We start from the raw sequence: 282,933 nt of genomic DNA on the forward strand, positions 1-282,933 counted from the left end.
TCATATCTGCTACTCTTTGTTGATTTTTTTCTTCAAGGCGTATCTCAACCTCAGCTACTTTGTTGTTTCTTTACACTTGCTCACCTCCCTCATCACAAGATAAGGTCCATGACCACAGGAATCTTCTCAGTCTTGTTTATCACTGGATGGCAGGGCTTACAACACTGCATAGCATATTGTGGATGCTCTAAGGAAGGAAGGAAGGATGGGTGGATGGATATGAATGAGTGATGGGTGAGTGAACGGACTAGTGGATGGATGGGTGGATGAACCCGGATGGGTGGTGGAGGGATAGATGGACACATGGATAGATAGATGCATAGACATGGACAAATGATGATTTCGTGGTAGGTGGATAGATGGATCAACATTTCCTATGGCAAATTTTTCATCTCAGGGTAAGGAGTGAGAAAGACACAGTTAATAGCAATAGGGAAGAAATTCCAAGCAGAATTAGAAGGGCAGTCTGAGGATGTACTTTAAAGACATGAACTAAAATGTTCGATGATGTGTACTGTGACTATTTTTAGTTGAAGTTGAAGCTAATTGGAGAAGATGCCTGCTAAGAGAACAGACTGCAATAAAGCAGGACAGTGTTGGAGTGGGCTGGGTGCTCTATTAATGTTTTCTTGCTATAGGCAGGGCCCAGAGTCTTCACCTGAAAGGAAAAGTAGGAAGCCATAGGGATTCACCACATCTGGGACTGAAAGGAATCCTTGACTTGGAGGAGGAAAGAAGGGCCAGGGATCCAAGCCAGAAGTCTTCCTCTTTCCTTGACCCAAGGTGTGAGGCAGTGGAACCCCGAGGCCCACGCCTCTCCCCTCAACAAAACAGTGTACAGAGGGAAGTAAACTTAGAAACAGAGTCCTTGAGACCCCAGTAATGGCAAGATGAGGGCCCACCACAAGAGGCACTTTTCCTGTCTTCATTAATCCCTCTGTGGGCAAAATGGATTGTCAGAAGCTTAAGGGGAAATACTAGTTCTAGAAACCTTTCCCTATCCCAAGGAAAGTTCTCCATTTGTCTGGCAAGGATAGGTGGGAGGACGAGAGCTCAAAGACCTTGAAAGAGATTACATCATTTTAAGAACACAGAGAGAAAGAAAGAAAAGAAATGTGAACTTTTCCCCCTCTTTGAGGAAAAAAAAAAGCATATATGACTCCTACAAATTTTTGTTAGGTTGTGTCATAAATCAAAACTATCTCCACAGGAGGTTACCTAGCACTCTGCCGTCTCCCCAAAGAAATGCTCGGTAAAAGTGTATTTATTCATTAATCCTTTGTTGCATTGGCTTTGCTTTGGGAGAAGTAAAAAAACAAAGTTGCCAGGCTCAAGGTGGGCGTAGGGTCAAGAACAGAGATTACTCATGGTGCACACACAGCTGAATTACAAGAATAGCCTATTATATTCTGCAGCCTGAAGTTCTTATCTCTATCTAAACGAAATGCAGAAAAAATGTGCAACCTTGAAATACAGAGGCTCATTCACTTTTGTAGGTGAAACCAAAAGGAGAGAGAGAAAAGGGAAAAAAAATCAAGCCTTGGACTATTCTAGAAAGAAATTAACTCCCCTGTTGGTTCACAGATACTAAAAGAAGATGGCAACTCATTCAGAGGTAAATTAATCCTTTGGACAAATAACTAAATTTGAAATGCCAAAACTAGCAAGCTCACACACCCATTTGAAATTTCTCCACACAATGTACCCTACCCTCTCAGTGGAATAATGTAATTGTCTAAAACTACCTGTAGCTATAATCCTAGAATTCTTCATTCACCCCTTTCCTACAGATTCTTCTTCAGGCTAATATATTGCATTACTGATAATATACATGCTTAATTTTTATCTTAGATGAGAAAGTAGAAATGTTAGGAACCCAACTCTACAGTGCATAATGTTTTTTTGTGGGGTTTTTTTTGCATTTTTTATTGTTATTAGTAAAAGGGTTACATGATATTTGCCAGATAGAAGGTGCATTAATTCACGTACATTGATACCCTTTCACATGTCTTGGTACCCATTTCCCTCCCCCCCCACACCCCCCACCCGTCTTGGTTTTCCCCCCTTCCCTATCAAATTTCAAATAACCAAATACAAATAAATTCAATATATCAGATAACAAAGCGAGATACTATAACAATATGAGATAACCAAGGGATGCATAATTTTTTTTAAAAAAAGAATCCAATTAATAGATTCATACTTTTAACCTCAATAGCTCTGCTTTTTCCTGGAGCCTCAACACTTCTCATCTGTAGCTTTCTCTCTCAGACTAGTAAGGTGTTTCCGCTATCTCAATTACTGATTTGAACCTCCAGGAAAAATCAAATCTACAGTTGGACTTTTCTCTCTTGACACCTGCCATCGATAAATATAGAGATTGATCTTTCCTTGAGAACCTGCATTCCCTAATTTTTGCTTCTATTCAGGTTCAGCAGCTTCCGTGTTAGGGGTTTGGCAGGATGCAGATGAGCTTTTACCAGAATTTCCCTCAACTTCTCCAAAATTCTCAGTAGTTACCTGGGTCTCCCTCCTAAGAGCCAGCTGGAGGAGGTGATCCTTATCTAAGAAAACAAAGAGAATAGGAAAATGATGGGTTCAGTATTGGTATGTAAGATCTGGAAAGTTCTGCCTGACAAGCTGCGAGATGAGCAGAAAACTTTGCACAGGAAGCTGGAGTAGCTGCAGAAGATGGGAAAAGGAAGGTACAGGAAACTCTTTGAAAGGTGCACCTAATTTTTTGATATGTGAAAGCTAGACCTAAATGATAAACATAGGTAACATATCCAGGACCACACGCATAGATAAATACAAACAAGATGACTATAAAGTATGGTACCTACAGGGAGGATTGCAAATGAGGTACTTCCTCCCAGTAACACACGTACAATTTAACAAAATGAATCCCGAGGAGCTGCAACTTGTGTTGTCATGGGTGGGTGAGGTCAAGGTGGGGGCAGACGACTGGAGAGAGGAAGAGTGGGCTAATACAGTTATGGTATTCCATGAAGGCATGTGTAAATGGAGCCAGGTAACTCGAGGACATGGGTGGGAAGCAATGGAGGAGAATGAAGGAAAGAGTGACATTGATCAAGATGTATTGTGGTCATGGAAGTTGACAGACTGGGTCTGACCAGAACCATCTTGGCGTGGACAGGGAATTGGGTTTAACTGCTGCCATCATCTTGTCTTCATGGTAGAAGAAGGTGAAGTCCCACCTCACAAGTGAGGGGTGTGCCTGAATTCTGAGCGGTGGGGGGGGGGAACTTGGACGATAGGTTATTGGGCCTGTCAGTCCTGTGCTTTGAACTCCAGAGACACTCGAGTTTCCTATGACCCTGACCCCTGACCCTGATTCTATTTAGGCCTGGGCTAGCTCAGGTGTGAGTATGCCTGTCTCTGTGTTCATGTCTCCATGTCTCCTAACCTCTTAAGAGGTTAACGTGGAGACCCACCTCAGCTCTCTGCTGGAGTTGATCTGGTTTGTTGGTACTGTTTTTCTGCTCTTTCTTTCCTCTCCGACTCTCATGGCTCCCAACAATGTGTTCACTGTATTCCTAGGCTGCGGATCTCTGAAACAAGAGTCCATCCGCAGACCACCGGCACTCCAATAAAGACTCCCAATTCAACCTCTCCAACTGTGGCGTCTCTGTGTTCTCACCATACAACATCATAAACTGACGTGTTAAATGGCCACTCCTTTGTACACCTAAAGATATTTTTTTAATTTACAGAGGAAACTCACAGATGTTCTGTAATAGAACTCTCCATAGAGGGCACTGGTCCTAGAGCCAGGAGTCTAATGGTGGTATTTATTTTCTTCATGTAAGTCACCACCTCACAACTCTATGCCTTGTATCATAGAAGACTAAAGGATCTCTAACTGCATAAGACAGATTCTCACCTCTCACACCTTTATCCTGGAGTAGTTTCATCACTGTCCTCGGTTTTGTGGGCTCTTCTCATCCTTATCACTTGCCCTAGAGAGCCCAAATGAGAGACAGAATCAGGACTCTCAGATTCAGATCAGAGACTGTGAAAAGAAGCAGACATCCTGCTCACTGGACTTCGACATAGATGCAAAAATTAAAATAGAATCCAGACAGAAAGCCACAGAAAAGCACCTGGACAACCACAACAGAACAATCAGACAAAAAATCTCCCTGCAGAGACCAGGACTCAATTATGACCTCTCTCTCACCTCCCAGCTGTTTTCACCCTTAGCTGCCTCATTCCTGCCCCCACCTAAAACCACAGTCAGAACAGAACCTGACACTACTGGCCAGTCCAAGCCGAAAGAGTGGATTTTGCCAGGTGAGAAATTACCTTGCTGCAACATTAAGCTCCTAGCACACCATCTGGGAGGTTATTGAACAGAAAGGTTTGTGGGTCAAATTCAAATGCCCAAATCAGTGGATTATTCAATCAGTAACTCCAAGAAAAGCAAAAGGCAAGGGGATTGGGGAAAGGGGGAGAGATACAGCTTTAGGAAATAGTACAAACAGAGTAGAAGTGGCATATCTCAGTCCTGTGAAACAATATTTGTGTGTGTCTCTCCCTCTCTGTGCCCTTCTTCTCCCCACCTTCTTTCTCCTCTTCCATCTCTATCTTTCTTTCTGTGCCACATCAGCTTTCCTACTCACTCAGAACATTGAGCAGGAGTTCACAAAAAGTGTCAACAGAAGGTGCCTGGAGCCAACAGAGGTTCCATCAAAGACACACAGAAGCAGATAGGTCTGGCCAGTAGCTTTTGCCCAGCAGAAACTTGCTGAGCAATCTTGTCTTTTTATCTGCACATCTTCGGCAAAAGACAAATGGAACTGAGAATGGACATCATCCGAGAGTGTTCATATACGATTTCACGACTACTGAGTGCCTCTTGAAGGTACTGCTTTCCACGTCTCATAAAAAAGTGATGCTTCTTGGGTCTCTTCATGTCTCCCCATAAATATTCATCACACACATCTTCTCGACTGCCTTTATCAAGCTCCTTCGCTCTATACTTAGCTTCTCTTGTTTTCTATAAAGATTTTGAATAATGTAAGCAGCCATTCAGCCATTACAGGTCCTCCATCAGAAGGATCTTTTTTTCAACCTGAGTTTCAAGACAGAGAAAACAAAGACCCATCACATCTCAGGATAACTCAGGCATTACTCAGATGCCTGTGATCAAATAGAAAGAGACGGAATGAAGCCACAGCGGTTCACAGGGAGAAGGAGAGGGGACACCTTGATGACAGGAGATAGATTTAGGAGGGGCAGCTGCAAGAAGGCAGGGAGGGTGGGGATGGGGTGAGAGGCCAGCTGCACCAAAAAGCATCTAAAGCCTGTGGTGATATATCTTGATTAAGACAAGCAGTCATTTCCCTTGGCAAGTTCCAAGAGGTGTCTGCAATGCATGCTTGCTTGACTGAGGTGCTCTAAAGCTATGATGGGCACAGGGCTGGAGGAGGATAGGGAGGAAAGAGAGTGAAAGCGGAGAGCACATGGTAAAGAAAAGTGGTGTCTGAGACCCAGGCTGGACCATCTGGGATTCAGAGGACTCGAGTCTTGAGAGAGAATACTTTGTTGGGACTCTGAGTAAAAATTGCTGCTAAAGAACAGGGCAGAAATCTCATCAGGTTGGTGATGCTGTGGCACAGAGTATAACAAAGAATTTTCTTATCCCTCACCTAAAACTCGTCTTGCCTTACCATTTTGTCTACATGAGACCAGCGACAGCAAATTACTCTAAGATGATTGAACCCAAGCAATCCCAAAGATAGAAGCTATTATTCTCACTTTGCAGAAAAACTAGTAAAAGTTGATTTTTTTCTGGGTCATAAAACTAGAAAGATCTGGTCCTGGGATTTAAATCCAGATTGGGGAGATAAATGCTTTTTTCTTTTGGCCAGCTCTGGGGCTTGAGCTCAGGGCCTGAGCACTGTCCTTGGGTTTCCTCGAGGCTAGAGCTCTACCACTTGAGCCACAGCATCACTTCTGGCTTTTTCTATGTATGTGGTACTGAGGAATTGAATCTGGATCTTTGTCCATGCTAGGCAAGCACTCCACCACTAGGCCAAACTCTCGGCTTTTAACTCCTAGGCAATAGTAACCTCAAGAAAACAAGTGGTGGAACAAGAACAATATGTCAGTTGGATTGAAACTCCTTTGTACAACTACTTACAGACAACAGAAAATAATAATAATAAAAGCAAGGCATATTTTGTTCTCTACATTTGTATACTGATATTTTAGTGGTTTTTTCCTTCCTTTCTTCCTTTCTTTAGCATCAGTTCTGGAGCTTGAACTTTGGGGCTGAACAATTTCTTTGAGCTTTTTTACACAAAGCTACCACTCTGCTACCTGAGCCATAGCTCCACTTCCAGATTTGGGTTAGTTAACTGGAGATAAGCGTTTCCTACCTTGGCTAGGTTCGAACCATAGTCCTTAGATCTCAGCCTCCTGAATAGCTACGATTATAGATGTGAACCACTTGCATCTGGCTAGAGTCCTTTTAAAAAGCGGCCCTACCTACGTGGACACATATAGTTTATATAATAGCAATGACTAACCGTAGTGCACCAAAAAAAACCAGATACCTTGTAAGTAAGAAAGCTGAGCACCTGAGAAATCAAAAAGGGGAAGAAAGGAGAAGGAATTATTCTCACTCTAATCTCATGTGAATTTTAGGCCAAAGAAATATAGTTCACACTCAAAGAGACAAAAACTAAAATTGAAAGGTAAATTCCCCTATGCTCCTTTCTGTGATTGCAGCCACCCCAAAATTCAATGAAATCGATTCACTCAACAAACACTGTCTCAAGCACTGTGGTGAGTCTCCAGCAGAATTAATTACCGCAACTGAGACAGGAGTAGGACTGCCCTGAATGGTTGCTGGAGAAGTCCCAAAGAGTGCGTGCTCTGAATGTGGAGGTTTTCTGGGGGCATGATGCCCCAGGAGACATCTCAGATCTGTCACTGGCAGATGAAACTGCCAGCCTGCTTTCCTGCACCTCAAAGAGACTCTACACAACCGGGTCAGAGGTGGCCTTGGGTAGGATCAAAACTGGCTAGAAAGCTTTGGCCCAAACAACTGAAAACGTGGAGCTGTCACACCCTGAGTGAGGTTGACGCCCCTTCTAGTGGATAATTCCTTAAAGGCTAATGAAACCTAGCAATGTGATATAACTGCAGGATACAACAAAGCAACTCCCCTTCTACTTGGAATGAAAAAGTCTGGTAGGAAAGATGGATGCGCTTGAGGGAAGGGGGCCCTCTCCCTGAGCTTCTTTTGCTCAAGGTTGCTACTCTACCCAAGAAGATATAAAATATGAAACAGCATAGACCATGGTATATTTTTAGAAAAAAGTTGTACAGATTTGCTAGAGGGTGAGCTAAGAGCAAGGTACAATGGAGATGGGTCACAGTGGATATCTGATATACTAAAGAATTTAGATGTTTTTTTGTTGGTCCTGGGCTTGAGCTCAGGGCTTGGGCACTGTCCTTGGGCTTTCTCAAGGCTAGAGCTCTACCACTTGAGCCACACACCATTTCTGGCTTTTTTCTATGTATGTGGTACTGAGAAACTGAATCTGGGTCTTCATGCATGCTAGGCAAGTACTCTACCACTAGGCCAAGAATTTTGATATTTATGGTGGTTAAAACTGAAAATAGCTAAGTGTCCATTTGTGGATAAAAGAAAAGGAAAAGCTAGAGAGAGAAGATTAGACAGATAGTCAGATAGATATATGGGGGGGATATTATTCAGTCTTCAAACATAAAAATTCTCACATATGATACAACATTGATAAATCTTGAGGACATTATACTAAGGGAAGTAAATGAGCCACAAAATGACAAATAGTATGGTTCTGTTTACAAGCAGTCTCTAAAGTAGTCAGGATCATAGAGACAGAAAGCAGACTAGTTTCCAGAACTTAGGAGGAGAAAAGGGGAACAGAGAGTTAATGTCTCCTAGGCACAAAGTTCGAGTGTGACAAGACAAAAAATATTCTTGAGAAGGGCCCTGGAGGTGTTGGCACATGAAGAATATACTTAATGCTGCAGAGCTATGCATTTAAAATAGTTATGGGGGTCAGGCACTGTAATCCTAGCTATTCATGGGGCTGAGATCCAAGGATCAAGGTTCAAAGCCAGTTCAGGCAAGAAAGTTCATGAGACTCATATCTCCAATTAACAACCAAAAATCCAGAAGTTGGCCTGTGGTTCAAGTGGTCAAGAGCAAACCCTGAGCAAAAACACTCAAGGACAGCTCCAAGGCCCTGAGTTCAAGCCCCAATGCTGACACTGAAAAAAATAATAAATTAAATTAAATTAATCAAAATGTATTGTACTCATAGCCTGACATGGAATTAAAATCTCTTTGTAAAATTACATTATAATGTTCATCATCATCATCATCATCATATGCTTAGTAAATTCCTTTGGATCCTTGGACCCAAAACTCATTAAACTAACCCTAAAAGTCTTTGGGAGAAAGGTCATTTTTAAAATAAAAAAATATCCAGCCCTAACACTGAGATCCTTGAAAACATTATCTCTCTAGTGATTGATAACTACCACTCATTGTATTTGTGCACATTGTATTACAATAATAAAATATCTGAGTCTAGGTAAAGAAAAGATATTTTTATATAACTGACCATCCACAGATGTCTGGGGCTTGCACCCGCCTTCTTCTTGAAAGAGTCCCAGGCACATACCAAAAAACAGGAAGCGTGCATGGGTATCTGTTCTTTATAAACCCTTATCCCCTCTGGCTCTCTCTTTCCTCTCTCTCTCTCCTCTCCCCCACTCTATTTTTGTTTGTTTTTGTCAGGGTTTTTTAAATATGCTTGGAATTGAACCCAGAACCTCACACATAATGTTCCATACATGCCGTACTGATGAGATGGGGAAAGAAACTATTCATACACACATGCTTGAACTCTGACTGGAGTCTAGAAACTGTCATATCTGGGAATTCCTCCCACAGGCATGTGAAACCCCAAACAACAGGAGAAGAATGAGTGCTCAAGGTTTCTCCCTGCAGTCTGGTCCAGCCTGGTCTGGAGAGTCCGGTCCTCTGACAAGGATCTAGTTAAGTAAATTGTGTTTTGTCTGTTCAGCAGTATGAAGAAGGAGGTCTGATACTAATGGAAGGAGGAAGGTGTGTCTGCCCATGCTGATCCATAGAAGAACAAGCAGATCAATAGGACCTCGTCAGAATTTAAAATGTCTGCTCTGAAAACAAAAATCTGTCGAAGAAGATATGTCACGTTCTGTGAGAGAGTATTTTAAAGATCCCAGCAAAGGACTTGTTTGAATCTAGGGTAATATGGGAATACTCTAAACTCAATAGTAAGAAACAAGTAGTCTAATAAGAGATTGCTCAAGAGATTTGAACAGATACTTCACTAAAGAGGAAATATAGATGCCAAATAAGCATAGAAAAAGATGTCTAACATTATTGGCAACCAGGGAAATCTGCATGATAGCTAAGCCCTGTGAGATAGCACATGCCTGAGGCAGGAGAATCAGAAATTGAGACCAATCAGGCTGCATGGTAATACTCTGCTTCTAAAAGGTAAAAATAGAAAAGAAAAAATTTTGAAGACTATAATGCCTCCTCAAGCCTACTAAAATAGTCAATATAAAGTCATTAGTAAAAGAGCACACCAGTGGAGGAAGGGAGGATGAGCAAATGCAGTCATTATATTCAATGTACTTTATATTAAAATGTGAATTTTGTAACTTGAGAGTAGGGATGGAAGGGAGAAAGATAGAGAACAATGGAAATAAATGGTAATATTGATCAACATATATCATACTCATAAACTGACTATGGAATTGAAACTTCTTTGTACAGAAAATTTTTTTTAAAAAATGTGTAAAGGGGGCCGGGAGTTTGGCCTAGTGGTAGAGTGCTTGCCTAACATGCACAAAGACCCGGGTTCGATTCCTTGGTACCACATACATAGGAGGCTCAAGTGGTAGAGCTCTAGCCTTGAGAAAGTCCAAGGACAGTGCTCAGGCCCTGAGCTCAAGCCCAGGACTGGCAAAAAAAAAAAAAAAAAATGAAGGTTAGGTCAGGGACCAGTGGTTTAGGCCTATAATGCTAGCTACTCAGGAGGCTAAGATCTGGGAATCACAGTTCAAAACTCAATTGAGCAAGAAAACCCATACGATTCTTATTTCTAATTAACCAGCAAAAAGCCAGAAGTAGAGCTATGGCTCGAATGATAGCATGAAAACCTAGAGCAAAAAAGCTCAAGGACAGTGCCCAGGCCCTGTATTAAAGCTCTAAGACTGGCAGTACATACATACATTTGTTACTCCTGGTATGGTCTGAGATCTTGAATGTAGCCTCAAAAGACTCCAACTAAAGCTGATAAACAAACTGTCTAGTTTTAAATCAACACACAAAAGTCAGTGGTTTTGTGCATACAGCAATGAGGAAAGAGAAAGAAATTCGAAGTCTGAAAAATAATAAAATATTTAAGAGTAAACCTGCCAAGCACTGGTAGCTAATACCTGTACTCCTTCCTATTCATGATGCTGAGATTAGGGTCACAGTTCAAAACCAGCCTAAGCAAGAAAACTCATGAGACTCTTATCTCCAACGAACCATCAAAAAGCCAGACGTGGAGCTTTAGTTCAAGTGGTAGAATTCAAGCCCCTGTACTGGCACAAAATAAAATAACATGAGAGAGTTTCTTTGTAGTAAGTGAAACATTCCATATCCCAGACCACAAAAATCTGTCCACCTAAGGAACTTTTCTAAAATTATATGCAGCAGAAAACAAAACCAACCAAATGAAGCATTGCATATAAAAACTAATAGACTCCAAAGGAGATGTGACTAAAGCTAGGAAAATGGTGCCACAATTATGTAAGACAGTGCCATTGGGGAGGTTAGAGGGGCCAGGGAAAGTTACGCTGTATTCGGTGCCGTTTTGCATCTTCTTGTGGATCTTAAACTATCTGAAAAGGCAAAAGTGGGAAATATTGTGCTTCCAGGCTAGCCTTGGCCAAAGATGCCCTCCACATTTCAGCAGAAAAGGCTAGGTGTGATGGCATGCTCCTACCATACCAGCCATGCACTCAACCCCAGCCCAGAGAGAGAGGGAGGGGGGGGGGAGAGAGAGCTTATCTCAAAAAGCCAAAAGCTGAAGCCATGGCTCAAGTGGTGGAGCACTTACCCAATAAGCATGGGGCCCTGAATTTTAACCTAAATACCTCCCACTACCCCCAAAAAAGCGATTCACATTACAGATGAAGAGCCAACAATTCTCAGGAAACTCCTGGCCCCCAGTAAAGAGCAATCATCCTGCCTGTGCCACAACTCAGATCACTCACTGATCCCTCTCTAGAAAGGATCACAGGTCCAGTTTTATCTCGATTTTCTCAAGGATCTCAGGGGAACCAGTCACCAGCTAAGTTCAAAGGGAAAGCAGCTCATGAGCGCTGTGTAGATAAACTCTAACGATGGATGTATTCCATCCAGAAGTGACCAGTCACTCTCTACCCCCCATCCCCACATCCCTGTATTCTAAGATGCTTATAAAATATGGCATTTCACCAAAGAAAGATAGTCCAAGGAGAGGAATGCAAAGGCACAATGCCTATGCACATCTGAGCATATAAAGTCATATTCATCAAAATGAACTCCAGGGGTTTTTGCTTTCTTTTTCTTTTTGTTGTGTTTGTTCCTTTATCTTTGGGAGGGTAGTACAGAAATTGAGACGTGAAGGGTGAATAAATGCAGCAGTGGTACTCACTAGACATTATTTGGGAAATGAACTCTACAACTTGTGGGTAGGGATGGGAGGGAAAAACTGAGCCAGAGTGAGGGAAGACATGACATTGTGCAAACTCTCAATTTACCTGACAGATGTAACTGTACTTCCCTGTATATCATCTTTCTAATAACAATAAAAATTATTATAGAAATGATACGATGCTTTCCCCTAGTGTAAGAGGCCAGGGTCTCAAGGCCAGTCATTTTCACTAAGCAAGGTCCCTGCCTGACAGAGTGTAACATGCTGCCAGATGCAGGATTTCCCCGAAATATGACCTCAGGGTGACTTCTCTCCAGTGTTATTTTTGCATCCAAAAGCATTAGTGTGCTGTTTTGCTTGCCTGTGCTTTTAAACTCAAAACTACAATTCTTTATTTAAAAAAAAAAAAAGACTCAAATCTCTGTGCATGTGCACACATGCACGCACGCACGCGCGCGCGTGCGCACACACACACACACACACACACACACACACACACAAAGTGCCAGCAACACCTCCCCCCCCAAAAAAAAAACCAAAAACAAACTATGAGCAGGGCCAGAGAGTCTTGACTTGTGCCCTTGGAAGAGAAAAACAGGAAGGAAAAGTCCGAGAATGATTGGAATGTAGAGGCAGACTGAGAATCTTTTCTTTCTTTTGTTTTTCAGAAGCATTTTTCCAGAAGTCACGAAGCATCTTGGTCTCATGACTCTCATTCTGCCGGCTGCTCCAGCCACTAGAAGTGCTCCAGCATTCATTCCAGTGTGGGGCCTTGCCCTGACAGCCATCCCATCCAAGTCTCTACTGCAGAGCTCCTCCAAGAAGCCCTCGTCCACCCTCTAGAATCTCTTTCAATCAACCAGAGATTTTCATTCAGGGTGACTGCCATAGTTCATGGTTAAATTCGGTCCACATGCTATACAAGGATTTCAGTGTATCAGGAATCCATGTTTCCCTCTCTCTCTCTCTCTCTCTCTCTCTCTCTCTCTCTCTCTCTCTCTCTCTCTCTCTCTCTCTCTCACACACACACACACACACACACACACACACACACACACACACACCTAGACTAACCACATTTCAACCACAAAGCTGCTTGCAATTGGAGAAATAGACAAAATAATCCATTTCAGGAGTGAAGTGAATCTGTCTTCTCATTCCCTCTCTAAAGCAAGAAACCATGATGTTTTCATGCTTGAAAACTTATGAGGCTAAGGCAGGAGGACTGACAGTTTGAAGCCAGCCTAAGCTATACAGTTCCAAGACAGCCTAGGCCATCCCTTTCCAAAGAGAAAAAAAAAGTTATTTCCATATTTCAAGGAATCTGAAGATATTTCCTTTTATAATAAGTACAGCCAGACACTGGTGTCTCCGTTGGCTGAGATCTGAGGATCATGGTTCAAAGCCAGTCAAAGGCAGGAAAATCCAAGACTCTTATCTCCATTACTCAGAAACAGCCACAAGTGGCACTGTTGCTCAAATGGTAGAGCACTAGTCTTAAGCAAAAGAAGCTCAGGGACAGAGCCCATGCCCTGAGTTTAAGCCTCAGGACTGGAGGGAAAAAGAACAAGAGAGAGGGAGAGAGAGAGAGAGAGAGAGAGAGAGAGAGAGAGAGAGAGAGAGAGAGAGAGAGAGAGAGAGAGAGAGAGAGAGAGAGAGAGAGAGAGAGAGAGGGAGGGAGGGAGGGAGGGAGGGAGGGAGGGAGGGAGGGAGGAAGGGAGGAAGGAAGGAAGGAAGGAAGGAAAGAAAGAAAGAAAGAAGCTGGGTCACAAAAGGGCAAAACTTGGGGAGAAAGCTGCCTGAGATCACATAATGAACAGGTAAAATAACGAAGATTAAAACTCAGATTCTGGAGTCTCCAGGCTTAACCACATAGGCTCTGAAGGAATCATCTCCAAAGGTGGCCACCACTACTTCCTTCTCTTGAATGCACACGCAGCTCGCAGCTCCCTTCCCCTAGAGTCTGGACTGGTCTCACGACTAGTGTTAATAGATTCAACAAATGAATTTATACACTGCTTTTCTGGCCAAGATAATAAACATCAACTTCTATGCTTGATCTAGTCTCAAACCACGAGCCTCTAGTTTCTAGTTCCCATATAGCTAGGATTACAGGCCTGAGCCATTAGGCCCCAAAATGAGACTATTTCAAGCTGGCTTAGAACTCACAATATAACCCAGGTTGGTCTCAAACTTACAATCCTTCTGCTTCAGCCTCCCTTGTTGATTTTTTTAAAGCACAAAATGGATCAGGATTGGGCAAATTTGTGACAGGATGTTTTAGCAATGGTAGATAAGAGGATTGAAGGGCCTGGAAGCAAATCTCTTGTTTGTTGGGAAAAATTGCTTGTCCAGATGAGTCATCTATTTTTCTGATAGGAGAGCTGATAGAGTGCCTTACCTGATCCCCTGAAGTGAACAGTGAAGTTATTTATTGGTTTATGGCCATCTCTCCCTTGGCCTAAATTTCCTGGAACAAATTAGTTAAGCCAGGTAAGTCTAAGTACTTAGTTCACATAGTTAAACCCTGTGGATATAAATGGCCTCAATTCTCACATTCAACTTATTATTTTGAAAATTTACTGTAAGACTCTATCCTGTTCCCATGGAAACCGAACTTCACTTCATTCCACCCATGACCCATTGCCTGGGCTATAAAGTTGCAGAGTTCTTCCACGAACACTCTATAGAGGCAGTTAAAAGGGATTCATTTCAGCCAGAAAAGAGTCATTGCCATATTCAGAGAGTCCGTCTGTGCCCTGATGGCTAATGAATCATCAGCATTCCCCCAATAAGATCCACAGCAAGCAACAGCACAAGACTATAGCAACACCTGGTAAGTTGAAATAAGTTGAGAAGAACCAGACACCAGCCCTACATTTCTCTGCCACATACAAATGTTTGAAATCACTTTCCTCTCCTAGCACGTCTTCATTTACTCTCAAACATCCTAAGGACAATATTCCCCAAGAATTCATTTGACTCAAGTATTCTTGGATTTGTTGACTTGACTCCACTTAATTAGTCTTTATCAAAAAAAGAGGGAAGAAAGTAATTTAAAAAGGGCAGACACATGTATCTATCACCCTAACTACTCAAGAGGCTAGGATGTGAGAATCATGGCTCTAAAGCCAGCCTGGCTAGGAAAGGCTATAAAACTCTTATCTCTTAACTAATCACAAAAAAAGAAAGAAAGGAAGAAAGAAAGGAAGAAAGAACGAAAGAAAGAAAGAAAGAAAGAAAGAAAGAAAGAAAGAAAGAAAGAAAGGGGGAGAGAGAGAGAGAGAGAGAGAGAGAGAGAGAGAGAGAGAGAGAGAGAGAGAGAGAGAGAGAGAGAGAGAAAGAATGAGGGCTGGGAGTTTGGCCTACTGGTTAAAGTGCTTGCCTACCATGCATGAAGACCCAGGTTCAATTCCTCGGTACCACATTACATAGAAAAGAAAAAAAAAGCCGGAAGTGGTGCTGAGGCTCAAGTGGTAAAGCTCTAGACTTGAGAAAGTCCAAGGACAGTGCTCAGGCCCTGAGCTCAAGCCCAGGACTGGCAAAAAAAAAAGAAAAAAGAAAAAGAAAGAAAGCAAAAAGGCAGAGGTAGAGCTCTAGCTCAAGTGGTAGAGTACCAGCCTTGAGCCAAAACAAAAAAGGTCAAGAAACAGCGTGAGACCCTGAGTTTAAATCACCCCACCCCCAAAACAATTTTAAACAAAAGTAAAAGTGAGATGTAAAGATCATCAAAGAAATCCACGTGGCTACTCTTTTTCCTCACGTGGGCTTTCCTTCCGAAGCAGAGCATTGAAGATAATGGAAACACCACTGCGATGGAGCTCACCACAGAAAGAAGCAAGCACTCACGCACAGCACATGGCAAATTCCTGTTACTGCCTTCCCCTTCTGCCAGCAGGCAATAAGAATGCATAGCCCTTTGTTTCTGAATCTCTTTCTGGGAGTGTCCTGCCAGCTTCTCTAGGAAGCAGTTTACGACAGAACATAAACATATCACTTCTAAGCAAGCCTTCCATGAGTGATTTGCAGATCTGTGGCTGAGAAGTAGACTCCTTCCAGTTACTGCTTGCACTCATCTGCTTGCAAATGAAGTCATTTGGTAGATTTTTGGAAGGTGGGAAGATACAGGAATTTTGTTTTCATTGTGAAACATGTAATGTTATTAAAAAGATTTACATGGAAGGGATCATCCAGCCCTTGCCACTAATGACTGGAAACATCCTGTATTCACATATTGGTGTGCTTTTAGGACAAAACACGAGGAACCTCTGCATGTTGAAAGGCAGAACGTTGGCAGTGAGAGGACACAGTATTGCACTCCAATTGTAGTGTAATTCGGCAGGCTCCTCTCTTCCACCTGCAGGAAAACCCCTGGACAGGCCAGTCCCTCTCCTGGTGAGATTCCTATCCATATCAGCAGACTGAAATCCCTTTACATAAACAAGTCCTTTGTCTAACAAGGCCCTTTGATTTACATGGTGATTTCCATGGGGGTATGAAAACCCAAAGTGCCAAGCCTCCAGAGAGAGGGCAATCTCTTCTCCAGTGCGATCTCCCTGGAAAAGTGGTCTCTCTGTACCATAGCCTCATCTCAAGAGGTATCTGTGAGTTATTTATATCAGCAAAAAGGTAGAAATAATGGGGCACCTGGGGGGCTGAGATCTGAAGAGCATGGTTCAAAGCCAGCCTGGGCAGGAAGAGCCATGAAATTATTATCTCTAATTAACCACCCAAGTGCCAGACAGTGAGCTGTGGCTCAAGTGGTAGATCACTAGCTTTGCCTCCAAGAGCACAGAAACAGTGCCCAGGCCTGAGTTCAAGCTCCGGGAGCAGCACACACACACACACACACACACACACACACACACACACAGATAGAAATACCTTATTGCCAATCAACAGGCATGAGTTAAGTAAATGCATGTGTGCACACACACACACACAGCAAAAGAATGTGAGTGTTAAACATGACAGACTATTATTCTGGCAATGGGAGTATTCAGTGGCATCTTCCTAAGCTAAGTGGAAAGGTAAATGACAGAATACTTTATACATTATGATTCTACCTATAGAAAATCCTAGTCATGAGAATATCGACAAATTTATGTAAAGAAGAACCCTCCCATTTTCTGTAGTGGTGGGATTTTACATGACATTTTAATTTCCTTGTAATCCAGTGTTGCTTTAAGTTTTTAACAACTAGCATGAGTTGTCCTTATAAACACAGTAAAGCTGTTTGGGGAACTGGAGAGATAATGTTTGTTTGAAAGGGAAAGATGTTGGAAGTAGTGCTGTGTCTCAAGTGGCAGAATGCCAGTCTTGAACACAAAAAAGGCTCAGGGATGGCACCCAGAGCCTGAGTTCAAGCCTAGGACTGGGTGGGGGGGAGCAGAGAGAGAAAGGAAAAAAATGTTTTGACCCTATGTATCTGTGGTCTCCCTATTTATGAATTCAATCAACCAAGACTGAAAATTATTTCTTAAAAAAAAAAGGGGGGGCGGGAGTTTGGCCTAGTGGTTAAAGTGCTTGCCTAGCATGCATGAAGACCCGGGTTCGATTCCTCGGTACCACATATGTAGCAAAAAGCCAGAAGTGGTGCTGTGGCTCAAGTGGTAGAGTCCTAGCCTTGAGAAAAAATCCAGGGACAGCGCTCAGGCCCTGAGCCCAAGCCCAGGGCTGGCAAAAAAAAAAAAAAAAAAAAAAAAAAAACAGCCATGTTTTCAGGCTGGGAGCATGGCTTAGTGGTAGAATGCTCACCTAGCATGAATGAAGAAGCCCTGGGTTCAATTCCTTGGTACCACACACACAGAAAAAAAAACAAACATGGTGCTGTGGCTCAAGTGGCAGGGCACTAGCCTTGAGCAAAAAGTGCCCTAAGACAGTGCCCAGACCCTGAGTTCAACCCCAGGACTGGAGAAAAAAAAGTTTTCCATAAACATCTGCAGATTTTTTTTTCTTGCCATCATTCCCTGAGGAATACAGTGTATCCACTGTGCTATAATGAACGCACTATTGCAGATATTTAAGTAATCTAGATCCCATAAAGTATACTGGAGTACATTGGGTATCTGTGACTCTTATCTGTAGTCTAGCTAGCACATAAAGTTGAGACTTAAAATATTGAAGCTCAAAATTTGAAGCCAGCCAAATCAGAAAAGTCTATGAGACTCCATCTCCAAGAAACCAGCAAAATGCTGATCTGGAGACATGGCTTGTACACCACCAGACATGAGGAAGAAAACCCAGCAAAAGCCCAAGGCTGAGTTTAAGTCTACCTGTTGACACACAATCACACACACAAACAAATGAGAATGTATATTGGAGCATTATCATAGATCATTTGAAATATATATATAATTTTATATAAGAAACTTGAACATCTGTGAATTTAAAGATCTACTAAAGGCCCTGGAAAACAGACCATAAGGGATATAGAGGAATAACTATGATGTACATGCACATACACATACATACACATACATGTGTGTGAGTGTGTGTATACTGAAAGAATCAGCAAACATCTTTTCAAAGACTAGTCTGAGGATCAAAGGAATAACTTGAGAAAGATACCTTCAAACAGCATACAAGTGTGGATTATTAAAATGATTGGTGCTTTCTGTCACTTCTAGTGAGACAGAAGACTATGTTGATATGTGTCCAAGTTAACCTCTTGGCCTTTTGAGCTCATGAAACGGACAATGGAAGCCTACAGGGAATAGACAAATGTCAGTCTCCAAGATTCTCAAAGGCACCCAGCTAATGATCACCCAAATTTGGCATTCCTTAGAGCTTTGTGTTTTTGCCCCCTAGAGAGGTCATCACAAACTCCTCTTACACATATCCCACCTCTAAAGAGCAGGATGTCAGATGCAGCTTATGATAGATGTTTTTTCCAGGCACAAGAACTCTCCAGTCTCTGTTACAATTGACTAAGCTGTGTTCTTGGGAATGCTGGTCACAGGCAAACAATGAGAGAGGAAGAGAACCACCCTTCAAGTGATCGCCAACAATGAAGTTCAGATGTGGATGATCTAGTCAGCCACAGGTAAGAGGGCAGGTGGGTGTCTCCACCAATCGAGACCAACTCACATGTACTCCCTTATTTCCTTTTTTTATAAGTCACACTCAAAGTTGATTGCCACCATCCTAATCATGATGGGAGTGCATCTTAACCTCTCTCATCTTCAACTGGCCTGTTCTGTCTTGACACTGGAGGCATCAGAGTCCATCCTGATACCATTCTCCCCATTTACCTCCTCCATCCTCCCCACCCCAGCTTAAGTGAAGAATCCCCCCTAAATGACTTCACTGTCCTTCTGACCAATCTCCCCATCAATTAACTCCTCCTACCCAACTGCATTTAGAATGATCTTATCAAAAAAAAATCATACCATCTTTAATAGTATCTCATGGTTTTTTTAAACATGTTCCTGGGGACTGATAAATCCTAACTCTGCCACTTACTAGTGTTATTTTTTCTAAGTCCCTTGTCTTCTTTTATCCCCTCCTTTCCTCACTTTGTGGAGAGATCAGTAATACCACCTATAAGATTAGCAAGAGCACTCCATAAAATCAAAGATATTTAACAGGAACTGACATGCAACAAGCACTCAATCTATTTACAAAACACTAGGCTCAACTTATATCCTGGTCTGTCTCTCTCATTTACAAAACATAGCCTGCCTGCTAGGTTCAATCTCTCTCCCTCCCTCCCTCCCTCTCTCTCTCTCTCTCTCTCTCTCTCTCTCTCTCTCTCTCTCTCTCTCTCTCTCTCTCTCTCTCTCTCTCTCTCTCTCTCTCTCTTTCTCCATACTGGCCTTTACTGAGTTCTTCTTCCGCTCCAGCATCTTCAGATCTCAGGGCCTTTGTATGTGTTGTTCCCATTCCACCATCCTGTGGAAATATCTTCCTAGAGAAACACTCCCCCACCCCAACCTCTCTGAGTCAAACCCTCTACTCCTCAGTTTTTGTTGCAGTTGCAGTTTTACCATAATTTGTGAATTATCTCATGAAAATTTACCTCTTCCTCTAAACTCTAACATCCAAAGAAGTGAGCACCATCTCTGTTCATTTTCTTTCCTTATTGTATCCTCACATCTTTGACAGGGTCTGGGACATGCTATATTCATAGTAGACATTTTGAGTGACTCATTTGCAAGCCAACAATCCTCAGAGTCCCATCTCCTGTAGAAAACTTCCTCCTAAGCTTCAAAAAAAAAGGTCTACCCACCAGTCTTCTAGATTTTAGATGTATTTGACTGTGCTAAATTCATCCAATTGAAAATGAGATTCCACAATTTCCCTCCAACCTGGTACACATTCAAGTGAATGGCACCACTACTAGCCTACTAACCACATCAGGAACATGGAAATCACCCCAATCTTCCTTTCCCCACAGACAAATCCATCTCCTACATATAGCTCCACCTCCTTATCTTCTCACTGTTCCACTCTCTAAGATATCGGGCACTTTAATCATCATTATGTTTTCAGGACAAAAAAATAAAGTCTATAAGTAAATAAATCAAAGCACTTACCCCAGCTACAGCCACCCTCCGCTTCCTCTCTGATTTCCTTCAGGAGCCTTTTTTTTTTTTTTTGAATTTGTATTACTAGGTATTCATTTTACAAGGGGGATTTCATTGTGATGTTTCCGTGCACACATACAACATGCCATGATCAAAGTTCAACCAGTGGCATTCTCCCTCACTCCCTACTCTTAAAACAGCTTTACTGCTCTCACTGTATTTTCACTGCTTCACCTGGTCATGTCACAATCCTGCTTCAAACCCTATCAAGGGCTGTGGACATGGCTCAGGTAGAAAGAGCATTCACCGAGCAAGCATGAAGCCCTGGGTTCAAACCCCAATACTACTAATAATAATACTACTAATAATCCTAACAAGCATAATATATGCTTCAGCATTCCACAACAGTAACTACAGAACCTAGACAATATTTCCTCTTGATTTTCATGGTTCTCATAACCAGGACTGGTTAATAAATATGTGTAGGGATGTATATATGGATGTACATAAGTATGTATTTTACTTCATCTAAAGAAGAAATAGTACCTAGGGTTCCCTAATGGTCTGAGAACTCCAGTGTCTTGTTCCCAGTCACTGATGTTCTTTCTGCCATGAGGAAAGTTATTTATGGATGTCACTGAGATGATATGCTATGATCACTGTGTCAAATACATATATAGAGAGAATATAAGCTATTGCTCACAGCGGTGAGTTCCTTAAAGAAACAACGCAGCTGCCAGCAAGATCTAGGAGACATTCATAGCTCTGTAATTACATCCATGGGAATAGGGAGGGTATCTTCAGGAACGGTCAGGACCTCTTCCATCTTGAGAAAGCCTCTGCTTTCAGACATACCCCTCCCTTTGCCTTGTTAGACCTTTATTTCTGTGTATCAAGACACTTCAACCTTCTGCCCAAATACCTTCTCGTTGCCAAAGACTCCGCTGCAAAGCCAGGAGAAGCTATTCTGTTCTTTCAACAACGCATTACTACTCCTGATCTCCAGAGAGTCCTCCCAGACTCTACCATATCCTGGTGTGGCCCCCTCCTCATCCCTTCGCACAGCCATATCAGTTTGCTAGAGAGCTGCAAGCCCAGTTCTTAGGGTAACTGAAGATAAGACAAGCAAACTACTTTGTCTGTTTCCTTCTTGTTTTCTCTCTGCTGAAGCTACTAAGGATCACAATAAATAGCATCCTTCCTTCCTGTGTGAATTCTGAACCAATTAGAAGAGAAGATGTAGCTGGGCAGGGTGGCTCACACCTGTAATCCTAGCTACTCAGGAGGTTGAGATCTGAGGATCAAGGTTCAAAGCCAGCCCGGGCACTAAAGAATGTGAGACTCCAATTAATCTCTAGAAAACTGAAAGTGGAGCTGTGGCTCCAGGGGTAGGGCAGTAGCCTTAAGCTGAAGAGCTCAGGGACAGCACCCAGGCCTAGAGTTCAAGCCCCATGACCCACAAAAAAAAAATCCCTCACTGTGGAAGCCTTGGGCATTCCTTGGTTTATGACAACCAATCAATCAAGTATGACCTCATCCTCAGTTGACCACCATCATCCAAGACCCCATTTCCAATACAATTACATTCATAAGTAGTTAGAGACTACAGAAATCTTATTTTTCCATGTATTTTATTGTAATTGATAGAAGGGTTACATTATATTCACCAGATAGAAGGTGCATTACTTCACAAACATTGATACCCTTTCTCTTGTCTTGGTCCCCATTTCCTTCCCCCCACTCCCTACAGAAACCTTTTTTGGTAGGTGCAATTTGACCCCCAACACTGGGAGAAATGATTGAGTCTTAGGAAGTATCTGATTTTCCCTGTCCCTAGCCTCCTGAAGAATTAGGAACTGTTGAATCCCTTGCTCCCAAATAGATCCATTCACTCATTCCCTCCCACACCCATTACAGATAACAAGTCCTCCACAAACAAGAAAGTTGAAGAGAAGACACTACTCGAGCCACATAGCACATAGGAATCACAGACTGAGTTCTAATCTCATTTTCCTTATACACTAACTCTCTGACCTTGGGGCAGTTTGATAATCTCACTAAAAGTAAATGGACAAAACATTTACACCAGAAAGAATGACCTGTAAGTAGCTGTGGGAACTCATAGATGTGTGACTTACAGTAAGCATTCAATTCATGCTAGCTGCCCCTCCCCAGGTCCCCTGATAGCATTCACTCCGGGGGCATTGACGAGGCTTGGGCACTGGCTCTGGATCTGATTCTACAGTACCAGCATGTCTGTCTGGTCTCTCTACAGTGCTCACCATGCTGCAGAACTGCACCCAAGTCACTGAGTTCCTCCTGCTGGGGCTCACAGACCAGGAAAGGCTGAAGGGCATCCTCTTTGGGCTCTTCCTGCTCATCTACTCAGCTACCCTCACAGGCAACCTGGGTATGATCACTCTGATCCAGAGTAGCCCACAGCTCCACACACCCATGTACTTCTTCCTCGGCGTCCTTTCCTTCATAGACTCTTCTTTCTCTACAGTGAATACTCCCCGGCTACTGGATAGCTTCCTCCACTCGGGCCAGTCCATCTCGTTTGCCGGCTGTATGGTCCAGATGGCCCTCATGACTCTCCATGGAACTGCCGAGTGTCTTCTCCTAGCCATCATGGCCTATGACCGATTTGTCGCCATCTGCCACCCTCTCCTCTACCACGGCATTATGTCCCAGCGTGTGTGTGTGCTCCTGGTGGTGGCTACTTACGCTACTTCTGTCGCTAATTCTGCTTTGCTGACTGGCTGTATCTTCAAGCTGCCCTACTGTTGTCCCAATGTGATCAATCACTATTTCTGTGATATCCCCCCCGTGCTCCATCTTGCCTGTGCAGACACCACTGAGGTGGAAACCATTCTCTTCTCTTCCTCTGCTCTGTTGATCTTCTTCACCATCTCCATCATACTGGTCTCCTACATCTACATCTTGGTGACCATCTGCAGAATGCGTTCCCCGGAGGCCCAGGGCAAGGCATTCTCCACCTGTGTCTCCCACCTCACCATCATCTGCCTCTACTATGCGACTGTCACCTTCATGTACGCGCAGCCCAGTTCTCAGAATTCCATAGAACAAAACAAGCTCGTGTCAGTGGTCTACACTGTGCTCATTCCCATGTTGAATCCTCTGATTTACAGCCTGCGGAATAGAGACGTGAAAGCTGCTGTAAAGAGGAGATGCTTTGGCAAGCTGCCTGGCCCATGCCATGTCATCACAGGAGAGCCATGACCTAAAGCACGGTCACTAATACTTAGATGGAAGAAAATATGTGACAGAACTATTTAAAATGCATCACTGTTCTTAACTCGTTCAGTCTTCATCCATTTGAAATGGGTAGCATTATTATCTCCTAGGAATTCAAGGCACAAAATCTTGACAAAGGTCACCCAAAGGATCAGACGTAGAGCCAGAATTTGAATCTAGGAGATCTTGTTTCAGATACTATGTTTCTAACCAGTGCCCCTTAGTGTCTCTTCATTGTGACTTTACCACACCAATGGACAATCAATCATAGTTTGTTCGTCTTACGTTCCAGATAAGTCATAAGACTGGATCATGGCATGGTAACATGATGGGGAAGGAACTCTAGAGTTTGAAGCTGCAATATCTAAGTTGATGATGTCTTTTGAGTGACTTCTGTTCTTGATGTCTGTGTGATGCTGAGTCAGTTGCTTAGCCTCTGACCTTCCTTCTTTGAAATAGAAATGAGGCAATAGTTCTTTATCAGTAGTTAAGTTTTCCACAGAGAGTAAAACTGAGTGACTCATCTGGACTCTATCCACAAGACAAGATCTCTTGTCTTTCCTGGGAGAACCACTCCATACGATCAAAGATTCTTATATTTCAATTTTATATAATGGTGGGACATCTATAGCTATGATGTGAAATATGTTTCATTTAACCATAAGAAAGTTCTTCCATTTCTAGTTTTCCTTGTGTAACTCTTCTGATGACTTTCAAGTCAGTTAGGGCTGTCCTTAGAACTAATTTGACTTTAAATTTTCCTGATTCCATCTCCCTTTTTTGAACAGCACAGAGCAAATCTTATCACTGAATGGTATTTACTAGCATTTAACAATGTTATGTTCTTTTTCCTTTCATTTGTTTTAATATTTATTTTAACTTATGATGCTAATTTAAACGTTGCTTTAAACAAATATTTCAATGGCCCAATTTTTAGAAAAAAAAAATCACAATGTAGGTAATAGCCAGGGGGAAAACATCACAAAGGAGGTAAACAAACATCTTTGGAAACACTAATTCTACTGAATTAGTACCTGTACCTAGGACCCAACACTTAGCAGGCTAAGGGGAAAAGATCATGAGTGCCTGGTTAGCCTTGAACAGGCAAGTTTGAAGCTGGCCTGAATTACCTGTCTCAAAAAGGAAAAGAAAAAAGGAAGGAAGGGAGGAAAAGAAAATACAATGGAAAAACATACTGATGTCAGTAATTCATGTTTTCCAAAACATATCCAGAAAACCTCCTATACCTCTTAGGAATTGCTTTCTGCTAATTCCTACCAACAGAAACCTGATGAGAACAACTTAAACATCATTTAGGTTTACAAGGATACATGCTGCCTGGACCAATAAAAGAAGTATCCTACCTGGGGTTACATTTAAAATATGAATTCAATGACCGCTAAGAGATTTTTCAGGCTAGTAAAGGGACTGGGGAGAAGTCTTCCTCCAGAATCCTGAATTATGATGGAATCATTTTTTTTTTTTGCAAGTCCTGGGCTTAAGCTCAGGGCCTGAGGACTGCCCCTGGATTTTTCTCAAGGCTAGAACTCTACCACTTGAGCCTCAGCACCACTTCTGGCTTTTTCTAAGTATGTGGTACCAAGGAATTGAACCCGGGTCTTCGTGCATGCTAGGCAAGCACTGTACCACTAGGCCAAACTCCCGGCCCCTGGAATCATTTTTCTAAAGTGAAAGTCCAGAAACAGTTTCAGACCAGTATGCAGATTTCAATGAAGGTAACAGAGATCCAGATGCCTCTGTCTGTCCTGGCACCTTGTTTCATATGAGCTGAATTGTGAGGCCCCTCCCCCACCTTGTGCCTGAATTCATATTTTGAAATTCCAATACCTCAATGTGACGGTATGTGGAGAAAGGATCTTTAAGGAGGAGATGAAGTCAAAACAAAGCCATCAGGGTGAGCCCTAAGCCAACCTGAGTGGTGTCCTTCCAAGAACAGAAAGTTTGGGAATGGAAAGATGTTAGGAATTCACACTCAAAAGAAGGACCATGTGGGCCAGGGGCATGACCTAGTGGTAGTGTGATCACCTAGCATGCACGAAGCCCTGGGTTCAACTCCCCAGAACCACATTCACAGAAAAAGCAGGAAGTGGCATTGTGGCTCAAGTGGCAGAGTGCTAGCCCTGAGCAAAAAGAGTCCAAAGACAGTGCTCAGACACTGAATTCAAGCCCCCTACTGGGAAGAAGAAGAGGAAGAGGAAGAAGGAGGAGGAGGAAAAGGAGGAGGAGGAGGAGGAGGAGGAGGAGGAGGAGGAGGAGGAGTCATCCAGGTGAGTTCCCAAGACTTGGACTCCAACACCTAGAACTGTGACAAAAATCCCTGTGCTTTAAACAATCTAATCTGTGGCTTTTTGTCATGGCAGTCTTAGCAAATGAATGAATGAACCTCCCTTGCTTACTCCAGGCTGGTGAGAGGAGATGTATCATCAATTCAGTGTTTAAAAAAAGAAAGTTGGTAAAAGAAATGCAAATCAAAACAACTCTAAGATTCCACCTCACTCCAGTTAGAATGGCCAGGATCAAGAAAACTAATAACAACAGATGCTGGAGGGGATGTGGCCAGGAGGGATCACTACTACACTGTTGGTGGGAGTGCAAACTCATTCAACCACTATGGAAAGCAATATGGCAGTTCCTCAAAAGACTAAACATAGAGCTTCCCTATGACCCAGCAATTCCACTACTTGGCATTTACCCAACCACCCAGAAACAAAGACATACTAAATCCACCAGCAAAAATGTTCATTGCAGCACTATTTACCATAGCAAAGATATGGAACCAACCTAGATGTCCCTCAGTTGATGAGTGGATCAACAAGATGTGGTATTTGTACACAATGGAATTCTATGCGGCTGTCAGAAAGAATGACATTGCCCCATTTGTTAGGAAATGGAAAGACTTAGAAAAGATCATATTAAGTGAAGTAAGCCAGATTCAAAGGAACTTAGGCTCAATGGTTTCCCTCGTTTGTCATAATCAGTAGAAACCTTGGGCTCTTCTAGCAGAGATTTGCAATAGAGCAAAACCTTGATACAAAAGGCCATATAGTATGAGGCTAAATGAAAGGACCTCTAGGATATAGAAACATAAGCCATATAATGATTGATTGTTCTTCTTAAGGTACTATGTTATCTCTCATCTCTTTTGCTGGCCCTTGGTTATCTCATATTGTTACAGTATCTTACTTTGTTACCTGATATATCGGATATATTTGTATTTGGTTATTTGAAATTGGATAGGGAAGAGGGGAAAACAAGGTGAAGGGTGGGGGTGGGGGGAGGGAAATGGGGACCAAGACATGTGAAAGAGTATCAATGTATGGGAATTAATGCACCATCTATCTGGCAAATATCATGTAACCCTTCTATTAATTACAATAAAGAATATATGAAAAAAAAAGAAGAAAGTTGGCATTACACTCCAGGGTACAAGGACACTTGTGCACTCCTGTTCATTCATTGTTCCACTAGGTACAATAGCCAAGTTTTGGAAACAGCTCAGATGTCCTCCAACAGATGAGTGGACCCCACAAAATGTACCTATACACCATGGAATTTTACACCACTATTAGAATGAATAGTATTATGTCCTTTGCAGGGAAATGGATGGGACTGTGTTTTTAAGAAAGAAGAAAAGACAGATTCTGAATAAGCATCTGGATGCCTTGGCCACATCTCCTTGACTGCCATTGCCGAGAGCAGAGAGTGGCAGAGAGATGGTGGCTTTGTTATGACACTCCATATAGGCCGCTGATAGGTGTGGGAGGGCAGCCTATTAAACCGAAACTCCTTGGCCAACATAACATTTCCATGAGCTCATGTCTGAGTCATTCAAGCAAGATATCACAAAATACCATAAATGGGGTGACTGAGAGACAATGGGAAATTATTTCTCACCATTTCTGAGCCTGATGAGCCCATCATCAGTTTGGAAGCAGATTCAATGTCTGGTGAGAACCCAGTTTTCCAGTTCTTAGATTGAAAGGTGATAGGGAGAAATGAGTTCTCTGAGGTCTCTCTTATAAAGGGGTACAGTTATATAAGTCAGATCACATTTTAAAGCTCCATGTTCCTTTGGCTTGGCACTGGTAGGCTCAGATCTCTAATCCTAGCTACTCAGAAGACTGAGATCTGAGATCAGTTCAAATCAATCCTGGAAGATAAATCCAAGAATTCTTATCTCCAATTAACCAGAAAAAAATCCACAAGTAGAGCTATGGCTCAGCCGGTAGCCAGCCTTGAGTGAAAAAGCTAGTAAGAGCTCAAGTCACTGAGTTCTAGTACTAGCATGCACACACACACACACACACACACACACACACACACACACACACACAAATTAAGATGGGAAACCAAAGATTAAGTGCTAGAGAGAAGGCATTCACTTCCAAGCAAGAGGGTCTTATCCAAAAGAGAGTCTAGGGCTCTGCACTGCTGGCTCACATCTATAATCCTAGCTACTCTGAGGGCTGAGATCTCAAGATTATAGTTCAATGCCAGCCCACCAAGGAAGTCCTTGAGACTCTTATCTCCAATTAAAACAAGAACAAAACCCCAAAACAGTCTAAGAATGCTTCAGATCCAAGGATTCAGGAGGAGAGATGAAAGCCAGGAGACCACAACTTGTCTCTTTCCCCTGTGAGGAAAGCAACATCTCTGATGTTACAGGCTGCCCACACTTGGGTTTAATTAGACAAGATTTGACTGACATGGTTCATTGTGGCTTTCCATAGAAGCATGCACTGCCCAGTTAGGGTGGCAGCCTGTATCTGAATGGAGTCACTTCACTGGCAAGGGATCATGTATGTTGAACAAGCAGGCTGGGAGGCCATGCAGGCTGATTTCTCACCACACAATACCAGTGTCAGTGCTGGATTTTTCTACTCTAAGCTCTATGAATCACAAGTGGCTGTTTACTTACGTGTTCATTAGCTTTGTTCTCTGTCATGTAGGCCCTGGTCCAGTGTGGAAAACAGAGTGCTTCCTTAATGCTTGGCATTGGATTTAAGTGGGATGATGTAACTAAGTGCCTCCAGGAATATTTGGCATAAAATAGAATCTCCTCAAATGTGTAAGTCTTGCCACTGGGAAGCAAAGAGTGGTGGTAGAACATTCGCCTAGCGGGTACAAGACTCTAGGTTCAATACACACATGCACACACACACACACACACACACATATGTTAGGGGCCAATCAAGAGCAGGGAGATGCCTCTAAATAAAGCCCAGTACAACTGCTACACAGTTATGGGCCCACATCTTTCTTATAAGGAATGGAATCTCAGCACCTATGCAGTAAACTGCCCTCATAAGCCTTTTCACACAGAACCAGCAATCTGGAAACATCCACCCTTTACACACAGAACCCTTCCTTGGGCAGGCTCTATGCAATTGTGTATGGACAGTGTCAGTGGGCAACAGTTCATTTGGGGAAGGGGGGGTCTCATTTAATTCTAGGTTTTTACTATCAACACCATTTAACAGAGGCGGTCGTGTGTTTAAGAAATTGTAGCATCAGGCTGTCAGAAAGAATGACATCGCCCCATTTGTAAGGAAATGGAAAGACTTAGAAAAAAATCATATTAAGTGAAGTAAGCCAAACTCAAAGGAACTTAGGCTCAATGGTTTCCCTCATTTGTCATAATCAGTAGAAACCTTGGGCTCTCCTAGCAGAGATTTACAATAGAGCAAAGCCTTGATACATAAGGCCATATAGGATGACGCTAAATGAAAGGACCTCCAGGATATAGAAACAAAAGCCATATAATGAGTGATTGTTGTCCTTAGTGTACTATGTTATCTCTCATCTCTTTTGCTGTCCCTTGCTTATCTCATATTGTTATAGTATTTCACCTTGTTATCTGATATACTGTATATATGCTTATTTGGTTATTTGAAATAGGATAGGGAAGGGGGGAAAACAAGATGAGGAGCGGGGGTGAGAGGAGGGAAATGGGGACCAAGACATGAGGAAGGGGATCTATGTTTGTGAAGTAATGCACCTTCTATCTGATGAATATAATGTAACCTATTAATTACAATAAAAATATATGAAAAAAAGAAATTGTAGCATCAGGACAAAATCTGATTGGAGCATTGGAAAAAGGTCTTTGAGGCCCAAAGCACAGGCTCTTCCTACAGCTCTGGCTAATACTGATCATCCTCAAAGAGTTATCTGCTCTTCTTTTTCTTTTCATTTTTTTTCTTTTTGCCAATCCTGGGGCTTGAACTCAGGGCCTGGGGACATTGTCCTTTGGCTAGATTAGCACTCTATCACTTGAGCCACAGCACCACTTCTGGCTTTTTCAATGTATGTGATACCAAGGAATCGAACTCATGGCTTCACGCATGCTAGACAAGCACTCTACCACTAGGCTACACTCCCAGATCTCATAATTGTTTTAAGTGAACAAGATAGGAGAAATTTTGTTACCCAGCTATTCTCTTTGATAGTAAGAAGTGTGTTTTAAAGGGCTGAAACTTGGAGCTGTGCACTACTAGTTACTCAGGAAATTGAGATCTAAGGAGCACGATTTGAAGCCAAGCTGGTCAGGAAAGTCTGTGAGACTATTCTCTCCAATAAACCACCAAAAAGCTAAGAGTAGAGATGTGGCTCAATGGTAAAGTAGACAGCACCCAGGCCCTGAGTTTAAGCCCCAAGACTAGCACAGAAAGGAAAAAGGAAGGAAGGAAGGAAGGAAGAAAGGGAGGAAGGGAGGGAGGGAGGGAGGGAGGAAGGAAGGAAGGAAGGAAGGAAGGAAGGAAGGAAGGAAGGAAGGAAGGAAGGAAGGGAGGAAGGAAGGGAGGAAGGAAGGAGGCTTGAGTTCAGAATGTAGTTCAGTAGTATATGAAATCTAGCTGACAGTGGATCTGGCCAGAAACCAACAATGCTACTACTTCCCAGAGACCTGAATTTCTACCCCAGTGTGGTCAGTTTTTATTCCCTCTGTGAAAGCTCTTATCAACTTCCATTGGCTTCAGGGACTCATATCTAAGCTCCTGGCAAACACAGACCACCTGCAAAGGGAGGGAGAAACATAAAGAATAGATCCTCATGGTGCAAATGGGAAAAGAACCACTGCTTCCTGAGCCAGTCCCCTGTCTCTGGTTAGAGAGCCTCTCTTACCAGCAGGGAGAGGCCTCTAACAGAGGAAAGACACTACCTGACTCACACTCAGGAAGGAGTGCTTCTTTTCTCTCCATCAGGATGAGTTCCAGCAAGCTCTGAGTATGGGGGAAGGGCCATGAGTCACTGACTAAGAACCTGGAATGGGGCTGGGAATGGGGCTTAGTGGTGCTTGCCTAGCATGAGGCCTTGGGTACCATATAAACAGCAAAAGCTGGAAGTAGCACTGTGGCTCAAGTGGTAGAGTGCTCCTTTGAGCAAAAGAAGCTCAGAGACAGTGCCCAGGCCCTGAGTTCAAGCCCCAAGACTGTCAAAAAGAAAAAGAAGAAGAAGAATCAGGAATGAGCCAGGTCTTAGTGGCTCACGGCTGTAATCCTAGCTACTCAGGAAGCTGAGATCTGAGAATCATGGTTCAAAACCAACCTAGGCATGGAAAGTCCGTGAGACTCTTACCCACAGTGAACTTCCAGTTCAGAAGTATAGCTGTAGCTCAAGAGCTAGAGTGCTAGCTTTGAGCAAAAATTAAAAATGGCTCAGGGATAGTGGCCAAATCCTGACTTCAAGCTTCTGGACCCACCTGCAAGGGCACATGCCCACGCGCACACAAACACACACACACACACACACACACACACACACAGGGCATGATATCGGTGTATAATCCACACACATGTTTCTATACACTTAAAGTAATCTCTAGAATACTTACAAGACCTAAAACAGTACAATGCCAAGCATCAATATGTCATGTAGCTTAGGCAATAATAACAAGGCAAAAAGTCTGTATATGATCAAGACCTGTTATTTTTCATCAGTATTTGGGTCGACTCTTCAGTTGTAGAATCCACAGACAGGGAAGACCAACCATATTCATAATTGAGAGAACAAGATCCCATTTCCAGTAGGCCCTGACCCATGAGCCACTCTCTACAGGCAAAGCAGCCTGCAGGTGGCATCTCTAGGCCTTTCCAGAGGCCTGCCTGGCAAATATTCCACTACGTGACCTTTGTCAGCAAGAAAAGTTGCAGTGCCCAGATTGTAACCCAGCCTGACTCCACCCTGTACAGACTGTCTGTCAGAACTCAAATGCCTCCACCCAGTAGCACACAACTCACTCATTCCACCAAAGCTGAGTCGCCTTGTGTCTTTCCTCATGTACGACTGTCATTGCTCCAGGCCCGGTGGATTATTCCACAACCTTTCACCCATCTCTACTTCCCGGTAGACAGATAAAAAGGCTCCATAGAGCTGTGTGACTTGGGTGTAGGCCCTTGATGGAGTCTTGTGGCCACTGTCCTTCCCAAGAATTACTTCTCTTCCTGTCACTTTCTCCCACCATTGTTCTGCTAACACATCCTGAAATCAGCTCATCCTGGCTGATGAAAAGGCCTTGCCAGGGCCTGGATGGTGGGGCGGGGGGGGGGGGGGGGCGCAGAGGGGAAGGCAAAGGAGAAGAAATTCCTAAACTTTCCAGTTTTTTTTTCTTTCCAGATAATTATTCTGAAGCTTTAAACACCCGTTCCTGCTGCCCAAAAGAAAAAAAATAAAAAAAAAAAGTCTATGCTGCTGTCAGAAAGAACAACATCGCCCCATTTGTAAGGAAATGGAAAGACTTAGAAAAAAATCATATTAAGTGAAGTAAGCCAGACTCAAAAGAACATAGGCTCAATGGTTTCCCTCATTTGTCATAATCAGTAGAAACCTTGGACTCTCCTAGCACAGATTTACAATAGAACAAAATCTAGATACATAAGGCCATATAGTATGACGCTAAATGTAAGGACCTCCAGGATATAGAAACAAAAGCCATATAATGAATGATTGTTGTCCTTAATGTACTATGTTATCTCTCTCATCTCTTTTTTTTCCATATATTTTTATTGTAATTAATAGAAGGATTACATGATATTTGCCAGACAGATGGTGCATTAATTCCCATACATTGATACCCTTTCACATGTCTTGGTCCCCATTTCCCTCCCCCCACCCCCACCCTTCACCTTGTTTTCCCCCCTTCCCTATCCAATTTCAAATAACCAAATACAAATATATCCGCTATATCAGGTAACAAAGTGAGATACTGTAACAATATGAGATAACCAAGGGACAGCAAAAGAGATGAGAGATAACATAGCACATTAAGAATAACAATCATTCATTGTATGGCTTATATTTCTATATCCTAGAGGTCCTTTCATTAAGCATCATGCCGTATGGTCTTTTGTATCAAGGTTTTGCTCTATTGCAAATCTCTGCTAGAAGAGCCCAAGGTTTCTACTGATTATGACAAATGAGGGAAACCATTGAGCCTAAGTTCCTTTGAGTCTGGCTTACTTCACTTAATATGATCTTTTCTAAGTCTTTCCATTTCCTAACAAATGGGGCAATGTCATTCTTTCTGACGGCAGCATAGAATTCCATTGTGTACAAATACCACATCTTGTTGATCCACTCATCAACTGAGAGACATAGGTTGGTTCCATATCTTTGCTATGGTAAATAGTGCTGCAATGAACATTGTTGTGCTGGTGGATTTAGTATGTCCTTGTTTCTGGATGACTGGGTAAATGCCAAGTAGTGGAATTGCTGGGTCATAGGGGAGCTCTATGTTTAGTCTTTTGAGGAACTGCCATACTGCTTTCCATAGTGGTTGAATGAGTTTGCACTCCCACCAACAGTGTAGTAGTGATCCCTCCTGGTCACATGCCCTCCAGCATCTGTTGTTATTAGTTTTCTTGATCCTGGCCATTCTAACTGGAGTGTCTCTCATCTCTTTTGCTGGCCCTTGGTTATCTCATATTGTTATAATATTTCACCTTGTTATCTGATATATTTTATATATGTTTAATTGGTTATTTGAAATTGGATAGGGAAGGGGGGAATCAAGATGAGCAGGGGTGGGGGAGGGAAATGGGGACCATGTCATGAGAAAGGGTATCAATGTTTGTGAAGTAATGCATCTTCTATCAGGTGAATATAATGTAACCCTTCTATTAATTACAATAAAAAAAATATATGAAGAACATTCCTGCTGTTCCTAGTATAGTACAATAGGATCTCAGTGAATTTGTTAGTGGTAGGAACCTGTACTTGGGATGGAGAGAGGTCCCTAGGATATCGTTGCATTTAAATCTCAGGAAGGAATTAATCCATATCTACCCATTGTGTAATGCCCTAACCCTGTGTCTACAGAGGCATGACAGCCATATTAACGACTCTAGAATCAGCTCAACTGCTGCCTTCACTGAGCTTGCAGTCCAGGCTCCGGCCCTGGTATTAAATACCCACTCGAAACTGTAGAGACACAAATTGAGTCTGTCTTTGAGGAGCCTCTTTAGTTAGTTCCAAGTCTTATGATTTCCGTTCCTTACTTGTGTGTTAAATCAAAGCTTTCATGTGATCTGTTAGCATTCTTTTTCTGTGTCTGAGATAGAAAGGAGTTCTTTGCTATTTTTCTCAATGCAAAAATTTAGTGTTCTCTTCTATTTTTATATGTTCAAATTTTTGAGGGTTTTTTTAATTGTTTTTATAAAGGTGATGTAGTTACAGGAACACTGGTCAGGGAACCAGTACATTTGTTTTGAGACAAGGTCCTCCCTTCCCTTGCTCTCTCCCAGATTCCCCCCTCCCCCAGCCCCCCCCCCCCCGCCCATCCCACACACACAAGTTGTTTGATTTATTTTCAATACAGTGTCTAGAGAGTGCCTTGGCTGCATTATTCACACTTTGTCCCTCCATTTCTGTGTCCCCTGCCTTTACCCTCCCAAAGACAGATAAGCAAACAAAGAAGACAAAAAGAAAACAAAAACAGTGACAAAGAAAAAAAACCTCTTGTTTCCATTTTCTGGAGTTCATTTCAATAACTATTATTTTATGGGATCAGCGGCACATAGGCATTGTGCTTTTGTGTTCCTCTCCCAAGAATATCTCCTTTGATCTCACTGTATGTGAATGCCTAGAACCTGTATAATTTATCATGTCCTCGTGAATTTTAGATCTAGCTTCCAGCAAGAAGTTCTTATTTCTGCTAAGTCTCCCATACTGACTAGATGATGTACTTGAATGGAAATCTTCTTACTATCTAAATACCTTGCTCTTTGCTAGGCCTATTGGTATATATCTGCTGTCCTATCCCTTCCTTGGTGAGGCAGGAGGCTCACAAAAGCCCAGAAGTTTGAGACCAGCCTAAGTAAGATTATAAGATCTTCATTTCAAAAATAAATAAATTATGAGGAAAGGGGATGCAGAAGGGAAATGGGGACAAAAACATGAGAAGGGGTAGCAATGATTGTTAAGTAATATACCTTCTATCTGGCAAATATAATGTAACCCTTCTTTTCATTACAATTAATTAATTAATTAATTAGCCTGTCATGGTGGCTTTTGCCTGTAATCCTAGCTACTCAGGAGTCTGAGATCCGAGGATCAAGGTTCAAAGCCAGCCCAGGCACAAAAGGACCTGAGACTCTTATCTCCAATTAACCACTAGAAAATGGGAAGTGGGGCGTGGCTCAAGGGTAGGGCAGTAGCCTTGAGCTGTAGAGCTCAGGGACAGAGCCAAGGCCCAGAGTCCAAGCCCCAGGACCCACTAAATAAATAAATAAACAAACAAACAAAATAAATAAATTAGCTGAGCACCATTGGCTCACATTTATAATTCTAGCTACTAAAGAGACTAAGATAAAAGGTTCATGTCCATTGCCAAGCCAGGTTTAAAAAAAAATCTTTTAAGACTTCATCCCCAAAATCACTAGCAAAACCCAAGTTAGAGGCAGGGCTTTCATGGTAGAACACCAGCTATGACCAAGCCAGCCCAGTGAGAATACAAAGAGCTGAAGACAAGCCCTAATACCACCATAATAAATAAACAAATAAGCAAGCAAGCAAGTGGGGCATACCTAATCACAGCTACATGGGAAGCTAAAACTGAGGAGGATCAATGTTTGAGGCAAGACTTGAGATTATTTATTATTAGTTATTATTATGTAGATGGCTTGTTGTCAACCAATAGCTGGTGGCACACACCTAAATACCAAATTATGGTACAAGTGTGTACCAAGGCTGCACGGTGACCCTAGACCACAGGTGACCATGTTGGCTCCTGCCCGTCATCCTAACTACTCGGGAGGACAGAATTGTTCAAATTCACCAGGGGCAGAAAAGTCCTTGAGATTCCTATCTCCAAATAACCAGAAAAATAAAAAGCTCAAAATAGAGGCATGGCTCAGCTGGTAGAGAGCCAGCTGTGGCAGAAGAAATTACAGGACCCTGAGTTCATTCCCCCAATACAGGCAAATAAATAAATAACAAGTGAAAAAAAGAGAGTGGCTGAAAATACATGGCCCAGTGGAAAAGCATTTGCCTGACAAATCTTAATTTCAAGCCTCAGGGGCAGAAGGAGAAGGAGAAAAAGGAGAAAGACGAGAGAGAGGAAGAGGAAGAGAAAGAGGAAGAAGAAGAAGAAGAAGAAGAAGAAGAAGAAGAAGAAGAAGAAGAAGAAGAAGAAGAAGAAGAAGAAGAGGAGGAGGAGGAGAAGGAAGAGGAGGAGGAGGAGGAGGAGGAGGAGGAGGAGGAGGAGGAGGAAGAAGAAGAAGAAGAAGAAGAAGAAGAAGAAGAAGAAGAAGAAGAAGAAGAAGAAGAGGAGGAGGAGGAGGAGGAGGAGGAGGAGGAGAAGCAGGAGGAGGAGGAGAAGCAGAAGCAGAAGCAGAAGCAGAAGCAGAAGCAGAAGCAGAAGCAGAAGCAGAAGAAGAAGAAGAAGAAGAAGAAGAAGAAGAAGAAGAAGAAGAAGAAGACACCCTTTGTCCTGTGTGCCATATTGTACTGCCCAAGTTGGAGTGAAAAATAATGTTCAAGTGCTTTTCCCTGTCTGCATCCCCCATGTTCCTGCCCAATCAGAGTCTTCCTGGTTTCTCTCTTTTCCAGGTGTGGGAAGGCACATGGAGACCAGGATCCCCTGCCCTGAGGAGTGACTTTTATCAGGAAGCATATGGTCAGAGAAACACAGTTGTCTGAAGTTTAATTTTAACATCCTGTAAATACTTTTTTTTCCTTTCATGCTGCATAGGATCTAGGCCAAAGACTGTGGGTGAAGAGAGAGAGAAAGAACTGGGAAAACTAAAAATGACAATGAGAGAAGCAATGGTACATGCTCACTTGAAAAATAACTTGAGAAGACATTGCTGGGTTTTGGTGTGGGAGTATGCAAACGATATGTAAATGGATGCCCATGCCTACTTAAATTATTACAGTCATTTGATTTCAAATAATTGGGTGCATGTCATTGGAAATACTTTCCTGGAGTCTACCGTGAGAAATAATGAGCTGCTAATCTCACAGTCCCTGTCTGTCTGATTATGGGTGAAACATTTTCCCATTCTGACCCTTTGGATTTCTTTTTATGTGTAGAGCTATATATCATCTTTAAGGTTATTTTCCAGTTTTTAAATTGATTCTTGTTACAAGGAATAGGGGTTTCCTTTGCCTTTAGTATTTCTAAGAAACTAATCTCAGAATTGGTACACTCTTTGAAAGTCTGGGTCATAGTGAAGCTATTAAATAAAGACCAAGAAAGAAGAGGAAGGAGGAGAGGGAAAGAAAAAAGAGAGGGAGAGAGAGAGTCGAAAGATGTTATGCCATGGGACTGGGATGGGAGTTTGGCCTAGTGGTAGAGTGCTTGCCTAGCATGCACGAAGACCTGGGTTCAATTCCTCAGTACCACATACATAGAAAAAAGCCGGAAGTGGTGCTGAGGCTCAAGTGGTAGAGCTCTAGCCTTGAGAAAGTCCAAAAACAGTGCTCAGGCCCTGAGCTCAAGCCCAGGACTGGCAACAAAAAAAAAAAAAAAAAAAAAAAAAAAAAAAAAAAAAAAGATGTTGTGCCAGGCAGTGATGGCTCCCTTCTGTAATCCTACTACTTGGGAGCCCTAGATCTGAGGATCACAGTCCCAAGCCAGCCCAGGCAGGAAAGTACCTGAGACTCTTATCTCCAATAAACCACCAAAAACCAAATGGTGACACTGTGCCTCAAGCTAGCTTTGAGCAAAAGAAGCTCAGGAACACCACTCAGGCTCTGAGTTCAAGCACCAGGATTGACATCAAAAGAAAAAAGAATCAGAAGTTGTTTTAACAACAACAATGAGATTATCCAGCCAAGCACCCGTGGCTCAGCTCTGTAAGCCAGCTCCTCAGGAGGCTGAGATCTGAGGATTACAGTCTGAAACCAGTAGTGCAGAAAAGTCTGTAAAACTCTAATCTCCAATTTACTATCCGCCCCCCCACCAGAATTCCAAAATGGAGCTGTGGCTCAAGTGGAAGCACTCCAAACTTGAACAAAAAAGCTAAGCAAGCGTATAGGGCCCTGAGATCAAACCCCAGTATCAGCACACACAGAAAGAAGGAAAAAAAGAAAGGAAAGAAAGGAAGGAAGGAAGGAAGGAAGGAAGGAAGGAAGGAAGGAAGGAAGGAAGGAAGGAAAGAAAGAAAGAAAGAAAGAAAGAAAGAAAGAGAGAGAGAAAGAAAGAGAGAAAGGGAGAGGAAGGGAAAGGAAGGAAGGAAAGGAGGAAGAAAGGAAGGAAGGAAGGAAGGAAGGAAGGAAGGAAGGAAGGAAGGAAGGAAGGAAGGAAGGAGAAAAAAATGAAAAAGTAAGAGAGAGAAGAAAATACAGCTATCCCTGGCAGAAGGCTATAAGAAACTCTCCACAATGTTCTACAGTGCACAGAGATATGGCACTGAAGCTCCCCTGTGTCTCCTCAGCAAGGACATCTAATGGTGCTATGAAGTTCTCAATTCTTTTCCAGTTATTCCAGATAGAAAATTCCACACAACTCATTTTTCCCTAGAACAAGCAGATTTTCTGGGACTAGAGCTGTCCACACAGAGGTTTTTGCCATCTACTGAGAATGCAGAGAGAGGGGAAACACACCCTCACCAATGCCTTTACAGTGACCTCCGACCCTCACCAATGCCTTTACAGTGACCTCCGACCCCACCTTCATCCCTGTGCGTGAAATGCATCCATGCAGATTTCATCGAACTAGATTGACTTGAATCCCTTGAAACTCGTTTTAAGCCTTTCACCCTTCAGCCTGATTGTATGAATCCTCCTTCACATTTCCTGTACAGCTCCTGTGTTTGATCATCCCTCCCATCTCCAACCCCATCATCCTTCCATGACTAATCTGGGGGGGGGGGCGGGGAGAAGGGGGGAAGGGAATGGTTCTCAGATTCTTTGGTCCTGGGCCCTTCCTGAGACAGTATGAGTTAATTTTAAATTCACTTTTTGATTCATTTTCCCGAGTCATTTCCTTCTCTTATTCAAAGAATAAATACACGTTTGGGCACCACTGCAGGTGTGTTGTGTGTTGGACTATTTGGAATACAGAACTTTGGCTTCTCCTTCCAAGATGGCTGCAATCTAGCTGGAGAGATAAATCTACCATTTGCTTAGTAATTTTCAAAATGAATTTATAATCAAGCTCTAAGTGGCATATCCAATGAGCAAAGGCTGTAGGATTTCAACTAGGGCCATCTGGAGGAGGGCAAGTATAAATTAACCATTTAAATATGAGAGAGAAGCTGGGTTCTGGTGGCTCATGGCTATTAGCCTAGTGAAATAAGAGGCTGAGATCTGAGGATCATGATTAGAAGCCAGCACAGGCAGACAAACCCAGGAGATTCTTATGTCCAATTGATCAGCAAAAGGCTAAATGAGGAGGTGTATGTAGCTCAAGTGGGGGGAAAAAAAAGCCAAGTGAGAGTGTAAAGGCCTGAGTTCAAGACCCAGTATAGGCTTGGGAAGAAAGAAGAGATTCAGCCTCATGCGCTTATGGAACAGTAAGAATGCAGGAATTAAAGCAAGGCCTTACAGCCTGGGCTCTGAAAGGACAGAGCACAGGGACAAGCAATCCATGCTGAGAACCACTGAGATTAAGGCCAGAGGATCTGGAACACAGTGAGAGGCAACGAGAACCATGCTCCTGAAAGCTATCATCCACAGTATCTTCCATCTCAGTTGCCATGATCCAACCACATTCGCATTGGGGTCTATTTATGACCGAAGGAGACGATGCTGTGAAGTCATCAGCTACTTCCCACACTCCACATCATCCTGACGATGAGGCATCAGCTGGCAGAAGTGAGCGTCATTCCCATAAAGGTCAACCATCAGCCAGCTGGAAGAGAAGGTGGAGTAGGAAGTGGAGACTTGAGTGAGAAAGGTAGGAGTGGGTGGGAAGTTGGGGTGACTATGAAAAGGGTGGAGAAGAAATGGAATGCCTAAAATACGCAGATACAATTATTTGCAGCTTGCTGGGTGGGGGGGAAATACTGCACCATTTCAGCACCGTTGGTGACTGGACAGCACTCCCTTCACCCCCCCCCCCCGCCCCGCCCCACCCCTCGCCCTGCACCTTCCCCCCCACAGGCCTGGCTTCCACTCTGGACCCTCTGGATCTGTATGGGATTACAAGAAGAGGCTTGTGATTGGCCATTCCACAATCTTTTACCAATCTCCAGCAGCACTCGGATGGATTACTGGTGCCTCATGGAGTTGCTTGCATTTACCAGCTCATGGAAAAAAAAAATCTATTATCAATATTGCCAAAAGCTAAAGAGAGTGACACTTTGGTAAAGGAACACAGACTAACTAAACATTGTGATGTTACTCTTAGACAAAATAAAATAAAAACTTGGTGTAGCCAGGTGCTGGTGGCTCACACCTGTAAATTGTAGCTACTGAGGGAGGCTAAGATGAGACGATTGTGGTTCAAAGCCAGCCTGAGCAGGAAAGTTTGTGAGACTCTCATCTCCAATGACCCACCAGAGCTAGTTTTGTGCACAAATGCTCAGGGACAGTGCTGTGGCCCTGAGTTCAAGGCCTACTCCTGACTATAAAAATGAGAACAACTTGATGTAACAATTCTGATTTTTCACAATTACTCAAAGCCCAAATGGTAGTTCTTATTTTTCCAAATGGTAGTTCTTGATTTATAAAAATTGAAATTGAATTACATTAGTAAGTGCATTTTGGGGTTTGGCCACAGTGTTTCAACAGACGGCATTAGTGAAATAGAGTAATATTTTGTGGTGAGACAGGAGAACCAGGGAACAGTAACAGTTTTGTTATGTGTTGTGTGCCAGTATTAGGGCCTAGGTACTGTTATGTACCTTTTTTGGCCAAAGCTAATATTCTACCACTTGAGCCACAATTCATTGCTGGCTTTTTTCTGGTTAATTAGAGATAAAAGTCTCACAGACTTCCTGCCTGAGCTGGCTGTGAACCATGATCTTCATTTCCGCCTCCTTTAGTAGCTGAGATTTACAGGCTGGAGCCATTAATGCTCAGCTCCTTTTATTTGTTAAGATCATGTTTTGTGTTGTGCTTTGCACTAGCCAAGAAATTTTCTGAATGTAAAAAACAGACAAAAAACAGAAAACTGCCAGGCAACTGTTCACGCCTATAATCCTAGCTACTCAGGAAGCTGAGATCTGAAGCTCTCGGTCTGAAGCCAGCCTGGGTAGGAAAGTCCATAAGACTTATCAACAAATAATATCACACACACATACACTCATGGTATTAAATAAAGAGGAGGCCTATAGAAAAGAAGACTCAGAGATACTAAGCACATGAGCTTTCACAGAACCTGGATCTGGAAGCGAGGATAGAGGCTTCCTGTCTGATTGGAGATGACTTGCCTCTCATGTCTTCTTATCCCTCTATGGCCTTTCTGTGTCCTTAGCCTAGCTATGACTTTGGCTCCCTGACTATTCATCTGACACATAGCTTGGGTTGCTACGATGCCAAACTCCCAGCCTAATTCAAAGTCAAGCACCAAACTTCCTACTAAATAAAGAACTATCCTGACAGTTTAAGACACTTGCCTTCCATTTTCTATTCCTTATAGTTGGACAAGTGTAATATACTCATCTCATTAAAAAAAAGTTCCACTTAATTCAGCAGGTTTAGATGACAGTCTTCTGTCCTCTCCTCCTCCCACTTTGCCCTAAATTTATCATCCTGTCACTTCTAACTCTCTCTTCTATGTCTACTCTTTTAGAAGTAGTAGTCCTTTTTGTCTTCTGTTTGGCATAGTGTGGATCCATACAAAGGTATCAGTTTTGATCATTTCTATTTCAAAACAGAACTGGATGTGGTGGCACATGCTTATAATCCCAGCATTTGGGAAGAATTCGAGGCCAGGGCTACATAACAAGGTCCAGTCTAGGAGAGAGAAAGACAGAGAGACATGCAGATAGACAGAGAAAGAAATGACAAATATACCCATTCTCTACGAACACTACCTCATCTGACTCTGTGACTAAGCTTTGAGTATTCATTTATCCCCATTTTGTAAAAAGGGAACATTCAGACTAGTTGAGCTGACTGAAGTCGTTCAGTTTATAAAACAGAGGAAGCCCGAATGTCTCACCCTGTTTAATCACAAAAGCCATTTCCTTTCCCCTTCGCCCAGCACCACTGCTCTCATGCCCATGCATCCTGGTGCCTTTGGGCTTTGCCATTGGACAATCAAAACAGTGCACACATGTGCCCCATTTCTGTGGGCATCTGTGTCCTTCACAGTTGGATTATCACCATCCAGAGGGAGGCAGGCAGGACACAGGCCTGGCAAACCCAGCCTTGTCTCAGAAACCTACAATGCTGTCAGCTTTGGTATCAGATTTTTTTCCCCTCTGATCATGTTTTCTTCAAGCTAACACCAAGATAACTGGAAATTCCTATCATCCCGGGGATGATAGAGTAGGAAAAAAGGAAAGCAACTCAAGAAATGACAAAACATTCTTCTTATTCTTCTTCTTCCTATGTAGAGAGAGAAAAGTTTGCCTCATAATGACACCATCAGATGCTGAATTTAAGAAGCAACACAGTGCAAAAGAAGAAGAGAAAACAGGCACAGATATGAGTGCCTGCTGCCTTTACAGCAAGCCCGAAGTCCTCTCTCTCTGTCTCTGTCTCTGTCTATCTCTGTGACTCTCTATCTCTGTCTGACTCTATCTCTCTGTCTCTCTGTCTCTCTCTGTCTCTCTCTCTCTCTCTCTCTCTCCCTCTCTCTCTCTCTCTCTCTCTCTCTCTCTCTCTCTCTCTCTCTCTCTCTCTCTCTCTCTCTCTCTCTCTCTCTCTTCCTCTCTCTTGGGTTGAATTTAGGGCCTCAGGGCTGTCCCTGAACTCTTCCACCAAGGCTAGTACTCTACCACTTTAAGCCACAGCACACCTCCAGTTTTCTGGTGGCTGATTGGAGATAAGAGTCTCATGGACTTTCCTGCTGGGGCTGGCTTTGAATAGTGATCCTCAGATCCTAAGATCTCAGATTCGGAGTAGCTAGGATTACAGGCACAAGCCACTGGCACCAGGCCAGATGCCTTTGCCACCCGCCCCCCCCCCCAGAATATGATCTTTTTTAATGTCAACACCCCAGGTATGCTGGCCCTCAAAGTATATTCTTGGTCTCCCCCCACCCCCACACACCCCCCCACACACACAATGCAGCTCCACTCCAGTCTCTACTGTACTGCTACCTCAGCTGAGAGCCTCTGGGCCCCATGCTTTGTAAATCCTCCTGTGCTCTGACAACCCATGATTCCTAGAATCACAGCCATTCTCCACCCAGCAGCCTCGGCGGAGCCCAGCATGGCACAGAGTCAGGAGAGCTGCATCAGCTGACACATGGGAAGAAGCAGTTGTCTCCCCACTGGAGAGGAAGATGGGGAGGGGGAAAAATACAACCGGGAGCTGATCAGCCAGTGCCTTCACTCCTGGCAACAAATCCCTTGGCTCTTCTTTACGCCCATTGGCATTTCTTATGCTTAGAACTTAGCCTAGTTTCTGAAAACACTATTTTGTTTAATTACCAATATAAGCAAACTCTTTATGCCATTAACAAGGCCCTGGTGCCTCCACAGATGACTGACTCCCCAGAGGCCCACACCTTGGAGAGTCCACTCCCAGAACCCCTATCTAAGGGTGTCCCTGGCTCTCCAAACTTCTGGGACACAGACTTTGACAACACTGATGAAAGGTCATGATCAGGAGGGAGCTAGCCCTCACCCCTTCCCCGAATCCACTCTCAGCTCCTCACTAGTCCCTGAATTCCATGTCCCCAATGTATTTGGTCCATTATCAGAATCCGTGTCAGGCCCTCAGTGTCAACCAGGAAAGGTTGCTTGAGTCAGCTGGTTGAATAACTGGATAAACTGTTCCCATAGTTCCTATAAGATGGCTCTTCTTCATCAACTGGAGACCCCAGGAAAGAGGACTGGGTGGGGGGGGGGGGGGGAGAGACATGCACCTGTGCCTGCAGAGCCTTCTTGATTGGCAAAGATAGACACACAGGTTCTGGATCCAAGGGTTCTTAATACACTTCTGCCTCAAATCTACAGGGACAAGCTCTTCTTCCCTGAGGCCTGACCCTTCCAGTACCTCAGGAAGAGATGGGGGAGGGGTATTTCAACAACCTTCCCAGAGTTCTAAGTCTTCGGGGATCAAGAGTGGAGCTGGCACTATTATAAGTCCTATGCAGGACCACAGTGAGCCCATAGCTTCAGTCCTGAGTGTCGCCACAGGCGGCTTGAGCCATGTGTCTCATCATCAGGTATGAATGTGTGGTCAACCCAGAAACAACTCCAGGGAGGAGCACCTGAGAGACACAGGCTGGAGTGAAAGCCAGGCCCACAATCACTCCATGTGGCTGGGCTGAGCAGGATCTGAGTCCCGCTGGAGATGTAGGTCTGGGAAGTGCCATCTGCTAAGGTTGGTATTGCATTTATTGGAAATTCAGAGCTCTGCCACAGCTGATTTCAGAAAGCTGAGATGGATTGCTCTTTCTTCCTGCCCTCTCCTAAAATCCACATCCAGTCAGTCTTTGAGCATTTCCTGAGACCCCCATGACATCTGCAAGAGTGTAAGTAAGTGATTTCTCCAGCCCTCCATTCACTATGTGTTCATTGTTGAACTTGCAAAGAAAGTTCATGAGTGCCAGGTATATGGAGATTCAGGATATCAAATACCTATACTTTGTAACTACAAGCTTTTTATTAGTACATTAAAAAGCAGACTTTCAGATTTCACACGTACACACACACACACACACACACACACACAAACTAAGCCTTAGAGAGGTTGAGTAACCCTACCAAGTTTCCTGTCTTTCCAATGTACTTTTATGTTTTGTACAAACCATTGTACTTCCCCACCCTCACTTCACTAGCCTTTCCTCATTCTTCGAGGTTCAGCTCCAACCCCACCACCAACACCACCACCACCTCCTGGTCAGAAACCTTCCAGCTCACAGGCACACAGCACCCCTCAGTCAATGGGTACTTATTATAGAGGAAGCACCAACCCACTCCACTCTGGTTTCCATGGAAGCAAGGATATCTCTCAACAAGATGTTTAAGACACGAAAGGCCTACAGCTATGTCTTATGCTATTTTGGACAGTAGTTGTTTTGCTCCCTTGAACCATTTAATTTGTTTAAATACTTTTTGATACAACTGCAATTGTATTCTTTTGACTCATACTTGTTGCTCAAATGCTTATTGTTTGCTTGTTACAAAACTTAGAGCAGTCTCTGCCTTAAGAAGTTAAATTGGGAGAACGAACCAAAACAACCCAGTGGGAGTGGGGGTGAGGGTAAAGGATTTAGAATCATGATGAAAGTACACTTATGTATGCCTGCATGCATTAAAAATTGGACTGCAGATGACAATTGCACATAAAGCAAGAATTTGGTTAAGTAAGGGAAATTTGAATGGCAAGGTTGAGGGGTGAGTTAACAAATGTGGAGGAAACCTGGATGTATTCTGAGGCTGAGAGCCTCAGAGAATAGCGGTAAGGCTGTTCATCCAGGACAACACAACTGAGGATTAGCCACAGGTACCTCTGGAAGAACCAACTAACCAGGGCTGGGAATGTGGTTCAGTGGTAGAGTGCTTGCCTAGCATACATGAAGCCCTGGGTTCGATTCCTCAATACCACATACATAGAAAAAGTCAGAAGTGGCAGTGTGGCTCAAGTGGGGGGTTGCTAGCCTTGAGCAAAAGAAGTGCAGGGACAGTGCCCTGGCACTGAGTTCATGCTCCATGACTAGCAAAAAATAAAAATAAAAAAGAATCAAATAACCACTAGGATCCAGGATGGGAGCATTGGAGGATTAGGACTGAGCTTAATCCTGGGTCTCAGGAAGACAAAGAGAATGAGGACTGAGAAGAAGAAAAACAGGACACAACCCTTCATCTTCTGGAGCATTCCTAGGATTCAGGAGTTCAGCTTGAAAAATATACTGCATATGATTTAATATTAAACAATAAGATCAAAACAATAATAATCATTGTAGATCAGAGATGCAAGGATTTTGCATTGATACAGAACTAAAGCTCAAAAAAAAAGACAGAAAAGGAAAAAAAAAGAGTCAATGGAAATGAGATCCAGGATACTGGAGAGGAGAAATGGAAGTTCTAGGCAGAACTTTGCTACATTTCCTAGTATGATTTTCCTTTGTATATTTCCCCAAAATATGAGCATGTGATTCTATTCAACCACACTACTAGGGCTGTGGCTTTGAAGGTCATGTATCTTGACCTTTATAATAGATAGTTGGCTCATGAGGACACAGAGACAATTCTCCTTCAGTCCCCAAATCACAAGCCCAGCTCTGAGAGGAAGGAGAGGCAATGAAGGCAGAGAGAAGGTCCTAGAAGTTCCAGGAACTCAGGAAGCCTGCTCTGAGGAGCACCTCGGCTAAGGCCACTGTGTTTCCAAAATGTCTTGAAAACGTTGCATCCCTTTCTGATCTTCCCCTCACAATTACCTTCTTCCTCATCTGAAAGAAATACATGCTTCAGCAGGACACTGATGGTTCATGCTTATCATCCTAGCTACTCAGGAGACTGAAATCTGAGGATCGTGGTTCAAAGCCTGTCTGTGTGGGTAAGCCTGTGGGACTCTAATTGATCATGGGAGAAACAAAAGGCAGAAGTGGCATTATGTCTCAAGTGGTACAGGGCTAGCCTTAAGCAAAAAGGAGTTTGGGGACAGTACCCAAGCCCAGAATAAAGCCCCAGGACTGACAAAAAAAAAGACATACTTTTTACCCATTCTGAACCTTTCTAGAAGATATCTCATCAGCAAAGCACACAAAGACAAAACTTGTTTTTGAATCATTCCCAAATTAATGGTCTCCTAGGTGGTACATTCATTAAGAATAGGATTTCCATGATAGAGAGGAGTGGTGTTTAAACATGGATGTTTTGTAAAAATGAATATAGATGAATCTTTTGTTGTTGTTGTTGTTGGTTGTGGGACTTGAACTCTGGGCCTGGGCAATGTCCCTGAGCTATTCAGCTCAAGGCTACCACCCTACTCCTTGAACCAAAGCCTCACTTCCAGTTTTCTGGTAGTTAACTGGAGATAAGAGTCTCATGGACTTTAGTGTCCAGGCTGGCTTTGAACTGCAATCCTAAGATCTCAGCCTCCTGAGTAGCTAGGATTACAGGTGTGAGCCACCATGCCTGGCTGAATGAATCTTTAAATACAATGGAATAATATAATATAGATAAACCTTTAAAATGTTTAGGTAGATTAAAGAACCCAGCCACAAAAGACCATATTTTATATGAATCTATTTATATGAAATTTCCAAGGTAGGCAAGTCTATAGAAATAGAAAATAAGCCAGTGGTAGACAGAAGCTGGACAATGGAGAAAATGGGTGTCACTACTAATAGATGTGGGGTTTTCTTACGGGGATGTTGAAAATGTTCTGCAATGAGTTCATAAGGATGACCATATGACCTTATGAATGTTCCACACCTTAATTCTATACCTTAAGATGATGGTGTTTATGGTCTTTGAATTGTCCTTTAATTTCTAAAGGAAAAGAAAAACACAGAATGAAATATCACTTTAATAGAGGTTAAAAAAAATATTGTTTAGATAGAGCCACGAGAGAATGTCTCACATTTAATGGTCAGTTTCTGTGACCCAGACATTTAGATGTTTTATATCTGGTTTTTTTTTTCCCATTTAGACAACACAGCAACCACGAGAAAGAAGTAGGCATATCTTTTTCATTTCACAGATAAAGAGATAAGGCTCACAGAAACAGCTTAACCAAAGATACAGAGCTAGTTAACGCCCCAGTCACAATTACGACTCAGGCTACTTGCCCTCACAGGTTATGTGCTTTTTACTGTTATATGATGCTTCCATGCTTCTTGTGAAAGGACTACTGAGTAATATACCTTTGTTGTACCTTGCAAAACAGTGGGACAGAATCAGTGATTAGTTTCATAATGTCTTTTATTGCTTTTGTAAACATTATGTACAGAGGGGTGACAGTTACATAAATCAGGTAGCAAGCATGGTTCTTTCTTTTTAGATTCAGAGTACTTTTTCTTTCTTTACTTTTTTGTGTGTGCCCATATTGGGGCTTGATCTCAAGGCTTGGTCCCTGTCCTTGAACTTCTTTTGCTCAACATTAGCACTCTCCACTTGAGCCACAACTCTGCTTCCAGCTTTTTCTGAGTAGTTTATTGAAGATAAGCATCTCACGGATTTGATTGCCCAGGCTGGCTTCAAACCATGATCCTCAGATCTCAGCCACCTGACTAGCTAGGATTACAGGAGTGAGCCACCAGTGCTTGGCTAAGAGTACATTTCTCTGTGGACAGTATGACCCCTTCCCTGGCTCTCTCTACCTAAAGATTGTTAACTATCCCCTCTTGCAGATGATCTCTGGAGTAGCCCTCACCAGTGGCAACTACACCCCAGTCACCAGGTTCATCTTGCTGGGATTCTCCAGTTACCCAGACCTGCAGGTCCTTCTGTTTGGAGGCTTTCTGGTCATCTATGCGGTGACAGTGGTGGGCAGCCTGGGAATGATGGCTCTCATCCTCACTGACTCACATCTCCATAGCCCCATGTACTTCTTTCTCAGCGTCCTCTCGTTTCTTGATATCTGCTACTCTTCTGTGGTCACACCCAAGCTGTTGGTCAACTTTCTGGTTTCTGACAAGTCCATCTCTTTCAAGGGCTGTGTGGTCCAGCTGACGTTCTTCGTGGTGCACGTGACAGCCGAGAGCTTCCTGCTGGCCTCCATGGCATATGATCGCTTCATGGCCATCTGCCGGCCCCACCACTATGGTGCTGTGATGACCAAGAAGACTTGTCTCCAGCTGGTGGCAGTTGCATACGCATTCGGTGGAGCCAACGCTGTGATTCAGACTGGGAATGTCTTTGCCCTGCCCTTCTGTGGGCCCAATCAGGTAACACACTACTTCTGTGACATCCCACCCCTTCTCCACCTGGCTTGTGCCAACACAGACACAGCAGAAGAAATCCTCTATATCTTCTCTGCCCTGGTTACCCTTCTGCCTGCTGCAGTCATCCTCACCTCCTATAGCTTGGTCCTGGCAGCCATTGGGAGAAAGAGCTCAGCTGCTGGGCGGGAAAAAGCCCTCTCCACGTGTGCATCCCACTTCCTAGCCATTGCTATTTTCTATGGCACAGTGGTTTTCACCTATGTTCAACCCCACGGGTCCACGAAGGATACCAGCAGCCAAATAGTATCAGTCTTCTACACCATAATAATTCCAATGCTCAACTCCTTCATCTATAGCCTTCGCAACAAAGAGGTAAAGGATGCCCTGAAGAGGAAACTCCACCTCTACAGCTTTCCATGTCAAGTCCTGCAAGGTTGTTCCTTGGAATCCAGCAATCATTGCCTCTAACCAATCGCACAGCAAAATCAACCTCACCAAGGGCAACTCTGTGTTGGAAAGAGATGAAAGAAGTAAGGGGAGGATGGCAGATATTATATCTTGTTCAGAGCATTCCAGTTTAGAAAGCATTTTGGTCTTTATTATACTGAGTATTTGCCGCTGTACTGGGAACAGTCAGGGTTGCACTGATGCATTTGACAGACTGAGGATGCATAACTGAGAAAAGACAGGCGAATTCTCTAAATGCCTTTGGAGACCGTGTATCCAGCAGCAGAGAGTCTACACCAAAACCAGGGATATTTTCCTTACACTACAAGCTAAGTGAAACCTTTATTGCTATCTCATTCCCAACTGCTGAGACTGGTTGAATGAAGTAGGAGTGGGCAAAGCGGCTCCATCCATCCTCTCTTCCTGTTCCAAACATAAAGACAGCTAAGAGGAGGATAGTCTTCATCTTACTGCAACTGGGTTTTGTTGAGTTGACATTAAAATCTCAGGGTCAGGAGAAACCTTCCCTCATACATCTGTTTTCTAGCAGAAAGTATGTGAATGTCTCATAATTCTCAAGGGCGTAGGAGTGGTGGGGGACTACATGAGTGGGTGTGATATTGGACAGTGCAGCATTATGTAAGATACTGTGCTTTGGGAAGTGAGTCAAAACCTATATATGCGTGTGTGTGTGTGTGTGTGTGTGTGTGTGTGTGTGTACATATATATATATATGGGTTGAGTATCTTTAAATATATATGTTTATGAATCACAGAAATGCAGAAGCTCAACTTGAAGAGTTAATGGGAAGATTAAACACAAGATTGAAAAATTCTTTTAACATAAGGCAAACTCTGAACTGAGGTACTGCTGCTTAAGATATTTTATTTTGTTTTGTTACCATCACCAATCCTTTTACTGAGAAAATTCTAGAGAAACTCTCACTAAAAAAAAAAAAACAGGTGTGTCACAATTTCATGTACAAAAAAGAAAAATGATATTATAAATTCAAGTGATTTATCCCTTATATAGATGATAAGGCAATCATTTAAAAGTAGGTATAAGAAGACTATGCAATACTCTGCATGCCTCATGCCTTTAATCCTATCTACCCAGGACACTAAACCTGGAGATTGTAGTCTGAAGCCAGCCTAGACAGAGAAGTCTACAAGGCTTCATCTTTAAAACAATCAGCAAAAGGCTAGGCTGGCATCATGGTTCAAGTGATAGAAAACCTGCCAAGCAAAAAAAAAAAAAAAAAAAAACAAGGCACTAAGTTCAAACCCTAATATCACAAAAAATAAATAAATAAACAAAAAGATTAGGAAAGAACATAGGAAACAGCTGGCCAGAACATAGAGTACAACTGCAACAATATAACTTAAAAAGAAGAAAACCACAGAGCTGTAAAAAAAAATACATTGAGAAAATATTTTTTTTGTTTTCTCAATACTTTTCTAGGCTAAGGATGTAGCTTAGTGGTACACCACTTACTTAGCATGAGCAAGGCTCTTGGTTTGACCCCTAGCACTATAATATAAATAAATAAAGTTCCAAAACTTTCCAATGAGCTTGTTTAATTTTGATGCTTTATCCTTTAAAAAAAATCTTTTTTAACCCCTCAAAAAACTGAGCATAAAAAAATTCTCATTTGGGGGCAGGGAGTTTGGTCTAGTGGTAGAGTGCTTGTCTAACATGAACTAAGACCCAGGTTCGATTCCTCGGCACCATATATACATAGAAAAAAAAGCCAGAAATGGTGCTGTGGCTCAAGTGGTAGAGCGGTAGCCTTGAGAAAGCCCAAAGACAGTGCTAAGACCCTGAGTTCAAGGCCCAGGACTGGCAAAAAAATTTTTAAAAAATTCTCATTTGTCTTTTCATTTAGTAAATATTTACTGAATTCCTCCTGGGCTCTACATTTCTTTTATACATAAAACTCCATTGTTAATATATGCCTGTAATGGAATCAGAAATAAGACATTATAGTAAAGAGCTTTCATAAAAACTAATCTAAGTCATCCATCTGAAGAAATATTTATGTGGCCATGAGATGCACGACAGTAGGGTAGGTCCTATATAAATTAATTTAGAACATGGATTACACAGATGTTAACAAATAAGCCCTAAAATGTCAGTAAGTTTCAGCCACAAACATTTTCATAGATGGTCATTTCAGACACATTAAGGAAACGGTCCATGGAAATTCTCGTCCATCCAATGACCTGGTCTCTGAGGTCGTGTGGAGGGGGGGGTGTCTTGAACTTAGCCTGGGTGCTGTCCCTGAGCTCTTCAGCTCAAGGTTACTGCCCTACCCTTGAGCCAAGCCCCACTTCCCATTTTCTAGAGGTTAATTGGAGATAAGAGTCTCAGGTCCTTTTGTGCCTGGGCTGGCTTTGAATCTTGATCCTCAGATCTCAGGCTACTGAGTAGCTAGGATTACAGGTATGAGCCACCATGCCCAGCTCTGAGGCCCTTTTATCTTGCAATTCCTACTCGGCCTACACCCTCCAAGATCTTAATGGCTGAGGACATTGAGATCATTTTTGAGAACCCAGTATGAGTGTGACTCATGTCATTTCCTGAACTCAGTCATACCACTTCAACACTAAAGTAAAGGAATAGAATGGCTGGGTCATAGGGGAACTCTAGGTTCAGTCTCTTGAGGAACCTCCATACTGCTTTCCAGAGTGGTTGAACAAATTTACATTCCCACCAACTGTGTAGTAGGCTGGGCACTGGTGGCTCATGCCTGTGATCCTAGCTACTCAGGAGGTTAAGATCTGAGGATCATGGTTCAAAGCCAGCCCAGGCAGGGAAGTTCATAAGATACTTATCTCCAATTAATCACAGAAAATGCTGGCAGTAGAGCTGTGGTAGAACACTAGCCTTGAGCTAACAAAACTCAGGGACCATGCCCAGGCCCTAAATTCAAACCCTAGGACTGTCAAAAACAAATAAACCAGTGTAGTGGCAGTCCCTTTTTTGTCCACATCCCTACCAGCATCCATTATCAAAGAAGATACTCTTAGGAGAAGATCACAAAGGCTCAGTAGCTATGTGCATATGATCATATACAATGGTATTTATTGAAATGAACTCTAAGAGGGGCCAGGAGTTTGGCCTAGTGGTAGAGTGCTTGACTAACATGCACGAAAACCGAGGTTTAATTCCTCAATACCACATACATAGAAAAGCCAGAAGTGGTGCTGTGGCAGAGAGTTAGCCTTGAGGAAAAAGCCCAAGGGCAATGCTCAGGCCCTGAGTCAAGCCCCAGGACTGGCAAGAAAAAAAGAAAGAAAGAAAGAGGCGGGGGGAGATTTTCTGGGGTTTTTTTTCTTTCCTCCTTTGTCACTGTTTTTGTTTCCTGTACCGTTTGTCTCATATGTAAGTTTATCTGTCTTGGGGAGGGTCCAGGGTGCCACAGAAAGATTGGAACAAAGGATAAACAAATACAGCAGTGATACCAGGCACTATGTTGAAATGAACTATTCAACTAGGGGTGTGCGGAGGTGTTGGGAGGGAAATACTGGGGAAAAACAAGGAAAGGGTAGACACTGTGAAAATGAAATGTACTCATCTGACTTATGTAACATAAGCCCTCTGTACATCACCTTTACAATAACAATAAATTTTTAAAAAATAAAAGGAGACTCAGAAATAGAGTTGTCTGTTGCCCAGAGATAGGAAAAGAAATAAAGTCTAATAAACAAATAGCTTTATTTCAATGGCAGACTGTAAAGGGTAGTAAAATACAAATGGAATAAATAAAAAAAATTAAGCTCTAGTTAATTTGCTTTTCTATGTAATCTAAGTGGATTGTTTCCCTTTAATAGAAATTTCAAAATACTCCTTGTCTGGCTAAATTATCTCTAAATATCTTTTGAGTTACACACTGAAGTTCTACTACAAACAGTAAAACTGAGAATGATTCAAACATTTGGCTGAAGGTAAAGGTCATAGTTACCTTGAATTCTAAAATTAAACAATACGTGACATACTTGTATTTACTAAGATTGATTTTATCTAAATTTAAGCCATACAATGAATCACTCCAGAAGAGATACACAAACAAGGAAATAAGAAACTACAAAATAAATAAATAGATAAAGGTATTTTGGAAATGTGAAAGTCAGATAAGACTATAAAAGCTATGTGTTTATGGTTCTACTCTGTTTGCATTCTACATTTACTAATACTTCAGTTATCTGATTTTTCCTGAGTTAGTAGTTGTAAGCCATATCTTGGGATTTTCATTGTCATATTTTAATTATCAAGGAAATGTTCGTGTGTTTATTAGCAAATAAAAAATGTGTTAGCAAATAAATTCTGTAAGTCTGTATTACCCATAAGAAATCTGTATGAATTAAGAACTCAATGAGGCTAAGTTTCAGTGATTCACAGCTGGAATCCTAGCTACTCTGGAAGCTAAGATACAAGCATCACAGTTGCAGGTCAGCCAGGGCAGGAAAGTATATGAGACTCATCTCCAATTAACCATCAAAAAGCCAGAAGTAGTGCTGTGACTCAAATGACAGAGCACCAGCCTAGAATAAAATAGCTAAGGAACAGTGCCCAGACCCTGGGTTCAAGTTCCAATATCAGTGCAAAACAAGGAGAAGAAGAAATCTTGAACAGAAGAAGCAAGAACTCCTATAGTATTCATTCATACTTCATTTGTATAAAGTTGTAAACTAGAGGGCCAGGAGTTTGGCCTAGTGGTAGAGTGCTTGCCTAGCATGCACAAAGACCCAGGTTTGATTCCTTGATACCACATACATAGTGGTAGAGCTCTAGCCTTGAGAAGGTCCAAGGACAAGTGCTCAGGCCCTTAGCTCAAGCCCAGGACTGGCAAAAATAAAAAAAATAAAAAGTTGTAAACTAGGGAGCTTCTAGTTTACTGGATTTGTGGAGGTCCCTGAAGGGTGACACATCCAAAGACAGCATGGAAAATGTACCCCTTCCCACCTGTCTTGTCCTTCAAATCTCTTGCCCTGTATCTTTTGTATTGCACTTCTGGCCTAATTGAATGAATTTCACATCTATCTAAAACTTACATCCATCTCACCTTTGCCTACATTTCCTAGTCTCATCTGGCACTCCAACCTCTTCACTCTGCACGTCCAATTTAGGTTTGAAAATTTTTTTTTCTTATGGGCAGTAAGGAAGTTTGAACTCAGGACCACATGCTTGGCTAGGCAGGTGCTCTACCACTTGAGCCACACCTCTAGGCCCCCCACCATTTTTTGCTTTAGTTATTTTTCTAATAGGCCCTTGAATTGCTAGGATCCTTCTACCTCTGCTTCCCACACAGCTGGAATTATAAGCATGTACCACCATGCACAGTTTTGCAAATGAGAAATTTCCTTAAAGTAAAACAAAATAATGATGTGGAGAAACCAACAATAGAACTATTTAAAATAAAGCAAGGGTTGACTGCTTGAGATAAGGATAAAACAGAGTGACACCCAAGAGGCAATTTAGATACAAGGTTCAGCATAGCTGAGAGAACCACCAGAATTTCAGCCACCTCGGTGCTTCTTAGGAAGGCAGAATCTCATCAGGACTAAGATGTGTTGCTCTGCACCCAGAACTAGAGAGGCTGAAGCATAAGGACAGTGAGTTCCAGGTCAGTCTGAGTTACAAGAAAGATCCTATTATATGGATATATATCATCTTAGTTTTATAAGTTCATAGTATATATATGAAGTATAGATTATATTCGCATTATATATATATGAAGTGCAGATTATATACAGGCTGGTCCTCAAATGTATTGAATCAGAATCCACAACATCTTAACACAATCCCCAGGTGTTTCATAACCATATTAAAAATAATGGTTAAGTTCTACTTGTAAAGTAGATGGCATATATATGAATGTTAATTTGGGCCATATTCTGTAAACAATATAGGTTTCATATATTTCTGCATGAATAACATACTTGACAATTTAGTATCAGAATCCAGCGCTATTCCACTTGGCACAAGGAAGTGAGTGATCCGATCCCAGTGAACTGATTCAAATCTCATGGTCATGCTGAAACTGGATGGACCAAAGGCCATGATTAATTCAGATAAACAGAACTTAAAAGACTTGATCATTTTTATACAGATATTCTGAGAGGGGGTGTGACATTCTGAATAGCAACTGTTCCCATCTACATGATCCCTGTCTTTAAGAATACATCGTGTTTTCTTAGAAAAGGTTTTGGAAAATGGAACACATGCCTGAGATTTGAAAATTCCACTTAGATGTTTTATTTTGTGGCATAAAAAGGGGGAAAGAGCCAGGCTTCAGTGGCTCATGCCTGTAATTCTAGCTACTCAGGAGGCTGAGATCTGACAACTAAGGTTAGAAACCAGCACAGACAGGAAAATCCATGAAACGCTTATCTCCAATAAGCTGCTAAAAAGACTGAAAGTAGAGCTGTGGATCAAGTGGTAACTGTTCTACCCTTGAGCAAAGGAAGCTTAGGGACAGGGCCCAGATCAAGCCCCAGGACCAGCACACACACACACACACACACACACACACACACAATTATGGTATGAGGATATATACACACACATTATTTCAAACATGTAAAGGGTAAATTTAATCTTTAAAAGTTATACACTCTATACAGGAATATTTAAACTACTTTAAAAAACAGCTTATAAAAAAAAGAAAAAATCATATTAAGTGAAGTAAGCCAGACTCAAAGGAACTTAGGCTCAATGGTTTCCCTCATTTGTCATAATCACTAGAAACCTTGGGCTCTCCTAGCAGAGATTTGCAATAGAGCAAAACCTAGATACATAAGGCCATATAGTATGACGCTAATTGAAAGGACCTCTAGGACAGAGAAACAAAAGCCATATAATGAATGATTGCTGTCCTTAATGTACTCTGTTATCTCTCATCTCTTTTGCTGTCCCTTGGTTATCTCATACTGTTACAGTATCTCACTTTGTTACCTGATATATTGGATATATTTATATTTGGTTATTTGAAATTGAATAGGGAAGAAGGGAAAACAAGATGAGGGGGGATAAGGGGGAGGGAAATGGGGACCAAGACATGTGAAAGGGTATCAATGTATGTGAATTAATGCACCTTCTATCTGGCAAATATCATGTAACCCTTCTATTAATTACAATAAAAATATATGAAAAAAACAGCTTATACTGTGACAATCAAACCTAATTTTCTAGTACATCTCAAAATCTTCTTCATCCAGTTTACCTGAAATTTTTGTTAGAGAAAGCATTCATTGTACATCAGATAAAACGATCTCCTAGCAACCCACGGCAAAGGATAGACTGGTGATTGTGTTAAGGTGGGATACTGATCACTTTCTCCTTTGATTTAAAGAGTCTGTCACAAGCTAAGCCATTGTCCATAATTTATAAACTGTAAATTCCCTCTGTCCAACAGTCAGCTGATGCCAATGCTTAGCCCATTTCAAATAAATGTTCATCTAAAAGGACCATCCTATACAAGCAGTATAACTTCAAGTTGACTTTCTGAGCTCTTCATTGGTCAGATAAGGAGCTCTGACAATTCAGGACAACTCAGTCAATTCAACGTCACCTCACACCCAACACACATCTTTTTCTTTTTCTTGGAGACTGTGGAGTTCTAAGGAATAAGGATGGGACAAACAGGATTCCCTCCTGGGCACCAGTCAAGATCTTTCTACACTGGCTCCTATTGGTTTGGGTTTGTTGAGGTTTGTTTGTTTTTTTTAAGCAGTATTTCTTTTGTGTTTTCTTTTCTTGGTACTGGGGATTGAACCTAGGATGTTGTACATACTAGCAAGTGCTTTGCCACTAAGCTACATCTCAGACCAACTGACATCTATCAGAATATCTTTATTATTCCCATTTGGTCTCCAACTGCTAGGACTTGAGTAGCAGAGTTATAACTCCACATCCCAAAACAAAGCCTTTCTAGGTTCTTATCAAGTCCTTCTTTCCTCACACACAATATGAGAGGCTTTTCATCCTCTCTCTCTGCTGCCCTAGTTCTGGAGGTAGATTATTTCAACCTTTCTCTACCTGGCCCTATCACACAGCCCTTCTCTCCCCATCACCTTCCAAGGGTCTTTAGATGCAAAGATCATGTCTCCTTCTTTGCCTTACATGCCTACAAAATCTTGATTAAGATGTCTGAAGAAAGGAAAGCACTCAAGAACTGGCTCTGACTGGACCATCTACTTATATGCTTGTTGTGGTCAAGGCATAACTTTATGCTCTGAGCTATTGATGGTTCTAGCTTTTGAAGTTCAAAAGCTTTTTAATCACAAAGGTTTTATCTCTACCTTAAGTTTCCAAAACATATTTTAGAGGCCAGGGATTGATTTTGTTTTTGTATCTGTACTATGTTACAACAATCCTACCTCAGGATGCCAAAAGGTCATATTTAAATAAGTAAAAAAAAAATTGTCAGGCCAAAAAAGAAAAAATGAGTATACCAAAAGAATACTTGACTGTACATAAAGATCTACCCATCTGTTCCATGTACCTTACATTTTAGCCAGAAACTTTGGCAGTATATTTATAACATTTTGTACATGTGCTTTAAGTTTTCTTGTTTTCCTTTATAATTGAAGACAGTTGTTGGACTTACTTAAATTTTTTAAAAGGATCAGATTTACTGTTTTTGGCTTAGAAAATGATATCTCTTGTGTCTCTCAATTGTAAAATCATTAGCATCAGCACTTATTTTTTCATTTCTACTCACTTTTAAAAATAAGGGCAAATATGCAGTAAAATGTCAAGTAATTGCAAAAACATGGCCATATTTAGAAGGCAACATAGCCAAAACTGAAACTATTGGCTGGCAGACAGCAGTACCATAAGGTAACTTGATATAGCTATTTGTCTACTAAAATAGGAAAGTCAAAATTTAGTATAGAAAGCAAGTTTAGAGCTGCTGCTATATAACAACTGAAAATTATGTAAAAATTAAAGGTGACTTACATTCCACTCATTTTGGGTTGCCTTCTCCTTCCTTTTCCATTATAAGAATTTTGTGTGCAGAATTTTTTAGATGCAGTTCAAAACCTATGCAACCCCATTATTTTTAGAACTGTTGCAATCATCAACACAATCAATTTTAGGCCATTTTTATCATCTTTTTAAAGAACTCCTATCTTGCTGGGATCCAGTGGCTCACACCTATAACCCTCAATGAGGTTGATACTATGTATCTAGAGTCTTTAAAATATTCAGAACTTTTTAATGCAGCAATTGGGGTGTGTGTGTGTGTGTGTGTGTGTGTGTGTGTGTGTGTGTGTGTGTGTGTGCTCTGTGTTGGTCCTGGGGCTTGAAAAAGACCTTGTGCTCTTTTCCTTAGCTATTCTGCTCAAGGCTGACGCTCTACCTTTTGAGGCACAGCTCCACTTCCAGTTTTTAGCTGGTTAATTGGAAGTAAGAGTATTACAGACCTTTATGCCAAGCTTGGCTTGGACTCAGTATCCTCAGATCCTAACCCCACGCAGCTGGAATTAGAAGTATAAGCTACCAATGTGGGAATCCATAAGCCTTCTTCTAAAGAAATAATCCAGAAAACACATATTTAGGCAGAAATGTGTTCATTACAGCATGTTTACAATAGTATACATAGGTAGAATACTTAAGTATCCAACAATGGAGCAGAGTGAACTATATAACAGTATACTCATGTAGTCATGAAAAATATATGGTTTTTATAGAATCAATTTGGAAATGTTATCAAACAATGTTAGACCCCTCAAAAAAGTAGGCAACTAAAAAAAAAGTAGGCAGCTGCATTGTACATATTATATAAGCTTTCTTAGGTTATTTTTACTTTAAAAATAGAAAAAAAAAACTATATAAAAAGCATGCCAAAATGTTAAGAGATGTTGTCTCTGGGTGGCACAAAAGATTATATTATATTGACTCATTCTTTGCTTTATAAAAGATCTTCTGTTATTTTCTAAATCATTGTCAATTGCATTTACAAATTTTTTGTCGCCAGAAAAAAAAAAAGACAAGAGGAAGACGCAAGAGGAACTGACCGTCTTTGCTGATACTTAGCTAGGATATAAGCCTACCTCTTCAAAGCCTCGTACTATGTCCCTCTCACCTCACTGACTAGGCCTCTACAACTGGACCAGTGGCCATCCAAAACTGATGATTAGACAAGTGTGCAGAAGCAGAAGATATCTGAAACCAAACACAGTGGTACATACCTGCAATCCCAGATGTTGGGAGGATGAGGCAGGAGAATCATGAGTTCAAGGCCAACCTGGGTAACACAGCAAACACCTTTCTCAAAATCAAACAAACAACAACAAAAGCAAAGCAAAACAAAAAGCAGCCATCTTGCTCAGATGATGGCTGGCTTACAATCCAGGTAAGAGAATCATGACTACGGAAAGAGTTAAGAGGCTGGACACCACGTGGCACATACTTGTAATCCTAGCTAGTCAAGAAGCTGTGATCTTAGGAGTAAGATTGGAAGCCAGCCTAGACAGGAAAGCTCATGATAGCCCGCTCTCTAGCCATCAAAAAGCCAGAAATGGGCATGTCTCAAATAGTCGAATACCAACCTTAAGCAAAAAAACTAAGGGACAGTACCCAAGTCCTGAGTTCATGCTCTAGTACCAACACACACACACACACACACACACACACACACACACACACACACACACACATAAAACAAAGAGTTGGTGAAAAATAGGTAGATGGAAGAAGTGGAGTATGGAGCACAACTTAGCTCTTACTCTCTGAATTTATAACTATGCCTGAAATGAAAGAAGCCTAGACCAACTGTCAGACCATAGGGTTTCTCCAAGCAGGGGCTTCACATTTCAGCCCTAGAGGAAAGTGGTTTTTCTCTTTGAATCATGTCCAGGATTGCAGAACTTGAAATCCTATAGCCAGAAGTTTATAGCTAGGAATGAAGATGAGATAAAGTATAAGACAAGAGGGGCTTTTAGAGGAAACATTTCTCAAACTTTAGCCTACTGAAAATTGACGGGGGAAAATGATCCAATTGCTGAGTCTACTACCAGAAATCCTGCTCTCACAGATCTGGAGAAGCTATATTTTTATCTAGCAATACTCCATGGCTAGCTCTTCCTGGTCTTTGAAAGATCTAGAAAGTCAAGTTGTAAGCAGATGATGTGTGTGTATTCTAGAGAAGAATTTTTCCAGAGTCTCCAAGGCAAATGAGTTCACACTCACACACACACCAAATAGACTACATTCATTTTTTTTTTTTTTTGCCAGTCCTGGGGCTCAAACTCAAGGCTTGGGATATCCTTGGACACTTCTTGCTCAAGACTAGCACTCAGTCACTTGAGCCACATCACTTCCAGCTTTTTCTGTGTATATGGTACCGAGGAATCAAATCCAGGGCTTTGTGCATGCTAGCCAAGCACTCTACCACTAGGCCACACTCCCAGCCCCACTACAATGAAGTTTGTTTTTTTTTTCTTGTTGGTCATGGGACTTGAACTCTGGGCCTGGGTGCTGTCTCTGAGTTCTTCAGCTCAAGGCCACCACCCTACCCCTGGAGCCACAACACCACTTCCGGTTTTCTAGTAGAAAAGGAAAAGTAGAATCAGAGTTGAACTGCCAAAAGCTCAGTCAGATATTTACCAGGCCCAGACAAAAGAGCTTGGGCCTGACCACTCAAACTACACAGAAGACAAGAATCAGGTTAAAGCCAGGTCCCTTCCTAGGAATCTCATCAGAAAGCAATTCATTTTTAAGTAAGACTCAAAGCCGGCCAGGAGTTTGGCCTAGTGGTAGAGTGCTTGCCTAGCATGCACGAAGATCCGGGTTCGATTCCTCAGTACCACATACATAGAAAAAAAGCCGGAAGTGGTGCTGAGGCTCAAGTGGTAGAGCTCTAGCCTTGAGAAAGTCTAAGGGCAGTGCTCACGCCTGAGCTCAAGCCCAGGACTGGCAAAAAAAAAAAAACAAAAAGACTCAAAGCCAATTACACCCCTTCCTGCATTACACCCCTGTCCTGCGTCTGTGCTCATTTACAGAATGCCAGGGAGGTGAGGACTATGGAATGCAAGCAAGGCAACTTTTCTGGCCAAGGACACAAGGCCAGAGGAAGTTTATTTTCGGCTCTGTGGAGGTGAATGGAAGTGAGAGTGATGATAGACTGAACCATAGGGAGGAATGGGTGGAACTACCTCAGTCAACTTCTACCCACAGAATCACAGGCCCTGGACCCAGGTTCCTGAAGGGAGAAAGTCTCCTGTGGAAATGGGTTATACAGTTTCCATGGCAGCTGCAAAGAAAAAAGAAGTGGTCCAGAAACAGGAAGACAAGTGTAAGTAAAAATATGCCATCGAGGCCAGGAGTTTGGCCAAGTGGTAGAGTGCTTGCCTAGCATGTACAACACTCTGGGTTCAAATCCTTGGTACTGTATACACTGAAAAAAGCCAGAAGTGGTGCTGTGGCTCAAGTGGAAAGCCCAAGGACAGTGCTCAGGCCCTGAGTTCAGGCTCCAGGACTGATAAAAAAAAAATCCATGAACTTATAGTGTCAAACAGAATCGTGAAAAACAGCAGGTAGAACCACACAACAGAATGGAGAGAGGTCCATGATATATTTCATGGGAACCAATTGCAGAACAATACAGTACAGATAAAATCACTGCAGTAGCAATAAGCCTATGATCAAACTAAGGGACTACTTAGGAGGAAAAGCTGGGCACCAGTGATTCGTAAACCTAGCTATTCAGGAGGCTGAGATCTGAAGATTTGGGTTCTAAACAAGCCCAGGCAGAAAAGTCTCCAGAAATTCTTATCTCTAGTTAACCACTCAAAAAAATAACAACAAAGCAAAAGCAGAAGTGGGGCTATGGCTCAATTGATAGAGCACTAGGCTTGAGCACAGAGAGGCTCAGGAACAGAACCCAGGCCCCACAACCACCCAAAAAAGAAAAGAAAAAATAAACAGGAAAGAAGAGGAAGAAAAAGAAAAAGAAAATCTGTGTTGTATATACATATAGAGAAAGATATCTGAAAAGATAAGTGAGGAATGAATAATAGTTACCCCTGGGGAGTGATATTTTTTTAAGAAGGAACTTTAATCTTAAATACATTATATTAAATTTTCCATTTTTTGAGAGGGGCTTATGATTCAAACAGTGTGTAGCAGACCTGTGATGCAGATTGATTCAAAGGCCTTGTGCAGCTAACACACTCTATCTTTGAGCTTCAACAGCCAGATTTTACGATAATCCAAGCAGAACATAGTGACTCATGCCTGTAATCCTAGCTACTCAGGAGACTGAGATCTGAGGACCGTGGTTCAAAGCCAGCCCCTGCACTAAAGAATGTGAGATTCTTATCTCCAATTAACCACCAGAAAACCAGAAGTAGCACTGTGGCTCAAGGGGTAGGGTAGTAGTCTTGAGCTGAAGAGCTCAGGGACAACGCCCAGGCCCAGAGTTCAAGTCCCACAATTGACAAAAAAAAAAAAAAAAGATAATCCACGTATGAAGTAGGGTTGGGATGTGAATTTCCTGGTGGTGAGACTCTTACGTGGTAACAGCCTCTGCCAGCAGAGGGCACCCACACATCTATTATCTCTTCTATCACAGGTGCTCACTGTACTGCCATTTGCAAAGCTACACCAAAAGCAGGTGCGGTTCTTACATGGTAATGGAATGCCATTCAGTAAGGGCAAATTTCCAGCCTGCCTGGGTCCCACCTGGCCCCTGCTTATGTTGCAAGAAGGAATCAGAGTAAGCCTGAATTGGTGTTGCAATAGGTAGGTTGGAGTCGGGTTGAGTGAGGAACCAGCTAAAGGGGATGTGGGTTCCCAGCCCTGCCTGCCCGTCTTTCAGGACCAGTCTTCAGAGAGCTGAGAATCTCGGCCAGATCTGTCAAGGGTTTCTTCCTTCTATCAGCCACAGAGTGGAATATAGTCCTGACTATGTTGCTCATCTCTCTTAGAGGATATAATTCTGAAGAGAGACCTAAAACTAGAGATTCTGTGATTTTGTTATACGTTTACAGATGGTATACCTAGAGTGGCAACAACTAGAGACACAGGAGAAGAGAGGGAGAGTGAGAGTGATCATGGAATAAATCAGAGAAGTAGGGAGAAAAGAAATGTGACAGGCACAGCCTGATAAGGGCTGAGCTAGTGTTCATTTTTGCCCTACTGATACAATGGTTCTTCCTTCAGGATAATGTACACTAGCTTTACAGCAGAGGGAAAGAGGGAAATGAAAGATTAAATGCTAGACCACAGACCAAGATCCACAAGATGTTTTGTGTTGTTCCAAGATTGCAAGGACAGGATCCAGTGGCTCACATCTATGATCCTAGTACTCAAGAGGCTGAGGCAGAGGATCCCAGTTCAAAACCATTCCAGGGCACTAAAGACCAGGAGACTCTTATCTCCAATTGACCAGCAAAATATCCAGAAGTGGAGCAGTGGCTCATGTGAGCATAGCACTAGCCTTGAGTAAGAAAGCCAAAGGACAGTACTTAGGCCTGTGTTCAAGTCCCAGTGCCAAAACCAAATATATAACTCCCCCTCTCTCTCTCCATATAACATTTAACATATCCAAAGATGAAATGTACCAAAGCCATCCTCAATAGATTTTACTGCTGGTTGTATCTTTCTATACAAAGACTTCTAAAATTAAATAAATTAAAAGTATTCTAGATCGGCACCGGGAGTTTGGCCTAGTGGTAGAGTGCTTGCCTTGCATGCACGAAGACCTAGGTTCAATTCCTCGGTACCACATACATAGAAAAAAGCTGGAAGTGGTACTGAGGCTCAAGTGGTAGAGCTCTAGCCTTGAGAAAGTCCAAGGACAGTGCTCAGGCCCTGAGCTGAAGCCCAGGACCGGCAAATAATAAATAAATAATAAATTTAAAAAAAAAAAAAAGTATTCTAGATCACAGGCAGAGAGTATCCTAACTTTACAAGCTCTGCTTTCTTTTCTCAAATAGGTGTAGGTGCTCTCCACCCACTAGCACTCCATGGCCAGCCCACATACTCCCAAAATTTAAAGGTTGGCCACCAGATCTAGACCTAAAATCCAGGCCTCTCTCTCAATCCAGCTACTCATGACAAACTTCACTTCAGTGTCTCAGTCACCTCAACTCTTTGCTTTTAAACAGACATACCTAAAGGATCCTTTACTCTTCACCCTTTCTTAGCTACATTTCCAGCCAAACACTGGGTGATCATTCTGAATTCATCCTCAATGTTCATCTTGTAATCTGCCAGCTCCACCTTTAAAACATCTGAAGCAGTCTTGACTAGCGGTTTAAGACAAAGGCGTTCAAATCAAATGAACAAAGTCTGATTAATGCCTGACTTTTGCCTCTCACTTTAGGTATAAACTAAGACATGTTAGGAAATGACCTGAAGTTTAATTTCTTTATCTGCATGATGAGATAATCGACAAGTTATCAAGCAAAGCCTTTAAGTACAAAGCCAGAATATATTTGGTATTATGTATGCCCATGCCATTCCCTTCCACACTGACTGATATGAGGATTATATATATATATATGTCAATACTGTTACTTAGAAAAGTATCTTGCAAAACAGTAAGCACTAAACATTAGCTGTTGCTGTTGCTACTGTTATCATAGGCCTGAAAGTGATCAACTTTTCTCTACAGTGATCTAAAAGTCTAAGCCACCTTAAATCTTGCCCCAAATCTTACCTCTTCCTTAACCGCTTTCCCTACATAATAATAATCTCTGAATATTGTCCTTGGGGCAAAGTAATTAACCACAAGTCACTAGAGGACAAGGGTCCATGGTCACTATAATCTCCATTACCAGTGCAAGGCTAGAATGTAGCAAAGTACTTTAAATTCATGTAGCTTTTTTGTTTGTTCTTTCCTTTAACTGGATCTCTTCATATCTCCCATGGACTGCATAAAGATCACTGCTTATCTCCTAAGCGTTCAGACATTAAGAAAAACCTTGGTATTTTATGGGGAAGTCTTTTCAGCCTATATGTTATCACAAGCTCTATAGGACTTAAAGATGCTTTCAAACCCGGGCACCACACAAAGTGATATCTAAACCCTCACTTTAATTCCTGCAAGGACCATTTGTAAAGTGCCTAGAACATGGCCTAGACCAAACTGATGTGAGAACCCATCAAATAGCTAGTGTCTTTCCCTAATCTAGAGAGTTGAATACATATACTACTTGCTTATTTTGGATTCCCCTTGAAAATATCTGTGAAGTAGCTGGACGTAACAAGTAAGCAGGGTAAATCATAACAAAACCTAAAACATTCATTATGGACATACATATGTAGAAGTACCTGGCCATAAGCCCCCAAATACAATTGCATTTGCTGTTCCAAGTGAAATTACATTCAAAGTCGTATTTGCTCTTCATTCTGTATAGGTATTAGTAACTAAAAGGTAATAAAAGCTTAGAAAATCTGCTGATGGTTACACAGCTAAGTGATGGACTAAAATCCTGAACTCAAGCAGACTGGTTCCAAAACCTGACTTTGTGCTGAGTAGTTTTATATACACGGTCATTTCAAAAGTCTGTGAGCTCAATCTCAGAGACAGTCACTTCAGTGAAAATGGCTTTAAAGCAACGGGGATTTAAATAAGACATTTGATTGCACATTTTGATGCCACATAAAATCTCTGCCTCACAGAGATTTTATCACAAAGGAAAGAAATGTCTATGACAAAGCTATCCTGTGATATATTATCAACAGTCCAAAATTTCAGCAAATGTCCTTGACGTGCTTTTTGTAGCCCAGAAAATGAGATGAGCTTGAACAAGTCAACGTTCCCCCTTGACCTCTCCCACACTGTAGGCACCAGATATACTACCACAAAAGACCATCTCCATAATGGCAAAGCTCAGCCCTACTTTGTTTGGATCAAGCCTTATTAGAATATGGGACACTACTCAGACAAATAAGACTTTTGACTCAAAAATGTATTGTGAGATGAGGCAAGATAGTTACTCTGTTATATTTGCCTGTCTCTAAACCAAGCTGACCAACTCAGAGTAGCCAACACTATAGGTTTAAATTAACTGGCATTATGGAAATTGTCTTTGATCTATCCCTTTGTCTGCATCCTTACTCCACTCTCTGATCTTTTGTGCACACATCTATTTCACATGCCAAATGCTCATGCAAGCACTGGGATACAGACAAAACCAGGTGTTTATCCAATAGCTCTGGCCATGTACCAAGCACTTAGCTTGTTGTATCAGAAGGCAGCACCAGTTCAACTCCTCCCACACTCCTGCCTTCTTCCCTCTCTACTTGTTCCATGCACTGTGACTCTTTCAGCGGTTTATTCTAGCTAGTATGTACATGCTCACCAGTCTTTTCTGTACAGTATTATTACTTTCCTCTCAAACACAAGGACCTGGCTGGACATCGTGGCTCATTCCTGTAATCCTAGCTACTCAGGAGACTGAGATCTGAGGATCAAGGTTCAAAGCCAGCCTGGGCACAAAAGGACCTAAGACTCTTATCTCCAGTTAACCTCTAGAAAATGGGAAGTGGGACTTGGCTCAAGGGTAGGTGGTAGTCTTGAGCTGAAGAGCTCAGTGACAGCACCTAGGCCAAGTTCAAGCCCCTTAACCCCTCCCCCCCAAATATATATATGGACCTGAAATTTTCAATGCTCTCATCACCCTTTCAACCTAGATGGCATCGTTGCCAGCATTCTGTACTTCCCTCATACAGACTATACATTGCTTTGATGGTTAAGGTTTTTACTCACACACACACACACACACACACACACACACACATCATATATTTGGGGGGGGTTGCCAGTCCTGGGGCTTGAACTCAGGGCTTGGGCACTGTCCTTGAACATTATTGCTCAAGGCTAGTGCTCTGCCACTTGAGCCATAGCCACTTCTGGCTTTTTCTGCGTATGTGGTACCAAGGAATCGAACCCAGGACTTCGTACATGCTAAGCGAGTACTCTACCACTATGCTCCCAGCCCAAGGTTTGCTTTTATCAGCATCTCAGCATCTATATTTTTGTCCAGTGTTTTTTGTTTTTTGGTTTTTTTTGTCATGGGGCTTGAACTCTGGACCTACGCATTGTCCCTGAGGTCTTCAGCTCAAGGCTACCACACTACCCCTTGAGCCACAGCACCACTTCTAGTTCTCTATTGGTCAATTGGAGACAAGTCTCCTGGACTTTAGTGCCCTGCCTGGCTTTGAACTGTGATCCTCAGATCTCAGCCTCCTGAGTAGCTAGGATTACAGGCATGAGCCAGCTGCACCCAGCATAGTGTCTTTTTATCTGACTTTCCATCTGAGATGAGTTTCCTCCCATCTCAAAGACATTCTTTTCTGCTGGAAATTCTGCTCCTATCTGAAAATGGCATTAGCCCTTGGCCTATTGTTGGGGTTTTTTATTATTATTATTACTTATGCTACTCCTCAGGCTTGAACTCAGAGCCTGGGTGTTGTTCTGCTAGACTTGATCAAGGTTAACTTCCAACCATGTGAACCACAGTTCTACTTTCTGCAATTTTGGTAGTTAAGTCTCTCATACTTTTTTGCTCATGCCAGCTTGGAACTACAGTCCTCAGATCTCAGCCTCCTACCAGCTCAGATTACAAGCATGAACTACCAGTGTGTGGTTTAGGTTTTTCTTTTTGGTTTTGTTGGGTGTGGGAGCAGGTTAAGACAAGCTGGTGATGAATTTGTAATCCTCCTGCCCCAGTCTCAAACTAGAATTACAGAACAGTATTGTAACCAATTTGTTAGTCCTTTCTTAATAGGCGGTGTGCTTAGCTGCAAGCTTCTTTAGTAAAGGCACTTTTTCTTAACATGATGGAATCTCTAGCTCCCTAAAATGGTTTTCTGCATTTTACCTTGATACTGCTACATGAGTTGCTGTGTGTGTGTGTAGTTACAGGGTTTGAACTCCAGTTCTTGCGCTTGCTGGACAGGTTCTTTAATCACTGAGTCATATCTCAGCCCATGAATTGTAACTTTTTCACTTAAGTCTGATGCTCTACCATTTCAGCCACACCTTCACTTTTGGCTTTTTGCTTGTTAGTAGGAGTAGAGTCTGACTTTTCTGATAGGCTGGTTTGAACTTTCCTCTTTAGACTAAACCTCCTAAGTCGCTAGGATTATAGAAATGTGCCACCAGCACCCATCTTGCTTTAATTCATTAATAATGCCAGTGTTCTAATCATACTTTCAACTTACATAACTTCATCCAGTTTCTGTATGTCTCCCATACAAATTACACATTGCTTTAAGGGCTGTCTTTATTGACATTATTTAATATCTTTGTTCAGTGTGCCTAAACAGTTCCTACTTTGTTAATCTGTAATAAGGCTAACAGCTTCAAGATTTGAAGATCAGCAATATGTCCATTTGTTCCCATTTTTACACATGCTGCCATATTTGTGTTAATATTTTTTTAAACAAGGCAGCTCAGTTGCCTTGAAAGTAGACCTGTTTTAAAGCTTTCAAACTACATTAGCATCTAGAAATTTCTAGAGGTGTGACTTGAGTACCACTTAAAGTCCCCACTACAGGGTTTTGGTTTTGGTTTTGTAGGTTGTGAGACTTGAACTCTGGGCCTGAACATTGTCCTTGAGCTCTTCATCAGCTCAAGGCTACTACCCTACCCCAGGCGCCACAGCACCACTTTCTTTTCTGGTGGTTAATTGGAGGTAAGAATCTCATGGACTTCAGTGCCCAGGCTGGCTTTGAACCTTGATCCTCAGATCTCAGCTTCCTGAGTAGGTAGGATGACAGGCGTGAGCCACTGTGCCTGGCTCCCACTGGAGGTTTTTGAACTACACAGGTAACCTAAATTTAGACTGAGAATTCATCTTTTTCCTCCAACTAGTATCAAGACTGAGAAAAATAAGTCTCTGTCATCCCTTTCTATGAAATAGTTCACATCTACTCATCTTTACACTGAGGGTAAAAAACTTCATGTGAGAACCTGCTAGAATTGTAATCTCCATTTCATATGGTGCTGTGTCTGCTAAGTTGGGCAACTTGGGTGAGGAAAAAGAGTTGCTTAATCAGATACTTTTTGAGATTCCAATTTGGGCTTCATTTTGAACAGTAGGTTGCTTACTTTTCTGCCTCCTCAGCAATGTTTAAGAACTTCTTTAAAATTCTGTTTTACTTGAGTAGCAGAAACAAGAAAATTATAATTGCTGAGTATTAGATGTTTGTTCACCTAAGAAATCTATCCTCCTCCTCCTCCTGCTCCTCCTGAGTCTCACTGTCTTTAGTGGTGGGGCTGGCTTTGAATCACTACCCTCAAATCTCAAGCCTCCCAAGTAGCTAGGATTATAGGCGTGAGCCACTGTGCTTGGCTAAGGACATTTCTAGGAAGGAAGGAAGGAAGGAAGGAAGGAAGGAAGGAAGGAAGGAAGGAAGGAAGGAAGGAAGGATTGCTGTTGGAAGCTAACCTAGGTAGGAAAGTCTGTAACACTCTTATCTCCAATTAACCATCACCAAAAAACTATTAAGTAGAGCTGTGGTTCAAAGTGGTAGTGCACTAGCCTTTAGCGGAAAAAGCTCAGAAATAGTGCCCAGGCCCTGAGTTCAAGTCCCATGACAGACCCACCCCCCCAAAAAAAGTCTTTTGAGGTATAAAAATTACTTATTTTTATTTAGTGACTATACTGTTCAATTTTAACAATATTTGTTTCTGCCAAGATAAATAATTCAATTATATATCTTTTTAAAAATTTTAAGTATTTTTTAGCCAGATACTGATGGCTGAGATTGTTGGTATCAAGATTCTAGACCAGCCTAGGAAGAAAAATTTACAAGGACCTTTCTCACTGAAAAGTTGGACTTTGGTGGGGACTACCTGGTATTTCAGCTATACCTCCAGGAAGTCTACATCACACACACATACACACACACACAAGTCTCTGAGTAGCAAAACTCTAGCCCAAGAATTATAAGCCAAAAATAAGGCAGGAGGTGTGGCTCAACAATTAGAACACTTGCCAAGTGCTGGTGACTCATGTCTATAATCCTAGCTACTCGAGAGTCTGTGATCTGAGCATGATGGTTCAAACCCAGCTTGGGCAGGAAAGTCTGTAAGATTCTTCTCCCCAATTCATCCGAGAAAAAGCTGGAAGTGGCACTAAGGCTCAAGTGGTAGAGCACTAGCCTTGAGCAAAAAGAGTCCTGGGATAGCACGAAGACTCAGAATTCAAGCCCCAGTAGCAGCAAAACAAAAAACAATAACAAAAAGAAAAAAAATACTCAAAGCAAAGGGGATCCGAGTTTAAGCCCTGAGTCAAAAAACAAAACAAGGGGCCGGGAGTTTGGCCTAGTGGTAAGAGTACTTACCTAGCATGCACGAAGACCCGGGTTCGATTCCTGGGTACCACATACATAGAAAGAAGTCAGAAGTGCTGCTGTGGCTCAAGTGTTAGAACTCTACCGTTGAGAAAGTCCAAAGACAGTGCTCAGGCCCTGAGTTCAAGCCAGGACTGGCAAAAAAAAAAAAAAAAAAAAGCAAGTACTTTTGGGTGGGTCATAGAGCTTGAACTCAGCCTAGGAGCTGTCCCTGAGCTCTTCCTCTCCAGGCCACCACCCTACCCCTGGGCCTGGGCACTGTCCCAGAGCTTTTCAGCTCAAGGCTACCCTTGAGCCAAGACCCACTTCCCATTTTTCTAGGGGTTAACTGGAGATAAGAGTCTCAGGTCCTTTTGTGCCTGGGCTGGCTTTGAACCTTGATCCTTAGATCTCAGCCTCCTGAGTAGCTAGGATTACAGGCGTGAGCCATGGCACCCAGCAAACACAAGTACTTTTATATAGTTGGGGTGTAGTTCAGTGGTTCAGTGCCTCTTCAGTGTGGTGAAATACTGGGTTTTTATCACTAGCCCCCCCCCCAAAAAAGTGCTTCCTTTTCGTTGTTGTTTTAGGGTATTGGGATTTGAAGTCAGAGCCTTACACTTGCTACGCAGGTGTTCTGCTAATTGCACCACACACACACACCCCAAAAAAAGGTTTTGCTGGTGTTGGAGCTTGAACTCAGCACCTTGTCTATTAACTTCTGTGCCTAAGGCTAGTATTCTAACACTTGAGCCATAGCTCCACTTCTGTTTTTTTATTTTTTTTTTTTTGTGTAGTTTATTGGAGACAAGAGTCTCACGGGATTTTCCTGCCCATGTTTGCTTCAATCCATTATCTCAGATCTCAATCTCCTGAGCAGCCAGGATTACAGGAGTGAGCCACTGGTACCCAATGTAAAAAGTTATTTTTATAAATATATTTATCCACTATCCTGTTTGCTCCTGCTGAAAGGGATTATCTAATTCAGGACATGACCAAAAAATAACAGCCTAAAGTAGTTCCAAATACTCACACAACATTCTTCATGCCCCTGACTCTGACAAAAATGAGTTGTGAAATAAATCAAGACAAGCCTTAAAGAAGATTAAAATGAGGACAAAAAGCAAATAAGAAATAATTAGAACATGACAGACAATCCATATTTCTTTTCCTTACAGAAAAGTACATACAACATTTAGATTATCTGTCCTCTAGCACTAAAGATCAAGGTAGAAATATATCCCTTCGTGCCTTAAAAAAGTAGAAAAGCCCATCTTTTTCAATAAGGAAGCAAGAGATGAATGAACCACACATGAAATATAGCATGTTCATTCAGTGATGAAAAACATGGGAATGTGGGTTAGTGGTACACTGCTTGCCTAGCATGCATGAAGCCCTGCATTTGTTTCCTCAGTACTACATAAACAGAAAAGGCTGAAAGTGGCACTGCAGTTCAAAGTGCTAGAGCGCTAGCCTTGAGCAAAGAGAGGCTCAGGGGCAATGCTTAGGCCCTGAGTTCAAGCCCCAGGACTAGAAGAAAAAATAAAAAAATAAAAAAACCTAGTCATATGCTTACAAAAATGCTTTAAAAGGACTGGGAACGTGGCTTCCTGGTAGAGTTATTTGCCCAGTATGCATGAAGTCCTGGGTTCAATTCCTCAGTACCACATAAACAGAAAAGGCCGGAAGTGGAGCTGTGACTCATGTGGTAGAGTGCCAGCCTTAAGCAAAAGAGGCTCGGAGTCAGTGCCCAGACCTGTAGTTCAAGCTCCAAAACTGGCCAAAAATAAATAAATAAATAAAATTTAAAAAACCCAAAACTTTATAGCACCTAAAATTCCAGCAACAAAGATTAAAAAGAAAAACAAGAAGCTCTTGACTATACATTCAGTCATCAATTGCTGACACTACTCACTACATCCTGTCTAAAGGGTGAAAAACATAGAGTAAGGTCATAACGATGTAAACAGAACACGGCGATTATTATAACCATGTTCTACCTACCTCTCTCTCCAGCTCTCTCTCCATCCATGTCTGCCACTAAATTCTTGAATATGGGGGATTAATGCTTTAGGGAACACAATTTGATGGCAGGCAAGTCAAGAGATCTAAGTTTTATGGGGAAAAAATGTTTGTTCCTAGTAATTTCTTAGTTTTGGGCTTTCTGAGGTACAACCTCTCTGTGGAGCAATCTGTTTTCCAGACCTATCCTATATGGCTTTAGACAATGAGGCCATTTGCTTCACAGTTCAAGTAATAAATCAATTCCTCCAGGAGCTTCTGCTCTGATCAGCATCATAGTCACTCTCCTCTCCGTGGCTGGAGTACTATCTACATGGGTTGTAGGATAATTTTTTCCTACCCAAATGCCACATACCAGCCTCTCAAAATGCTATGCAAGCAGTTCCTTTAAAATAACATCGGCTTCTTTGTGAGTTCCCTCTCCAAGTTATTATCATCCATTATCTCCAACTACTATGAAACTAGTATTGCTGCTGAGCTGGAACTAGTCACTCTGGATCCCAGCATAAGCAACTGTCCACATGTAACATTTCAAATCCCAGTCCCACCTATTCAATCAATTTCCAAAATGAAACAAGGGGCAAAGGCCTCAAAGGAGCCAGGTGGCTGGTGGCTCACACCTGTAATCTTAGCTACTCAGGAGGCTGAGATGTGATGCTGCTGTTTAGGCAGGAAAGTCTGAGTTTCTTCTTTCCAGTTAACCACTAAAACAGAAAGTGGATGTGTGGCTCAAGTGATATAACACCAGTGTTGAGCAAAAGAGCTAAGCGACACTGCCCTGAGTTTCAGTGCCAGAACTGGCACACACAAAAAAAGTAAATAAATAAATGAAAATAAAGGATATTCAAGTATGTGGGCACGTCTTAACAAAATTCAAAGGATTTCCGATGTTTGGCGTGAATAATTATGACCAGAAGTATTAAAAGAATTGCTTGCAAAGAAATGGAGGGACAAGGGTGAACAAATACAGCCATGGTCCTCACTAGACACTAGGCTGAAAATGATCTATACAACTTGTGGGTGGAAACAGGAGGGAAACACTGGGAGAGAGCAAGGGAAGGAGTGATATTGTCCAAAAAGAAATGTATTCATTATCTGACTTATATAATTGTAATCCTTCTGTATATCACCTTTATAGTAACAATAAAAAAAATTTTAAGAAATTGCTTATGTCAAGAAACTTGATGTAAGGTTTTTATGGATCATTCCGTTTAACATCTCACTTTAGATTAGGATACACCCATATTTCCCCCCTTTTAAAGATAATTTTGCTACATTGCCTAGGGCAGCCTCAAATTTATGATCGGTCCTTTTGCCTCACCTCTCAGGCATTAGAATTACAGACTTAAACCAAACCCTTAGCTTGACCTATGATGCCAGCTACTCAGGAGGCTGAAACAGAAAAAAAAAGTCACAGATCTTAGCTACATGGCAATGCCATCTATGAGAAAGGTCTCATCTGTTTCATTCTTTAACCTTAATTTAACCTCGACACCAATGCTTAGTGTATTTCTCAAGTGAGATAAAACAAATGCAACAATCCAGAAAAAAAAAAAAGAAGAGTAACATTTGTAAACTAGCTCCATGCTAGTGCACAATAAGGAATGTACTGGAAACAAAATACCGTCAGTACCCAGGTTTTTCTACATGGATAAATGCCATCCCTGAACAACAAACTCTAATGGCTTTTTGACTTCATCCTTATACGACGGAATTTATCAGACACAGCTGTGCCTTACACTGGCACAGCTATATAGCTGAGCTTGCCTGGTCTCCACAGTCCCATAAAATTTTCAAACCCAAGTTCTGGTTCAACAAAATGAGACAGGGCCATCCGGAGCAGCTGTATGATTTTAATCTAAAGATTTGAGGATACAGAAAGCATTTCACACAAAACTTTTGAGGTTTTTAAATTCTATGACAGGACATAAGGGCCCCAGAAAAATAAGTCTTTTCTCATAAAACTTAAATTCTTGGCATCTGAAGTAAAGACAATCCCTGGTAATCTAACAAGTATTTATTAGTCCCTCCCCAACACAATTTAGTTAGCTGACCTGTCAAATAAATAGCCTAATCTACAACATATAGCCTGAGAAGCAACAGTATGGCCCACTGATTAATACATACATACTTACGCCTCTTAATTCTACATTTTCTTTTTGAATGATGACTAGAGTTGCTAGAGCTTATCTTCTACTAACTGTGATGTTCAAGGGGGCCGTGAATTAACAGTAGAGGGTATTGTTGATGTCAGTTTTACCAAATGATGCACAAGGGTCCCAGTGAAGGAAGCCATTCATTGTTTACACTTTAGTTTCCTATCTCTAAGTTAGCAATAAGCTCCCCATATGGAATTTTTAAGACTCTGCAGTGGGGGGGAAAAAACTGTTTCACATACAATTAAAAAGAATGCTGCTTGATAAGAGCTGGGACTGAGCTCAAAATAAATCCATCCCGGTAAATCCTCCTTCTGGATGCTCTGGACAGAAAAAGAACATGGACTGATATATAAGGAAATAACCAAGATGAAAAGGAGGGAAGAAATACAGCTTGAAGTGAAGAAATGACACAGACCTCCCACATACACACTTTAAAAACTTTATTTATATAAAAAACTCATTTGTTTTTAAAAGCATTAACAAGAGAGAAAGAAAAAGAGGAGAGGGTACAGAGCAGAAGACATGCCCCTTAGTAGTGTTCGGTGGGGAGGTGGGATTTTTGGTTCTCTGGAATTGAAAGTTTAGTGTTTATATAAATGGACGAGAAAAAAAAAAAGTGTAAGGTCCCCCAAAGCCATGGCTATTCTATTACCCACACCCCACCGAGAAAAAAGAGCACCAGGAAGAGCAGAGGAGGACAAGAGAAGCCAAGAGTGGAGCCAGGTGTGAATGGGGCGAGTGGCCCTGTGCAGTATGCTCTGAGGGTCCAAGAGCAAAGGGCTCCTTCTGGCCAGAAAAGGCAGATGAAGTGGAAAGAAATGGGGGGATGGGCAAAATAAGAAGGTCAATGCGTGAGGAAGGGGGTGGTGGGTTGTGCACTTTTCTCTTACCCCATAGCCTCAATATATTAAGGGAAGGGGAAGAGAGGGATAAAGAATTCCAGTTGAATTTTTGAATAGCGCTTTTAGAATAAGAAAAACAGAAGGCAAATAAGGAAAAGGTTCAAAAAGAAAAAAATTAAAAATCAACCCACATAGCAGCTGATTTCCTCTAGCCCAATCTAAACACTAACGTGAGAGCGAGCATGCTGGGGAGAGGGAAAAATTGGGGAGACCCTATCTTCCCTAAAACTTCTTCAGAGATGATGGCAATTCTTAGTAACTAAGGAGTAAAAATTGTATACTCGCTCCTGTGGACAAATTCCCCTTTGAGATTCATCAGGGTGAGATTTATACAAAACCCCAATCATGTACTCTTGAGCAAAAGTTTGGTGTGGCTGAAATAAAAGGCTACGGCAATCTGAAATAGGGAATCTGAGGCTCCCTAGGTCACCTCTCCTTTTTGCTATCAAGGGCCAACAGTGGATAAGAAAGCAACAAAATATAACTCGCAAAATCATGAGAAATGAGACTGCAGAGGTAAAGAAAGGCACATGGAAGGGAAGGAGGAGACACACCCCAGGCCAAAGGCACAAAGAAGAGGCAAAGCCAGGGGCAATCCCCACCTGATATGGGTAAAGGGGACAGGAGTTATGTACATCAAGTCCTATAGTTGGCCAAACAATCCAGGAAAAGAGGCAAGGGAGGATGGGCCTATAGGGCAGGAAAGGGAGAGGCGGGACAGGGGGGAAGCCAACTTTGAAGCTTCCTGACAGTTTCAGACTAACCACTTCATGTACATTCCTTCTAGCTCCTCTTAGAGGTTCCTCTTCTTCCCCAAAAGACATCTTTCTGCTCCTCTCAACCATAAAGTCTTCCTTGATGTTATATATAGTCTCTTGCACATGGCCAGGCCAAGTTAGCAAACTTAGCACTGGGTGGGAGAAGAGGGTTGACAGCCTTGGTAAAAGACAATGGAAGCAGCTCAGGGTTGGCCTGAGGCTCTCAGAAGAGAGGGAGTCTGTAGATCCTTGATGTCGCCAGCCTCAGAGAGGAGGAATAGAGAGTTCTTATGTTCTCAATCTCAGTTCTAGGAGATCTTCACTTACTCGAGGGCCCTCGCCAGGTGGAATGTGCCAGCCTTCTTTGCTTCAAAAATAGACACTGGAGTAAGGAAAGAATGTATACTTCCCCATCCTCCAAAAGAAAAATAAAAAGTCCCTTCCTCACCAGAAAAAAAAAATAATCTTAAGAATCATCAGTTTATCAGATTGCTGGACATTGCATATCGAGTATGTCACTTCCAATTCTTCCCGCGGCTTCCAGTGAAGATTTGCACTCTCTCCCTTTTGCCACGCAAGACCACAAGTTCCAGGGAGAGCTGACAAAAAGAGCTAATCTGCAGCAGTTTCTCAAGATTTGCAAATAACTGAGTCAGGTTTCTTGGGAGAAATTGGAGGGGTTGCAGGGTGGGGCAGGGGACAGGATAATGAAACTTCAATGAAAGAAGTTGGGAACTTATGGAATGAAGGCAGCCACTTTGGGCTAACAAGGGCAGGAGGCAGCCTGGCAGTTGGCACAATAGTCCAGCGAAGAAGGGGGAGAAAAATCATCAGTCCATTTCACCACCAAAAAAATAAAAGTACATATATTATAAGCCCAAACGGAGCAGAGAAAATGGTTCTAAATCTTCTGCTGTAGGAAGGGGGGAAAAAAAGAAACAAAAGAAGAGATGTTATTAAGGTTGGGTAGAAGACGACCTGAACAAAGTCAGACGAGCAAATCTGGGCAGACGAAAGCACCGCATGATGGAGAATCAGATCACCAGCTGCATATCCCAGCCTTGCAAGAGGTAATCATCACAGAAGCAGAACACCCCGGCCCCGCACGGCTGAGACTGGTGTCTCTGGCCTGATCGATCAGTGTGATTGGCAAACTGCTGGTATATAGGAGCTTCCTTCCTCAAGGACCATTTTGGGAGTGGTTGGAGGACATACCATGGAGGGGTAAGACACTTGGTCCCCCTCATCATCCAAAACCAACTCTTCCTCCAGAGATTCCTGCCCCTCGTCCAGCTGTGAACACATGCCATTTGTTAGTATGAGAGCAGTGATAAGCACCTCATAGGTGTGTGCCAGACCTAGGGAAAATCTCTAAATTTGCAAATTCAAACAAACATGATGACATTAAAAGAAAGGTTGAACCATTCATAAATAGGCAGGGAGAGGGTAACATATGATAGATTAGTTTGGTGTTAGTTCTATTAGTAGCACCTCCTTCCCTACAACTCCATCAGTGTAGAATGACCCAAGAAACCCAAGATGCGGGGGAGGGAGATGAGGAACTTTTTTCTGGAAAACCCCTACCAGAAAAAGATGCTATCTTTCTCTTTGCACCTTTTCTTTCCTTTTTCTAGTTCACAAATCACACACAGGATTGAAAACAGAACCAGCTTTAGATACACAAGAGTATATAAAGAGGACTTACCATCAAGGGTGGTCCCTTCAATGGCTCCATGTCACCCAGATCCCCAGATCGATCCAGTGTTCTGTTGTGGTCCCCTCTTTCATTCAGTGTGGAATAGTTGTTATCTAGTTTAAAATAAAATTAAGAAGTGAATGGAAACTTTACATTCTCATCTAATGTACACTATATATCAAGCAGATACATGTGAAAGAGGCATCTCTGTTGGAAATTCAACTATTAAAGTCATTTGGCCCATGACTTAAAAGAAACTTGAAGCCAGGCCCAATGACTCACACCTGTAATCCTAGTTACTCAGGAGGCTGAAATCAGAGAATCAAGGTTCAAAGCCAGCCCTGGCACCAAAGACCATGAGACTCTTATCTCCAATTAACCTCTCGAAAATGGGAAATGGCGCTGTGGCTCAAGGGGTAAGATGGTAGCCTTGAGCTGAAGAGCTCAGGGACAGCTCCCACGCCCAGAGTTCAAGCCTCATGACCCACAAAAAAAAAAAAAAAAAAAAAAAAAAACGAATATAATGAGGACAATTTTATATAAGACCCAGTACTGGGGCATGCATTAGGCTCTAAATTCAATCTCTGTCATTGCAGAAACAAAACAAAACAGCCAGCTATGACAAATGGTAATGAGGGTAAACTGAAGAGATGGGTCTTTAAAGGGTATTGAAATTAAGAGGAGCTGGAGGTGTGGCCCAGTTGGTAGAGCACTAGCCACTGAACAAAAGCATCAGTTAATGAGTCCAAGTCTCAGTCTCAGAGGGGAAAAAAAAAAATTAAGAGGAGAGAGTCACAGATGCTGCAATAGGAGGGCCTAACAAAGGAAAACAGTCACTTCAGTAAAACCTTTGGAGACTAAGAGAATTTAGAAAAGCACACAAGAAGGGCATTGCAATAGGAGAAAAATTGTTTTTAAACACAGAAGGAAAAGATGGAACGTAACTGTAAACCCTCTGGACATCACCCCTACAATAAAATTAAAAAAAAAAAAAAAAAGATGGAACAGCAAGTGGACAGCTAGTCTGGAAGAATGCATGGGGAAAGGCAAAGAGGGAGACTGGTAAAGAAAATAATGGACAAACAATACATATAAGCTATAATGATGAGGTAAGCATAAGATTTCTCAAAATGTCCACTCTAGAACTTGAGCCACAGCATCATTTCTGGCTTTTTCTGTTTATATAGTACTGAAGAATCAAACCCAGGGCTTCATACATGCTACACAAGCATTCTACCACTAAGCCACATCACCAACCTCCCTGGGAATCTAATTGTTTTATTTCCAATTAACCACCAGAAAACAGGAAGTGGCACTGTGGCTCAAAGTGGTAGAGAGCTAGCTTTAAGCAAAAGAGCTTAGGGACAGTGCCCAGGCCCTGAGTTCAAACCTCATTTAAAAAAAAAAGAAAAAGAAAAAGTCAGGTGCTGGTGGCTCACACCTGTAATCCTAGCTATTCAGGAAGCTAAAATTTGAGGATGGAAGTTCAAAGCCAGCCCAGGCACAAAAGTCCAAAACAATTCTTTTTTTTGGGGGGTCATGGGGTTCTGAACTCAGTCTGGGCACTGCCCCTAAGCTCTTCAGCTCCAGGATACACCCTACCCCTGGGCCTGGGTGTTGTCCCTGAGCCAAGCCCCACTTCCCATTTTCTAAAGGTTAATTGGAGATAAAGAGTCTCAGGTCCTTTTGTGCCAGGGCTGGCTTTGAACCTTGATCCTCAGATCTGAGCCTCCTGAGTAGCTGGGATTACAAACATGAGCCACCTAGCTTGGCCCAAGAGATTTTTATCTCCAAATAACCTCCTGAAAACCAAGTGGTGTGGCACTGTGGCTTGAGGAGTAGGGTAGAAACCTTGAGCTGAAAAGCTCAGGGATAGTGCCCAGGCCCACAACCAACAAAAAAAAAAAGAAAGAAACCACTAAAGTGATGATCAACTCTATACATCCCAATGCAATAGTATTACATACTATTAGGCAAGAATTAATCACCTACCTAATAATTTTGTGTTTGATCCCATATTGCTCATTTGAATTTCTTCCCGGTCAGGTTTCTTATCTATATGAAATTAGAAAGTTACCTGAGTTAAAAACTAGATTTTCAGAATGTAAACACATCATATATAATTGATCTCTGGTCTGTAGTCCTTCCTGTCCTTCACTGAAATTTTTGGTTAGCACTCAGTAAATGCTAACCACTAATCACAAGTCTATAAGTTGTAACAAGCACTCAAAGGACTTAGAGAGATCCCGTTCCTACAGACTCTATTTGAGAAATAACCTCCTCAGTCCCTCTCCCCAGAATAAAAAGGAAGGATGGGAAGAAAGGTGTTCCTGTTGAGTTCCATACCTGGTTTTTGGTTCCGGTCAATGAGAGGGAGAGTACTATCGTCATATGAATGACTGCTCTGGCTTCTAGAAGCATTATTTAGATTCACCTAGAGCAAACACAAAATGTAATGTCATAGAATAATAAATGTGAGATGCACCTATGGATTTTTAAATCCCTTCTCCGATATGGCCTATTTCCCCCCAACTCTACACCTCAAGCATGCGTTTCCTCCCTCAGCCTATTTGCAGAGGAACATCTCCTAGCTCCTGCAATCCCTCATTCATATCTCACTCCCTAATAGGTTTAAGCATCTAAGTTCCTATTAACAATGACAACTCTTAAGAAAAGGAAACCTACTGGCTTGAATACATAGCCTACATAATGAAACAATAAGCTTCTATTTGTATTCCTGAATCCAAACACTTATGCTGTATTGGAAGGAAAGACAGACAAAGGTAAACTCCCTGAAAGTATCAGAATAGATTTGAGACAGTCCTAAGAATCACCATTCAGGATCAAGAAGATGTGGTACTTATACACAATGGAATTCTATGCTGCCATCAGAAACAATGATATCACTCCATTCACAAGGAAATGGAAGGACTTGGGAAAAAAATCATATTAAGTGAAGTAAGCCAGACCCAAAGGAACAGAGGCTCAATGCTTTTTCTCATTTATAATAATTAGTACACGTCTAGGACTTTCCTAACAAAAAATTACAATAGCTCAAAAACTATATACGGAAGGTCATATAGGATGGAGGCTAAATGAGACAATCTCTATGATATGAAAACAAGAGCTTTATCTTTGTGATTGCTGTTCTTAATGTACTATGCTATTTCTTTTCTCTTTTTTATCCCCTTACGGTTAATCTCATGTGGTTTCTGTATCTGACTTTGCTACCTGGTATATTTATTTGAAATAGGGAAGGGAAGGGGGAAAACAAGCTGATTGGGAGGGGGTAGAGGGAGGAAAACAGGGACAAAAACATGAGAAGGGGTATCAATGTGTGAGAAGTAATGCATCCACTCCCTGACAAATATAACTATAACCCCTCTATAAATTACCCCAATAAAATAAAAAAATTGATTAATTATGACCTGGAAGACTACAGCTATTTCAGTAGCAGTAATTCCTCACTAATTGAAAGACTTGGGTCAAAAGCAGATTTATCGGGATGGTGAAATAGGAGAAACCAAATACAGAAGTGTTAACTACAGTCCAAGTGGGGGGAAAAAGTCTGGCTTTCAGAATTATACCTGAAAATCTGATTTCTTCCATCCTTCTTTTTCCAGTGGCTTCCGTAGTTCCTTATACCCCCAGATTGTCTGTAATACAAGGGCTGCTGCTCGAACCTCTTTTTCTGAGCGATTCCTTTAAAAGAAAAGTAACATCACATGACACTTGGATAGACGAGCAAGACTAGAGCTAAACACCTGTACCCTCTAACAACATACTAATTAATATAAGTACCAAAGGGGATAAAATCATTATTTTACTCAATCTTTTAATCTTGTTTGAAGAATCTACCATCGGTTTATACATCAGTATTAAGACAGAAAATAGAGGAGCAATAACTTCATACTTCACAGGCAATGAGAAATAAAGTAAGGGGAAATACTCCCAGGAGCCAGAAAAGCAAAGTATCTTAAACCTAGTAGCCCTTGTATCATAGTCAAATTCTACCAGCTGTGAATTTTGTAGACTCACCCTGACTTGTTGATCAACACCAGCTTCTCAATACCCTGCGTCTCTCGAAGCTTTTTGGCAGCCTCCAAGTTCTCAGCAATAACTTCATTGATGGTATTCAAAATAGAGACCACAGTGTCCTCAGAGAAATTCCAGGAGGAGTTCTGCTGCCCTCCTGGCAGATTCTTTACCAAGTTAGGAATGGCATGCTTACCTATAGTAGTACAATAGAGGGATGCATGCAGGGAGGAAAGGTAGAGTCAGGTCATGACATGAAACATACTGATCAAATAAAGTGTACACACTGTCCATATGAATCAACTTCATTATGCTATAGGATTATCATATCCAAGGACAAGAAACAGACATGCAGTATTGTCTAGTGTTTCATTTCTCCCCGCTTCTTGAATCACATTCACAATGTGAACACTGAACACATCAAATATGCTACCCAGTCCTCTCCAATACTCTAACTATTCAATACTGCAGAAATTCAAAAGAGTAGTCATTATAATCGTAAAAAATTAACAAATTTGGGCCAGAAGTTTGGCCTACTGGTAAAGTGCTTGCCTAGCATGCACAAAGGCCCAGGTTCGATTCTTTGGTACCACATAGATAGAAAAAAATCCAGAAGTGGGGTGCTGTGGCTCAAGTGGTAGAGCACTAGCCTTGAGAAAGCCCAAGGACAGTGTGCTCAGGCCCTGAGCTCAGGCCCAGGACTAGCAAAAAAAAACCAAAAAACAAAAAAGCAAAAAAAAAAAAAAAAAAAAAAAACGCTAGGCATCGGAGGCTCATGCCTATAATCCTAGCTACTCAGGAACTGAGATCTGAGGATCGTGGTTCAAAGCCAGCCTGACACAAAAAGTCCATGAGACTTTTATCTCCAATTAACCAGTCAGAAAACTGGCTCCAGAAAACTGGCTCAGGTGGTAGCACTAGCCTTAAGCTGAAGAGATCAGGAACAGTGTTCAGGCCCAGAGTTCAAATCCTATAGCCGGCCAAAAAAGAAAATATCAACAAATTGGAAGCCGGGTGCCAGTGGCTCACACCTGCCATCCTAGGTACTTAGGAGAGATTTCAGCAGGCTGAAATCTGAGGATTACAGTTCAAAGCCAGCTAAGGCACAAAAAAGGTCTATGAAACTTTTTTCTTTTTTTTGCTAGTCCTGGGGCTTGAACTCAGGACCTAGGTACTGTTCTTCAACACTTTTTGCTTTAAGACCAGCACTCTGCCACTTGAGCCATAGCACCATTTCTGGCTTTTTCAGTGTATGTGGTACAGAGGAATTGGTACCACATGCTAAATGAATATTCTACCACTAGGCTATGCTCCTGGTCCAAGACATCTCCAATTAACCATGAGAAAACCAGAAGTGTCACTGTGGCTCAAGAGGTAGAGAGGGCTAGCCTTGAGCTGAAGAGCTCAGGGACAGAGCCCAGGCCCAGAGTTCAAGTCCCACTACTGACAAAAAAAAAAAAATTAACAAATTGGGCTCTGCCACTAACCAGCTATATTAACTCTGGGCAAATCACTTTTGGGACCCTCAGTTTTCTTATCATATTAGGAGGAAAAAAATGGACCTTGGTAAGATGGTGAAAAGAGAAAGACACTGAGAACAATAATAGTGACTAGTAACAGTATAGGTGCTTAATAAGGAAGTCTTTTTCTTTGTTTCTTTGTTTTTAAAGAGCCATTAAATGATAGACTCTCAACAACGGGCAGCCATATTAACTGCAGCCCCAGCCTTCCCTTCTGTGACTTTAGTAAATAAACTGCTAAGAGGCACCTGCTGGATCACACACAATGCTAGACACTCCTGGCATTCAGCTCCTTACCAATTAACTCTTTGTTGCGAGCATCCACAGCCAGATTCCTCAGTGCCCCAGATGCAGCTTTCACTACTCGCTCATGTTCATTGGTCAGGAGGTCAGCTATGGCAGAGAGAGCCTTCTCTTGACGCAGAGCAGAGCGGATGTATCGACCATACTAAGTAACACAGGGAAGTGGCAGAACAGATTACAGATGGCAGCAAATTAAGTGATCTAAATTGTTCCACCTGCAAATCCATTTTCTCTAACAAATACTCACTGTCCAGCGCCCAGCACACAAATTCTGGATGGCTCCAGCAGAAGCTTCAAGGATGGCAGGAGTCTTGCTCTCCTTAAGGAGTGAGATGTATATCCGAACCACCTCTGGCTGAAATAAAAGCTCATAGCCTGTATGAGAAAGAGCCCGGAGGGAAGAAGACGACAATCACTATCTACAAACCAGGCTTTGGCTGCTTAGAGTTGAGCTTTTATCACTATGGGTAAAGGGACTTATGCTCCTAAAAACAAACTCAGGGTCTGATTCTTACTCATTCATTCCTTTGTTCATTTTTTGGTACTGGGTATAAGCTAGAGATTCAAATGCAAGTTTACTAGCCAAGCAACTGTACCATTTAAGCTATACTCCAATCTGCTATGTTTTTTTTAGATCAAGACACCTCACATGTTTGTCCAGACTGGCCTCACCTCAGACCACGATTCTCTTCTTTCTCTGCCTCCAAGTTTCTGCAATTACAGGAGCATGCTACCACACACCTTGTTGGTTTTGATTGCTAACAGAAAGGTAATGTACATGGAGATGACAGAATCATAAGCACAACTTGGCGTTTTGTTTTGGGGGGATTTTTGTTTTGCCAGTCCTGGAACTTGAACTCAGGGGCCTGGGTACTGTCCCTAAACTTCTTTTGCTCAAGGCTAGCGCTCTACCACTCTTCCACAGCACCGCCTCTGCCCCAGCATACATACCTTGTGTTTTTTTGTTTGTTATTATTAGTTGTGGGATGTGAACTCTGGACCTAGGCACTGTCCCTGAGCTCTTCAGCTCAAGGCTAGCATCCTACCATTTGAGCCACAGTGTCCCCTCAGGTTTTCTGGTGGTTAACTGGAGATAAGAGTCTCATGGACTTTAGTGCCTAGGCTGGCTTTGAACCGTGATTCTCAGATCTCAGCCTCCTGAGTAGCTAGGATTAGGGGCGTGAGCCACCAGCACCTGGCTCACACCTTGTTTTTTAAGACAGGGACTCACTAACTTTCTTGCCTTCATAAGAATTAGTCCATGATAGGGATAAAAGTGTTACTTTAGAGTGGTCAAATGTTTGCCTTGAAAGTATAAGGTTTTGAGTTCATACCCCAGTACCAGTGTGTATGTTGGGGGGGAGGGAACCAAAAATAAGTAGACTACAGTAAAAGCTGATTAAAGAGAACATAAATCAGCTAGCTCATCACATTCAGCTCATCTCTCTCCTTCTTCATCCTTTCCCCCCACAGTTTACATTGGCCATGAGCACTCAAGGTTCATTTAGCTCATTGAATGCACTCAGGGTACAGTGCTTGCCGAGCATACACAAAGCCCTGTGTTTGATTCCTTGGTACCACATACATGCTGTAGCTCAAGTGATAGAGTGCTAGTAGCTTTGAGCAAAAAGTGTCCAAGGACAGTGCCCAAGTCCTGAGTTCAAGCCCCATGACTGGTAGAAAAAAAAAAATTCCTCATCTCAAATAAGTTACTTATAATTTAACTCAATTATTCTCCCTATTGTTGCTATTACAAAATAAAAGAGATCATCCTAGGTATAATAATATTTACATGTATTACATCCAAGGACAACTATGAGCTTCATACCAAAACAGTAATTCCAAAGATCCAAACCATAACTGAAATTTCATTTAATACTAAGGTTCATGTCCTCAAAAGTCCAGTGACAACCTAGGCTATGTTTCCTGCTCTAAACTACCATCCGGACCTTTATCTATCCTCAAGTAACCTGAAACACTGCCTAAACAAGCAGTCCTTTGGAAGTCACTGGTAAAAAAAAAAATTACAAAATTTCCCAATACTTTCACCTGTCACTTTCACTGTACCTGTCACTTTCACTGTAAGTTAAAAGAAAAAAAACAACAGTAAACATATTGTACAAAGTCAGTTGCTACCATACCCAGATACCATATCTGTGGGGGCCAGGAGTTTGGCATAGTGGTAGAGTGCTTGCCTAGCATGCACAAAGACCAGGTTCAATTCCTCAGTACCACATACATAGAAAAATCCGGTAGTGGTGCTGTGACTCAAGTGGTAGAGCTCTAGCCTTGAGGAAAACCCAAGGAGAGTGCTCAGACCCTGAGGTTAAGCCCCCAGACTGGCAAAAAAAAAAAAAGGGGGAGGGGGTTGGTAACAATGTCCAAGAAGTAATGTACTCCCTACCTTACAAATGTAACTGTAACCCCTCTATGCATCACCCTGATAATAAAATTTAAAATTAAAATAATATTAATTATAAATAAAAAGTTAAAAACAAAAACCCTACCACGAGCAGGACTAGTTCTTTTCGGGAAGTCCACTGTATCATTGGTTGGATCCTCCGTAGGCTTCTTCCCTGTAGAGATGGGGAGGGTAAGGAAAGGCAGGGAGAAGAGGCATACAAACAATTTAAGAAAGAACATTCCACATTTTTTTTAATTCTTCAGTTGGGATCTTTGAATCAAAGGTGTGTCAAAAGAAGAGGAGTCCTCCCACACTCATCCTAGCAGAGGGCTATGCAGAAACAAAGGACAGAAAACAAGCTGCAGACAAGCACAACAAGGGTGACCAGTCTTGGTAGCCACTCAACTGAGTTCTGATAACACACACTGCTGCTCAGAAATAGCATGCCATTAGCCAGGAGCGCAAAAAAAAAATTGGGGGTGGGGGGTTGGGCCTCAACTGAATTTTCCTATGTGCATTCACAGAGAAGGGTTAAGCAAGGAAATACTAGGGAAGCTAAAACCAAAACATGCAAATTAGAAGACCGGTGCCTTAAGAGATTCCACTCACCTCTGGAGAACCACTCATCTTCCAGCGCATCACCAAGGAAAGCAGAGGAGATAAATGAAGGAAGAGAAAAGCGGGAAAAAGATGTCAACAGGATCACGGACAAGTAAGCAGGAAAGCACAGAAACGAAATGTGAAAACCGAGGAAACACAAAGGAGGAATGGAGAAGGCCCCAGATTAGTTGACTTGATTTTAACAGTCACTGATACTGATCCTCTACTACCACCAGTACCACCACCAACACCTCTGCCACCACCACCACCATCTTGACTGAAACAAAGGAAACAGCAGCAGAACAAAAGACAGTCTTGAGCAGGCAAAAATCCCATACTATGTGCAAGTTTCCTAAAACTAAGTTTCTTCCTTCCCTGTCCCATTAAAGAGCATGGAGTGAGGCACCAAGACTTACCTTTACCCTTCTTGGCCCCAAAGCAACTGGCAGCATGTGGCCCGGTATTGTTCGCAACATTGGGAGGGGCTTCTTGGTAACGTTCTGCCTGTGGGATCTCCCGGTGAACTTGATAGGATAAGTTCCGAAGGAGGCAAACACAGTTCTCCACAAGCTTAGGGACACACACACATAAAGGATGAATGAGAAGAGATGCCTATGATTTGTATGTGGGGGTAGGAGGACACGGGGCTTGAACTCAAGGACTGAGTGCTGACCCTCTACTAACTCAAGCAATCTACCATGATTTGAGCCTTCCAACCTTTTGGTAGTTAATTGGAGAGGAGTCTCACAGATTTTCCTGCCTGGGCTGGTTTTTAAACCATAATCCTCAGATCTCAGCCTCCTGAGTAGCTTAGAATTACAGGTGTGCGCCACTGAAGTCTAACTGCCTGTGGTGAATTCTTAACAAGTATCCATTTCTGTGAATCAGAGACTAAAATAATCAACTCTCAAAAGCACAGTCCAATCCATTATCTTGCCAGATGTCTCTTTAGTGTCCCAGGCTTCTATAAATCTTGTATCTTCAGGTTAACAGATAAGCTAATTGTGTATTTAAATCCTTTTGCCACTATTCAACGTGTGACCCCAAACTTAGGTCACAGTTTTTCCTACTTAGAAAAACAACCTTGGAAGACTGTATAAGGACCTTTAATATATACATATATAAAAGGAATTCTGGAAAAAATTATTTTTCTTCTACATTGAATGTTCCCTTTATGGAAAAAGGGCTGGAGAAACTGTTTTACATAATTTATGGCCTGAGTTGACATGTCTGCACTACAGGTACCTTGGATATACAGTGAATGAATTCACTAAGTAACCTACCTTGCTGTCTGAATCCTTCTGCCCAATTTCAGCCTGCACAATGAAAATGAGGGCATCGACTAAACCATCACATTCCCGGAGTTTCCTTCGAGCTTCACTCCTCTCTGAGCTTACATTCCTGAGGGGAAACCAAGAGGTGCTTAAGATGACTGAATACCAGAAAAGCTCTCTTCAGTAACTTTCAACATCCACAAGCCTCAATACCTTTTGTATACACTATAATGAGTCCCTATTACTACAAGCAAGGAATTACAGTGGAGAGAAAGTTGACTGATAATAGTCTGTCTTCTGAACTTGTATAACCCCTTAGAATGGTTTAGCGTATCAACCCAGGTTAATAATGTACATCAAGGCAAGGATGTAACTCAGTGGAAAAGCATTTGCCAAGCACATATAATGCCCTGAGTTTTACATTCAAACAGAAGAAGGAGGAGGAAGAGAAGGAGGAAGAGGAAGAGGAAGAGGAGGAGGAGGAGGAGGAGGAGGAGGAAGAGGAGGAAGAGGAGGAAGAGGAGGAAGAGGAGGAAGAGGAAGAAGAAGAAGAAGAAGAAGAAGAAGGAGGAGGAGGAGGAGGAGGAGGAGGAGGAGGAGGAGGAGGAGGAGGAGGAGGAGGAGGAGAAGGAGAAGAAAGCAAGGTGGGGAGAGGTGTTTATTTGTGTATGTACTGGTACTGGAGCTTGAACTCAGGGCCTGGGCACTTATTGTCCCTTAGTTTTTCACTCAAGACTGGCACACTATCACTGGAGGCATAGCTCCACTTCTGGTTTTTTGGTAGCTAATTGGAGATACCAGTCTCATGTGCTTTGTCTCCCTGGACTCGCTTCAAACCATGATCCTCACATCTCAGCCTCCTGAGTAACTAGGATTACATCTCAGCCACAGGCACCTCATTTAACTTTCTTTTAAAATAAAATTCTATCAGCCCTCAATGCATCAAGCTTTATCTTTACAAAGCCCCTTCATTTACCTAAGGCAGCCAGCTGTGTTAGTGAGCACAGATTCCCACTCAATATGTCGTGGCTTACAATCTTCATTAGGCTCCCTTTCCCAGCCAGAATGTGGAATGATCACTTCATCAGTCAGGGCATGCAGTGCATGGTCCACAATCTCCATTTTGATTGAGTCATGGGATGAGAGATTCCACAGGGTTCCTGGCAGAGACAATTAATCAGCTAGCTCTCCAGCACCCAAGACAGTGTGTCTTAAGAATGTCCAAGACAATATCCTACTCCATCATTTCTCAGTCTTCCCCAGGGACTAAACACCACGTAATTTTATATGAGCTTTGTTTATGACCCATGGTAAAAAAAAAATATATTTTATGTTATAGCTCAGTAAGATAAACCTTCATAAAAACAATACTTATTACAGCAATGCTCACTGACCCATCTATACCATCTTAGTACTATGGTCACTCTGGGCCACATAATGCTTTGGTACAGAGAACTGTCCTGTCCATTGCTGGACATTTACCAGTATCCCTGGAATTTGTTCACTGGATATCAACAGAACTCTCTTCTCCCAACCCAAGTTTTGATAAGTTAAGAAGCAGTGGTCTATTACTATATCTCTTTCCATATCTTGGAATGGAGACTGTGACCTATAGAACTGTGTTCAACTCATCCTAGAGAATCACAATCTGGAAAGCTATCATTGTAAATAAAGCAAGGACTACAAATTCAAATGTCTAGATGGGGCAGGCAGTTGAGATGGGACAGGCAGACCCTTAAAAGAATCACAAGATTGTAAGTACTGGCAGCTTCCCTGTTGGGAAAACAACTTCCTTTATTTATGACTGTAGTTAGTGGAAATAACAGAACGCATTGAAGATGACTACAATCTGGGGAATACAGGTCTGGCCTCCAAATCAAGAGAATAACAAACCATCTTTACCAGCTTTTCCACATGTTAAGGGAAGTCAAATAATCTAAAATTTTAAGTGATTAATATTTTCTCAATTTTAAACATTAGCAACCAACACTTTAAAATTTCAAAAGCATTGTACTGTGAAAACAAACCTGTGAACTGGCTTCAACCCACAGGCCATCAGTTAAAACCTATAAGTAAAAGTTAAAATCAGGAAACCCCTAGGGCTTCCAAGCTTCTCAGGGGGATAGATAACAGGGAGTCTCATGCAGCAACTGACTGTGGCCCAGAACTCACCAGTAATGACTTCCGTAAGGTCCATATCACGGGCCTTTCTAAGCAGTCGCACAAGGGCGGGAACGCCGTCACAGTTTTTTATAGCAATCTTGTTATCTTGGTCCCGTCCAAAAGAGATGTTCTTGAGAGCTCCGCAGGCTCCGAGGTGCACTTCCTTTTTGGGGTGGTCTAACAGCCCCACCAGGACGGGGATCCCCTTGAGCTTCCGCACATCAGTCTTCACCTTGTCGTTACGATAGCATAAGTGCTGCAGGTAGGCAGCTGCGTTGGACTTGACAGTATCCAGGCGGAAGCCTAGCATGGCGATTACCTCTGGTAGCTCAGGCTGTCTCCAGTTGGCAGGGGGAGGCCCTCCCTTGCGCAGGCTATCTAGGCTCGCTAAACTTCCCCGTTCGTGTTGGGCCAGAGGGGCCCAATAGTACTGGTCCGATGGTACCTCTTCACCAATCATGTCTTCATAGCTCCTGAAAAGTTTTGGAAGAACCAAGAACCAAACAGTTAAATTAAATCTAGCTTCTTGGATCCTCTCATTTATTCTTTCTCTTCTCAGCTCTACTACATGGATCCTATCTCTCTTCTGAGTGCATAGTAAGTATACCGGTCAATTTTAATCATTTTGAAGGCAATTGCAATCTATTAAATTTGCTGGCTCACAAGTAACAGGCACACAGAGAAATTAATCCCAAAGAATGAACCAAATTCTGATTCATTGGCCCTTATTTTAATGACACTTGACTGCTATTAACTTCTCTAGACAGAGAGTAAAACAAACCCTCAGACAGCAGAGCTTAACCAAGGCAACTGACTCAGTGTCCCAGAAGTCAGCAAACAAAGCCTGGGAACAGTTCTTATAAGCCCTGAGCTCAACAGGAAATGAGGCACTTACACACGGGAAACAGCTGGTGGAATAAGAAAGACCCTTGAACATATTTCTTCTTCGTTTCTCCTTACCCTATTTTGGAATTACAAGAAGAGGAACTGAGTAGGGTGTGGTGGTACATGACTATAATCCCACCCCTGAAAGGCTAAAACATAACTATCTAGGTGACAGCGGGCCTCAGCTATATAGCCCTGTCTCAAAAAGCAAAATAAAACAACAAAAAGGAAAACATTCCCTATCTCTCTCTAGTGGTACTGGGGTTGGAATTCAGGGTTTCACGCTTGTACCCTGGAGAGCCACCCGCCCCCCTCTCCTCCAGCCCTTCCTTGTTTTATATTTATTTTTCAGGGAGGGCCCTTGAATTTTTGCTCAGAGCTGACTCTTCCTGCCTATAACCTTCTTCACAGCTAGAATTGTAGACATGCACAGCTATGCCTAGCTTATTGGCTGAGATGCAGTTCTGCCTGGTTTGGTCCAAACTCAGAAGACATGTTTGAGAATGAGTTCCAAAATTACATTTTGAGTGCCTAGCCACTAGGAACAAAGATAAAGCAATTGAAAGTCAAAGAAAGATTTTTTTTTTCTTTTAACTTTTTCCAGTACTACCAACAACCACTAGAGGGGGAGTCTGTGTTATTTATTCATAACCACCAGGAAGGAAGCAACCCATTATCTGTGAGCTCATCTCACCCTCTGCTCTATTGTGTGGAACTCTCCAAATAAGACCATTGTTTGTTCCATGAAACCCCTCCCACTGTCACTAAAATTTTAAGGTGAACCTGAGCAGAAAACCTGCCTCACAGGGAGCAATGTAGACCACTCAATAGGTATTCAGTGGAACAAACCATTTAGTTGAAATCAAAAACCCACTATAGAACAAAATGAACAGGTTATACAGCCAAACATTTAGGGAGCAAGATGATTATTTTACTAGGGGAAGGTGATAGGACGTGATAAAAAAGTACTCAAAGGATATGCTCCAAAATGTTGACAGTGGTTCTTTAGGGGCAGTGCCCTTTACTAACTGCTTTGAGGTATGTTGTATTGAGCACACTCTGCCTTTTTTTGTTACTCTGAGATAAGCAATTATGTCTCACAACTGATTCCTTGCTACTTGGAGGCTGAGATAGAGGATCACAATTCAAGCCAGCCCAGGCAGGAAAGTCTGTGAGATTTACCTGTGGCTCAAAGAGGTAGAGCACTTGCCTTGAGTTGAAGCCCCACAACCCCCCCCCCAAAAAAAAAAAAGATAAGCAATTACAAAAATTAATTACCATAACTGGATTTCAGCCACTCTAGGAAATCTATCTTGTATTTCCTTCTCTTACAGGTAGAAGATCAAAGTCTTTCTTTGATTTGCTTGAGGCTATACAGCTAGTACAGAACACAGCCAGAACTCAGGTTTCTGAGTTCAGTGCTTTTGTCTAAACTACTGCTTCACTGTTAAAAGTTTGACCTTGTATTAGTCTCCTAGCCTGGAACAGGAAGTAGCAAATGTTCTTGCTAGTTGAGCAGGTTTCCAAGTCCAGTGCCACCCTGGAACAAACCCAAGTACCAGGCCCCAAACTCTCACTAAGTCAACTGAGACAGTGACAGCAGAGAATGGCCTGGCCATACACACCCACTGAGTTCAGTAACTCTTAACTAATGAGGAAGTCACAATAGGCAGACTTGCATAAGAGTGAGCCATCCATCCAGAGCAAGGCTTCAAAGATAGCTGTTATCTGCCACTGCTACAGGCTGGCCCTCCAGGAATAAAAGGTGAGTCACCTGGGAGCTGGATTAGCTCACACAGACATCTGACTCAGGCTGAGGCAACAGGGCCCCTACCCCAGCCCCAGTTCAGTTCACTATTAGCCAATACTATGTAATTCATAAAGGTCATAACCTCACACAGAAATTCAAGGTATCTCCACCATCAAGACAACCATAAATATCCTTATTTCTTATTAGCTCACTTTGCCAGCAAAACACCGACTCTGACTTGTTTTAAAGCAAAGTTTGTAGCCACGGCCCAACCTGCTCAAGGCAACCAAGAAAAACACTATTAGTTTTTAAGTTTCAACCACTAAGTCTAGCTACTCAGAAGGCTGAGATCTGAGGATCAAAATTTGAAGCCAGCCAGGGCAAGAAAGCCCAAGACACTAGTATCTCCAATTAACCACTAAAAATCCAGAAGTGGAACTGTAGGCTCAAGTAGGAGAGCTAGCAAAAAAAAAAAAAGAAAAGAAAAACTCAGGAACAGTTTCCAGGACCACCCCTCCCCCCACACATACACACTTCATTTTTACATCATCAAAGAATCCCCTGGGAAGAGTAAAGTCAGAGTAGGCAGACCTTTGGGAGTCTTGCTAATGTATGTATACCCTTTAAGGAATCACCCTCATTTCTTCATAAGCAAATGTAAGATACAAAAAATTATCAGAGCTTTGTGAGAGTAAGGGTATTTTTGTTGCTTTACTATTCAGAGATCTAAGACCATGACAAAAATGGTTCTTAAATATTCCCTAAACAGGGGCTGGGAGTGTGGCCTAGTGGTAGGTAGCATGCTTGCCTAGCAAGCACAAAGCCCTGGGTTCGATTTCCTGGAACCACAAACACAGAAAAAGCTGCAAGTGGCGCTACGGCTCAAGTGGCAGAGTGCTAGCCTTGAGCAAAAAGTGTCCAAGAACAGTGCTCAAGCCCTGAGTTCAAGCCCCAGGACTGACCAAAAAAAAAATTCTCTAAATTATCCTTTCTGGCTCTGAAAGTCTAATATCAACACTGTTCCTACAACAAATCTGAAGCTTTCTTTTTTTTTTTTGGCCAGGACTAAAGCTTGAACTCAGGGCCTGAACACTGTCCTTGGGCTTTCTCAAGGCTTGAGCTCTACCACTTGAGCTATAGCACCATTTCCAGCTTTTTCTATGTATGTGGTACCAAGGAGTTGAACCTGGGTCTTCGTGCCTGCTAGACAAGCACTCTACCACTAGGCCAAACTCCTGGCCCCAAGCTAAAAACTTTCCCAGCAACAAGTGAGTAAATATTCAGAGATACCAAGTGGCTCCATATGAAACTCCTTTTACAGCTTCTACTCCCCATCGGAGGCCACATCCTAGCCAGAGACCAAGAAACCATGGCACACAAGCAAAGTTCATTCTTTAGGACACAGACCAATAACCATCACAAGTCACTTTCTACAGTTGATATATCACTTCCATAATCTTTTTAAAAGACAATTTAGCAAGTCAGAAAAGGGAAAAGCATAGGTTCTGTAAAAAATGAAATGGAAAACAGTGATCCTGAGATCTTAAAGAGAAAGAAAAGCTACTCTTTTTTCCTGTCTAATAAAGGACCTATCCTTCCCCTACTCTTGCCTACCTGAGGCGTCGACGAGGGTCGGAGGGTGTCCCGGTCCGACGGGCAGTGCCATAATCAGACATCATGCCATAATCCAGGTCATCATAGGCCATGCTACGCTGGTCATCCTCTAGCCCGTAAGGCTCTGGATGAAACCGATGCAGATCCACGCTGCTCCCACCTACCCGAACCTGGGGCTGGGGCCCATAGACATCCTGCCTACTGGGGGCCCGGTAGCCCTCCATGCTGGGCCTATACCGCTCTTCAATGCGCGTCACCCTGGACAGACTGCCATAGTTGTCATTGCCACCTGGATAACCATCTTCGTAGTGGCGGCTATATCCATCAGGAGGGTAGTGGAAGTTCCTAGGGAGGGTAGCAGTGCCTGCCTGCCCCACATAGGGGCCAGGACCCCCGTTGCCATTCTTGCGGAAGTCACGACCCAAAGTCTGGATGTAGTTGTTAGACACAGCTGAGGGGTCCATCGGCAACCCATCAGGTCCCATAGGGACTGGCTGGACTGTCCGAGTTGTCACAGTCTTCACTACTTTCTTGACCTTTATTTAAGAATGAGAAAAAGAAAACAAGACCACACTGAGAAAAGATACTCTCGCTCTGCTGCTTTACCTAGAAATAGATCCTTTTCTTCTTCTCTCATCAACCTTTCTTTCCTATCCTTTAGGAGACATTAGACATTAGCAGGGAAACTGCCCTAGCAGTAACTGTACCTCTAAAGGAATTGCTCCACAGCTAAACATACCCACTCTCTTCCTCATTCCATTGCATTTTCCTGAATCTTTTATCTCCTCGGTTTGGCCAGAGATGTCGGCAGTAGTATAGATCAGTCACCCTTCACCCATCTAACTGTTTAACCTCTCCCTTCTCAGAGACACCACAGGAAGGCCTCCAGTTACTGCGAAACCTCATGAAGTCTCAGCTTACTGTGGTCTCTGTGCGACGAGTGGTTCCATCATCTGAGGTCTCCACAGAGACAACAGACATGGCTCCCTCAGGGTCTTCCTCCGTGTAGGTCTCCACAATCTGCCCTGGCTCCTGCATTCTGGGAATGGTGCTATACAAAAGGTGACTGTGATCCTGTGAGAGAAACAAGAATGTGTCAATAATCCATCCTAAGAAGAAGCACAAGTGCCACTGGAGAGAGCAACTCTTCATGCATCTCCTACTAGTCTCAGGTTGTTCAAGCTATTTTGAACTTGTGTAGTAGAAATTTCCCAGTTTTAGTCACAAACATACAATGACAGAGATAGCACATTTAACTTTCCAGTTCTGGTCAGCTGAAGGTGGGTGTGGTGGCTCATGCCTGTAATCCTAGCTATTCAGGAAGCTGAGATCTGAGGATCCCAGTTCAAAGCCAGCCCAGGTACTAAAGTCCATGAGACTCTTATCTCCAATTAACCACCAGGAAACTGGAAGTGGTGCTGTGGCTCAAAGAGTAGGGCAGTAGCCTTGAGCTGAAGAGCTCAGGGACAGTGCCCAGCCCCAGAGTTCAAACCCCACAACTGTCCCCTCCCCCCAAAAAAGGCAACAAAGCAAGTATAAGGGTCTGAGCTCAAACCCCAAAGACAGTGGGGAAAAACAAGGACAAGGAGCATACCTATAAAGATATTTTAAGGTAAACCATAAAGTCCCCAAAATAGCTATTTTCTGACTGGTTATATGTTATCTTACAGATAATGCTCAGCCAGATTTTGGGGCAGTTTCCTCCAAGTAGTAACATGTCCCCTTCTCCCCAAAAAGTATGAGTATCAGAGGAAAGACATAAAAGGCAATGATAAAAACCAATGGTCATTAAATTTTATTTTAATACAAAAGATATATATGCCAATTCTAGCACCTATAATCCCAGCTACTCCAGAGGCTGAGATCTGAAAACTTCTAGTTGGAAGAGACTGTATCTACAATTAAACTGTTAAAAAAAAAGAGCGGTATAGTTCAAGGGGTAGAGCACCAACCCAGAACAAACAAAAAAATAAAAGTTGAGTGACAGGGGCCGGGAGTTTGGCCTAGTGGTAGAGTGCTGGCCTAGCATTCACGAAGACCGGGGTTCGATTCCTCGGTACCACATATATAGAAAAAAGCCAGAAATGGTGCTGAGGCTCAAGTGGTAGGGCTCTAGCCTTGAGAAAGTCCAAGAACAGTGCTCAGGCCCTGAGCTCAAGCCCAGGATTGCAAAAAAAAAAAAAAAAAAAAAAAAAAAAAAAAAAAAAAGTTGAGTGACAGCAGAAGGCCCTGAGTTCAACAAACCTGAATACATGAGTACATGTGCATATGCATACCACACACACACGCTCCAAGAGTATTATCTTTCTGCTTTTCTAAATAATGGGTGTTTACAATGCACCAGGCACTTTATAAAACACAAATATGTCTAAAGGCTGTGGGAAAGTAAAAGGATACGAATGAGGAAACCCAGGCCTTGATCCAAAAGAATTACCTGGGGTCCGTTGAGTTTCAAATCTGAAAATTTCTGTCTCTCAAGGTCAGCATCGCCCACAAACCGGCCGTTCTGAAACACAGTCCATAAGAAGACAATTCATTTTGTGGCTTTCCTCTGCTCTATCAAACATAAATGCCTTTTTTTCCAAATGGGATATCATGGCCTGAAGCCTTAGTGTCAATGCTTATAAAAGAACTATATTGCCCCTAGTCTTAGCACTTCGCTCAACTTTAAAATCAAGCCTGGGATTCTATGATGCTGAGTGTCTGGGACATAAGAACCTAAGATTCATGAACACAGATTTTTCTTGGTTTAGTAGTTTTATTTAAGGATATATGCCTGATGTTGAACTGTGCCTGGCATATAACAGGCATTCAAATTTTACTTTCTGAATAAATAGCAGAGACTCAGCTAAGTTCCTTTTGGGAAAGCCCTAACAAATAAGAAAAGCTGGAAAGACTAAGTTGGGGAAAGGAGAGTATCCAAAAATCTTTACTGTTCCATGAATCTTGATGCTCTGCTACCACTGGGCACCCGTTCCAAGCAGTTTTGTTGTTGTTTTGTTTTTTTTTAAATCCAAAGAGAAAAGTCTTAATCCCAAGTATGAAGAAAATACCACAATTCCTCTCAAAGAAAGTCTCAACATCTTTATCATCAAATTCAAAACACAGAACACATTCCAAAATATCATTCTTAGGATCTTCTGTCTTAAGCAGCAGGAATTAACCTAGTGATATCATACTATATGAAAGTAAGTTCTCTGTTCCTTTCTGAAAAAGAATGCAATGGGATCCAACCACCCTATCCAGCTCCCCTTTACATACAGAGTAAATGCTAGAAGGACAGGAAGTTAAACATTAGTTTCAGGAAAAAGGAAGGGTGTGATTTCATAAGTTTAAAATAAAGAAACAGAGACAGAAATCAATAACTAAATCCTGGAATTCCCCACTATCTCTATCTCATCCCTAATCCTCTACTCTAGTTCCTATATAACATCATAAAAAGAGCTTTGCATGGTGGTACATGCCTATAATGCCAGAACTTGAGAGAGGCTCAAAGCAAGAGGATCACGAGCTCCAGATCAGTCTGGACTACAGATTGAGACTCACTCAATTAACTAATTAGTTAATTTGTAGGAGTAATGCAAAAGCACAGCCTCTTTCAAATTCCTGATTATCCCAGTTGGAATTCTGTCTTCTCCATCAACTGCAAAGCTTCTCATTATAAGGGATCATCTCTATCTTAAAATGTAAATAGGCAACCCAGCATGGTTCAAAATGCCTGTAATCCCAGCACACAGAAGGCAGAGGCAGGAAAATGGAACATTTCAAAGCCAACCTAAAATACACATTAACACCATGCCTCAAAAAAATATATATAAATAAGTTTAGGAACGGTCTGTGAGTAAAACATAGTGACAGAACACTTACCTAAAATGCATAGGCCCTATGTCTCATTTCCAACTTTTTTTTTAATTAAATAGATGGGCTGGGAATGTGGCTTAGTGGTAGAATGCTTGCCTAGAGTGAATGAAGCCCTGAGATCAATTCCTCAGTACCACATAAACCGAAAAAGCCAGAAATGGTGCTGTAGATCAAGGAATAGAGCACTAGCCTTGAGCAAAAGGAGCTCGAGGACGGAACCCAGGCCCTGAGTTCAAGCCACAGGACTGGCAAAAAAAAGGGGGGGGATGAGGGCAAGGAGTAGAATTAAATAGAAAGTCAGATGCCAGTGGCTTATGCCTATAATCTAGCTACTCAAAAGGCTAAGATCTGAAGATTATCATAGTTCAAAGACAGCCTGGGCAGGAAAACCATGTTAACTACCGGGGGAAAAAAAAAAGCCACAAGTGAAGCCTTCAGGGAAAAAAAAACACACACACAAAGACAACACCCACTCCTTGAATTCAAGCCTCAGGATTGGCACAAGAAAAAAAACAGAGATAGAGCTGGAATCTAGGTCTAAAACATGAAATGCTCCAAGTTCAAATCTCCCCAGAAAAAAAATATATTAATTAAATTATTAAGTAATTAAGTAATCAAGAAAAAGGACTGTCAAGTTAGAGGCATTTTCCTGGTTCCCATTCAGAAAGATCTCCTAAAATGCAGCATATCAAGCAATGCCTAACACTCATGCACATGCACATACACATATAATACACACACGCACTGATTTCTTAGAACACACTCATATTACATCACAGCAGTCAGACTCAATAAACCATAGGAAACAGCAGATAACTTCTAACACCAACACTCCCAAATCACCTCTCAGAGTGAGCCAAACCAGAGACCACTGGCTCCTGTGGTTATTTGGGTTAAATAGCAGCATAATGCACCCTCTCCAATTCTAACCAACAGAGTACCAATGACCCCTCCCTCTAAGACAAGACTTATGCAGCCAACGAAAAGAGCACACAAGGACAATAAGAAACAGGAATACACAATTCATGGCCACTGTAATGCCTTCTGGGAACAGACTGTTCCCTGAGGGAGAATGAACCAGAGCTAGGAACACAAAATCTCCAACTTCCCCAACCACTAAGTAGACATTTACAAAGAAAAAAAATTTTTTTTCAGAAAAAAAACAAGTAACTAGAGTATAAGTTCCAAAGTACACTATCCACCATTACTAGAACTGCATCCCACCCCAGAAAGCCCACTCTGGCCGAACAGGAAGTCACGCCTCTCAAGTCTACCCAACTCAGCACAGCGGCGATATTGATCCTTAATGGTTGCATCAGTATGCCATCATCCCTACCATCGCCGAGAACAGAGACGCTTCCCAAGGATCAGAGCCTCTCTGTGGCCATGCCAAAGTCCTACCTGCAGGTCTGATGGAGAGAGGGGTTACCTGATGCCGGCGGGTGAGGGTGCCGTTGGCCATGAGTGGATTGGCATCTTGTGGTGAGACCCGGACGCGTTCCAGTTGCGCCGAGACGTGGCGCCGTTCTTCCTCCAGCGCCCGGGTCAGCTTCTCAAACTGGGCCTCTTGTTCCTTCACAGAGGCCAAGATGCTGGCGGTCGACTCCACCTCTGAGTCGTCCATGAAGGTAAGGGGCAGAGCCGCCGCAGGGCAGGGTAAAAAGGAAGGTGGATCACAGAGGGAGGAAGAAGGAGGGAGAAGGTCCCCCTCACTTCACACTATCGGGAGGGTGAGAGAGGGGAGAGAAAAGATCACAGGTCAGAGAAGACAGATGAATTATTAATCCCAGAGCCAAAGACGCCCTCTTGTGGTTTTACTGCAGTGCAGAAAGCAAGCCACCACCAAGCTGGGAGCCCACCACCAGTGTCTGCTCAGGCCAGGATTTCCTCTGCCCACCACCCTCTTCACCTCACCACATGGAAAGGTACAACTCCATCCACGTCCCTACACTGCTGCTAGGACAGGGACCATGTGACTAAGGGCTGTAGTCATGATGTGAGATTAAAATTAGTTTCTCTTTTCCGGGAAAATTTTGCTGGCACCCATTTATTCCAAGTTGTAACTTCATGGCACACTGGCTCTCCTGCCAGAGACAAGCCACTTTGAGAAATAATGGGGCAATATGGGTTGTTCTTGACCTCTCCCCAAATCTCAACATTGAAACTGCTGCAGAAGTGGCAAAACGTACTAAATTCATAGACTAAACTAAAACACCAATTGGGAAATGGAAATGGTAAAATAATAATACTCCACCACCAAAGGTAGAAGATAAAATTAGACTTCCATGTTTAATACATAAAGAGGGGTCCTTCAGCCTTGTAAAATATATTACAATACAAAGGGCAAAATGCATGTCTTAATTGAGACAAGACAGTGACATAATCACAAAACCTTCTACGTATAAAAAGTACTATTTCCAGAGACCTTTAGCTGTTGGAAAATGGGAACTGGGCTCAAGCTTGAAGACTGGAAAGTAGTTCAGTTCCCAACGTGTATACATCAGTGGCTGGAACTTCCTATGTCTCTATAATCCTGCAGAAAGCTCTGAATAAACTCCTTCTTTTAAATGTTCCAACTCAAAGTATCCATGTATCTAAACAGTTTATAGTGCTGTAAGACACAATAAAATGCTATTTAGGCAGAAACAAAGAGCTCCTCCAGTCCTTACATAAACAGCCCATGGGTAATAAATAAATAGGCCCCCTTAGACTTTGTTTGGGGACTTTCTCTTTTATAAGCTATAGGAAACTTCATGATCAGTTCAAAATATTTTCAGTCCCAAGGCAAGCTAGGAAATAAATCTACCCTACTCCCCACCCTTTTCTTCATCTCTGAGGAAAAAGGCACTTCCGTTTCTTTTTATTCTTAATAAACATATTTCCATACACACCTGTTAAAAGAAGGGTCGTAACTGATTGATTTAACACAGAGACCAGCCCAGTCTAGATTCAAAAAAATCATGGAAGAAGCATCCCAGCCACCACAGCAAGGAGGAAGCAGGAAGGAGAGAGCTGTAGAAATATTTGAAGAGAAAATGGGAATGAGAGGAAAATAAAATACACAATGCACAAACACAAAGGAGCATGGGGAAGTATTAGGAATGAGAAGTAGTAATCTAAAATATGACTTGGAATTGTTTAATGTGACAAATGCTCTTTAAACTTCACTGTGGCCAGCTGCCAGTGGCTCACACCTATAATCCTAGCTACTCAGGAGGATGAGACCTAAGGATAGCGTTCAAAGCCAGCCCAGGTATGAAAATCTCTGAGTCGCTTATCTCCAATTAACAACCAGAAGTGGTCCAGTGTCTCAAAGTGGTAGTGCTCTTGAGCTGAAGAGATCAGGGACAGAGCCAAGCCCAAGTTCAAGCACCATGACCAACCAAAACAAAACACAAAAAACAAAAATAAAAAAACTTCATTGTAGAAAAGCTTGAGAGCATATATATAGATATACATAAAATTTATTTATTCTTGTTAGTACTGAGGCTTGAACTCAGAAACCTTGAGCTCTTGCTTGGCTTTTTCTGGTTCATGGCTAAGATACTACCACCAGTCCAGCTTTTGGCTTATTTATTAGAGAAGAAGTCTCAAAAAGCCTGGGCTTGTTTTGAATCTTGCTGTTCCAGGACTGAGCCTTCTTAGAAGCTGGGATTGCAGGCATGGGCCACGGGTACCAGGCTTGGGTTAGTTTTAATAAAAACCTGGTTCTATTATTGTGCCTGAGTTTCTCTACTTGTAATGGATTAGAATATGTATACAAACCCTAAATATCTCCCATTTCTAGCAACCAAATTAGAAAGGAAAAAAAAAATGCTGTCAGAATGCCCTTCCCCCTTCTTCTACCCTTAAGGCAGAAACCTCAAAACCCAGTCCCTGCATGCCCACAAAGACATTGAGAAACCGGTGCAATAATCCTGGTGGGGAAGACATGTGAGGACTAGCCTAGGCTGAGCCTTTTGCTTAAGTTCTCTTTCCCACGCTCCCCAGAGCCCCACCAAGCACAAAAGCTTGGGCCTCTTTGCCTTGGCATGTACGCAGCATTTAGCAAGCAAGAGTATCCAGAGGTACCCAATAAACTCCTGAACTGATGTGGTCCCTAAATCTAATGCTACTGACACACACACACACACACACACACACACACACACACACACACACACACACTAACCAGCTCTAGGCTCCCACAATTGCTATCAATTCCTATTCCAATAGGTTGCACAAAAATCTTTCTTTTGTCAGTATCCATAGTCTTTCAAAAAAAAAAAAATGTTCCCTTAGCTGGGCGGCTCATACCTGTAATCCTAGTTACTTAGGAGGCTGAGATCTAAGGATCATGAAAGATCAAGGGCAAGAAATATCCTGAGACTCCAATCTCCAATTAACTACCAAGAGTCACAAGTAGTAGAGTGCTAGCCTTGAGAAAACAAACATATTTATATCATGAAGTTCAAACCCCAGGATACCAGTGCTCCCTTTTCATCTCATTCCTTTACTTTATAGTTAATTATACATAGGTCTTATCCACTCTGTAAAATGACCTTCTATGCCAACAGGACCCAAATTAAGAGATTCTTCTAGTTACTGAGTTAGAAAAGGGCCTGCACTAGTTACCACTCTGGCAGCTTCTACCCTATAATCTTCTCTGCTAACAAAAGCCCCAACTACTAGCACTGCTCTACTACCTACCAAGGAGCACACAAAAACACTCTCCGCTATAGAAATTGTCACCCTGCTACACAAATCTACTTTTTGCCACCACAACTTTAATTCAACAACAAGGATTAAGAAGAAAGGTTTTTCAAGAAAAGTATGTAAGAGTTTCTACATGAGAAAGCAGTACTTCCCCTTCTTCTGGGTTGTACTGCTGACCACAAGGTTGTAATTTGGAGAAGACAGCACAGTTGAGGTCAGATTCCTAAGTCTAAACATTTGCAGAGATTTTTTTTTTTCTGCCTGATAGAGAAGAAACCAGAGTTCTGGGACTGGTCCCAGTCCTGGCTCCTGCCATCGTCTCACCCTGCGACAACAAATCATACCAGTTCAATCTAACTCAGAATTGCTGTTAGGATAGTGAGATAATGTACATTATACAATTGTGAGGTATTAAGTTGTTTCAAGAGTTACTTTCAATCTTCCAATTACATTACTTCATGGTAATGTCTCAGAACCAAACTATTTTGCGAGGCAGTAGATTAAATTAACTGGATCAAGAACCTAACTGGGTTCTAAAGAGTAGATGAGCTGGTTTTCCTACTCCAGCTCTGTTTACTAAGAGGTTCCACTAGTGTTCCACCTAGGTTCCACCTTTAGTCCCCAGCGTTTCTGGAACAGAAGTTGCTACTCTAATGCCCGAAAGTCATCCCAGCCATTACAAATCAATTATACTCAGTTCTTGTGTCTCTCTCTATAAGGGATATTACTAGTTTATTACCAAGGAAAGGAGGAACATGGGGTGAAAATGCTTTATATTAGCCAGGTAACCCTTAAAACCATAATTAAGTACTATTTTGCAAAAGGGAAAATAGGTTCAGGTGATAAAAATTAATCAAGATCCCACAGTTCACAGCAAATTTAGAATTTAAGCTCAGTTCTATGCATACCATTCCAAAGGTGACATTCTTTTTCTAACCTATGTTGTGCAAATAAGGTCAAGAACTTTTTTTTTCCTAACCATCATTGGAGAGGAGGAAAAGGTTTCCATTTTTCTTTAAACCAAAGAATTACTCATGTCTACATATGTATAAATGAAGGAGAACAAAAAAATGAGAGGAAAAAAAGTATGAGTGGGAGAAGAGAATGAAGCTATCAGACAATGTACAGTAGACAGCCTCATAACTCAAGAGACCTGATGAAGTTTCTTCTCCACACTATACACATCATAAAAAGATTATACTACAGACCAGAGTCTGCAAGCCATTAACTGACTTTGGCAGATAGTCAGGAAAATCTTATAAGTCTGATCCAACACCTTTCAGGTTTGCCATTTCATGTTTCCAAATAAATTATCCTTTCTTTCCCTAAAAAAAAAAAGATCAGGAATTCCTGACATGAGAAGGGGGACACAGCAAGTGAACCTTGTTATTTCTGTTCCTTAGAATAGCTAGTTTTATACTTAATAGGCTACAGGGCCTATATTACTAAGTCTCTACCCTCACCAGAAATTCCTTCATTCAAGCAACTGACAGCAATAAAAAATTATTCTCACTGGGCACCAGAGGCTCACACCTGTAACCCTAGTTACTCAGGAGGCTAAGATCTGAGTATCATGGTTTGAACCCAGGAAAAGTCCATGAGTTTTTTGGTTTTTGTTTTTTGGTTGTGGAACGTTAACTCCAGGCCTAGGCATTGTCCCTGAGCTCTTCATCTCAAGGCTACCTCCCTACTCCTTGAGCCACAGTGCCACTTCCTGTTTTCTGATGGTTAATTGGAGGTAAGAGTCTCACTGACTTCAGTGCCTGGACTGGCTCTGAACCGCATGATCCTCTCAGCCTCCTGAGGAGCTAGGATTGCAGGCATAAGCCACCGCGCCCAGATTTTTGTTTCATTTGTAAGTATGTGGGGCTTGAATTCTGGGCCTGGGCACTGTCCCTGAGTCTTTAGCTCAAGGCTAGCACTCTGCCACTTGAGGCACAGTGCTACTTCCTGTGTTCTACTGATTAATTGGAGATGTGTCTCCTGGACTTTCCTGCCTCAGCTATGAGGCATGATAGTCAGATCTCAGCCCTTCTAAGTAGCTAGGATTATAGTCATGAGCCACCAGTACCAGGTTCAATGAAATTTTTTATCTCCCATTGACCACCACCAAAAAAAAGCTGGAAGTGGAACTGTAGCTCAAGTGGTAGAGCACTAGCCTTGAACCAAAGCTCAGAGACAATACCCAGTCTCCAGGTTCAATTCCCAGGACCTATACATACACATACAGACAGACAGACAGACAGACAGACAGACAGACAGACAGACACACACACACACACATTCCCTCTTTCCCCCACCCTCTCAAAATTCTAAACCGAAATCAAATGCCCAGAAGATCCAAATGATTAGATGCTAACCAAATAGCAGGACACTTAAACCAGCTACCACAACAGAGTCCCTGGGATGGTCTGATCCACTGTCAACTACATACGTGCAGTCTGGAATTATGGTTCTTAGAGGTTAGGGGCCAGACACCAGTGTCTCACGCCTGTATTCCTAGCTACTCAGGAGGCTGAGATCTGAACATCATGATTCAAAGTCAGCCTAGGTAGAAAAGTCTTCAATATTCTTATGTCCAATTAACTAGCAAAAATAAAAAGCTAGACTAGAGGCACAAGTGGTAGAACACAAGCCATGAGAGAGTGGGAAAAGTGGAGTGAAAGCTTGAGACCCTGAGTTCATGTGAGAGATAGAGTAAGACAAGCTGGGCACTGGTGGCTCCAGCCTGTAATCCTAGCTACTCAAGAGGCTGAGATCTGATGATTGTGGTTCAAAGCCAGCCCTCTGTATCTCAATTAATCACCAGAAATCGGGGAGTGGGGCCGTGGCTCAAAGCACTAGAGTGCTAGCCGTGTGCAAAATTGTTCATGGATAACACCCAGGCCCTGAGTTCAAGCCCCAAGATCACCCCCCACCCAAAAAAAAGAAAGAAAGAAAATACAGGTTTTCAAATTTGGCTGAATTTAAATCCTAAATTTAATGAATATCTGACATTCTACAAGGTACCACATAATCAGGCTGAGGACACAAGTCCATAATGGGAACCCGATTTCATCCCCAGCACTACTAAAATCTATCTAAACCTCAGCCTTATTTTTTTAAAATGGAGACAAGAAAATATGTAAGGTAGTTTATAAAGATTAGACAATTCATATACAGTGGTTAAGAAAATGTCTTGATGAGCAGAAAGCTACTGATAATGTCACTGTAGTAGTAATTACTACTTATGAGCACGGGGACTGTTGGTTTTATGTTGCTTGTAGGACTTGGGATAAACCACATACCTGCCCTTTCCCATGTTCCCCTTAGTCTACAGAAATTCTTCAACTCTCTTAATGAGAAAAACAAAAATTGAAACTCCAAACTAAGAGTCAAAAGACCAGGAGTCCAAGCACTGGTTCTGCCAAAAAGGAGTAGGCCTGGAGAAAAAAAATCTAATTCAATTTGTTTCTTTTCAGGATTTAGTTTTAATGTATCCCCTATGTTCATTCAGTTCAGGAAAGCAGATGCAAAGCTAAGATCAGAATTAGGCAAGAGCGGCAGGGGACAGGATTTGTCTTTGTGTTCTTGGGAAAGAAATTTCATCTTCTGCAGTCAGATTCAGATATGACTGTCTTACTTTGTTCCTACTGATGCATTATGAAACCAAAATCAATGTCACAAATGTTCTCCTAAAAGCAATAAGAAGGAAACTCCACTTCCATGTCTTCCAGGGATATAAAAGAGCTTTTTTTTTAAATACACGGAACAGCTTACTGAAGACCACCAGTCAATAAAATATAATACATGTATCACATCAGGACTATATATGTCATAAGTCAAAAAGGATTTGCCCCAAAATTCAAAGTTAATTATTCTGGTTCAGTACAAGGACACATATAGAAAATTGCCTGTAATCATAGCTAGTCAGGAGGCTGAAGATGGCAGTTCAAAGACAGACGGGGCAGGAAGGTCCATGAGGTTCTTATCTCCAATTAACCACCAGAAAACAGGAAGTGGCGCTGTGGCTCAAAGTGGTAGAGTGCTTAGCCTTGAGCTGAAGAGCCCAGGGACAGTGCCCAGGCCCAGAGTTTAAGACCATGACCATAAAAAAAAAAAAAAGAGGAGGAAGAGGAAAGGAAAGAAGGAAAATAGCCATTTTGTTTCTAAATCAAAAGAATAATTTTATCAACCGTTTTTCTAAGGCTTCTTATCAGAAAGAGTGCCAGTACCAAGTCCAAAGTCTCTCATGTCCCCTCCCCACCCTTTTATTTGATGTGCCACATTCTAAAGCTCTGTCAGAACAAACTTAGCTCTCACTTCACCAAGAAGGCTCATTTCTAGGCTTACTCCAAGTTCCAGAAGCGGACCTTCACTAAGATTTAAAGGCAGAGCAGGAGGATCAAGGTTCAAGGCTGTAAGAACTCCACCTGAAAAACAAACTGGAGCCAGTGCCAGGCAGCGGTGGCTTACACCCTTAATCCTAGATCTCAGGAGGCTGAAATCTGAGGATCATCATTTGGACACAATCCAAATAATCACCAGAAAACAGAAAGTGGTGCTGTGGTTTAAGTGGTAGAGTGCTAGTCTTGAACAGAGCTCTGCGCCCAGGCCCAGAGTTCAAGCCCTATGACCGACAAAACATACACACAAAACCTGACTATAGTAGTGCTTACTGGTAATCACAGCTACTTGGATCAAGGCCAAGGTAGGAGGATCTCAAGACTGGCACCCAGCAATTAGTGGCCTAGAGAGCCTATCTGAAAATCTAAACAGCAAAAGGATTGAGGGTGCGGATCAATTGGTAGAGTACTTGCCTAGGAAGCAAGAGGCCCTGAATTCAATTCCCAGAACCTCAATAAAAGATGTAAAGAAGGCAGACAGTGGTAATGTGTCTGTAGTGGGATCTACTCAGGAGGTTGAAACAGGATTGTCACTTGAACCAGTTTTGAGCCAGCCTGGGCAAAACTGCGGTGGGGAGAGGGGAGGGATAAAAACAAGGATCTAAAGCTCTGCTTAGTTCACAATCTCACAGCAACTGAGTACCAGTTAGTCACAAAACCTAGATTGTGGAAATGGCCCTGTCTTAGCAGTTTCTGTGCTTCCCTACAGTATGCTTTGTACTAGACTCAACTTCTCTATTGAAAGCACTCAAAAGACTGACCAAAGCTGTCTGGCTTTAACAAGGAAGAACTGGTTCTCACTGTATTCCTCATCAATCTCTCTGATGCATTAAAGGCAAATTACCTGCCTCTTGGGAAACAGTGATGGATTCTATCTGATTGGAGTATCAGAGAAAAGAAGAAATTTGAAGCAAACATTCAAAAAAGATTATTTAAGTACCCCCTTGTTAAGCTGGGGGGATGGGGGTGGAGGGCGAAGTCATTGTTAAGAGGCAGGGCACAAGTTGGCACATGTCTGTGAGCCTCCTTGGGAGGTTACGGAGGATTGCTTGAGCCCAGCAATTCAAGGCCAGGCTGGACAACACAGCAGATCCTGTCCCTTCTTATAAAAAAATAAAGGTGAGGTAGGGGCTTGGAATGTAGCTTGGTTGACAGGAGACTGGGCCAGTAAGCAGGAGGTCCTCAGTTCTATCCCAGGTGTTAGGAAAATGGAGAACAAAGCAGATTCCCATCACCCAGCACTTCAACAACAAAATTTGCTGAGCATAGTGGTTCATACCTATAATCTCAGTACACAGGAAGCTGAGGCAGTAAGAACATTTGACATCCAGGGGTTTGAGACCAGTCAAGGCAATACAAAGACATCATCTCAAAAAAAAAAAAAACAAAAACTAAATCACCCTGCCATCCTGGCCTACTCAGTACAGTAACCATATAAAAGATCTTTGTTTCGACTCTCCTTTTCCTAGCTAACCAAACTACAACATACTAAAATGGCTAAAGCGGGGCTGGCTTTGAAGCAAAGCAAGGGTGTGGCACTCAGCTAGTGAGGGGGCCAGGATTCAAAGGGTATGGAAAGAAAAACCTGCTTCTTTGTAGAGCTGCAAAACACACACACACACACACACACACACACACACACACACACACACACACACACACACACACAACTGGTCTAACAAGTCCTTGATCTCTTAGGCCATGCCACTTCCTTCTCCTCCCCCATATTACCCACAAGCCTCCCAAGGCCCTCCACTGGGACAGATAACACTGAATTTTCTCTCAATCCTGAAAGACACTAAGACACAGTTACTTACCTGGACTGGATCACTGGGCAACCATGCCCAAGGTGCCTCACCCAGCCTTATAAGGAGAAAGCAGGACTTTGGGGAGAGGCAGATAAGGAAATAAAGATAAGAGGGAGGGGCCAAAAAAGGGAGGTGTCAGACTAGAGGAAAGGGAGAGGCCAAATGCCCTTCCCCTTCTAGCCAAGGGAAGGAGGGAAAAGAGGGAGGGAGGGAGCACGTATGGTTTAACTCTCCTTACGGTAGGGTAGGGAGAAAAAGATATCCATAAGAATAGTAAGCTAAACCTTAAGTTTTAGTAAAGGCCATCCAACTGTTTGAACTTCTCATCAAACTCATAACTTTCTACCTATGCTTTGCCCCCATCCCTTTATCCATCATTTGAAGATAATCTGAAAAAATTAAGAGCATATAATTGAGCCACATTAACAAAGTCCTAAAAGGAGCATCTCCTCTATCAGTTTGGAGTTCATTTCCTTTAAGAAGGAAAGTGGGCCAGGCACCAGTGGCTCACACCTGAGATCTTAGCTACTTAGGAGTCTGAGGTCTGTGTCTGGGCAGTTCAAAGCCAGCCCAGGCACAAAAGTCCCTGAGACTCTTATCTCCAGTTAACCACCAGAAAACTGGAAGTGGAATTGTAGCTAAAAGTGGTAAAAAGCTAGCCTTGAGCTGAAGAGCTTAAGGACAGTGCCCAGGCCCAGAGTAAAAGCCCCAAGCCTGACTTTAAAAAAAAATTTTTTTTTAATACACACTCATTATCAGGAAGAAATGTTTCCATAATCCTCTCAGGTAATGGCAGTCCACTTGTGTGTATGTCTGTGCATTGAAGTAAGGCCTAGTGCTGTCCCAGCGTTTTTTTTTTTGGCTCAAGGTTAGCACTCTACACATGAGCCACAGCTCTACTTGTGGCTTTTTGGTAGTTTATTGAACTTAAAGAGTCTCGGGTACTTTTCTGCCTAGTCTGGCTTCAAACAAAAGATTCTCAGAAATCAGCCTCAGCCTCCTGAGTAGGATTGCAGGCATTAGCTACCAGTGTCAGGACCTTTTTTTTTTTTTTTTAAGAATAAATCTGGGGCAAGGAGTTTGGCCTAGTGGTAGAGTGCTTGCCTAGCATGCATAAAGACCCAGGTTCCATTCCTCAGTACCACATACACAGAAAAGGCTGGACATGGTGCTGTGGCTCGAGTGATAGAGCTCTAGTCTTGAGAAAGCCCAAGCATGGAATTCTCAGGCCCTGAGTTCAAGCCCCAGGACTGGCAAAAAAAAAAAAAAAAAATCACAAATCATTTCTACTGTTTCCGTTTCTTCTTGACACATTAGAAGGAATGTGGTCTGTATGAAGTGAGGAAGAGGTCAGGTCTGGCCAGTGCCATCCTGGCCAAATGATTGAGGTAGGGTCTAGCATCTTGTCTTCGTGATCAGGCAAGGTAAATATTTTACTGCTCTTATTGTGAGTCAAGTCATTTTAAGTTTAATAGAGAAGTTAAAGAAAATAAGGGTTTGTGTCTTCCTTCCATCCTTCCCTCTTTCTCTTTTATGCAGGACATGATGGCACAAGCCTTGTAATAACAACATTTGCAAAGTTAAAGCTGGAGGATCCCAAGTTTGAGACTAGCCTAAGCTACATAATGAGCTCCTGTTTAATTTAAAAAAAAAAAAAAAAAAAAAAAGCCTGTGAATGGGGACATCCTTGAGAGATGATTGAGTAGAACCACTAGATCTAGGTCTCCTACCCTCACTTTGAAAAGCAAAATCTGGAAAGAACAGCTTGCTTGCAATTCTTGCACCTTCTAATTTAGTCCCTTTGGATAAAGAACAAGTGCTTAGAAGGAAAGATACTAAGACCAACAACAACAACAAAAAGATACTTTGTACCAGGGGCCGGCAGTTTGGCCTAGTGGTTAAAGTGCTTGCCTAGCATGCACAAAGACCTGGGTTCAATTCCTCGGTACCACCTACATACAAAAAAAAAGCCAGAAGAGGTGCTGAGGCTCAAGTGGTAGAGCTCTAGCCTTGAGAAAGTCCAAGGACAGTGCTTAGGTCCTGAGCTCAAGCCCAGGACTGGCAAAAAAAAAAAAGATACTTTGTACTAGTCATCTGCCTTTGAACTGATGGCAAGCTGATTCTAGAAATCTGGCAACAATGCCACATCCTCTGATCTCCCTCATCCCAAGGAAAAGAAAATCTAATCACAAATTTTCCCACTCTCATTTTTAATGGTCTACCTCACTAAGCCAAAACTAAAGATCAGAGTTGGGGTGGGAAAGAGAAGGAACTAGAAGCCGGGAAGATTGTGCTAGCCAGCATTAGAACAGAGCGAAGGGATTGTTCTGGCGGTATGCTAGCAATCTGCCTCTAGGGCAGCTGTCCTCCAGGGCAATCAAAGGCTGGTTTGTGTGAGTGTGCTCCTGGGCTAGCCAGTTTGGCAAAAAATTAAGGACTCAGCCACCCAATCTACAAAGTGAGAAAAGATGCCTGTTTTACAGCTGGAATAGAGGGCAGGGAAAACATAAAACAAAGAAGAAAAGAAGGCAGGAGAAAGAGAACAAAGGGGGACAGGTGCTATCTCAGCCTATACTTTAAGGAGGAGAAAAAAAATCCCATGAAATTACCAATCACTCCACAACAGAGAATTGACAGTAACTCTCAATGCTGAATATCAGAGAACTCAGTCAGTTTCTCTGACCTGAATCCTATTGACTGCCAAGTAGAAGGATACAATCTAAATCAGTGGGGTCCTATCAATCAGTACCTGTTATTTTTTTTTTTCTGTTCCTTTTAGGCTCAAAAACGTAACAGCAATTCTTGTGCATTACATGAAAATTACGTAACATTTATCTTTGTCTACAATTCCCTTAATGAAACCCTAGACATCCATAAATGATAACAGTGCATAGAAAAATCTGTAAACTCCCCAATGATAAGAGATCAAGGCCATTTATATAACTCAAGTGCTAAAATGTAAAAGGCCATGGTCAGAACTCGCACCCTCTAATCCCTCAGAGTAGCTAGATGCTTGGAGACCCATTAGACACACAAAGACTGCTCTCTTCTCAGTGGTGCTCCGTGGCAGGGCTGCTCTTCAGGGACAAAGAGATTTCACAGGAGAACCACAAAGACATCGCCCCTTTCCCGTTCCCCCACTCCCAGCTTTCTCACTTCCTGTCACAGTAGCACCAGACCACAGTCTCCCAGAAACAAACAAATACAAAGTACTGGATTCTGGGCTGCAGGCCAACTGCATTCCAGGGCATCCTGTCTACCAATCACCAACCAGAGCTCCCACTTTACCCAGCTCAGTTCCTTATCATGTTCAGGGAAAACAACCCTCCTCCCAGCCCCAAGCCAACACTACACAGGACAAAGCTCAGGCCTTAAGAATCCACAGACACTGTGTGTACAGGCCTAAGAGTGGAACGGGTGAGGGATTTTTAAGATTCCAACTTGACAAGGTTTCTTCACTTTGGAGACTGTGCACTGGAGATCTTAGAGCTAGTGTGGCTGTTCTGTGCAGGGCAACTACATCCCCAAGAAAACTTCATTGTGGCAATCTGATAAACAACCTGGATCCAGTCAATGGAATATTCCTACCAGGAGAGCTACCCCACAGTTTCAAACTCCCCCTCCCCATGCAAGCAAAGAGTTGATTTCTAAAACAGGCCCCACCCAGAACAAACAAAGGCAGCAAACTCCACCCAACAGAGGCAGTTTAACAAGTGCTGGGGGCAAAGTTCCCTACTTCCCTAGAGAACAGGAGGGAGGAGGGCCACTAGGAACTTCACTGTAAGTCTCAGCAGCTTAAGAGGTCAGGATAGTGACCTCAGTTTTCCCTGCTGGGTTGTAGATTTGTAGCCTAGTTTTTTTTGTTGTTGTTGTTTTGGGGAGGAAGACAGAGAACCCTCTTCTAATTAGAATCCTTAACTGACTCCAAGAATGAACTAAATAATATTATCTTGCACAGCTCACTGGAAGTTAAGCCCTAAGTCCCAAAAGCAAAGATACAGATGGAAGTCAAGTCCTAAGAACCAGAGAGCTTCAAAAGTCTGACTTTACCCTTTACCACAACAGTCTCTCAATTCCCTGTGCCTAAAGACCAATGTTCTCCAACCAGAGAAATTCCAGGCAATGATGCCATCTTTCTTCATCTTTTCTTTTTAACATGTCATACTGTGCACTGAATCTACAGCCTCCATTTTGCTAGGCAGACACTACTATTAGAGCCACATCCCAGCCCTTCTCCCTTCTTTCCTTAGTCTTCACCTCTCCCCACTTGGTAGACCTATTGGAAGCTAAAACCTGGGCTAAGTCCTGATCTATGCAGTACATGCAAAAGAAACTCAGTCTAAATAGCACAACTCAGAAGGATTTAGTTTTTGCCTAGAACTGGTACAACCAGGTAGAGAGATAGAGCAAGACTATACACAACAGTCAGCTATTCTAGGGAAGGATAGAAAACAAGACAAAAAAATACAACTAAAACCTAGCAACATTATGCTTTAGAAGAGAACTCAACAGCTAGGGGCTAGCCACTGCAAATTCCATCACTAAATCACAAAAAAGAAAGTTTATGACCTCTTCCCTAGCACCAAATGCAACTAACTCCCTTTTTCCCCTAAGAAGCTTGAAAATTTAGTTACAAATGTTAGTATTCTTATTCAGTGCTCCCTAAGTCAAGACCAAAATAAATTAGTCAATTAAGTACCACAGAGTGAAACAGGGATGCAGAAACAGATTAAGGGGGACAGAGAGTGTGTGTAAGAGAGGGTGAGACTGACTGGAATACAGAGTAAACTTGGGGAGATGTAACAATGAAAACGCCCCCTCAGCATAATGAATATATGCTAAGAAAACATTTTGAGAATTAAAATAGCAACACCTAAAAAGAAAGAATATTGATATTAAAAAAGAAAAAAGGTTGTATAAGACACTCCACAAATAGAGAACTGAACACACCCATACCAATGCTCCCTCCCAAGAAGAATGCCAGGCAGGTTCTCTGCATCACACTGAGCAGGTGAAACAGAGGGGATGCTGACTCACAAATAGTCACCCCGGTGTCTGAAGGAGCAACCCATTGTAATTCAACTTGACTTTACCAAAGGTCCTGATTCTAAATTGTATCTCTAGTTGTTCCCAGACACACATTTGGAAAACCCAACCAAAGGAATCAAAGAATGGGTAAGGTGGAAATCCCTGGAGGGCCCAAGATTTGACTGAATACTTAATGGATGAGAAGGATGAATCTGTTTTACTATCTAGCTTCCCCTGTCATGCTCCAAAGCAAGCCCAGGACTGAAAGAATTAGAGCAAGGGGAGTCAGAGAAAAGAATGTGACTGAAAAATTTAGCTACATTCCAACTAGCCAATATCCCACATAGTATTAAGAGTGCCTGAGAATCCATTCCTGCTACATGGCTGTTACTGGGAATCTGCTGCCCAGAGTTCCAGTCCCTCAGCCACCCCTCACCCCAAATACTCTGAAAAGAAGAATAATTGCGCTGGTTTGATGAAGGCAACAGCTGTTTCCACCAAGTGCCCCCCCTTTTAATCTCCCCCACCTCCTGAGACCACAGTTCAGACTCACATCAAACACTTAATACAATTGACTGGTCAGTAGGAAGGAGAAGCCTGGACTAAAATAGCAGGAAGAGTGCCAACTGGCCCCACTTGGAATGCTTTCTTGGCTCAAGTTAAAAATAAGAAACCTTTGTTACCCTCGCTCCCCTCTTGCTCAATTATTTTCTCCTTTCTACAACTCGCTCCTCTGAATCAAATGGGTTAGTTTTTCCCCCTACAACTCCTTGGATATTTTCAAATGTCGGAGAGCTTAGGGGAAGTGCATACAGAACTTAACACAAAATCATGTCTGGGAATTAAAAGACTTCCTGAATAGCATAAGCCAACTCTATTACAGGGCTGCTGTTAAAAGAAAAGAAAAGGCGAGGCAATATAGCACATACAAAAGGGTTACGCAGCCTACATAAATACTGACGCAAAGTTTCTTAAAGCACTGGTAACTAGTTAAGAGTAGTAACATAACCAGCTCCTCTCCCATCCCATATTCCAAATTGCCCAGAGTTAGTCAGTCAAGGAGGGAAGGAAGGAAGCCAACACTTCCTTTTCAGACAGGAAGTAAAGTGGCCTTTCCTGTCCAGTTTTAAACAAATTGTCCAGCTGAGTTTCAATGCTAACATCCTCTCCTGAAGTGTTCCACAATTTCAAAATGGAGGAAATGGATATGGCGCCTACAAGTTTCCCTTCCCCCAGCAGACAAGTTCTCTATACTGTGCTAAGTATTTGCATAACCTTCAAATCAGCAATGTCTATACTTTCAAACAATACCAGGTTAACACAGAGGTGAACCACTTCAAATTAACCAGGTCCTCACCATGTGTATTAACATGAACTTACTTCTCATTCTAACTACCTATTTGAGAAGCCCAATCCCAATATTCAGGCTTTTGTGGAACTCTAACCTGACTGATCAGAATGACCTGGAAAGCAATACCCTATACCTTAGTTTCTGGAAGGAGGAAATGGAGGGAGAGTGGGGACTTCATGTTTTCAAGGAGTCCTCAGAGGTGTGTGTGTGTGTGTGTGTGTGTGTGTGTGTGTGTTTTGCAGGGGGGGAGGGGAGATTCTGGCCAGGCGTGGTTCACACGCTCACACCTGTGATCCTAACAACTCAGGAGGCTAAGATCTGAGGATCTCGGTTCAAAGCCAGCCCAGGCACTGCCTCCAATTAATCACCAGAAAACTGGAAGTGGCTCTGTGGCTCAAGGGGTAGAACCGTAGCCTTGAACTGCTCAGGAACCAGAGTTCAGTCCAACGATGGACCAAAAAAAAAAAATTTTTAACTAAAAAAAATTCTATTAATGGAGGTCATCTCCCAAGGCTGATATGACCTAACAGAATGACAACTAGAAAGATATAATTCAAAGGTAGAACAGAGGTAATCAGGTCAAGCCCCAGGGTTAAAACTCCAAACAGAGTCTTTTACTGAGGGACTAGCTGAACCAGGAGGGAAAGTGAGAAGAGTGGGTGATTCAAAAGACAGATACACTGGTAATCAAATACCCTCTAACTTTCTTATACAAGGTTGACAGAGAACTCCAAGTTATACCCTCTTCACCAGCTCAACCAAAGCCCCTCCGTTTATGTATCTTTGACAATCCTTAAGGACCCAACCATACATATTTAGAAAGGGAAAAACAGGGCCTGACAGTTACTTTAACAAGGATGATCACCACCCTTGATATGCAAAACAAGTATGGGTAGAATTAGTCAGGCACTGGGAGCTCACACCTGTAAATCAATCCTAGCTGTTCAGGAGTCCTAGATCTAAAGACTGACTTCTATTTCAAAAAGGCAAAGGAGGACTTGTGTTTCAAACAATACAGCGAGCGGCCCTGAGTTCAAGCCCCAGGACTGGCACAATCAATCAATCAATGGTAACCTCTGATGAAAAAAAAAAAAATAGGAAGAAGAAAGAAAAAAAAAGACAAAGGACACAGGGAGAACGGTAGGAGAAGAGAGACATAACAGAGAGAAAAAACAAGCTAGCAGGAACTTTTGGTCAAATGAGCTAAACAAGAAACAGCACGTATATGTGGTAAGTCTAATAATATGTGATCAAAAACATCAAACCAGCAAATGTAGTCAGGGTCTTAACTGTTGCTTCTGTTCATTAAAAACTGTTCTGGAGTTTCTACAATGGAAGAAAGATGGAGGCAAGTGGCTTCAACTTAGGAAGAATTTGGCAGAAACTGCTGCTCCTCTGAAGCCTGAAGTAAGGAGATGACTTGGGTTGTACAATGCTAAACAAAGTCCTCAATGAATCCCCTCTTTTCCCTTCATACACACCAGATGGACCCCTCCAAACAGGGCTCTTACTGCTTTACCTGTAACCCTTCCTCTGCATCTCTCCTGATCTGTGGCAGCCACCAACCAGCCTTGCAGTTTCTACTCCTCCTATCTACATGGACTCCACCCTTCTCCATTTCTTTGGTCTTTCTCCCATATATAAAAATCCTCCCCTGACTACTCTTTAAAAATAATCTCTCTCCCATCTGATCCTCTACTCCCCATCCTACTTATTCTGCTTCTCAACGGGAGTATCACACCCTGGTATATTTATTACACATTTATTTGCTTAGATAGCATTTGTCTCTCACAAATGTGACGCAATTTTGGTTTGGTTTAGATAGTACTGAGGTTTGAACTCAAGGCATCCCACTACTACTGGAGCCACCCCATCAGCTGCCTCTCACAACCAGAAGGTAAGCTCTGTGAGGGCAAACATTCATTAGGTCTATTTGGTGAAATGTAGATGACAACAGACTCCATACCTTTTATGTTTCCCTAACTGGGATATTGGGTCTGTCAATCAGTGGCTCCTGCACCCTCACCTCCCCATCTGACTGACCTTCAGCCAGGAAGATACACAAGAAGGCCACTGTGCCCTGGTTTACAAAGTCAGCCATGGAGAGCAGAACAGCAGAGAAGTAACAGAACTTCCCTCATCCCAACAAAGAAGCAGGGAAGAAATCAGATTGGCACCCATTTCTCTTTTAAAATAGCCTCTATTTTAAAAGCGTATTGAATATACACCAGTTACTTTATTTCAATGAGATGTGCCTCACTGGCAGTGAGATGGGAACTGCAGATACTGTAATAAAGCTAATGAAAAGTTGACCTAGTTTCTATCACAATGTCTTCAACCACCAGAATAAATTTTAGTTTTCTTAATATATAAGATTTCTAAAACAAAAATATTTCCACTCCATATAACGAGAAATCTGCTATTTCAGTCCAATATGTAATAACATAGGATGAGCACAAGCACACACACAAACACACACACACTCACAAAACGTGTAGTTTACTCTGAGAAAAGTAAATTTCCTTTGCTTTACTGTTAATTGTACCACAATGAATATAATCAATTAGGAAATGTAGATGAGAATCTACATCTGACTATCAAAGTTACCTGAATTACTTAGATGAATCTTCCCAAATTGCAACTGTAATCCCTCATCTTCATGAAATAAACTAGAAGCAACATCCTTTCTATCAAAAGAAACTTGGGCTCACTTTGTCAGCACATATACTAAAATAGGAATGGCAGAGAAGAATGACATGGCCCTTGTGCAAGGATGACACACAAATTCAGGCAGAATTCTCTAAACAACAACAACAAAAAATCAGAAAGTTCCCCCCTATCTAGTGAATTCACCAGCAAAATGCAAGGCTGGAGGTATGGCTCAAGTATGCTGGTATGGTGCCCTTAGTGAGCAGCAAAACCAAGTGAAGGCCAGAAAGCTGGAGGCCCTGAGTTCAAGTCCCAGAACAAGCAAAGAAAAAAAAAAGTGGGAAGAGGGATGGAGTGGGTCTGACAAAGGTCCATTATATGTATGTAGGGAAATCACAATTAAAAAAAAAAAAAGAAAGAAACAAAAAAAAAAAAACACCCCTTACCAGGCACAGTGGCTCACACCTGTAATCCTAGCTACTCAAGAGGCTGAGATCTGAGGATCTCGGTTTAAACCAGCCTGAGAACTAAAGACTAGAGACTCTTATGTGCAATTAACCACTAGAAAGCGGGAAGTGGGGCTGTGACTCAAGAGTTAGATTGGTATTCTTGAGCTGAAGAGTTCAGGGACAATGCCCAGCCCTAAAAGTAGGGTGGTAGGTAGCCTTAACTGAAGAGCTCAGGACAGTGCCCAGGCCCAGAATTCAAGCCCCAAGACTGACAAAAAAAAAAAAAAAAAAAAAAAAATCATCCCTTTGGGCTGGGAACATGGCCTCGTGGTAGAGTGCTTCCCTAGCATGTATGAAACCCTGGGTTGGATTCCTTGGTACCACATACACAAAAGAGGCTGGAAGTGGCACTGGGGCTCAAATGGCAGAGTGCTGTCCTTGAGCAAAAGTATCCAAGGACAGTGCCCAGGCCTTGAGTTCAAGCTCCAGAACAGGCCAAAAGAAAACATCCCCTTGTGCCAGCGTGGTGGTTCATGCCTGTAATCCTAACTACTCAGGAGGCTGAGATCTGAGGATCAAGGTTCAAAGCCAGCCCTGGCACAAAAGGACCTGAGACTCTTATCTCCAATTAACCTCTAGAAAATGGGAAATGGGGCTTGGCTCAAGGGTAGGGAGTTAGCCTTGAGCTGAAGAGCTCAGGGACAATACCCAGGCCCAGGGTAGGGTGGTAGCCTGGAGCTGAAGAGCTCAGAGACTGTGCCCAGACTGCGTTCAAGCTCCAAGACCCACCCAAAAAAAAATCCCCTTGTAAAACTAATATACTAAAGCAACATATGAAAAAAAGGAGGGAAGGCGAGGAGAGAAGAGAGGGGGAGATGGAGGGAGGAAAGGAAGGAAGGAGGGGAAAGAGAGAGAGCGAGGGGGGGGAGGGAGGAAGAGGGATAGAAAGAGAGACAGAGAGAAAAGAAGGAAAAAAGAAAGGGAAAGGAAGAAATTCCCAGGGGCAGGGAGTTTAGCCCAGTGGTAGAGTACTTGCCTAGCATGCATGAAGACCTGGGTTCAATTCCTTGGTACCACAAACATACACACATACACAGTGCCAGAAGTGGCACTGTGGCTCAAGCATTAGAGCACTAGCCTTTAGAAAGCCCAAGGACAGTGCTCAGGCTGAGTTCAAGCCATGACTGGTGAAAGAAAGAGAAAGACAGAGGGGGGTGAGGGGGAAGGAAGAGAAAGAAAATCCCAGGCTGGAAGAAACATACACATTTCCAGGTGAGGCTGTATCTAACACATACATGGCCACAGATTGGCTTTTCCACCTAGAAAAGCAGACCCTTTTTAGAAACACACTTTTCACAGGAAGCAGTGGTGAACCCAATTTCTACATGTCTGCTTGTGAATGTTCTTAAATAAGGGCTTCAAGTAAAGAATGTTTCCTGGAGCAAAAAAAAAAAAAAAAAAGAGGCAGTTCATTGCAAGAAAAAGTATAGCAAAACCCTGCCTTGGTTCTTATGTAATTGCTTCCTGTACAAGCACTCCGAACTGAATGTTACCTTACAGACTCCTGGTTGGACAAGCAAGACTTAGAGGTAAAGAATCAGTTCAAAGTCAAGACTAAACCCAAACAAAACCTTTGTAATCCATTCTCTGCTGAAAATAAAAAATAAAAATAAAAACCTTTGGTGCTCTAGTTCTGCTTCTTGCATACAGAAAAAAAATAAGAGTAATTTTGTATTTCAGGGTGCAAAGTATCAAGTCTTTGAAGAAATTATTTTAAGGTATTTAGTATAAAGAAGTATTATAAGGCCCTATTGTTAGTCTTTTCCCCATTAACCTCATTTTATCCATTCTCAAACCACCAGTTTTGGACAACCGGATCCATACAACTCTACAATTGTCTACTATTAACAAAGCTTATTTCCCCAATTGTAAAAAACAAATAAATAAATAAAACAAAGTTAGCAGAAAGCATGATGGCATAAGCCTATAATCCAACCACTCGAGAGGCCCAGCCTAGGCTATTCGACAATCGCATCTAAAACCAAAAACCAAAAACCAAAAAACATTTGGGGCCAAGAGTTTGGTCTTATGGTAGAGTGCTTGCCTAGCATGCATAAAAACCAGGGTTTGATTCCTCAGTACCACATACATAGAAAAAGCCAGAAGTGGTGCTGTGGCTCAAGTGGTAGAGCTTTGGCCTTGAGAAAGTCCAAGGACAGTGCTCAGGCCCTGAGCTGAAGCCCAAGAACTGGCAAAAAAAAAAAAAAAAAAAAATTCATGCAGCTGGGAACTGCTAGTTCACATGCTTGTAATCCTCAGTAAACTGAGGTATGAGGATCATGGTTCACAGCCAGCCCCAGCTGGAAAAGTCTGTGAGACACCATTAATGGTCAAAAAATCAGAAGTGGAAGCCAGACACGTGGCTCATGCCTGGAATCCTAGCTAGTCAGGAGGCTGAGATCTGAGGATCTCAATTCAAAGCTGGCCTGGCCATTAAAGAACTTTGAGACTCTTATCTCCAATTAATCACTAGAAAACAGAAAGTAGGGCTGTGGCTCAAGGAGCAGGGGGTAACCTTGAGCTGAAGAGCTCAGGGACCAATACCCAGGCCAAAATGTTCAAGCCCCACAACCAATTCAAAAAAAAAAAAAAGAAAAAGAAGAAGAAGAAGAAGAAAAGAAGTGGAGCTGTGGGTTGAAAGTGGTAGAGCACTAGTCTTGAGTAAAAGAGCTCAGGGGCAACTCCCAGGCCCTGAGTTCAAGTCCCCTGAACAAACAAACAAAAACAAAAACAAAAGCAGAAAACATTTCATCCAATGAACAGCTGAAGTGTGAACTCATTAGTTCTAATAGTAAAAATCAAGGTATTACTATGAGCTGTGCATTGTTCTATGAATTTTATATAGCAAATCACTTTATTGTCATGACAATCTTAAAGGGTAGTTTAATACTGTAATCCTCACAGACAAGGAAACTAAGGCAGAATGCTTAAACAATTTGCCCTCTGAGTCACAGGGAGACATGAACCAGGATGGTTCCAGCATCAGTGCTTTTAGCTACCACACTACGCTGCCTTAGCTCGCCTATTAATGGAACACTCAGCTTCAAAACTTTCTGGCCAGCATACTGATCACAAAATATATAATAGTGACATTTGAAACAAAATATCACAATCTGTGTCTAGGAGAATGAAAGAGATACAAGAGTTACTATAAATTTGAAATAAAGATGTGTTCAACCTAGACTGAGCTGCTTGAGTATAAGTATGACCTTGTATTCACCACTTATATCATCATACAACGGGGCATGTTTTATGATAGTCATGAGCAAATCACCTATTGCTGACCAGCACATAGTACTTTAGGAAAAGTCTTTGAATCACTGTAATGCCCCCACTAAATGCCTGATTTAAATTGCCCATACCAGTCCAGCCCTAAAAATGGGTATCACATTTGTCCCTGAACTTAATAAAGGTATTTAATATTTGATAACCAACAGCATGCAACTCCAAGCAAATTAGGGAGAAAATGTACAAAAAAAATACTTTATAGCCAGGCACAGTGGCTCATGCCTGTAATCCTAGCTACTCAGGAGACTGAGATCTGAGGATTGTGGTTCAAAGCCAGCCTGGGCACTATTAAAGACTGTGGGACTCTTATCTCCAATTAATCACTAGAAAACAGGAAGTGAGGCTGTGGCTCAATCAAGGGGTAGGGCAGTAGCTTTGAGCTGAAGAGTTCAGGGATAGTGACCAGGCTGAGTTCAAGCCTGAAGACCCACACACACACACAAAAAAAAATACATTATACAATTAAATACAAAGTCACACTCCAATTGCCCTATTAGTCCTAACCAAAGCAGTTGTTCTAGCCTCCTATAATCTCCCTGCCAGGCTATGCATTGCAATACACTATTGGGAACTTTGGAGGCAGCTCCATCTTTCAGGGCAAGTAATCTCTATTTCAACTCATGTGACACTTAACCCTTTTCCCTCAGGGAAGGGAACATGAAAAAAAAATGTATTTGTAGCTATTCACATCCCAATTACCTAGAGGCTCATTCCTTCAGGCAAGTTTCCTGTTATAATTATGATTCTAAATTATTCATGAAAAATTACTTGGTTTTTAAATATATAAACATTGCAATATAGTTCATGAACAAATTCTCTTAAAGTCCCATGGCTAAAGAAAATATATATGTTACATATATACAATATCAGCGGCTAGAGATGTATTTAGTAGCAGAGTGTTTGCCTATAGTTTGCTCAAAGCTCAGAACTAGGGGACAAAAATAATCACAAACATGCTTCTAAAGTACTGGTGTCCCGAACTACCATTCCAAAAACTTCAGCTTCTTTCTTGTTTCATTCTGTATTTTAACACTGGTCCTAGAGTTTGAACTCAGGGTTTTGGCACTGTCCCTGAGTTTTGTGCTCAGGCTAGTGCTTTACCACTTGAGTCTCAGCTCCACTTCTGGTTTTTGGAGGGTTAACTAGAGATAAAGAGTATCACAGACAATCCTATCAGGGCTGGTTTGGAACATAATCCTCAGATCTCAGTCTCTTGAGTAACTAAGACTGCAGGACACCTGCAGAAGAACTATGCTTTACCTTTTTATTAGCAGGTGTAAAGACCCCTCATTCCAGGGAGGGAGTTTGGCCTAGAGGTCCAGGTTCGATTCCTCGGTACCACATATATAGAAAAAAGATGGAAGTAGTGCTGAGGCTCAAGTGATAGAGCTCTAGCCTTGAGAAAGACGAAGGACAGTGCTCAAGGCCCTGAGCTCAAGCCCAGGACTGGCCAAAAAAAAAACAAAAAAAACTCATTCCTCCTTGCTGCTGCTGCTGCTCTTTTTTGCTCTCCTTAGAAAATGGCTACACTTAAGGTTTTCAGTAAATAGCTGCCTGTTCTAAATGACCTGAGACCCCTACCTTTCATACTGTTCTTTGGAATGACTGCCCAAAAAAAGAGTAAAACTTAAAACCTTCCATTATTTTCAGAAACACTGCTTAAAAATAGGAGGTAAGAGGTGTATAAAAGACTGAAACCACAGTCTACCATAAGAGTTTCACAATTACATGGGAATGTTCTCAATTTATGTTGTTTTCCTTCCCATCTCAACTTCCTCTCAAGCTTTCCATGCAAGTCTTCACTGAATCCTATGAAGTATGTAAATTACTATCTCAGTACACAGACACTGAGACAGATACTAAAAAGATAAGACTGCACCTACACCTAAGCAGCTCATAGTCTAGAGGGAAGAGGAAAATCAGACAATTTCAATAAACACTGTTCCCACTACTCCTACAAGGTGGTGTCATTCCAAACTAAGTGGCTGAAACTTCTCTGAAGAAGAAATTCCACTCTGAGACAATTCCAGGAAGTCAAAAATTAAGAAAACAAGACTGGGGACATAACTCAGTAACACAGCACTTGCCTAGCATGCCTAAAAGACCCTGAGCTCAATCCCCAGCAATGCTAAAAGATAGCAATGGCATGTATATCATCTGTTCTAAAGATTAAAAAGCATATCCTTTTCTAACATATCCAGTTCACATGAAATCTAAAAAGAAAAAAATGAACATTTTATATATATTGTATTAACCCAACATGAAGGATGAGGAATATCTAAGTGATTATTGACCCTATCCAAGTTGAAACTCTTCTGCTTCTACCAAGGGCTCAATTTAGCTCTAGCTGTTATTCCCATCACTCTGGCAGGAGAATTATAGTTTATTAGTGTTGAAGTCCACGGACTTTGCAGTCAGTCAGATAGAGTTAATCCCGGCTTCCACCATTTATATGCATTCAGACTTCTAGCAAACCTCAGGTTTCAGAATCTCAAATTCCTTTTGTTAAAAAAAAAAATGGCCGTTGTCGGAAAGTAAGTAAACATTTTATGCAAAATGCTTAACACATAAGAAAAACAACAACCACAAGGAGGGGGAGGGTAAGAACAGGAGGACCTGGCAGTAACTAATGGGGACCATCAGGTACCCAGATAGAAAACAATAAATTACACAGAGCTAATGATTTTGTTATTCCAACTGATAGTGATCTATGTCTAATTTATTTGCATGTCTCCTATCTCATTCATCCCTAGAGAGCAACTGCTTGATAAACCTGAGATTGTATTGTAATTATGTGGCACTTTTATTATTTTTCCCCAGATCTATAGTCGGTCCCAATTTAATACTCGCTGGGAACATGCTCTAGCCCCTCTGTCAAAACTGAAATCCTAAGAAAGGTATACAACTCCAGCCAGTCAAGAGATCCCCACCTGAAACACAGACCACACTACCTTGTTCGCATAACAAAGAAACCAGTAGTACTACATAGGAGGCATGCAAAGAAAGAATCTGTTCAACTCATACTTGTCATCCTTTCTCTTCTTACCCAGAAATCAAAATCAGGAACAAAACAATATTATAAAAATAAAAGACTTACTCATCTGCACCCTTTCCTATGACCCTTGAAAGAACCAGGGGAGGTGAAGTAAGTAGAAGACATATCTTCCATCTTACCACCCCAAAGGCTCTAAACTACACACCAGTCAAAACAATGACTTGGTTCATGGAGACAGTCCTGGACTCTAGTTAATGTGGTGTTCATTATAGGTACACAAAGCCCAGATTTAAAGCTGGACCCAAATCACCATCACTCAGTCATCCAGAACCTATTTTCAAACTGCCTTTGTACTGCGCCTTCAGATTTTCTTATCCCTCCCCCTAAAGGCTGAGTAGGAAACAGACTCGAGCATCGACATGACCAAGCCTCCGAAGATCCACCAGGAACCCTCCCTAGGATGGATGCAAGGCAGAGAACGTTGGGAAGAAATTTGGAAAAAGATTAAATGAGTACTATACATACAAATTCTTTTTCTTTCTTTTCAAATGCATGTTATGAGATCCAGACACCAAAATTTTCCTGTAGTCCTCACTTAGATTATGTTCAGAGAAACAAAGTTCTATTTCCTCCAGAGCTACAACATCACAAGGATGAAATCATCCTTCGAGAAATGGTTTCACTCTAGAAAAGAGGAAGTCCAAAAAGAATAGAGGAAGGGAATATATTGAACCAGCGTTTATTAAAAAATATCTACTAGTTTAAAGCTAATGAGTAGCTTACACATCTTGTTACAATTAAAGAAGTGTCTTTCAGCTGTAATTTTCAGACTGATTCGCATATAAGAGACAGAGAGAGAGAGAGAAAGAAATACTCCAGTTTCCAGCTCCTGATGAGTTGGCTATATAATTATCTAGAAACAGTACTTCTGCAAAAATGTATCTCTAAAAACAACCACCAAGCAAATCTTAAGATTAAATACGAGATACGAAAACAGTCATAGACCTTCAGTTCTAACACAAGCTCTGATTTTGGTAAAAGAACTAAAAGAAAAAAACTCACCTCCAAAAAACAACTTTATAATTGGCTTACAATTTAAAAAAAAAAAACCACTCCCCTTTGTGCTTTCTCAAATACTGTACATTTTCAATACTGAAGTCTGTATGAAATAGTTTCTTTCAAACTTACACAGCCCACACCTACCCACCCAAAAACCATGGAACTGAAAATATTTTCAGGTGCGTGGCCATTAAATACAGAAGAAAGACAACGTGTAGTTAGAATTCCCTATCCCTTAAAGCACGTCACCCAAATGGTAACGAATTTACAGGTTGAATCTAACAATGTTCACAAATCTTGATCACCAAAGGTAGTTTCAGATGGACAATTTGAGGTCCGAAATGGTAAACACAGATCCATAAGCAGGGAGGTTAAGTCTCTGGCTAAAGGCTTCTACCCACAGCACCTGGAGAAGTAAAAGAGGGACCCACCCTAGAACTAGAACAGCAGGGTTGAAACAGATCTGGGCCGTTCAAACTCTCAGGGGGGGAGGGGGGAACAATACCACCGAAACTTTTAGCTCCCTGCAACATTCCATTTCCATAAACCCAATAATAAAAAGGAGGAAAAAAGAAATGAAAGTTTTGAACCATATGAAGAACCATCTGTGTAACGTAGCTTCAGACTCGGAAAAATTCCTTTCCCAGCCCACACGCAACATGCCAAAAACACGTAACTTTTGATTTTGGTTCTGCAAACAGAAGTAGGTTAGCTTAATCTAGAAAACATATTCAAAGAATACACAGAAATACCAATTTACACAACTCATCTTTTCCCTCGCATCTCTGCCTGTACTAGACTTAGAAGTTTGTACCTAGGTCTTGAATATTTTACTTAAAAAAAAAAAAGATACTAAAATCCCTCCCAAAGTATAGAAAGTAGAAAGAAAGAAAAATAATTTCTTAAAAGTCACCCGTCAGCATAACAGACTCGCCCCTTTTTAAATTCCCTCTAGTTACCGTCAAGACGAAAATCAACTTGGGTTTTCCTCCTTTACCCAACTGTACACAATTAAAAAAAAAAAAAGCACACACCTCAAATGTGGATTTCTAAAAAGCAGTCCTTTAAGAAAGAAACCCAAGGCTTCGCCAATGTGCTGAGAAAGACAAATCCAGCAAAGCAGTTGCTTTCCGCCACCTCTTCCTCCTTTCAGGTCCTTTCCTGCTCTTCTTTCTCTCTCTCTCTCTCGCTCTCGCTCTCGCTCTCTCTCTCTCTCTCTCTCTCTCTCTCTCTCTCTCTCTCTCTCTCTCTCTCTCTCGCTCTCTTTCTTGCTCTCTCCCTCACTTTCTCTCTCTCCCTCCCTCTCTCTCCCTCCCTCTCTCTCTCTCTCTCTCTTCCTTTTTTTTTCCTCCTCAGATCCAACACCTAAAATGGAAGTTGCACCCAGCCAAAGGCAAGGGAGCCTGGGTGGTGACAAACTGATCTGGCAGCCCTACCCCCTCTCTTTCCTAAGTGATGTCAGCTTCTGCAAGCTTCCAATAGGAGCCAGGCATAAATCAGGGAGCTGACCTCATCCAATAGGAAACTTTATTATAGGAAATTAAAAAAAAAGAGAGGAGGAGGTGGAGAGAGACAGGGGGAAGTTTTATATATTTATTTATTTATATTTAAAGCGGAGACTATTCAATCTCTGAAGAATTCCTGCTGGGATAGGGTGTGGAGGTGCAATCCCACCTAAGCCTCTACTCTCTTGGATAGGGAGATTTTACACCCTCTCCCTACCTATTCTGGTGGAGAAAGGAGCTCATTTCTTTTGCCTGCTGCTGTTTGGTTTGTTACTGTCTACACCAAAGCACTTTCCCAGAGGGAGACCAGAAAGGAAAGAACAGAGAAATCCTAGAAATAGATCTCTGGTGTGTTGATTGGATGGTAGGAAAAATGTAAGGGAAAGTCTCAATGTTATTGTTTTGGTTTAATTGAATTAGAGCTGATTAGAAGTAATAACTGTCCAGACTTGTTAATGATTTTTAGTGTCTATATATTTAGAACTAGAAAGAAGTAAAATGCACTGCGCTCTAGAGGAAAATCATCGTCTGCATCCAGAAATCAAAATAATGGGCATTTTTCAGGAATATGAACAATAGATTCAGAATAGATAACAGCAAAAGTTAAGTCTTACAACAACAACAAACTGATATCCTTTTGAACTTCAATCTTAAAGTTATCTGGTTCGTAATTTTTTTTTCTTTGTGCCTATCCTGGGACTTAAACTCAGGACCTGGGCAATGTTGCTGATTTATTTTTCCTTGAGGCTAGCAATGTACCACTGCCTCTCCATTTCCAGCTTTTTATAGGTTAATTGGAGAAAAAAGTCTTGTGGACTTTCCTGCCCAAGCTGATTTCAAACTGTGATCCTCAGAATCTCAGCCTCATGAATAGCTAGGATTAAAGATGTGTCACCAGTGCACACATAAATTCTTTTTCATTTGACCTAAATAAAGGATTACAGAGGTATCCTCAAGTAAAAAATATTTTTGATATGTCTTTAGACAGTTGGAAGCCATCCTTTTTCTTGCTTACTGTAAAATCTAAAACCTATCCTGGAGACTGCTGCCAGATGAATCTTCATAAGGGTTTCATAATTTAGAATAATGGTTAAGAGCATAGTTCTGCAGTCAGACTGCCTGGCTTCAAACTACTCCCCTGTAAACACACTCAACTAAAGATAGTGACCTTAGTTGAATTATGCAATACCACTAAGGCTTAGTTTTCCTAACTATATGGGGATAACAATGGATCTCTTTCCCAAGACTATTTCAGGAATTAAAACATACAAAACACACACGCAGGTACTAGAGACTGAACTCAGGACTCTTCCTCTCCTACGGCTTTTTTGCCCAAGGTTGGTGCTGTACCACCTGAGCCACAGCTACATTTGCAGCTTTTTGTTGAGTAACTGGAAATAAGAGTATTACAGACTTTCCTGCCTGGACTGGCTTCAAATCTTGAGCCTCGGAGCTCAGGCTCTGAGAATCTAGGATTACAGGTATGAACCACCAACATCCAGCTTTATATCTCATATTTACTAACTGCTGAATGAGTGGATAAAGGTTCCTTGCTTAGTGGTTATATAATGGTGGATCAGTCATTTAACATAAAAGGATTCATAACTGACATTCAAATTAGAGTTAAATAAATCACAACAGTGAGAAAGATGTCAAAATTAAAATTTATATTGTTATTTAAATTTAAACTATCTTCAAATAAAACATCACAATCATTAGTTCTCTCTCAAAGATAAACTATTTCAAATGTTAATTGAAAAATTCTAGCGTAGTGCTGAGCTGGTGGCTCCAATCTGAAAACCTATCTACTCAAGTGGAGGCAATCTGAAGGTGATAGTCTGAACCAGCCCTGGCCCCAAAGGCTGAGAGACTCTTATCTCCTACGGAGAAGCTGACCTGTGGCTCAAGGAGTGGAATGCTAGCCTTGAGCCAAAAAGCTCATAGATAGTACACAGGCCCTGAGTTCAAGCAGCAGGACCAAAGTGAATGGGGGGGGGTACACCCATATGCACACTATTTTACTTATTTTCAATATCTACTGTGAGCCAGGTTCTCTATGAAATGTCAAGGACAAGCTAAAGAAGTTCCTGTAACACTCAGAGATGAAAGAGCAGATTAGCAAGTAAGATAGTAGTTGAGACATACCTTACTAATTGAGTATATGTTTAGCATGGTCCAAGATCTGAATTTAATCTGGATTTAATACCAAAGTGTAAATAGAGAATGTCAGAAGGCACTATCAGCATTAGATTTAAAGTAGACTGATGACAATGACCTGAGGTCTATCCTAGAAAGAATGTTAGAAAAAAAAAAATCAATGGGGAGGTGACAGTTCATTTAAAATCTCAAGGTAAAAAGCAATCAACATAACAAGATATGTTACTGCTAAGCCAAAGGTATGAGGCTGAATTAAATTGAACATAGTGGAAGATATAGAAAATGAGGATGGAGGGATAAGTGGGGAGTCAGAAAATAAAGGGTTATATAGATTATAGAAAAGAGTAGAGGTTAAAGGAAAAAACACCTTTGACATGATTTAAAGCTGAAAGCTTCTGGTTTATAATAGTAATCCTAGGGGCCAGGAGTGAGGCATAGTGCTAGAGTGCTGGCCTAGCATGTACCAAGATCTGGGTTTGATTCCTCAGTACCACAAACAGAAAAAGCCAGAAGTGGTGCTGTGGCTCAAGTGGTAAATACTAGCCTTGAGAAAGCTCAAGGACAGTGCCCAAGCCCTGAGTTCAAGCCATGGACTAGCAAAAAAAAAAAAAAAAAAGCGGGGGGAGGGGAGCTGCGAATTTGGCCTAGTGGTAGACTATTTGCCTAGCATGCATAAAGACCCAGGTTCAATTCCTTGGTACCACATACATAGAAAAAACAAAAAACAAAAACAAGCCAGAAGTGGTACTGAGGATCAAGAGGTAGAGCTCTAGCCTTGAGAAAGTTCAAGGACAGTGCTCAGGCCCTGAGCTCCAGCCCAAGACTGGAAAAAAAACAAACAAACAAAAACCTGGCTATCTATACAAAGTATTTTTACTCTTTTCTACCCTCTGGTGGCTGCATGTCCAAAATTGTCTCTGTCCCTTTTTTTTTTTTTTTTTTTTTGTGCCCATCCTAGGGTTTCCATTGAAAGAAAGCCTGGCCACTATTCCTACGCTTCTTTGGCTCAAGGCTAGCATTCTACCATTTGACCATTTGAGCCACAGAGCTACTTTGAGCCTTTTCTAAGTAGTTTATTGGATATTAGAGTCTTACAGGCTTACTTGCCCGGGCTGGCTTCCAACTGCAATCCTAGGTCTCAATCTCCCGGAGTGCTATGATTATAGGTATAAGCCACTAGTGCCCAGCCAAAGTATATCATTTTTTGAAACCCTGAAGAGAATGGCCATTTGTCAGTCCCTTTCGAAATTCTACTAACACAAGTAATGGTGTTCATCAATTAAATTTAAAACAATTAAAAAGCCAGAGGCAGAGCTTTGGTTCAAGTTGTATAGCACTAGCCTTGAGCAAAAGAGCTAAGGGACAGCCCTAAGCCTTTGGTTCAAGCCCTATTATAGGCCCACGAACACACACAAAAAAAAGCCCTCTTTCCACTTTCTGAAAATTATAAAAATAATAAATCATAAAATTAATAAATAAATCATAAAAAATAGTCAAAGCTAGGCACTGGTGGCTACTGGGCTGCTAGGCTCCTAGCTAAGAGACTGAGATCTGAGGATTGAGGTTCAAAGCCAGCCTCAGATGGAAAAGTCCGTGAGACTTATCTCCAATTAACCACTAGAAAACCTGAAGTGGAATTGTGGCTCAAAGTGGTACAGTGCTAGCCTTAAACAAACAAATCAGGGACAGCACCCAGGCCCTGAGATCAAGACCCACAACTGACAATAAAATACAATAACAGGTCTTGGAGTGTAGCCTAGTGGTAGAGTGCTAGCCTAGCATGCACAAAGCCCTGGGTTCGATTCCTTGGTACCACATACTCAGAGAAAGCTGGAAGTGGACTGGGGCTCAAGTGGTAGAGTCCTAGCCTTGACCAAAAAGTGTCCATGGACAGTGCCCAGGCCCTAAATTCAAGCCTCAGGACTGGCAAAAATACATATACAATAACAATAAATCATAGGATATAACATTTATATTTCCAGGATATAATATTTACATTTTTCATACACTTACACAGAATCATCTATATTCTACAGACACAGATGCCACACACAAGTATTGTTCTGCATGTGTTTTCCATGACTGCTGACAACACTAAAATCTGTCCTCCTTCTGCTAAATTTTATGTCATTTCACAAACTGCTTCCTCTTCAAAACTCCAACTAAAAATGTCTCTCGTTGCTTGTTTCATTTCTCATCAGGTTGAGGGCATGGCTCAAGTGACAGACTGATAGACTGCCTGCCTGGCAAACACAGGAGCCTTAGTACCAGTACTACCACCATCACCATGGGGGGGGGGGGAGGGAGCCAGGCACCAATGGCTCAAGCCTGCAATCCTAGCTACCCAGGAGGCTGAGATCTGAGGATTGTGGTTCAAAGCCAGCCCAGGCATGCAAGTCCATTAGACTATTATCTCCAATTAACCACCAGAAGTCCAAGAGTGGTGCTGTTGCTCAAAGTGATAGAGCTCTAGCCTTGAGTGTAAAAGGTCAGGGACAGCACCCAGGCCCTGAGTTCAAGTCCCAAGATCCCCAAGAAAAAAAATTTGAGAAGCTTCATACTAGAAAAATATGAGATGTGGAAATGCATTCTCCACACTAGCATTTCAATCAACTATCTCAAATCCCTTTTCCCCTTCTCCATTGAGCTACATCCCCAGCATTTCAAACGCTTTGGAAAAACACATTAGATATCAATAAAGACCTATCTGAGCACACTGTATTAGTCACTCCTCTATATTTGGCCTCTTTACAGATTCCCCTCATCTTAGGCATCTTCCTTCCTACCTCAGGTTGGCTTTGCCAGGGCCTACTCCATTCACTATTTACCACTTTATCATCAATAGTTTGGAGTCAGCCATTTATTGTCTCTAGAGTCAGGGGCAGTTATCAAAGCCAGGGTCTAGGATATAAAGTTACAATGAGGTTAAAAAAGAAAAGAAAAGAAAAAAGAAGACACTGTCCCAGATATATATCATGGCATGGCAAAAACGTTCACACTTTCTGGCTAGGAACCAAGCTAAATAAACCAATCTGTTGAAGACACAGATTCATCCAGGGTGGGGTTCTTACCCTAAATCTTTGGGGGGGTGTCACTAATTCTCTGACATTGGAGTTGGAGTAGACTCAGTGAATATCTGAACGGAGAAATTAGCGTAGGACGAGGTGCTGGAGGCACAAGCCCGAGAACCTACCTTCCCTACTCAGGAGACAGATGTGAGGATCACAGCTCAAAGTGAGCCCCGTCGGCAAAGTCCAAGAGACCTTGATCTCCAATAAACCAGCAAAAAAAAAGCTGAAAGTGGAGGTGTGGCTCAAGTAGTAGAGCTCCAGCCCTGAGTGAAAAAGCTCAACATGAAGGAGAGGCCCTGTGTACAAAAGCCCCGACATCAACACCCAGAGGAAAAAAAAAATAAACTGGTAGAAGACCACACGTGTGGCTCAAGTGGCAGAGCACCCGCCTAGCAAGCGAGAACTCCTAGATTCCAGTTCCAAAAATTAACAATAAGAAGAAGAATCATCAAGAAACCGGCCCGAAGAGCTCGCTCCCGCCCACCTCCGGCCTCACCTGACCCATTCGAGGGACGCGGCGCAAGTCCAGGTATCCAGAGGCTCTTCCCGCCGTGAAGCTTAGGCCCGTCGTACCGCGGGCCCAAGGTCATTTGCAGCCTCCTCTACCGAAGCAAGAAAACGTCCCACAAGGGTCGTGGGTTCCCCACCTAGTCGAACATCTTGACCCTCTTTCCACGGCGGGCCCTTCCGCCTAGCCTCTCCCCGGCGGCGGCGGCCGCGACGACGCCACGCCGCCGTCCCTCAAGTCCCTCGAGACTTAGTCTCCCGCCCAAAGCGCTGCTCCTCCTCTGATTGGTTGTCTCGGAAGGCTTTCGGCCAATGGGGATGACGTATTCAGGAAGACGTAGACGACGAGCTCCCGGAGGAAGAAGCACGTCGGGGGCCGGCGACGCACCGCACCACCACCACTACCACCACTACCACCACCACCACCACCACCACCACCACCACCACCACCACCACCACCACGGTGCGCCAGGGTGGCGGCGCGCGCGGCCTGTGGCGTCAGCCGCGTGGACTCGGGCCCCCTCACTGCTGTCACCATCGTCCAGTGCATGTGAGTGACTTGACTGGAACCCACAAGCGGTACGAAGGGCGTCAGGGAGCCACTGCAAAGCGTGTGTGGCCCCGCAGGTGGCCCGGAGAACGACCCCTGAATTCGGGGCCTCCGGGATCCCCACGCTCCATTCCCAGAAACCTTCGCGCCGCCGCAGGTCTCTCTTCAAACGAGTTGGGCCAGGGAGAGGGGCCGGAGGGCGGGGCGGGGGGGGGGGGAGACGCGGAGCGGGGGGGGGGGGGGGGGAAGGAGGGACAGAGCCTCTGGGAGCACACAGCTTTGCAGGGCCTAAAGTGACACCCTCATTTTCCGACACCCTTCCCGTGGCTCTAGACCAAGGGAACCCCTCAGGCTCTGGTCCCTGGGATGATGGGAGGAGGAAGCAAAATGGGGCTGGATGGACAGAGATCTCAAGCAGAGAGAGAAAGCGGGGCAAGACAAGAGCAAGGGAGCAAATCCGGCTGGAAAACTATCTCAGAGCTAGGCGCTGGTAGCTCCTACCTGTAATCCTCGCCACTCAGCTGAGATCTGAGGATCACAGTTCGAAGCCAACCCGAGCAAGAAAGGCTGTGGGACTCTTTATCGCCAATTAACCACCAGAAAATCATAAGTGGCACTGTGGTTCCTAGTGGAAGACGGCTAGCGTTGAGCAAAAGAGCTCACAGACAGTGCCCAGGCTCTAAAGTCAAGCCCTACCACCACCAACAAGAACAATGACAAAAGAAAACACTGTTTTAGGTTGAATATTGGGGGCATGGTCAGACACTGGTATTTTTTAAAGCCTTCCCCAGGACCCTTGTAACATCTGCCTCTTCCACTCACATCAGAACTTAGTCTACCTAATCTTAATTTGCCATTTCCACTATTCTTCCTGTACTGATAGTTTTGCCATGAATTAATGGATCCTCAGTGCCACCTGCCAGAAAACTTCATGCCAGGAAAGGAATACAACTGTGCAGTAAGGGTGAACAGTCTGATGCAACAGAGCAAAAAATGTGGTAGGCTGGATGTCAGGATTTTCCGTTTAGGGAAAGATATAATACTTGTTCCAGCATTGCTATGATAATTAATCTAATGGACCTAAAGTCCACTCTTTCCCCTCCCCACCCCAGAGTGAACCTTGGGCCTTGGGCCTACTAGACAAACCCTCTATTACTGAGCTATATCCTCAGCACTAAAGTCCACATTGTATGTGTGCATGTGTGTGCCCCTTAGGTTTTTCCATCAAAGCTGGCAATCTACCACTTGTGCCCACAACTCCACTACTGGCTTTTAGGTAACGAATTAGAGGGTAAGAGGACTTTCCTACCTAGACTGGCTTTGAAAAGGGATCCTCAGATCTCAGCCTCTTGGGTAGCTAGGATTACAAGTGTGAACCTGTAGCGCACCCAGCAGGACAAGGAAGTTTCAGTATCCTTTTTGCTATATCACCTTTGTCCTGTCTTCTCTTTGTTGTGCACCCTCTACTGGTTAGTGTGGTAAGAGTGAGCACAGACAAAAAAAAAAAAAGTACACCATAATTCCTGGAGATAGTTTTATACAGTGTTTTATTATTAAAATGTTGAATTGAGAGTAATACCTATGGAACTGAGATTTGTTCAGGAAGCAAGTGAGTAGTACTGAAGGAATTGAGTGTCAGTGTTGATATAAATGAGCAAGACAGTAAATAATAGCTGCCATTTGGAGAATGGCAGTTACTTTGGGGCTAAGCAATTGTGTCTGCATTTACTCATTAGATTTGAAAACAGTACTATGATGTATATACTAACGTTATAGTAGTTCTTCTCATTTCATTGATGAGCTTCCACGATTTAGGTAAGCTAAGTGAGATTATACACTGAGGCTAATAAATAATAAAGCCAATGGGGCCAGGAGTTTGGCCTAGTGGTGGAGTGCTTGCCTATCATGTATATACACCCAGGTTCAATTCCTAGGTACCACATATATACCAAAAGCCAGAAGTGGTGCTGTGGCTCAAATGGTAGAGCTCTAGCCTTGAGAAAGCCCAAGGACAGTGCTCAGGCCCTGATTCAGGACAGGCAGAAAAATAAAATAAATAAATAAATAAATAATATATGGGCCGTGAGTTTGGCCTAGCATGCCTAGCATGCACAAAGGCCCAGGTTCAATTCCTCGGTACCACATACATAGAAAAAAAAAACAGAAATGATGCTGAGGCTCAAGTGGTAGAGCTCTAGCCTTGAGAAAGTCCAAAGACAGTGCTCAGGCCTTGAGTTCAAGCCCAGGACTGGCAAATAAATAAGCCAAGATTTAAATATAAGCAATCTCTGAGCTTCCACATGTAATCACTATCTCTTTTGTGGCAGTTCTGGGGCTTGAATTTAGGTCCCAGGTGTTGTCCCTGAGCCTGTTTGTGGTAGCACACAAGACTAATGCTCTACTACTTGAGCTACAGCCACAGTGCCACTTCTGGCTTTTTCTGAGTAGCTTATTGGAGATAAGTCTCATGAATTTTTCTACCTAGGCTGGCTGGCTCAGAGCCATGATCCTCAGATCTCAGCCTCCTAAGTAGCTAGGATTATAGGCATGAGCCACCAATGTCTGCCTCTCCCGCCCCCCCCCTTTTTCCTTAGGTCTCATGGGGCTTGAACTCAGGGCCTGAGCACTGTCCCTGAGCTTCTTTTGCTCAAAGCAGCACTATACCACTTGAGCCACAGCATGACCTCCAGCTTTTTCTGTTCATGTGGTACTGAAGAATTGAACCTAGAGCTTCTTGTATGTTAGGCAGGCACTCTGCCACTGAGCCACAGCCCTCCCTGAGCTCTTTTTACTCAGAACTAGTGCTCTATCATTTTGAACCATATCATTCCCAATATTCTGGTGGTTAGTTGGAGATGAGTCTTTTTTTCATATTTTTTATTGTAATTAATAGAAGGGTTACATGATATTTGCCAGAGAGAAGGTGCATTAATTCACATACATTGATACCGTTTCACATGTCTTGGTCCCCCTTTCCCTCCCCCCGATATAAGAGTCTTATAGACTGTCCTGCTCAGCCTGGTTTTGAACCATGACCCCCGATCTCAGCCTCCTGAGTCACTAGGATTATAGTTGTGAGCCACCAGAGCACAGCTGATCTTCTTTCCTTGGCACAACTTCCTCAGACTGATATTTCTCAACTCACATTATTATTTCTTACTATTACAGTTTCTCTGCTGCATCAAAGCTAGGCCACAGTACCTCATACCTATAATCCTAGCTACTCAGGAGCTGAGAGCTGAGAATCCCAGTTCAAAGCCAGCTTGGGCAGGAAAGTCCATGAGACTCTTATTGCCAGTTAGCCAACAAAAATCCAGAAGTGCTATAACCCAGCCACACCACTCCTGGGCATCTACCTAGAATAGCACAAGCCAGGATACTGTAAAGACACTTGCACATCCATGTTCATTGCTGCACTATTCACACTAGGCAAGTTATAGAAGCAGGCCAAATGCCCCACAATAGACAAATTAGGCATAACCATGCTCTAAAATGTATTGTCTCTCTCACAGGAATCTGATCCATGAAAACTTGTAAGATTTATTAGCAGAATACCAACATGTGCTCTTCTGGCAATCCCAAAATCCTGTATAGGAATTCCCGGTTCCTCCGGTTAGCATTTCTCCAGCTTCATCACCAGCAGCAGAGTGGTGTGTTTTGTGATGTCCTTCTGCAGGCAGAAGGTAAGAGAATGGTGGGGATTGAACTGAAAGCTGATCATAGAACAAGAAACAATGAGGCCAGGAGTTTGGTCTAGTGACAGAGTGCTTGCTCAGCATGCTTGAAGACCTGGGTTCAATTCCTTGGTACCACATAGAAAACCTGACGTGTAACCAGGCGCTGGTGGCTCATACCTGTAATCTTAGCTACTAAGGAGGCTGAGATCTGAGGATCACTGTTCAAAGCCAGCCCAGGCACAAAAGTCCATGAAAATCTTATCTCCAAAGAACCACCAGAACTGGAAGTGGCAGTGCTTCAAGGGGTAGGACGGTAGCCTTGAGCTGAAGAGCTCAGAAACAACACCCAGGCCCAGAGTTCAAGCCCCACTACCACCAAAAAAAAAAAAAGCTGGAAGTGATGCATTGGCTCAAGTGGTTGGGTGCTAGTCTTGAGGAAAGCCCAAGGACAGTGCTCAGGCCCTGAGTTCAAGCCCCAGAACTAGCAAAAAAAAATGAGTAAAAGTCCAAGGTGAAGGACAAAATTAGGAGATTATTACCTTTAAATACTATAAACTATTTGGTAAAGAGCTGTTTGTTTCTGGGACAGAAGTGAAATTGTTCTGGGCGCCAGTAGCTCATACCTGTTACCCCAGCTACTCAGGAGGCTGATATCTGAGGATCTGAGGATCACGGATGCCAGTCTGGGCAGAAAAGTCCTTGAGACTCTTACCTCCAGTTAAAGGCCAAACAGTAGTAGGAAGAAGCAGGGAAAGGTGTGTGTATGTGTTTTCCTAGAGAAGAGAGAAGAACATGGACAGAGATGTGAACCAGCATTGTGAAGACTTCATTTAGGCTACAACACAGTTTATATGTTTATTGACTGGAGTTGGCAGTAGAACATAGCAAGCATGTTAGGTCTGCAGTGTCATATATAGGAAATAGGTCTTGTCCTTATGACACTGGACACTACAGAATAGCTTTAAGCGGTTCAGGTTCAGATGCCCACTTTAGAAATGACATTCGGGCTGTATGAAAATTATTGGATGGTATTGATCCCAGGTAGAAAGCCATTTTGTAAACTAGGAGAAAATACAGAGAGAAAAATGTTTAAGATATTGAAGAGAATTTATAAAACTTATTTACCATGGGAGCATAGACTTCGTGGTATACTTTCTGGCTTCAAATCTTGTATCTGCTACTTACTGTGTATATGTGGGCATGTTACTTAACTCTGCCTCAGTTTACTAACTTAAAATACCATTAGCTATTTTACACAAGATTGCAGTAAAGAACAGATGAATTAATACCAGTAAAATTCTTAGAATGCCTGGTTGCACATATAAGGACTCAGGAAGAATTAGTCATTTGTAAAACTGATACTAGGCATTGGAGGTAATGGACTATCAATCAGTCTTGGGAGTATAGAATGGAATATTTTTAATCTTTTTTTAATGCTGGTACTGGGACTCAAACGTTGTGTATGTATATATATATATGTTATATATGTGTGTGTATGTGTATGTGTGTATAATTCTATATATATTAGCTTCTTTGCTCAAGGATAGTGTTCTACTGCTTGAACCACAGCCCCCCTTCTGGCTTTTTACTGGTTAATTGGAGATAAGAATGTTGGGTACTTTTCTACCTGGCCTGGCTTTAACCCTCCCTCCTGGGTAGCTAGAATTTCAGGTATGAGCCACCAGCACTAGGCATTTTATTTTATTTTATTTTATTTTTTGTGGGTCATGGGGATTGAACTCGGCATGGGCACTGTCCCTGAGCTCTTCAGCTCAAGGCTACCACCCTACCCTTGAGCCAAATCCCACTTCCCTTTTTCTAGAGATTAATTGGGGATAAGAGTCTCAGGTTCTTTTGTGCCGGGGCTGGCTTTGAACCTTGATCCTCAGATCTCAGCCTCCTGAATAACTAGGATTACAGGCATAAGTCACCATGCCAGTAGGTTTTTTTATTTTTTTAATTTTATTTGCTTTTTAATTTTTGTGCTAGTCCTGGGCTTGAACTTAGAGCTGGACACTGGCCTTGAGCTTTTGTGCTCATACTTAGCATTCTACCATGGAAGCCACAGCTCCACCTCTGGTTTTTTGATAGTTAATTGGTAGTAATTCCCAAAGCCTTTCCAGTGTGGACTGGTTCTTCATACAGCAGTCTTCAGAGCTCAGCCTCCTGAGTAGCTAGGATTATAAGTGAGAGCCCCTGGCACCTGGCTTTATTTGACATTTTGAGACCATCTCTCAAAGCTTGAACTTTTGAATCCTCCAGCCTCTACCTCCTGAGTGCTAGTATTGCCACACTCCAAGTGATGTCTATTTTCTAGGAAGGTTGTACTGGAGGGTCTTGTGGATGGTAGCACACGTGGTATCTCAGGAAAGATGTCTACGTAGAGATATGGATTTGGGATTCATCATCAGTCTTTTGGTGATTGAAACCACGAAAGGGACTATGAGTATGTAGGACATGTCTCTGAAATGAAAATTAGCTTGATGAGAGAACTGAATCCTGATTGGCCACCTTCCCTCCAGTGAGAACTGTAAGCTGCTCCTGTATATGTTTTTGATCTCTCATTGAGTCAATAAAATTTATTCAGCAAGCAGTGCAGAGTACTTAACATGCATATGTAAAAACAACTGAAGTTGTTTTAAGAAGTCATGAGGGTGAATTTGAGCGGGGTACAATGTATTTATGGAAATGTCATAATAAACCCCCTTCACACTTGTACAACTAAGATATGCTAATAAATCCTTGAAAGTCCAGACCTGGTGGCTCATCTCTGTAACCTAGCTACTCAAGAGGCTCAGATCTTAGGCTAGTGGTTCAAAACCAGCCCAGGTAGGAAAGTCCATGAGATTTATCTCCAAGTAACCACCAGAATAATAGAAGCAGAGCTGTGGCTCAAAGAGGTAGAGCTGAGCTAGGCGTGGTGGCTCACATCTGTAATCCTAGCTACTCAGGAGGCTGAGATCTGAGGATTGCAGTTCAAAGCCAGCCCCAGCACTAAAGTCAGTACTGAAGTCCTGCGACTCTTATCTCCAATTAACCACTAGAAAACTGTAAATGGCGCTGTGGCTCAAGGGGTAGAGCAGTAGGGCCAACCTTGAGCTGAAGAGCTCAGGGACAACACCCAGGCCCAGAGTTCAAGTCCCATAACCAACCAAAAAAAAAAAGTGGTAGAGCCCCAACCTTGAGTGAAAAAACCAGTGAGAGCATAAGACCCTGAATTCAAGGTTTAAACATACAAGCAAATCTTTGGGGAAAAAGAATCTTAATTTTATTTTGTGTGTCGGGGGTGGGGGTGGTGTGTGGTACTAGGGATTGAACTCAGGGCTTGGGGAAAAAGAATCTTAATCTGTGTTCGTATGTGTATGTATGTGGTGGTTCCTTAGTACCACATACATAGAAAAGCCAGAAATGGTGCTGTGGCTCAAGTTGTAGAGGACTAACTTTGAGGAAAAAGCCCAAGGACAGTGCTCAGGCCCTGAGATAAAGCCCCAGGACTGCTTGAGCAACAACTCCACTTCTGCTTTTTTTTTTTTTTTTTGTGCCAGTCCTGGGGCTTGAACTCAGGGCCTGGGCACTGTTCTTAAACACTTTTTGCTCAAGGCCAGTGCTATGCCACTTGATCACAGCACCACTTCTGGCTTTTTCTAAGTATGTGGTACTAAGGAATTGAGCCCAGGGCTTTGTGCATGCTAGGCAAACATTCTACCACTAGGCTATGCTCCCAAGCCAATCCACTTCTGCTTTTTTCTGATTAATTGGAGGTAAGAGCCATAGGAACTTTTCTGACTGAGCTGGCTTCAAACTGTGGTCCTCAGATCTCAGCCACCTGAGTAGCTAGAATATGGGAGTGAGCCTCTAGTGCCTAGCTGATAACTTGATTTTGTTTTGGCGCTTGGTTGGTGACCTTAGAGAACTCTTACCTGTTCTTTGAAAAAAGAAAACTCAGCAAATATTTCATTCTCTTTTATACCCACTATACTGTAGCAAGTACTGGAAATACTTCAGACAGACATCTTTTCCACAGAGTTTTCAGTGTAGTAGTGGAAATAGTAAGAGTTGTAATAACTAGAGGACCTCTATGTGCCCAGCAACACTTAACAAAAGCTTGCAGTGGGCTAAAGAAAGGCTTTCTGAAGGAAATGATGCTAAGCTAGATTTAGATAGTGAAAAATCAAGTTAGCAAAAATGATTGGCAGATGATCCCAGGCAGGCAAAAGGAATCATTTTCTTCTCATTAAAAGGCCCTGGTGTGGCCAGGAGTTGATCTAGTGGTAGAGTGCTTGCCTAGCATGCACGAAGACCCGGGTTCAATTCCTTGGTACCACATACATAGAAAAAAGCCAGAAGTGATGCTGAGGCTCAAGTGGTAGAGCTCTAGCCTTGAGAAAGTCCAAGGACAGTGCTCAGGCCCTGAGCTCAAGCCCAGGACTGGCTAAATAAATAAATAAAAGGCCCTGGTGTGGAGGGGCAGTTTTGTTGAGGTAGTGATGTCTATGATCATGAACACGCCAGTCTGTATAACAGCAATATGTGGGTTTCCATACAGGTGAGGCAGTACCAGCTCACTGCTGCATCCTCTCAGCCTGCAGCCCCTTCTTCACAGAACGCCTGGAGAGAGAACGGCCAGTTCAGGGCCGGAAGGTGGTGCTGGAGCTGGGGGGCTTGAAAATCAGGACACTTAGGAAGCTGGTAGACTTCCTGTATACCTCGGAGATGGAAGTATCTCGGGAAGAAGCCCAGGATGTGCTGTCTGCTGCCCGTCAGCTCAGAGTATCCGAGCTGGAAACCCTTCAGCTAGAAGGGGGAAAGTTAGTGAAGGCGCCACAGGGCCGGAGACTGAACCGAGAGTGCTTACAGCCACCAAATCCAGCACCAATCTCTGCCAGAGTGGTGGCACCCAGCCGCCGCCCTCGAACTCCATTGCCTGTTACCCAGTCTCCCTGTCCTCTTGGGACGGTGAAATTGAAGGCCCTAGGGAAGGAAGAGGGGCTCCAGGAAGAGAGCAGCCTGCCAAATGCAGAGAACTTGTCGAACACACCTATGCTCAAAAGGAAGGCCAGAGTCTGTCCTTCTCCACAAGAAAAAAGCTCTTCTCCATCAAGCCACAGCCAGGAGCCGAAGGACAAGAACGACCCTGTCCTTGGTTCTACAACACTTTCCCCACCCAGCTTATATCCCTCTGTGGACGAGCGACTGTTGCCCAGAAAGATCAGGCTAAGCCGCTCAAAGCTGTCTCCTGATGTCCCTGCATCAAAGCCTTCCAACATTTTAAGTGGACCCAGCTCAGTGCCCACAGCCCCTGGCCGGCGTCTTTGGCGGCAGAGGAGTGTAAGTAAAGAAGTGCAGGGAGAGGACAAGCAGAAACCAGGAAAAGCTAGTCCTCTGCAGAGCACCCCAAGTCCATCTGGTCTTGGGACAGGTGGGTGCAAGAAGCGGAGCCCTGAAGTCAGAGGATCCAACTCAGACCCAGCAGAGGAAGGGCAGATTGGGATTGTGAAACTCCGCAAGATTGTCAACGGGACCTGCTGGGAAGTGGTACAAGAGCCTCCCCTCAAAAACTCTCAAAATAGCCCCCAGAGTCCAGAACCCAGAGGAAACTTGGAAGAACCTCCTGGAACTCAGCCACCATCATCAGTTAATGAACAGGAAATGTTACCTGCCCGAATAGAATTGTGTCAGGACTCCCCAGAGGGGCCTGGGCTACAAGACATACTTCTTTCAGCCAGCCACTCCCCACACCACCCTGTAGTGAAGCCTGAGTTTGCATCTAGTCCAGAGCTGTTAGGGAAAGAACCTGTGCTGAATCTTGACTGCAGAGAACCCTATGCATTTGACACGACACTGCTTGGGCAACCCTGTGAAGCTGAGGAGTACCGAATCACAGGTGCTGCAGCCACCAGTGAACTGGAAGAGATCCTGGACTTCATGCTATGTGGCTCAGACATTGAGCCCCCTGGGGAGTCACTACAGAGTCCTGGGGCCGAGGGCTGCAGGACCCCCAGCTATCACCTGTCAGAAACAGGGAAGGACTGGATTGAAGGGGAAGAGTGGTGTTTGCCAGACATGGAACTCTGGCCCAGGGAGCTCACAGGATTGGAAAAGGAACCTGTTGGTGAACACAAAGAGCCAGTTGAGCCCCTTAGCCCCTTTGTCATGCCCTCTGAGGTGAGTGAAGGAGAGGTTGTTTCCGTGGGAGGCTCTTGGACTCCACACCTTGAAATTGCCAACTCCCAACCACTGGATGGTCAGGGAGATAAACTGCTCCACATTCACTCCCCTGACCCTCCACAAAGGTCTTACGGGAACCTCTCACCTCCATGCTCAAACTGGTCAGAGACTGGGCTAGACATGTCCCTAACTATGACGGAGGTGTTGTACCCTGCTCCTGAGGCAGGCAAGGAAGTATTTGGGAACTCTGAGCTGCTAGGCTCACACCTGACCAGCTCTGAAGATGAAGAGCTTGATGTGGTGGACTGGACAGCAGGGGAGAGGCCAGAGTCCATTGGTATCCCCTCTGTGTGGCCTGACCCTTCCTCAGAGTCAGAAACAGAAGTAGATATACTAACGTAGCAGCAGTGGGAGGGCAGGTTAGGGGCCCTGGGAGAGTGGAAATGTTGACCAGCAGACTTATTGGTAAAGCCAGGACACAGCTTCTCTTAGCATAGAGGTCCCCTTGGCTCTTTGTAAGTCCCCTTTTCCCCTCCACAGGCAGAAGTCAAGTAGTAATAACATAGGTAGAAAATTATGAACTTGAACTATTTCTTTGTAATCTTTCAGTTTTGACAAGCGAAACAATAAAACTGTGTGGTCCCCAATCATAGTTTGTCATAGGTATTAGCCAAGACTAATAATCTAGTCATTGCAGATTCAGGAAATACAAGAAAACCTTTCATTGGAGTTAGATTTAAAAACTTTGCGGAAGGCATAAAGCTGAACAACGAGTGAATGAGTGAGAGGGACATGGCCTCGCATGCAGCTTTTGTGGGCTTATTGAATGCCAATGTAGGAAGTGTAGCTGACAATAGAGGACAGGAAGATAATCCTTCCTTTTCTAAAAAAAAAAAAAAGTTACCATTTACTTTGTTCCCATAAGATTTTTGTGTTGTTTGTGTTGTTTTGCTTCCTGTTCTCATTGGGCTTTCTTGCTTACAGCTGGTGCTCTTCCACAGGAGACATGAGATATACTTCTAGTCTGGCTCCCCCCCCCCCCTTTCTCTCTTGGTGAATTAGGGATGGATCTCAGACTTTTCTCCCCAGGCTGACTTCAATCAGTGAGCACCTAGATGTGTTTCGAGTTTTTACAAGTATTTTGCATGCTTTATCAGAGACCCTATGAGTTTAGGTTAAATGGTGACTGCACTCTAAAAAATACAAGGAGCACCAATCCCATATGGATGGCTTCATCCATCCCTTCACGTAAAATTTAAATTCCACTCAAGATACTTTCATTTCAACTTTTATTAAACTAAATCCAAACACCTTTATACTGCCTCACCGGAGAGCTGCCTCATAACTGAACCATCATTTCTAGAGATGAAGGAACCATGATTTCAGGTACATGACTGAAGTTTGGCCATATCCCATCATAAATACTCCAACATCACCAGGGAATGAAAGCTGCAAAAAGGAGAAGGGAAGAGTTATGCTTGTTAGCACAGTGGAGTCATGTGATTCATGGCTATCACATGGGACAGTTAACACGTTGGGAATAAAAACCCGAAGTTTTCGTGTAGGTGCCAGTGAGGTAACTTGAAAGATTCTGCCAATAAAAAGGGGGAAAATCCACTAAAACTCAAATTTAAAAAGCATGTATCAAATATACTGTTTAACTCAGTAAGGGGACCAGTAATACTTATATTTCTAAGAGGTTCAAGGAATTAAAATAACCACCAGAAAATCGGAAAATGAATATTCAAACAAATTCAAGCCTGCTCCATATCCCTAGGGCCACAGATTCCAAAGCCTACGGGGTTAGGCTTAAACAGGAAAGGAAAACAACAGAAACCGAGATAGCAAAGACCGTGGCAGACAGGACCATGTGTTTTTTAAGGATCTTTTGTTAGTAAGTGGTCCCGTTTGGGTTTCTGGGGTGACTATCCCCAAAGTGAATCCCCACCGAGTCCCATTGCAAACCTCGGCAAGAGCACTTGGGTGGGTCCCAGTCTCCTTAGGAATGGCACTTCTTCAGTTCCTCCACCACCTCTTGTGGATCCGGGAATTTGAGTTTACGTGGAGGCCCCTTCTTAATCCCAGTCCAGAGCTGGGCACCTGAGGATGGACCCAACCAAGTTACTAACCACATCTCCAACACCATCCGCTAACTCCCCCCTCCCCCCTCCCCCCTCCCCTCCTCGGCCCCACTCACTGCGGCCGTCCGGGCGCTGCAGCGTCACCTCGAAGCTGCCCCTGCGGGGCTTGGCGGGGTTCACCTTCACCGGCAGCTCGGGGGCCGCCTGGCGCAGCGCCTGGCGCAGGGCCTCGGCGTTGCGCCCGTAGACTCGTCAGCTCGTGCTGGGGAAGACAAGAGGATGGAAACTGGGCCCCGAATCGCAGGGCCCGCGCCCCCCGGCCCCCCACCCCGGGCTCCCCAGGCCGCTCACCAATGTTCGATGACCACCACCGCCTCCTCCACTTCCTGCGCGCCGTTCGCCACTTTCTCTCGTTTATCCGCCGCTTCGACCTCCGTGGCCTCGGCCTTTCGCTTCCTCCCGCGAGGAGCCATGGCGCCTACGAGACGGCTTGGAGCCGAGCTGACGAGGGATCGCTGGGGAAGAGACCCGCAGTTCCCCTGGCTCCGAAGCCCCAGGCGAGGAGCTGAGCCCCAGCCGCCCGGCCGCGACCGCTTCCAGGAGCGCAAAGCTGGGCCCGGGCGCCCACGTGGGCTGAAGGCGGGACCTCCGGGCGCAACCACTCCGCCGAGCGCGGGGAGCCACGGCGGGCGGGCTCGGAGCGAACCATTCCGCTCCGCTCAAGCGGGGCGGGGTGAGGGTCGGTGTACCTCCGCCCTCTCCACCCCCCATCTCCTCCCCAGCCCTAGCAGACGCCCAGTTTTCTCCTCCCTCCGCACCTCCTTTAAGATTAAAAGGGATCATAGTGTGTGGGGGGAGGAGGGGGTTGTGGGAGAAGAAATCAAGTTAAGAGACAGGGAAACTATATTGTTTTTAGTAAAGGAAGTGGGGCCACGAGGCAACTAACAAACTAGTTTAAACTTTCTTCCATTTAAACGCTAAATTACAAGGACTAAACTCTCTAAAGGAGCAGAGTAGGTTACTGCTTCAAGAGTGGGCTCAGAGAGCTCTCCACACTTTAGACTTCTAGGTAACGCCCATCATGGCTACCCACAGCCAATGAATGCTCCAGGGTTGCCACGTCTCAAGAACACCTGTATTCCCCCACTCAGAAATAAAGGCAGCAGTTAGCATTTTGTCATTTTGAGGCTTTAACTCCAATTTCCTGCTTGGGGAGCAGCAAGTATTTCTCTGCTTCACCACAATGCATTTTGTGTCTTCATTCAGTTCTGTGTTGGAGATATCAAGAATCTGGGATCTTTACCTCTAAAAAGAAAAATGATGGGGAACTAAAGGTGGTTAGTATAGCTCCGTGGAAACACTCAAAGGGGCCAGAAGGGTATAGCTCAGAGAAACACCAGACTCAAAGACAATCCCACTTTCTTTATTTTGCAAAACTCTTCCTCTGAATCCCTTCCCAGCAGGACCCTTCATCAATACTATTGCCAAAGATGAAAACTCTGTGGTTAAAAGGTTTCTTCTTGGGATTACTGACAAATTTAGGCTTAAATATTTTTAATTACATAGACCAAGCCACAAAGGCCTAAGGAAAGCAAGGGTGCTTGAGGAAGCATTCTTAGTGTTCTGTATTCCGGCCACCTAGCATGTAGGGTTTAATCTAGCTTAAGGCTTAGCAGGTCCACTAGAAGAAACAATGAAACCACAGACTGGTGACATCTTGAGTGGTGGATAGCTTTTACACACTCACCTAATTTGGAGGCAACCCATTTCTTTCTCCACCATGAGTTCTCAAGGCCTTGGCACAGCAGGGCAGGCTTTCCGGGAGGCTCCTGAACAAGTTTCCCCATAAGCCTCTTTAAAATCAAACAGCCCCAGCCCTATTCAGGCAGAGCCAAATGAGAGAACCAAATAAAAGGCTGCGGCCTTAGGCCAAGACTTGGGGTACTACAGGAGCTCAGCCTGGACAGTATCAGGAATTGACAGGAGAGGATGCAAAGCCATTGGAGAGATCCTACTTGTCCTTCTTGCTTTCTGTGGTGGGAGTGGAGGCCACAGGCTCCTCCTCTTCAGGGACCTGGTCTCCACCCTTAGATAGCTTCTTGGCCCGATGATAGAGCTCATTCAAGCTAAATTCACGAATCACATTCTCCTATGCAAAAGAGATACACACATCAGGGTTTGGGTTGGAAGGCCTGGCCCTGAGTGTGAGAAGCAAGTACTTAGTTACAGTCTAAGAACAAGGAAGAGAATCTGCCCTAGTTGAACTTTCCTCTTCCTTTACTATCCAGGAAAGACAACTAAAATGCTAACACTTATAGCTACATGCAATTGCAAAACAAACCTGTGAGGCAGGTGTTACTGTCTCCAATTTACCAAAAGAACTTTTAGGAGTTTTAGAGACTGTCTTGTTTTTTTTTTTGTTTTCGTTTGTTTTTTAAGACGTAGGTCTCACTCTGTGGCTAAAGCTGGCCAGGAGCTATGTATTCCAGCTGTTCTTTTGTTGTTGTTGCTTGTGGAGCTTGAACTCTGAGTCTGGGCGCTGTCCCTGAGCTTTTCAGTTCAAGGATAACGCTTTACCATTTGAGCCACAGCTCCACTTCCAGTTTTTTGTTTTGCCAGTCCTGGGGCTTGAACACAGGGCCTGGGCGCTGTCCTTGGACTCTTTGTGCTCAGGCTAGTACTCTGCCACTTGATGCACAGTGCCTTTTCCAGCTTTTTCTTAGTATGTGGTACAAAGCAATCAAACCCAGGGCTTCATGCATGCTAGCCAAGCACTCTTACCACTAGGCTACGCTCCAGGCCTTCCAGGTGTTCTTGAACTGAAGATTCTCTTCCCTCGGCCTCCAGAATGCTTGGATTCAAGTGTTCCACCATACCTGGCTTAGTGATCTTTACTAATAACTGCTCCAGACTACTAAAAGGATGGCATGTAACATAAACTTCCTAAGTGAATGAATAAGTAAGGTCTAGTAATTTGTCTAGAGCCTCACAACTACTAAGCAAATTGCAGAGTTGGGAATCAAACCTTTTCCAAACCACTTCAGGATACCTCAGAAAAGGTCCAAGAGACAGCTCGTCCTTTCTTGTCAATCTGTGGCCGCCGCATTACCTCCTTGCCACCTTGGAACAGGATCAGGGTGGGGAGTTGTTTGGTGAGGGGTGATGTGCTCACCTTGTACCTACAAGGCCCAGAAAGGAATCTTAAGTACACCTGTACATATTGCTCAAAGCAAACCCCTGCTCAGACCCTTTGCCCAGCTCTTTACATACCGTGTACTAACATCAGTGTAGCGCCCAACATCCACCTTCCCAAAATTTAGCCCGGTGCAATTGTACCTAAGAATAGATTAACATACTTAAGATGAGTAGAAATATAGGTATCTGGGGACAAGAGAGAAAATTATCTTTGGTTGCAAGGTATAAAACCACAGTCAAAAGTTGGGGGGAGGGAGAGGGGGAAAGCTTGGCCTAGTAGTAGAATGCTTGCCTACCATGCACAAAGACCCAGGTTCCATTTCTCAGTACCACATACATAGAAAAAAAGCTGGAAATGATGCTATGGATCAAGTGGTAGAGCTCTACCCTTGAGAAAGCCCAAGGAAAGTGCTCAGGCCCTGAGTTAAAGCCCTAGGACTGGAAAAAAAAAAAAAAAGTGAGGAGGAAGAGCATTTCAATTTCCACCATCCCTCTCCTTACTCACTTGAGGGAGAGGTCAGCATAGATGGGAGCAAATGACTGGCAATCATTAGACCAATTGGCAAAGAACTCCACAATCCAAGTGACCTTCTTGTCCCGCTCCAGTTCTTCCTGCCACACAAATGGAAGAAACAGCGGGCTGGATCACCTGGTCATCTGCAACTAGTCAGATCTTACAGTCAAATTCCTCATCCCAGCTCCCGTTCCCCTAGCTCCCACAATGAACCACCACACCTCTGCATTCCATGTGGAAGTACTATGGTTATTCCTAGTGAGCAGAGAACACCAAAATTATAAAGCAGGGACCCCAAAGGAAAGGTAGGAAGAACACTCACATCGATGGTTTTATCACTGAAGTATTTGATATACTCAGGGCCCATGTACAGAGGAGGTTTGCAGGTCATCAGAAACACTGAATACAGAAAAAAGATGTCAGAGGGAAAAGCTTATTAGGTTTTACTTAGAGAATTTACTTTTAGACTAGCTCAAGGATTTAAATGACTAAAGAATCAACACTGGCAGTAGACCACTGACAGTCCCTTCCTCTTAAAAAAAAAAAAAAAAGTACTTGAAAGGGGTAGAGTGGGGTCAACATGAGAGGGAAATGCAAACAGGGATCCAAAGAATATCCTACAAAATTAAGAAGAAGTAGAACTGTGGTATTATGCTAGCCTTGAGAAAAAAGGCTCAAGGACATTACCCAGGCCCTGAGTTCAACCCCCCAGGACTGGAGGCGGGGGGATGGGAAGGAAAAAAAACAGGTAATAATAATAATAATAATCTGCTTGGGCTGGTACAGTGGCTTAAGCCTGCAATCGTAGCTACTCAGGAGGCTGAAAAGTTCAGGGACCGCACCGAGGCCGAGTTCAAGCCTCATGACCCACCAAAAAAAAAAAAAAATCTGTTTGGAATTGGAATTTGGTCCTCCAATCAAGTCTTTTTGTCAACAGTCTATCATATATCATAAAGGCAAGTTTCCTCACCTATACAGAGTGTGATGTAAAGAAGTCCCATTCGAATATCCAGGCGGAAGAAAAGAATTGCATTTGCCACTTTACTAAACATGAAGATGTTGCCTACATGTTGCTCCACGGTGACTGAAACAGAGAGACACTGTAGGTCAGGCTGAGCTGCAGGCTCCTATAGCCCATGTCTCCCTTTTGACATGGGAGAGGACGTATGGGATAGGAGTTCAAGATCAAATTCAGCCTTGGCATACAATATAGGACTGCATTCAGCAAGATTCCCTTCTTATGACATGAGAGAAAACACTTCCAGAGGGCATTAGGTCTAACCCTGATAGACTAAGAAGCATATTAGACTTACTGGACCTTCGATTCTTCATCATCACAATGGCGCTGAGAAACATCAGGATCTCTACTTCTCTCTGGAACAGAATCAGTTAACAGGAATGCATCAAACAGAGCTGAGGGGGAAAAAAGGCAGGGTCAGGGGGTAAGTGATCCAAACGTGGAACAAGACAACAGAGATCCAAGCAAGGAATGGTGATAATAAAGAAGAGGACAGGGCTGGGAGTTTGGCCTAATGGTAGAGTGCTTGCCTAGCATGCACAAAGACCCAGGTTCAATTCCTCGGTATCACATACATAGAAAAAAAGCTGGAAGTGGTGCTGTGGCTCAAGAGGTAGAGCACTAGACTTGAGAAAAGTCCAAGTTCAAGCCCCAGGACTGGCAAAAAAAAAAAAAAAAAAAAAAAAAACAGGACCTAGAGTTGGTGAGGGTATACTGGGGAAAGCAAGGTAGGCTCTAGGCCTGTCACAGAGAGGCAAATCACTTAACCACTGAGCTCTGGTTTCTTTTCTTCTCTCTTTCTCCCTGCCTTTCTCTTTTTCTTTTCTGAGCCAGAATCACATATGTAGCCCAAGCTGGCCTCACTCCAACTCCTATCTCTGCCTCCCAAGCACTGGGGAGTGCAGGTATATACTACCACATCTAGCAGGTTTTCTTAACTAAATACTATTTCAAAGTGCTATTGCGTGTTTTTGCTCAAAGCTAGCTAGCACTTTAAAACTTCAGACAGAGCTCAAGCTTTTTGGTGACAAACTGGAGTAAGAGTCTCATGGACTTTCCTGCTGTGACTGGTCTGAACCTCGATCTTCAAGTCTCAGCCTCTTGAGTACACAGGATTATGGGCATAAGCCACCAGTGCCCAACTAGCTAAAATTACACTTGCACATAAAGATACTTTCATTTCATTTTGTTTTCCAATGCTGGGGATGGATACTAGCGACCCCTACATACTAGACACGCACTCTCCTACTGAGCTATACCCATATTCTTATATTTGGTCTTTTGAAACAGTTTCTTACCAGATACCTTAGGCTGACCTTGAAGTTGTGACCCATCTGCCTTATCTCTTGCGTGCTGGGATTACAAATGCCCCCCCCCCTCAAATTATTCACTGTAACTGAACCACAACAACATTACCATATTGTGCTATTCTGCTTCTGAAACTTTTGGAATCTCTGGAGTGGTGTATCTTTTGACTGCTACTGTAGTTTGGATCTCTGCCACTCCCCTTCCAGGGCCAACAAGGTCTATGTTGCCCAAGTGAATCTCAAACGCCAAGGTTCAAGTGATGCCACTTTATTTACATCAACCTTCTAAGTAGATGGGGGCACAGGCACACACCATGGTGCATATGATTTGAATCTTTTGGGGGGAAATTCTTTAAAATGTGCATACATCAAGGTTTTTTTGTTATTGTTGTGTTTATTTTTTCTAGTCCTGGGGCTTGAACTCAGGGACTGGACACTTTTTGCTCAAGGCTAGTGCCCTGCCACTTGGGCCATGGCACCACTTCCAGCTTTTCCTGAGTATGTGGTACGGAGGAATTGAACCCCAGGGCTTCGTAGCTGCTAGGCAAGCACTCTTATCACTAGGCTACGCTCCAGGCCCGCACATTAAGTTTTATGTGCCATTTTCCACATATGTATAAGTATCTTCCAATTAATTCCGATCGTTTTACCACTCTTTATCGTCCCCAATGCTACATACCTCGTCCTCTAATTTTCCCATTACCAAGGTTAATCAGTACACCATGAATTGCCAGGAAAACAAAAACTAGTCATTAGCTGGGCACCGTTAGCTCACACCAGTCATCCAAGGTGCTCAAGAAACTGAGATCTGAGGATGGTGGTTTGAAGCCAGGCCGGGCAGGAAAGTCTTTTTTTTTTTTTTTTTTAAATCTCCAATTAACTGGCTATAGTGAAGCTGTGGCTCAAGTGGCAGAGGGCTAGACTTGGGTGCAAATGATCAGGGCAGCACCCAGGCTCTGAGTTCAAACCCCCAGGCCCTGACACAGGTACACCTAAAAAAAAAAAAAAAAAAAACCCCAAGGTGTCTACCGAAAAGTGAGCCCCTGGAGTGTTAGGTGTCCTCCCCCAAAGCACAAACAGTCAAGGTCGTGGGCCTCTGAGCCAGGGGGCGCTCACCCAGTCAAAGTCACAGGGGTTGCCATCTTCGCGTTGGGTAGGGAGTCCGTTGCACAGCGGCGGCAGTTTCCTCACGAGCAGGAAGGCAGCAGAGAGCAGGGCGGACAGAAGACAGTAAGGGCGGGCCAGCCATCGGGAAAGCCGCGGCACGGAGTAGATCAGAGCGATGAGAGGTGCCAGAACCGCCATCTTTCAGGCCCCGGCGGCCCGGCCGCTGTCGGGCGTCTGCAGGTCTGGTTCCGCCTCCCTCACCGATGGAGGTTTCTATTGGCTCCAATCTCAGAAGCACCCGGAAGTGGATAGGATGGGCTGTTCTGGTAGGTCAAGGCTGCCCAGGAGGATTTGATAGTTTATTGGACGACCTACCTTGTCGCTTTTGCAAGTGAGTCATTCGATTGGGTTTTTCTCGGGGAAGCCAAGGTTAGCTAGCACTTCCGGAACGTTCTCACCGAGCGACGGAAATAGGGGAGGTGGAGCCTAAGATACCCAATCCCAGGAGGCCCTTAAAGGAAGTGGGCGGTACCTGGGGAGAGGACTGTCCAATAAAAATCACTAACGCCAGACACCGAGACCGAGTCAGGGCCGAGGGGACGATGGAGAATTTCACGGCACTGTTCGGAGCTCAAGCCGACCCTCCACCGCCCCCCACTGCACTAGGCTTCGGACCAGGGAAGCCTCCACCCCCACCTCCTCCTCCTCCGGGCGGAGGTCCCGGGACCGCCCCACCCCCAGCCGCGACTACGGCCCCTCCGGGAGCAGATAAATCTGCGGCTGGTTGTGGCCCCTTCTACCTCATGAGGGAACTGCCAGGTGAGTACTAGGCCTGGCCGAAGCCAGCCAATGGAATTAGAGCTGTCAGGTGGTGGGCGTGGCTATCAGCCTACCGCTGGAGGTGGAAGGGAACCTAGGCAACAAGTTCAAATTCGGAAGGTCGCGATTAAGGGATAATTTACAACTCATGGGACTGATGGGGGTGGTGAGCCACCCCCTGATGGTCTTTCACTAAATCCGGACTGGGTCACTAACTTTTGTTATTTTGTGACTACCTAAACATTGGAGGATTGAGCTTGGAACTTGAGAGGCTAGTTTTGGGTGTGTGTGTGTGTGTGTGTGTGTGTTCGTTCAAATCTTCCACACATTTGTTTGGGACAAATCGTCTACCTTACCAAAGACTCAGCCATTCTTCTCTCCAAAGAAGGAATTACAATCGAACCAACTTCTTTCAAACAGTTATGTAGGAGGAGGAGGCATGGTGGCTTCTGTCAAACTGCCTTGGTGTGCCTGAGTCTTTGGATGCAATTAACCAGCACCATAAGCAGTTTTGTTGTTGTTTAGCACTATATAACCCAAATATTGTTAAGTGTGACAAGACTGATAAGATGCTGATCTTTTGAAGTTTTCTTGTCAGCATTAGAAAACAAATAATTGAACGTGCAAGATAAAATAGTTCGAGAATGGTCATAGAACTCTCTCTCAATAGATAAACACCTGTAATCCTAGCTACTCAAGAGGCTGAGATCTGAGGATGGAGTTTCAAAGCCAGCTGGGGCATGAAAAGTCCAAGGAACTCTTACCTCCAATTAATCACCAGAAAACCGGAAGTGGAGCTGTGGCTCAAGTGGAAGAGTGTGTTACCTTTGAGCTGAAGAGCTCAGGGACATTGCCCTCGCCCAGAGTTCAAGCCCCACATCCGGAAAAAAAAAAAAGCATAAACTAATACTGGATAGATAGTTCTACATGAAGAAAAGAGATCAAAAGTCCTGTTGAGGCAAAAAGGTTGTGATATCTGAGATACAGAAAACCTGTTAGATCCCAGTGAAGAGTGTTGGGAGATAAAGTATACAGAAAAGAGAGGGTTTTGTTTTTGGTTTTTTTGCTAGTCCTGGGGCTTGAGCTCAGGGCCTGTGCGCTCTCCTTGGGCTTTCTCAAGGCTAGAGCTCTACCACTTGAGCCACAGCACCACTTCTGGCTTTTTATTTGCATGTGGTACTAAGGAATCACACCTGGGTCTTTGTGCATGCTAGGCAAGCACTCTACCACTAGACCAAACTCCCAGCCCCAGCAGAGGTCTTTATAAAGCATTTAAAATCCTAATTCCTATAATCTTAACAACTCATGAGATTGAGATCTGAGAATCTTCATTCAAAGCTAGCATGAACAGGGAAGTCCATGAGACTCTTTATCTTCAATCAATCACCAAAAACCCAGAAATGGAACTGTATCTCTAGGAGTAGAGTGCTAACCTTTACCACAAAAGCTCAGGGACAGTGCTGAGTTCAAGTCCCAGGGCAAGCACACACACACACACACACAAAATCCAAAGAGAAGCCATTTTAACACAGGCTATTTAACATAAGCCATTTTAACAATCATTAATTTTAAATTACTTAAGCAGTCATGGAAAGAATGAAAGGTGAATCAATGCAAAGTTACTATTCAGTCATCCAGGAAGGAACTGGTTGTTTTAACTGGGTCTCAGCAGTGGAGAAAAGATGCAGGGTACTTATCACAGGAAGATCTGACAGGAATGAAGAACTAAAAATAGAAATGAAGAAGAGGGAGGAATTGAGAATGCTATGTAAGATTTCAGCAGGAGTAATTTTGGGGATGGAAGTCTAGAGAACACTAGGAAGATGAAGAATTAAGTTCTTGTTTTAGACCTAGGTATCTAAGATACTTTTTCATCCATTCCAAGCTTTACTGCCACATCATGGCTTGAAAGAAATAACTATTAGAAAAGTACTTTGAGGGCTGGGAGCTTGGCCTCGTTATAGAGTGCTTGCCTAGCATGCATAAAGACCCGGGTTTGTTTCCTTGGTACCACATACATAGAAAGTCTGAAGTGGTGCTGTGGCTCAAGTGGTAGAACTCTAGCCTTGAGAAAGTCCAAGTACAGTGCTCAGGCCCTGAGTTCAAGCCCAGGACTGGCAAAAAAAAAAAAAAAAAAAAACCACCAAAAACAAAAAAAGAGTTTGCAACACACTGAGATGTAATAGTCCCTGGGCGTTGGTGGCTCATGCCTGCAATCCTGGTTACTAGACTGAGATCTGAAGGTTGCCAGCCCAAGGCAGAAAAGTCTGTGAGATTCTTATCTCCAGTTAATCATCCCAAAAGGAGGAAGTGGAGTTGTCATTCAAGTGGGAGAGTGCCAGCCTTGAGCAGAAAAAGCTAAGGGATAGTACCCAGGGCTTGAGTTCAAGCCCCAGTTCTGGCACCAAGAAAACCAAAGAGAAAAGGAACACTGTCTTCTGATATAGAATTACTTTCTGTACTTTATAGGTGGAGAGAAAAAAAAAACAAACACCCAAGTATAAAGACAGAGGCTGATTTTTTTTTAAATTGGTGATTGGCATCCACTAATAATTTCTTTACCTTTATTTTCCCTTACCTATTCTGATTCTTCCTATTGATTCATTTCAGTTGACAAATACATCTTTACCAAGCAAATGCTGGGGAGTGAGAAAAGTGATGAGAAGGGCGAGAGATTCATGAACCTGGTCGTTTTATTTTATTGTCAGTTGTGGGGCTTGATCTCAGCCTAGGCACTATCCCAGAGCTCTTCAGCTCAAGGCTAGTACTCTGCCACTTTGAGCCTCAGTGTCACTTCTGGCTTTTCTAGTGGTTAATTGGAGATGAGTCTCATGAACTTTCGTGTGCCTGGGCTGGCTTTGAACAATCCTCAGATCTCCGCCTCCTAAGTAGCTAGGATTACATGCATGAGCCACCAGCGCCAATCCTGGTCTAGTTTTAATTTTTATTTTCGCCAGTCCTGGGGCTTAAACTCAGGGCCTGAACACTGTCCTTGGGCTTTCTCAAGGCTAGTGCTCAGCACTAAGAGCACAGCACCACTTTGAGCTTTTTTTCTATGTACGTGGTACCAAGGAATCAAACCTGGGTAATCAGGCATGCTAGGCAAGCACTCTACCACTAGACCAAACTCCCAGCCCCTGGTTTTTAATTTTTAAGAAGCTTGTTTTAAATAAGGAGGCACAAATGTGACTTAACAATCATGATTTTATTTCCTGGATTTTCTTTTCTTTTCTTTTTTTTTTTTGGCAGTCCTAAGGCATGAACTCAGGTTCTGAGCACTGTCCTTGGGCTTTTTTCTGAAGGTTAGAGCTGTACCATTTGAATCACAGCACCACTTCCGGTTTTATCTTGTGTATGTGGTAACAAGGAATTGAACCTGGATCTTCATGCATGCTAGGAAAGTACTCTACCACTAGGCCAAACTCCTGGTCTTTCCTGTTTTTTTTTTTTTGTTTGGTGATGTTCCTGGGGCTTGAGCTGAGGACACTGCTCTGAGCTTTTGTGCTCAAGACCAGCCCTCTGCCACTTGAGACACAGCTCTATTTCCTGCCTTTTTTTGTGATTTATTGGAGATGAGTCTCATGGACTTTCCTGCCTGGGCTGTTTGAACCTTGATCCTCAAATCTCAACCTCCTGAATAGGATTATGGGAGTAAGGCATTTCTTTCTAGCCTTTTTTCCTTTCTTTCTATACTTTTTTTTTCCCTAATGATGCTGGGTGTTAACATGCACCTTGCACATGCTAAGCAAGCACTGTATCATGGAGCTACATATGTCCTAAGACCTGTTGAGATTTTTGAGTTGAGGAATATGGCTTTCTAATTAGTTCTGAAACTGGGTGCCAGTGGCTCAATCCTGTAATCCTACTTACTCAGGAGGCTAAGTTCTGAGGATTGAGGTTCAAAGCTTGGCGGGACAATCTGTGAGACCCTTAATCTCCAGTTAACCACCAAAAAGCCAGAAGTAAAGTTGTTGTGCAAATGATAAATGTTAGCCTTGAGTGCAGAGACCTAAGCAAGAACCCAAGGCCCTAAGTTCAAGCATCAGTAGCAACACACACACACACACACACACACACACAAAAAAAAAAGAACTACACATAGAAGAAAAGTACTTGGTAATAAATATTTGAGTTATGTGTGCACCACATTGTCACTAGCAATACATGAATGAACAGGACATTGGCTGTGTAGTCCAGGGACTTAGAGTTCAGAACTTTGTTTTTTCACAAGTGAATGATTATCAACAAGCCACTTTTGTTATTTGTACCTTGTGTACCCATGATTGATGAAGTTGTAGTGTGTGTGTGTGCCAGTCCTGGGGACTGAACTTGGTGACTGAGCACTGTCCTTGAGCTTTCTCAAGGCTAGTGCTCTACCACTTGAGCCACAGCACTGCTTCCGGCTTTTCTATGTATGTGGTACCAAGGATGGAACCTTGGTCTTCACGCATGCGAAGGCAAGTACTCTACCACCTGGCCAAACTCCCGATCCTAGATTAGGTATTTTTTACCTCTGCTTGTTAGTGCTTTACCTAGTAAGTTTATATATGCTATTAAAGTAAGTCAGCTATGCTATATTTATGCCATAATGACTTAGTGTGTCTCTTTAGTTTGTTTTGTTCATACTAATACTAGGGCTTGAATAGTGCCAGATCCATATCCTGATCTTTTTTGCTCAACGATGGCTTTGTACAACTTGAGCCACACCTCCACTTCCAGCTGTTTCAATAGTTAATTGGAGATGTCTCATAGGCTTTCCTTCCAACCATGATCCTTAAACCTCAGCTCTGAGTAGCTAGCTACTCAGATGGGGGTCTCACTTGCTTTTGGTATGGGCAAGCTGTAAACCCAGATCCTCCCTGTCGCTGCACTGGCTACCTCTCCAACCCAGGGCTTCAGGTGTGAGTCACCACACCCGTATGAGTCATGTAGGCTCTCAGTAAGCTTGATTTCAAAGAACTGCAGATTGCAAGTTTCCAAATTTCAGGTTTTCATATTAGGGTATATTCACCTGCATTGATTTTTGCTCAGTTTCTTATTATACAATTAAAATTTTATAATGTTTGCAATTCCCTATTTAGGTTAAAATATAGTCCTTCACTGTCCCTTTAGATCAATGACAAAAAAAAAAAAAAAAAAAAAAGCTTCTTTGGGTACTGACGTTTTTCTTTTTTAATTCTTTGTGTTCTCTAGGTAGCACAGAATTGACAGGCAGTACCAACCTGATCACACACTACAAACTGGAACATGACTATAATAAGTTCTGTGGAAAGAAGGTGAAGGAGAAGCTAAGTAACTTTCTGCCTGACCTGCCAGGGATGATTGATCTGCCTGGTTCCCATGATAACAGCAGCCTCCGCTCTCTTATTGAGAAGCCTCCTATTCTTAGTGGTTCTTTCAATCCCATCACAGGGACCATGCTGTCTGGCTTCCGCCTCCACACTGGCCCGGTGAGTCCCCTATTGGGAAGCAAGGCAGCAAATCGGGAGGCCTAAAAGGCACGCAGGTGGCTTTCTGTCCCCAAGTCTATTCCTATGTAGGTTTCTGCATAGCATCTCCAAGTGATTAGACTTACCTAGACTTTCCTTTGGTTCCTTTAGCTGCCAGAACAGTGTCGTCTGATGCACATTCAGCCTCCCAAGAAAAATAAGCATAAGCACAAACAGAGCCGCACCCAGGATCCCGTCCCCCCAGGTAAGAAGCAGTTCTGTTCATAGCAAGAATACTATGCTTGGTATTTCAGTTAAATGCAGCTAAGTATCTGTTAGGAACCCTGAATCCCCAAATCCTCCTGCATAAGGGATTAACATACCGGGGTCTCTCGGGCAAGTGGGGACATTAGACATCCCTGCATTTTGTTGTTGCTTTGTTGAACATTGGTACCCTTTCTATCCATCTCGGGGAAAAAGCAGAATTTTGAGTCTATAGCAGCAGAGGACTTTTGAGTTGTATAGGTGACAGGCATCCGTTTCCTACAGAAACACCATCTGACTCAGATCACAAGAAGAAGAAAAAGAAAAAAGAGGAGGATCCTGAACGGAAAAAGAAGAAGAAAGAGAAGAAAAAAAAGAAGGTAGGGTGGAAGTCAGTGAGTTTCCCTATCTTACCCTTTGCCTCACGACAGAAAACCCAGAGCAAGATGGTTTTTCTCTGGCCAAGGCTAGTGCCTAAATAACCCCTTCTTTCTCTCCTGCCAGAACCGACACAGTCCGGACCATCCAGGCATGGGCAGCTCCCAGGCCAGCAGCAGTAGCAGTCTTCGCTAACAGAACCACTGAACTTTGCCAGGACGAGTTTTCCTGCTGTACTGAACCTGCTGACAAAAGCTGTCTTCCAGGCTCTGGGACACTGCCCTGGGGACACCTAGCAGCTGAGGCCAGCTCCTGCTGTGCTTAAGGTCAAGATCAATACATACTAGAAGGCAATGGTTTCGAAAGGTTCAGCCAGTTGGCTTTCTTATGGACAATTTTTCCTCTCCCAGGAAGCTATTTCTTTCCTCCTTTGTGCTATTTCTCTTATTTCAGGACTTATTAGGGATTTGTTGAAAAAAATTTTTTTTTGTATTTATGAAACTGGCTGAAGTGTGGCTGCCTGTTAAGAGGTAAGTGCCTTTCTATGCGAGTCAGGGTTAAGACAAGGCATTGCTAAACTGATTTGGGTCTTGTCGCTACAGTATCTCATTAACAGGCAGGGAAGCAACCAAGTGAGACTGGAGACATGGTTCCAAAGTAAGGCAGAGCTTGATACTACTTTTCCAAGCAGACACATACCACACTGCCCATGTTGAGAGCCAGACTCCTGGATGGTTTCCAGGGTCCTCCTGAAGAGCTGATCTGTGAAGGCTGAACTGTGTTCTAGGTAAACTATGTGTTGAAGCAGAATAGCCAACTGAAAAAGCACCAACTTACAAGTGTTTATCAACAAGATTGGATTGAACCTCTGGCAACCAAAGATAAATGCTCTTGTCTTTGTAAAGAACATCCAACCTGCCTTATTACTTAGTTACAGACAATGAAAATATTTGAGGTTGTATTTCCAGACTCCTAACACAGCATCAAAAGCAGCAGTCTGAGGGAGAAATGAAATGTAAAATAGGTCCCTTTACTTCTTGGAGCAGGCTAAGTAGCAGAAAATACAAGCAGGGAAACATGAAGTAATGTAACCTGACTTTATACAGGACTGTTACTATCTATTGCTTTGTGCTATGGCTCTTCTCAGATACATTGGCAGGAAACCATTTGTTCAGCTCCTTTTAATCCAGGACTTCAGAGTATGAGTTTATACTTAAGCTGTATGGAATACAAAGGGTTCTGGTCAGTTTCCTGAGATGTTGTTTCTGAGGATGCATATTTAAAGTGAGGGTACAACCTTTGCTTTTGACAAATAGAAGAGTACTGCCCATATCCAGTCACTCTTGGCTGTACCCCAAAAGAGCCTTATTTTCTGGAGAAAAAAAATGAAGGAACTGAAACAAGTCAAAAGTTCTCTATGCTTTGACAGGTTTTCATGGTTACAAAACATTCAGGAATTTCTTAATTAAATTACTCGAGTTGAAATGAGAGCTGTTGTTTTTAAAGACAAGGCGGCAGCAGATGTTTATACCTTTTTTGTGTGCTGACTTCCCACAGAGATCATTCACCCTGCCCTGACAAGACAAAACAACACAAGCCAGGGAGGCTGGTCAGATCAGGATTTCTTTTTATTCCTTGTTGGTTTAAAATGGCTAATCAGAATAAAAAATAAAGGGCCTCTGTATAGAGGCTGGGGTCTTCCCTTATTTAGAGGTTAGAACCCAGGTATCCCCTCAAGCCAGCACCGTATTTTGGTGGACTGAGGGGTAACCCCCAAGGGACAATCGGAGGGGCCTAGGCTTGCCACTCCTTCTCTCTATCCCATTTTTGGCATATGATGAAAAATATTGCTTTTTTTGAATTCTTCTCTCCTGGCCTTGGATTTTAAAATCATGTTAACCATGTAAGCCACAGGAAAGCTCCGAGGGGCTCAATGAAGAAGCCCACCCTAATCTTTTCCCCCCAAGAATGGAGGATTATCCAATATTCTCAAACTAGGCCAAGCTCTCTTCCTGATCCCCACCACCACCACCTGTCACAGAGCTGCAGCCCCTTTCCAGGGGAAACTAGATGCCTATGAGCCTAGAAAACCGACCCTCCTCTCCAAGTGCTTCCATCATCTCATCAAGACCCCAGACTCACTTCTTCCCAGGTTTCTTCCTTAATCACTAGCACCAACAGGAGGTGCTAGTTTCCTTAGTTGGTTACTGGGACAAAAGAGGGAACCATGGGAAAAAAGGAAGACTTCAGTGCCTCTCCCTTATTTCCTGCTGGTCTGAGGAAAAGGAAGAGCAAAATCTCTCCTCCTTTTGTGCGTGTATGTGCATATGTGTATGTGTGTGTGCCTGTGTATATACATACATACATATATCCCTCATCTATATATCCCATCCCAAGATATATAATTTCTTTGATATTTATTATATACATACATATATATGTATATATATATGTATGTATATGTACACACACACACCTGGTAACGCAGAAGAGGAAAAAAATAGAATCCGTAACAATAATAAAAAAAATTATTTCTGGTTTAAAAATGATCTGGTTCCCTCCAGGGCGAGCAATTGCACAAATGTCCACTGAGTCTGGTCCAGGGATTAATAAGGGAAGGGAAGGTCTTAAAAGGTAATATGGGGTTACTACCCCAGTCTCAGAGCCCCAACTCTCCAACTCCCCAACCCCGTGGCATTTTATAAAGCGCTCCTCATCCTCTTGGAATCGGTGGTTTAAAAAATGTCCATGCAGGGTAGGGGAGCCCCTCGAGGGAAGGAAGGTGGCCGCCTGGGGCCCTTTGGTGTAGGTACAGAGGCATGGGGAAGGAGAGGTGCCAAAGGCTCACACAGAAATTTCATAGGTGGTTCCACCGACCCCTGACACCTTCTTCACTCCTCCCCTTGTGGGGCTACTCAGAGGTGGCTGGCCTGGGCCAGGGGAGGCTGAGCCTATACTCTTGGGCTGCCCATTGGATTTGCTGTAGGCGGTCTTGAGCTGTACTTCATCTCTGGGAAGAAAACAAGAGATAAGTGTCAGGAAAAGGGGCACAAAGCAGAGCAAAAGAATGTTTACAATCCAGTACCCAAATAGTCCCTTTTGTTTTACTGATAGGCTAGAGGTCCTATCTCCCAGTGTTATTCCCAACTACCAGTAGCTATCTCACACGTACCTTCAGACAGGTAATGCTTTAAAGGAGTTAGCATTAAGGGGAAAGTATTCATCTTCAGGTTAGCTGAGTAAAAATGCATTCCAGATACCACATGGCCCACCCCCCACAAAACACACAAGGAAAGCCCAAATACGTTTTGCCAAGTGGCATCTCAACTTGCAGTTGGCTGAGGACCAGGATGGACTCATACTTACTTGGGTGTCAGTAATGGCTGCAGGGCCACTTCCTCTGTCTCTGAGACACCAGGTGGGGCTTTTTGGCTGCTATAAGATATCGATCGGCCCAGGTATGGGGCCGTTGGGCCTGGTTCAGGGGAGCCTAATCCGCGGCTCCTTAGCCCATCCGGTTTGCCAAAACGGGGTACAGCCGGGCGTCCCAATGGAGTCTTGCCCAAGGGTGATCTCTTTGAATCATCTGAGGAGGAACTAGTACGAGGGGCATGGCCTGAGCCTGGTGTTGACTGAATGCCCGAGTCCCCCAAGGCTGGTTCTTCCTCACGGCCTGTGAGTGGGGGTGACTGACGTAGCAGCTTCTCTCGTTCCTGGAGGGAGGCCACAATGTGGCGCGACAGATTGTCATAACGGACTGGTGAGGGCTCTCGATGAGCTGGGCCGGTTGGCACCAAACGTGGGTGCCTCTCAGCTTCCCGCTGCTGGGCCAGCCGGGCTGACAGGAAAGGAGACGTGTAACCTAAAGGTGGATCTGGCTCAGGCCCTGCCTGCACTGACTCAAAATCAGGGCTGTCTGAAGGAGTGAGTAGACTGTCATAAGAGAGGCTTCCATTGCGTGTCTGGTTAGCCAGGCTTTTATAGGAGGTGGAGGTGGTGCCCTCTGAACGAATGGACTGCAACTGGCCCAGCTCAAAGCCTGTACCCTGGGCTGACTTGAGACTGGATGAGCGTGAGCCACTGGATAGTGGATCGAAGTGAAAGCTTTTGCCAAAGGTGGGTGAACGGAAGCTCTCTGGCTCCAAGCTGGGCTCCGAGCGGTAGCTGGGATGACGGCTGCTTTCTGCAATCGAGGTTGGTTCCTTCAAGCTATCCCCACGACTCAACTGAGGAAGTAAAGCATATTCTTTTTACTACAGTATTTTCAGTTTTGTTATAAAAATGAATACACAACAAAGATGGTCATTATTTCTTAGCTCTACTTGCATTCAGTGCTGGCTTTTGAGCAGCTCTCTTTGATAAAGCAGATTCTTCTTTTCTTTTTTAGTCAGTCATGGGACTTGAACTCTGTGCCTGGGCACTGTCCCTGAGCTCTTCAGCTCAAGGCTACCTCTCTACCCCTTGAGCCACAGCACCACTTCTGATTTTCTGGTGGTTAAACCATTGGAGATGAGTCTCATGGACTTCAGTGCCCGGGCTGGCTTTGAACTATAATCCTCAGATCTCAGCCTCCTAAGTAGCGGCATGAGCTACCGCACCCAGCAGGATAAAGCAGATTCTTAATGGTCCCCTTGTTACAGACCCCAAAACCCAAAGAGAATTATGACAAGCTATAATACCAACTTAGGAAGCTAAGACAAAGAGGATTTCAAATTCAAGGCCAGCTTGAGCCACATTTTTTATCTCTTAAAAAGAGAAAAAAGGGCCGGGAGTTTGGCCTAGTGGTAGAGTGCTTGCCTAGCATGCATGAAGACCCAGGTTCAATTCCTTGGTACCACATGTATAGAAAAAAGCTGGAAGTGGTGCTGAGGCTCAAGTGGTAGAGCTCTAGCCTTGAGAAAGTCCAAGGACAGTCCTCAGGCCCTGAGCTCAAGCCTAGGACTGGCCAAAAAAAAAAAAAAGGACGGGGGGGTGACTCAAGTGAGACAGTGCTAGCCATGAGCAAAAGTTGTTCAGGGGCAGTGCCCAGGACCTGAGTTCAAGCCCCAGGACTGAAAAGAAAAAAAAAATTAAACTATTAAGTAGATCTGTAAGTTGGAGTACATACTCATTTTAAGATGCAGAAAATGATGACTAGAGAGAATAAGGAACTTGAACAACCTGGTTTTAAAATCAGGTCTCCAGGGCTAATTACTGGAATTAATTCATTTTCTGATGAACACATTGTCACAGAAATTTAATTCCACTAATGTAAAGAACATGCCTTTGGTTTTCTTTCGTCATGGGGCTTGATCTCTAGGCCTGGGTACTGTCCCTGACTCTTCTGCTCAAGGCTAGCACTTTATCACTTTGAACCACAGCTCCACTTCTGGTTTTCTACTGGTTAATTGGAGATAAGAGACTCCAATTTTTTATGCCCAGGCTGGCTTTGACCATGATCCTTACATCTCAGCCTCCTGAGTAGCTAGGATTACAGGCATTAGCCACCAGAGCCCAGCTGTCCTTGGTTTTCTTATCTTCCCTTCTGCTTCTTCCTCCCTAGCTTCTTTTTCCCAAGAGTTGGCATAAGTTATAACCTACTTCTTAGAGCACACAGTACCTTGGCGCTGGAGGAATGAGGCATGGCGGCTGATGTACTGCTACTACTGTAACCTGGCCGGTATTTGTACATGGTAGGTGTGGGGGGGCTGTCCTTGCCCAAGAGGCTGCTATCTGCAGGAGGGGAAAAAGGCCCAGGGAGCACTATTTTACAAGCAAAGATAAATTGTAGCAAACATATCCAGCAGAACATGAAATCAAGACGAAAAGCTTATACCAATTCAGAACTCAGTGTGGGCAAAACACCCCAAGAAAATTATCTAGTCTAAGGTTAACCATCTAGCTATCTAAAAAATCACTTGCTGGGTATTCTTGGTCAGGCCTTGCCCATCTTCTTTTTCCATTGTAGGATCTCAAAGATCAAGAGAGAACTTACCCTCGTTAGTAGCCAGGCTGAGGTGTGTTCGAAGCCCTGTGTAACGGCTCAGGTCCGGCTTAGGAGGAGGTGGAGGTTCTGCATCTGCAGACTGGCTTTCTGTTATCTCCAGGCTTCCCTTAGACTAGAGAAATGAGAGGTAAGGGGGAAAAGCACATTTAGAAAACTGGGCAGTATGACAATTCAAATTATTTAACTGGCAAAGGAATTAAAGAATCAATCATATGTTTCCAAACAAGGCATAACAGTTATGCGGTAAGTTTCCAATAAAAGCTTACTTTCTATCACTAATTTGTTCATTACAAGCAACAACTCTGTTAAGCCATCATCTGCAGCTTTTTCAATCTGATGAAGTCAAGGAAAGTCACGTCTGTTGTCACTGAACTTAAATATAATGAAGAAAAAAAGATTTGTATTCAAGTAATTTTAATATGAAACAGGAAGTGCTCTTATAAGATGTAAAAGTAGTGCAGTAGCTCACACCTGTAATCCTAGCTACTCAGGAGGCTGAGATCCAAGGATCGAGGTTTAAAGCCAGCCCAGGCACTAAAGTCCATGAGACTCTTATCTCCAATTAACCACCAGAAAACTGGAGTGGTGCGGTGGCTCAAGGGATAGGGTGGTAGCCTTGGGTTGAAGAGCTCAGGGACAATGCCCAGGCCCACAGACAGGATAACAGCCTTGAGCTGCAGAGCTCAGGTATACTGCCCAGGCCCAGAGTTCAAGCCCCATGACAGACAAAAAAAAATTTGATGTAAATTCGTTTTCCCTTTCTTTGCATGTGTGAGATTTCTTCAAGTTACCCAATTCCCCACCTTAGTTCTCCTCAGCTCTCCCTGAATGCCATTATCCATGATCTTCACAGTTATCTGCCCATCTGACACTTCTGGTCGAAGGAAAGGAGGTCTGATTACAATTGTCTTCTCTTTCTTTGGTCTTCCCAAATACCTGGTATCAAAAATGAGAAGACTTAATGTATTTAGCTCAAATATATCTATTAGTGCTCTGCGAAGTATTTGTACAAATATAAGAAACAGTCCTGGGGTGGGGTATGGCTAGCTCAGTGATAAACAAGGCCCTAGATTTAACCTCCAGCATCAGAAGGAAGTTCTATTTGGCTAGTGAGAAAGTTAGCACTGAGCTACCTTACTTACATGAAGATCTGTAGTAAGACTAGACCTTTATACACAGGTACCCAAGGCATCCTCAAGTATATCTTATTCATCTTCAACTCTCAAAGGTTAGCCATAATATCTGAAGAGTATTGGCTGAACTCAGAGTTTACACCAAATGGTCTCTCACTGGCAACACTTACCATTCTAAGAGAAACCTCTTCCTAAATGGCAGATTTCCATTATACCAGATGGAGCCTAAAGGAGATAAAAGTGTAGCCATGTTTCAGAGGGGTAGGTAGGTGTACCTGGGAGCTGGAGAACTGCAGAGTACACGGCTCACATTGTTACAACAGCCATTGGTGAAGGGGTTCACACCTCCCCGGAATTTACCCGTAACCTAGAAGGAGGAAAAATGAAGCATCAGGCTAGGCACTGGTGGCTCACATCTGTAATACCAGCTACTCAGGTGGCTGAGATCTGAGGATCACGGTTCAAAGCCAGCTTGGATTTTTGCCTGTTGTCAATAAAGACACTGGAAGACTTTTCTACCTCAGGTGGTTTTTATTATTATTATTTTTTTTTTTTTTTTTGCCAGTCCTGGGCTTGAGCTCAGGGCTTGAGCACTGTCCTTGGACTTTCTCAAGGCTAGCACTCTTCCACTTGAGCCTCAGCACCACTTCCGGCTTTTTTCTATGTACGTGGTACCGAGGAATCGAACCTAGGTCTTCGTACATGCTAGGCAAGCACTCTACCACTAGGCCAAACTCCCAGCCCCCCAGGTGGCTTTTAACCATGATCCTCAGATCTCAGATTCCCAAGTAGGCTAGGATTTATGGATATGAGTCATCCAGTTAAGAAATTTTTGTATGTATATGCTGATACTCAGACATGAACTCAGGGTCTCAAGCTATCCCTTTCTTGCTTCATGGTTTACACTTTACCACTTGAGCCATGCCTCCAGTCCATAAGTTTTCTGAATAACAGTAAAATAATCCACAGATTTTCAAGCTCCTTAAATAAAATGGTATATAACAAATGCATAGCTCATCTATTCTAAATCAACCTAGATGACTTATGTACCTTTTCTACCTAACACAGTATGTTACATAAATGCAATGCACATATACATAGTTTTTATATACATTGTATTATTTAGGAAATAACAAGAGCAAATTAGCCCACATTTTCAGTACAGACGCAAATTTTCTGTTGGGTATTTGAAGAATTCACGAATATATGGCTGTATAAGATGAAAGAATTAAGGTTACTGTAATGGCACATTAAAAATATATATATCTTTTCATATGAGCAATACCCTAAGCTTTTCAAGGGCTGGCTTAACTTTCCCCCCCCCCTTGGCCGGGGGGGGGGGTCCATTGGGCTTGATTTTGGCCTGGCGCTGTCCCTGAGCTCTTCAGCTCAAGGCTACTGCCCTACCCTTGAGCCAAGCCCCACTTTCCAGCTCCAGCTGGCTTTGAACTTTGATCTTCAAATCTCAGCCTCCTGAGTAGCTAAGATTACAGGCATGAACCACTGTACCTGGCCAGCTCTCTTTTCTTTTCTTTCCTTGAGCCTAGGCTGGCCTCAAACTGTTTATCCTTCTGTATGCTGGAATTATAGGTATCTCCCTTCACAACTAGTTTCATCTTCATACTTGAGGACCTAGGAACATTTCAACCCCTACCACTAATCTCTGAATCATCATATAAAGTACTCATTAAGTCTCTATTTGTGGGAGCAACATGCTACACAGTAATCAGAGGGCTTGAGACATGGCCCTGCTCTTCAGGGGTCTCCTGTCACTGTTCCCCATACCTGTTCATTAGTTGTGCGTCCCCTGGCCACCAGCACCACATGAAATCCTGTGAGGCCAGCTACAGGGATGAAGAATAAGCCAGCCACACACATCACTGCCATTCTGATTCCAAACAGTCAAGGAAAACAAAGCAATGTTATCTTGCTTTTCCTAACCCCAAATGACCATACCCTTTGACTTCCCTACTACAAGACTCAAGTTTTTTCTTTCCTCCCCACCTCAATCTCATACTCCAAAAGACCCTGAAGGATACGTGACAGCCGTGCGGACCCCTGAGAGTTCCTCTATGTGGTAGAGGACATAAAGGAGGCCAAAGCCAAACACACCCATAATGTGGGCTGTCAGGGAAAGGAGGAAGAGGAAGAAATAACGGTAGTTCCGGCGACCAATACAGTTGTTCACCCAGGGGCAGTGATGATCAAATTCCTAGGGGTAAAAGAAACAGAATGAGAGACTTCTTTTTATCACAGAATTAGACCTCTTCTGTCAAGAGGAAAAATGGCAGAAATTAAGTTTTACTCTTAGTAATTAATGATCATGTTCATTTAGCTGCAAAATTAAAAACAGGTTCTAATAGGGTTTTTTGTTTGTTTTTTGCCAGTTCTGGGGCTTGATCTCAGGGATGAGCACTGTTGTTGGACTTTCTCAAGGCTAGAGCTCTATCACTTGAGCCACGGCACCACTTCTGGCTTTTTTCTATGTATGTGGTACTGAGTAATCGAACCCGGGTCTTCATGCATGCTAGGCAAGCACTCTACCACTAGGCCAAACTCCTGACCCTCTAACAGTTTTTGAAAGAAAGACTTTGTAAGACCAGAATGTAGCCAGGAATGCATAGAATAATTGCGCTTTCCCAGCAGGCTGAAAGCCCTGAGTTCGATTCCTCAATAATACATACATAGAAAAAGCCAGAAGTGGTGCTGTGGCTCAAGTGGTAGAGTGCTAGCCTTGAGAAAGCCCAAGGATAGTGTTCAGGCCCTGAGTTCAAGCCCCATGACTAACAACAAAACAACAAAAATTATCCTATGTGACCTAGAATCTCTAAAAAAGGATGACTATTGAACTATTTCTGTACAAAGTATCACACTTTTTAAGAAATGAACTTTTAGAAAGAAAACCACACAAGCAACTATTATAGCCAAGTATTAATGTGCTGAGAAAAAGGCTAAAAAGAAAACAAGGGATGCAAAAGGACAATAAGGAAAACAAAAATCAAATTTGATTTCCACAGCAACATTTTGTGAAGAGATAAACACAAAGGCAGGACCAATAATCAAAAAAATTAAGAGAAGCTAGGGACTTGCACCTGTAATCCTAGCTGTTCAGGAAGATGAGATATGAGGATCAAAATTTGAAGCCAGCCCAGACAGGAAGGTTTATGAGACTCTACCTCCAATTAACCACCAAAAAGCTGAAGGTGGAGTTGTGGCTCAAAGCCATAAGAGAATATGAAGTATTAGTCCTGAACAAAAAAGCTGAAAGCCAGGGCCCAGGCCCTGAGTCTAAGGCCAAGAACTCAATAACAACAACAACAACAACAAAAACCAACAACAACATAAAACCAGATGGAAGGCTGGAGATTCAACGCTTGTGTTAGCAAAGCTTATACCTACTTGAGATCCAAGTTTCCCTGCTGTAATTTATATAGTACTCATGCTCTGACCCACAAGAGTACTTTTTTTGCTAACACCTTTCCATTGAGCTAGACCACATGGTCTCCGCCGTTTTCCAGGGATATGTATATGTCATCTAGAGTTAAGAAGACTTGTGTGAGGTACGGGGTCTTACCTCCACACAGTTATCACAGACACTGCAGTGGGAACATCGGGGTGGCCGGTAGAAACGGCAGGTGGCACACCACTTCATGCGCACTTGGATGCCTTTAATCTCCACTGTTTTGTAAAGAGGAGCACGGAAATCATCTTCTTTGTCTTCATCCTCCTCAGCTAGAAAGAGAAAACAATTCGCTAAAAAACAACTATCTATTTAGGGGGCTGAGATCTGAGAATCATGGTTCAAAGCCAGCCCAGGCAGGAAAAATCCATGAGTTTCTAATCTCCAGTTAACCACCATTACTCAAGTCATCGACCAGGCACTGAGTTCAAGGCCTAGAAATAGAACAGAAGGAAATCCAACAACTGAAATTTTACACTCTCCTCCTCCACAAAATCCTCTGATCCAATGGCTTTCCTTACGCTCATAAGTTTATAATCTAAATCACATAAAAGGAAGTATATACACCACAGTATAACAGCTACTATCTCTGATTTGTGGAATTACAGGTAACCTTTCTATTTTTAATAGTTACTAAATAAGCACAAATATAACATTTTCTTTTTTTTTTTTTTGCCAGTCCTGGGGCTTGAATTCAGGGCCTGGCCACTGTCCTTGGACACATTTTGCTCAAGGCTAGTGCCCTGCCACTTGAGCCACAGCATCACTTCCAGCTTTTTCTGAGTATGTGGTACAGAGGAATTGAACCCAGGGCTTCATGCATGCTAGGTGAGCACTCTACCACTAGGCTACGTTCCCGGCCTCTAAAATTTCTCTTTTATCAAACTTTTAACATTAATGAAATCTGAATATTCAGGAGGCCAGGGCAGAAGGTTATAAATTCAAGACCAGCCTGGCTACACAGCAAGTTTCAAGCCTTGTACTATTTACTAAGACAATTATCTTAAAAATTGAAAATTTAAAAAAAGCCTTCTGTACCTTTTTATAACGAGCTATTTGAAAGCAACGATATTTTTCAAAAAGCCATCCCAAATGATTCTCATTGCTTTCAACATAGTAGAACACTAAATATTTGATGAATAAACATTATATCCTTCCTTGGCTTTAGGGACACAAGATTCCTTTCCTTCTCAAAAGTCACAGGGATGAATCATGCTGATGCAGACATGGGAGCACACAAACTTTGGAAAAGCCTCCTCTTACCACACTGTTATCCTAATATCACCTACTTCACTCTTTAAAAAACAAAACAAAACAGCCAGGCACCAGTGGTTCATACTTGTAATACTAGCTACTCAGGAGGATGAGATCTGAGGATCAGAGTTCAAAGCCAGCTCAGGCAGAAAAGTACAAGAGACTCTGGTTTTCAATAAACCACTCAGAAATAGGCAGAAATAGAACTGTGGCTCAAGTGGTAGAGCACTACCCTTGAGCACAAAGAGGCTCAGTGACAGAAGTTAGGCTCTGAGTTCAAGCTCTAGGACTAGTGAAAAACCACAAAACAACCAGCCATATGCCAATGGCTCATGCCTATAACCATAGCTACTAAGTAGGCTGAGATCTGAAGATCTCAGTTCAAAGCCAGCCCAAAGAGAAAAGTCCATAAGACTCTTATCTCCAATTAACCATCAAAAAAGCCAGAGGTGGAACTGTGGTAGTGATAGCTTTGAGCACAAAAGCTAAAGGGCAGGGCTGGGAATGTGGCTTAGTGGTAGAAAGCTTGCCTAGCATGCATGAAGCCGTGGGTTCAATTCCTCAGCACCACATAAACAGAAAAGGCTGGAAGTGATGCTGTGGCTCAAATGGTAGAGCTCTAGCCTTGAGCATAGAGAGGCTCAGGGCCAGAGCTCAGGCCCTGAGTTCAAGACCAAAAAAAAAAAGAGAGAAAAAATTTAAAAAATATGCTAAAGGGCAGTGCCCAGGCCTTGAGTTCAAGCCCCAGTATTGGGGGTGGGGAGGGGGAGGAGGAATAAGAAAATTAGCATCCGACTTTTAATTTACAATTTAGAAAAGTAGCACTATATTTAGACAATTACTTCCCTTTCCCATGCAATTATTAACCAGGCCAACCGCTGCATGGCTTTGGCAATCAGAAGAGAATGAAGATAATCAGGGCAGTGTGACAGCAGCCTTTTTTCACTCTGGACAGCTCACTGGACAGCTCTGTCACAATGAGCTGTCATAAATAATTATGTTCAACCTACTTCCAGAAAACCTGTAAATCTACCCTTCAGTTCAGTTCTCATCTGGTTTGTATCACTACCTCCAGCCATCCAAAAACTTTTTTTTTTGTTGGTCATGGAACTTGAACTCTGGACCTAGGTGTTGCCCCTGACCTCTTCAGCTCAAGGCTACCACCCTACCCCTTGAGCCACAGTGCCATTTCTGGTTTTCTAGTGGTTAACTGGAGATAAGAGTCTCACATTCTTTAGTGCCTGGGCTGGCTTTGAACCTTGATCCTCATAGCTTAGCCTCCTGATTAACTAGGATTACAGGTGTGGGCCACCGCACCCAGTCATCCAAAAACTTTCTATTCACAAAGAAAAATTTTTGTGAAGGAAATTCTGATTCCATGACTCTTGCAGTCAAAAGAAGTATAATCACTTTACTTGAGCATTAATTACTTAATTAAGCATATAAATTCCTTCCTGACTTGGCTTGTGCTTATGTCCTGCTTCTTTCAGTCCTACATGCATAATATCATCCAACCCCACAGTGTTCACCATTTCAAGGCAAACTTCTGCATATGCTGCTACGTTTGTAGAAAACACTTCACCCTTCCACCTCTGGTGAATGAAGTCTTGCTTTTTACCCACTCTTGCAGCATTTCCTGAATTTCCCAGGACAGACAGAACTGTACCCTATTTTCTCACAAAACCTTGTTCATGCCTTCATCTAGTTACATCACACTGTTACAACTGTCAAGCAGACTTATTTACTGGCTTACAGAGCTGGGGATCACACCCGTGACTGTGTATTCTAGGTCAGCATCCTAACACCCAACTACATCCTCAGCCGTGGGTTTACATAGCACCTTGTTATAAAGCTCAGACAAGCCTGGAACTCACAATCCTCTTAGGAGGCTCAGCCTCCCGAGGCTAAGGATTTCAGGTATGAACCACCGTACCTGGATCCCCACATTACAATGCATAAGTTTCTGCTTAGTAACTGAAAATCAAAGATTTGATCAAAAATAAACCAAATGACTGGAAGTTATGGCATACATTTCTGAAGACCTTAACCTGACTTTCATCCTCGGACTAAAAAAGTATCCAGGAATCATTCATAGGACCCTAAGAGCCAATTACGTTTGCCCAAATATTTTTTATTTTTGTGCCAGTCCTGGGCCTGAACTAAGGGCTGTTTCTGAGTTTTTTGTGCTCAAGGCTAGCACTCTACCACTTGAGTCACAGCCCCATGTCTGGTTTCTGAGGCTAACTGGGGACAAGAGCCTCATGGACTTTCCTGCTCAGACTGCCTTTGAACCATGATCCATTCCCATATCTCAGCCTCCTCAGTAGCTAGGATTACAGGTGTGAGCCCCTGGTGCCCAGGCCCAAATAATGTTTTTTTGTTTTTGTTTTTTTTTGGGGGGGGTCGTTCTTTTTTTTTAAGGTGACAAAGAACTTCTAAGAGAGTGAAGAAGGACATCTTACCTCGAGGGAAAATCCCTGGGTCCATAAAGGTGGCCATGCTGAAGTTGGCCAACACAAAGAGAAACATAATGGCATTGTAGATGGGCACTGCAGGTGACACATACAGGCTTAGTCCTGGACACCTGTGCACACAATAAAGAAAATGAGGAGCTGTCTGGAATATTCCACACATCCATTTTACTCAGAAAACTTACAGATTCAGACCCCATACATGTATACTTTTGCCATCCTAACTTATTACACCTTGATTCTTCCAAGTAGCCCAGTTTCCCACGATGTATCTGTTAGTATCTGTTCAGCATTAACCAATTACACCTGTCTCTGTTATTCAGCTTCATTCTTCTCTGATGGGTATTTCCACGTGTTGGAATGTGTCATCTCCTTACTAACCAGACATGAGAACTACAGAGGTGTAACAGACACCAGCTACACTGCCTTTTCTAGAGTAGCCCCAGGTTCTTGGATTCTAGCCATGTCCCACTGACCTGCACACTGGCCCAAAGCATGAGACACCACCTGCCTCTCTGGCTCCCCTACTCCTTCCAAGCTGGCTTCCAATCACATTCAACTGTCTGGAATTCTTCTCTGGGTTAAATATTCCTGAAATTTTTACTCAACTAGAGACTTTTCAAGATTGGAGAAAGAGGGAGACTTGGCTTACACTCAGGGCCTTGAGCACTCATTTGCCCTTCTTTGCTCAAGGCTGGCACCCTACTATTTGAGCAAAACCTGCATTTCCAGTATTTTGTTAATTAACTGGAGATAAAAGAGCTTCTCAGATTTTCCTTCCCAGGCTGCCTTTGAAGGATGATCTCTAGATATCAGCCTCTAGAGTAGTAAGCATGAGCTACCAGTACCAGCTGGGAAACTTTTTTTTTTTTCTTTTGCCAGTACTGGGCTTGAGCTCAGCGCCTGAGCACTGTCCTTGGGCTTTCTTCAAAGCTGGAATTTTACCCTGAGCCACCGCACCACTTCTGGCTTTTTCTATGTATGTGGTACCAAGAAATCGAATCTGGGTCTTCGTGCTTGTTAGGCAGGCACTCTACCACTAGGCCAAACTCCCGGGCCAGCTGGGAAACTTTTTAAAAACACAGATAAGAATAGTCAGGGACAGCTACAGCCAAGCCAGGAGACACCCGCCTGTAATCCTAGCTATTCAGGAGGTTGAGATCTGAGGATCAAGTTCAAAGCCAGCCCAGGGATTAAAGAATGTGAGACTCTCATCTCTAGTTAACCAATATAAAACCAGAAGTGGGGCTGAGGCTCAAGGGGTAAGGTGGTAGGTAGCCTTCAGCTGAAGAGCTCAGGGACAGCGCCCAGGCCCAGAGTTCAAGACCCCATGACCCACAAAAACACAAAACAAGAGCAGCAGCAGCTGAGGAGCTTGGACCTGGTGGCTCACACTTATAATCCTAGCTGCTCAGAAGGCTGAGATCTGAGAACTGCAGTTCAGCCAGCTCAGGCAGGAAAGTCTATAAGACTCTTACTTACATCAAGTAACAATCAGAAAACTGGGTGCTAACCTTGGGTGTAAATACTCAGGGACAGCACCTAGGCCCTGAGTTCAAGCCCCAGGACTAGAAAACCATAATCTTACATGTACATATCTAAAAATGGAATGAAGGAACAAGGGAGGAAGAAACAGAGTTTATCAGATCCAAGAAGCCCTAAATCTTACAAGAAAAGACTGACAGAACAGACCCACTGTTCCATAATATTCAAATCAAAAGGCACGCTTTACACATTTCCTAACTCTTCCCTCACCACTCCATCCCCTACCCCCCCAAAAAAGTACTCCTGTGCAGAATTAAGTTCAAGTTCTTTCAGGATGTGAGTTCTAATAGAAGGACTTTCATAGCACTCCCTTTTTTCTGTTAATTTCCTAGAAGTCTAAAGTTTCAGAACTTCTAATGTGAACCTTACTTTGTCAGTACTATCAACTGCCCTCTTGTATCTCAACTCAGTGAGAAATACAAGATAGTAGCTAAATACCCTAATCTGCTTTGAGGCTGAGAACTTAATCTCCAGAATCAGGACAACATCTGCCCTTGTCTTCTTTAATCTGAAGAAAGGAAAAGTTCATTAAAGAGAGGAAGAAAGGGTTAGAGGAAGAAATTAGCATGTGAGTCTAGAAAACCAATCCACAATAGTCCAGTGTTCTGCCAAGGTAGGTATTTTCCCACAAAAACAAAAAGCACAGCCCTAATAGTGATCACGGTCTGGAAGCACCGGACCCTTTAAAAAGACCCAAAGGTAAGAGACTAAACTGTCACAAAGTATATCACAAATCTTTACAACCACTCCATTCAACCATTCTTTAATTTACATAAATATTTATGTAAATATTATGTGTTTTGCTTTTTAGATAAATTTCAAACAATTCTGTTTCTCTTGTTAGGACAGTACATAATTAGAAAACAAAAGTAATAATGCTAGAGCAATATAAAACATAGACTTTCAGGCATGTCTACACTAACACCAAAGAAAGTCTCCTATGAAGCCTCCTCTTCTGTGAGTTCTTCGGTTCATAAAAGAGATTCCCCACACCTTGGAATGGTTTGGGGCAGAATACAGAGTCCCTACACAGTCCCACCCCAAAGCCTGACCTCCTAGGTTCCTTAGGAGGGAGGGAGAGAAACTGAAAACCAGTCATCCAGGTCAGAGCCCCTCCCTAGGACTAAGCTGTCGGTTCAATTTCCTCCAGGGGAAGAAGAGAAAGGGTGACTCACTTCACTCCTACAGCTCAGAAGATAATTAGAAGGGAAAAATAAAATTAAATCCTTAGAACATGAAGGTGCTCATGACTTCAATTCCTAGAACTGGCCACTGGAGCTTCTAAGCAAAATAAGCAAAGCTGACTTCTCCCTCACAAGGAATCTAAAGAACAATCGATCTTTCTGATCCCACTCATGCTTCGGTTTCACTTCTAAACAAACAACTCACCTTTTCCTGAACGATGAACTTTACCCCTGCAGCCCTCTTGATAATAACCCAAGTATAGAATACTGGAGCTACGTGTATAATACTGAAACAGAGTTCCAACACCACATGATAAAATAAAGTTGATCCCCTACCATGGTAGAATCTACAAGTGATACAAATAACATTGTGAACGGTATTTGCTCCTGGATTGAGACCCACTGCTTCTAACCTTAGTGCTCTAGCACTAAGTGCCCACCAAGGAAAGGCACGAGGGACCAGAGCTCATTCCTACTACATTTCATATTCTGCTTGCCAAGAAGAGCCTTTCCATTGCTTTGGTACTTTGCCAGATTCCTGGTGACCACCCTAAGTGGCCTGTCTGAATCTGTTGTCTTTGATGGAGGGAGATGAGGCCAGGAGTTGTTGGAGCCTGTCCTCAGCCTATAGCAGTAATCATAGAGCAGAACGGCCTAGGGAGTGGCCTTTAGCTCAGAAAGCGGACTGACTCATTGATGGGATTTCCAGGCCTAAACCATCCCAAGTAGAACAGGTTCTTCTGCCCACCTTTCAGCGCAGTTTCTAAGACCAAATCAGATTGAGAGGGTTTTCAATATCCACATTCCCAAAACCCTCTTTCCTAGCTCTCCTTAGCACTTCCTGTTACAGGTAAGTTCCTGGAAAGAAAAAGTAGTTAAGAAGCTTTGAATTTTAGTCTCTATTAGTGCTTCAGTGGATATCCTTAGGTAATCCACAGGAAACTATCAAGCTTGTCACACAGCTGTATTCTATGAATATGAAAATAAAGGACAATGTCTGAAAAGATCATAGGATTCTTTCTAAGTCAGCTGGCTTAATAATGAGCAATTAGAATTGGCGTAGTGGTAGAGTGCTGGCCTAGCATGCATGAAGACCCAGATTCAATTCCTTGGTATCACATACTTGAAAAGGCCATAAGTGGTGCTGTGGCTCAAGTGGTAGAGCTCTAGCCTTGAGAAAAGCCCAAGGATGGTGCTCAGGACATGAGTTCAAGCCCCAGGACTGGCAAAAAAAAAAAAAAAAGAGTAAGCATTTACTGGACAAAACACAAATATACATCCTACCACCATCAATTATCACTCATATATATCATCACCATCATCTATTATTACTCAGTTCCAGCATCAACCTTAATTCCACTTCCCCTATGAGGTCCCAGTGATTCAAGGACATTTAAAACAGAGGCACTAATCTCCTAAAGAATAGGTGTATACTTTCCACCCATGCCAAGTATATTGGCTGAGCAGATGACTAGTGTTTCTGGTCGATGAAACAGGCTGGAAGAATGCCCTCTTTCCTGCCCATAGGGATCTTCATCTAGGATTGCTTTCTTCAAGATGGGAACACATTTTCTCCCTCTATAAGTGGATAAATTCTCTTAAAACACTTTTTTTTTTCTATAACCTAGACTTTCTGGCAGCTGAATCCTCTATATAGGGCCTGGGCACCATGTGGGAAGGAAAGGAACAACCACTGCTTAGTTAATGCCCTAGATCACAAGGCTGCTCCCACTCAAATCAAGTGCTAACACCTCCACAGTTATGGGGGAGGGGGAGGAGAGCCACTGAGGTTGCCCAACTCTATGGGTGAAAGAATTGGAAGGGGCCAGAGGCAGAAACATAGCAAGCACGATGTACCATGGCTGCTGGTGTACTGGGAAACCCATGTGGATTTCTTTCCAGACTACTCTAGTTTTTAATCCTTAAAGGACAACGTGAACCACAGATCTTTCTCCTACTGGCTCCCTCAACTGTAGAAATAGACAAAATGACACACTGATTTCACTAACACACAGCTAGAGAAAACTAGAGAAGATCAATTTTATGATTTCAAATACGTTTGTCAGGAGCCCAAAGAAGGTCCAGGAACCGCAGGGAGGAAGGGTAAGAGGAGGCATCAAGTGAGTAGGGCTCTACAAAGCCTCATGTGAACCACAGCATTTCTCATTTTTGTCTCATACAGTTCCATATTAAGATACTATTTGCAAAAAGGATCATGCTGCTTAAATAAACTCTAGGTCAACTTCCGCATAGAAAAGAACGAAGATCCACAAAGGTTAGTACACTTTACCAAAATCAGTAACCTGAGGCCTAAAAGGATGACTATCCTTAGTGGGCATTAACCCTGCTGGTCAAAAACCATGATAGAAGACCAAGATGAATTATTTTAAATATGGAGTTTAGGACCTATCTGGGAAAGAGTGGGTTACTTTAGCAGATCCTCTCTTTCACAAACAGTGAAGAGGGAAATGATTGAGACAAGCACCACACCACTCCTGCTTAGTGTCAGTACTGGACAAATTCATTGAATGAATGGGACTAGATACAGCTCTGTGGAGAGGGTCTTAACTGCTGGATTCTCCAGGGCAGAAGAGATCACTTTCTTTGATACACAAACCCAACTGGTAATTCTTCTGCTCACTGCTTTCCTTACTTGACAAAGAAACATGGAGGGTAAATTGTTCTAATCAGTTGAAGCCTATATGCCTCCACTAATTATGTCTGCCAACTAGAAGGGACTCTTCCTCCTACTCCTACTCCTCTAGGTCCCACAGTAATTACCTGGGGTAGAGACTGATGTAAGAGCAGTTACTAGTCGCCTAGTGCAGGGAACAGGATAACAGAGTAGTTGCAGATTCAAGGCCCCACATAGGAGCAGTTCCAAGAGAGCCTCGCTTTTGCCTCTCCATTTGAAACTACCAGCTTTTTATGCTACACATGGTTGAAAAAGGTATTCTCCAAAAAACTAAACCTTTTAAAAGGTTCCTCCCCTCCATCGAGAGAAGCTGAGGGCCTCAGCCCACAATAGAAATGACAGAGAGCTATCAGAGGACTAAAAGTTAGGTGATATTCTAAGGTAAACAAGTGTTTATGCCTCCACAGAGTGAACAGATAAGGCCTTAGAGTTTCCTGTGGAAACTAATGTCAGGAGGAACTTCGGATATAAGGCTCTTCTAACTTTTAAAGATAATAATAAACAAATTCTTCCTTTTTTTCAAGGGGCTGAGAAACTATGAATAAGTGCCCTCCACTTTACTGGCACCAGAGAATGAGAAAGTAGGTTAAATAGCTTCAATGATCAGTTGAGAAAATGCCTATGTCAGACCAACTCTTTGTGGGCAAACTGGTATAACCAGCCAAGCAGTTCACTGGTTCCAGATTAACAAATTAGGAATTAGGATTCTACATGTTTTATCTCAAGAACAGTCTGAAAGAGAGAAAACACTTCCTTGAAGATCCTAGCTTCTCTAAATGCTTGACTCTCAAATTAGGTCTAAGGGTGTTAAACTGATCTAGTACAAACGACTCCTCATCCAGCACCACCACAAGTGCTACAAGGATACTAAGATATGGACTACATTCGGTAAAATTTCGAAACTGCTAACTGGCATAATGGCAAAACCAAAACAAGTTCTGAGACTAAAGATTTATCCTCTTTATAGTCAGTGTACAAAGGATAAAATACTGAACATACCAAGTTACAAAGGAGAAAAAGACCATGCAGGAAGAAAAGGTCAAGGAAGAAAACTGCGGGCCTGGAGTTTGGCCTAGTGGTAGAGTGCTTTCCTAGCATGCAGGAAGACCCAGGTTCAATTCCTTGGTACCACATACAAAGAAAAAGCTAGAAGTGGGGCTGTGGCTCAAGTGGTAGAGCACTAGCCTTGAGAAAGCCCAAAGATAGTGCTCAGGCCCTGAGACCAAGCTCTAGAACTGGTACAAAAAAAAAAAAAATCAAAAGAAAGGAAACTTCAAGGCTCTTGAGGGACCCAGGAAGGATGCTCATACTGCTTTCCTAGGAACCAAAAATCTGTGGCTTCTACAGTTCAGAAAAGGAAGATGAGAAGCAGACTGATACTCATGCATTAGGTAGTGATTCACTATTTCCTTGTTTAAAAGAAAAGATAAGACAAGACACCTGGAAGGTGGAGGCAGAAAGATCTCATATTTGTGGCAAGCAGAGGCTACAAAGTAACACTGATATCAAAACAAAAAACCAAAATAACAACAAACCTAGATAGAAATATATCTAGTTAGTATTTTGCTGACTCAGTGCAACAGTGGCCATCTACTAGAATTCCTTTTGGCAAGCTGAGATAATCATGGACACACCTCTAATTCCAGCACTCAGGAAGTTCAAGGCCATCATAGGCTGAGCTACATAGCACAGTCTTGACTTTACAAAAATAAATAAAGCCTTTTGGCATTTGAAGCTCTTCTGAGCTTAGATTTACTTCCTGTATAACTGTTCCCATCCCACAATCCCATCAATTCCTATTCCAATGAGCCCAAACTTTCTTTTCTTCCTCCTCCCAGCAAAACTCCTGTTGCTCCCAACAGTACCTTATAATTAGGTGTGTGCCTGAACCTTGTCAAGATGAACTTCCCAGAACTTACATGCTCTAGTTGTCTCAAGAGCTGTAAACAGAGTGCTAACTCAATGACACAAGGCTCAAAAGCCTGGAACAAGTTCACTTATAAAGCAGTAACAACACAGATACTTGCCAGGGGTTGATAGGTACAATACCGGGGCTGAGAGATAGGGCAAGTCATCCATCTCCTCATCTAGTAATGCTTCCTCATCTAGTCATAAACTAGATGAATGAAGTGTTAAGATTCCAGATGAGAATGATCCAAGTCCTTGGTTCTTTTTTTTTTTTTTTTTTTTTGGGGGGGGGTCGGTTGTGGGCCTTGCACTCTGGGCCTGGGCACTGTCCCTGAGCTCTTCAGCTCAAGGCTACCACCCTACCCCTTGAGCCACAACACTACTTCCTTCTGCTTTTCTGGTGGTTAAGTGGAGATAAGAGTCTTACAGACTTTAGTAATCCTCAGATCTCAGCCTCCAGAGTAGTTAGGGTTACAGGAGTGAGCCACTGCGCCAGGCTCCTAGGTTCCTGAAAGTGGGGAAATCTTCTAGACCTATAAATAGGAAAAGTACTCCAATTCCCTTTACTCATGTAAAGGGACTCTTTTAGGCCTCTCATCCTAAATAAAACTTGTTCCTTCCCATTTGCCTTCACTTCTCCAGACTTCAGTTTTAGTTGTTCAGACAAAACAATCTGAACACTAAAAGTCAAATTGGCCTCATCAGTGTGTGTGACTAGTTTATAAATCAGTACTGAAACTCTCCAGTACTATCTCAAACTTAAGGGCCAGACATCCTAGACTTGAGCCACTCCTGCATAAAAGACTGCAGTCCACTCTCTTCTCTACTCTTACTTCAACAAAGTAACATGTATAACAATGCTAAAGATAGGACAAGGTGCTGGGAGTTTGGCCTAGTGGTAGAGTGCTTGCCTAGCATGCACAAAGACCCAGGTTCAATTCCTCAGTACCACATACATAGAAAAAAGCCAGAAGTGGTGCTGAGACTCAAGTGGTAAAGCTCTAGCCTTGAGAAAACCCAAGGACAATGATCAGGCCCTGAGCTCAAGCCCAGGACTGGCAAAAAAAAAAAAAAAATTAGGACAAGCCAGACCCAGTGGCTCACACCTGTAATCCTAGCTACTCTGGAGGCTGAGATCTGAGGATGGTCATTCAAAGTCAGGGCACTAAAGACTAAAGACAGTGAGACTCTTATCTCCAATTAACCACCAGAAAACGAGAAGTAGCACTGTGGTTCAAGGGGTAGGGCAGTAGCCTTCTGCTGAAGAGCTCAGGGACAGTGCCCAGGCCCAGAGTTCAAACCCCATGACCAACAACAACAAAAAAAAGATAGGGCATTCTCACTTTTCTTACGTGTCTCTGATTTGGGGTTCACCTGTATCAGAAATCAAGTGCTGAGTCCCCCCGGCTCTGCAAATAACTAGCAAAATTCAAAAGAAAGCAGTCCTTTCCCTCCCATAGGACACTCCCCCAACACATACCACCTCCCCAAACACCACTACTGGAGAAAACTCACGTAAAGGCAAAGAAGAGTGTTGTAGCTCCCACTAAAAAGATGGCGGCTGCCGAGACTGGGACATACTTGCTGGGTTTGAATCTCTTTCCAGACTCTGAGGGCATGTTGGAGCTCTGATGGGAGATCTTCCCTGCCGCATAGCCCAGGCCCACAGAGGCAGAACAGACAAGAAAATGGGATGAGGGAAACAACAGAAAGGAAAGAAACGAGGGAAAACAGAAAACTTTAAATTATCACCCTTCCCCCTCCCAAATAAAACTGAAGGTCAGAAGATCTCAAATAAAGGAAAGCACATGGGAGGGGGAAAGGTGATTTCAAATGATGAAAAACCACCTCCCCAAAACAAAGCAGAAGGGGAGATTAAGAAACACAACTTGTACAGTTTAAGGATTGAAGACAAACAATAGGCTGAACACATGCAAATAGTTGCAGGTAGTTAACATGGACAGTCAGACAGACCAAGATACAGCTCATGGATGGAGGCAGGTATTCAAAAGGAAAGAATATCAGGGTAGGGCAGAAAACTTCAGGCAAGGACACTGCCACAAAATAAGAGCTGCACCTAAAAGAGGTGTGCCCTGTGTTTCTATTTTAATCCAAGGAGGGACCTGGAGCTCGCTCCTTCTGGCTTTGAAGAGAAGCTGTTTTTACTGCAGTCCTTGCTCCTTCTAGGCCGTCTTCTCAATGCTACCAACTCTCACACTTTATCTTCACCAGTCTTGTGTTCTGGCAACAGTAGATAATTTTATTTATTTCTCTCTTGATGGCCAAGGCTGGACAACAGCTGTTTCACGGTCCAGTTGTAATCCTTTCGTTTGAAGGAGGAGAGAAAACAGAGACAGCAAGCTTGTCTGCAATCTCTTCTTCTCAAACCCTCTAAGGGCTCCGTTCCCTACAGAGTTTATGCAAAACTAAAAGGAAAGTTAAAATCCTTGAAGCCATTTTCTTCTCAGTAAGCAAAATAAGATGCAACAGTTCCACTTGATACTTCACAAGATTACTGTGGATAAAAAAGCAAAGTTCCAATGATGTCCCTGCTTCCAGGTTAGTCAATGTCTCTGAGCTTTGTTCTTCAATCCTGGACTTCCCAGACGCAGAGTTCCACTGGACGGTGGTGCTTCACCTGGGGAAAATCAAATACCTTTATCAAATAAATTATTTCAAGGCATTTCTTAAGAAGACCACAGCTGAGATTCAATCCCACAGGTTACTCTGAAAAAAATGTCTTTTCAAAGAAAATAACTTTCCATTCTAATTACACATATGTGGAAAGAACTCTGAATATGGAGGAAAATGGATTTTAAATCCTTACCTCTACAAGTGCTGCTGAGATTGGAAGAAGGAAAATATGGCATTATCTGAAAGGTTTAGTTCTCATACAGAATCCATTTTACCTGGCACAAAAGAACAGCAACAAATGCCAAGAATATATTAAAAAAAAAAAAAAAGCACAACAGTAAATGGCAATTCTAGAGCAAGGATTCCTACTTGGACAAAGAGAGTATTTGTTGCTACATGAAAATGTAACCTCAAAACTAGGGCAGAAAATCTTATATGTGTCTCTTTTCCTTACCCTTTATTTAGCTTTAACTCTGAAGAAGCAAAAGTTAAATTTCTGGTCTTCTAAAATTACCTATTAAGGGACTTGGACAAAAAATAATCTTGTACTCAAAGATAAAATGCCCTCTGTAAGAAATAACATAGGAGTTGGTTCTTTCTTTTCTTTCCAATTCAACAGTTTTGTTTTGTTAATTTCTACAATGGCCTATTAGGAAGTAAATTGAGCCCCACCTAACACAGTATGATTAAGAGTAACAATTATTTCTGTTGACAACAGTAGTAAAATAACACTGGCACCTTGATTTTATAAGATGCTTTTCATCTGGTCATCTCAAAGCACTTTTCTCACATTATCTGGTGACAAAGTCCCTTATCCAACTAGGTAAAATTGAAGGCTGGAGACTGCCTGAGGCATTCCTCTGAATCACCAGCAGTCAGATTCACATGCCCCTTTGCTGACACAAACCCTTTTTATCTCTTTCTCATCCACCACACTACAAGTCCAATGACAGAACTTAAGAGTCTAAAAACCAACATTTTAAGCTAGAACTTGAAAACTTTGTTTTTTGTGTGTCTGGCAGTTCTGGGGCTTGAACTCAGGACCTGGGCACTGTTCCTGAACTTTTTTGCTCATAACTAGCACTGTACCACTTGAGCCACAGCTCCATTTGTTTTTTGTTTGTTTTTGAGGGGGTTGTTAATTGGAGATAAGACAATCTTGCCAAGCTGGCTTCAAACCTACATCCTCAGATCTCAGTCTCCGGAAAGCTATGCATACAGGTGTGAGACACTGGTGCCTATGAGATTCTGAAAAGTTTTATTCCCCTCAAGCAATCTAATATCAAAGGTAGATACTGATTTAAACACCAGCAGATCTAGATAGCAAGAAACAAATGTGCTCTAAAATGTATCACTTCTCTCTCACCTGTGACATGAATACAGACGCCTTCCTTCAAGATTCACCATCTCTCTTTAATAGGATTTCAGAAGGCCAAACAGCAATATTAGAATGGATTGAAGTCCCAGAGATTACAAGAAATTGTTAGCATCCTAAAAAAGACAGATCCTCTTTAGTCCCTGATTCTATGGTTATGTCTCAGTGTCTTATAAGAAATGAAGTCCAACTGTCTACATTTAAGCTTAAGTAACTTTTTACAAAGAGGAAGCCAAAGGCGGGGAGTTTGGCCTAGTGGTTAAAGTGCTTGCCTAGCATGCATGAAGACCCGAGTTCGATTCCTTGGTACCATATATAGAAAAAAGCCGGAAGTGGTGCTGAGGCTCAAGTGGTAGAGCTCTAGCCTTGAGAAAGTCCAAGGACAGTGCTCAGGCCCTGAGCTCAAGCCCAGGACTGGCAAAAAAAAAAAAAAAAAAAAAAAAAACCAAAAAAAAACAAAGAGGAAGCCAAGTCTTGGGCCACAGACATTACTATTAAATGTTTCCCTCAAACCCCCAAAGATTAAGGAAGATAGGAAATTACAATACTTAAAACAGTGTAATTCTGACAATATGAGTTTCAAGATATCACTGTGAACCATATATTATTTTAGATTATGTTCTCTATAGGAAAAAAAAAAAAAGCCACATGGGCTAATATGGCCATAGTAAGACAGTCATGGAAGGCCATACAATGTTGGAATACAATCCTTGGATAAAGGAGGAGATTCAACATCTGAGATGTTCAGAGGACAGACATTACAAGGGACAAGATAAAATCCTAACAATTTATTGAGTCTAAATGCAGACACCCTAAGTGTTACTTAGCAAAAGGATGTGCTGTAGATAAGACCAGAGGGTGAGTGTAGTTCACCGGTCACACTCTGACGGACACCTATCAGTAAAGTGTACAAGAGTGTGTATGACATACTTATTAGGCAGAGAGGAAACTACTGGATAGAAATAGAAAATACAGGATAGGTAGTTTGAAGGTTTTAATAAGGTTGTATGAGTGCTTCCTTAAAGGAGTAAATGAGCATGAGCATAACCATTCTTGTGGAAATAAACTAGTGTTAATAGTACAATACAGTAAACTGGAATGCACAGTAATAAAGGGGACATGGAATAGTTCACATGAAGCAATCACAGAAAGACCCACCTAGGAGTTCAATGTAAGTGACACTGCCACACACAGAGTTGGCAAAGTACGTGGAAATATAATTCTTATAAACATTAAGGGAGAGGTGAAAATAAGATTTGATACAGACCGGAGGGATACGGGGGATGGTGATGCAAACAGAAATTTAACCAGGACGAAACTCAAGAAGGGGAGGGGGGAAGGGGGAGGAGGTCTAGGACATGGGATATACTTAACAGACTTGATTCTACGACTGCTTCCAGTAACTTTTAAGTCACTTTCTTCCCATTTCTGTATTTTCATTGGGCCAAAGGAGATAAAACACTTTCACCTCCCTGCCATACAAAGAGAGTATTCCTATGGGTAGAATGATTGGTAGACACTACACACAAGCTCCACTTGTTTAAAGGATGGATGGATGGATGGATAGATAGATAGATAGATAGATAGATAGATAGATAGATAGATAGATAAATAGATAGATAGATAGATAGACAGATAGATAGATAGATAGATAGATAGATAGATAGATAGATAAATAGATAGATAGATAGATAGACAAACAGACAGACAGACAGACAGACATAAAAGTACTGAAATCGGGGAGCACGCAGCTTAGTGGGAGCCGGAGGAGGACGCGGGTGGAGGGGAGAGAGTGGGTAAAGAGGATGAAGTCGCCGCGGTGGTGGGGGGGGGGGGGGCGAAGGGAAAAAGCACCCCGTGTCCACCCCGGAGCCGGGGCAAAGGAGAATCCACGGATGGGGCAGAGCTGACCGGCGCCGTGCCGGAAAGGACGGAACGGACAGCGCCGGGGCCCGGCCGGACCCGGCGGGACCCGGAGAGCGGACTGCGGGGGGTCAGCTCTCGGGCCGGCCGCGGAAGGGGCGGCGGCCGGGTGCCAGGTCCCCGGCCGAGGAGCCGGTCTGGAGCCGGGCAGCCCCGTTCCGACTCCAGGCGGCCCTGGGGTCGCCGGTCTCCGCTCGTCGTCAGTTTCGGGGCCCTCGGGTCCTGCCGCCGCGGCCAGTCGGACAACCCCGGCCCGGAGAAGGGATGGGGCCTTAACCTCCTCTCCCTCCTTGGTCCCCCTTCCCTAGAGGTCACTCTCCCCTCCCACCTCAGTGGCCCAGCACTTCCGGTTCCGCAGGGGCCGGTGTCTCCGGTACTCACCCCCCCCCAGCACGGTGTCCGTCACCAGCGCCGTCGTTGTCGCCGCCGCCGCCGCTACCACCGCCGCCGCCGCCGCCGTCGCCTCCCGGCAGTGCCGTCCGGCCTCGCAGAGGCAGCGCGCGGCCCCCGCACGCTCCACGCCCGCCCCGCTCCCGCGCGCTCCCGGCCCGCCGACGCTCGTCTTCGAGCAGGCGCGCGACCGTTGCCTCAGTGCCGGGTCTCGAGCCCTTCCGGCAATCCCATTGGCTCCTTAGCTCGGGAGCGCGCGACGTCTCGAGCGGGGCACGTTCCTCTCATTCATGCGGCTTGCGCCGCCGCGCCCGCCCCCGCTCACACACCCATTCACCCACCACCCCCCACTCCCACGCCGCTCTGGGACGTGCGCGCGAACCCGAGCGACCGCGGCGACCCCGCGTTTTGATTGGCTGCGGGGAGCACAGCGCCCGCCCCTACGTACGCGGTGGAAAGTAGGGGGTGGCGCGGGGACGCGCGCGTAAGGCCTCCGGGTTCCGCTGACGACCAGGAGGAAGACTTGGCCAACTGCGCAGGGGTCGAGAGTGAGGGAACGTCCAGGCGAGACCCCTTGGTCCTATTTTCTATTCCTGCTGTATCCAAACAGAAAACAAAACCTCCGGAAAAAGATTATGCGTGTGTACTGGGCGGTATTCAACAGCAAGCAGCTGCCTTCTCGAATTTACGACATCCCCTCTGTGTGGAGTGGTACGGTCCAGACTGACTTCTGACATAACCAATCAGCGACAGGTCTCATCATCTTCCTGCTACGCCCCTTCAAGCGCTGGCCAATCGTGTGAGACTCAATTGGCTTCACTCCGCCCCCTATTTTTTTTTTCCTTTCTTCTTTTTTTTAATAGCTAAAACTTTATTAAAATAGTTTTGTTGGAGAAGTCTTCAGTCGGACAAGTTCCCTTGTCCCGACAGATTCGCTGGGTGATGGCGTAGTCTGGGGACTGTGGCTACTACATGTTTGGGGCTCCGCCCTAGCACAGCCTGTGTGTAGAACCGAGGTCCTGCCCCAGATCTGGTGAGGAAGATGAAGGGCAGAGGGTGAGGGCCCGGGGGGGCGGGGGGGGGATCGTTGTGCCCACCTCGAGGTCTCTTCGCCATCCGAGATGGGTGGCGGCCCCCGGCTCCCCACTGCGCCACCGGGAATGGACGCCCGCTTCCCTGACCTCCTCCACTGTGCAGAACACAGGCTGAGAAGCTTCACTGGAGCAGCTCCTGTCCCTGGCGAGCTGCTGGCTGGCTCCCTCCCTAGATCACAGCGATCCATGTCGTCCTAATTAGCCCATGACAGCGCTGGACCCAGCAGCGAAGCCACACGTTCTCTCCTCTTTCAGCTCCTGGTCATTTCTCATTTGAAAGCAGCCCTCTTACATAATAACTAGCTCTTTAAAAAAAAAAAAAAAAAAAAGTGGCCTGCCAGCTACTTCTGCAGCCCGAGGTCTCTCACAGATCTCAAATGTGATCCTAAACCCTGTGTTCTCAAGTTTGGTTTCAAATGTTGATGGTTTAACTAGTTCTGAGACTTTAACCAAGGGAAATGAGAAAAAAAAAAAAAATCTTCCTAAACTATGTTCTATCTGGTTCCTTCTCTCCCGCCCCCCAAAATGTTCCATATTAACAGTTCTAGTTCATTCTTGCTACCGATTTCATACACCATTGATTGCAACGTAATTTTTTCTCACTTTTTAAACTTTGAGGTCATATGAAATATAGACTTAAGGGCCGGGAGTTTGGCCTAGTGGTTAAAGTGCTTGCCTAGCATGCATGAAGACCCGGGTTCGATTCCTCGGTACCACATACATAGAAAAAAAAGCCGGAAGTGGTGCTGAGGCTCAAGTGGTAGAGCTCTAGCCTTGAGAAAGTCCAAGGACAGTGCTTAGGCCCTGAGCTCAAGCCCAGGACTGGCAAAAAAAAAAAAAAAAAAAAAAAGAAATATAGACTTAAGTAGCTAGGATATTTATTTTATAGTCTTTTCTACTTGCAAGTCCAATTCTATTTTCCTGTTGGATATTTTTCTTAAATTTTAAATTCATTTCCTCCATTCCACAAAGTAGGCATTTTTTATTAAAATATTTTTATTAACACTGATTTTTACATTGTATTTCAAATATCAAGTTTAACAAACAAGTATTCAAGAATGGAATCCCTATAGGCAATCACTGGCATACAAATTTTATTTATTTTTGTCAGTCGTGGGACTTGAACTCTGGGGCTGGGCGCTGTCCCTGAGATCTTCCCCTCAAGGCTATCACCCTACTCCTTGAACCACAGCACCACTTCACATAAATTCCACTGGCACATAAATTAAAATTAAGCTAAGTCTTTGTCATAAATCCATATCAATCTATCAATGTCTATAGAATATATCCCATCATAGACATATGTATAAAGTTCATGTCAATGACCTTGAATACCTGAGTATTGAGTCATCATTCTTGTATTGTTTGGATCTAATATTCACGTATCAAGGAGACCATGCGCCTTTTGTTCCTTTGGTCTTGGCTTACCTCACTCAACATGATCTGCTCTAGTTCCATCTACTTCCCAGCGAATGCCATTGTTTTATCTTGTCTGGTGGCTATGTAAAATTCCATTGTGTAGACATACCACATTTTTTTGTACCCATTCATCTGTAGTGGGTCTTCCAGTTTGTTTCCATCGATTGGCTATTGTGAATAGTGCAGCGATGAACATGGCTGTGCAAGTATTCTTATCATATCTTGGGTTATGATGCTCAGGGTAATTGCAAACTACCATTTTTTTTGGGGGGGGGCAGGCCTGGGGCTTGAACTCAAGGCCTGGACACTGTCCTTGGACACTTTTTTCTCAAGGCTAGCTCTCTGCCACTTGAGCCACAGCACTGCTTCTGACTTTTTGTGTGTATATGATACTGAGGAATCAAACCTAGAGCTTTCTTTGTACATGCTAGGCAAGCACTCTACCAATAGGCTACACCCCTAGTCCCAAACTAGGCATTTTTCATTAGCATACTCTAGTTGTATAAAGGGGGATGTCTTCATTGTGACATTTCCATACATGTACACATGTCCCTCTCAAATTCATCCTGTCATTTTCTATTCACCAGGGCCCCTTCCCCCGCATCAGCTTTTTTTCTTTCCTATTTATCTATTTATTCATGTATTTTTTAAGATGGTATTGAGGCTTGAGTCTTCAACTCAAAGCCTGGAACTCTCCCTCAGCTTTTCCACTGAAGGCTGGTGCTCTGTCACTTAAACCACATCTACTTCCAGCTTTTTGATGGTTAATTGGAGATAAGAGTTTCACAGACTTTTCCTGTTCCAGCTGTCTTCAAACTGCAATTCTCAGATATCAGCCTTTTGAGTAGGACTACAGGCCTGAGCCAGTGGCACCTGACTAATAAGGATAGTCTTTTGGCTGGACAGTGTTAAACAGAAAAGGCCTTCATCCAGCCAGCTACTAAACACCTTTGCGTTATTAGGAACATTAGGCAACTGGGTTGCCAGCTTCTGTTTTAGCTGAATGAGCCCTAACAGAGAGTCATTATCCAAAGTTAGTGTTTTGTTTTGTTTGCCAGTCCTGTGACTTGAACTCAGACCCTAGGCACTGTCTGAGCTTCTTTTGCTCAAGGCAAAGAAGTCACATTCCCTGTCCTAGATTCATTTTATTGTTTAGTTTTCTTAGGATCATGCAAAGTATATCCTGAAAAGGATCTATAAGTAAAACATTCAGTTTAAACTGCATGGGCTAGGAAGTTTGGCCTAGTGGTAGAGTGCTTGCCTAGCATGCATGAAACCCTGGATTCAATTCCTCAATACCACATACACAGAAAAAGCCAGAAGTGGTGCCATGGCTAAAGTGGTAGAGCTCTAGCCTTGAGGAAGGCCCAAGGACAGTGCTCAGGCCCTGAGTTCAAGCTCCAGCTCTGGCAAAAGAAAAACAAACTGCTCAGGGGTTTCAGAAAACTTCCCTAAGCAAAGCTCACTAAAAATATGCAAACCTCACTAGACTTATGTAACCTGTACCCCTTTTCTACATCACATTTATAATAAAAATGGTCTTAAAAGACTTAAGTCAGGCGCGGTGGCTCATGCCTGTAATCCTAGCTACTCAGGAGGTTGAGATCTGAGGATCAAGGTTCAAAGCCAGCCCAGGCACAAACGGATCTGAGACTCTAATCTCCAATTAACCTCTAGAAAATGGGAAATGGGACTTGGCTCAAGGGTAGAGTGGTAGCCTTGAGCTGAAGAGCTCAGGGACAGCACCCAGGCCGAGTTCAAGCCCCATCACCCACAAAATACATAAATAAATAAATAAATAAAAGACAAACTGGTGCCAGGAGTTTGGCCTAGTGGTAGAGTGCTTGCCTAGCATGCACGAAGGCCTGGGTTTGATTCCTTGGTACCTATACATAAAAAAAAGCTGAAAGTGGTACTGTGGCTCAAGTAGTAGAGCTCTAATCTAGTGGTAAAGGCTTGCCTAGCATGCACGAAGACCCGGGTTCGATTCCTTGGTACCACATACATAAAAAAAAGCCAGAAGTGGTGTTGAGGCTCAAGTGGTAGAGTGCTAGCCTTGAGAAAGTACAAGGACAGTGCTCAGGCCCTGAGTTCAAGCCCCAGGACTGGCAAAAAAAAAAAATAACAAACTGCCGACCTCACATGAAAAGGCCAGAGTAAAATGTTGACTAAAAGGATATTGAAAACTTTCTGCTAGAAATAAATTACTTTGATGTAAATATCAAGCAATACCTGATTATTTTTTTTTCCATTCTGAGGCATAAACTCAAGACCTGGGCCCTGTCCCTGAGCCTGTGCTCAAGGCTAGCAATCTACCACTTGAGCCACAATGCCACTTCCAGCTTTTTCTGTGATTAATTGGAGCTGTCTCATGGATTTTCGTTCTCAGGCTGGCTTCGAACCGCAACTCTAACTGCAATCCTCAGATTTCAGCCGCCTGAATAGCTTGAATTACAGGACTGAACCACCAGTGCACTGCTACCTAATCTTTTTCAAGTGCAATTTGTTCTTTCTCAAATCCCTTTAACTTTCATTTTCTCATGCTTACAAGGGACCAGCCACAGTCACTTTTCCCTTATCTCATCAAAGAAAAATGTGCTTTGTGGCATTTAAACCAGTGGGGGAGGGGGGCGAACTGGGCTGGGCTGGAAGTGTGGTCTAGTGGTAGAATGCTCGCCTAGCATGCACAAAGCCCTGGGTTTGATTCCTCAGTCCCAAATACAGAGAAAATGTTGAAAGTGGCGCTATGGCTCAAGTGGCAGAATTAACCTTGAGCAAAAAGTGTCCAAGGACAGTGCCTAGGCCCTGAGTGCAAACCCCAGGACTAGCAAAAAAAAAATTCTTTTTTAAAGTATAAATACTGCTTGATGCAAATGACTTACACCTGTAATCCTAACTACTCAGGAAGCTGAGATATGATTGCCAGACTCTTACTACTGTACTCAGAAAGGGCCAGAAATGACACTGTAGCTCAAGTGGCAGAGCACTAGCCTTAAACACAAAGTTCAGGGACAGTGCCCAGGCCATGAGTTCAAGGCACAAAACAAAAAGAATCAGGGCACTGGTAGCTCATGCATGCAATCCTAACTACTCAGGAGGCTGAGATTTGGACTGAGGTTTGAAGGAGAAAAATCCAAGAGACTCCATCTTGAATGATACAACAAAATGCCAGAGTAGGATTATAGCTCAAATGCTAGAGTGTGAACCAAGCAAGCCAAGCAACCTGGAAGCCTTGAGTCCAAACCTCAGCACTACCACCAAAAAAAAAGGAAATGACAATTAGTGTGTTATATATTTGTACTGGTAGGGGTCAAACCCAGGGCCTTGAGCATGCTAGCCAAAAGCATTTCACCACTGAACCACAGTACAACCTCAGCCCTTTATATTTCCTCTTCAATTTCCTTTCTTATAAGCCACCTAAAGGTTTGAGAAACACTTTGACTTAGGACCTCATTCCAATCAGAAAAACAGGAAAGATAATGCAACAGGGAGGAAACTGGATTTTGACCTCATCCCAGGATTATCCTTTTAACTCCTCTCCGTAATCCCAGCACTGCGATGATGATTTATCAACTAAAGGCAGAGGAAGAAGAAACCATCATGAAAACTCATTTGGCTCACAAGCAGAAGCTTGGTGTTCCTCCTTTAAGGATTTTTAGCAGTAAATCATAGGGTTTGTATATTATTTGGGGGGAAAAATCAAACATCTTAAAATTACACATAACGTGATATGACAACCATTTATTAAAATAGTTTTAATGTGAATATATCCACATGGTAGCCCAGAGAAAAATGGAATTCTCCAATGTTCAAAGTAACATATTAGGTGATCTAAGAAAATAAAGGAATCCAGTTTTCTGGTCAGTTGGCCTGACAGATCATCTCTCAGCCCATCTGCTCTTGATGATGGCTACATGTCCATGCCCTGGAAGACAGGGATTCCTGCTGACCCTACTTGAGATCCATGAATCGAATATCCATGATCAGGAGGAAGTTCTTTGGCAATGGACGGGGGGCTGGAGACAGGACAGTAAACACTTGATGTTCCAGATCCACGCTGGTCACCACAATGAAGCCAGCCACACTGGTCTCTGAAAGGTTCTCCTCTGTACCCTCAGCAGTGCTAACACTCAGTAGATGGTGCACCATATCTCGGCCAGGAGTGACAGGCACCAGCTTGAGCTGATTGTCTTCCTGAGACATGCCTAAAGGTAAACAGGAGTCTGGGATGGTAGGTGCCCCAACTTTGTAAATCTTCACATCTGAAAACTTGACATTAAAAGCGTGGGGGTAAAAACAGCCCCGGAATCCATAGAAATACTCGCGGATACGTTCATCTCTACATTCCCGCCTGAAGTCCTTGGAGCGCTCTACCACGCCTCCTGATTTCGGGAGCAGGACGGTGCGTACGAAGTGAGGCAAGTCCCGTTTCAGTTCATTGTATAGTCGTTCTTGATCCAGAACCACAACCACATCCACTTCAAAAGCTGAAGCTGCATGCACCAAGGCCTGGTAGCCAGAGCCTTTGACCCAGCCACAGGTATTAATGACACAGCCGCTCACAGATGCCCTTCGGTTCACCTCACACCTTTGGTTGAACACATCTGCTAGGCGTGATGTGATCTGAAAAAGAATGGAAAAGAAGGACAAAATGAAATAAAACTTTCATATAAAGGATATTAGGTATGAGAAAAATAATTTATTCAGTGTTGAGGATCTAACCCAGAGCCTCACACAGACAAACATAACCCAACCCCTAATCTTGTTTACTTTTGAGATAAGTTTCACTATATGAGCCCATGTATCTTCAAATTCTCAATGTTCTTGCCTGATCATTCCAAGTGATCCAAATGATTTTTAGTAAGTATCCTTTTGCATAGTCTTTTCTTTTTTTGGTCAGTTGTAGGGCTTGAACTCAGGGCCTGAATGCTGTCCCTGAGCCTCCAGCCTGTGCTCAAGGATAGAACTCTACCACTTTCAGCCACAGCACCACTTCTGGTTTTTGAGTAGTTAATTGGAGACAAGAGTCTCAAGGGGGCTTTTCTGCCTGGCTAGCTCTGAACCTTGATCCTCAGATCTTGGGTAGCTAGGATTAGAGGCATGAGCCACCAGCACCCAGCTAGCCTATTTGGTGTGTCTCTGCCAATCCTGGGATTTGACTGCAGGGCCTGGACCCTGTCCCTAAGCTTCTTTTTGCTCAAGGCTAGTGCTCTTCCACTTCTACCGTTTTCTTAGTTTATTGGAAATAAGTAAGTCTCGAGGACTTTTCTTCCTGGGCTGGCTTTGAACTGGCTTTCAACTTCAATCCTCAGATCTCAGAACCTCCTGAGTAGCTATGATTATAGGTATGAATGATCAGCACCAGCTGTTTTGTTTTGTTTTCAGGCATGTCTTGCTATATATAGTCCAGGCTGGCCTCCAGCTTCTGATCTTCTTATCTCAGCCTCTCTTTAGATGGGATTACAGGCACATGCCACCACAAAAAAATGATATTCTTAATGTCTGTGATTTTCACACAGTAGAGCATAATTTCTTTTTTCTTTTGGCAGATCAAGGAACTTGAACTCTGGTCCTGAGCACTGTCCCTGAGCTCTTCAGCGCAAGGCTACCGTCCTACCCCTTGAGACACATCCCTACTTCCCCTTTTCTCACAGTGATTATTTTAGTGCCCGGGCTGGCTTTGAACCTCCATCCTCAGATCTCAGCCTCCTGAGTAGCTAGGATTACAGGGGTGAGCCTCCAAGGCCCTGGATTTGGATTTAATCTTATATTGTTTCTACTTCCTGTTTTACATCATTTGTAGATATTTAATAAATTACTCAGAATAAATCCACAAAGTGGAACTCCAAACCTGTATTTGCAGTCACCATTTCTAAAATAAAGTACCAATAATACCATGCAGGTAAAAATACAAGAAGGAGAAAGAAGAAAGAAGAAGAAGAAAGAAGAAAGAAGAAAGAAGAAGAAGAAGAAGAAGAAAAGAAGCAACCCGCAAAGAAGAAAGAAGAAGAAGAAGAAAAAGAAGAAGAAGAAGAAGAATTAGAAGAAGAAGAAGAAGAAGAAGAAGAAGAAGAAGAAGAAGAAGAAGAAGAAGAAGAAGAAGAAGAAGAAAAGAAGCAACCCACTGGGTGCTGGTGGCTCACATCGGTAATTGTAGCTACTGAGGAGGCTGAGATCTGAGGACAGAGGTTCTTTTTTTTTTTTCCTGCCAGTCCTGGGCTTGAGCTCAGGGCCTGAGCACTGTCTTTGGACTTTCTCAAGGCTAGAGCTCTACCACTTGAGCCTCAGCACCACTTCCGGCTTTTTTCTATGTATGTGGTACCGAGGAATTGAACCCGGGTCTTCATGCATGCTAGGCAAGCACTTTAACCACTAGGCCAAACTCCCGGCCCAGGACAGAGGTTCTTATCTCCAATTAACCACCAAAGAAACAAAAGGGGCACTGTGGCTCAAGTGGTAGAGTGCTAGCTGAAGAGCTCAGGGGAAAGCACTTAGGCCCAGAGTTCAAGCCCCAAGACCACACACAAAGAAAGAGAGAGAGAGAGAGAGAGAGAGAGAGAGAGAGAGAGAGAGAGAGAGAGAGAGAGAGAGAGAGAGAGAGAGAGAGGAGGGAGGGAGGGAGGGAAAGAAAGAAAACAGAAAATAAGCAATGAATGCAGATGAAACATCCTATCCTGATTAGCAACCCTGCTATCCACCTTAACTCTTACCTTGTTATAAAGCTTGATATTGGTGCCGGGAGTAGTGGACCCAAAGTGATAGACCAGAGGGGCCTGGATGGAGAAACCTTCTTCAACATCTGCTGGCCGCTCGATGTAAAGGGCCCCCATGGTACCGGGGATAGACACAGAGCCCTGGCCAACGTCCAGCTCCACGTAAGTAGGGCGCCGGCCCAAACGCACGGCGTAGTTGAGCAGCAGGCGACAAACTGTGGACTTCCCCACGTCAGTAGGGCCCACCACCATCACTCGTGGGCCTCGTTCTTCTTCCTTTTCTGCCTGCCTCCGCATCTGCTCCAAGGCCGTGTGAGTGTTGAGGTAAAGCAACATAGGAGTGTCCTTAGAGACGTATGCCACCTCGGTGCGACCACTCAGTTGCAGAGAACAGCCATGCCAAGTGAAAACAGCCACCTTGGCTCCGGCATCAAACGTAAATTTCTTGTTTCGGGTCAGCTCTGTGCCAAAGATCTCCGCCATGCCAACGAGCAACTCCAACTGTACGGACTGAGATGCCTCCACCTCAAACCGAAGCTCTGTTTCCCGCTCTAGTTCGAATTTAGTCGTTGGCTTCTTATCATCATTGGCTTCTTCTCCCATCTTTCCTACGTGGCTACTGTGCCTAGAACACAAACAACAGATCGTAAAAGAGTAAAAGAACAAAAGTATCCTGGCTCAAAACGTTCCAGTGGACGTTTTCCTTTACATTTGCTCTGTATTTCTTATTAACAACTGTCTCACTACACATTGTCTCCACTAGAAAAGACTGGGCAGGGGCTGGGAGTTTGGCCTAGTAGTAGAATGCCTGCCTAGCATGCACGAAGACCCGGGTTCAATTCCTCAGTATCACATACATAGAAAAAGCCAGAAATGGTGTGGTGGCTCAGGGTAGAACACTAGCCTTGAGGAACGCCCAAGGACAGTGCTCAGGCCCTGACCTCAAGCCCAGGACTGGCCAAAAAAAAAAAAAAAAAAAAGACTGGGCAGTGGTTTTCTACTAGATCTCCATTTCCTAGAATAGCGCTTGAAAAAAACTGTAGACACTTCAATAAATACAGAGTGGATACAGAAACGCCCTAGATTAATGAAAGACTTGACTGTCACAGATTCATGCTGCTGCCTCCCCTCCTCCACGCCCCTCCCCCATTCTGTTGACATCCGCAGCATGCGCAGAGGCAACTGCTGCTGACTCTAGCTAAAAATGACATTTGCAACCCCGGGCACCAGTGGCTCTCCCCTGTCATCCTAGCTACTCGGAAGCCTGAGATCCGAGGGCGCTGTGGCTCAAGCGGTAGAGCACCAGCCTGGAGTGACAAGGCCGAGTGAGCGCATGAGGCGCTGAGTTCCAGCCCCACTACTCAGAGAAAGGCGTCTGCAGTGTGGATGCGAAGCCGAGGATACCAGGCTGGGCCTCAGGAAAAAACTGGAGATCTTAGCCAGCCACAGCTGGAGTCGAGTCTCCTCCAGGCTTTCCTCAGCTGTCAGTCCAGGGGCACTGACCCTTCCTCACTTCCAGTGCTGTTCTGAAGAACGCCGTCCACGGAGGGGCTGTGGGAGGGGGAAACAAACGCTTCACACGCGCGCGCACACACATACACATATACACACACACACACACACACACACGAAATGTGGGGAACTCTTTCCAATCCACAACCTCCTGCCTAGATCCAGCTTTTGTCCCAATCACCCCCACACACAGCCGAAATCTGTCCAGGCCTCCAAAGAGGCAACATTCAGGAGTTTATTATCTCACCTGCACAAATCCACTGCTATCACAAGTCAGTCGCCCAGGACACGAACTCAGCCCAACTACAAACCGCGCTCGTCCAAACTGCACGCCGGACACGCACGGACTTCCGCTCCTGCGCAGTAGAAAGAGGCGCTTCGGCGCGATGCTTCTTGGGATTTATAGTCCCGCTGGAGCCGTCGCGCCAGGGTGGGGAAGGTGGGTGCGCCCGTGTCGCCGCTTGGCCTTCTGGGAGTTGTGGTTTCGGCATTGTGAGCGTGACCTCCGGCGGTGGGCGTGGCGCCGACGTCCCGATGACGCGAGCTAGGCGGGGGAAGGGTAGGACACGCGAGTGCGACACGCCCATCCTGCCCGCGCTTGGCATGCTGGGCCGCGCTGGACCAGCTGCTGTCCTGGAAAGCCTTGGGCGGTGTGAGAAGGATGGAGGCGCCAAGTCTTAACCCTGGCCAGGTCGTCTGGAACCCAAGGAAATGGGGAAATGAGCAAAACTGCCTGTGGGTAGAAGGAAACCCAGAGGTATTGAAAGTGGAGGGAAAAAAAAAAAGTGTGGGGCCTGGAGTTTGGCCTAGTGGTAGAGGGCTTGCACCACGCCCTGGGTTCGAGTCCTGGGTGCCACACAGACTGAAAAAAGCCGGAAGTGGTGCTGTGGTTCAAGTGGTCCAAGGGCAGTGCTCAGGCCCTGAGTTCCAGCCCCAGGACTGGCAAAAACAAAAGGTTTTGTGTGAGATGAGGCTACCCCAGAGCTGACATCCTCAACGTAACAGGATTGCTGGCCACCTAGGAGGCACCAATAAGCTCTTTTTTTTTTTTCCTGTAATAGAGAAAAATAAAAATCCAGTTATTTTCTTGCAGTTACTCACCAACCTTTCTCCCAGTGAGTGGAGATTTTGTTGTTGTTATTGTTTATATGGTATTGAGGAATCAAACCCAGGGCCTCATGCATGCTCTGCAGGCAAGCATTCTACCACCAAGCCACATTCTAGATTGACTCAGGTTGTTTTGTTTTGTTTTGTTTTGTCGATGGTGGGGCTTGAACTCTGGGCCTGGGCACTGTCCCTGGGCTCTTCAGCTCAAAGGGAGGGATTTAATCCCTTCAGCTACAGCGCTACTTCCATGAGTTGAAGTTTTTATAAGGGACACTTTCCTTCCCTTGTTCCCTGACATCTCTGACAATTATAGAGTATCAATCATTGATCGCAGAGCCAACACATTCAACCATGTCTAGAATCATTTCATAAACTTGGATTTTTGAACTTTATATGGTTTGCTCAGTGGGTGATTGAATAAACCACGGGTTTCATTTCTCTTGAATCATTTCTTGTCTGTAAAATGGTGATAACAATGGTACACGGTTTCTTTTTTTTAATTTATTTTTTATTGTAATTAATAAAAGGGTTACATGATATTTGCCAGATAGAAGGTGCATTAATTCACATATATTGATACCCTTTCACATGTCTTGGTCCCCATTACCCTCCCCTCCATCTCTCCCCCCCCCCACGGTTTCTTAAAATTGTTTTGAAAATGGCTGGATAGGGGCCTAGTGGTAGAGTGCTTGCGTAGCATGCATGAAGCCCTGGGTTCAATTCCTCAGTACCACATACACAGAAAAAGCCAGAAATGGTGCAAATGGTGCTATGGCTCAAGTGGTAGAACTCTAGCCTTGAGAAAGCCCAAGGACAGTGCTCAGATGCTGATATATATATATATATATATGTATATTGCTGATATATATATATAGAGAGAGAGAGAATATGATGGAAGGATGCATATAAATCACTAAATACAATACCCATAGTTAGATAAAATATTTGATGTTAACAAGTTTAATAAAGGCTAGAGGGAGGCTATTACAATAGCATTCATTTGGACTTTTTTTTGGTCAGTCATGGGGCTGGAACTCAGAACCTGGGCATTGTCCTTGAGCTCTTCAGCTCAAGACTACTGACCTACCCCGTAAGTCATAGTACCACTTCCAGTTTTCTAGTGGTTAACTGAAGATAAGAATCTCATGGGCTGGCTTTGAACCATTGATTAATCCTTAGGTCTCAGCTTCCTGAGTCACTAGGATTACAGGCATGAACTACCACGCCTCTCTCTCTCTCCCCCTCTCCCTCTCTTCCTCTCCCCCTCACTCTCCCTCTCTCCCCCTCCTCCTCCCCCTTCTCTCTGTTATGGGGCTTGAACTCTGGGCCTGTGCACTGCTGTCCCTGAGCTCTTCAGCTCAAGGCTACCGACCTACCCCAGGAGCCACAGCCCCATTTCCCGTTTCTTTAGTGATTAATTGGAGATAAGCATCTTATGGTCTTTTGTACCCTGTGCATGGGCTGGCTTTGAGCTGTGATCATCAGATCTCAGCCTTCTGAGTAGCTAGGGTTACAGGCATGGGCCACCTGACTCTCTCTCTTTTTTTAAAAAGGCATCTTGTTTCTGTGCACCCTGGAAAGTCAGCTTTATTATTTCCAATTTCATTTAGGAAGGAAATGACTTAGGGAGTCTCGAGTCCAGTTATGACAACAGTTATTATAGAAGATTAGATGCCAGGTACTGTTCTATGGGTTTTATAGCTTCAAGAATTCCATAACTGGAACATTCACCTAGTTTTTTGTGCTGATACTGGGATGGTAGTCCTTAACTTTATCTGCTCAAGGTTGGAGCTCTACCACTTGAGCCATAGTCCCATTTTAGCCTTTTTGCTGATTAATTACGAGTTTCATAGACTTTCTGCTTAGGCTGGCTTTCAATGGCAATCCTCATATTTTAGCCCCCTGATTTACTAGGATCACAGGCGTGAGCCTCTGGTATTTCATTCAGTCACTAGTCTTGCATTTATCTTTAAATTAATTACTGGATCTCTGCTGATTTTTTTTTTTTTTGCCATTCCTGGGCCTTGAACTCAAGCCCTGAGCACTATCCTTGGGCTTTCTCAAGGCTAGAGAGCTCTACCACTTCAGCCTCCGCACCATTTCTGGCTCTTTCTATGTATATGTGGTACGAAGGAATGAAACCCACGTCTTCATGCATGCTAGGCAAGCACTCTACCACTACGCCAAACTCCCAGCCACTCTGCTGATTTTTTTTTTTACCATGCTTCATTCAGTCTTTCACTTCCATATTGCCATTTGTATTTCCTTCTTGAGCTCATTCTTCCCATTTTCCATGTAATCTATTTCTCTGGTCTGCTCTGTTTCTTCACCTCCACTGTGTCTCACTGGAGGCAATTTTCTCCCAGTGACCTGAAGATCATTTTTCTTTGGATACTGTGTAATCCATCTCTAGTTACATTTAGAAAGAACTCACTTCTCAACTTTTAGGCCCCTCTCCATTTTGCTCAAACATAGAAAAAGGACATGAGGACAAGTGTCTGTGTTTGCCTGTGTCTGTCACCTTCAATCTTCAACTGAGTATTTCTGACATCTTCACTCTACCACCAATTAAGTCTATTCTCATATGTCCTCAGTCTCCCCTCCAGCAATATCCTTGACTGTTTCAAACTTTAAATCACTGACCTAAAAGCTAATTATCTTTCATTTTTCCTTCAACAGTATCTCTTCAGATCCTTCTCCACTTACATTTCCTTTCTTATCTGCTAGCCAGACATGGCCACAACTCTGTGTGTGTGCGTGTGTGTGTGTATATACTCCACTACTGGAATTTGAACTCAGGGCCTTGCACCTAGCTTTTTTATTCAAGGCTGGCCCTCTACCACTTAAGATACAACTTCACTTTTACCTCTTTGCTGGCTAGTTGGAGGTAAAGCTTCACAAACTTTTCTGCCAGGGGTGGTTTCGAACCACTATCCTCAGAGTAGCTAGGATAGAATACAGACATGAGTCACCAGTGCTCAGCCCTTTCGCCTCCTCCTCCTCCTCCTCCTCTTCTTTTTCTCCTTCTTCTTCTCCTCCTCCTTCTCCTTCTCCTCTTCCTCCTCCTCCTCCTTCTTCTTCTTCTTAATAGATTGTGGGGCTTGAACTGTGGGCCTGGGTACTGTCCCTAAGCTCTACAGTATACCACATTGAGCCACAACACCACTACCATTTTTTTTTTGCCAGTGTGGGGCTTGAACTCAGAGCCTGGGCACTGTCCTTGGATACTTTTTGCTCAACGTTAATGCTCTGCCACCTGAGCCATAGCACTACTTCTGTATATCTATATCTGGTACCAGGGAATCAAATCCAGGGCTTTGTGTATGCTAGGCAAGTACTTATCACTAGTCTACGTTACCGGCTCCTTTTCTTTCTTGACCCAGCTCTTCTCTTAGTTATAAACTTTTGGTGGGGTTTGAACTTAGGACCTGTGCACTGTCTCTGAGCCTCTTTGTGCTCAAGACTAGCACTCAGCATAGCATGAGTGACTCACACCTGTAATCTTTGCTACTGAGGAGGCTGAGATCTGAGGATCGCAGTTTGAAGCCTGCCAGGGAAGGAAAAATCTGTGAGACATTTATCTCCAATAAATGACTTAAAAAAAAAAAACAACTGGAAGTGGTATTGTCGCTCAAGTGGCAGAGGGCTTGTCTTGAGCAAAAGAAGCTCAGGGACAGGGCCCAGGGCACTTTGATCTTCAAATCTCAGCCTCCTGAGTAGTTAGGATTACAGGCATGAGCCACCAGCTTCCAGCTAATTTGTGAGAATTTTAGCCCCAGTTATCCACCAAAAAAGCTTTTGCCTTGAGTGATGACAAAGCACCCAGAAAAAAAAAAATAATGAGCAAAAACAAATGAAAAAATAAGGACAGCATCCAGACCCTGCCTTCAAGCCTCGGGGCTGGCACAGAAGAACAAGGAAAGGAAAAAGAAAAAGCCAGGTGCAGTGGCTCAAGCCTGTACTCCTAGCTACTCAGGAGACTGAGATCTGAGAACCACGGCTCAAAGCCAGCCCAGGCACTGAAGTCCATGAGACTCATCTCCAATTAACCACTAGAAAACCAGAAGTGGCGCTGTGGCTGAAGGAGTACTGAGGTACTTCTGAGCTGTAGAGCTCAGCGACAGTGCCCAGGCCCAGAGTTCAAGTCCCACGACCAACCAAAAAAAAAAAAAAAAAGTTTACAGCATCTTATATAAGTATCTCAATGTGTGAAGCACAGTTTGAAGGCAACTGCTAGGAGGATTCTACAAGCCAGATGCTTTCTGTGACCACTGAGGTATTAGTATAGCCTTCCTTTCCTTCTGGGAAGGCTGCTATCTGAGCTGCAGTGGGCAACTGTATTCTGTTCAATTGTGTGTGTACACACCCTTCCTGGCTCTCTGCATCCCCCTCTTGCTTTGCCAGTTGTGCTACCTCCTTTCTTCCATCCCTGCCATTCAGACTCCATCCTTACCCAGTCCTGTCCGTCCCTAGAGTTTCCTATCTCTCCTTGGTAACACCGACATGCTACTTCCCATCCTGAGTCTCCTCTTGCTTATCATCAGCTCCGATACCCTGAACCCACTCTTCTGCTTACCCCTTCCTTCTTATCACTCCCCCAAAGCCTGGTCCCTGGATGTCTGCCCCTCTCCTTTCCTCTCAACCCGCCTCCTGTGTCTCCCAGCCCTGCTCTGACGTGGGAGGTGAGGGGGGTGGGGGGGGACAGATGACTCACAGTGTTATGATGCAGTTCCACAACACACGGCCACATTCACCCACAGACCGAGGTACAGAACCAGGGGCACCCTCTGGCCCCTCCAGCAGCTGCCCAGCCTCGCAGCCCCAATCTCGAACCCCTAACGACCCTACCCCACCTACGTCCTCCAGCCCCTGTCCCCACTGAAGGAGCTGAAAAGAGAAGAGAGAAGAGTGAGCAGAGAGATTGAGAGATTGAGAGAGAGAGGCAGAGAGAGAGAGAGATAGACGGAGATCTCTGGAGCAGACTTCAAGGTGAGGGGGGCAGCCCTTCTCCACATCAATTTTTCCCCTTCCTTTTGCAAATTTCTTCTTCCCGCTTCGGGTGGCTTTCTCTTCTCCCCCCCCAAAAGCATTATTCATCCACCCTTTGTCCTCCCTTCCCCCTTCCTACTGCCTCTGCTCCTCTCTCTCTCTCTGTCTCAGCTCCTCCATCCTTCGCCAAGCTCTGATGATGATTCCCGCACTTCTTTCCTGGCATCATTGGCTATAGCATCAGGCATCCGTGTTTATTGTTTTGCTCTGCTGGTACAGACCCCCAAAGCCCGCCCTGGGAGCTAGCTGCTGCTGCTAATTATCTGGACCATACCATACTGCAAATGCCAGCCCAGGAGGGGTGAAACCTCAGAGGAGAACAAAAATGTGTGTTGTGAGCAAGTGGCCCCCTAAATCCCCCCCACCACCACACACTCTGCTTTTCCTCACCGGAAATGCACCGGGCCTCACACCTGGTTCTTTCAGCTTCCACCTTCCAGCCTCTGCTGTCAGCTGTCTGTCTACCCTGTCAGTCTCCCCCCCCTCCCCGCGCTGCCCCCTCCTCAGCCTCCCCATACAGACAGGGGCTCACTTTCATCCCTCCAACTCAGTCATCTGCCCCATTTGCTTTTCCCATAAGATCAGAGATGGGAAAAGAAATGACTCTCTTCCTTCTGTGATTTTCCTGGCCTTTTTTTTTTTTTTTTTTTTTTCCTTTACAGATTCTCTTGGGCTGGACTAGGAGCCAGGGAGAGAGGGAGGGAGGCGTGACAGATGGAAGCTGGGGAAGGAGTAAGCGAGGAGAGTGGGGCCCTGAACTAGCCCTCCTCTCAGCCCTGGGAAGCAGGTGTTTCAAGGTGGAAGGCAGACCTGTCAAGTGGGTCCCTGCTCATCTGCCATCTCCTCTGGAGGAGGATCCATTTCTTACAGCCAATGTCACCCTGAATTCAGCCCAAGGTGTCTTCTTGGGACCCAGCCAGGAGGAGAGAGGACCTGGAACTGAAGATGATTGTTGTTGTTTTGTTTTTGGTGGAGAGACTGCCTGACAGCCCAGGGAAGGAATGGAACAGCCAGGATGCTTGTACCCACAGGGTACAGGGGGAGCCTGATTGTCCTGGCAATCAAAACCGTGCTGCCTTCTCTTCCCCGAGAGTCTATAACATTGCCAGAAGACCCGGATGACATCTTGAAAGGAGACCTAGATGACCCCACCCCCAAGGGCAAGAAGCCCAAGCGGGAGACAGCAGCGCCTCACCTGCTTATCAGCACCCACAGAGGAGCCCTCCCTGCATATCCACTGCCTCCAGGACCTCAGCCACTTTGGATTGGATGGAGCAGAGACCAATATCTTCTTCAAGATTGCTAATCAGAACCTAGCAGTCCTTTTCTCTTCAGACAGCTCCTGGGAGAAACATTTTTCCCCTACCTTATGCTCTAAAGTACAGCTTTTTCTTTTTTTTTAAGAGTTTGCTTCTTCCCCTCCAGCCACCCCCACCCCTTTTCTGTTGTTTACTGTGGACTTGCTCATTTCTGTTGTTTACCGTGGATATATTATAACCACACAGCTCCACACAACCCAGGAGTCTGCCTGCTCTGACGTGCTGCTCATTTCCCATCGGTCCAGTTGGCAGATTTGACCAAGGAAAGATATTTTCTCTTAGGATTGGGTGCCTGTCGTTAATGGGGCAAGTAAATAGTCATGAGAGAGAAAGAGGACAGAAACAGAAGAAAAAAACAAAACAAAACAAATGGCCCAGAGGCTGAGAAGACAGCAGACTCCCCCTTTTAAGCTACAAACAGCCCAAGATGCAGAATAGGGGATCAGCCACAGTCTTTGGAACTGAGACCTCCATAAAGGTCTCGTGTGTTCCTGCAGCGACAGGATCCAGTAGTATCAGGCTAAGTAAAGCAGGGTGCCTGTATTTACAACAGGCCCCTTCCCTCTTCCCCATGGAGCTCCTTCAGAATCACACTGAACTGTGAATGGATGCCATTCAAAAAAAAAAAAAAAAAAAAAAGGAGAAGAGGAGGAAGAAAAAGCAAGCATCTCAGGGGGCAGCTTTAACTTTGAAAAGGCCCTGAGGCCCAGGGGCCTACCTGTGCTTTGGGGTGCAGATCCTCACAGAAGAGTGGCACACAGGAAAGCCCTGGAAGGTGACACTGCTCCCATGACAGCAACTGTGCTAGCAGGCTGTTCTCAGTGGAAAATGGTGGAGGCTACTACCTCCCCAGGAGAGAGAGGGGAGGGAGGGAGGCGGCGGGGGAGGGGTGCGGGGGAAGAAATTCCCTGGCCATGGCATAAGAAGCCCAGAACCGCTGCCATGCTTGCCAGAGGAGAGAATGAGACTCCAGGGGCCAGGAAGAAGCTGAAGACAGCTGGTGGTAATGGAGGCAAAGACCGAGGTGACTCGAGCTGCCTCCTCCCTGCCCCCCAATGAGGTCACAACTCCTTGATGCACCTTCCCTGTCTTCCTAGGTAACTTCCATTTCTATCTGGTTCTCGTCTGGGGGGGCCCTGGCCGGGCAGCCCCCCCACATTTCTCCTGCCCTGAAACACGGCTCTAGCCAACCTGCTCCGCTGCTTCACCTGCGATCGGCTTTGTGGGGGCTGCACGGCACCAGCCCCTCCAGCCCGCCAGGGCATCGTCCTTCAACCCGTGATGCCCAGCTGTGACCCCGGCCCAGCCCCTGCCTGTCTACCCACCAAGACCTTCCGAAGCTACCTGCCCCGCTGCCACCGCACCTACAGCTGTGTCCACTGCCGAGCACATCTGGCCAAACACGATGAGCTTATTTCCAAGGTATGCTGGAGCAGCGGATGCACTGCTGGCCAAGACACTTACACACCTCGGCTGGGGACAGTTCAGGCAGCGGGCGGAGGGCTGCCCAGTGGTCACTGTCTGTCCTATGTCTCCACAGTCCTTCCAAGGGAGCCATGGCCGAGCCTACCTGTTTAACTCCGTGTGAGTCTACCTCTTTCTTCATGTGTATATGTGTATGTGTGCGTGTGTGGCCATTTTTCCTCTGTGGAGAAAGGGGGGGGTGGGCCATCAAATCCTCTCAGGCCTTTGGCATTGTCTCCCCTCTTGCAAAGGGGTTCAGAAAATCAACCTGTAGTTTTGTGGGTTGTTTGGGTAGTACTAAAATCAAAGTACTAGAAAGAAAAAAGACTTAGGCATTAGTTATCAAAGGGTGGACTGCTGGACTGCCAGTACTGGAGTTCAAACTGCTGACCTACCTCTAAACTGTGTGTGTGTTGGTTATGGGGTTTTAACTCAGGGTCTCAGTGCTGTCCCTGAGCTTTTGTGTTCAAAGCTTAATGCTCTATCACTTTGAGTTACATCATCATTTCCAGCTTTTTTATTTATTTTTTAGTTAGCTAATTGGCTTCAAACAATCCTTAGATCAGATTCCCGAATTGTAAGGATTACAGGCATGAGCCACCAAGCCTGGCTCTACCTCTCTAGAAGGGAGTCCTTTGGCTCTGTGTGTGGGCTAGACTGACAAGTGCAACCCTACTTGGTGCTGCGTCCTTCCTGTTTCCTGAGACAGGGTCAACGTGGGCTGTGGGCCAGCTGAACAGCGCCTCCTGCTCACGGGGCTGCACTCGGTAGCTGACATTTTCTGTGAAAGCTGCAAGACCACGCTGGGTTGGAAATATGTAAGTACTTCCCTGGGTGATGGGGAAGTGGACCAGCTTTGGAAGTGGCCTTTCAAGGTCCCACTGAGCATGTCAGGTGTCTGCATGGTGCAGAGAGAACTCAGAACTGGGATGGTCCATGTGGGAGGCCCTGAGGAAGGGGAGAGAGGGGCAGCTGTTGGATGAGCAGGGGAAGTGCTTTGTCCACGTCCACTGTTTCACTCTCCATCAGGAACAAGCTTTTGAGACAAGCCAGAAATACAAAGAAGGGAAATACATCATTGAAATGTCACACATGGTGAAGGACAACGGCTGGGACTGAGGGGCTCAGGCAGGCTGTGGCCTTCCTGCGCATGCCCCACCCTCCTCACCCCCCTGCCCCATGGCCCTGCCAAGCAGTCCATACCAGCATGAGTACTGTCCTACCCCTGGGGGAAAACCCGGCTCCAACCAATGCCTTCCCTGCCTCTACCACATTATTCCCAGGACCCCACTGGAATGGGGGTCTGGTACAACCCCAGGGGCGTTTAAGGCATAGCAGGAGTAGGCAGTGGGCAGAGAAACACAGAACTGGGGAGAGGAAATGGTGGTAGCTGCTTGTTCCTAAGGCCTGACAGAAGCCATGGCAGGGAGTGACTTCAGGCAGAGAGGATCATAAAGCGGGGGAATGTGGGGGGCGATGAAAAAGGATTTTGACTTTTTTAAAAAGTGATCAGAGGCTAGAAAGGTCGTAAGCTGTTGATTAGCAGAGAAAAATCTTAGGTTTTGAAGTAAAATCTTGGCCTCAAACACCAACCAGACTTGACCAGGAAGGAGAACCAGAATCTGAGATGGGGGTGGGGGGGTGGCAGAAGGGACAGTTTTTCCCCTCATCTTGGATTTTGGAGAAAAGACTCAGGTGTGTGGGGGGAGGGGAATGGGTGGAAGGAAAGACCCAAATCCCAGGCCCTGGAAAGCTAAAAAAATTTCATTTCACTCTACTTATTAGTTTACCTTGGCACTAACGAAGCACTTTTGAGTATCTCATCTTTGCCATTGGTGGGGTGGGGAAGGCTGCTCTGGAACCCAGCCCCACCCCTTTGCTGGCTGCTGCCAGAAAGCAGTCTTCTTGGGTTTTCTCCAAGACCCAATCATGGCTTCCTGGGAGCTAGTCCCCCGAGAGGAGGTGGGTCTTCAGTGGTACCGGGGTCTTCCCCGTGGCTGCCACCAGCGAGTGAAACTTTTGTATGATACATAAAGTATTTGGCTCTATTTTTAATAAAAAGGGGAAAAGGACCCGTGACGAACTGTTCTGAAATTCCTTGCTGTCTGCACCCATTACTGTCCCCCAGTTTGCCAGCGACCCCAGGGCCTCTTTTCCACACCACTAGGGGGCAGCAGTCACTTCCTAGGTAGCCCCACAGCTGCTTTTCAGGTTTCACCAAGACTGGTCAAATCTAGCTTTGTATAAAGGATGGGATTTTTTTTTTTGAAGTGTTTTCAAGCCAAAGCATCCAAAATCGCTCCTGCCTTTGGGAATTCCTATGAACAAGGCTTACTTTTGCCTGAATCCAGGATTGGACAGCTCACAAATGATTCATCTCAAAATAAGGGTTTCCTTTAAGTCCTGTTAAACAAGCTTCCCCAACTTGCCTTTTTTTTTTTTTGCTTAGGCCTAGAGCTCTGCCACTTGGAGCTACAGCACCTCTTCTGGCTTTTTCTGTGTATGTGGTACCAAGGAATGGAACATGGGTCTTTGTGCATGCTAGGCAAGCACTCTACCACTAGGCCAAACTCCCGGCCCTAAGAGGAGACTCAATCTTTTAGCCAAGGTAATGCTTTGGCAGTTGGAAGTGGAAAACAGTGAAGGTGGCATTGTCAGCCCTGTGATACAGTGGGCATTTGGGAGGCAGTGATGTGAAATTCCTGATTGGGGGCTATCTGCCATTGATGGAGGTGACTGTACACATCATAAAGATCTTTTGGCTAGGTGCTGGTAGTTCACACCTGTAATGCTAGCTATTCAGAAGCATGATGGTTTGAAACCTGCCTGGGCATGGAAAGTCCACGAGACTCTTGTTGCCAATTTATCACTAAAAAAGCCAGAAATAGAAGTGTGGTTCAAGTGGGTAATCATCAGTCTTGAGCAAAAAAAGGCAAAAAAGAGGACAAGGTTGTGGGCTAGGAATGTGGCTAACTGGTGGAGTGCTTACCTAACATGTATAAAGCCCTAGATTCAATTCCTCAGTACCACATACATTGAAAAGGCCCAGAAGTAGAGCTGTGTGACTCAAGTAATAGTGCTAGCTTTGAGCACAGAGTGAGCCCAGGCTCTGAGTTCAAGCCCTAGTAACCCACTAACTCCCCCCTCACCCACCAAAAAAGTTCAGCTGAAAAGAGCTTATATTTTATCCCAAGTAGACAGGGGAAATTCTTATTCTTTTGAAAACAAGCATCATGTTTAATAGATTGGAGTTGTAAAGGATACAAAGGTAAGTATTGTCAGCATCAGAAAGGAGAGGCTATCTGGGTAGGAGAAAGAGACCAGGACCTCATACAGGTGAGGGGGACAAGAGAGGAGCGAAAGTGTGGATGGTTTATGGCACTCTTCTGAGTACTGAGGCTAGAGGAGGTTGACTGAGCCCAGTTTCTGCCCTACAAAACTTAGCCACTTCTTAGAAGTTCCCAAATATGCCTTACCATTTACGGAAATTAGTCCTAAAAGGGTTACCTGGACTCTGTGGGAGACAGTTGTTTCTCTCAACGTGTCCAAATCTTTTTCTTTCTTTCCTGTTTTTATTTGTGCCACCAGGGCTTGAACTCAAGAGCTTCCTGCTCTCATTAGTTTTTTTTTTTTTTTTTTTTGCTCAAGGCTACCTGTTGCCTTACCACTTGAGCCATACCTCCACTTTTGACTTTTGGCAGTTAACTGGGGATAAAAGTCTTGCATTTTTTTTTTTTTAAATAAAACCTGATCTGGCAGTCCTCAGCTCTCAGCCTCTTATGCAGCTAGGGTAACAGATATAATACATCAGCACTTGGCTGTTCAAACCTTAGGTGTCCAGATAGGTCTATTCTTATGAAAGCTCACTATCAAATCCATTGGGGCCAAGAGGGGTTGGACTGCAGGTGATAGCAGGAGAGGAGACCCTCATATTCCAAAATCCAGGGAGGGCACCACAGGTCTTTCTCCCACCCACTCCCAACCATCTTTTTGAGCTAGCCCTTTTCATTTCCAGAGCATTCCCCCTTTGTCAAGGAAATACTCTTGCGGGGGTTTATGATTCTCCCACCACATACCTCTCCACCCACTTTCCAAAGTAAACTAGGCCTGGGAATCCTGTCCTCTGCCAAGGAACTGCCACCACCACATCTATCCTCAGACTGGAGACTTTAAAAGGTACCTTTATCTCACCAGCAGATGGCACTAGAACTTCTACCCCTTTCCGCGCTCTCTTACAAGAGATCTTCCCATTAGAGAATTGAACTCCCATCCCTCTAGACAGGCCTTCAAAAAGATGAGCACATCACTGGACTTAGGACAGGATTATACTTAATGTAAAAGGGATAAAACCTCAGCCAAATTGCTGATGTCTTCTGGCCCTCAGTTTTTTCATCTGTCAAATGGGAATGCCACCTGTCCAAAAATAAAAAATAAAGAGGGTTCACATTGTATACAATGCCTAGCACACCATGTGACTGTTTCCACCAAGGTAGCTGACTGGTGCCAATAGGAGAAATGAGGGTGCCGAGGCAGCTGGCGCTGGGTAGAGCTACCTGGCCAATGCCCTTTTAACATTGCACTGCTAGTGACAGGTGCAGACAGTAGCACAATGTGAAAAGAGCTCTGGCCAGCAGCAGAGACATGCCAGCCCTGCTTCCTCACCCCTTCTCCAGAACAACTCTACTCTCTCACTCGTGTTAATCCACTCTTCCCTCTCACGCCTTCCCACTTGATCCACATTTCTTTAAAGCAGAATGAAGTGAGGCCCAGTGAAAGGACACTGCGAGTGAACTTAAGTCTCAAGTCGAAAAGGAAGTTTCAAGAGTCTGAGGGCCACTCCCATGAGATTTTTTTTCTTTCTTTCTAGATTTGCATGTTTGGCAGCATGCTTTCTAGAAGGGAGCTTTCCACCAAGACCCTAACTTTATTTCTTTTATGCTAGTCTTAGAGCTTGAACTCAGGGCCTGACTACTGATCTTAAACTTCTTTTTGCTCAAAGCTAATGCCCTACTACTTGAGCCACAGCTCTACTTGCAGCTTTTCAGTGGTGAATTGGAGATAAGTCTTATGAACTTTCCTGCCTGGGCTGGCTTTGAACTGCAATCTTTAGATCTCAGCCTCCTGAGTAGTTTAATAGGCCTGAGCCACTGGTACCAGGCTTCCTTGTAACTTTCAATGTTTCAAGCTAATAAGCCTAGAGATGAACCTCTAAGACCAGAGAAATGAGGAAGTGTAGTTATAGGTCCCTAGGCAGAAGAGCTCCACATCTCCTATCTGAGGTTTTCAAAGCAATTCACAGATGTGGCATCAAGCAAAATGGTAAGAATAAATCCTTTTCTTGTACTGAAATAGAGATAATCTTCCATTGGTAGGGGGATTACAAACTGAGATTTCTAGCCAGTCTGCTGACTCAACAACTGGCCTATGATTGTCCAGTTCTGCCCAGTCTACCCTAGTCCAGAACCCGAATCCCAAGACAATCAAAACCGACTGAAACCAAAGCCAGATGCCAATCCTGGAAGGACACTTGGTTACCTAAAAACACAGTCACCAGTTCCCAGAAGTCAGGTACAGATCTGACCTGATGAACCTGTGCAGCCCAAAGGGATGACCCCTCCCCTCCGCCCTCATCCATGCAGGCCTCTCAGGCCACAGAACAGCTTCAGGGAGACTCCCGCCTCTTCCCTCCACAGCCAGCCTGAGAAATGGCGGGCAGGATTCCACTAGGGAGGCTCTGGGCTTTTCCCTCTGGCCTCCTCCCACCAACTCAGGAAGGAGTAGAAGTTCTCTCTCGACTTCCCAGCCCGAGTTTTTCCTGTGATCTGAAAACATGGGACCTCACTGCACAGTTTGCACAGTTCTCATGGACGGAAACCAAGGCCCAGCTAAGGTCAGCAGTCTGGCCTTTCTGCTCCTGGAATTGGGCAAGCCAGCTGGAAACGCAGCAGGCCAACGGGAGGCAGAGGAGCAAAGACCCGGGCTACCCAAAAAGCGTGGGGCAGTTACTCCCCAAAGGGGTTCCCCAGATCTCTCCTTCTGGGGGTGAAGGGAGAAGAAACGGGGACCCTCTGAGGCCCCCCTCTCCCCCCAAACCCCACAACTCATTCCTCAGGAGTGGGGCCCAGTGACTCACCAGGCAGCAAGACCCCTCCCCCACCATGGGCCCAGGAGCCATCACGCCCCCCCTCCCCACCAGCTCCTTCCAGAAGCGGTGTAGAGACAGGGGAGGAAATGGGGGAGGGGAGGCCCTGGCTCAAGTTCTCCCTTCTCCCCCTCCTCATTGGCCACCATCTTCCGGCCCCTGCCCCCCAGAGCAGCAGGGGATGGGGCCCAGCCTGTGGAAGGGAGGGAAAGGGCAGGTGGGGGGGTGAGCTGAAGCAGAGGGGGCAGGAGGGAGGGCTGGCTCCAACCGCCTCCTCCCCCCTCCCCGCAGCCATGGCGACCGGGAGGAGGAGACCAGGAGGGTCCTGAATGCCCTGTTCGGTGAAAGGGCTGAGAGAGAGGCAGCTGGAGAAGTGTGGGGTGAGGGGCGCTCTCCCTCCGCACCCCACTGTGCTCCCCCCACACACCTCGAGGGTGGACCACACGCACACACGCACACACACGTGCGTGCACGAGCACACACAAACTCTCAGCCGGACACTCACCATTCACCCCGATACGAGGGCGGGCGGGCGCACGGCCGGGCGCACCCCCGACACCCCACAAGTGCCGCCCGGCAGCCAGTGCCGGCTCCCGGCTCCCGCTCCCGGCCGACAAGTTCTGGAGGTTCCGAACTCCCTGCACCCCTCTCCCGCCCCGGGGTCCCCGCGTGGCCAGCACAGACCCCAGGCCACCCCCGCGCCGCCCCGCCAGGCCCGGGCCCCCACCCACCACGCCCCCCGCCGCAACGTGACGAGCCCGGGGGCGCCCCGCTCACCGCACCGCCCGGGGAGGACAGGGAGGGAAACGCAGCTCTGAGAGAGGATGCCGGAGAAGTGGAGAAGGCGGGGAGAGGGGGGGACCCAGACCACCCTCGCCCAGAGAATACACCCGAGAACCGGCGGCGTTACCCTTCGGGGAGTCACGGTACCCACGCGAGGCTGCTCGTTCGGTTCCTCTGCCTGCCACCTCCTGCTTCCCGGGCTGGCGCCCGCCCTCCCTCCCTCGGCTCCCCACCCACCCCCCCCCCGGCCTCGATCTCCCTCTCACGCCCTCTCCTCCCTCACTCCGCCAGCCCCTCTCCCCAGCCAGCCTCGGGGTCCCCCCCATCCCCACTCCCCGACCCCCCCCCCACGTGCGCCGCTCCCTCCGTCGCTGGGGACCCCGAGCTCCGGGTCCGGCTGGCCGCCACGCGCCGGTCCTCGGCCGATCCGGCTCGTCTCCCCCTCGCCCCCTTTCTCTCCTTCCACACTCCCTGCCGTCCATCTTGAATACTTGGGATTCTTGAATGGAGTGAGCAGGATCCGCTCCCCCGCGCTCCCATTGGCTGCGGGCGAACCCTTTTGAAAGGAGATCCTCCCTCCCATTGGCTGCGGGGCTCCCCTCTCTCCCCCTCCCCCGCCCCGTCCCCCTCCCCAATCCCTCCCTCCCCTCCCGCCCCGCCGGGTCAGGGCGCTCCTGGGCGCCCCCTCCCCTGGCCTCTCAACCCTTACCCCCCTCCCCATTCCGGGATGGCCCCCTCCCCTCTTCTGCCCTCCCCACTCCCCCCCCCCCATAAGGCTGCAGGTGAAGGCAGATCTAATTCCCGCCAAGCGCGGCGCCTGGGTTGGTCCGGCCGGCCCGGGGTCCGGATGCCGGGTGCTGGGCTGGGAGAAGCTCCCGGAGGGGTCGAGGATGCCGTTTCCTGCCAGGCCCCCGCTCTCCTCCGACCAGAAGTTCTTCGGAACCGATCCTGGCGGCCTCAGCCAGGGCCTGCGGGAGCCTCCTGCCCCCTCGTGCCCGCGCGCGCCTCTAGGGTTGGGCACCAAGCGGGGCAACTCCGGAAAGAAGAGCTTCTTCCCGGAGTGCGCCTGCGGGCAGGCCTGACCCGGCCAGGAATGCGCTGCCTCTGGAGCTCCCCGCCTCCCAAACAGCCCCTCCGACCAGCCCGGCTCCCCTCCCCCCGGGCCTGCGCCCGGACCCCGGGCCCTGAGCTCCAGGGAGCCCCGAGTCCGCTGGGGAGGAAGGGTCCAGACGGCAACTGGGCGTCGAGGCAGGCTGGGAGGAAGGAGGTCCCCAGGTCTGCCCACCACAAGCACGGCCTGGTCATGTCCACCCAAGTGGGCCTCAGAGGCCGCCTTTGCTGAAAATGAGCCCAGAGTAGTGCTGCCCTCCGGAAAAGAGGAGAATGCTGTGTGTGCGCCCGAACCACAACCGGGTGTCCAGAATCCCAGGCACGGTTCCTGGGTGGCTCTCGAGCGCCTGGAAGGTGGTGGCTACGATGTTGAGGAACGGGCTTTGAAATTTTGTTTCGTGTTAATTACTGATGAAAACGTCATGAACGTATGTCACTTGATCCAAAGGACTTCCCTTCTGACATTTTTGTTACCTCTGGGATTGGGGATGTCCCTGAGCTTTTGTACCCAAAGCTACCACTCTACCACTTGAGCCACAGCTCTACTTCCAGCTTTTTGGTAATTCCTTGGAGAGAAAAGTCTCAAGGACTTTCCTTCCTGCCCAGACGGGCTTCCACCTTCAGTCCTGTACCGTGTGTTAGAAGGAAGATAGGAGCTTCCTGGGACACAGCGGCTTCTGTCTCCAATACATATGTACTACTGGATGAGATTGCCACACCACTTTTCTGTTGAGAGAGACAGGTGAAGAGGTCAGGAGAGGGAAGGCTTGCTGCCATTAGGAGATGGAATCCAGCAGGTTTCCCTGAGGGAAGCAGCATCAGAGACTTGACAGAGAAAAAGGATTGAGACACAAGAAGCTGGACGTAGTGAAGCACACCAGGAATCTTAATTACTCAGGAGGTAGAGATCTGAGGATCAAGGTTCAAAGACAGCTGCAGCTGACAAACCTGCAGTGGACAACTCTGTGAGAGTCTTTCTCTCCAATTATTAATCAGCCAAAAAAAAAAAAAAAGCTGGAGGTGTGGCTCAAATGGCCTTGAGTGAAAAAGCTAAAGGAGAGGTGGAATTAAAGCCCTAGTACACACACACACACACACACACACACACACACACACACACACACACACACGAAGTTGGGAGGAAGGAGGGCAAAAACAGGCCAAAGAGAAAGAACAGCATAAAGGCTTGGTTGGGGGGGGGGGGGGGGCTAGAAATGGCAGGATGCATTTAGGATTGGCTGGAAATCCACCTGGAACTAGGAAGTCTGAAGGGAACTGGGAGGAATGAGCAGGCAGGCTAAGACAGATTGTGGAGGTTTTCAGCACATTCCTGTGGACATTACTCAACTCCAAAGACATTTTGCTATCCCCTCACTCCCACCTGCTGATCAAGCAGTCCCAGAGCCTTTACTTTCCACTCCGTCCTGTATTTACCTTGGTCTTCAGGCCCTTGATTTGGGTTCTTTAATCACCTTTCCCCAAAGTGGTGTCTGGGGATGGTCGCTTCCCGGTTGAGTCTTCTCACTTTGGAGCCTCAGCATCCAGGCATGAAATCCACGAGGACTTCCATTTCCACTCACACTCTTCTAGACCTCAGCTTGGCCTCATGCCTTCTCAGGAAAGATTCTGAGACGGAAGCCAGGAACAACTCTTGACGGTCCAACCTGTTATAGGAGTGCAAAAAGAACTGTACCCAGGAGCTGCCTGGCCCCTAGCCACCTGACTCCGCTTCCACATTCTTCTCTCCTCCTGCTAGAGTTTGTGAATGCACCTGGCAGCATCCCCTCTCTCTGTCTCCTCCCTGATCCCCATGGTCTTATACACATGGACTCGCCATGGTAATTGAGACACACGGAGGAAGTGTTGCTTCTCTGTTCATACATCAATGGAGTAACTGATGTCTACTAAGATTCCTGAGTCACTGTCAAAGTTCTCCATGGAGGCCTCTTTTCATTTCCTCTATTTCCCCGGTAAGGAGTTCCTTCATCATTACTGCTTTGCTTCTCTCATAAATGCTTATGTGCCGGGGACTGACTGCATGGAAAATTCCAGAATCATCGTTTGGGAAACATGACTGGTCCCAGGGTACTCTCAATGGATGAGGACAGGCAGGCATAGAAAGAGGACTCTCATGGAAAGAGAAAACAGCTGAAAGAAATATACATAACACCTGATCAGGAAGAAATAATTTTATCATTAATGTTCAAAGCGTTAAACTTTTTTCCTATGTAAAACACTTGAGATATATGTATTTTATGTAATTCATAAGCTTTGTAAATCAGAATTATCCTTATCAGTGTGAACGTAAACATAATTATTTATGTAATTACTCAATCTCAATAAAGAAAAACAAAGAGGACTCTCATGGTAACAGATGTCCACTCCTGCTCTTCCAGGAGTCCCTTTCCTTTAGGTCTTGATCCCAACTGCTGCAGCAAGTGTCCTGGTTGCTGTGTCACATTTCCCTTCCATGAGCCTAGGGGAAGGGTCAGCCAAGCACAACCCGCAGGCCAACTCCTGCCTCTGCCTGTCTTTGGGAACATAAAGTTCATCAGAACCCTGCTGTACTCACTTGATGTATTGCCCCTGGCTGCTTCTGCAGGCACCACAATGGCAGAGTTGAGTGATTTCAACAGAACCCATATAGCTAGCAAACGCCTAGAATATTTACTATCTGGTTCATTTCAGAAGCTGGGCATGCATCTAACTCACCAGCAGGTTTAGGTCTTGCTATCTCAGAAAGACATGAGGACTTCAGAAAGGCAACTGAGATGAAATGAGATGACACAGCCCAGAGTGCTTCCCTCAACCTGTTGCAAAACTTTTTGTGATGCAAGTCCACTCTCTGTCCTTCTCCCTTGTAGCTATACCCATTTATTTTGCTTTGTGTATTTTTAATCAGCACCTAATGATTGAATGCAGTATGCATATGTATGTGTGCAGTACAGTGTGGAAAGTTCAGTAATGTGTTTAGAATGTATAATGGTCAGATCAGAATAACTAACATTCTCATCTCATCCTCTGTCACTTGGCTTGCTTGCTCAAGGCTGGTACTTTACTACTTGAATCACAACTCCAGCCTCATGTTTTTGTTAATTGTGCTTTGGAGATGAAGTCTGACTGATTTTTTTTCCTTGCCCAGGCTGACCTGGAGCTGTGTTCCTCCTGATACCAATCAGTCTCTTGCCTAGCTCTGAAAGCAAGTGTAAACCACCAGTGTTAGGATGTTAGTGTCCACTGCTTGAGTCACAGGCTTCACTTCAGCCTTTTGGTGGTTAATTGGCGATAAGAGTCTTTTTTTTTTTTTTTTTTTTTTTGCCAGTCTGGGCTTGAGCTCAGGGCCTGAGCACTGTCCTTGGACTTTCTCAAGGCTAGAGCTCTACCACTTGAGCCTCAGCACCACTTCCGGCTTTTTTCTATGTATGTGGTACCAAGGAATCGAACCCGGGTCTTCATGCATGCTAGGCAAGCACTTCAACCACTAGGCCAAACTCCAGGCCCGGCGATAAGAGTCTTAATAGACTTTTCTGCCTCGGCTGGCTTCAAGCAGTGATCCTCAGATCTCAGCTTTCTAAGTAGCTAACTTCTAACCCAAAGGCTGGGATTCCTCAACGACACCTCTTACCAGCCAAACTGAATTTGTCTAATATCAAACACAAACCTCCCTCCATCACTGCGTTCACCTACCCCTTTTGTCTCTTCTTCCTTTAATTGTTGCTGGTCCCAAGAGGTCTGCCTTGGACTGTTCTCTTTTGGGTGGGTATTTTATCCATTCCTGCACAATTCCATATTATTGCTTAGGCATGAGTCCGATCCATAGCTCTGTATGTATTTGTTGCTGTCTTCTGATATTCCCAGACAGATGTGTAAATGGCTACTATTATTTGGCCTGATAACATTCGACCACCACCATCACCACCACTACCACCCACCCACTCAACCACATCTACCTTCTTTTTGCTTTGGGGTGATGAGATACCCATTCTATCCATTCTCTTCATTTCACAGGAGACTTGTCCTCATCTGCCCCTGCACAGGAAATTATGCAACTGTGATGGATTAATGGTCTATGCAACCATTAGTCCAAAATATTGGTGGCTTCGAACTACCTATGTGTTTGGCTCTTACAGCTTTTGTAAGAGCTCAGAACTCTGAGGCTTAGCTGAATCTTCTGATCAGAGCTTCTCTTGAAGCTGCAGTCATGGCTGGGTTGCAGAGAGAAAGGATCTGTTTTCAAGTTTCTTTTCACAGCTTGGGGCAAGGTTCAATTCCTCCAGGGTTGTTGTTGGACCAAGGGTCTTAGTTTTGGTTTCTTTGTTTTGTCTTGTTGGGTAGTTTCTAGCTGAAGTTCCTGGTTCTCTTTGACTTTGCCATTGGCACCATCCAAGCCAACAAGAAAGAGAGCCCGCTATTCTGATGCAAGTCTTGATCAGGAAAGTGACAGCCCCCAGCACGGACAGGGGATTGCTGGTTAAAAATAAGCTATTCAAAAGGAGAGCATTGCACAAGAATCAGAAGAATATGCAACAGAATCGCTGGACATGATCTTAAATGCTGCCAACCTCATAAGACTTCGCTAATTCAATCATAATGATTGATCGCAATGGTTTATAATAGTGTAGTGGACCATCAAGGGTTAGTAACCAGTTAAAGGCAACCATAATTGGGTTTGAGTTGGTCCTTGGGGGAAGTAGCAAGACCAGGATTATTAACATAAGTAAAGGAAGGTATACAGCTGGCGGTGATAATTTCTGCCTTGTGTTGGAGAATGTGCCTAAAGCAACAACATAGTTCCGAAAAGCAGAGGCAGAGATGAAGACGTCAAAGCTGCAGAGTCTGAGTGGTGCTGTAGTTCAAGGGGTAGGGCAGTAGCCTTGAGCTGAAGAACTCAGGGACAGTGCCCAGGCCCAGAGTTCAAGCCCCACAACTGATGAAAAAATAAAGCAAAAAAAAAAAAATCTGCAGAATCTGATAAAGCCATCCCCTACTGCTAAAGTCCAGGATTTGATTATGTAAGCTCAAGTTCCCTCTTATGTCAGATTCTACTGGACTCTATCATCTGCAACCAAAAGATTATTGACTATTAAGGCAGAGGGAGAGAGAGAGGGTCCGAGATGTGCTCAGTTTACTCAAATCTAGTTTTAGTGTTTTACCTTTCATCTCCATAATCTTGCTCTTCCTCCTCTTCCTCTTCTTCTTTTTCCTCCTTCTCTACCCTTCCTCCTCCTCCTCTACCCCTTCCTCCTTTTTTTTCCTCTTCTTTCCTCTCCTTCTCCTCCCTTTATTTTTTCTGTGGGTACTGGGGTTTGAACTCAGGGATGAGTACTGTCCTTTAGCTTTTCTGGCTCAAGATTGCACTGGATCCTCGGATCCATTTCTGGCATGTGGCTGATTAACTGAAGGTAAGAGTCTCATAGACTTTCTATCCTAGCTGGCTTTGAATCATGATCCTCCAATCTTACTCCATTCACAAAGCATGCACCACCCATACCTGACTTGGCCACATTTTAATATCACCACCTCTACAAATGAGCCCTAGGCAGGGATAAGCCACATCTCAGTGATGACACTCACAGAAGTTAAATGGCTGTGCTGGTCCTTTTTTTTTTTTTTGCCAGTCCTGGGCTTAAGCTCAGGGCCTGAGCACTGTCATTGGATTTTTCTCAAGGCTAGAGCTCTACCACTTGAGCCTCAGCACCACTTCTGGCTTTTTCTAAGTATGTGATAACCAAGGAATTAAACCCGGGTCTTCGTGCATGCTAGGCAAGCACTCTTCCACTAGGCCAAACTCCCGGCCCTGTGCTGGTCTTTTTGAGACTCCCACTTTATTCTGCTTAGCATGATGTCCTGTTTGTTTTCTCTTGCGCAGGGAGGATGGGTGATGGAGAGTGTTCCCTTTGTTTTAGGTGATATGTGCCAAGTGCCAACTGGGTAGGTGCCAGACTCTATGCTCAGAGCTGAAGATAGTAACTAAAAGCCTCATCCCTCACTGCCTTCTGGAAAATACTGGAACTTCTCCTTTACAGCAGAGGAACAAGGAATTTTTTCCAAATCAATCCTGGGGCTTGAACTTAGGGCGTGGGCCCCTGTCCCTGAGCTCTTTTGCTCAGGGTTAGAACTTTACCACTTTGAGCTCCAGCACCACTTTTTTTTTTTTTGCCAGTCCTGGGGCTTGAACTCAGGGCCTGAGCACTGTCCCTGAGCCTCTCTATGCTCAAGGCTAGTGCTGTACCTCTTGAGCCACAACATTTCTGGCTTTTTCTGTGTATGTGATACCAAGGAATAGAAGCAAGGGCTTGGTGCAGGCTAGGTGAGCACTCTACCACTAGGCCATGCTCCTGGTCCCCACTTTGGTTTTTTTTTTCGTATAATTTTTATTGTAATTAATAGAAGGGTTACATTATATTCATCAGATAGAAGGTGCATTGCTTCACAAACATTGATACCCTTTCTCATGTTTTGGTCCCCATTTCCCTCCCCCCACCCTCGCCCCTCATCTTGTTTTCCCCCCTTCCTTATCTTATTTCAAATAACCAGATAAACATATGAACAATACATCAGATAAGTTTTTGAGTAGTTAATTGGAGATAAGAGTCACATGGGGAACTGGGTGAGGTGGCTCACGCCTGTAATCCTAGCTACTCAGGAGGCTGAGATCTGAGGATCACGGTTCAAAACCAGCCCAGGTATTGAAAAATCCGTGAGACTCTTTATCTCCAATTAAACACCAGAAAACCAGAAAAGGTGCTGTGGCTCAAGGGATAGGGCAGTGGCCTTGAGCTAAAGAGCTCAGAGACAATGCCCAGGCCCAGAGTTCAAGTCCCACCAATGACAAAAAAAAGTCTTATGGGGACTTTTCTACTAGGATTGGCTTCAAACTGAGATCCTCAGATCTCAGCCTCCTGGATAGTTAGGATTGCAGGCATGAACAACCGGTGCCCATATAGTCGTATGCATTTTATATAATAAATACATGTAATATATCATTACATATTGTGTAATTTCAAAATTGCTTGGTGGAGCTGGGCACCATGGCTCACACCTGTAATCCTAGCTACTCAAGAGGCTGAGATCTAAGGATTTTGGTTCAAAGCCACCCCAGGTAGGAAAGTCCATGAGACTCTTATCTCCAATTAAGCACTAAAGAGCCAGAAAGGGAGCTTTGGCTTAAGTAACAGAGCACTATCCTTAAGCAAAAAAGCTCAGGGACAGTGTCCAGGCTCTGACTTCAAGCTCTAAGACAGGCACATACACATACAAAAAGGTGGATGGACGGGATCATAGTTATTGGTAAAGGCACGGCACATTAGCTACAAGAGATAGTAACGCATGATGCTCAGATCATCTGAGCCAATGTGTTGTCCATGTGCATCATAACAATGATGTGACATTCATTAATGTGATCTTAACATTCAGTACAATCATTTTAAATGTTTTGTGACTCCTGCATTGATGTTATCTCAGAGTTCATTAAGCAACAGTGTTTGTGCCAAAAAGAAGTCCACTCCAAAATCAATAACTTTATAATGCAAGTTAGGTATAGTAAAAACACTGAAAAAAAAAAGCCCAAATAACTATCATGACATGCCAAGCAGTTTACTTAGGAGTATCTTACTCTGCACAGTAGAAGCAAGATGAGTGTTTAGCAAATCACAACAACAACCAAAAAATTGCATGGAAAAAAATATAAGCTGAAACAAAATTTGAATGGGCAGTGAGGCTTTGGGGAAGATGATAGACGAGTGGAAAAAGGTAAAAGGGACAAGGACAGGCAGAATACCCATGTACATATGTGATATGCAACATGAGGTCAGAAGGAAGGGGTCGGAGGGATGGGGAGAATGAAGGAAGGAATGACTCTATCTTCATCTCCTTTGTCTTCTCTACCTCTCTTCTCTACCTCTAGCATAAAGACTCAAAACTCACACTAAAGGAGTTGCACTCTCTTAGATTTGTTTTTTTTTGCTCCTGGATGACACTCTACCACTTGAAGTACATCTCAAATTTGGCCTTTCTCCTGGTTAATTGGAAATCCAAGAGTCTCCTGGTTAATTTTTCTACCTAGGCTAACTTTGAATTTCGATTCTCAGATCTCAGGATACCGAGTAGCTAAGATTACAGGTCAGAGTCACCAATGCCTGGCTTCTCCTACTTTTCTTGTCTGCCCTGCAGCTTGAACTCTGGGCCTGAGTACTATCCCTGAACTCTTCAGCTCAAGACTAGTGCTCTACGCTTGAACCATAGCGCCACTTCCAGTTTTCTGGTGGTTAATTGGAGATAAGAGTTTCATGGACTTTAGTGCCCAGACTGGCTTTGAACCATGATCCTCAGAGCAGCTTCCTGAGTAGCTAGGATTATAGGCATGAGCAACCAGCACCAGCTTCTCCTACATTTTTTAATTTTTATCTGGCCAGTTCTGGGCTTGGTCTCAGGGTCTGAGCACTGTCCTTGGGCTTTCCTCCAAGTTAGTGCTCGAAGACTTGAGCCACAGTACTACTTCCAGCTTTTCTCTGTATGTGGTACCAAGGAATTGAACCTGGGTCTTCGTGCATGCTAGGTAAGCACTCTATCACTAAACCAAACTCCTAGCCCCAAACATTTTTTAAATTCTATCTATACCTCCCAACCAGTTTACCCATCCACTGAATTATATACCTGTTTCCTCTGGAAACACTCTCATGGACATATCCAGATAGAATCTCTTATCCCATTAAACTGGCACCTGAAATTAACCATTATATAATTAATTCCTAGCACTGCCTCCCAGCATGGCAAATGCTTACTATGTGTTGGGTTGGCTTCCAACCACAATCCTTAGACCTCAACCTCCTGAGTAGCTAGGATTGCAGGCAGGAGCTATCGGTGCCTGGTTACTGCAAAATGGATCTCAGGAAGCTGAGATCTGAGGGCTGTGGTTTTGATCCAGCCCTGACAGGAAAGTTTGTGAAACTCTTTTTTGTTGTTGTTTTAGAATTCTTTCAAATTTTATTACATAAATCCTATTACACTGTGAAACTCTTGTCTCCTATTAACCACCAAAAAGCCAGAAGTGGAGTTGTTGTTCATGTGGTAGCCTTGTGCATAACAACCTTGGGACAGTAACTAGGCCCTGAGTTCAAGCCCCAGGAGCAGTGCGAGCATGCCCACACGCATGCGCACGTGCACACACACACACACACACACACACACACACACGAGAAGAAGGAAGGAGGGTGGGAGGAAAGGACAAAGGAAAAAAGGAAAGGAGGGAGGGGGAAGAGAGAGAGAGAGAAAATGAAAGGAAAGGAGTTTGGAGGAGGGAGGAAGGGAAAGAGGAAAGGAAAGAAGAATCTGAGCCAGAAGAAGCATCTCAAAGAAAGGGCAAGGTCCATAAGGCTATGCAGGACATAGCTTCAGTAGCGCCATCAAGTGGCAGAATAACTAACTGCAAGAGAAACCGAATCCCTCTTGTGGGTTCTTAGGCAAAGTTTCCTACAGGGAGATCATTAGAAGAGGGTTGTCAGCTTACAAGTCTGTACCTATACCAGAGGAGGATTTTAGGGTATAGGTCTTAGGGATGTATATCTGAGCACCTGTTTTTCAAGAGAGACACATGCTAATGGAGGAATTAGGGTTTGTTAAATATGCCCCAGGACTCACATGAACAGATTTTAAGATAGGAAAGACGAGAACATAGCTATGCATGTCCACACAAGAGTTGTAGAGATTCTTAGAAGCAGAGGAACATAGAGTGAGCAAATGCAACAGTGACCCTTACTAGACATTATGTTGAAAATGATCTGTACGACTTGAGGGTGGAAACAGGAGGGAAACACTGGGAGAGAGCAAGGGAAGGGGTGATATTGTCCAAAAAGAAATGTGTTCTTTATCTGATGTATGTAACTGTAACCCCTCTGTACGTTATCTTTATAACAACAATACAAATTTAAAAAGGAGTCATAGAGATTGCTTTCAAATCCCAGCTCTGTATGATTTTGAACAAGACTTTGAACAACCTGAATTTTCCCTGTCACTGCCAGGATGAAAGGTCTACAAAACTCTTAGCAGAATGCCTATGTCAATTCCCAGGCCTGTGAAGATTTACTATTGCCAAGTGTTGTCAACATATAAGTAAGGTAGGGAGGGCCTGGGGACATGGACTGTGGGTATGACCCTGTCACTTTGGTATAACTTGCTCTCACATGGAATTTGGGCCACATCATTTGTTTTGCCTGGTAAATCTGATGCAAATGGACACATGGAAAAAGAGGCTTGGCCTTTTTTATTCCTTTCTTGGAACCTTGCCATGGCAGGCTAGCCTGGTGGGAGAATGTAGGAGATGTGGAGAACAGCCAAGGAGTGTCAGCTGAGATCATCAAAAATCTGTCACCCCCGCCACCCCCAAACAACCAGATCACTATGACAGATGCCTTCCCGGAAGGCACAGCCAGGCGCAGCCTAGAGCAGTAAGACCACCCGGTCGATCCTGAGACTTAGGTGACAAAACAAAAGATTGCTGTTTTCTTTCTTTCTTTTTTTTTTTTTTTGCCAGTCCTGGGGCTTGAGCTCAGGGCCTGAGCACTGTCCTTGGACTTTCTCAAGGCTAGAGCTCTACCACTTGAGCCTCAGCACCACTTCCGGCTTTTTTCTATGTATGTGGTACCGAGGAATTGAACCCGGGTCTTCATGCATGCTAGGCAAGCACTTTAACCACTAGGCCAAACTCCCGGCCCCTGCTGTTTTCTTTCTTTTCCTCTTTCTCCTTCTTTTCTCCTTCTTTCCTTCCCTCCCTCCCTCCCCTCTCTTTCTTGGTCCTGGTACAAGGCTTGAACTCATAGCCCAGTGTTCTTGCTTGGCTTTATCCACTTAAGGCTAGTGCCATAGCTCCAATTTTGACTTTTTGCTGGTTACTTGAAGATAATGGTCTCTTGGGTTTGTCTGCCGAGGGCTGGCTTTGAGCCTGGATCCTCAGATCTCACTCTCCTGAGTAGCTAGGATTACAGGTGCCAGACATCAGTGCCTGGCTAAGATTGCTGCTTTAAGCCATTCAGTGAAGAACAACTTATTACACAGCAATAGCTGGCTGATACAAGCAACATGATAGCTCTTGACCTCTGATTTCACAGCAGCTACCAAACCAAGGCAAGTGGACACAGAAGTCATCGTTTGCAGGTTTTATTTGTAGAGTGTGTTGAATCTGAACCAACAAAAGCTGCAAGAAGTGGTCTGGAGAGCATCTGGGGGCCGTGAGGACTACTCAGTAAAACAGACCCATTTGTCAGACCCTAAGCGAGTTCCTCAAGTGCAAGGTGGGACTAGCCCAGGGTAGGAAGGAAGTAGCCAGGTCAGCTGATGTCTGGGTGGTGTCAGGACAAGCCCTGGTCTCGTCCCCTCAGGTCTCAGACCCTAGGATCATATACTCTTCCCATAAAGATGGGGAACTTGTGCTCCTGATCCCAGAGCAGAAAGAGGAAGGGCTGCTGCACCTCAAAGACCAAGAGGTTGCGGGCCACGGAGGTGGCAGTGGCCGCAGACGCCTCCACACCCGTCTCCGTCAACTCCACCACTGTCTGGTGCTGCATCGCTGACACCGCAAGGTCTGGGTCTTCCGTCAGCCCACACAGGTTGAGGTCATCAATAAAGTCGAAGAATTCTAGTTCCGCAGCAAAGACAAACGAAAGTCAGAAGCAGTACAAAGCTCATTGTTGGTAAGAGTTTTTCCTCTCTCCCCCTCTCTCTCTCTCTCTCTCTCTCTCTCTCTCTCTCTCTCTCGCTCGCTCTCTCGCTCTCTCGCTCTCTCGCTCTCGCTCTCTCGCTCTCTCCCTGTCTCTCTCTTCCCCCTACCCTTACCTCCATCCCCACATTGTCCCTTAGCTTTTCTGTTCATGGAATATGCTATACCACTTGAGCCACCCCTCAACTTCTGGCTTTGCTGGTTATTTGTTTAGTCAGTTTTGGGGCTTGAACTCAGGGCCTGGGGCTTGTCCCTGAGCTCTTCAGCTCAAGGCTAGCACTCTACCACTTCAACAAGCCACAGCCCCACTTCCAGTTTTCTGGAGATTAATTGGAGATAAGAGTCTCACAGACTTTAGTGCCCAGGCTCGCTTTGAACCATGATCCTTAGATCTCAGCCTCCGGAGTAGCTAGGATTACACGTGTGAGCCACCAGAACCTGGCTTGTTTACCAGTTTGAACCACAGCACTACTTCCAGTTTTCTGGTGGTTCATTGGAATTAAGAATCTCACTGGGGGGCCAGGAGTTTGGCCTAGTGGTTAAAGTGCTTGTCTACCATGCACGAAGACCCGGGTTCGATTTCTGAGTACCACATACATAGAAAAAAGCTGGAAGTGGTGTTGAGGCTCAAGTGGTAGAGCTCTAGCCTTGAGAAAGTCCAAGGGCAGTGCTCAAGCCCTGAGTTCAAGCCCAGGACTGGCAAAAAAAAAAAAAAAAAAAAGAATCTCACTGGGTTCAAGTCCCATGACTGACAGAAAAAAAAATAAAATAAAAAGAATCTCACTGGGGCTTTTCTGCCCATGCTAGCTTTGAAATGTGATCCTCAAATCTCATCCTCCCAAATAGCTAGGATTATAGGCATCAAAGCACCTGGCTTTGCTAATTATTTAGAGTTAACAGTGTCACAGACGTTTCTGCCTGGGCTGGCTTTGAATTGTGATTTTCAGCAATCAGCCTTCCAAGTAGCAAGGATTCTAAATATGAGCCATCAGCACTTGGCTCTAACCACCACTCTCAAAAAGAGGTGAGAGTCTTACTTTACCCACCTCCCAAATACCTCTGAAAAATGAAGTCATTGTTTCCTTGTCTCAAGGACCTCGGAAGAGAAGGAATCGATTAGAGATAGGGCCTGTGTTGTAGAATGACATCATTCTACAAGGCTGTGCGGTAGTAAGATGTATGTATATTGGTTTCTGTCCAAATTCCTGATGAGGAATGCGTAAAACCTATGTAATTTCATTAGCATCTTTAGTTGTAATATTTTTGTCTTTGAGGCTAACACTCTATACTCACATCCTTTTTTTTTTCCCCCTAGTCCTAATATTTGAACTCAGAGTCCTCAGGATCTGAGTGCTGTCTCTGAGCTTCTTCATCTTCTTCTTTCTTCTTGCCAGTCATGGGGCTTGAAATCAGGGTCTAGGCACTGTCCCTAAGCTATTTGGCTCAAGGTGGTCCACCGCTTTGAGTCACAGCTTCATCTCAGGTTTTCTGGTGCTTAACTGGAGACAAAAGTCTCATAGACTTTCCTGCCTGGGTTGGCTTTGAACCACGATCTTCAGATCTCAGCCTCCTGAGCAGCTAGGATTACAGATGTGACCAACAGCACCCAGATACTTTGAAACTGCCTTGGTGATAAGAATATATTGTCTTCGAAGAAGAGATTTTTGGTGGGCTCCTAGATGGGGTCTGATCTCTAGAAGGCCCAAGTCCTGGTGAGAGGCTGATCTCTCTTGGAGGGGGAGGAGCAGTGGAGAGTGTCAGTAACCAGTCAGGCCTGCATGGCAAAGCCTCCGTGCAGGGCTTCCAGTTGATGAAAATATGTACATGTTGAGAGAATTGTATTACGGAACCTTCAAGATTTCTTCTCTAGGCAGAGGTTGGTAGTGCACCTACCTAATCCTGGCTATGTGGGAGGTGAATTAAGTCCTTAACTTTAAGGAAAAAAAAAAGTGGCTCAAATGGTACAGCGCTAGCTTTGAGCACAAAGAGACTCAAGGACAGCGACCAAATCCAGGCCTTGAGTTCAAGCCCCTGGAAAATAAATAAAAGAAGAAAAAAGGGCTGAATGTGTGGTAGAGCACTTGCCTAGAAACAAAGCCATGAGTTCAAAATCCCAGTCCTGCTCCCCCCCCCCACCAAAATCTTACCATTTTATCTTATATACCTCTTAACCTGTTTATCTTATACTTTATTATGTAATATGCCAGTAAATAAGTGTTTCTCTGAGTTTGGTCAACCATACTAGCAAAGATTGAACTATAAGAGAGAGTTGTGGGAACATTTGATTTATAGCAGATTACTGTGAACCCCTGCACCATAAGGTCTCTCTGTCGCTATACAGAATTGGAGTAAAATGGTCTGCTTAAAATTTCTGACAAAGTGTATCTAAAATCGTTATAATTTTCCTTAGCAGCTCCTACTGGACTATTTAGTCTTGGAGACTGGTTCCTAACACTCAGCTGCCAAGTCTTTTGTAACTTCCTCGTTGGTAAGATATCTTTTCCTCTGTGAAGAGACTCTTACTGGGCTTGGATTAAATTGAATTGAAGATACGCAGTCTTGCATCTGTGGAGAAGTGCTTGGGGGGGGTGGGAAAAACAGCCCCAGAAATATTAAAATGCAAGTGTAGAGGAAAAACAAACCATTTTTCCTATACAGATACCCCATCCTAGGAAATGAGATCACGTGTTGGGCAGTCAAGTTTCATAACAGGAAATGAAGTGATAGATCCAGACATGGGGTCAGAGGTTGGGGGATGGAGCCTCCGCTGTCTCTTCAAAACACAGAAGCCTTCTGACCCTCCTAACAGATGGCTTCTCGAATTTTCCACAGGGTGGTGGACTCTCGTGCATGTGGCTGAGGAAGGAGTATCTGCAGCCACCTTGGTCTCCTTTCTCGGGATCTGTGTCCCAGGGAACGAACCACAGGGAAGCAGACAAGAGAGCTGAAGGTGTAGGTTGGTATTCTGGTCTGCCTCTAAGTAGCTCAAGAGTAGGTCACAGAAAAGTGACCTCAGTTCCCTTAATGATCCCCTGAAATGGTAGCACTTGTATTTTTTTTATCTTTGTGAGTGTGTGTGTGTGTGGTGTGTGTGTACGCGCACACGCGTGCACGAATATGTATGCCAGTATTGGGCAGTATTAAGGGCCCAGGTTCTGTCCCTTAGCTTTTTTGCTCAAGGGTAGCTAGCATTCTACTACTTGAGCCTCAGTTAGAAGTAGAGACTTCTAGTGTGTGTGTGTGTGTGTGTGTGTGTGTGTGTGTGTGTGTGTGTGTGTGTGTTTCATTGGAAACAAGAGTCTCAAAACACCTTTCTGCCTGGGCTGGCTTTGAACCATGGATCCTTTGGTCTCAGCTTCTTGTATAGCTAGGATTACAGGTGTAAGCCCCAGGCTTCTTATTCCATAGGTGGGTTGTGAGACAACCTTGAGACTACAGAAGAATGCTAATTGCATTTCAGGGTCCCTCCCCACGTTTCCTCGGATGACCTAGGATGTCCTGAAGCTGCGGGCGCTCACCCAGTTTCTCCATGATGGACAGCATGTCCTGGCTGCTCTTCACTTTGATGCGGGGCATCATCAGGTATGTGGGCTGGAACTTGGATATCGCCAGCTTCTTCATGATGGCCTTGAACACAGTGGGGCTAAGAGCCTGCTCCACGTCTTCCAGACTGTGTCTCAGGTTCTGGGGCACCACGATCACGAAGCTCAGGTTGTGAAAGAGCTGCAGCTGCCCCACCTAGGGAATAAGAAATGGGCCTTTTCAGTCTTCTTACCCCTGCCCTCTCCTGGCCTCCATCCTCAGCAGAGCAAGGCTGCCTTTTGGCTTATTCTAGTCTAACAAGCAGCAGCCAGACCAAGCCTTGCTCTGTGGCTTCCTCTGAAATGGGGATGCTAACTTGGTTCAAGTGAAGAGTAAGAGCCTAACTATGTGGGGAGAGACAGAAGAAAAAGTACAGATTTCTGATTGTTCCCTCACTGCCATGGACTGGCTATGTAATCGTAGACAGAATTGGTCTCTGAGTCCTGTTCCTTTCCACTGAAGGGTGTTAGGTATAAAATATATAACCCGACTCTTCAATATACAACCAGCCCCTTCAAAAACTATTTTTGGGGGAAGAGGAGAAGAAGCGGTAGTAGAGGGAACTCAGGGCCTCACACTTTATAGGCAGATGCTCTATCACTTGTACCATGCATCCAGGGCTTTGTCCTTTTTTTTTTTTTTCCTGCCAGTCCTAGGGCTTGAACTCAGGCTCTGGGCACTGTCCTTGGACACTTTTTGCTCAAGGATAGCACTGCCACTTGAGCCACAGTGCCACTTCTGGCGTTTTCTGTGTATGTGGTACAGAGGAATTGAACCCAGGGCTTTGTGCATGCTACGTGAGCACTCTACCACTAGGCTATGCTCTTGGCCCATTGGGTTTTTGTTTTTTTTTTTTTCTTTCTGAGGTACCATTTTGCTTTTTTGTTTTTTCCTGGGGCTGGCTTAGACTGCAACCTTCCTATTTATATTTCCTACCATAGTTGGGATTATCAGCATGCACTCTGTATCCACATTTTTCTGTTAAGATGATATCTCGAGAACTTTACCCTGGTGGCCCTAAATCTCACTTTTCTCTGTTTTAGCTTCCTGAGTACCTAGAATAACAAGCATGAGCCACCATGCCAAACTCCCTTTAACAACTGCTGATGGTTCATGAGCTCAAGTACCAGATTCTTCAGTGTGTCAATCCCATAATGTGATGATCTTAGCCCATCTTTCCAATTTGCTATCAGCAAGGTCTTTCTTTTCTTTTTTTGTCAGTCGTGGGGGCTTGAACCCTGGGCCTGGGCACTATCCCTGAGTTCTTCGGCTCAAGGCTATCAATCTTACTTCTGAAGCCACAGAACCATTTCCAGTTTTCTGGTAAATTGGAGATAAGAGTCTCACAGACTTTTTAGTGCCCGGGCTGGCTTTGAACCTCAATCCTCAGCTCTCAGCCTCCTGAGTAGCTAGGATTACAGGCGTGAGCTATTGTGCCTGGCTTCAGCAAGGTTTTCAATAGATGGCTAAAAGGTATTTAAGACATGCAGAACCCATGGTTCTGTTGCAGGAACAGCATATGGTTGCTATATGGTGGTGGTGGAGTGCCAGTACTACTGGCTTGCAGCCAATAGAACAAGGATGAAGGTAAATCCTACCATACATAGGGCCCCTCCCCTATGGTGAATGTCGTTGTCAAGATTGAGAAACCCTCCTCTAACAAGACATCCGATTATGACTAGATGACATGATGGTTGAAGTTGAAAGATGGTCAAGAAGGTTGTAAACAGGAATTCACCTTAGAAGGATGAATGTGGGATTCCTGTTGACAAAGCCTAGAGATTATTCCCCAGAGCACGATGGATGGCTTTAAGCTCTATATACAGCTCGGCACCAGTGGCTCACTTTTTTGCCATTTGATGCAGCAGAGATGAATCCTTGCCTTAAGCAAGGCTGGAGAGTGGCGAAGGAGAAAAGGTAAGAGTGGAAATACATACAGAAGGGACAGAAATAGTACACCTCTAAGAGTATATCACCAAACGAGGAGACGATAGCAGGAAAGAGACATCCTGGGAGATGTAAACAGGAGTGAGATGACCCAGGAACTTACCTTAGCCTGCAAAGTGGGGTCTGTGAAATGAGCCACAGGGTATTTCTTGCTACTCATCATTGGCACTTGTATCATTGTGTTTTTGATGTGGAAGGACTCCATCTTTTTCTTTTGATCAAATGCTTTCTTCCACTTTGCTAAAGAGAGAGAGAGAGAGAGGGAGGCTGTAAAGAGCAAGGAGCCCTGTTAGCAAATGGGTAAGACAGTGCACAGGGATGCCTTGAACAGATGCACTGAACACGGGATAGAGAGGACTTGACGCTAAGATGAGAGGCAGCACTCAGAAGGAGCATACTACCTGTCTGAAGTCTCCTTACCACTCAGGTAGACAGCATTGAGAAGGACCAGGCGGGTGTCAGAGGGCAGGCTGTCCAGCAGCTGACTGATCTTGTGGTTGGTGTTCTCAGCCACCCATGTGTTGATGAGCTCCAAGTTGGCATCACTGTCATTGCTCAGAACTCTGGGGCTACTGCCGTACAGGCTCTGGGAGATATTCACAAAGGTGTCCCTTATGGCCAGGTCTGAGGGGGTGGGTAAAGAGAAGGAGGCAAAAGGCCCTTGATATCTCTGCTCTTCCCAGAACAAGCGTGGAGAGTGGAGGCACTTCCTGTGGCTCTGGACACTCACTCTGGTGCATACAGCACCCTATCAAGTTAATAGCATGATACGTGGAAATGGTAACAGCCTCATTTAACACAAAGAATGAATCATACGACTGTCATTTTTTTAAAATTTTTTTTGCCAGTCCTGGGCTTGAGCTCAGGGCCTGAGCACTGTCCTTGGACTTTCTCAAGGCTAGAGCTCTACCACTTGAGCCTCAGCACCACTTCCGGCTTTTTTCTATGTATGTGGTACCTAGGAATCGAACCTGGGTCTTCATGCATGCTAGGCAAGCACTTTAACCACTAGGCCAAACTCCCGGCCTCACGACTGTCATTTTTTAATGAGACACCAGGGACTCACTCTTGTAATCCTTGCAACTCAGGAGGCTAAGATCTGAAGATGGAGGTTCAAAGCCAACGCCAGCAGGAAAAGTCTATGAGACTTTATCTCCAATTAAACCACCAAAAACCCAGAGGTGTAGGTGTGGCTTAAGAAACCTTGTGTTGGGGCCGGGAGTTTGGCCTAGTGGTTAAAGTGCTTGCCTAGCATGCATGAAGACCCGGGTTCGATTCCTCGGTACACATACATAGAAAAAAAAGCCGGAAGTGGTGTTGAGGCTCAACTGTTAGAGCTCTAGCCTTGAGAAAGTCCAAGGACAGTGCTCAGGCCCTGAGCTCAAGCCCAGGACTGGCAAAAAAAAAAAAAATAAATAAAATAAATAAATAAATAAAATAAAAAAAAAAGAAACCTTGTGTTGAGTGAAAAAGCTAAGGGACAGCATCCAGGTCTTGAGTTCAAGTGCCAGTACTGGTACATACTTTCCCAATATTTTTATGTTTCTAGTTCTCTAGGCATCTACTTCTACCTGCTAATAAATATCCAAGTGCATTCTTATTGAAAACGGAGTGGCTGTAGACAAAGGACTTGTCCAGGTCTCCTGTAGAGGACAGTCTAGTTCCTGGCACGTCTCCCAAGACCCTCAGCTGCCATTACCCCACCCCCAACCCAGCTCTCTGTCTGGTGTTCCATAGAGAATTGCAGAGATTCTCTGACTTCTCAGAGAATTTTCTCAGAAGCTCCACCTTGGCTGTGGCCTTCCCTGACACTCACCTGGGCTGTGGAAGATTTGAGAGACCGAGTTGACACCTTTGGACGTGAAAGCTTTCAGGGCCTGGTGCACACAGGCAAAGTCCTTGGGGTAGGAAAGGACATTCTCCAGGTGGCTCTTGGTGCTGTCCCCAGCCCCTGCAACCAAGGATATATATATATATATATATATATATATATATATATATATTTTATATTTTACTTTTTCTTTCTCTTTATTTGCTAATTGAATGTGCAAGATGTGCTATAATTTGGTTCAGATGGCTCTGGAAACTAGAAAAGCTGTTGTTGCTATTCATGCACACACTGCTATTACTGGTTTTCTCATATAAAGAGAAATATGAATTCATACACTTTCAATTTTTGGACATTTAAACTGAGCTGTCAACTTTGGAAATAGCATCCTGGCTAATTATGTTGAGGTTGCATTACATAGAAATTAAAAGCCATATCAGTCTATCCTGTGCGGGATTAATTCACTGTATTAAATATGTAAGTTTAGGCTGGGGAGTTTGGCCTAGTGGTAGAGTGCTTGCCTTGCATGCACGAAGACCCGGGTTCGATTCCTCGGTACCACATACATAGAAAAAAAGCCGGAACTGGTGCTGAGGCTCAAGTGGTAGAGCTCTAGCCTTAAGAAAGTCCAAGGACAGTGCTCAGGCCCTGAGCCCAAGCCCAAGACTGGCAAAAAATAAAATAAAATAAATATGTAAGTTTATTTTTTTTGTCATGGGGCCTGGGCACTCTCCCTGCACTTTTTCACTTGAGGCTAGCACTCTTCCACTTTGAACCATAACTCTACTTTTAGTTCTCTGGTGGTTAATTGGAGATAAAGCATCTCACAGACTTTTCTTGCTCAACTGGCTTTGAACCACAATCCTTAGACCTCAGTTTCCTGAGTAGCTAGGGTTACAGGTGTGAGCCACCCATGGCCGGCCTTTTTTTAATTTTTATTTTTTTATAGGTTAAAAAAAACCTTCTTGTTCCCATTACCTGGAGTTCATTTTAATAAATACTATTTTAAATGATCAGCTACACATAGGCATTGCACTTTTGTGCCCCTCTCCTTAGACTATTCTCCTTTGGTCTCACTCTGTGTGAACGCCTAGAGTCTTGTATAATTTATTACATCCAGTGTATTTTAGATCTAGCTTCCACATATGAGAGAAAATATGCACCATTTGTTTCTCTAAGTTTGGCTTGCCTCACTTAAAATGATTTGTTCTAGGTCCATCCTTATAATATGTAAGATTTTATATACACAGCTTTTAAATTTTTTACAGAAAATACTAACACTATTCTCTAAATAGAAATAAAAGAGAAATGACTTAAGGCTAGCTATTCAGGAGGTTGAGATCTGAGGATCTCAGTTCAAAGCTGGCTCAGGCAGGAAAGTCTATGAGACTCTTAACACCAATGAACCAGCAAAAAGCTAGAAGTGGAGCTGTGGCTCAAGTGACAGAGTACTAACCTTAAGCAACAGAGCTCAGGGACAGAGCCCAGGGACAGTGCCCAGGGACAGTGCCCAGGACCTGAGTTCAAGCCCCATGGTTGACAAAACAAAACAAAGAAAAAGGCCTAGCTTTGTAGAAGGTATCTGGATTGGTGACATGATGGGACCTAAGACCTAGACAGAGGTCAAAGTCTTACCAAGTAGGACCTGAGTGAGGAGACTAGCGATGCTGAATGGGGAAAAGGCCATGTTGGTGTCAGCGTTCTTGGTGGCTGAGAAGGCATGGTAGAGCTTCAGGGAGAAATCGGTTAAAGCTTCCCCCAATGTGGCCTTCGCGGAGTCCATATCCCAATCGGGGCAGAAAACAACAGGCTCTGGGCAGGTGGGCTCAGAAGTGGTGGGCTGGCTAGGGGAGTCTGTGGGAAGCTGGGTAGTTGGCTGGGTGTACTGGGTGAAGGATTGCTTGGTGGGTTCAGTTGTGGTATCAGCTGTGATTTCAGTGCTCAAGTCAGTTGTAGATGTGGTTGTTGAATCAGTTGTTGGCTGGGTAGAATTCTCCATGTTGTGCTGAGTGAGCAGAGCAGATAGCCTCTGGGAGGCATTTCTCTCTAAGATGATGCCGTCACTCTTTTCCTGAGTGCTCTCTGGATCCCTGGAGCTGTGGCTGGTAGCATTTGGATTTGAGGAGGCTTTGTCCTGTGGTTTAAGAGACTGGGTTGCAGTGGAACTATGGCTCAAGTAGTAGAACCCTAGTCTTGAGGAAAAAAAGTTAAACAAGAGTACGAGGTCCTGAGTTCAAGCCCCAGTCCTGGCACACACAATAACACCCCCCTCCTTTACAAACACCCCCCCCCCACACACACACAAGGGAAAGGAAAGGAAAGGAAGAAAGAAAGGAAGGAAGGAAGGAGAGAAAGAGGGAGAGAAAGAAGAAAAGAAACAATTTTCCTTACTGAGTGACAGTCTCCTCAAACACAAAGCAAGGCAAGAAAAGAAGGTAGATAACCTGGTAATCTGGTGGAGGGGGGGATCCTGAGACAATCCAGTACTGGAGGAGATATTTGGGAGGAGTGAATAGGAATTACCTTTATCTGACTTCTTTCTTTTTTTTGCAGTCCTGGGGCTTGAACTCAGGGCTTGAACTCAGGGCCTGAGCACTGTCCTTAGGCTCTACCACTTGAGCCACAGCACCACTTCCAGCTTTTTCTATGTATGTGGTACTGAGGAATGGAACCCAGGTCTTCATGCATGCTACACAAGCACTCTACCACTAGGCCAAACTCCCAGCCCCTATCTGATTTCTAATAAGTAGGAAGTGGTTCTTTTCTTTCTGTCTCTGTCTCAGCCACTCTCGGTGTCTGTCTGTCTCTGTCTCTCTCTCTCTTTTCCCTCACTCCTTTTTTAAGACAAGAGTTTGGACTGAAACTCATGATGGAGCCCAGGTTGGCCCTGAACTTCCAAGTCTTGCCTCAGCTACCACTTCCACCCCAGGAACTTGTTTTCTTATAAATATTTGCCTGCCTTCCTGGCAACTGGTGGCTCATCTCTGAAATCTTAGCTGCTCTCAGAGGCCGAGGTCTGAGGATCAAAGGTGAAACCAATCTGGGGAGAGAAATTCCCCCCAAACTCTTATCTTTAAATAACCTGCATAAAGCTGGAAGTGTAGTTGTGACTCAGGTGGCAAGACACCAGCCTGAACACCAAAGCCAAGCAAGAGAGCAAGGCTCTAAGTTCAAGCCGCTGTACCCACCCCTCCGCCCCCCCATCCAAAAAAAACATGCACCTGACTTTGATTTACTTGCTTGGCCAAGATGGGCATTTGAACATGCATGGATTTTCACATTGTGTGTTGTAACTTCCTAGCAGACATTAAAGACCATTACTCTACATAAAAAGAACAGAGAAAGGGAAGGATGGACATGGAGACTGAGAAAAAAAATACTATACATCAGTAGCTCTGAGTGACAATTTGACTCCCCCCAGACACACAGCAATGTCTAGAGTCATTTTTGGTGGCCATAAGGCAAGGAGGAGGGAAAATGTTACTAAAATCTAACAGGAAGGCTGTAGATGGAGGTCAGAGATGCTACAAGGCATCTGACAAAGCACAGGAGGACAGTGCCTCCTGGGCAAAATATCCACCCCAAATATCAGTTTCCCTATTTCACAGATGGGAAAATTGAGGCTGAAACCTATAAAGTCCAATGTTTCACAGAAGTGGGAGGAAAAGATCCCTGATTTCATATCTCCCTTGCTCATAACTATATTCTAACTACTTTCTATAGAGGGGGTACTGAGGAAGCCAGCTTCACACACAACATTCTACAAACTCAGGAAAATAGGCTTTCATCTTTCTCCTGAGCCCACTCCTGTGTGTGTGTGTGTGTGTGTGTGTGTGTGTGTGTGTGTGTGTGCGCAGGTATTGGGGATTGAACTCAGGGCTTCTCTTCCTTGGCTTATTTGCCCAAGCTGGCACACTACCACTCGAATCACATTGGCACTTTTGGCTTTCTTGGAGATAAAATTCTCTTAAATTTGTCTTTCAGGGCTGGCTTCAAACCTTGATATTCAGATCTCAGCCTCCTGGTAGCTAGAATAGAATTAATTACAGGCGTGAGCCACCAGCACCCTCTACACACACACACACACACACACACACACACACACACTTCTCTTGGGCTTACTTTTTATCCCTGGCCTGCACACTATCGATCTCCCCTTACCAGTACCTGTTTCTCACAGTGCCCACCCCCCCAACCCCAATCAGAACAGCCTGTCACCGAGGCTGTCTTCTGTAACAACCCCCAGCTTTTTATCAGCTCTGACCTCTGGGATCTTCTTGCCAGGCCTAGCTGGTGGGAAGGGTGGAAGCCAATTTATTCTCCTTTTTATAAACCGACACAAGGAGACTGGGAGAAATAACTGTCCTGAGGCCCAACAACAGAACCTATCTCTCAGCCCTCAGTTTTCCACACCTGTGAACGCAGGAGGGGCAACACACACACACACACACACACACACACACACACACACACTTGCCAAATCCCAGGATGAACTCCCTTCACTTCTCGGAGCCTCAAGGGTTAATCGTCCAATTTCCTACACCCCGGGGGAAGGGGGGGCGCACATACCCCAGCCAGCAGCAGCCACAGCAGAAGGAGGGTCAACGGGGTTAGCCTGGAGGCCATCTGGGAGGCAATGTCAGTAACGCCAGGCCTGCAAAGCCAGCCTGTGTCAGGGCAGCTGAGATCCCCAGAGTAGGGTGGAGGTGGAGGTGGGGGGGAGGGAGGCGTCCACCCCATCTTGGGGTCCGCCCCCATTCCTTTCCTGGTCTCAACCCTTGTCAGCGATTTCCCACCCCCTTCTCCCTGGCTCCACCTTCTGTTTTGTTTTCCCCAAACTGCTTCCCCTTTCCCGGCAGCTTCTGGCCCATCTTCTCCCTCCTGGCCAAGACTCTGTTCTTCTGTTCAATCGTGGGGTGGGGGGTGGGGGGTGGAGGGGTCCAGCCTTAAGCGAACAATAAGGACTGAGCCTACTGGGGAGGGGTGGACTGGGCCCTGCAGCTCTGAGGGAGGAGGAGAGAGAGCAGAGGGACGAGGTAGAATGGCCTCAAGTGGAAGCAAGCTTGTACAGGGTGCAGAGATTAAAAAAAAGGGGGGGGGCATGGTATCTGTCCCCACACCCAGCACCAAACCTGGTCCCAACTCTGGTCACCAGGCAGCTTCTGGGCAGACTGAGTGGACAGTCCTACAGGGTCAGCGGTCAGCGAGTGTGGGGGGTAGGGGCAGTCTTAGCTATTGGCTGGCTCAGGGTACTGGCCAGTTACAAATTAAGGATGATTGATCGCTGGAGTTCCTGTTAATCAAGAGGAACCTGGACCCAGTGAACAGGCTTCGGCCTGGGAATTTCACTGGAATCCCTCCCCCCCCCCCCAGTCCTGCCAGGGGTTGGGAGCAGCTCTCAGCCCTAAGCAGGCCACACTTCCTTCTCTGTCTTTCTGGGACATGATGATACCAGCAGAATCACAAAAATGTGTTGGAATCACTGATCTTGGTGCCTCTGGGTAGTAGTCCCTTTTTGGAAGCAGGCCTCATTGGGCTCAGTTGATAAACCAAGCAGTGAAATGTCTGGCTCAGGGTCAGCCTTTCTTGGGAGATACCTTGGACTTGGGCCTAAAGCTTCTAAAGCGCTAACCTCCGCCACCTCCAACCCCTCCTCCCCCCCCAAAAAAAATCTCTGGTGCATGGTACTCTGTAGGTTTTGGTTTTGTTTTGCCTTTGTATAACAAAAAGGAAATTGGATGCTCTCAGTTTACTAAGCATTTGCCTTCAGGTAAAACTTGAGCCCTAGGTTCACTCCCCAGAACTGCAACAAAATGAAACAAAACGGCCAACACCTTCAGAATAACCACTACCTTCACTGAAAACACTGGGAGCAGAAATGTGTTTTGTGTTTGTTTTTGTTTGTTCTGGGTGTCACAGTAGGCCTGGCTGTGGGGCTTTCTGCTGGGACCCTGGCACATTTCCTTGCCTGTTGGGTACCTGGCTGTATGAACTGGCTGTGGCCAGATAAGATATGGGAAGCCCAGTTAAATTTGAAACAACAACAACAACACATTCTGTTCTAACTTTATCCCCCACACAATCTTGGAATATAATAATTTACTGTTACGTATCTGCAGGGGAAATTTAAGGGAACGTTCTGTGTGTGTGTGTGTGTGTGTGTGTGTGTGTGTGTGTGTGTGTGTGTGTTGCCAGTCCTGGGCTTGAGCTCAGAGTCTGAGCACTGTCCTTGGACTTTCTCAAGGATAGAGCTCTACCACTTGAGCCTCAGCACCATTTCCAGCTTTTTAATACGTATTTGGTACTGAAGAATTTGAACCCAGGTCTTTGTGCATGCGAGGCAAGCACCCTACCACTAGGCCAAACTCCTGGCAAACATTCTGTGTTTTATGTGCAGACTCTGACAATACAAGAGGGGTTTTTCAGATGACCTGACCAAGTCTGATATTCTGTGACCATTTTCCTACAAGACTGACCTCTAGCCTTCCTTGGTACATTCAGGAAAGTGCTGCTAACATCAGATCTATCTATCTATCTATCATCTATCTATCTAATCTATTGTTCCAGTCCTGGGCCTTAGACCCACTCAGGACCTGGGTGCTATTTGAGGTTTTTGGGTTTTTTTTCCTTTCAAGGTTGTACCACTTGGGCACAGTTCCACTTCTGGCTTTGTGATTGTTAATTGGAAATAAGAGTCTCATGGAGTTTCCAGTTTGGGCTGGCTTTGAACTGAGATGTCAGGTCTCAGCCTGCTGAATAGCCAGGATTATAGGTGTCAGCCACCAGCAAGGTCTGCTAATTGAAGCAGTAAAAAGTTGTACAGCTTTTTCAAGTAGCTCCATAAATTGGTGGCTTCGGAGGAAGTCTGAGCTGTGGATTCTAGGAGATGGATGTGCCAAACCAAAAGTGGGGTGACAGAAGACCTCCTCATTCACGGAGAGCCTACTATTTATGCCCAGCTTCGCATGACGCTTCTTCAATGGGTACTAATACTGATGCTATCTCAAATGAGTTTTTTTTTCCCTTTAATGAAGGCCAGGTACCTCTAATCCTAGATGCTAGGAAAACTGAAAGCTGAGGATCCAAGAGAAACAGGAAATTTTGGCAAGGCAATTTACTTTTGTTCAAAAGGGTGAAATACCATTACTCTACCTGGAGCTAGGCAGGCACAGAGGGCAGGCCAGTCGGCTAGGATTTTTTTTTTTTTTTGTCAGTCATGGGGCTTGAACTCTGGGCCTGGGCATTGTCCCAGACCTTTTCAGCACAAAGCTACTGCCCTATCCCTGGACCTGGGTGTTGTCCCTGAGTTCTTCAGCTCAAGGCTACCACTCTATCTCTTAAGCTACAGCACCACTTCCAGTTTTCTAGCAGTTAATTGGAGATAAGAGTCCCACTATCTATAGTGCCCTGGCTGGCTTTGAACCTTGATCTCAGCCTTGGGAGTAGCTAGGATTACAGGCCTGAGCCATGGTGCCCGGTTTCTGCTAGGGTTTTTATTCCTGCCCCTCCTTCTTGTCAAGGAGTTAGGCTCACATTCTAAGTGCAATTGATTGCCAAGATTAGATTAGAAAGCAAGCAGACTATTCTTTAATTTTTATTATTATTTATTTATTTTGCTGGTCCTGGGGCTTGAAATCTGGGCCTGGGCACTGTCCCTGAGCTCTTCAGAGCCAGTGCTCTACCATCTCAGCCACAGCGCCACTTTCTGTTTTCTGGTGGCTAATTGTTTTTTGGGGGGCCAGGCTGGCTTTGAACTGTGATCCTCGGATCTCAGCCTCCTGAGTAGGTAGGATTACAGCATGAGCCACTGGCTTAGTTTATTCTTTTAACACCTTTGACCCAAGATTCATATTTCTAACATGGCTGGCTGGTCACATACAGTACAGATAATAGTTCCCATTGAAGTGAAAAACCAAAGAATTCCAGGAAATACCAATACTATATGACAACAGCGCTTGGGTTTGACAGACTTTTTTTTCTTTCAGAAGTTAATCTAGCAAGTAAACTGTGAGACTGTTATCTCCAATTAACCACCAAATAAGCCAGAAGAGGAGCTGTGGTCAAGTGGTAGAGTACCAGCCTTGAGTGAAAAAGCTAAGGGACAGTGCCCAGGCTCTGAGTTCAAGTCCAAGTACTGGTACGTGCACCCACACACATGCATACACACATACACCGTAAGTCAGAAGATCACTGAATGTAGACCAAATCTGATTGCCTGTAAAATCATCATTATCACCACCATCATCATCATCATCATCATCATCATCATCATCAACAACAACAACAACATTGTTTTTGGTTGGTGTGGGGCTTGAATTCAGGAGCCTGGGTGCTGTCTCTGAGCCTCTTTGTGCTCAAGGCTAGTGCTCTACCACTTGAGCCACAGTGCCATTTTCTGTTTTTTGAGTGGTTCACTGGAGATAAGAGTCTTATGGGGACTTTGCTGCTTGGGCTAGCTTCAAACTATAATCCTTAGATCTCAACCTCCTGAATAGCTAGGATTACAGTTGTGAGCCACAGGTACCTGGCTTTATTTATGTTTGTAAGTTACTGGTATACACCTGGGCAAAACGAAGCAGATGGCAGAGTGAGCATCCTCACTCTGGGAATCTAATGCCTTGTAGACCAAAGCTTCAGGAGGGACAAGGAAAGATACAGCTGTTTTCTAGGCATTGAGCTGATCAACCTCTTTCAGTATCTTGGTTCTGGTGAAAGCTAGCTCTAACTGTGGACCTTCAGAGGGTGTCTGCTTTTTGTGGCACCTCGGGGGCTTGAGGAAGCTGGAGCTAAATGGTGGCATTATCAAGATCATTCAGGAATTTCCTTCTAGTACTATTCCTTTGTCCAATCAGTGTAGGGTTGTGAGTGTATCTTTCCCCAATTAGGGACAGGTCTAAGATTTCTGTGCCAGGAGAATCTTTCCTTTTGGGGGATGAAGAGGGATGAAGACATATTATGTTGGAGGTTGCATGAGCATTTCTCAGTGTTGGATGAGGTCTGAGTTCTCACTAAATCAACCTCCCTCCCACTCTCCTACACACTCCATCCAACAATTCCTTGCTTCCCTCCTAGTTCTGTTAGCCATCCATGGAGGTTTAGCAAATAAATGGTGGTGGAAGCAGCATGCATAGCTTCTAGGCCTGGCCTCCAGAAATCTTTCACACATGAACCTCTCTTGTCTTCTGCAACTGCTGCCCGAATAGTAATGTGCAGGTGCCCTGACAGCTGCACAGAGAAGATAAAGCAGTATCTGTCAGCCTTGGTGTCTAAATAACTTTGTGGAGAAGTTTTAGAGCTTGTCTGAGCTAGCTTCTCTTTAGAATGCACTGAAGTTTGGAGCGAGTTTTCATACTTGTTCATTTTAACTTCTATTTGCCCATCTTTCAGTTGGGTCATTACTTCCGATTTAGAAATGTTTATTACTTGTAGTCTTATGTTTTTAGTTATGAATCTTTGGTCAGTTGTATATGTATTTATTTATTGTAAATATATTCTATCTTGTGGTTTCTTTTTTCCACTCTGTTAGTACTATTTTTTGGAGAACAAATATTCACTGCAACCTGGTTAAATGAAGCACGTTCTCTCCCTCTCTCTCTCTCTCTCTCTCTCTCTCTCTCTCTCTCTCTCTCTCTCTCTCTCTCTCTCCCTCTCTCTCAATTATTTGTCGGTCATGGGTCTTGAACTCTGGGTCTGGGCGCTATCCCTGAGCTCTTCAGCTCAAGGCCACCCCTTGGGCCACAGTCACACTTCCCATTTTCTAGTGATTAATTGGAGATAAGAGTTCTTTTTTTTTGCCAGTCCTGGCACTTGTACTCAGGGCCTGAGCACTGTCCCTGGGCTTTCTCAAGGCTAGCACTCTACCACTTGATCCACACCACCACTGGCTTTTTCTGTGTATGGGGTACAGCAGAATCGAACCCAGCGCTTTGTGCATGCTAGGCAAGTATTCTACCACTAGGCCACAATCCAGGACCCAAGTCTCAGGTTCTTTAGTGCCCAGTTTGGCTTTGAACTGTGATCCTTAGATCTCAGCTTCCTGAGTAGCTAGGATTATAGGTGTGAGCCACTGCACCTGACTCACTCACTTGACGGTTTTTTAAGGGTATGGTATAAAGTAAGGAACAACTTCATTTTTGTGTGTGTGTCAATGTCAAATCTTGGCAACATCATTTATTTGTGTCTACTTTCCTCCTCCTTCTTTTTCCTCTTCTTTGTCTTTCTTCTCCTCTTTCTCATTTTGTTCCTTCTCGTCTTTCTTTAAATCCTAACAATGGAACCCAGGATCTTATACATGCTAGGCAAGCACTCCCTTCTGAGCTATCTCCCCAGCTCACTTTCTGCAGTGTGTGTGTGTGTGTGTGTGTGTGTGTGTGTGTGTGTGTGTGCACGTGCATGCAAACTGGCACTGGAACTTGAACTCAAGACCTCGTATGTGCTCTCCCTTGCTTACTTTGTCCAGAGCTAACACTGTACCAATTGAGCTGCAGCTCCATTTCCTGCCTTTTCCTACTTCATTCGACAGACTTCTGTCCAGGCTGGCTCTGGAACCTCGATCTTTAGATCTCAGCTTCCGGAGTAGCTGAGATTACAGGTGTGAACCACTTGGGGTGCAGCTACTTTCTGCAACTCTTGAGCCCAACCCTACAGCCGTATATATTTAAGACCAGTGTATCAGATTCCACAGAATAAGACATAACTAGATTAAAATGTTGAATCACACACTCACTGGTGTCACTTGCTGACTTCGGCAGTGGCTGAGGGCTCCTGGGAGGCACTAAAGGAGCTGTCCTGTGTTGTGGTCAGACTTCTTACCTGTCTCGTGGGAGATTTAGACTCGGCTTCTAGTGCAACTTCTGGTAAACACCCAGCACTCAGTAGATATTCGTTCAACAACTGAGTGGGCGAGGTCAGTTGATATTGACCATAAGGACACAGATTACAATGCCCATCTGTGCCTTCTAGAAATTTCTTTCTCCTACACAGCCATCTGGCGGGGAGCTGTCAGGAGGCTGGTGGTGCCTGTTACCTCCGTTAAGTAGATGATAAGAACAATCAAGAAGAGTTATTTTGTGATAACACAAGGTTATTACAGGAAAATGGGGCAGGAAGAGAGACTGGGAGACCGCCCCCAAATTCCATATGAGTTTTACCTATGTATTAATGGGAAGCAATCACTTTGCAAAAACAACCAAATAAACATTACAAAATGGGGCTAGAGATCTGGCTGCCTGATGAAAGAGGTCTTGGTACTTTTCACCTAGCCTCACTGAACATAGTACGTTTTTGGTGAGGGGAGAGAAAGAGGTAACGATTGGGTTGAAATTCAGGGCATCACTTCTGACTCTTTTTTTTTTTTTTTCTGATTAATTGGAGATAAGAGTCGCATTGACTTCCGTGCCCTCACTGCCTTTGGACTTCAGTCCTCAGATATCAGCCTCCTTAGCAGCTAGGCTGATCTGTGGGCCCTCAACATTCATGTATTCTACTTCAAAGCTTCCTCTAATAAGATATGGCAGCCTGACTGGAAAAAGATTTTTCTTCTTTTTTTTTGCCTGGCTTTCCCTGATGTTTTGGAAAGTGATATTTCTGAAAGAAACCAAAAAGTTTCCTCACAGGAGCCTCCGCAGCGCCCAGGATTTGTCAAGAGAGGCTGTGGGGTAACTCAGGAACTTCCCACATCCTCATGGAGAAGGGCCAAGGCCACCTCCTGAGGAGGGGGGGACGGTCCCATTCAGGAGACCATGCCGGCAGAGTTGCTTCATCACAAGGTGTCCTGAAGGGCACCGTGGCTGTGGAATTTTAGTTCCTGCTCTATGAGGAGTCAGATCCTAGGCCTCAGGCTCCACTCTAATATTTACTTTCATATGGTTTGCTTTCCTATACTCTTATTTACTTTTTTTTTTTTTTTTTTTTTTTGCCAGTCCTGGGCATGAGCTTTGGATCTGTGCAGTGTCCTTGGACTTTCTCAAGGCTAGAGCTCTACCACTTGAACCTCAGCACTACTTCTGGCTTTTTTTTATGTATGTGGTACCAAGGAATCGAACCCAGATCTTCCTGCATGCTAGGCAAGCACTCTACCACTAGACCAAACTCCCAGCCCCTCTTATTTACTTTTGTATGGTTTAATGAATTCCTTTTGTTTACTGGAATACACTGCTAAGGACAGGACGCTTGACATCTCTATAAATGGAAAATCAATAGCCTTCGCCACAAATAGAATGAATCTAGGCCGACTCATCCCAGAGACTGGAGCCCAGGGTACTTTCAGGGACCTTGGAACAATTTAAAATTTTATTAAAATCAGGGGGGAAAGTCTGTGAGATTCTTAGCTCCAAGTAATCGCTAAACATTTGGAAGTAGAGGTATGTGTGGCTCAAGTGCAAGACGGGGGGGGGGTGGAATAGAAGATCCAGGTGCCATTGGCTAATAACTGTAATCCTATTTACTCAGGCGGCTGAGATCTGATGTTCGAGATTCAAAGGCAGCCTGGGTAGAAAATATGTGATACTCTTCTGTCTGATAAACTACCAATAGGCCAGGGGTAAAGCTGTGGCTCAAGTGATAGAATGCTAGCCTTGAGCAACAGAGCTCAGGTACAAGCATCTAGGACCTGAGGTCAAGCTCCAAGACTGGCACACTCATTCACTCACTCACACCCCCCCCACACACACAATTAGAAGAGAAAAATACGCTAATAGTGAGTATAAATTAATGAATACAGTCAGAAATATATTTTTATTGGTACTATCATAATCATAAAATATTGATTAAGGAATTTTTAATGGAGGAAGGGACCCATCAAGGACAAAGTGCTCCTGAAACTCAGCAAACAGCTTTAGGATTCATGTAGCTATAATATAAACACAATGAGGGCTGGGAGTTTGGCCTAGTGGAAAAAGTGCTTGCCTAGCATGCACGAAGACGCAGGTTCAATTCCTCAGTACCAATTCCTCAGATTTCTAGCTACTCAAGTGGCTGAAATCTGGGCTAGGAGTTTGACCTAGTGGTAGAGTGCTTGCCTAGAATGTACGAAGACCCAGGTCTAATTCCTCAGTACCAAATACATAGAAGAAAAGCCAGAACTGGTGCTGAGGCTCAAGTGGTAGAGCTCTAGTCTTGAGAAAGCCCAAGGACAGTGCTCAGGCCCTGAGCCCAACCCCAGGATTGGCAAAAATAAAAATAAAATAAGATAAACACAATGAAAACTAGCAATTTTGCCTGATAAAATCTATAGTTAAAATTCCCCTTTCTCTCTCCTTTTTAAAAATAGAGATTAACACCATGGCTCCATTTCTGGCTTTTTGTGGTTAATTGGAGATAAGAGTCTTTCAGACTTTTCTTCCTGAAATGGCTTTCAACCATGATCCTCAGACCTCAGCCTCCTGAGTAGCTAGCTAGCATTACAGGCGTGAGCCACTGGCGTCCAGCTGCCTTGGTTATATTTGAGGTAAGGTCTCCTTTTATGCATAGGCCATCCTGGGCTGACAGTCTCAAGAACTATTATGACTAGCCTCACCCATGCCTGAAATCTTTTGTTCACTGCTTTCCAAATACTTAGGATTACAGATCTGAGCCACTGTGTATCACTTGTGGTGTTTATTTTGAATCAGGGCTTGAACTCAGAACCTGGGCACTATGACTCTGAGCTTTTTTGGCTCTAGTATTTGAGCTATAGCTCCACTTCTAGCTTTTTGGTAGTTAATTGGAAATATAAGACTCACAGATTTTTCTGCCCATCCTGGCTCTGAATTGTAATCCTCAGATTTCAGCCACCAGTTTCTAAACACCTCATCCATCTTCCCTTCCAGGGAGACTAATCTCATGGACTTATTTATTTATTTATTTTGTCAATAGGTCTTGGGACTTGAACTCTGGGCCTGGGCATTGTCCCTGAGCATTTCAGCTCAAGGCTACCCACCCTATCACTTGAGCTACAGTGCCACTTCCTCATGGACTTATTTTTACCCAGACTGCCTTGGCATCATGATCTTCTCAGTCTCAGCCCTCGACATAGTTTAGGGTGACAGGTGTGGTGCACTGCACCCAGCTATGGGTCGAGAAGGGTGTCTGACTCCACACTAGCAAGCATTTTGCCTCCTCATAAACGGCCATCTTGCCTTCTGGAAACAACATCTTCTCCTGCTCTCACTTGAGCTCATGTATCATGTGCTGTGTCACTTGGGAATTCTCTGCCTTCCAGAAACCTCTGACCCTCTGTGCATCAGGATCAAGTGACTTTTCTCCATGGTACCAGGGGAGTTTCTAAGTCATCATTACAAAGGCAGAGGTTGAATTCTCCCCACTCCCTTTCTGAGAGCTCTTGAGAGTGAGGGGGAGAGACAGGTACCCTACTTTCTCATCCTGGTGTGCTCTGAAGGCAGAGCTTAGCTCTCAATGAGAAATGCTCGTTAATGGACACTGTTGACCACAGATGAGTTCATTAATATGTATGTGAGAGGTCTGCCAACAGAGGCTGTACATTACTGGCAAGTTAGACGGTGTCTAGGTAAAGTCTGCTGAATTTAATTAAACTGAGCAGAGAGGTCATTTGGTTCCAGGACATTTAGGCAAAAACCACTGGGCAAAAAGTACGAGGTCAGAACTAGAATTCAAAATACAGTGATTTGGGCCAAGAGCCCACACCTATGATCATAGCTCCTCAGGAGGCTAAGACTGAAGATCATGGTTTGAAGCCATTCTAAGCACAAAAGTCCTGGAGACTCTTATCACCAATTAACCACCTAAAAGCTGGAAGCGGAACTGTGGCTCAAGTGGTACAGGAGTACCCCAGAGCAAAAGAAGCTCAAGGACAGCACCCAGGCCCTGAGCTCAAGCCCCAGGACGAGCAAACTAAACAAAACAAACCACTTGATTCTGAGCCTGAAAAGGGGCGGGGAGAGAAAGAAAGACGTGATCCTAATTTCATCATTGCCTGGAAATTCTCTCCAAGATGTCAGCACTGGAGGAAGCAGTCTCTGTCCGTGCCCAGCTTCTGGCTGGATGGGGGTGCGTGGTACGGCCGCAGATGGGTAACGAAGTGCTGGGGAGATGAACAAAGCTCAGGGTTTTACAGCTCCCTACGTGGTAGGCGCTTACGCTTACCAACGGCTCACCGAGCCCCAAAAGTTGAATGACTGGGTCCAACAGCGCCCTCTTGGGGCGTCCTGCACCAGGCAGCCGGTTCCACCAGGCAATGCTGGGCAGCACAAAGGAGCCCCGACTGCAGAAGAAGGGGTCCTGGGAGGGCCACCCCCCACCGCGCTCGATCTGGGGATGGGTCACGGACCCCGACATCGGCCAGGGACCTGCTCAGGGCGTCTGGGAATCTGCCTGGAGGAGGGGCCGCCCCCGATGGCGGGGTTCGGGAGCTGCGCGCGCATCCCAAGCAATCCCGGCTGTGACAGACAGAAGAGAGCGTCCAGCGTGGCCACTCGCGGGGACTGAGCTTGGAGGTGCACACCCCAGCCCGGGGTACGGAACCTCCCACCCTCCCCCAGGGATCAGGCCCTCCAAGGCCCAGTCACCCCGGACAAAGTGTGCAAGGTCCCTGGGTCTGAGACCCGTCACGTCCAGGACTCCAGCTTTCCGCCAGAGAGGGGTCCGCGCAGGTGCAGTGCAGAGTGGGCGGGGTCGTGGGGGCGTGGCCACGGGAGGAGGAGCCCTGAATGAGTCACAGGGTGTGGGCGCGTCCATAGTGCGGTGTGGGCGGGGTTTAAGGAGACGTGGCCGTGGGGGCGTGGCCCCGGGGGCGTGGCCCAGGGTGTCAGTAGTGCCGGGTTTGCAGGTCGTCGTTGGTACCCCAACCTCTGTCCTATCGTGATGTCGGCCAGCAAGCGAGTGGCAAAGGTAACTGCGTGTTGCACGACCCCCTTTCTCGGGGCACCCCCTCCGCGGCTGTCTGAGCGCGTTTACTTGTCTGGGCACCCCTGGGTGCCTGCCCTGTCCTCAGGGGAAGGGGGAACGCCCCCTGAGGCGAACTGGGGGTGGGAGGGCAGGGAGAGAGGGGCGTAGAGTGAAAATGTCTGTAGCTACTCCCCTCCTCCCGGGCTAGGCTGGGACAACAATGATCCAAGTCTCCCCAGACGAGTTTCAGTTTCACTTTTGCCCTAAACTTGGGGCGACAGGAGCTGGTAGGGCTACTTCTCTAGTGTCCGCTCGGTGCCAGGCGTTCAGTTCCACCGTATGGAAGGGAAGGGGGGTTATGTACCCAGATACTGGGACAAGGCCTTTATCCCAAAGGTTGTCACCAACATTACTAGAGCCTCCTCCCGTTTCTGGAAGGGGGGGGTGATTAGGATATGTGTGTAGGAGAGTTGGGAGTAATATTCCTTGCGATTTTGTTTTGTTTTAGAAACTATATAGGGCAGGCCTAGAAGGCTTCCTGGAGTAGGTGACCTGCATTCCTTATCCACGCTGAACGGAGGCTTACTTTGTAGTGGCCCAGTGCCACCTCCAGAGGAGCAGAGATAAACAAAAATGGAAGTCCTGGTTGCGTTTTCATTCCTATTGAGGACATTATTTGAAATAAGATTTGGAGAGCTGGAGGTGGTCATTGCTCCCAGGAAGTGGGAAAACCTAGGATGTCTGGAAGACAAAGAATGTGGTCAGGATTAGAGTTGGATTGGGGAGGGGGACAATCCTCCTGAGATGAAGCTGGCAACCCCTCACACACACCCCACTGGCTTTGAATCTGCAGAAGGAAGTGGGGGGGGGGGGACGCAGGGGAAAATGCTGCCTGGGGCTGAGATGTCACCAGCTGCTCAGCCCAGAATTGCGATCTGGAAGTTAGTGCAAAATCAGGCAGCGCTTTCCTAGCATGTGAGAATGAGATGAGACTGGCAATCACTGCTCCAGCACATTCAAGTGTCAGGCAGTGTATGTGAGTTATTTCCTCTAGTTCTCACAGCAAACCTGTGAGATAAATAGCTTCTGTTTTACAGGTAAGGAAATGAAGAGAGGATACTCAGCTGTCCACGGTCAGTCAGTAAGGCACGAGCTCATCTGGGATCAGAGCTCAGTCTCTTTCATTTTCTGTTTCCTAGCTGGTCTTGGGAAAGAGCTCTGTCCCAGCTTCTGTTTCCAAATCCCCGGGCTTTGGGAAAGGGGAAGAAAACCAAGTTTGAATAAAGGAAGAGTCCATTCCAGATCATCTTCATTCAGCCCTGGGCTTCATTCTTTCCAGAGAGTCACAATCATACTGAAACCAGGACTTAGCATCGCAGACACTGGCTCTAGCTTAGGGCAGCAGTTCATGAACTAGAGGCAATAGAAAGAAACAGCTTGCTGTTGTGAGCAGAGTTTGAATACAGGCTGGGAGATTGAGGTGATGTGGGGGTGTTTATGTGTTGGGGAAAGGGAAGAAAGTTCAAGTGGTCCACAGAGATAAAGGATCCCTCCCCAAGTAAAACTGCAGAGTTGAAAAACTTTCTGCCTTTGCTTACACCAAGCTTCTCCACCTCATCGACTGGACATTTGGGGCCAGAAAAATGTGTGGTTTGGGCTGGGAATGTGGCGTAGTGGTAGACTGCTTGCCTAGCATGTATGAAGGCCTGGGCTTGATTCCTCAGTACCACATGTTCAGGAAAAAGTCAGAAGTAGTACTGTAAATCAGGTGATAGAGTGCTAGCCTTCAGCAAAAGCAGCTCAGGGACAGTGTTCAGCCTTGAGTTCAAGCCCCAGGACTGGTACAAAAAAATCTTTTTTGGGGGGTGGGGCTGGGAATTTGGCCTAGTATGGCATGTACAGAATTCCGGGTTCGATTCCTCAGTACCACATACATAGGAAAAAAAAAAGCCAGAAATGGTGCCGTGGCCCAAGTGGTAGAGCTCTAGTCTTGAGAAAGCCTAAGGATAGCACTCAGGTCCTGAGTTCAAGCCCCAGGACTGGCAAAAAAAAATCTTTTTGTTGTTGTTGATATTTGTTTTTTGTATGTGTACCCATTCTGGGGCTTAAATTCAGAACCTGTCTGGGGACTGTCCCTTAGCTTTTTTTTTTTTCTTCAAGGCTGATGGTCTACCACTTGAGCCACAGCTCCACTTCTGGCATTTTGAGGGTTAGAGCTAAGAGTCTCAGGGACTTTATTGCCTGGGTTGTTTTTGAACTGAGATGCTCAGATCTCACCTGAGTAGGGAGGATTACAGCCAGAAGCCACCGGTGCTCTTCTGGTCAGCTCCGTTTAAGCCACACTCCCTGTGGTGGGCTCACATCTTGACGCATCACAATGTTCCAAGCATGTTAAAGGCCCTGTGAGGGCTAGGGATGAATCTCAGGGGTATAGAACTTGCCTGGTATGCTGGGTTCCATCTCCAACACTGAATGAAGAAATGAAGTAAATGAATGAATGAATACCACAAACCTCTGGGTGATCCTGCAGTGAAGCAAGCTGATCGTTTGAAGTTTTCTCAAATGTTCTTGCCCATGGAACTCTTTTCCTGTGGTCACTGTGAACCTTCTGTGGGACAACTGTACCTGAGTTGTCCTAACTGGGTCCCTCACCTTGGTGTCTCTGTGCTTCTCTACAAAGTGGACTTCTATCCACTCTGAAGATCCCATCTCACTGTGTGCAGCCTCTGTAAAGGCCCTCTGCTCCCACTCCCCAGCGCACATCCACCCGTGACTATGTCATCCCCTCACCCTTTACCGTGCCCCCTACAGGAGCTGGAGGCCCTGCAAGAGGCACTTCCCCCGTATCTGAGAGACCTGTCCAGTGATAGAGCCAATGTCCTGGTGTGGCATGTACTCCTGCTGCCTGTGAGTGTCCCTGGGGTGGTGGCTTGGATGTGGGGAGACTTAGGAACTGGGCAAGAATTTCTTCTGCCTTAGAGTCCCTTTCATGGAGGTTGGTGGTGGTGATGAAGAAAGCAGGCGTGGTGATGGGCTCGCATGGGTACAGTGCTGTATTCCCACAGGCAGAGTGATGTGCTTTCCAGGGACTGGGGACGGGGAGGCATAGAAAGATCACTTGAGTCCCAGAGATGGAGGCTAAGCCGAGCAACAGAGCAAGACCATCTGTGAGAAAGCTTTCTTTGACCTTTGTTAAGCGTAGGCCTGACCTCCGGTGCCAGGCGCTGGTCCAATCTGTTCCCTAAACTTGAAATGTATTTTATTTTACCAAATTAGTGAGCCATTAGTGGGAAATGGTGAAAGGGAGTAGAGTTTCAGTACAGGGGCATTCTGTGCTCAATATCCAGCGTTTGGAACCCACTTTTCTATTTTATACCCATGAGATTCGACTATTCATAGTACCTACCCTAAAGATAAAGAGTACATTTCTTTTTGAACAATGTTATCCCTTCCTCATTCTCTCTGTCATCTTTATCTTTACTTAGCATGTCTTTTGTGTCTCCAGTGTCATAACATGTATTAGAATTTTATTCCTTATTTTTCTTTTTTTTTTTTTGCCAGTCCTGGGACTTGAACATTGTCCTTGGGCTTTCTCAAGGCTAGAGTTTTATTACTTGAGTCACAGCACCACTTCCATCTTTTTTCTATGTGGTATAGAGGAACTGAACCTGGGTCTCTGCACATGCTAGGCAAGTACTCTATCACTAGGCCACAGTCTAGCCTTCATTCTTTTGTTTGTTTGTTTTTTTCTGCCAGTACTGGGGCTTGAACTCAGGACCTGGGTGCTGTCCCTGAGCTTTTGTTCTCAAGGCTAGTGTTCTATCACTTGAGCCACTGCTCCTTCTCGATTTTCTTTTTGTGTGTGTGCTCAATTAGAGATAAGAGTTTCACTGACTTTCCTTCCCTGGCTGGCTTTGAAACATGATCCTCTGATTTTAGCCTCCTGAGTAGCTAGTGAGTAGCTAGGATTACAGGAGGGAGCCACCAGCACCAGGTTAATTTCATTCCTTTTAAAAAGGTAATCTTCCTTTGCACATACACACACACACAACCACATTCTATTTGTTCATCTTCTGATACATGGCTACTCTCCTCCTTTTGGCCATAGTGAATGCTCCTGTTGTGTGAACCCTATTATGCAGATACCAGTTGTGGCCCTGCTTCAGTTCCTTTGGGAATATACCTGGAAGTGGGAATGCTGGCTCACCCAGCAATTCTGTTTCCTATTTTGAGGAATTGCTATACAGTCTTCTAAAGCAGTGGTATCCTTTTACACAACCCAGTGTTCTTAGAATTTCCTCATTTGCTATATTTCCTGTCTCACCCTTCACCACGACTTCATCTCCGCTTGTTCATTATTCTCAAAAAGAGCCAGTGGACTACACTGCTGGTGGGAGTGCAAACTTGTTCAACCACTATGGAAAGCAGGATGGCAGTTCCTCAAAAGTCTAAACATAGAGCTCCCCTATGACCCAGCAATTCCACTACTAGGCATTTACCCAATCATCCAGAAACAAGGACATACTAAATCCACTAGCACAACGATGTTCATTCCAGCACTATTCACCATAGCAAAGATATGGAACCAACCCAGATGCCCCTCAGTTGATGAGTGGATCAACAAGATGTGGTACACATTGTACACAATGGAATTCTATGCTGCTGTCAGAAAGAACGACATCACCCCATTTGTTAGGAAATGGAAAGACTTAGAAAAAAATCATATTAAGTGAAGTAAGCCAGACTCAAAGGAACTTAGGCTCAATGGTTTCCCTCATTTGTCATAATCAGTAGAAACCTTGGGCTCTCCTAGCAGAGATTTGCAATAGAGTAAAACCTAGATACATAAGGCCATATAGTATGATGCTAAATGAAAGGACCTCTAGGGTATAGAAACAAAAGCCATATAATGAATGATTGTTGTCTTTATTGTACTATGTTATCTCTCATCTCCTTTGCTGTCCCTTGGTTATCTCATAGTGTTACAGTATCCCACTTTGTTACCTGATATATCGGATATATTTGTATTTGGTTATTTGAAATTGGATAGGGAAGGGGGGGAAAACAAGATGAGGGGTGGGGTTGGGGGAAATAGGGATCAAGACATGTGAAAGGGTATCAATGTATGTGAATTAATGCACCTCCTATCTGGCAAATATCATGTAACCTTTCTATTAATTACAATAAAAAATATGAAAAAAAGAGCCAGTGGCTCACACCTGTTACTCAGGAGGCTGAGATATGAGGACTGCAGTTCAAAGCCAGCCCAGGCAGAAAAGTCCCCATGAGACTTATCTCCAATTAACCACTCAAAAAACCCAGAAGTAGCACTGTGGCTCAAGTGGTAGAGCACTAGCCTTGAGGTTCAGGGACATTGCCCAGGTCCTGAGTTCAAGCCTAACAACTGAAGGAAAAAAAGAGCTGGTGCAGGTATAGACTGAGATCTGAGGATGGTGGTTTAAAGTCAGCTTAGGCAGGAAAGTCTGTGTGAACCTTTAAAATGCCAGAAGTGGAGCTGTGGCTCAAGTGGTAAGAGTGCCAGCTTTGAACAGAAAAAGCTAAAGGACAGTTCCCAGGCACTGAGTTCAAACTCCAATACCCAAACAAAACAAGATGGTCAGTCCTTCTGACCATAATTTCAGAAAGACTTTAGGCCTGAGATGATGCTAAGAGCTTAACTCTTGACCCTACCACTAACCCATCTGACTGCCCAGTACATGCGGGTGCCCTCCTCTTCCCAGCCCTTGATCTTCCTGGGAATAGAGCCATGGAGGCCTGGGACCCTGTGCTGGGAAAGGCGGAAGGCCAGACCAAGGTTCTCAGAGAAAGGTGACTTTCCACAGCAGCTGTGCCTCAGGGCAGCTCTCAACCATGTCTCTTGTCTCACAGGAGCAACCTCCCTACCACCTCAAGGCCTTCCGTCTGCGCATTAACTTCCCAGAGGAATATCCATTGAAGCCCCCCATGATCAAGTTCACCACTAAGATCTACCACCCCAATGTGGACGAGAATGGGCAGGTTTGCCTGCCCCTCATCAGCAATGCAAATTGGAATCCTTACACCAAGATCTGCCAAGGTGGGGCCAGGATAGATGCTAGGTGGGGTTACTGGATGGGAGTGGCACAAAAGAAAGCCAGGCCAGAGGCACAGCTCAAGTAGTAGTACATCACCAAAGAAGCCAGTCCCCTGAATTCAAGCTCCAGTACCAGAACCCAAGCATCCAAACCCCCCAGAAACGAACAACAACAACAAAACCCTCATTTCTCACAGAAGCCTCTCTGAAACATGAAGACAGTTGTTTCAAAACTCCTGATGTAAGGAGTTGAGCCTCTGGGTCTCGGCACAGGGTCCTGATTTGGTCCTACAGAGAGCCATGGAGGAGTGGGAGGGTCTGGGAATCTGGGAGTGGGCAGTCCCCACTGCCCAGTCTTGTCCTGATGTCCTTCCCTGTCCTCTGTCCCCAGTCTTGGAGACCCTCAATGTGCTGGTGAACAATCCAGATCTGAGAGAGCCTGTGCGGCTAGAACTCGCAGACCTGCTAGCCCAGAACCCGGAGCTGTTCAGGAAGAAGGCTGAGGAGTTCACCCTCCAGTATGGAGAGAGTCTGCCTTCCTGAATGCACTGCTGAGCCTCCCTGTCCTGCCTCCTCTGCCTGGTGGAGGGATATGACAGTCCAAGTGGCCAGGACTCCTTGGTGGCCCATTCCCTGTTCACATTCTCCCTGGGGTGGGGTGGGGTACCCGACCATGGGGTGGGGGAGGGGATACAGGCCTGGGTATGACGCATGCATCATCCCTTGGTTACCTGACCACAGGTGTGCCTTTCCCACTCACACAGCCACAGTTTAGTTTGTAAAGCAGCAGGCCAGCCAGGCCACCTTCTAGGCCAACTTGGAAGACACCGGAATTTCCCTCCCCCTCCTAGGGTACTGGGAAGGAAGGGAGAGATGTGGACAGGGTGCAGGAGACGTGGAGATCTTCCAAGTTCCCAGGTGGGCTCGGAGACAGGATCTACACGGATCACAAGAAGACTCTGACTCTGTGGAGTGCCAGTCCTGGGGACCTGCTGTGCCCCCCAGCTTCTGGTCTGCACTTGTCTGGTCTTGAAAGCCAGAGATGAATTCTGGACATGGTCTGAGTCTTTGTTGATAGAGGGCTGGGGATGCCACTGCCAGCTAACAACATATGACCTTGGCTTTCAGAAGTCTGTGGGCAGATCACCCCTGGAAAGGTCCCCCACAGGTAACACCGCCACTTTATTTTATTTGCCAGTTGTGGGGCTTTAGCTCAGGGCCTGAGCACTGTCTTTGGACTTTTTTCTCAAGGCTAGAGCTCTACCATTTGAGCCACAGCATCACTACCAGCTTTTTTCTGTTATGTGGTATCGAGGAATTGAACCCCGGTCTTCGTGCATGCCAGGCAAGCACTCTACCACTAGGCCAAACTCCTGGCCCAACACCACTGCTTTATAAATGAGGAACTGAGGACCTCAGTGGATGGCTGTGTCCACTCTGACACTCGTACAGTCCTCCATGGCCTGCCTGGGTTGTCTATTTGTTGTTTATCATGATTTTTTTTTTATCAACCACCAGATAAAGTAGCAGATAAAGCCAGGCTGGGTCATTAGCTGGAAATAATAACCTGCCCCGGGGTCCTTACCATGATGGGCAAGGGAATGAGACAAACAAACCAAAACTACAGCCAGTCTTGGAGGGAGTTCATTGAACGGGGCAGAATGTTCTGGTGGCTCCTAGAAGCCACTGGAAAACTGCTACTAGCTGTATAGAGACAAAAAGTGGGGCAGAAAAAGAGAGAGGGGGGGGGGAGATTGACAGGGGAAAGAAATCAGCACAACTTTGGGGCCAGGAGTATGGCTTAGTGGTAGAGTGTTTGCCTAGCATGCACAAAAACCCAGGTTCAATTCCTCAATACCACATACATAGAAAAAGCCAGAAGTGGCACTGTGGCTCAAGTAGTAGAGGAAAGCCCAAGGATATTGCTCAGGCCCCGTGTTCAAGCCCCAGGACTGGCAAAAAAAAAAAAAAAGTGGGGCAGAGCTGGGTACTGGCCAGGAGAGTTTATGAGACTCTTATCTCTAATTAACCACCCAAAAGGCAGAAGTAGACCTATGTCTCAAGTGATATAGTGCCAGTAGCCTTGAATGAAAAACCTCAAGGATCGTGCCCAGGCCCTGAGTTCAAGCCCTAGGACCAACATTAAAAAAAGTGAAGCACCTCCTTCAGGCCCCCCAAGAATCTTTTACTCCTGCCTCATCCTGGGGTCCCCCCTATTAGAGAAGTGTGACTGTGAGAACATGAACTGAAATATAGGTTCTATGTTTATCTTTGGCCACCACCTATTGATCCTGGAGTGTCAGGGTGGGAACACATTGCATGGTGACAACAGGGGTTACAAAACTACTTTTAATGCCACTGTGGCTGGTGCCACGTGCTCCCACCCACACCCTGGCTCTGCCGCCTCATACAGCAGAAGCCAGCCCAGGGCCAGGGCTGTCTGCTGGGCTCTGTCTGCCTCCACCCTGGGCCAGGCAGCTCACTTCTTCTTGGTCTTCACCAAGCCTTTCTGCACGAGGCTGCGGTACAACTCCTGGATGTAGGTGTAGACGCACTTAGAGTCAGGCACCGCCAGCCTTACCATGTCATCCACTTCCAGCAGCTGGGCACAGTCGGCTAGTTTCCTGAGGGGTGGGATGGGTTGGGGAGCAGAGGGTCAAAAGTGAAAGGGAGCAAAGGAAGTGGGCGGGGACAGGCTGGCTTGGAGGAAGCTCACAGAATCTTGTATGTTAGAGCAGGGAGGTCACCCAGCCAACCATCCTATTGTACAGATGAGATAAACCAGGCCCTGGTTAAGACTCAGCCCAGTTCTGTCTGATCCCAAACCAGCTTTCTATGGCTTCATATGACATCATAGGAATCATGGGAATGGGATATCTGGTCTTTGTTCTCCGATATCTCTCCCTTGTGAGTGTGCATGCACATGTACACATGCATGTACACACACACACACACACACACACACACACACACACACACACACACACACACATACACCTCTATCTATCCTCTGGAACCAGGGGCTACTGCTAGGCTAGTCCCCTCAGGAAAAACTAAAAAATAGAATAAAAAGGATCCTAGCTACTCAGTGGCTCACACCTATAATCCTAGCCATTCAGGAGGCTGAGATCTGAAGGTTGTGGTTTGATGCTAGCTGGGGTAGGAAAGTCTGTGAAACTTATCTCCAAAAAGAAGTTGAGCTGTGGCTCAAGTGGTAGACCACAGACGACCAGGGAGAGCACCTAGGCCCTGAGTTCAAGCCCCAGGACCAGTCCTGTGCATTTATGAAGAGTCTACTGTGTGTCAGACACATTCGGCAGTGGAAGAAGCCAAAACGTCCTGCCACTCACACCACCAGCAGTTTTGTGGCAGGAGATGGACAGAATTTAGAGGTAGGGGTGCCACTCAAAATACCAACAGTTTTGTGGCAGCGCAGGGCCACGGGGAGTGTCCCACTGTGGACAGTGGGTCTGGTACTCTTTAATTGGGTCCTGGAAGCCTCTTTAAAGACAGAACGTATGTGCACATCTGGGGAAAGGATTCCAGACCCAGGGAACCAGCAAAGGCCCTGGGACAGGGCTACTTGACTGCATTTGAGAAGCTGCATGGAAGTTAGCAAGTTCTGTTTTCTCTCTTCTGTCCTTTGAAGCCATTAGATAGATAACTCCAGGCTCTGCTGAGCCCCAGGGACTGAGCTCATCACCTCTGGGGCCTTAGTCCCCTGTGTCAGGGCTTTAAGAGACTATTCTAAATTTGCATACAGAAGAGGAACAGAGCCTAAGGTCAAAGTGAGTGACAGCCCCAGGTCTATCCGATGCCTCTGGCACTGGGTCTCAGCAGTCCCAGGGGGCCAAAGCCGGCCAGGGGTGCTCACAGTAGAAGCAAGGCCCCTGTGGGAATCTGCTGATGGGGCTGAGACAGCTGGGCTGCAATCCAAACTTGGCTGGCCTGGGAGCTGAGGGAGGGCAGGGACTAGAGGGGCAAGGCCTTCACTCCTGTGGGGCCTAGGGGTGTGTGTGTAGAAAGGTTACCCGGCAGTGTGCCTGATGGCACCCGCTGGGACACTGGCATTAGCCATTCCCTCCTCTTCATTCTTGGACTCCAAGGCACCTGCGGGGTGGTGGCTGTGGGTTGAGACTCTTTTCTCTTTACACTTATCTTCCCACCAAATCCCATGATGAGAAGCTTCTAGAAGAGCCTCAGAGCTAGGCAGGAGTTTGGGTTCAAATCCAGCTACTCAGCCTCAATTCTCTACCCTCTACTTCTACATGGCCCATCTGCCTCCACTCCCTTTGCTGCCTGATGCCCCGTGCCAACCTGGGGCATCTTCTGGTTAGTTAACTGGTGAGTCATCCACCTTCCTTTGGCTCTAGCTGGCTTGGAACCAGAGGCCAGGCAGCTGCAGAAGAACAGTGGCCTGTCAAGAGGGCTTGGACTCTCAGGAGGCAACGCCTCTAACATCCCCACGTGTCAGCTGGATCTCCACCAGGTGGCTCAGAGCCTCTGCCTGCTCTCCATGCTGGAAAGCACTGGTGCTCCTGGTAGGCAGCGATGGAGGCCTCAGGCTCAGGCTGGCTATGGTGACAGTCTCTTTCTCTGCTGGCCTCCACTGAGAGTTCCTCTGTTGGAACTCAAAGTCCTTCAGCCTTACAGTCATAAATGCTTGGTTTCCAGATGTGTACTGCCAATCCTGATAGCTATGTCTTTGTTTTATTTCCTTTCTTCACTCTTCCTCACTTTGTCCTTTCTCCAGCTGTAACATCACCCCTGACACATGGCTGTATGAGCCTAGGCAATAACTTCTGTCCAGGATCCAAATAATCAAATAATAATGATCCTAACAATGGTGCTAGTGTTTATTATCATATGATAACATAGCACTCGCTCAGCTTTTTTTTTTTGCTCATGGCTGGTCTCTCGGATCTGTCTACCAGTTCTGGTTCTGAACCTTGATCTTCAGATCTCAGCCTCTTGAGTGGCTAGGATTATAGGCCTGAGCCACTGGCGCCTGGCTTGAGTTTCCTTCATGGTACCTATCATCCCCTGATGCTATATTTCACCTTTATGTGTACATTTATGACCTGCTGGGGCCAGTGGAGTACTTGCTTAGCATGCCGAAGCCCTGGTTCAGTCCTCAGTACTTACCCACTCTCATTCTTTCACACACAACACCTGTGACGCACGGCCCTATGCTGTGCCTCCCGACCCTATCTGAGGCAGCCAGGGCACCCACCAGGCCCAGCCACGGTGTGGCTGAGGCTCCCTTACTCTGCGGTGGAGAAGGCCAGGGTGAAGTTGTGCCTGCGCTTCGTGGGGTCCAGGGCCGCATAGTCGAAGGCGTCCGGGAAGAACTTGTGGATGAGGGCGCAGAAGGCCATGCCGCTGCTCCAGCTGGAGGAGAAGTTCTGGATGTCTACGTGCTGTGGTGTGGGGGGAATGAGGAGGTCGTGGTGAGCCTGGGCTGCAGAGCCTGGACTTTGCCCCTCCCTGCCCTGCCGCCCCCGCCCCCGCCCCTGCTTTGAGATCTGCCCCATCCAGAAGGGAAGATCTGGGGAAGGGTCCCCTGCACTGTGTGGGTGTCCCTGCCCTTTGCCCACCTCGTAATTTCTTGTCATGGCCCGGCACCACTCCAAGAGCATGTTCTTGACTCCACCAATGGCTGCCCCTGCTGCCTTCGTGTTCCGGAACAAGGCAGTGGGGCCAGAGGCTGCCCTGTGAAAGGGGGTACACAGGTCAGAGCAGAGACACTGGAGACCACAGAGGACTCCCATGGCAGGGGAGGGGGCTGCTCACAAATGTCAGTTAGTGGTCCTCAGGCCTCCCTCCCTGGACCCTGGGGAAAGCCCAGCTCTCCTACCCGCCAAACTTGTCCAGGATAGCTTTGCGGTTCTGTGCACGAGGAGGCCCCCGGGGCCGCACGGGAGCTGACACCCTGCGTTCTGGTGCCCTCTCCTTCTTCTTCTCCCCAGAGGGAGTGGGCTCCGTGGGACTCTGAGGCACGTCGCTGGACTCGCTACATAAGAGTGACAGGAGGGGGTGGGGGTGGGGGGAGGGAAATGGGGACCAAGTCATGTGAAAGGTTATCAATGTATGGGAATTAATGCACCATCTATCTGGCAAATATGTAACCCTTCTATTAATTACAATAAAAATATATGAAAAAAAAGAGTGACAGGAGGTTGAGTGGGGCTGGGAGATCTTCACAGGATGCAGGGAGGGGGCGGTGGGGAAACTGGGTGGGTCACATGCAATTGTGGCAGTTCTGTAGGGCATACTTTTAATTTTTTAAATTTTCCTGTGCCTTGCTGATACTCGGTTTAACTTGGGGGAGCATGTGGTCTGGTGAGGCCATGTGTGCAGAATGAGGGCACGCTTAAGGGCTGACTAAGTCAGGATTCTGGCCTTGCTCTTATTTGTTATGTGACTAGGATCACACTGTTACATCACATCTCTGAGCCTCCCCTTTCCTTGTCTGTAAAATGGGGACAGGGCTGTCTATGTATGACAAAGTGGTTATAAGGCCAGTGGCAGGTGGATGTGCTTGCCACATACCTGTGTAAATGCTCAGTGAACACACACTACACTCTGAAAAAGGGACCAGGAGTGGCTTTCAGCCTGATGTGTGACTGAGTTGTGGTGACATGAGCTGAAAGGTAGACATCCAGCATCTGTTGTGGTCTAGGCACTGTGCTGCAGGGCTGCAATTTGAGCTTCCCAGTCAACCTGTGGGTTACACACAATCCCTCTGACCACTCCACAGATCGGAGGACGCTGTGTGTTGGACTGAAGTCACAGTGCTGCTAAAGGGCAGAGCCCTTGTCCAAACTCTGGCCCTCTGGAGTGCTGTACAGATGATCCTGACACTATGGAGACACAGTGGGCTAGTTGCAAAAAGAGGCACTCTGGAGACAAGCTGGGGATACTGAGGAGGACCCCGGCCGTGGAGAGATGGACCTAGCAGGTATCCCCCATGCTCCTCTCACTTGCCTTGGTATCCTGAGTTCTGTCCTGGGACAGAAGGTGGAGGGCCAAGAATCCTGGGATACCTTGAAAGCTGGGGCTGAGGAGGCCCAGAAAGAGGTGAAGGTGGACTCTGAAGGGTGTAGAAGTGGTGTGTGTGTGTGTGTGTGTGTGTGTTTGTATGTGTGTGTGTATGCGTGTGAGGGGTGGTAGAGCTGGAGCCCCAGAGCGGGTATTACCTGGCTGAAGGACTGGTCTCTCCGGAAGCTGTAGAGTCTGGACCCAACCCATCTGGAGGAAAGGAACAGAAGAAGGGAAGCTGGAGCCATCAGTGATGTGCCCTTTCCATCTTCCTCCCCCAGGCCCACACTGACTGCATCCTTTGGGCTCTTGGGCCCTTGCTCACCTGAGCTAAGGCTGTGGCCCTCCTCGGTGGGGCTCTCAGGCCACTCCTCTGGGGAGCTGGGAGTTGCCACGGCCCCTTCCTCTGACTCTTTCTCTGTGTCTTGCTCCTGCTCTCCAGTGGGTTCTCCTGGCTCCTGAAATGAACAGGTCTGTGTGGGTTCACAGCCATACAAGCACTGGCCTAAGGTTCTGTGAGGGCATCAGAAAGATCTGGAAGGCAGCCTGGAGCCACAGTGCTGTATCCCCAGTGGCACCACCTCTTGATGTCAGTGGAAAGAAGACTGGACTATGCTTGAAATGTTCCCCATAAGAGCTGCGTGTCAGAGGGTTGGTTCCCAGCTTATGGTATTGTTGGCTGTGACAATGCCATGGACTAATGGACTCATCCATGGATGACTTTATGGCTGAACAGGCTAACAAGAGGTAGGGCCTTAGTTGTCCGTGGCACCCTCCTGTTTCTCTGTTTCCTGGCCACCATGAGATGAACAGCTCTCCTCCGACATGCCCTCCTGCTGCTAAGATGATTCTGCCTGGCTTCAGGCTTCAAAGCTTCAGAGACTGCTAACCATGGATTGAAACCTTCCAAACCATCAGCCCCAGTAAAGCTCTCCTCCTTTAAGTTGATCTGCTCAGCTATTTTGTCACAATGATAGAAAAACCAACACACACCAAGTGAATAATACTGGGAGGGCTTTCTTCCTGAGGAATAGAATATTCCAGAATCTCTTTTTCTGCCTCACTCACCACAAACTCCTTTGCCTCACTTCTGGTCTCCTCTTTCCCATCAACCTCTGGAGGTTTAGCCTGGGCTTCATCTTTTATGTCATCCTGCTTCTGAGATTCAGTTTTGGCCTCTTTGTCTAAGGCCTCCTTTCCAACATCCTCCACCTGCTCACATCTGTCTCTGTCATTCGCCTCAACTTTTTCTGCAGACTGGGGTTTGGCCCCTTTTTCATCAGCCTCCTGCTTCTCTGAGACCTGTGTGGCTGGCTCATTTCCCTCAGCCTCCTTAGATTCAGGTTTGATCTCCTCTTTCCCGCCAGTCATCTCTTGAGAAGCTGCTGTGGTGTCTTCCTTTCCATCATCCTCCTTTACAAGTTCAGCCTGGGTTGCTTCTTTCTCACCATCCTCCTTCTGGGATTCCACCATGACCTTGACCTCAGGTAACCCGTTTGTTTCCTCCTGTAATTCTGCTGAAACACCATCCTCAGCTGGTGGGTTTTCCTGCGTTTCTTCCCTTTCTGGAAGCCCCTCTTTGGTGTTCATTCCAGCCGTGTCTTTAGTCTCTTCCTCTGCAGATATTCTGCTTTTTGGCATCCCGGGATCCTCTGTGGTTGGGGAGACAGTGGTCCCATCCTCAGAGAGCTTCTCTTCCTTCGGATCCATTTCTGGAAAGAGAAAACAAGTGATCCTGGTTATGATCCATTCTGGAGTGAGGCGAAGTCCTCACCCTCTGAGAGCTCTGGCCCTGAAGTTAGGATATTTGTGGTTCAATCCTGGTACCTCAACTACTTGGACCTGATCTGCACACATGTCCCGTGGTGATCTTTGATAGGAAGGATCCAGTGCAGCTTCCCCAAAGGTGGAGAAGTCAGGCTATGTCAACTTGATGTTGAATGGTGTTCACCTAATGCTCTCTCTATAGGGTTTCAGCATTGACTTTAAAGACCACTGAATCACACAGTGCTTTCTTTTTTTCCTATTAATATTATCACTACTACTACTACTTTGATGCTGAGGATGGAACACTGGACTTCACACATTCTAGGCAAGCACTCTGCCACTGAGCTGCTTTCCCAGCTCCCCATGCAATGCCTTTCCAAGGATTCTGCCTATTTTTTTTTAGGGGTTAATGACTCCTTTATTATTGAATTATACTGCAAAGTTTACATCTACGATTAGTCAGGAAAAAATGTTTGCACTTACACCAAGAACACATTTACTCTAATAAAATAAAACAGACATCGACAAAAGACCAAGAACATGTTTTAAAAAGTGACTACATGTTTTACCAGGTCCTACTTTGCTATTTTGGACCATACTGTTCCTATTAGATAACTGACTTTACATATATGTTAAGTCTGATGATTTATTTCCTACATTTTTGAAGATTAAATGGAGTATTTTTTTTTTACAATTTCTAATTATAAGCAAAGTTTGAAAATGAAGTAAGAGCAAATAGCTTTGATCTAATATTGGAGTAAAACATGGCCCCTCTGTGGCTCATCTCAAGGAGACACTGTTACTCAGAGAGGTAGCACTTCAGATCAGGACTGAGTTTTCTGCTGTCTGAACGACTAGACCCTCTAAGTACTTCTGGTCTCAACTACAAAAGATAAGTGAAACTGCCTACAAAATATTTAAAAAGCTAAGTATCAGATAATGCTAATTCAAATAAAATTAATATGCTAATCTAAATGTATATCTTCAAGCTCCCTTTAAAAATTTTTCCTTTTATTTTGGATGACATTAAAAATAGCTTACATTTTTTAGTGTGCTGTATGGTCAATAACTGTAAAGTTTAAAATTTTTATGTTTCCCTTGATTCTACTGAAATTATAATTACATACAACTCTTATTGACCTAATCAACATACATGAGGTAAGTTTAAGCTAAAAAAAAAATCAACCACAAAAATAGTTAACCACTTTAAGATTACATAAAATCATAATGCCCATACCACACATTCAAAGTTTACAGCTTTAAGTATTAATGTAATTATATGTAATTTAAAAGCAAAAATTTTTTGTGCCTTAAAATCAAATTATATTAAAAAAGGGGAAAAATGGCTGGGAGTTTGGCCTAGTGGTAGAGTGCTTGCCTAGCATGCACGAAGACCCAGGTTTGATTCCTCGGTACCACATACATAGAAAAAAGCCAGACATGGTGCTGAAGCTCAAGTGGTAGAGCTCTAACCTTGAGAAAGTCCAAGAACAGTGCTCAGGCCCTGAGCTCAAGCCCAGGACTAGCAAAAAAAAAAGGGGGGGGAATAACATGGCAGAATTTGGTTTTGGTAATAGAAGACAATGTACAATGCAACAATAAATTCAAATGGAACAGGAGAGCAGTGTTTCAAATTCTAACTTCTAAACAAATACACCCACATACTTGTCTAAAAAATATTTTGGTAATAAATTGACTGAATAAATGTTCTGCTATAAATAAAAAGTAAAAAATTCCAATCAGGTTATAGCTAGCTTTCACCCTTCTAAATCATGCACAGCCAGCTAATAGTTCTCTGAGACACCTATATATTGTTGCCTTAAGGATTCTTGCTAAAATCAAACTGTGTTAATGGGTCTTACTGAAGTAGGACTTCCATGATACTAGAAACCATTTAGATTCTGCCTATTTTTGATTAAGCCAGTTAAGGTGCTCACAGTTCAAATCCTAGCATCCCAGTAGGCCTGTGGAAAGATGGCCGCTTGCCTCCTAAAGCCCAAAGCAGGCAGGAATTGAGACAGAATCTGTTTCTATTATATGCATTTTGTAGTGACTTACTATTTCTGGCAAGTGATATTGAGCTTCTGTTTCCAACGGTGATATACATGTGTCTTAAAAATTTTATTGAGTAGGGCTGGGATATAGTTCAGTGGCTGCCTAACAAGTGCAGCAAAATCTTGTGTTTAATCCCTAGTACCAGAAAAAGACAGAGTGCTTGCCTAGCACACACAAACACCCGGGTTCGATTCCTCGGTACCACATATATAGAAAAAGCTGGAAGTGGTGCTGTGGCTCAAGTGGTAGAGCTCTAGCCTTGAGGAAAGCCCAAGGACAGTGCTCTGATCCTAAGCTCAAGCCTGGGACTGAGGGGATGGGAATTTAGCTTAGTGGAAGAACACTTGCCTCACAAGTGCAATACCTCGAGTTCAGTCCTCAACACTGCAAAAAACAAAATACAGAGCACTGGATTTTAGAATAAGTTAACTCAAAACAAGGCATTGACCAAAGTAAAAGTTCAGCTACTGATGTAGCTAAATCACAGAGGTGGCGTGATATATGCCTAAAATTTGGGACCTCAGCTGGTCTGTGGTGGTTCCAAAGAAGAGTTTACTTTGATGAGAAACAGAATCACACTCTCCCCCACTTATGCCCTTCTGACCCCACTGGCGACAGTGCATGCGTATGTGTGAATATGGCTGGGATGGCAGCATAACCAGATACTTCCTATTTAAGTACTTCCTCCTTTGTGTGTGTGTGTGTGTGTGTGTGTGTGTGTGTGTGTGTGTGTGTGTGTGTGTGTGTGTGTGTGTGTGTGTGTGTGTCAATCATAGGGTCTGGACTCTGGGCCTGGGTGCTGTCCCTGAGCTCTTCAGCTCAAAGCTACCACCCTACCCCTGGAGCCACAGCTCCACTTCTGGTTTCTAGTGGTTAATTGGAGACAAGAGTCTCATGGTCTTTACTGCCCGGGCTGGCTTTGAACCTTGATTCTCAGATCTCAGTCTCCTGAGTAGCTAGGATTACAGGTGTGAGCCACCGTGCCCATCAGTACTTTCTACTTAACACAGGATCTGCATTAATAGGGTGATTATGCCAGCTCCTTTATCTCCTTGCTCTTCTTGGGGGGTCTGGTTACAAAGAAAACAACCCTCAAATAGGGTTGCAGGCATGACTCAGAGAGTAAGAAAAGTAGACACTACTGTCATGGGTTAAAAATACCTCCAGGCCTTGGCAGTACTGTCTTTCTCTGTGGTAATGCCCAGGGCACTTGGGTAACTGGGACAGGAGATGGGAGACAGGCAGATTGGCAGATGAGGGACAGTGCTCTGCACTGTCACCCACTCAGGTTTGGCTACATACAGACTCAAGAGTCCTGAGGTCCCTGAAGTTGGTGTCCTCCCCTCAGTCCTTGGCTCCTAGGAAGCAGGATGGGATTTGTGTAGATGCCAAGGATGGGATTTGTAACTATATGCAAAGCAGCCAGGTGCTGGTGGCTCACACCTGTAATCCTCGCTACTCAGGAGGCTGACGTCTGAGGATCCCAGTTCAAAGCCAGCCTGGGCAAGAAAGTCCATGAAACTCTAAGGGACAGTGCCCAGAGTTCAAGGCCTAATACCACTCCCCGCCCCATGAGATGTGCAGGCTATTGATTGGAGGGGTCTGAAACGGCACAAGAGCAATGTATTGAAGGGGTAAGGGGAGACATGAGCCTGGGCAGTTGTGTGCACATTAGCAGAATGCTGCAAGGCTATGGAGCTGGTCTCAACCCCCTGCTTTCTAGTTCCCCACTCGGAGCCCCAAGCAAGTCCCTCAGGACTCGGTTTTCACTGACCATGACAAGGTTTATCCTAGTCACATCTTCCAGATAGTGTTCAGTGGCAAACAAGGCTCCCCCTGGCCAAGGTCATCATAAAAGCAGCTGCTTCCCATCTCCTTGGAGCTACAAAGTGCTTCATTAGCACACAATGAGATTTCAGATTCCACCTGGTGAAGAAAACTGACATTTGGTTTAAATTTCACTTAATTCACTTTCCCCTAAATCTATTCGGACATGGACTTTTGTTATTCATTTGGTTGTCTTCGTTTGTGCCCATCCTGGGGTGCTTGGGGCTAGCATTTTACCACTTGAGCCATGTCTCCACTTCTACGTTTTTGGTGGTTAACTGGAAATAAGACTTTCCTGCCTAGGCTGGCTTTGAACAGGGATTCTTGGATCTCAGCCTCTTCAGTAGCTAGGATTACAGGTGTGAGCCACCTGGCGCCTGGCTACTTGTGTTTTCTTCTTGTCGACTGTCTCACTGTTATTTTTTCCCCTGAAGCGCAGGTACTGTGCCCTTGTAAAGTACCACCTTCAACAGAATAGAGTGAAGGCCAGCTGGCCTGTGCTGCAATCTGGCTCTCTCTTGGGTGGAGAGGAACATCCATCATCCATTTTGAGCATCATCCATTTTGGAGTCTTCTTGTGATGGATCCCAGCTCCCTCTGTTACTGTGTGACCTTGGACATGCTATCTCCTCTCTCTGTTTTTAATTCCTGGAGATAAAAAAACAGGTCCCATTGGGATAGGGAGTTTGGCCTCATGGTAGCGTGCTTGCCTAGCATGCATGAAGATCTGGATTCAATTTCTTAGAATCGCATACATAGAAAAAAAAAGGCCAGAAGTGGTGCTGTGGCTCAAGTGGAAGAGCTCTAGCCTTGAGAAAACCCAAAGACAGTGCTCAGGTCCTGAGCTCAAGCCCAGGACTAGAAAAAAAAAAAAAAGGTCCCATCCCTATGGGATGGGGGAGGGAGGACCTAGGAAACCAACCTATAGGAAGTACTTGGAAAGAGTTTAGGGCACACACTAGCTCATGTGGCATAGGCTGGCCGTGCTCAGTCTGTGCCAGGGTGAGATTCTGACCTGCTGCTCTCCAAGGCCTTTATTGGTGAGACAAAACAGAGAGAATTTAGTGTCAGTAAGATGGAAACAAGACCTTCTCACACCTCCAAGTAAGGCAGTGTTTGGCTAAGGCATAGCTGAGTAATCGTGTCATCTCTTCCTTCATCTACTACCACAATTAGGGTACAGAAGAGGAAGAACAGTGGTGCGTACCCCTCCCCCATTAACTACCCTTTCATCACCTCAGCTTTCCCCCTTGTAGGTTTGTCATAAATAAACAAGAAGGGAAGAAACTCAGAATGCTGAGAAACCGGAGTTAACCCCCACCATCCCAATTCTCACAATTTCACACCATTTGCAAGCTCCCTGCTTTATCTGGATGTCCTAATCTCTGGTCTTTCCAAACAGGTATGCTGTTGGCCCCAGTGAGCAGATTAGAAACCTGAGGCTGGGAATTGTAGGATGGATCAATGGCTAAATTATACCTACAATGCGGGGGGGGGGGTGTCTCTTGTTAGTCTGAATGGACTAGAAAGATATTGCTCCCACTGGCTCTCCAGCCCAATGCCCCTTCCAAGGCTCCAGCATGAAGTAGGGGGCATGTCGATGGTAGGGAGGGGTTCCTCTAAGCATGTGGACACTTCCCTTCTTCTAAGCATACACCAAGCCCCTCTAGAGTTTCTCCACTCCCTTTCTGGACTTACTCTCCACTTCCTTTCTTCTTTTTTTCTCAGGAAGTTCCCATATCATCCTTATCTTGTGTCCAGAAGAAAGCTGCCCAGGGGCCCCACTTCATTCCCTAAGGAAGTGCTGCGATGCTTGTCCTCTGCCACCCAATGCATGGTCCAGCGGTCCTGAGGCTTCCGAACTCCCCCACCCCAACCAGGGTCCCGCATTGGAGAGGTCACTCTCAGGGGCCTACAGTCAGCTTCCTAGCTCAATTCAAAAGACCTGCAAAGGTCTCTACTACTGCACTATGAGAGGTCCTTTTCTGGGGTGGCCACCTGAGGCTATGCTGGGAAGTCAAGGTTCCCCCAACTCCTCAGGGCTGAGTCCCTGTCCTCAGGGATCTAAAAAGAGTGACACATAAATGATGGAGAGAATTAGGAAGGAGCAGGGATTTCTCTCCTTGGAGTTCCGGGGTACTTGGAAGGTGGGAGCAGGAGTTGGTCAATAAAGGGGACATTTAGAAAGGGGCCCGGGCTTCTCCTACCTGTGGGTCCTCTGCCTGTGGGCTTGGGAACTGTGGCTTTCCTCTAGCTGAGATGCCTTGCTCCAGGCTGCCTTTAAGCATCTAGTGTCTTCTAGTCCCAGCTCATCGTCCCGCCTTTCCCCCCTTCCCCCCTTCCCCCCCTCCTACCCCCACTTCCAGAGGCCTGGGCTGCCTGAAGAGCATTGTTTACTGCGCTGTTGGTACAACACTTTTCCCAGACTGGGAGGCTCAGGTTTCCCCCTGAAGAGCTGACAGGTGGTACCTTTCAATCACACTGCGTCCCTCCACACGTGGCCCTGGCAGCATCAGTCGTGTGATCACCTTCTCCCCAAGGTGCTCAGACCCTGGGGACCCTGACCAACATCTGCACTGTCCACCCTGAGTGTGGTGGACAGCCCTCTGGCCACTCCTGCCTATCCAGAGCCCAGAGACCACCTCCCACATCCCCTTGTCCCTGGAGGTTCCTTTACACAATCCCTTGTACTTTTTCCCAGACAAAACAGCTGCTCAAGGGTGGGCTAAGGAGGGGGTGAGTGGGGGCAGCTGCTCACACAGGGGGATCTCTAGGGGCTCAGAAGGGGAGCGGGGCAAAGGGGGACAGAGATGGAGTGGGCTGACAGATTGTTGGATTTAAGTCTAGAAAATGTGTAACGCCTGGGGTTGGTTCTGTTTTGAGTGGAAGGTGACTGCCACACAATTGGCTCTGGACATATTTTTTGTGCCAAACTGAAATTTTGCTCAGGAAAAGCCAAAACAAGTCTTTATTCTCACAATGTGCCGGACAATTTAAAAGAAAGGGACCACTTGAAGAACGTGGGCAGAGGATAATGTGATCACTAATAAAGCTTGTGGATTCTTCCAATTCTCCTTCTCTAGTCTCCACAGCTCAGTTACCCTAGCCTATCCCCAACCCCTCCCCCATCCTTCCCCTTCCAGTCCCTGCCTTCTGTTCCTTAAATACATTGATCTCTTTCCAGACTCAGGACTGGCTTTTCCTTCTGCCTCTCTGCCAGATGGGTCTTTCTCAAGTTTCTGGACTTTGCTTAAATTTCATTCTTTTGAAGAGGTCTTTTGTGACCTCCAAATTCTCTCCACCACTTCAGCTTCTTCTATATTGCACATAATACTTAAACCCTAAAATGATCTTGTCTATTTCTGTTCTCTCTCTCTGTCATTAGACTCAATACTCCCTGGGGACTGGGATTTATCTCTGGGATCCAGGTTGTACACTTAGAGCCTTGTAAATTGAGTCCTTGTTAAAGGTTGAATTCACTAATAAACCCATAAAATAGAAATTTAGGCCTCATGCCTGGTGTGATTTGAAAGAGATCACTTTGTGTGACCAGGTTTGGGGACCAAGGTCAAAGAGCTCAATATTAATGGTTAACACTGCCTTCATGTTTCCTTCACCAGTCCTGAATTTCTCTCAGGGCCCATGGCAGACTCAGGGTTTTTGCTCTGGGACTGGAAGCCACTGGAAAGAGTGAGGACAGTCTGATGGAGACGTGTGCACAGCAATCTAGGTACAAGACCTGGTGACTTGGTCCAGATTCTCAGCAGCAGAGGTGAGGGGAAGGGGTAAGGAACAACAAGAGGCAGGGCTAGTTATCTCTTCAAGCTAATGGAATAGTCTTTCACTTTCTATGCCGATTCCCAGGCACTCCAGGGAGACATATCTCTTTGCATTATGTGCACCCAATGAGGAAAGTCTGGGTGAAATCCTACCCTTCCTTTGGAGTTGCGGTCCAATGCAAGAGGATAATACTGGTCCACAGTGAGTGACAAATCCATGACTTCCCTCTGTAGGGTGGGAAAGAGGGGCCAGAGCTTCCATATATGGAAAGAGAGATCAACAATCTGGATGACCTGTGAGGAGTCCCACAATATTTTCAAAAGCCAGAGTTACCTGGGCATGGTGGCACACACCAGAAGTCCCAGAAGTCAGGATGCACAGCAAGAGGAAAGTCTGAGAGGCTAGCCTAGCATTAGAGCATGACTCTGTTTCAAGCCCAAGGTATAGGCTAGGGATAGTGTTTGGTATTAGAGCATTTATCTAGCCTAGAACATATAAGACTTTACCCAGAACACACACACACACACTCGTGCGCACGAACACTAAAACTATCTGAACTCAGAGCCTCACATTTTCTAGTTAATTTTTAGATAGTCTTGCATTTTTCCCTGGCCAGTCTAGACTACACTGCTCCTAATTATACCTACCTATGAACCTGGGGTGATAGGAATGTATCATCACATTCAGATTTTTTTGTTGAGATGAGGTCTTGCTAACTAACATTCCCACATAACCCCAGAGCTGGCCTGTAACGAAGTAGGCTAGGATTTCAGAAAGCCTGGGGCTGACTTTGAACTGTAATCCTCAGATATCAGCCTCCTGAGTAGTTAGGATTACAGGCGTGAGCCACCAACACCCAGTTTTAAAAGGTCTTTTGTTGTTGTTTGGGGTTTTATATTTTTTTGTCTTTTCTTTTTTGGTACTGGGGATGGAATCTAGGATGATGCACTTGCTAGGTAAGCACTTGGCCACTGAGCTACATCCTCGCTCCAATTCAATGGGGTTTAACAGGTAAAACCAATGAATGGTGATGTAAGTCAGATCAGTGGTAACTTTAGGAGAGTAAGTATTGACTGGCCAGATGCATGAGGTAAATTATGAGATAATGATAACTTTTTTGAGTATAGGAAGTATTTCATATCTTGATCTGGGTGTGATTCATTATATGAATGTATATGTTTTTCTTCATTTATTTTCCCATTCTTTCACACAAAATTCAAACTTATATAAAGCTATGGGCTTCACTGACATTTTCATATATATAATATATATGAAAAAACCCATAACATATATGTATATAACATACTTTGGATACAGTCAACCCTGTTACACTTTTTTTTTTTTTTTTTGCCAGTCATGGGCTTGAGCTCAGGGCCTGAGCACTGTCCTTGGACTTTCTCAAGGCTAGAGCTCTACCACTTGAGCCTCAGCACCACCTCTAACTTTTTTCTATGTATGTGGTTCTGAGGAATCGAACCCGGGTCTTTGTGCATGCTAGGCAAGCACTCTACCACTAGGCCAAACTCCCAGCCCTCAACCCTGTTACAGTTTTGTCCTCTCCTTTCTCTTACTTGTTGCCTTCTCTTTTCCAAATAGTCCCTCCTCTACTTTCAAGTATTTTTGAAATCTAGATTCCATATGAGAGAAAACATGTGATAGGTGTCTATCTGTGTCTAGCTTATTTCACTTAAAATAATGATCTTCAGTGTCATTCATTTATCTGCAAATGACATAATTTCACTTTTTATGGCTGAATAATACTCCATTGTGTCCATATATCAGACTTATTTGTTGATAGGCACCTTGGCTGCCTGAATGTATGTGTGTGTATAAATTTTAATTTTTATAGAGCTGAGGGTGTAGCCCGGTGGTACAGTGGTTGCTTGAGTCCCTGGATTTTTGATCCGCAGCACCACAAAAGTAAAATAAAGCTTCAGATTCCCGTGCTTTGCTTCTTTACTGCCATGCTATAACTTGGTTTGATCACCAGCCATCTTAAAAAGAATCAAAGTTGAGTTCTTAAGGGCCGATGTTTAGAACCCAAGACCGTTGCAGTAGGTGTACGGCTTAGCATATCCAAGCGTAGCATATGAAAAAAGAAAAAGAGGCAAGGCCCCTCAGTTCAGTCTTCAAGACCTTCCCGTCTCCCAGCTCCCAAACCGGGACTGGCTTGGACAATTACAAAAGTAGACTAACCAACTTACCTTCTCCCGTGGGTAGTGTATTCTGGTCATCCATTTACATCTTGCATATTTAGTTTGCTGGGAAATAATGTAGAGGGGAAAAAATCAAACTTAATTGAGTATATAAATATATCTTTTTTTAAATCAAGAGTCCGTAGTTTTCCTTCTCGAGGGTGGCGGGGAAGTGAAGCGATCACCCGTACTCGCCTCTTCCCCCACGCGCCGGGCCCGGGGCGGTTCCGGCGGGCGCCGACCCCATTCCTCTTTCGGAATCATCGTTCCCGTTCCTAGTTTGGAAATCCTTCCTGTTTATGGCTCGGAGCGCCGAGCCGACGCCGGGTGAAAGACACCCCCATATAAGTCTTCCCCTCGAGCCCATCTCCGGGAACCCCGGCGGGGGTCGCCGGCGTGGCTCCGCGCCCCGCCGAGCCCGGCCTCTCAGACCGCGCCGAGCCCCCAAGCCAGCACGCTCCACGGTCTCCACGGCAACCCTGGGACGTCGAGAGCCAATCGGATTGGAGGCCCTCTGCGCAGGCCTCCGCCCGGGTCTCTCTGGTAACCCGGCATTCGAGAGAGCGGCCTTCTGCCGTCAGCCAGCTCCGGAACATCCCTCTCGATGGTAACTGATTTCCCAGAGTGCCTTGGGGGGTCTCTCCTTCCGGGCTGAGGAAGAGGCGGGACTTCCTCCCCGGAAGTGATCCACGTGCCTTCGCTGTGGTCTTCCCTGGGCTCTCCGCAACTTTTGATTCCTCCCCTTCCCTCCCCATTCCCACCACCCCCCGCCGACGTTGGCGGGTTGTCTCGGGGGCAGGGAACGTGACTCGCCGCGGGCCGTGGTAAGTAAGCCGTGGTGTCTGGCCACAAGGTGACCCCGGTGGAGGCATTCCTCGTTTTCAGAGGTTCTGCCTTCTGAAGGCCGGATCCCAAGCGCCTTGGCCCCGCGAAGGCTCCAGCTCCCAGAGGTTGCAGCCACCGCGACTCTGAGCGTTTCTGCCTCGGCCTCTTGATCTAGTCGGGGGGGAGGATGGAAGCGGGGTGGGGGGGGGACTCCGGGACTCGGTGTCCAGCGCCCCACCGCCGTGACCTCTCGAGTGACCTTGGGGCTGGGCTTTGGCTGCCTGAAGGCCGCTTTTCAGATAACCGAGTGGGGTGGTCGAGCGCCACGGAGCCCGTCGCCTTGGCCGGGTCTCAACGCCCTGTGACTGTTCGACACCCCTCCCCCCCATCACCCTGGGTTTGTGAGAGGGTTGAACGGAAGGGGTGGGCTCTGAAGTTGACGTCTGCTCCTAGGACTAGAAAGTCTGAAGGTTGCCTTCTACGTGCTGGGCCGAGATGGATCCGCTGAGGGCCCAACAGTTGGCAGCGGAGCTCGAGGTGGAAATGATGGCCGACATGTACAACAGGTAACCCGGGAGTCACTCCGAGATACCCTCACTAAAGACATGCGAGCCCCAGGGAAGGCCCATGCCTGAGCTCATGCCAGTGGGCCCCGGCGTAGTATTGTGGGCAGGTTAGTTGGATATGAAACTGACATGAAGGAGTCCACCAAAAAGAGAACCTCAATCCAGACTGAATGGTTTCCAAGAACGCTTGAGTATTTGTCTTTTGACAAGTGAGTTTAAACCTCTTTTTTGGTTGGGGGCGGAGCTAGGTGGGCGTTCTTTGACTGCTGGTAGGTATGTAGATAGATAGATAGATAGGTACATACCTACATACATACCTACATACATACATACATAGGGTTTGGCTCTGCATCCCAATCTTGCGTTAAGCTCACAATTCTGTCTCTGCCAGGACTTGTTTTGAACCACTATCCTCAGATCTCAGCAGATCTTAGGCTCGCCAGTAGTTAGGATTACAGGCATGAACCACTGGTGTCCAGTTATTTACCCCCCCCACCCCACTTTTTTTTTTTTTTAGGTCGGTCATGGGGCTTGAACTCTGGGCCTGGGCGCCCTCCTCTTGAGCCACTTCTGGTTTTCTAATTAATTGGCGATAAGGGTCTGGGCTGGCTTCAAACCACCATCCTCTGATCTCAGCCTTCTGAGTAGGATTACAGACGTGAGCCACCGAGCCCCGCTTATTTACCTTTTTATAATCCTCAAAAGAATGAAATTTGCTAGGAGCTGGTGGCCCACACCTATAATCCAAGCCACTCAGGAGGTTGAGATCTAAGGACTGAGGTTTAATACCCAACCAAGGTAAGAAAGTCCATGAGATTCAGATCTCCAGTTAACCACCCAAAAAAAACAGAATTAGAGATATGGTTCAAGAGAACCAGCCTTCAATGAAAAAGCTTAGGACAGTAACCTGAGTTCAAGCCCCAGTATTGATTGGCGCTAACTAGCTATTAAAATAACACAGATTGCCAATAATGTTTACCTCTTAGACATATAAATATGAAATACAAAGGCCCTTAGCATTCAGCCCAACATAGGAACGAGTCAGTTATCTATGTTTTAATTTTTATTGTTATTGTAAAGGTAATATACAGAGGGGTTATAGTTACATAAGTCAGGTAATAAGTACATTTCTTTTTGGACAATGTCACCCCTTTTTTGCTTTGTTTTCCCCTCCTATCTCCATCCACAAGTTGCATAGTTAATCCCCCCCCCCACTTTTTTGTTTTTCTGTCAATCATGAATCTTGAACTCTAGGCCTGGGTACTGTCCTGAGCTCTTCTTGCTCAAGGCTAGCACTTTACCACTTTGAGCCACAACTCTACTTCTGATTTTTAGGTGATTAATTGGAGAGTTTCTTGCCCAGGCTGGCTTTGAACCACTGTCCTCAGATCTCATCCTCCTGAGTAGCTAGGATTAAAGATTTTGAGCCACTAGTCCCTGGCTTTCATTTCCTTTTTGTTGTTGTTATTGTTGGTTGTGGGGCATGGACTCAGGGCCTAGTCCTTGTCCCAGAGCTCTTTTGCTAAAGGCTAGCAATTTTCCACTTCAAGCCACAGGGCTTGAAGCCACTGAGCTTCTTTTGTTCAAGGCTAGTACTCTACTACTTGAGCCACAGCTCCATTTCTGGCCTTTTCAGTTTCTTTGGCACTAAGGAATTTCTCTGTGTCAGTGGACCTGAGCTCAAACAAGGTTCCTACTCTCAAGAGCATTCATTCCTAGATGGTTGAGATATAAAACATGGATTTATTCTGCTTTCTTGGAGATGAAACCAATATAGCAAGGCAGGAATGGTTGAAGGTACCTGAGTACCACAGAAAGCTGACTACATTGTCTTGTTTCTCTTGGCAGAATGACCAGTGCTTGCCACCGAAAGTGTGTACCCCCCCACTACAAGGAAGCAGAACTGTCCAAGGGCGAGTCTGTGTGCCTGGACCGGTGTGTCTCCAAGTACCTGGACATCCATGAGCGGATGGGCAAGAAGTTGACCGAGTTGTCTATGCAGGATGAGGAGCTGATGAAGAGGGTGCAGCAGAGCTCTGGACCTGCCTGAGACTCTGGATCGCGTATACCTGGGTGCACTTTACCTCTTCTGGTCTATTTTAAGTGTCCCCAGGTGGGTGTCCTCTATGAAGACTGCCCTACCTGGGCTTTCTGGAGCATCTCCAGGTGTTCCAGCTGTGGTAGAGCTCTCTCCTGATTGAAGAAGGGGTATTTGTCACACTGGTATGTGACTGTGTATATTGTATATATATTAAAGCAAGTTTGTTGACACCGACTAGTGTGCCAAGCTCTGTGCATAGCATTTGGAAGTAAAGAAATCAGATACACCTTCTACCAGCAGAGGGAGTCTTGTGCAGTGTTTGAAATGTGCACACTGGTCAGCTTACGTTATGCCCTGGAGTCTGCCCACTTGCTGTATTGCCCAATATGTGGTGCTTCTCTATGTTATCTTTCTTGTCTATAAAATGGGGATCAGAGGTCTTATGAAGACTCAAGGATCAAGAAAAAAAGAATTTAAGACATTGAATGGAGGCAAGCAGCAGTGGGATTTAAGAAGCAAGTAACCAGCCTCTTACAGGTGGCCATAGCACGATAAATGAAGGGCCCGGATTCACAGAAAGTGATTCAGGAAGGGGCCTGAGAGATAGCTGCTGTCCAGTGCTCACCTGAATCAGACTGCTCCTCAGTCTTCTGCAGAACCTGGGCTAAAGATCCTGTTAGGAAATGGAGGCTCAGAGAGGAGGCTCCTGGCTGGAGCCTAGGGAAGTGAAGCATTATTGCTGTCTTGCTGAGCAGGGGCTGGGCCCAAGTCCTAAGTCCTGAGTGTCCTTGGGTACAATATGACTTTCAGAATGTGTGGGTCATTCTGGATGGGATTTTGGTTGACAAATCACACATAACAACAATACTTGGAAACTGGGCCTGCAAGGTAGGTGGTATCTGGGATAAAACTAGATCATTGGAGATGGAGTGAAGGCCAGTAGAGGCAGAGAGTTTGGGGTTTCCAAGTTTAGAGTTAAGCCTTACTGATTGTGTTCAAGTCTCCACTCCCGTCTTCTAGCTGAGTGATCTCTGGTGTGGTACTTAACTGCTCTGTGCCTGTTATCCCCTCAATTGCACCTAATTCTACCCACCTAAACTGCTTAGTAAAGTGCTTCACATACATTACTTAGTAACATTAGCTCTGCTCATTGTTAATTTTGATGGGAGATGGAGGTACCAGATGAACCCCTGTGAAACCTCAGAGTTGTCCTATCTGGGAGTTAGTAAGGCCCCTTGCTAGGTACGGCAGTGCAAACACAGGTCAATAGGTGGCGCTGTCTGCTCAGGTCTGTGCTGTGGCCAATTCTACAGTATATCATTTGTGTGTTCTCTGCCAGTGTCCAATTGAAAATGAGGGGAGTAGTGATGTTACACACTACCTATCCTCAGGCTTTGCATGGATCATCCAGAGGTGTAAGCAGTGCATCATCACAGGAACTAACAAGGCACGGCAGAGGTAAGAAGGAGAGTTCAGCTGGAGGGAATAACACTAGGGAAGGCTTTGAAGTGGCAGGAAATTTTGGGGCGCTCAGGAAACAAGAATGGTTGGAGTGCTGTGTGTGAGGAGGTGATGCTGGGAGATGAGGCATGAACACAGCCCACTTGATTGGACTCTTGGCACTTCTACTGCTAAGGGCAGCAGCAGCAGACTTGAGGGTTTAAACCCTTCAGGGACAAAGATGGGTCTGCATTTTAGAATCTTGCTCTTGGTGCCAGCAAGGTAGATAGTGGTAGGTGAGGAATTAAAGGGAGACATGGTAAGGAGGCCAGGAAGTGAGAAGGTGTTATTTAAGAGCAGCTCCCATGTTTTGAGCTGCTGTAGTTTTCTCTCCCCTGTGCTCTTTGATCATAATTGCCACCATTGCTAACTTTGCTATTGTGTACCGGTACTAGGGGTTGAAACCTGGGCTTGGTGCTCTCACTTGGCTTTTTCCACTTGTGGCTGGCGTTCTGCTATTTGGACCACATTTCCACTCCTGGCTTTTTGGTGCTTAATTGGAGATAAGATTCTCTCAGAATTTTTGCCTGAGTTGGCTTTGAGCCTCAGGTCTCATCCTCCTGTGTAGCTGGAATTATAGACAGGATCCAGGGGCACCATGTACAATTGATTGCATTACAGTGTGTTCACTAAACTATTCAACCATCAACACTAGCTAATTGCACATTTTTATTGCTCCATTAGCAGTGATTCCTTATTTTGTGATAACCACTAATCTACTTTCTGTCTCTCTGGACTTGTCTATTCTGGGCATGTCCTATAAATGAAATCGTAAGTAGCTTCTTGTGTGTGGCTTTCATTTCACATAATGTTTTCAAAATTCACTCTTGTTGCATGTATTAGTTCATTTGTTCTTATGGCTGAATAATATTCCATATACTATAGAGTTTTTTTTCCCTCCATTTACCAGTGGATAAAGAATAGGACTGCATTTTTATTATTTATTTGTTTGCCAGTCTTGGTTCTTGAACTCAGGGCCTGGGCACTGTCCCTGAGCTCCTTTTGTTCAAGGCTAACACTTTACCATTTGAGTCACAACACCGCTTCTGGCCTTTTCTGTTTAATGTGGTAATAATGAGGATCGAACCCAGGGTTTCTTGCATGCTAGGCAAGCACTCTACCACTAAGCAAAATTCTCAGCCTGACATTTAAACCTTTTTAAACTCAAACCTTGATGCTTTCACTTACAGGTTTTGTATAGAATCCTAAGACTTATGGGGCTGAACCCACGGGCTGGGAGAAAAGCAGAGTCCACCACAAAAGTTACAATATTAAAAAGGCAACTTTATTAGGAGAGCTCCAAACTGACCAGTGGACTCTGGGGCTGAGACTGCAAACCCACCCTGCCACCTGGCTGGGGTTTTATAGTCCAAAAAATTAGTTCTAATAGTTGCCACACTGGGCCACAAAATGGGCAGGGGTAAGCAAGCAAGTAAAATACAGAAGCAGAACTGAGCAGTTAATTTTCGGCTTAGCTTATAACATTTGCTTATCTCAGCAGCTTGGAATAGCTTATCTCAGCAAAACATTTTGCAACAGCTAGCCTCAGTGTCTATGTTCCCATCTGATAAATGGGAACTAGGTCGTAGTTTAACTTCTTTCCAGGGGGATCTGGCTATATCATTTCATTTACATTTCTTTGGGGGGGGAGGTGTGTCCTGGGACTTGAACTGGCCGCTGTCCCTGAGCTCTTCAGCTCAAGGCTACTGCACTACCCCCTGGGCCTGAGCGTTGTCCCTGAGCTCTGCCTCAAGGCTGCTGTCCTACCCTTGAGCCAAGCCCCACTTCCCAGTTTTCTAGAGGTTAATAGGAGATAAGAGTCTCAAGTCTTTTTTGTGACCAGGCTGGCTTTGAACCTTGATCCTCAGATCTCAGACTCCTGAATAGCTAGGATTACAGGCGTGAGCCACTGTGCCTGGCTTTCATTTACATTTCTTATGCAAAGTTTCTAATATATATTTGTTACTCTTGCACAATGAATTAAAACAGGTATAATACAGTCTTGTGACATTTTTTTGCCTAGGCTGGCCTGGAACCAAGACCCTTTGAATCACAGCCTCCCAGATAGCTGGGTCTTGGGAACTTTTTGCCTGGGCTGGCATCAGACTAAGATCCTTACAACCTCTGCCACCTAAATAGATAACAGGAGTAAGGCACTAGTACAAGTGGTCTCACGTCCAACATGTCCTTCATGTGTCCCCCACACAGGCTCTTTCATTCTATCTCCAGGAAAAATCTACACAAAGTAAACCAAATCTAGAAGTTCCCTATCCAATGATCTGGAATTCCTTCCAGGGTGATCTTCCCCTGACTTTCTGGCTTCATTTCTGCCATTCCCTTTCTATTTATCCAACAAGGAGCTACAGGAGCTTGTGTTGCGTTAGGCAGAGGACACACAAGATGTTTCTATCTGTGGAAACAGGGAGGAAGCATCTCGATCAGTGTGAACACTTCCACAGAGGGTAGCACATTGTTGAGGTTAGAAAGCCAGACAGCTTCCAGATAAGATGA

At 44.5% G+C, this 282,933-nt stretch overlaps 14 protein-coding genes and 1 non-coding gene across 29 annotated transcripts; 8 read left to right on the top strand and 7 right to left on the bottom strand.

The window, feature by feature from the left end:
* The first annotated feature begins 22,573 nt into the window (after window positions 1-22,573).
* Window positions 22,574-23,533, top strand: LOC150052616 (olfactory receptor 5P55-like). Its single transcript, XM_090349173.1, has 2 exons — window positions 22,574-23,133; window positions 23,215-23,533. Exons 1-2 carry the CDS (start codon window positions 22,574-22,576, stop codon window positions 23,531-23,533), a joined length of 879 nt encoding a protein of 292 aa, XP_090205299.1.
* A 24,895-nt stretch (window positions 23,534-48,428) lies between these two features.
* Window positions 48,429-49,430, top strand: LOC150052617 (olfactory receptor 5J3-like). Its single transcript, XM_090349174.1, has one exon. It carries the CDS (start codon window positions 48,429-48,431, stop codon window positions 49,428-49,430), a length of 1,002 nt encoding a protein of 333 aa, XP_090205300.1.
* Window positions 49,431-75,315: 25,885 nt separating this feature from the next.
* On the bottom strand, window positions 75,316-133,877 carry Ctnnd1 (catenin delta 1). 7 transcript variants are annotated; one of them, XM_090347642.1, is made up of 20 exons: window positions 127,457-127,860; window positions 101,547-101,667; window positions 100,085-100,374; window positions 97,229-97,300; window positions 95,716-95,868; window positions 94,795-95,330; window positions 90,555-91,018; window positions 89,359-89,542; window positions 88,392-88,509; window positions 87,525-87,678; window positions 87,118-87,135; window positions 86,612-86,680; window positions 84,352-84,479; window positions 84,099-84,249; window positions 82,285-82,477; window positions 81,834-81,948; window positions 80,593-80,680; window positions 80,239-80,301; window positions 78,256-78,359; window positions 75,316-77,460 (listed from the first exon to the last, which is right to left on the bottom strand). In XM_090347642.1, the coding sequence occupies exons 3-20, from the start codon at window positions 100,277-100,279 to the stop codon at window positions 77,452-77,454; spliced, it is 2,814 nt and encodes a 937-aa protein (XP_090203768.1). In that variant the 5' UTR covers window positions 100,280-100,374; window positions 101,547-101,667; window positions 127,457-127,860; the 3' UTR covers window positions 75,316-77,451. The 7 variants fall into 7 exon arrangements, with proteins under 7 accessions (XP_090203768.1, XP_090203767.1, XP_090203765.1 ...); XM_090347641.1 differs by having other exon boundaries at window positions 75,316-77,463; XM_090347639.1 differs by lacking the exons at window positions 75,316-77,460; window positions 127,457-127,860 and adding exons at window positions 77,673-77,843; window positions 133,652-133,877.
* Window positions 118,626-118,730, top strand: LOC150052619 (U6 spliceosomal RNA). The gene has a single exon (XR_016538204.1). It is a non-coding gene; the product is annotated as a U6 spliceosomal RNA (small nuclear RNA).
* Window positions 133,878-134,032: 155 nt separating the features above from the next.
* On the top strand, window positions 134,033-144,704 carry Btbd18 (BTB domain containing 18). The gene is made up of 3 exons (XM_090348739.1): window positions 134,033-134,212; window positions 137,725-137,895; window positions 142,436-144,704. The coding sequence occupies exons 2-3, from the start codon at window positions 137,772-137,774 to the stop codon at window positions 144,457-144,459; spliced, it is 2,148 nt and encodes a 715-aa protein (XP_090204865.1). The 5' UTR covers window positions 134,033-134,212; window positions 137,725-137,771; the 3' UTR covers window positions 144,460-144,704.
* A 640-nt stretch (window positions 144,705-145,344) lies between these two features.
* Window positions 145,345-146,839, bottom strand: Selenoh (selenoprotein H). The gene is made up of 4 exons (XM_090347644.1): window positions 146,490-146,839; window positions 146,255-146,400; window positions 146,023-146,157; window positions 145,345-145,506 (listed from the first exon to the last, which is right to left on the bottom strand). Exons 1-3 carry the CDS (start codon window positions 146,609-146,611, stop codon window positions 146,057-146,059), a joined length of 369 nt encoding a protein of 122 aa, XP_090203770.1. The 5' UTR covers window positions 146,612-146,839; the 3' UTR covers window positions 145,345-145,506; window positions 146,023-146,056.
* Window positions 146,840-147,540: 701 nt separating this feature from the next.
* On the bottom strand, window positions 147,541-153,764 carry Tmx2 (thioredoxin related transmembrane protein 2). 2 transcript variants are annotated; one of them, XM_090347647.1, is made up of 8 exons: window positions 153,289-153,764; window positions 151,161-151,221; window positions 150,818-150,931; window positions 150,170-150,246; window positions 149,839-149,945; window positions 149,409-149,474; window positions 149,188-149,317; window positions 147,541-148,287 (listed from the first exon to the last, which is right to left on the bottom strand). In XM_090347647.1, the coding sequence occupies exons 1-8, from the start codon at window positions 153,475-153,477 to the stop codon at window positions 148,150-148,152; spliced, it is 882 nt and encodes a 293-aa protein (XP_090203773.1). In that variant the 5' UTR covers window positions 153,478-153,764; the 3' UTR covers window positions 147,541-148,149. The 2 variants fall into 2 exon arrangements, with proteins under 2 accessions (XP_090203773.1, XP_090203774.1); XM_090347648.1 differs by having other exon boundaries at window positions 151,161-151,260; window positions 153,289-153,375.
* Window positions 153,765-153,844: 80 nt separating this feature from the next.
* On the top strand, window positions 153,845-161,657 carry Med19 (mediator complex subunit 19). The gene is made up of 5 exons (XM_090347650.1): window positions 153,845-154,098; window positions 159,292-159,548; window positions 159,699-159,792; window positions 160,077-160,171; window positions 160,296-161,657. Exons 1-5 carry the CDS (start codon window positions 153,882-153,884, stop codon window positions 160,362-160,364), a joined length of 732 nt encoding a protein of 243 aa, XP_090203776.1. The 5' UTR covers window positions 153,845-153,881; the 3' UTR covers window positions 160,365-161,657.
* Window positions 161,658-161,779: 122 nt separating this feature from the next.
* Zdhhc5 (zDHHC palmitoyltransferase 5) lies at window positions 161,780-186,021 on the bottom strand. Of its 2 annotated transcripts, XM_090347646.1 has the most exons (12): window positions 185,806-186,021; window positions 183,321-184,443; window positions 174,465-174,586; window positions 170,863-171,020; window positions 169,328-169,500; window positions 169,074-169,176; window positions 167,564-167,655; window positions 166,959-167,091; window positions 166,144-166,267; window positions 165,769-165,881; window positions 163,536-164,395; window positions 161,780-163,179 (listed from the first exon to the last, which is right to left on the bottom strand). In XM_090347646.1, exons 2-12 carry the CDS (start codon window positions 183,422-183,424, stop codon window positions 163,014-163,016), a joined length of 2,148 nt encoding a protein of 715 aa, XP_090203772.1. In that variant the 5' UTR covers window positions 183,425-184,443; window positions 185,806-186,021; the 3' UTR covers window positions 161,780-163,013. The 2 variants fall into 2 exon arrangements, with proteins under 2 accessions (XP_090203772.1, XP_090203771.1); XM_090347645.1 differs by lacking the exons at window positions 161,780-163,179; window positions 185,806-186,021 and adding an exon at window positions 184,633-184,688 and having other exon boundaries at window positions 163,492-164,395.
* An 8,340-nt stretch (window positions 186,022-194,361) lies between these two features.
* Window positions 194,362-198,210, bottom strand: Clp1 (cleavage factor polyribonucleotide kinase subunit 1). Its single transcript, XM_090348740.1, has 2 exons — window positions 197,351-198,210; window positions 194,362-195,263 (listed from the first exon to the last, which is right to left on the bottom strand). The coding sequence occupies exons 1-2, from the start codon at window positions 197,954-197,956 to the stop codon at window positions 194,592-194,594; spliced, it is 1,278 nt and encodes a 425-aa protein (XP_090204866.1). The 5' UTR covers window positions 197,957-198,210; the 3' UTR covers window positions 194,362-194,591.
* Window positions 198,211-199,509: 1,299 nt separating this feature from the next.
* On the top strand, window positions 199,510-209,883 carry Ypel4 (yippee like 4). 3 transcript variants are annotated; one of them, XM_090347652.1, is made up of 5 exons: window positions 199,510-199,622; window positions 207,438-207,762; window positions 207,881-207,924; window positions 208,514-208,622; window positions 208,834-209,883. In XM_090347652.1, exons 2-5 carry the CDS (start codon window positions 207,622-207,624, stop codon window positions 208,921-208,923), a joined length of 384 nt encoding a protein of 127 aa, XP_090203778.1. In that variant the 5' UTR covers window positions 199,510-199,622; window positions 207,438-207,621; the 3' UTR covers window positions 208,924-209,883. The 3 variants fall into 3 exon arrangements, with proteins under 3 accessions (XP_090203778.1, XP_090203777.1, XP_090203779.1); XM_090347651.1 differs by lacking the exon at window positions 199,510-199,622 and adding an exon at window positions 204,681-204,961; XM_090347653.1 differs by lacking the exon at window positions 199,510-199,622 and adding an exon at window positions 207,386-207,437 and having other exon boundaries at window positions 207,527-207,762.
* A 17,094-nt stretch (window positions 209,884-226,977) lies between these two features.
* Serping1 (serpin family G member 1) lies at window positions 226,978-239,611 on the bottom strand. Its single transcript, XM_090347654.1, has 7 exons — window positions 239,479-239,611; window positions 236,545-237,043; window positions 234,898-235,032; window positions 233,502-233,705; window positions 233,185-233,321; window positions 231,071-231,290; window positions 226,978-227,471 (listed from the first exon to the last, which is right to left on the bottom strand). Exons 1-7 carry the CDS (start codon window positions 239,533-239,535, stop codon window positions 227,218-227,220), a joined length of 1,506 nt encoding a protein of 501 aa, XP_090203780.1. The 5' UTR covers window positions 239,536-239,611; the 3' UTR covers window positions 226,978-227,217.
* Window positions 239,612-250,668: 11,057 nt separating this feature from the next.
* On the top strand, window positions 250,669-257,835 carry Ube2l6 (ubiquitin conjugating enzyme E2 L6). 2 transcript variants are annotated; one of them, XM_090347655.1, is made up of 5 exons: window positions 250,669-250,755; window positions 253,564-253,659; window positions 256,642-256,828; window positions 257,217-257,343; window positions 257,677-257,835. In XM_090347655.1, exons 1-5 carry the CDS (start codon window positions 250,729-250,731, stop codon window positions 257,786-257,788), a joined length of 549 nt encoding a protein of 182 aa, XP_090203781.1. In that variant the 5' UTR covers window positions 250,669-250,728; the 3' UTR covers window positions 257,789-257,835. The 2 variants fall into 2 exon arrangements, with proteins under 2 accessions (XP_090203781.1, XP_090203782.1); XM_090347656.1 differs by having other exon boundaries at window positions 257,217-257,769.
* A 1,325-nt stretch (window positions 257,836-259,160) lies between these two features.
* Window positions 259,161-275,603, bottom strand: Smtnl1 (smoothelin like 1). 4 transcript variants are annotated; one of them, XM_090347661.1, is made up of 9 exons: window positions 275,500-275,517; window positions 269,463-269,614; window positions 264,935-265,578; window positions 264,192-264,324; window positions 264,025-264,076; window positions 262,683-262,838; window positions 262,423-262,537; window positions 262,094-262,245; window positions 259,161-259,449 (listed from the first exon to the last, which is right to left on the bottom strand). In XM_090347661.1, exons 3-9 carry the CDS (start codon window positions 265,574-265,576, stop codon window positions 259,305-259,307), a joined length of 1,395 nt encoding a protein of 464 aa, XP_090203787.1. In that variant the 5' UTR covers window positions 265,577-265,578; window positions 269,463-269,614; window positions 275,500-275,517; the 3' UTR covers window positions 259,161-259,304. The 4 variants fall into 4 exon arrangements, with proteins under 4 accessions (XP_090203787.1, XP_090203786.1, XP_090203783.1 ...); XM_090347660.1 differs by lacking the exon at window positions 275,500-275,517 and adding an exon at window positions 271,723-271,819; XM_090347657.1 differs by lacking the exon at window positions 269,463-269,614 and having other exon boundaries at window positions 275,500-275,603.
* A 632-nt stretch (window positions 275,604-276,235) lies between these two features.
* Timm10 (translocase of inner mitochondrial membrane 10) lies at window positions 276,236-279,154 on the top strand. Its single transcript, XM_090348741.1, has 3 exons — window positions 276,236-276,314; window positions 276,769-276,881; window positions 278,730-279,154. The coding sequence occupies exons 2-3, from the start codon at window positions 276,811-276,813 to the stop codon at window positions 278,929-278,931; spliced, it is 273 nt and encodes a 90-aa protein (XP_090204867.1). The 5' UTR covers window positions 276,236-276,314; window positions 276,769-276,810; the 3' UTR covers window positions 278,932-279,154.
* Window positions 279,155-282,933: the final 3,779 nt, after the last annotated feature.

This window comes from Megascapheus bottae, chromosome 16 (assembly GCF_031878675.1).
Source record: "Megascapheus bottae isolate mThoBot1 chromosome 16, mThoBot2.hap1, whole genome shotgun sequence".
Taxonomy (NCBI): Eukaryota; Metazoa; Chordata; class Mammalia; order Rodentia; family Geomyidae; genus Megascapheus; species Megascapheus bottae.

Coding starts and splice junctions, on each gene's coding strand:
- LOC150052616 (XM_090349173.1), top strand. CDS start 22,574: ATGCTGCAGAACTGCACCCAAGTCACTGAGTTCCTCCTGCTGGGGCTC. Junction 23,134..23,214: donor CCCCCCGTGCTCCATCTTGC/CTGTGCAGACAC, acceptor CTCCATCATACT/GGTCTCCTACATCTACATCT.
- LOC150052617 (XM_090349174.1), top strand. CDS start 48,429: ATGATCTCTGGAGTAGCCCTCACCAGTGGCAACTACACCCCAGTCACC.
- Ctnnd1 (XM_090347639.1), bottom strand. CDS start 100,279: ATGGACGACTCAGAGGTGGAGTCGACCGCCAGCATCTTGGCCTCTGTG. Junction 80,681..81,833: donor GGAAGAAATCAGATTTTCAG/GTATAATTCTGA, acceptor TGTTTGCTCTAG/GTGAATCTAAATAATGCTTC. Junction 80,302..80,592: donor TGACCGGAACCAAAAACCAG/GTATGGAACTCA, acceptor AATTTCATATAG/ATAAGAAACCTGACCGGGAA.
- Btbd18 (XM_090348739.1), top strand. CDS start 137,772: ATGTGCTCTTCTGGCAATCCCAAAATCCTGTATAGGAATTCCCGGTTC. Junction 137,896..142,435: donor TGTCCTTCTGCAGGCAGAAG/GTAAGAGAATGG, acceptor GTTTCCATACAG/GTGAGGCAGTACCAGCTCAC.
- Tmx2 (XM_090347647.1), bottom strand. CDS start 153,477: ATGGCGGTTCTGGCACCTCTCATCGCTCTGATCTACTCCGTGCCGCGG. Junction 149,475..149,838: donor TATGCTGACCTCTCCCTCAA/GTGAGTAAGGAG, acceptor ATCTATTCTTAG/GTACAATTGCACCGGGCTAA. Junction 148,288..149,187: donor TCTCTTGGACCTTTTCTGAG/GTATCCTGAAGT, acceptor TCTTTTGCATAG/GAGAATGTGATTCGTGAATT.
- Med19 (XM_090347650.1), top strand. CDS start 153,882: ATGGAGAATTTCACGGCACTGTTCGGAGCTCAAGCCGACCCTCCACCG. Junction 159,793..160,076: donor CCAGGATCCCGTCCCCCCAG/GTAAGAAGCAGT, acceptor CGTTTCCTACAG/AAACACCATCTGACTCAGAT. Junction 160,172..160,295: donor AAGAGAAGAAAAAAAAGAAG/GTAGGGTGGAAG, acceptor CTCTCCTGCCAG/AACCGACACAGTCCGGACCA.
- Zdhhc5 (XM_090347646.1), bottom strand. CDS start 183,424: ATGCCCTCAGAGTCTGGAAAGAGATTCAAACCCAGCAAGTATGTCCCA. Junction 167,656..169,073: donor GACGCACAACTAATGAACAG/GTATGGGGAACA, acceptor TCCTCCTTCTAG/GTTACGGGTAAATTCCGGGG. Junction 167,092..167,563: donor TGCAGTTCTCCAGCTCCCAG/GTACACCTACCT, acceptor TTTTGATACCAG/GTATTTGGGAAGACCAAAGA.
- Clp1 (XM_090348740.1), bottom strand. CDS start 197,956: ATGGGAGAAGAAGCCAATGATGATAAGAAGCCAACGACTAAATTCGAA. Junction 195,264..197,350: donor ATATCAAGCTTTATAACAAG/GTAAGAGTTAAG, acceptor ATTCTTTTTCAG/ATCACATCACGCCTAGCAGA.
- Ypel4 (XM_090347652.1), top strand. CDS start 207,622: ATGCCCAGCTGTGACCCCGGCCCAGCCCCTGCCTGTCTACCCACCAAG. Junction 207,925..208,513: donor GCCTACCTGTTTAACTCCGT/GTGAGTCTACCT, acceptor TTCCTGAGACAG/GGTCAACGTGGGCTGTGGGC. Junction 208,623..208,833: donor CCACGCTGGGTTGGAAATAT/GTAAGTACTTCC, acceptor ACTCTCCATCAG/GAACAAGCTTTTGAGACAAG.
- Serping1 (XM_090347654.1), bottom strand. CDS start 239,535: ATGGCCTCCAGGCTAACCCCGTTGACCCTCCTTCTGCTGTGGCTGCTG. Junction 237,044..239,478: donor TGTGGCTGCTGCTGGCTGGG/GTATGTGCGCCC, acceptor CTTAAACCACAG/GACAAAGCCTCCTCAAATCC. Junction 227,472..231,070: donor GTCCATCATGGAGAAACTGG/GTGAGCGCCCGC, acceptor CTGCGGAACTAG/AATTCTTCGACTTTATTGAT.
- Ube2l6 (XM_090347655.1), top strand. CDS start 250,729: ATGTCGGCCAGCAAGCGAGTGGCAAAG. Junction 250,756..253,563: donor CCAGCAAGCGAGTGGCAAAG/GTAACTGCGTGT, acceptor TGCCCCCTACAG/GAGCTGGAGGCCCTGCAAGA. Junction 256,829..257,216: donor TTACACCAAGATCTGCCAAG/GTGGGGCCAGGA, acceptor CTCTGTCCCCAG/TCTTGGAGACCCTCAATGTG.
- Smtnl1 (XM_090347657.1), bottom strand. CDS start 275,533: ATGGATGACCAGAATACACTACCCACGGGAGAAG. Junction 262,839..264,024: donor GAGACCAGTCCTTCAGCCAG/GTAATACCCGCT, acceptor ACTCTTATGTAG/CGAGTCCAGCGACGTGCCTC. Junction 262,538..262,682: donor ATCCTGGACAAGTTTGGCGG/GTAGGAGAGCTG, acceptor CCCCTTTCACAG/GGCAGCCTCTGGCCCCACTG.
- Timm10 (XM_090348741.1), top strand. CDS start 276,811: ATGGATCCGCTGAGGGCCCAACAGTTGGCAGCGGAGCTCGAGGTGGAA. Junction 276,882..278,729: donor ATGGCCGACATGTACAACAG/GTAACCCGGGAG, acceptor TTCTCTTGGCAG/AATGACCAGTGCTTGCCACC.